The 216665-nt window shown below is 41.1% G+C and overlaps 2 protein-coding genes across 4 annotated transcripts; one reads left to right on the top strand and one right to left on the bottom strand.

Annotated features, from left to right (window-relative positions):
• Nucleotides 1-9586: 9586 nt before the first annotated feature.
• Nucleotides 9587-51446, bottom strand: ankmy2a (ankyrin repeat and MYND domain containing 2a). Of its 2 annotated transcripts, XM_063042297.1 has the most exons (10): nt 51267-51446; nt 46199-46263; nt 28880-29018; nt 26337-26435; nt 18059-18219; nt 16732-16946; nt 14827-14962; nt 11915-12043; nt 11601-11718; nt 9588-10901 (listed from the first exon to the last, which is right to left on the bottom strand). In XM_063042297.1, the coding sequence occupies exons 1-10, from the start codon at nt 51331-51333 to the stop codon at nt 10702-10704; spliced, it is 1329 nt and encodes a 442-aa protein (XP_062898367.1). In that variant the 5' UTR covers nt 51334-51446; the 3' UTR covers nt 9588-10701. The 2 variants fall into 2 exon arrangements, with proteins under 2 accessions (XP_062898368.1, XP_062898367.1); XM_063042298.1 differs by lacking the exons at nt 46199-46263; nt 51267-51446 and adding an exon at nt 29834-29861 and having other exon boundaries at nt 9587-10901.
• A 296-nt stretch (nt 51447-51742) lies between these two features.
• Nucleotides 51743-162070, top strand: LOC134344265 (eIF5-mimic protein 1). Of its 2 annotated transcripts, XM_063043767.1 has the most exons (13): nt 51743-51903; nt 103035-103127; nt 109039-109103; nt 110970-111146; nt 118346-118449; nt 119409-119474; nt 122034-122169; nt 125573-125682; nt 130067-130237; nt 140518-140664; nt 141133-141271; nt 149803-149925; nt 161626-162070. In XM_063043767.1, exons 3-13 carry the CDS (start codon nt 109046-109048, stop codon nt 161655-161657), a joined length of 1263 nt encoding a protein of 420 aa, XP_062899837.1. In that variant the 5' UTR covers nt 51743-51903; nt 103035-103127; nt 109039-109045; the 3' UTR covers nt 161658-162070. The 2 variants fall into 2 exon arrangements, with proteins under 2 accessions (XP_062899837.1, XP_062899836.1); XM_063043766.1 differs by lacking the exon at nt 103035-103127.
• Nucleotides 162071-216665: the final 54595 nt, after the last annotated feature.

Below are 216665 nucleotides of genomic sequence, written 5' to 3'. Positions count from 1 at the left end.
AGCACACTAACTATGTACGAACAGAAAAAAAAAACACTTAACAGTATCTTTCTTACTTAGAACCTCTGCCTGTGTTTGCCCAAGCCTGTTGAACCAAAACCAGATCACTCTAACACTGGCCTACTCACACAAAAACCGCTCTGCTCACACCTGTTTTTGTATTGGTTCCATGATGATTTCAGCCTGCTGAAAGAAAAACGGCAAGCCCCCAAGTTCTTTTTAAACTTCATGCTGCGTCACCAATGAACAATATCTCACACTGATATCAGCCCGCTGAAAGCAACTCTGATAATGATTTTGAACTTTGATTATCTTGGCCAGAAGGTTGAAGAATGGCAGATAGAGTTTAATTCAAATGAATGTCAAGTTTTGCATTTTTGTAAGACAAAGCGCAGCTGGACCTACACCATATAACCATATAACAATTACAGCACGGAATCAGGCCATCTTGGCCCCTCTAGTCCATGTCGAACTCTTACTCTCACTAGTCCCACCGACCTGCACTCAGGCCATAACCCTCCATTCCTTTCCTGTCCATATATCTATTCAATTTATCTTTAAATGACACGACACAGTACACAGTAAATGGAAGGTCCTTGGGACTTTCGTAGAAGAGACCTACAGGTGCAGGTACATACAGTTGAAGTCAGAAGTTCACATACACCTTAGCCAAATACATTTAAACTCAGTTTTTCACAATTCCTGACATTAAATCCTAGAAAACATTCCCTGTCTTAGGTCAGTTAGGATCAGTACTTTATTTTAAGATTGTGAAATGTCAGAATAATAGTAGAGAGAATGATTTATTTCAGCTTTTATTTCTTTCGTCACTTTCCCAGTGGGTCAGAAGTTTACATACACTTTGTTAGTATTTGGTAGCATTGCCTTTAAATTGTTTAACTTGGGTCAAATGTTTTGGACAGCTTTCCACAAGCTTCTCACAGTAAGTTGCTGGAATTTTGTTCTATTCCTCCAGACCAGTTCTCACAACTGAGTCAGGTTTGTAGGCCTCCTTGCTCGCACACGCTTCTTCAGTTCCGCCCACAAATCTTCTATCGGATTGAGTGTTTGTAAACTTCTGACTTCAACTGTAGTTCTTGAAAGTAGGTAAGGTGGTGAAGGTAGTTTTGCACACTTGCTTTCATTAGTCAGAACATTAAGTATCGGAGTTGGGATGTTGGAAAGACTTTGGTAAGGCAACATTATTAGAGTATTGCATACAAGTCTGGCTATCCTGTATAGGAAGGATGTCATTAAACTGCATAGCGTGCAGAAAAAGATTTTGAGGTTGTTATTAGGCTGGATAGGTAGAATTTATTCCCCCAGAGTATAGTGACCTTACTCTGGTTAGGCCACATCTGGCTGAGGAGAGGTCTGACAGAGGTTCATAAGATTATGAGACATAAATAGAGTGTACAGGGAGTATCTGTTTCCCAGGGTTGAAATATCTAATATCGGAGGGTATGCATTGAAGGTGAGAGAATGTACGTTCAAGGGGGACGTATCTTTTTTTACACAGAGTGGTGGATGCTTGGAATATGCTGCCTGGCATGGTGGTAGAGGCAAATACATTCGAAGCTTTTAAGAGATGTTTGGATAGGCACATAGACCTAAGGAAATTGGAGTGATATGGACATTGTTCAGGTAGGCGGGATTAGTGTTTAGGTATTTTTGATTTGCTTTTTAGCAGGTTCAGCGCAACATTGTGAATGAAATGGCCTGTTCCTGAGCTGTATGTTCTAAAATCACGAGATGCAAAGATAAGGTGAAATTTTTCCTCCCAGGCAGTGGAGTCCAAAGCTCAAGGACATAGTTTTAAAGTGAGAAAGATCTAAAAGGGTTCTAAGGGGCAACTCTTTCACATGAGTGATGAGTATATGGAACAAACTGCCAGAAGAAGTGGTAGGAACAGGTACATTTTAAAGGCATTCGGACAGTTACTGAGGTTAAGAAGGTTATGAGAGATATGGGCCAAATACAGGCAAATTGGTCATCATCGTCAAGTTGGGCAGACAAAGTACTGTATTGTAGCTCTATTACACACAATTCTTAATTCCATCTCAAACACTCTGCCTCTCAGGGTGTTTTTTGAAAGGTTTTGAGTATATTCCTGAACCCTCTGTCAACTTGGCAATCTGCTTAATTTAGCATGTTCTGTAGTAATGTTCATTTTGGGAATCTGGTGTCAGGCAAATGAATGCTGATGCAACAAAGCAAAAGTCTACTAGGGTTATACCAATAGTTTCTGATTCTTGTCGCTCAAGAACCACTACACTGTACAGTTTCCATTTTGTCACATTGTATTTATAGCTACCTCAATCTTATCAAGTGGCACAATATTAAATTTGAAGGAAGTACATGTGATTAAAAGATTTGACAGACTATGTTGCGAGGCATGTTATCGTTTCAATATTTGAATATCACTCCCTGTCTCCCCTGGTGTTGCCTCATGGTTTCCCAGTGTTAGGGTCAACTATTAGAAGATATACAGTAACTGGAATAGCTGGATTACAGCTGTGTCCTCACAAGCAAAATATAACTTGAAATCCATTAGTGTCTAAATGAACATGTATCTTCCTCTAAGTGAGCTTAGCCTTATCTGTGGTGCATGACTCAAATGGAATATTCTCAAATGTTTTGTGTTGTACTGGCAGTACAGCTCCATCTTAAACTAGAAGCTTAGCTTTTAGTTTGTGCTAAACAGAAATCTATAAAACCATTTGCTTACCAAGTCAAAATTCTGCACTTCTGTTAATTTTAGAGGGCTTTTATATACGCTTTATGAGTATTTCATGATCAAATTCCTTTCAATGAAAGCTGTTACAATGGAAAGTTTTTACATGTATAGAGTTACTTTAGCTCATATATTCAAGATTGAACAGTTTGCGTTCTCATTCCTAACTGCAGAACCAAACAAACACTTTATCTGGTCTCAGTATTTCCGCATGGGAGAAAGGGAAGCCAGCTTTCATATGGATTGTTACATTGAGAAAAAGATGTGGATGCAGTAAATTTCATGACAAGGACAGATTTCAAATTTTAGGTTGTTTACTTGAAATTAGAAAGCAATGCAGAAAATTGTAGATAGGGAATGAGGGTGTAGCGGCAAAATTATTCCAAAATCAAACAATTGTCGCCAGCCTGTGGTCCCAGACGGAGCTTTTACACCCACAGCTCCAATGATTGCTCAAAATAGTCGAATTCCTTATTTCGATTCTTCATTTGCAATTAGCAAACATACAATTACGCATTATTGAGTGTTACCTCAGCGGTCAGGAAAGATATGACTTCTGTCGGTCCCAAGCTACAAACCGCCATGAAATAAGCATGAATATGTAACTTATCCCCTTCTCTTTTACCATGCCCCCGCTAATGTGACTAGTTACAATAATGAACTCACTGCATAGAATACACGGCTCCTACAGAGGGAACAAATGAAATGTAGAATTGGTGGGTACATATTGGATTAGAGGAAAAAGAAACATGAAAGGTAGGAAAAAAAGGCAACTTACCAAGCAGATATCAGCAGGTTTCTGAAAAGAATCATAACACACTTATAGAGGAGGGCAATGTTGATAATATCAATGCACATTTTAAGTACAATGGCACCTGAAGCTGAATCATGATTATAGGCAGTTTGGTAGTTTCTGCAGAAAAAATTTAGTAGTTCTCAGCTCAGCTCTCCTACTTGCAACCAAATAGTCAAGTCAAGTTACTTTTTATTGTCATTTCGACCATAACCGCTGGTACAGTACACAGTAAAAACAAGACAACGTTTTTCAGGACCATGGTGCTACATGAACAATACAAAAACGACACTGAACTACATAAAACACAAAATGACACTAGACTACAGACCTACCCAGGACTGCATAAAGTGCACAAAACAGTGCAGGCATTACAATAAATAATAAACAAGACAATAAGCACAGTAGAGGGCAGTAGGTTGGTGTCAGACCAGGCTCTGGGTATTGAGGAGTCTGATGGGTTGGGGGAAGAAACTATTACATAGTCTGGTCGTGAGAGCCCAAATGGCTTGGTGCCTTTTGCCAGATGGCAGGAGGGAGAAGACTTTATATGAGGGGTGCGTGGGGTCCTTCATAATGCTGTTTGCTTTGCGGATGCAGCTTGTGGTGTAAATGTCTGTAATGGTGAGAGGAGAGACCCCGATGATCTTCTCAGCTGACCTCACTATCCGCTGCAGGGTCTTGCGATCTGAGGTGGTACAATTTCCGAACCAGCCAGTGATGCAGCTGCTCAGGATGCTCTCAATACAGTCTCTGTAGAATGTGGTGAGAATGGGGGGTGGGAGATGGACACTTCTCAGCATTCGCGGAAAGTAGAGACGCTGCTGGGCTTTCTTTGCTATGGAGCCAGTGTTGAGGGACCAGGTGAGATTCTCCGCCAGGTGAACACCAAGAAATTTGGTGCTCTTAACAATCTCTATGGAGGAGTCGTCTATGTTCAGTGTCCTGATATTTGTTTCTTGTACTGTGATACTGCAATGACTTTTCTACAACTTCAGAATTCTCTTTGGATTTCATTTCCTCAGTTAACTTTTTACTTTGAATATAGGAAAATATTCTTATTCAGAACTAAGAACAATGACATTTGTAATTTAGTACTCTAATATTCCTCATTTTGTTTTCAAACAAATTGGACTAAAATTAACCTAAAACCGGTCATGTTAGGTACAACCACAAAAACTGACATCTTACCAAAAAGCTGGATATTTGCTGCCAGCATGCTTTTTGAGATTAAACAAAAAATCCAGAAAATGTATTTGATATTTTTACTGTTATCAGTCTGAGAAATATACATAATCTTGAATTGAAAAATAATGAACTTACTGGTCTTGAAATTGGCTCATGAGACAATTGCAAGGATGATCGTAAATTATAAGCAGCTCATAAACTATCTCATCCGACAGACTGCTGAAGGCTTCATCAGGGACTACAAAGCACAACCTGTTATTCTCTTCATGAATAAGATCCAAGTGTGTTTTTCCTGCAGTGAATCTGCAAATTCAAGGGGCAATGTATGGCATTATTTTGAGACTTGGCTTTGTCCTGTTCTTATTTATTCTTCAACAAACATCCTAAACATGTTGATCTGATTATTATTGCTGTTCCTTCCTATGCACTATCTGGTTCTGGTTTTCATACTGATTATATGATAAAAAGTATTCTGTTTGCTGATGAGTCTTTTGTTGTAAGCTTCAAGTGTGCAATATCACAGTAATTTACAGTACTGTATCTAACTCCAACTTCCTGTCTACAAATTTTTAATCTTGCTGTTACCATTCAATGGCTTTCTTGATCAAGCTATCACATGGCATTTTATCAGTTTCTTGCTAAAGTACTCAAGTGCAGTGACCTCTGCAATTCTCGCTACTTCTTCAAAAATGTTAATACAACTGTCCTATCAGAAATCCATGCTGTCTTTTATGTCACTGATAGTTAGAGAGAGTGTTCACAGCTTCACTCACAGCACGCTGGAGGAACTCAGCAGGTCGGGCAGCATCCGTGGAAAAGATCGGTCGACATTTCGGGCCAGAACTCTTCGTCAGGACTGTAGGTGGAAAGGGCAGAGGCCCTATAAACAAGGTGGGGGGGGGGGAAGGGTGGGAAGGAGAAGGCTGGTAGGTTCCAGGTAAAAAACCAGTAAGGGGAAAGATAAAGGGGTGGGGGAGGGGTGGCAAAGAGGTGATAGGCAGGAAAGGTGAAAAAAGAATAGGGGAAAACACAATGGGTAGTAGAAGAAGGCGGAACCATGAGGGAGGTGATAGGCATCTGGGGGAGGAGGCAGAGTGACATAGGGAGAGGGGGAGGGAATTACCGGAAGTTGGAGAATTCTATGTTCATACGAAGGCGCTGGAGACTACCTAGACGGTATATGAGGTGTTGCTCCTCCAACCTGAGATTAGCCTCATCATGGCAGTAGAGGAGGCCATGTATGGACATATCTGAATGGGAGCGGGAAGCAGAGTTGAAGTGGGTGGCTACTGGGAGATCCTGCCTGTTTTGGCGGACGGAGCGGAGGTGCTTGACAAAGCGGTCCCCCAATCTGAAAACAGAGATGTGAGGAAAAAATAATAAAATTGTCAAAACATATGAATCTGAGTTAAATAATGTTTCAGTTAGAGAACTACTGATATGGAAACTCGGACAAACAATCCAGAGATTCAAGTTCAAATTCCACCATAATGGCCGATGGATTCAAATTTATTTAGATTTTTAAAAAATACATATCAATAAGCTCTTGTCTAAACTACTTAAAGTCATACAGGGGATGAAATCTGCCACGATTACCTAATCTGTTATATATGTGACTCCAGACCTAGCACTGTGATCAGCTCTTCAACATTCCCAGGTATGGCCTAGAAAGAGATTTACTCCAAAGGCAATTAGGGATGGACAATAAATGCTGGCTGTGGCAGTAATATTGAACCCTCAAAATTTAATAAGACAACAAAAGTGATTGACATGAGAAGCAAAATTTTCTTTCATATAATGTTACAGGTTTTGAATTCAGTTCTTGAAAGAATGATGAAAAATGATATTGTTAATTTTTTTTTCTTATGAATATTGTGCATCTGCTACATGCCTGTAATGCTGCTACGATTAATTGCACCTGTGCTTATATGTGCTTGTGAATGACAATAAACTTGATCTTGAGTTGCAAAGCTAGGAATATATAAAGCAGGAATTGCTCTTTCAAAGAATCAAATGCACGATGGGTTGGTTGACTTCTTGAAAAATATAATATGAATGCATTTATAAGTTACAATGTTCTTTTAAAAACAAATGCTAACCAATATGGTGGATCTAGTAAATGAAGTTCTTTTGCTATCTCATCCAATGCAAAACCTATTTCAATTTTACTGGCGGGGATTAGAAATGTAGTATGCAGTTCATATCAGATTTTATTATAAAATATGAAAGATGCACAGCATATCAAATACTCTACAATTATTGCTGCACATGAAATAGTGATAACGCATAAGTACACAAAGTTCATACAAATGCTTGAAACAGCCAATCCTAATGAGTAATCTTGAACCATAACAAGGCCACAAAAGATTAAAGTCCAGGATCAACAGTCATAACGTAGAATCAGAAAGGTTCTCAGCCTTCATTTTCTTTAACCACCCTCCACAAAAAAATCTCCAAGTCAACCCTATAGTAACATCAACATTTTTCAAAGGAAGAACTAAAATTGAAAATTTTAGTCAGTTTCTGATCTCTGGAGACATCACACTGTGGAAAATAAATTTCATCACTGGTACATTTCTCAAAAGCAGAATCACAGATGCATTCCATTTGCTTTCCTTTATAATGAACACAGGAATAATGTAATGCTTCAACAAGCAGTTATGTGTAAAATAGTAGGGAACTTAAATGGAAAAGCAAATTTTAAGGAAGCATTTGGTTAAGTGGTGATGAAATTGATTGTTGGGGTTTAATGTGGGTGACAATTTTTGCTATAAATTGGAAAACAATACACTTTAAATGTTGAGAAATTAATAAATGTTGGTGGGCTTGAGGAACTTTGGTGCCCTTGTATGTACAACTCAGGTACTGTAAATATGTAGGTAAACAAATCAAAAAGCCTTTTATTGCAAGGCCAGTTAAAATGCAAAATAAGCAAGTCTTGCTACTGTTGTGCAGGGCTTTGTACATTTGCCAGGGACAATACAATGAGTGTTAATTGTTTTTAGGTATGAGAAGTTCACGCAACAAGGAGAGATTGAGTAGCTCCATACTCTTCTGAATTAACAATGAGAGATCATCTTAAATAAGCATAAGAATTTTGAGAGGGATTGGCAATTTTAGGAAAACTTCTTTACTCACAATGGTTTGGAAAACTGTTGATACAATAGTTTTCTTCAAAATGTGCTACCCATCAAGTTTTGTACACTAAGAAAATCAAGATTTATATGAATAAGAAAATAAAGATTGGGAACCAGCCAAGTTATTGAAGGATGAAGTTATCTTCTCTTTCTTTCATTTACTTTTGGATTTTGTCCTGGAATTACTGGTACTTGATGCAACGAAGGATCTCAGTTTGGTTTCAGGATGCTGTCAGTCAAAAGGATTAGCTTTCTGGATGTGTTCAAGTAACTTTCACATATTCCACAGTAAGTGCAGGTAAGTAGGGCCTGTGCGGCAAAATACAAGTTAACATAGCTTTATTAGGACAATAGTTAGCTGTCTGTCCAAGTTTTTACTGCAGCTGATGCAAGAATTATTATTTTGAAAACAGCAGAATCAGACCAAACTTACATAGCAGGTCAAATGAGAAAGAGAGCTTCTGCAATATTTCATCTAACCAATGTTAGGACTCTTTAAAAAAAATTATTTCTAGAGTATCTATGAGCATATAATTAACTGAAAAATTGAACACTGAAATAAGGGCAAACGGATTCTGAAAGAAAAGTTTCCCAACTAAAATATTAAGCAATTTATTTTTAGTGATCAATAGTCATATCCTCCTTGGGCAAAATGAAAACAAAATGGACAAGGATTCCCTACTACATGGCTTCTGGCAGATCTTGGAAATGTCAACATCTTCTGCAGGAAGATAATCAACCCTTTTTTTTAAATGAATCAACAGTTGAAGTGTTATTCTATAGCACTATTAATTGCATACTGCAATCTTGCCAAATACTTCAATACTGTTGCTGTTGTAACAAAGCCTAAAAATAACAAGCTCTGTATTTTGCACTAAAACTCTTAAAAAAAAATCAGGATGATTCATGTAACACACATAAAAATTGCTGATGAACGCGGCAGGCCAGGCAGCATCTATAAGAGGAGGTACAGTTGACATTTCGGCCGAGCCCCTTCGTCAGGACTAACTGAAAGAAGAGATAGTAAGAGATTTGAAAGTGGGAGGGGGAGATCTGAAGTGATAGAAGACAGGAGGAGGAGGGATGAGGCCAAGAGCTGGGAAGTTGATTGAGAAAAGGGAGATGAGAGGATCATGGGACGGGAGGCCTAGGGAGAAAGAAAGGGGGAGGGGTGAAGCCTAGAGGATGGGCAAGGAGTATAGTGAGAGGGACAGAGGGAGAAAAAAAAAATATATATAATAAATAAATAACAGATGGGGTGTGAAGGGGAGGTGGGGCATTAACGGAAGTTAGATAAATCAATGTTCATGCCATCAGGTTTGAGGCTACCCAGACGGAATATAAGGTGTTCCTCCAACCTGAGTGTGGCACAGGTTTTGACTTCTCTAACTTCTGTTAATACCCCACCTCCCTTCATATCCCATCCGTTATTTATTATTATTATATATATATACTTTCTCTCTCTCTCCCTCCTTGCCCATCCTCTGGGGTCCCCCCTCCCCCCTTTTCCCTAGGCCTCCCGTCCCATGATCCTCTCATATCCCTTTTGCCAATCAACTTTCCAGCTCTTAGCTTCATCCCTCCCCCTCCTGTCTTCTCCTATAATTTTTGATCTCCTCCTCCCACTTTCAAATCTCTTACTATCCCTTCTTTCAGTTAGTCCTGACGAAGGATCTCGGCCCGAAATGTCCACTGTACCTCCTCCTATAGATGCTGCCTGGCCTGCTGCATTCACCAGCAATTTTTATGTGTGTTGCTTGAAATTCCAGCATCTGCAGACTTCCTCGTGTCTGAGGATGATTCATGTCTGCATTTCACCTGAAATTGCTTTTGTTTGGGGATTTACTGAACATTAGTAAACACACTTAAATTTAGAATTCAATAAGCAATTAAATGACCATGAAGTGACAAAGAATACACTTTGTCAAGAGCAGGCACATTGGTGAACTGGAGTCTGCAGCAAAATGAGGTGAAGAAATACCCAATACGTATACAAAGTTTTGAAACTGCCGGTGAAATCCCATATCACATACGCAACTACTTACAAAATGTGTTTAATTTCAGTGACATTCAATTTTTTGTCACAACCTTTGAATGACTGTACCAAATATGTTAGGTAGTAAAGATATTTCATCAATGACATTTTACTCTAAGTAATTTTGACTAAGGGCTGGGCAGTGCAGGGTAGAGAAAAGGCCAAAAAGCAAATAAAAAAATGTAAATTTATTGTAACTTGCATTTGAACATTAGTTTCCAAAATTTGTGGATTTTCTTCAGTATGAAATTATTGAAGATTTTTCCTGCGGAAAAATGCCTAATGATAACAATCAACATCAACACTGGGTCTAAATTGCTTAACACTTACACTAGGATGAGCAAACTGCAGAATTTTGAATATTAGTAACAGGAAAACAATTACAGTGCAGATCATTAAGATCATTTTGCTCTGAACTGCACAGTAATAAACTCATACTACTTTTCACAAATTGTTGTACGCTGAAGTGTTATAACAAATGTACTTTAATTAGCTTGGACAGAATTTAGATCAAACCATTTGGATTTATCTCAGTAGTGAAGGGTCCTTCAAATCCAGATGTAGTTAATGAATTAAATACAATAGACAGCAAATCCCGCTGACCTCATCGTTGCCTATCAGGATTGCAGGCTGCTTTGGTACAGGGTAGGATACACAATCAAAGCAACTAGTTCTCTTAATGCACAATGAACAGAATTCTCCCTTTCACTGCAGCCATGCAGTGGGAGCAATAACCTTGTTGATAAATATATATTGGATTATATTTCATACACTACAGAAATTGGAAAACATCAAGTGCAACATTAGATCCACTTTATTCTTCAGCTGTGTGCACGTTTGTAGGAGAAATGGCCTCTCCTTCTGTTGTGGTCTCTTCCTGTGTAGTTTTAAGTTCTGCTTTGGCCCCTGTGCTGAGGTCCTTCGAACCCGAGCCGTCATCAGAGGTTGAAAGTGGAGGGTTAGAGGACCCTGTAGCCTCAGCTCTAGTGGTTTCAGAGGTGGTTGCTTTTGTTTCTGTGAACCATAAAAGGAAATATATATTTATCCAACTAAATCTGAAATGTTCTCCAAGATTAAAATTGGCAAATAATATTTAGGCTGAAAACAAGTGTAAACTTGAAATGAAAAAAAAAGAATCCATCAATGAGTAGTGTAGTAGAACTCAAAGATCTCCACAGAGGCTATTGCAGCTCGGGGCATTGGAGTTCAGAGTTCAATTCCAATATGATCTGTAAGGAGTCTGTACTCCTTGGAATGCGTGGGGTTTCTCTGGCTGCTCCGGTTTCCTCCTATAGTTCAAAGATGTAACGATAGATTAACTGCTCATTGTAAATTGTCCTGTGATTAGGCTAGAGTTAAATCAGGGGTTGCTGGCTGCCATGACTCAAAAGTCCAATATCGCCTATTCTGCACCGTTTCCAATTAAGTAAATAAACAGTCAGACAGATAAATAAATAATCAGAAATAAAGCACATTATGTTTTGGGATGTTTTTCCTACATCATAAAGGTTGAGTTAATATAGAATGCTGAACAGATACTTTGCCAATATACGTTTGTAGAAAGAAAATCTAAAACAACAAAGTTATTCTGACTGCTAACGTATTTCAGAGCAGCAAGCTTTATGACTGCAGCAGCAAAGTTATTTTAAGAAAAAGGAATGATGACTTCTTAAAAAAATACACAAAGCATAATTTTAATTTAGTAAAACTAACCATTCTGTTTCAGTTTTTCCTTGGCTTCTTGTTTTTCTCTTGTTTCTTTCAATTTTTTACAGACTTTTTTGTGAGTGAACCAGTGCATCTTCTGACAATTTTGATTGCAGTATATCACCTTGAGAAAGTATGCACCCAGAAAGTTATATACTCTAGGAAAGACTGCTTGCATGCTGTTCAAATATTTAATATAACAATTGTTGAGAGAAAAAAATCAGCAATTTATACGTAACAAGAATAGTTATGTATGAACATATCTCCATCTCCCTAAAGAGCTCTTGTACCAAGTTGTGAGATAATCTATAAGTTCTTACCATTTTGCAAATTGAGCACCTTTTATCAGCTCCCTTTTCACCACAAACTGTGCAAAATTCAGCATCCACAAAGCCAACCTGGCCAGTTATGATCTGGGTCATTACAGATAAAGCTGTGGGATCATTGCCCTCAATTTATTTCCGTTGTTGTTTGGGTTGCAGGGTGGGGGAAAGAAAGGAAGGGAATATAATAAGCAATTTCAATTATAAAGTTCAGAAGAAACAATGAATGTATTATAAAAATACTTATTCTTCTATATCAAAACTATAAAAGGGCACACTAACAATAAATTCCCGTCAAGACCAATAATAAATCTAAAAATTCCTATCTTTGATATAATTAATATCACATTCAAATACTCAGTTTGAAACTCTGACTTCTAGTGGTTACTATTCACATTCAGTGCAATAATGTTAATTCAGCAAGAGAAAGTCATTATGAATTGCAATATTGCAGTATTGCAAAAGTGAAATTGAAAAAGATGTTTTCAACCTAATGTTTAAATACCACAAAATAGCCCTAAATATTTGCATAACGCGCTGGTAGGTCAAATGAAGTCGAAAGCAAATGACTAAAATAAAACACGCTCAGTTTGGATCCTAATGTAAAACAAGAGATTCTGCCGAGGCAGCAACACACACAAAATGTTGGAGGAACTTAGCAAGTCAGGGAACTTCTATGGAGGAGAATAAACTGTTGATATTTCAGGTTGAGATTCTTCATCAGGACTGGAAATAAGACCATAAGACATAGGAGAGTTAGGGCATTTGGCATATCGAGTATGCTCTGCCATTCAAACATGGCTGATCCTTTTTTTCCCCCTTCCTCAGCCCCACTCCCCAGCCTTCTCTCCGTAACCATGATACTGTGGCTAATCAAGAACCTATCTCCGCCTTAAATACACCCAACAACCTGGTCTTCATAGCTGCCCGTGGTAACAAATTCCGCAAATTCACCACCCTCTGGCTAAAGAAATTTCTTGCATCTCTTGTTTTAAATGGATGTCCCTCTATCCTGAGGCTGTGCCCTCTTGTCCCAGACTCTCCCTCCATGGGAAACATCCTTTCCACATCTATTTTGTCTAGGCCTTTCAACATTCAAAAGGTCTCAATGAGATCCCCCCTCATCTGTCTAAATCCCAGTGAGAACAGACCCAGAGCTATCAAATGTTCCTCATATGATAACTCTTTCATTCCTGGAATCATCCTTGTGAACTTCTTCTGACCCTCTCCAATGCCAGCACATCTTTTCTTAGATAAGGAGCCCAAAACTGTTCACAGTACTCCAGGTAAGGCCTCACCAGTGCCTAATGAAGCCTCAGCAACACATCCTTGCTCTTGTACTCTAAACCTCTTGAAATGAATGCTAACATTGCATTTGCCTTCCTCACTAATGACTAAACCTGCAAGTTAACCTTTGGGGTATCCACACAAGGACTCCCAAGTCCCTTTGCATCTCTGATTTTTGGATTTTCTCCCTGTTTAGAAAATAGTCTGCACATTTATTCCTTCTATCAAAGTGCATGACCATGCATTTTCCAACATCGTATTTCATTTGCCACTCTCTTGCCCATTCTTCTAATCTGTCTATGTCCTTCTGCAGTCTTCCTGTTTCCTCAAAACTACCTGCCCCTCCATCAATCTTTGTATCATCTGCAAACTTGGCAACAAAGCCATCTAATCCATCATCTAAATCATTTGTATACAGCATAAGAAGCAGTCCCAACATCAACCCCTGCAGAACACTACTATTTACTGGCAGCCGACCAGAAAAGGATCCTTTTATTCTCACTCGCTGCCTCCTATCAATCAGCCAATGCTCTAACCATGTTAGTAACATTCCTGTAATACCATGGGTTCTTAACTTGGTAAGCAGCCTCATGTGTGGCACCTTGTCAAAGGCCTTCTGAAAATCCATATATACAACATTCACTGCATCTCCTTTATCTATCCTACTTGTAATCTCCTCAAAGATCTTCCTTTAAGGAAACCATGCTGACTTTATCCAATATTGTCCTGAGTCACCAAGTACTCCATAACCTCATCCTTAAGAATTGACTCCAACATCTTCCCAACCACTGAGGTTAGGCTAACTAGTCAGTTAGACTCCAGCAGAATTTCCTTTCTGCTGCCTCTCTCCTTTCTTAAAGAGTGGAGTAACATTCGCAATTTTCCAGTCCCCCGGAACCATGCCAATCCAATCTTGAAAGATCACTACTAATGCCTCCACAATCTCTACTGCTACCTCTTTTGGAAATGAAGGTGTGGAGAGGGAAAGTATAAGCTGGCAGGTGATAGGTGAGACCAGGTGAGGGAGAATTTATATGTGCGGCTGCAAAGGAGGGTGATGAAATAAGTTGGACAGGGTAAGTAGAAGGGGTAAAGGGTTGAAGTTGCACCTCCTTATGCAACTGGATCCTCAATTTCCCACTTGCAGACCCCAGTCAGTTGGATTGCAACACCATCTCCTCAGTAATCTCCCTCAGCACAGGTGAACACAAGGTGTGCTTAGCCCTCTGATCCACTTGCTTTATACTTATGATTATGAGGCTAAGCCCAGTTCCAATGCCATGTTTAACTTAGCTGATGACACCACTGTCGTCGGCCAATTCAAGGGTGACAAATCAGCATGCAAAAGGGAAATTGAACATCCGGTTGAAAGATATCATAACGACAACCTCTCAGCAACACCAGGGAGATTTTTATTGACTTCATGAGGGAGGGAGGAAACTGGAAATGTGTGCATGTGTTAAATGAATCCCCAAATTTGTTTCTCCTTGACCCTAGTGCAGACGAATGTTTGGTTTGGGCGTGCACATTAAAAATGTTCATCATATCCCAACACATGGGTTTAAATTTTTCTAGCTAAGTTATTCAATTTTTATATGATTAAGAATGCCAAAGTAACTTACAATTTCTACTGGAGCAATGGTTCTCACAAGCTGTTGCAACAATGTGGCTTCACACCATGGAAATTTCCGGATACATTCTCTTATAAATTTCTCTTGGTAAGTTGGGAAGCCATCAGAATCCCGTCCTTTTAATAAACTGTTCAAAACAGGGATATTAAAGCCTCAACAGAACGATTCCTCAATTGCAAAAATATTAAAGATAAATTATAGCAGAGTTTATAATGTTTCAAATGAGCAGTCAGCTATCGGCTGCTGGAAAAACTTTGGCTCAGGGTAACTGAGCCAGAGCCCAAGCTCCTAACACTTTGATACACCAGGGAAGTAGAATTATTCAGAGAAAGTATTCCAGAAAATCATCTCTTAGATTATCCATCTACAGACAAGTAGGGACGGGGCAGTGTGACTGCATTAGAGGCAGATGGAGGGATCCAAAGTGGTCTCAGCCAACAGGTGCAAGGTCCTAGCTCTGTCTATGGTCACGGGCAGGGATGGATCTAAACTATCCATTGTACAGGGTGCCATTCAAGTGGCGGGGGGGGGGAAGAGGGAGAAAAGTGAAACATGGCATCCCATTTCAACTATATTTAGGGGACAGACTCTACTCCATGCAGTAAACATACAATTTAGAAAGGGTTGCTGTCTGCCTGGGGATGATTAAGGACATGTCTTCTGGGCTGGAGAAGAGCTTGGAGTGAATTGAGTGAATCCAGTTGCTGTGGTCACATGGGTACCAACAACATTGGCGGGACAAGAAAGGAGAGTCTGCAGAGGGATTACGATGAGCTCAGTCAAAACTGAAAAACAGAACAGACACTACTCGATCCACATGCAGACTGACAAAGGGTATAAATACAATTAGAGGTAAATGTACAGGTTCCAATTCATGGAGCTTCAGCACCAATACTGGAGCAGGTGGCAGCTGCTCAACTAGAATGGGCTTCACCTGAATCATGTTCAGCAAGTCACATAAATAGGGTTGTAGTTAGGGTTTAAACTAAATAGGATAGGTGTGGACTTAAGAATAAATTGGAGGAATGAGGGAGTGATGACACAGGATGGTAAAGGGGCAAAGTGTGAAAGGCTGGGGCAGAAAACATGAACAGAAATATGCACCACAGGGCAAATTCAGTTAGGAAATGTAGTAAAAATTAAGTTTCATATGAATGCATACAGCATTTGTAATAAGTTAAAAGAGCTGACAAAACAGATAATAGGATAAGTATGATCTAATAGTAGAGGGACGTGGCTACAGGAATAGCTATTAGATCATACTAATGGTCTCGGTAATTCTCTGCTCCAGGGGGTGGAGGAGACGAGGTCATTTGATATATTTAAATTGGAGAGAGATAAACATTTGAATTTGGATACATGTTTTAAGTGGGAGGAAGAATTAAGGGTTATGGGGAATTGACACAGAGGAGTTGAGGCCAGAACAGATCAGCCATGATCATAATAAACATCAAAGCAGGCTTGAGGGATCTAGTGACTGACTCCTGCTCCTATTTTCTGTATTCTTGCACGTTTTTAACAATGATATCAATTCATCACTGGCATGCCAACAAAAATTCGAATAAGCTGCATAGCACCCAGTTCATTGTGACAATACCTTTAGAAGTACATTCCTGATTACACCCTACAGCTCCACAGAAATAGAAAACGTATTTATTTCTGCATGGTATTTGTATTGTTTTGGATTATGACACTACTTGATGGTATTGAAGCATGGTAATTTAACAATGGTTACTACAGGATCAGAGTCCTTTGTGGAAAAGACCGGTGATGCCTCAGTGAAGAGCAATGTGCTTCATTTAAGAAGTGTTTCAACATACGCCAGTCTCATTATTTAATAACAAGCTTGTTGAACAACTTCTGTAAATTTTAGATCATTCTAAAAATGTTGTCTACCTTTTAATAAGTCCGTCAAGTTTAGATTCATGTTCCTTTAAAAATGTGATACACTTCTGGAAGATGTAGCTGAGATAATGCATCTTCATGGCCAGGACTTCATTGATTTCCCTCTGTTTCATGCACTTTTCTATTATAAGGTCCAGCACCCTGTAACACTTGCTCAGCGCTTCAACCTCTGCTAGTAATGGATTCTCTTTAACCATCAGCACGATCTTAAGAGAAAATTCAGATAATAAAAATAATTCACAAAATTGAACAAATAACAAAGATAGTTCTGCAACTTCAGGAAACCAGTCAAGATTACCACAAACCAAGAAATCAGGACAGTTTAATCAAAATGTCTGAGGATATGCAAATTCAATATAGTTAGAGAAATCTATCAATACTGCTATAAAATAAATACAGCACTTGTATTTTGCTTCAAGTGTCCATCTTGCAATATAGAATATCTGGCTTTTGTCTGAATTAAATGGACTATCAACACAATTTTCAAATTACATATATAAGATCACCATTCAGAAAAGGAATTAGATGCAAGTTAAATTTCAAAGACTCAATTCTACAAAACACCAAATTTCAAATTTCTACAATACTTCCTGCCTACATTCAGATCCACAGCAATTTTTAAAGAACTTTTATTTCTGGTGTGTTTTTAAAGTAATGACCTGATACGTAATTTCTATGGATTCAAATTGCTTTTGCAGACGATACTGAAAGCCTGCAGGGAGGGTAGAAACTTCTGTGAACCAGAATTATGAAACTTAATTTTTGTGGGTAAAATGCTGAGTGGACTGGAAAGATTCCAGTTACACTTTCCACAATAATTCCCATGGAAGACGTACCAAACACCTTCATTGTGTTCTTGATGACTTAAGTGGAAATGCACCATGCTGATAAGATAGGGGTGGACAAGACAGAACAGTATTTCCATAATAATAATAATTAAAAACCATTTAACATTATAGTTGTTCAATGTACCCTTCCAAAAATGGTCAAATATAGATTTTGCACATTTTTTTTTATCATCTCAGTGGGATTAATGTTGTAAATTATATTTCCAAACTGAAATTGAAAAGCAATGGAAACTAACTCAACAGATAAATATAAATGCTGTAGTTGTCCTGCTCCATTAAAGGCAAAAATGACCAAGCATTAGTATTCCACATGGTCCTTCATTTAATCTAATCCTTGAATTACTCTTCAGCTTTAGAAACTACTATTCAATGATGGGAGAAGGATATTGAGCAAATCCAAGAAATCAAGTTTTCATTCAGTGACATCACTCTATGCCTTAGAAACAAACGTCAATTTCAAAAATATCTACCGCAACAGGGTGCAAGTTTGTCATTATTATGATTTTGTGCAAGGGCCCTGCTAACTTGACTGGAAGCTTGGGTTCTTTGTCAAGTCCTTGTGGTTTTGTGTAGAAGTCCAGCCTTTCGCGTGAAAAGAAGTTGTTGATGATAGTTACACAATCATGCTGGCCTAAAGGAAGAGAGAAAAATAAAATCATTTCAAAGAGCTCACACAATTTTTCCCCATCTACAAACATATATTTAAATGTACTTAAATGTACTTGTATTATGGAAATGAGATTAACTCGGAAGATTTAATTAACTTCATTTTACAAAAAGATTGTCCAGAAATATAGGCCTGAATAAACAAGTCTCAATTTGTGCTACAAATTCTAGAGATTCATGAACTGAAATGCTTCAGAACACAATCACTTTACTATACTGCCAACAACTCAAGTGGATACAGTTTAAGGACTTCACCTTAAGTCCCAAGGAGACAGGGAAGCCACAGGTCATCAGGTGCAACATGTCTTTCATCCAGTTGATGATCTTCCACCACCACTCGATGCCTTTCTCAGTGTGCGCCTTTGGTAACAGCCTGTAGATCAGTTCCACAACTGCTGGGGAATAACTGTGACACAGACCCTTGTGACCTTCTCCACACCCTCTCAGCAAATCCACAATCTGCAAAGAGGTGGGTGACCATATTTTCCTGAGGACAGCGTGTGCTGAAATGATATATTATCTGTTGATGTCTGTGTGGGCCTCTCTCACCACCACTGCAGAACGTTCAATGCTGACTACTGGCCGATGAATTTGTGGTGACAGGTGTTTGCTTGGAAAAACATTTTCACAATGGGACAATGCGCGGCACCGGGGCCAGACAGGGAATGCTGCCAGATGGCAAATTCCAGACTGCAGGAGTACATGCTGAGGAATGCAGTGGAGCCCGGTGCAGGAGTACATGCTGAGGAATGCAGTGGAGCCCAGTGCAGGAGTACATGCTGAGGAATGCAGTGGAGCCCAGTGCAGTCAATACAAAGCTTCTGTAGAGAAGGCCCAGTCTAGGCTTCTTCCAATACACACACCCACACACAAAGGGACTGAGTTTGGTGGGGAAGGCCCTCAAACAATGATAGGATGAATTATCTTAGGGGGCCATATAATGGTGTTATGGTTTTAAATATTAAGCTAAAACTATTGAATGTAATGGCCATGAATATAAAAGTTTCATCTGCTGTATATTTTTTGTTATGAATAAATTAATACCCGGGCTGTCTTGTGGTTCATAAGGTGATTCAAAATGACCTGAGACTGATGGTTCATGATAAGTCCCAGGGAATGGGTGTAGAAGTGTACCCAATATTGAGCTAATCCTGAAGACCATTCATGTGTGACCACCTCAGGCTGTGTGTGGACCCAAATTACATGGACACTATGTTTCACAATGTGTGAGGTTATACCCTGTGCAGGATGTGTTTGTCCCAGCTGTCACATAATGTTCCAATTAGTTGGACGTTACCACACTATCCCTTGTGGAAGAACCTTTCCAAATAAGTACCTCTGACCACAAATCCGACAGGCTGTAGCCAACACAGGACATCCTACAAACACAGTGAGACTGGGACACGATGGATTCTGTGGATTTATTCCCTGAGCAAATGGTCCAATCCATATGGAAGTCTCATTGCCCCAGATCTAACCAACAAGCACCTTGGCTGGCAGCGAGCAGTACACTCCCTCTGAGAGACTTCTTCCACAGACAGTATTTCACCCCAGTCCACACTGCCCTGGGGATAGCTATAGGGAGGGGAAGAAACAGTCACCCATCTCTTTTTAGACTGTGGATTTGCTAAGAGCGCGAGGTAAAGCTTGCAAAGGTCCTTGTCGCAATTCATCCCAGGCAGATGCCTAAAAAGGATTCTCTGATCTACGGGCTGCTCCCAGGGACACAAAATAGGACAGACATCAAGTAGCTGCCGAAAGGTTATCAACTCAGCCAAAGGTGCCCTTTGGTCCATCCGAAACTTGTTGGTCACCCAGCATAGTGAGATGCCTGTAAGTTAACGCTGCAGACTGGCCCACTCCAGGCCACAGGGATTATGTGTCGAGGTATTCACTTGAGCTCAGTGCAGTCAATGCAAAGGCTCTGTGTGGTAGGACCACAGTCCAAGACCTTTCTGCTGCCACACATGGAGGGGATGAGCCAGGTAGAAAAACCCCATAACACTGAAATAGTGTTTTACCTCTGGAAAGCGCAAGTGGTAATAGTGCTGTGGTTTTAAAAAAAGTTAACATTAATGAATGTTTTTAGCACCAATATAAAATTTTTGCACTGTGTTTATTCATTTGTATATCATACAGTCATAGAAAAGTACAGCACAGAAACAGAACCAGTTAAACTACCTACTCCCATTGGCCTGCTCTGGGGGCAAACCCTCCCTACCCCTATCATCCATGTACCTACCCAAACTTACCTTAAACATTGAAATTGAGCTTGAATTTTTTTTTAAAATTTTACAGTAAATGTATTTGGTATGGGTGCTTTGTGGCTCAGCCCCTGCACCTTGCGTGCAATCTGTGTGGAGTGTGAACATGCTCTGAGCCGCTTGACTAGTTTCTACCAGAGGTTTCCATTTCCTCCTGTACCTCAAAAGCATGCAAGGAGATTAATTGGCTTCTGTAGGTTACCTGGCCCCACCTTTGTATTTGAATGTGGGAAAAGAATTAAAGAGAAAATGTTGGGATACATACGAGAGCAAGCCAAATGGCTGCCAGGAGATAAAAGGGAAATGAGTCTGATGGAAATGAGTCTGATGGAATTACTCTGGGGAACCAATATGCATCCAAAGGAATATTGTGTATTGATAGGGGATAAATATTTTAATTACATTTAAAAATAATAATCCATAAAGCCCATGGCTCATGTTTTAACATATAGAACAAATCAGGTGTCAGATCTCTCAGTGGGAGAGCATTTTGCAGATAGTGATCATAATTCTGTCTCCTTTATCGTAGCATTGGAGAGAGGTAGTAACAGACAAGTTAGAAAAGTGTTTAATTGGAGTAAGGGGAACTATGAGGTTATCAGGCAGGAAATTGGAAGCTTAAATTGGAAACAGATGTTCTCAGGGAAAAGTATGGAAGAAATGTGGCAAATGTTCAGGGGATATTTGTATGGACTTCTGCATAGGTATGTTCCAATGAGACAGGGAAGTTATGGTAGGGTACAGGAACCATGGTGTACAAAGGCTGTAATAAATCTAGTCAAGAAGAAAAGAAAACCTTACGAAAGGTTCAGAGAGCTAGGTAATGTTAGAGATCTAAAAGATTATAAGGCTAATAAGGAAGGAGCTTAAGAAGGAAATTAGGAGAGCCAGAAGGGGCCATGAGAAGGTCTTGGTGGGTAGGATTAAGGAAAACCCCAAGGCATTCTACAAATATGTGAAGGGCAAGAGGACAAGACGTGAAAGAACAGGACCTATCAAGTGTGACAGTGGGAAAGTATGTATGGAACCGGAGGAGGTAACAGAGGTACTTAATGAAAACTCTGCTTCAGTATTCACTATGGAAAAAGGATCTTGGTGATTGTAGTGATGACTTGCAGCAAACGTAAAAGCTTGAACATGTAGATATTAAGAAAGGGAATGTGCTGGAGCTTTTGGAAAGCATCAGGTTGGATAAGTCGCCGGGACTGGATGAGATGTACCCCAGGCTACTGTGGGAGGCGAGGAAGGAGATTGCTGAGCCTCTGGCGATGTTCTATGTATCATCAATGGAGACGGGAGAGGTTCTGGAGGATTGGAGGGTTGCAGATATTGCTCTTTTATTCAAGAAAGGGAGTGGAGGTAGCCCAGGAAATTATAAACCAGTGAGTCTTTCTTCAGTGGTTGATAAGTTGATGGAGAAGATCCTGAGAAGCAGGATTTACGAACATGTAGAGAGGTATAATATGTTAAGGAATAGTCAGCATGGCTTTGTCAAGGGCAGGTCGTGCCTTACGAGCCTGATTGAATATTTTGAGGATGTGACTAAACACATTGATGAAGGAAGAGCAGTAGATGTAGTGTATATGGATTTTAGCAAGGCATTTGATAAGGTACCCCATGCAAGGCTTATTGAGATAGTAAGGAGGCACGGGATCTAAGGGGACATTGCTTTGTGAATCCAGAACTGGCTTGCCCACAGAAGGCAAAGAGTGGTTGTAGATGGGTTATATTCTGCATGGAGGTCAGTACCAGTGGAGTGCCTCAGGGATCTGCTCTGGGACCCTTACTCTCTGTGATTTTTATAAATGACCTGGATGAGGAAGTGGAGGGATGGGTTAGTAAATTTGCTGATGACACAAAAGTTGGAGGTGTTGTGGATAGTGTGGAGGGCTGTCAGAGGTTACAGCGGGACACTGATAGGATGCAAAACTGGGCTGAGAAGTGGCAGATGGAGTTCAACCCAAATAAGTGTGAAGTGGTTCATTTTGGTAGGTCAAATATGATGGCAGAATATAGTATTAATGGTAAGACTCTTGGCAGTGTGGAGGATCAGAGGGATCTTGGGGTCCAGGTCCATAGGACACTCAAAGCAGCTGCACAGGTTGATTCTGTGGTTAAGAAGGCATATGGTGTATTGGCTTTCATCAATCATGGAATTGAATTTAGGAGCCGAGAGGTAATGTTGCAGCTATATAGGACCCTGGTCAGACCCCACTTGGAGTACTGTGCTCAGTTCTGGTCGCACACTACAGGAAGGATGTGGAAACCAGAGAAAGGGTGCAGAGGAGATTTACAAGGATGTTGCCTGGATTGGGGAGCATAGAACATAGAACAGTACAGGCCCTTCGGACCACATTGTTGTGTCGACCCTCAAACTCTGCCTCTCATATAACCCCCCAACTTAAATTCCTGTCTAGTAGTCTCTTAAATTTCAATAGCGTATTTGCCTCCACCACTGACTCAGGCAATGTATTCCATGCACCAAACACTCTCTGAGTGAAAAACCTTCTTCTAATATCTCCCTTGAACTTCACACTCCTTATCTTAAAGCCATGTCCCCTTGCATTGAGCAGTGGTGCCCTGGGGAAGAGGTGCTGGCTACCCACTCTATCTATTCCTCTGAATATCTTGTATACCTCTTTCATGTCTCCTCTCATCCTCCTTCTCTCCAAAGAGTAAAGCCCTAGCTCCCTTAATCTCTGATCATAATCCATACTCTCTAAACCAGGCAGCAGCCTGGTAAATCTCCTCTGTACCCATTCCAATGCTTCCACATCCTTCCTATAGTGAGGCGACCAGAACTGGACACAGTACTCCAAGTGTGGCCTAACCAGAGTTTTATAGAGCTGCATCACTACACGCGACTCTTAAACTCTATCCCTCGACTTATGAAAGCTAACACCCCGTAAGCTTTCTTAATTACCCTATCTACCTGTGAGGCAACTTTCAGGGATCTGTGGACATGTACCCCCAGATCCCTCTGCTCCTCTACACTACCAAGTATGCTGCCGTTTACTTTGTACTCTGCCTTGGAGTTTGTCCTTCCAAAGTGTACCACCTCACACTTCTCCGGGTTGAACTCCATCTGCCACTTCTCAGACCACTTCTGCATCCTATCAATGTCTCTCTGCAATCTTTGACAATCCTCTACACTATCAACACCACCACCAACCTTTGTGTCGTCTGCAAACTTGCCAACCCACCCTTCTACCCCCACATCCAGGTCGTTAATAAAAATCACAAAAAGTAGAGGGCCCAGAACCGACCCTTGTGAGACACCACTAGTCACAACCCTCCAATCTGCATGTACTCCCTCCACCACCACCCTCTGCCTTCTGCAGGCAAGCCAATTCTGAATCCACCTGGCCAAACCTCCCTGGATCCCATGCCTTCTGGCTTTCTGAATAAGCCTACCAAATGGAACCTTGTCAAATGCCTCACTAAAATCCATATAGATCACATCCACTGCACTACCCTCATCTATATGCCTGGTCACCTCCTCAAAGAACTCTATAAGGCTTGTTAGACATGATCTGCCCTTCACAAAGCCATGCTGACTGTCCCTGATCAGACCATGATTCTCTAAATGCCCATAGATCCTATCTCTAAGAATCTTTTCCAACAGCTTTCCCACCACAGACGTAAAGCTCACTGGTCTATAACTACCGGACTATCCCTACTACCTTTTTTGAACAAGGGGACAACATTCGGCTCCCTCCAATTCTCCGATACCGTTCCTGTAGACAACGAGGACATAAAGATCCTAGCCAGAGGCTCAGCAATCTCTTCCCTCGCCTCGTGGAGAAGCCTGGGGAATATTCTGTCAGGCCCCGAGGACTTATCCGTATTTTAATAACTCCAACACCTCCTCTCCCTTAATATCAACATGCTCCAGAACATCAACCTCCCTCATATTGTCCTCACCGTCAGCAAGTTCCCTCTCGTTGGTGAATACCGAACAGAAGTATTCAATTGAGAACCTCGCTCACTTCCACAGCCTCCAGGCACATCTTCCCACCTTTATTTCTAATCTGTCCTACCTTCACTCCTGTCATCCTTTTGTTCTTCACATAACTGAAGAATGCCTTGGGGTTTTCCTTTACCCTACTCGACAAGGCCTTCTCATGCCCCCTTCTTGCTCTCCTCAGTCCCTTCTTAAGCTCCTTTCTTGTTTCCCTATATTCTTCAATAGACTCATCTGATCCTTGCTTCCTAAACCTCATGTATGCTGCCTTTTTCCACCTGACTAGATTCTCCACCTCACTTGTCACCCATGGTTCCTTTACCCTACCATTCTTTATCTTTCTCTCTGAGACAAATTTAACCCTAACATCCTGCAAGAGAACTCTAAACATCGACCACATGTCCATAGTACATTTCCCTGCAAAAACATCATCCCAATTCACAACCGCAAGTTCTAGTCTTATAGCCTCATAATTTGCCCTTCCCCAATTAAAAATTTTCCTGTCCTCTCTGATTCTATCCTTTTCCATGATAATGCTGAAGGCCAGGGAGTATGACAGGAATCCGTCCCGGACACACTTAACAAACTCTGCCCCGTCCAAACCCTTGGAACTAATCAGGTGCCAATCAATATTAGGGAAGTTAAAGTCACCCATGATAACAACCCTGTTATTTTTGCACCTTTCCAAAATCTGCCTCCCAATCTGCTCCTCGGTATCCCTGCTGCTACCAGGGGGCCTATAACAACCCTCCCAATAGAGTAACTGCTCCCTTCCTGTTCCTGACTTCCACCCATACTGACTCAAAAGTGGATCCTGCTAGATTACCCACCCTTTCTGCAGCTGTAATAGTATCCCTGACCAGTAATGCCACCCCTCCTCCCCTTTTCTCCCCTCTCTATCCCTTTTAAAGCACTGAAATCCAGGAGTATTGAGAATCCATTCCTGCCCTGGTGCCAGTCAAGTCTAAGTAATGGCCACTACATCATAATTCTATGTATGTATCCAAGCTCTCAGTTCACCACCTTTGTTGCTGATGCTTCTTGCATTGAATGCCTTATGAAAACAGGTTGACTGAACTTGGCCTTTTCTCCTTGGAGCGATAGAGGATGAGAGGTGACCTCACAGAGGTGTATAAGATGACAAGAGGCACTGATCATGTGGATAGTCAGATGCTTTTTCCCAGGGCTGAAATGGCTGCCACAAGAGGACACAGGTTTAAGGTGCTGGGGAGTAGGTCAGAGGAGATGTCAGGGGTAAGTTTTTTACTCAGAGAGTGGTGAGTACGTGGAATGGGCTGCCAGCAATGGTGATGAAAGCGGATACTATAGGGTCTTTTAAGAGACTTTTGGGTAGGTACATGGAGCTTAGTAAAATAGAAGGCTATAGATAAGCCTAGTAACTTCTAAAGTAGGGACATGTTCGGCACAATTTTGTGGGTTGAAGGGCCTGTATTGTGCTGTAGGTTTTCTATCTTTCTATGTTTCTAAAGCACCCGCTGGAGGAACTCAACAGATCGACTTGTTTGTGGATGTTTTTTTCCCCCAACACAAAGATGTCCAACATATCTTGCTCATCAACTCCCCACCCCCCACCTGCTACTGTGCAACCCTCTGAGTTCCTATAGCAGATGATTTGTTGCTCCAGATGCCAGCATGGCAGTCTCCAGTCTACATGGTAAAATACCGGGTTTATCTGGAAGATTCCTTAATGAATGCATTAAACCTAAATTACCAACTACCCAAACTTTTGGAGTATTCACTGATGTGTCAGCATTCTTTTTGAATCTTGGTGGAACATAAACCAAAATATTCTACGTATATAGCTGTGTATACTTGTGCTTTCACAGAACTTACCCACAAAGGCAGCCATTTGTGCTGCAGTTCGTCCAACCGAATTTACAACATCAATTTCTGCTCCAGCTTCCAACATCATCCTTGTGATCTCTTTATTACCTATTGCAAAGTAAAAAACAAAATCCACTCCAATGAAATATCTTAAAACAAAGATAAAGAACTGAAATAGTTGGACATGCAATGTCACTGCTGCCTTACGAACATGGAAGTGAAAAAGGCAGGGATTAACTGCATGTGATAGGGTCTGTTCTGCTTCAGCTTCTTGTCTCTATGCAGCTTCATTCATGTTATTGGTGTATGACATTAAATTAAGGCACACCAGGTTACATAGATGGACACAAAATATTTTGAAAACTTTAGACAAGTTACAAGAATGGGTAAAAAGTCCGGCAAGGCAAATGCGATTAAAATGTGGGGAAATGGGATATGATCCAAGAAACACGCGTCTATTTATAAAGTTTTGTAAAACCCGTGGAATGTTCAAACGGTCATCTTAATCTTATGCGTATTGAAATACTGAAATATTGGCTCAGGTGTGGGAACCTGGTAAAATCTCATCTGAAATATTTCACTAACCTTTGAGCACCAAGCCTCAGCATACAGTAGACACTGGACTTGGAAGAGATACAATGTAGAAACAGCCAAAGAAAGTCAGCACCAAATATATGTACTTTCATCAACTTGGCCTGCATTCCTTCAAGGTTAAAAGGTGGAATGGTGATCCAAATAAACTGACTGAAGTGAAATGGTAAACACAATTTTAAGGAGTGATGGATAATGAGACAAATGAATGAGCCCCCCTCCATCTGTCCTGACAATCCACTGCTGCTCCTATTACCAATCAGAAATTTATTTCCAGAATCCTCCTTGGTCAGGTGCCAAACAAATATAGCAGCAATCACATGATCATATTCCCATGAAATTTTGGCTACTCCACAAATGGTATTCAAAACTAAAATAACCATATAACAAATACAGCACGGAAACAGGCCATCTCGGCCCTTCTAGTCCGTGCCGAACTTTTACTCTCACCTAGTCCCACCGACCTGCACTCAGTCCATAACACTCCATTCCTTTCCTGTCCATATATCTATCCAATTTAACTTTAAACGACAACATCGAACCTGCCTCAACCACTTCTGCTGGAAGCTCGTTCCACACAGCTACCATTCTCTGAGTAAAGAAGTTCCCCCTCATGTTACCCCTAAACTTTTGCCCTTTAACTCTCAACAAATCCCTTCAGATAGGGTAGAATGAGGGAACACAAGCCAATCCTCACAGGGAGATCAGCAGTGGAGAGAATAAGTAATTTCAAGTTCCTGGGTGTGTCTGAGGACCTAACCTGGACCCAACATACGAAGGGTCTTGGCCTGAAACGTCGACTGCACCTCTTCCTATAGCTGCTGCTTGGCCTGCTGCGTTCACCAGCAACTTTGATGTATGTTGCTTGAATTTCCAGCATCTGCAGAATTCCTGTTGTTTGCCCAACATAACAATGCAGCTATAAAGAAGGCAGTTTGAGGAGATTTGATTTGTCACCTAAAACACTCAAAAACTTTTACAGATGTACTATAGAGAGCATTCTGACTGGTTATATCACTGTTTGGTATGGGTGGGGTGGGGGTTACTGCACAGGATTGAATTAAGTTGCAGAAAGTTGTAAAATTAGTCAGCTCCATCATGGGTACAGCCCCTGTAGTATCCAAGACATCTTTGAGGAGCGGTGTCTCAGGAAGGTGGCATCCACCATTGAGAATGTGCCCCCTTTTCATTGTTACCATTGGGAAGGAGGTACAGAAGCCTGAAGGCACACACTGAGCGATTCAGGAACAGCTTCTTCACCTCTGCCATCTGATTCCTAAATGGACACTGAACCTATGAACACTACTCACTACTTTTAAATTTATTTCTATTCTTTACCACTACTTATTTTAATATACCTAAAAAATACACGTATAGACGATTAGTATGATTCAGTTTTTTAATATTTATCATGTATTGCATTGTACTGCTACCAAAGTTAATAAATTTCACGATATATGCTGATATTAAACCTGATTCTGATTATGTTGTTGATTCTGTATGTTGTGTGTATAATTTGTACTTTCATGTGTAATTTAATTTTGTAATATAGCTTTCTTACTCTAGTTCCAATGAAGCTTTAACCACGGCAACATAAAACGTTGGAACCTCGTTCATACGGACTTTTACTTTCTGGACAAAATTTGAAATCTGTGGCAATGTTAATGGTAGGTTCAAAGGCCCCACGTCTGAGGGGTGAGTGGTAGAATTTGGTAGAGTTGATAGAAATCTAGGCAGAACAAAATGGGTTTATTGTAGGAATGGTGTAAATGGGCAGGCGAAAGGATATGTTTCCTTGCTGCATTGACATTTTGTTACAGTCGATTAGCTGGGGCTCAGATGATCATCCTTTACAGCACTTAATCAATCCTGAACCTGTAGCCACTACTACTTGATTTAATGAATATTATAAGAACTCAAGCTGACATTTCCAATTTAGCAGCATGAATCATCAAACTTACCCGAGAGCCCAGCAAACATAAGAGCTGTATAACCATGTTCGTGTTCATTGCAATTCACATCTGCACCATGCTGTAAGAGCAGCTTGCACATCTCAGCCTTTCCTTTATATGCAGCATGCATCAAAGGAGTCATTCCATGCTGTGAAAGGGAATAAAATAAACTAAATTATTAAGTGTTTTACTTCACTAAAAATATCAATTTACAATTCATGCATTTTTCAAAAATGTCTTCCTTGATCTTCCCACCACACTTCACATGCTCTGTTAAAAATCTATGCTGCTCTGACGGAAAAATCATCCAAATACTCATCAGTACACTGTCTCCCTGGACCTAATTTAAGGGAGATCACTTCCCTTACTCCTTTACTGGGGGGAAAACCCTCACCTTTTCTTCTCAGAACTCCAGATTGCTTTTGATTCCTACTCTACATCATTACAGGACAAGTTCCTTTACCTAATAAAGTATCAGTGTTGGTCTTTGATCGCCGTGCTACATTATTTTTTAAAAATATCCATCCACAGAAAGCAGCACCTCTGGCAAAGCCAGCATGTATTCTTTTTTGTTGATTTGGAAGGAGGTCAGCTGTCTTTTTGAATGCCTGTAAGTGTATGGTAAAGCTGTTCCATGCAGAGATGGTAGTTCCAGGTTCTGACCCAGTACTGATGATACATTTCCAGGCCAGTGTGGTCTGCAAGGTATTAAGCAGCATGAAGCTGGTGATCTTTTCATGTATCCATGTACCAAGACACTTAGCTTTACAGAGCATCTCATAACATACGGGCTGAAAAAAAAACACTGTTTAGCAACTAATTATAATGCCCATTATCTCATTCACTCTAACTAAACCAAATCAATCCTTTTTAGGTGATTCTTCCAGCAAGGTTTTGTGAAGGTGTACTATCTACAAAGTGCACAACCCCTGCTCAACAGCAGCACCTCTTCATAGCCATTACCGTCATGAAGGACAAAAGCAGCAGGCTCTCCTCCAAGTCCCATATCTTACACTGGTAATCCTTCATTATTGCTGGATTCAAATCCTGGAACTCCCAGCCAAAAAAACATTCTGGGAGCACTTTTGGCAGGACAAGGACAGTTCGAGGTGGTGGCTTATCACCACCTTCTCCAGGGTAATTCTCAGGCCTCAAAAAAATGAAAAAAACCCTGGTTATTTTATATTTTCAAAAATCACAATGTTTAAGAAAACACTCATATAAAAATCTGAATTCCTGTGACTATTTTTAATTGCTTGCTGCTATTGGTGGCCCAAGCAACTTCCTGGAGGACTGGACATCATAGTAAGGTTCTGGAGGACTGGAGAGTAATCAATGCTGTTCCATTGCTCAATAAGAGAAATAGGAAACAATCCAGGCTATTAAAGGCCAGTGAGCCCCAAGTCAGTGGGAGGAAAGCTATTACAGCTGATTCATACACATTTGGGAAAACATGGCCTGATTGGGGACAGTCACCATGACTTTATGCAGGGTAGACCTGTCTAACAAACTTGATTGAATTTTTTTTTTCCTGAGGTGACTAAGGGAATGATGAGAGTAAGGTAGTGCAGGTTGTCTACGTGGATTTTAGTAAGGCATTTGACAAGGTTCCTCATGGTAGGTTGATCCAGAAGGTTAAGATGTACAGGACCCACAGTGATTTGAAAATTATTGGCAAGTTTATTGTCAATATACACAAGTACATGTATACACACCCAGGTGTAGTGAAAACTCAGGTGCAACAATCACAGGCAGAAAACATCATAAGCAGTATCAAAAGGAAAATAAATTGAACAAATTATACTCTTTTTTACAAGAAAGAATATAGCTATAACAAAAAAAAATCACAAAGCCTTGTGCTAAGTCATCATAGGGTTGCTAAACTGCTTTAGGGTCTTGGCACTGAACCTGAAGATGACATGAGAGCAGCACTTAGCCGTATGGTCATGTGTGTATGGAAAGTAGATCAGAGGGCCAAACACACAGCCTTGATGTGTACCTGTGTCGATGGTCAGTGAGCACAAGATATTGTTACCCATCCTCATTGATTAAGGACTGCCGATAGAGTTGTTGATTATCTTGTTTCCGAGGGAGATGCAGAGATTTGGGTCTTGAAACTTGATGATGAGTTTAGATGGAATGATTGTGTTGAGTACTGAGCTGTAGTCAACGGACAGCAGCTTGATCTGTTGCCCAAATGGTCCACAGCAAAATGAAGAACCAGAGAAATTGCATTTGCTACTGACCTGCCACAGCAGTCCACAAATGGGAGTGGATCTTGGTTGTCTCTGAGACGGGAGTTGATTCACACCATAACTGACCTCTCAAAGCAATTCAAAATAATTGATGCAAGTGCTGCCACACTGTTACAGTTTGAGTTCAGAATTCGCTTATCCACAGAGGACAAAATAGTAGGGAAGGACAGCTGTTATTCTGGATGGTTGTCCATGAGTAGCCGTGTTGTGCAGGGGTTAGTCCTGTGGCACCTGTTGTTTATGACGTAGATTATTGACTCAGATGAGAATGTAGATGGGTGGACTAGTAAATGTACAGATGACACAGCTTTGTGGAGTTGTAGATGGTACAGAGAGGAAAGGGTACATCAGAATCAGAATCCTTTATTATCGCCAAGTATGTGGACACATACAGGGAAACTGATGCTGGGTTCCCTGAGCTCTCGCTGTACAGAATCAAAAAGCAAACAAAACAATAGTGCAGATAATCGTGAACTATATACAATGAGGTATACCTGTGTATGTATAGGTGGACTTGGTTTATGATAGACTAAAATTCAAGTGTTCATAAAACTGATAGCATACGGAAACAAACCGTTCTTGTACCTATTTGTCCTGGCATAGTGATCTAAAGCGCCTACTAGAAGGAAGGAGTTGGAACAGGTGATGTCCAGGGTGTGATGGGTCTACAATGATGCTGCTTGCTCACTTCCTGACTCTAGATGCATACAGCTCCTGGATTGGGGGCAGCTTCACACCAATAATCCTTTCCGCAGCCCTGACGGTTCTTTGGAGTCTATTCTTGTCTTGTTTGGTAGCTGATCCAAACCAGACAGTGATGGTAACAGATACGGTAAAAGATGTGGCAGGTGGAGTTTAATCCAAGCAAGTGCTAGACTTTGAGAGGTCTAAAATTTACTGTCAGTGGCAGGACCTTTAACAGCACTGACGCACAGGGAGAGGCTGAGCTCTCTGAAAGTTGCCGTGCAGGTAGATAGGATGGTAAAGGCAGCGTATGGTATTGAGAATAGGAATCAAGAAATCCTGTTGTAGCTGTACCATATACTTTGGTTAGGCTGCATTTGGAGCATTGCGTGCAATTTTGGTCACCCCATCAGAGGAAGGATGCGGAGGCTTTGGAAAGGGTGTCGAAAAGGTTTACCAGGATGTTACCTGGATTGGAGGGAACAAACTCAGACTGGACAAACTTGTATTGTCTTCTCTGAGGGGACAACGATAGAAATTTACAAGATTATGAGAGGATAGACAGGGTAGACAGCCAGCTTCCTTTTCCCAGCATAGAAATGTCTATTACTAAAGGGCATGCATTTAAGGCGAGAGGGGCAAAGTTTATATATAGAATCGCACACACACAAAATCAGAATCAGTTTATATACAGGTGTCCTCCGCTTTTCGAACGCTCGCTTTACGAAACCTCACTGTTACGAAAGACCTACATTAGTACCCTATTTTCGCTTTCAGAAGGTGTTTTCACTGTTACAAAAAAGAAATTCAGCGCGCGATAAAAGGCAGCGCGCGCCCCGAGCAGCCGCTCTCCCCCAGATTCGGAACAGCATTCTGCCGGCATTGCTTAAACACATGCCTGTGAGGAGCTGTTTGCAAGATGAGTTCTATGGTATCAGAAAAGCCTGAAAGAGCTCGTAAGGGTGTTAAACTTAGTGTAAAACTAGACATAATTAAGCGTTTCGATCATGGTGAACGAAGTAAGGACAAAGTGAGTTTGGCTTGTGGAAGTTGACGAAGATGATGTTGAAGAGGTTTTGGCATCCCATGACCAAGAACTGATAGATAAGGAGCTGATACAATTGCATGAGGAAAGGATAACAATCGAAACCGAATGAGTAGTGATAAAGTACGATTTTAATTTTGAAAGAGTACGTCGGTTTAGGGGATATTTGCAGGATGGTTTGAGTGCTTACAAAGAACTGTATGATAGAAAAACGCGTGAGGCTCAGCAGTCAAGCAAGCCTTCCACATTAGCCACAGCAGACGACAAACCTCGACCTTCGACATCGAGGCGGGCAGAGAAAGGAGAAGATGAGCTGCCTGCTCTAATGGAAACAGACAACGATGAGATGACACCCCAGTGTCCCAACACCCCAACCCCCAGGCCACAGACAGGTACCAATTCGCAGAGAATGCGGTGGCTGCCGGGAGACACACAGCATATCTTTAAGAAAAAAGCCGAAATAAACATGCTAATTAATTACATGCCGGGTAGCACCTAATTAATTAGCTTGTTTATTTTGGCTTTTTTCTTAAAGATGTGCTGGGTGTGTCCCGGCCACTGCTGTACCCCTGCATTCTTCGCAGCAATGTATCGGGTTGCTGCCCGGAGGGTGGGCGCCACTGCACCACCCCAACCTCCGACTCAGCCCAACACACCATCATCAGTGTGCTCTGCGCTGTCTTCCCAATTCTGGTAAGTGATACTACACTGTACATACATTATTTCTACTTTTTAATCGGCTGTGTATTCTTACTGATTTGGCAGCTTCATAGCTTAAAGGTTACTGGAGAGCGCTTGGGCCATGTTTTTGCCGACAGCACTTGTGTGAGATTTTCACTATGGAGAACAGTTCAGGCAATGATTGTGGAAAAGTATTTCTACTTTATATAAGCTGTGTATTTATCATATCATTCCTGCTTTTACTATATGTTACTGTTATTTTAGGTTTTATGTGTTATTTGGCATGATTTGGTAGGTTACTTTTGGGTCTGTGAATGCTCACAAATTTTTCCCATATAAATTAATGGTAATTGCTTCTTCGCTTTACGACATTCCAGCTTACGAACCGTTTCATAGGAATGCTCTACCTTCGGACGGCGGGGGAAACCTGTATACGTACACATAATAAAGGTGATAGTAACGTGAAATTTGTTTTGCAGCAGACGTACAGTGCAGTAGCATGAAAATTACTATAAATTATACATAGAGTGCGCAAAAACAATGAGGTAACATTTGTGGGCCATTCAGAAATCTGATGGCAGTAGGGATGAACCTGCTTCTGAATCATTGGGAGAGAACTGACAGACTCCTGTACCTCTTCCCTGATGGCAGTGAGGGAAGGCACATGCTGTACGTTGAGGGTCCTTGATAATGCATGCTGCCTTCCTGAAAATGTTCTCAATGCTAGGGAGGGTTGTGCTCATGATGGAGCTGGCTAAGTTTACAACCCACTACAGCCTCTCATGATCAGTATGAGCTCCATTCATATGGGCTGTGACGCAGCTAATCGGAATACTCTCCATTATACATCTCTAGAAATATGCAAGTCTTTGGCGATATCCAAAACTCCTCAAATTCCCACTGAATCTGCTCATCCCTTCCATTGCTGATCCCTCAATAAGGACTGGAGCGTGTACTCTGACTTTCCTTTCCGGAAGTCCGCAATGAATTCCTTGCAGCACACACAAAATGCTGGAGGAACTCGGCAAGCCAGGCAGCATCTATGGAAAAGAGTAAACAGTTGACATTTCAGGCCGAGACCCTTCAGCAGCATCTTCAGATTTTCTCTTATGTGTAAATAAATTCCTCGGTCTTTTTGTCACTGAATGCAAGGCTGTTATTGTGACTGCACTCAAGCAGCCAATCTATCAATCCTGTAAGCCTCCTCATTGCCATCTGAGATTTTGCCAACTGTGGCATCATCTGTGAAATTATAGATGGTGCTTGAGCTCAGCCGAGAGCGCAGAGTGAGTAAAGCAATGGGTTAAGTACACATCCAGGAGGGGCGCCTGTACTGATGTCATCACTAATCAGTACTGATTCTGCTCTCCCAATGACAAAGTTAAGGATCCAGTTGGAGAAGGAGGAGCAGGTTTAGAAGCTTAGTGATTAATGCTGAGGGGATGATGGTAATGAATGCCGACCCATATTCAATGAACAGCAGCCTGATATGTTCTGTTGTTGTCCAGTTGCTCCAAATCACAGTGGAGAACCAGTGAGTGTGTTCAATTACACCTGTTGCTCCTGTAGGGGGAGTGCGGCAGGTTCATGTGCCTGCACAGTCATGAATTAATTCTAGTCATAACCAGCCTCTCAAAACACTTCATTACAGGGGATGTGAATGCTATCGGTCGATAGCCACCCTGCTTTTCTTGGCCACCAGCATAACTACTGCCTTTTTTGAAGCAGCTGGTAACCTCAGACCGCAGCAGAAAGACTTTGAAGATGTCTTTGAACACACTTCAGCCAGTCGGTAGGTGTCTTAAACAGGCTGCCAGGGGAAGTGGTGGAAGCAGATACAGTCCTAGAGGCTGTAAATTCAGCATCAGTGCAGATATTACAGTAGCACAGTGGTTAATGTGACACTATTATTGCTCGGGGCATTGGAGTTCGGAGTCTCTGCACATCCTCCTTGCAGAATGCATGGGTTTTCTCAGGGTCCTCTAGTTTCCTTCCACCGTCCACAGATAAACTGGGTAGTTAACTGGTCATTGTAAATTGTCGTGTGATTAGATCAGGGTTAAATCGGGGTAGTTGGGCAGTGTGACTCGAAGGGCCGATTCCACCCCACATCTTGAGATAAAACAAATATTGTGAGCTAAAGGGACTATTCCTGTGCTTACTATTCGCTGTTTTAAACACCCCATAGCTTCCCATGGCAGGCACTCTCGTCCACGGGACTAGTTCTTTACAGCAAACTGCAACCCCACCCCTATGCATGCCACACATCACTATTCAGTATCTAGCGAAGATCTGCCTACGTGTGATCCAAGGTAGCCTTGAAATCCGCACTGGGGAAAAGAAAACAAGATGGAAGATAATATCCTTGACATACAAAAATTTTAACGACAAGAAACATTTCTAAAATCTTGTAGACTTTTAAAAAAAAAATTGCATTTTTAATAGAGGGAAGAAGTCCTATGTACAATGAATTGTACAATGTAAAATAGCCATGTTTACATTAAAATCTGTTGAAGCTCCACTCATTGATAGCTGAAAAGAAAATGCACTTTAGATACTATGCAGCTAAACTGAACATCGAACACTGAAACAAAACTATATCAAACTCACTCCCAAATGTCAAAAACACGTGGATCAGACTGTCATTCGGAACCTTTTGTTGATTTGCCTGGATTTGACAAGTGATGTAAGTAGAGTGGACAAACCCAGACAAGTGGAGTTCTACCCTTCACTCTCTCATCTTGTTCTTGTGAATTTCCCCAAAGACAATTTTAAAATTGAAAAAATGCAAAAAAATAATCAACTCAAAAGCATTTCCAAAAATTTTACTGTTAAACAACTTTTTGTTTGAGATCATTGTGGACCAGAACTCTTGGCTATGGGAACACCTAAGAGTATACTGGATGGTGCCTTTGAGGTTTATCATAACAATGTTTAAAAGACATTTGAATAAGTAAGTACAGTGCATGGATAGGAAAGCCAGTGGGATAATGGGCCAAAAAAAAAGGAAGCTGGGACTAGCTCAAGTTGGCACCTTGGTAAGCATGGCAAGTTGACCCAATGAACTCGAGTGTACTCTTTTCCATAGATGCTGCCCAGCCTGCTGAGTTCTTCCAGCACTTTGTGTGTGTTGCTTGGGTTTCCAGCACCTGCAGATTTTCTCGTTTCCAATGGACTTTGTTTCCTTGTAGCATTAATTTATGACAATATATTCACATTGTGTCCCATCTTCACTGTATTTGTAGTCTATCCAATTCACAGCACAGTATTAAATTTTACTTTATTTATGTAGGGATACACGTGGAACAGGCCCTTCTGGCCTACCGAGCCGTGCAGCCCAGCAACCGACTGATTAACTCCAGACTAATCACAGGGGAATTCACAATGATCAATTAACCTACTAACAGGTACGCCATCGTACTCTGGAAGGAAACTGGAGCACCCGGAGGAAACCCACACGCACGTGGGAAGGAACTTACAGAGGACGCCGGAATTGAACTCTGAACTTCAATGCCCTGAGCTGTAATAGTGCCTCGCTGTCAGCTACGGCATGGAAGCATGGTGGCTAGCGCAATCACTTTACATTGTCGGCAATCATTAATTGGGGTTCGATCATCATCTGTGAGGAGTTTAAGTGACTGTGTGGGTTTCTTCTGGGTAGTCAGGTTCTTTCCACATCCTGAAGACATACAGTTAAGGTTAGGGTCGGCGTGCTCTGGGCATGTTCTCATTGGAAGCCTGTGGGCTGCCATCAGCACAATCCTCAAAGCGTTGGCCATGATACAAAAAGATGCACGTCATTGTACCTTGCAGTATTTCGATGCATATATGAGAAATAAAGATAATCTTTAATCGTTTTTGTCTCTTTTCAGGTTTAAAATTATGCAGATGTCTAGTGAATGTTAAGCAAGAGAATCTACAGCCAATTTGGGGTGTTTCATAACAGTGTTCTGAATAGATCCTCTGAGCTTAAAGCTGTGGTGCCTTATCCTACAACCAGCAGAAATGATTTTATCACCTTCAATTCCTTTCAGAATTCTAAAAATCTCAGCCCTATCCTTCAATAACCTACAGAATAAAAGGCTATTTTTAGTGCAGTTTGATTGGTTCCCCACACTGTGAACCAGACTACATTCAAATCTGCAACTCTTCACCCATCACTTGAATGTTTGCTGACTTAATTAATTCTTTGTTAATAACCTTGATATTAAAATTCTCATTTTCAAATTCCTCCAATGTTTAATCTCTTCCACCATTCAAGCATCTGAGATGTCCACATTCAATTTTAGTCCACTGGACTTAAACTGGCCTACCATTAGTGGTGATGCCTTCACTATAAAAAAACCCTCAATTCTGAAATTTACACACACACACACCCCCCTCCACAACATTCCTTCTCCCCAAAAATGTCATCCTTAAGAGCCATTTCCTTGATCAAGCTTTTGGCTTCCTGCTTTAATTATTTTTGGCCTGGGAACACACTGATATTTTTCAGTTGCAGTATCTTACCTATCAACTACATTAAGGAGTTTGTATAAATGGATCCATTGTCAAAATATGTCATGTTTGCTATACAAGATCCTTTGACATAATAACCTTGTGGGTGATTTGATGAGACAAAGAGAGGCAGACATTAAATAGCATATATGCATCAAGTTAAAAAAAAGCATTTCCCCTTTGATGCAAGCAATCATTATTGAGGGGGGAGAGAGGGAGTCTCTCTCTCTCTCTCTCACACACACACACACACACTCTACTAGCTAGGCAACTGGATTTAAAATTATTAGTTAACAAATATCCTTTAAAAAATTTCAAAAAGAAAACATAAGTAATTTGTCTCTCTGGCAAACTGAAACAGAGCTGCAGTATCCAAATTGTAACAAAAACAACTTCCAACTAAACTTCAGAATCTAAATTAAGAACTTCAGTTGATTTAGAAGTCTGAATCAGAACATTTTGTGGTCAAGACAGCTGAGAACATGGCAAGTAATCATGTTAAATTGTCTCTAAACCAAGTTATTGAGAAATCCAGACCTCTGAAGAATGTTTGTTCAAAGTGGAAATGAAAAAGCTTACTGAGGCCGAGTTAGTTTACTGAAATTTCCAGCACCATTCACATTGCAGGAATTGCACAGAGTACTTTTAACCATTAAAAAAAAATCACATTAACAACCAAAAAAAAAAGACAAGTTTCCATGTGCTTGTCTGGTTAAGAATGTCATCCACCAAACACAAGAAATTCCGCAGATGCTGGAAATCTTAGCAGGTTGCAATGAAGGGTCTCAATCTGAAATGCCCACTGTTTATTTCCCTCCATAGATGCTGCCTGACCTGCTGAGTTCTTCCAGCATTGTGTGTGTTGCTCAAGATTATCCTAAACTTCCGGCTTGTACAATATGCACAGCCAAATTAAAAGAAACCAAGAAACCACATTAACAGTTCTGTCCTGTTCCATGGGTGAGCCAAATTCAAAGATTCAAAGTGCATTTATTGTCAACGAACGCATAAATTATACAACCTTGCTTAACAGGCAGTTGCAAAGCATGAAACCCGAAAGAACCCAATTAAAAAGACCAAACCCCAGTGCCCACAGAAAAAAACATGATAAAAAACAAATCACGCAAACAATAGAAACGAGGAACAGCATTCCGAACCAAATTGAGTCCTGAGATTCAAATCCCCGGAGCAGCCCGAGTAGGCCCAAAACCTGAGTGGTCAGTTCATCATATTAGCGGGGCAAGTCACCTTACAGTTTGCAGACATGGAGCACAGCAGCTGAGGGCAGTCTCACAACCTCACGCGTCCTGGAGAGAGGAGCCCCAGACTATTCAGAGCGACATTTAAATTGTTCAAACCTTGTACTAGGATGACCCAGCCCCGTTGCAGCAAATCGCTTTGATCCTAGATTTCATTGTCGAAGAAGCTATTCTCAAAATCGGCTTGGAGTGATTCAGCCTTCCCCGACTCTTAACACCCTGCCTTTCCAGACTATCTGGGCCAGCATTTAGATCGTCCAAACAGCATATCGTACTTCCATAAGGACCCGGGCATCCCTGCAGCGAAGTACCACCCAGCGATTCACTTCGGATCTGGATTTTGCTGTCAAAGAAGCCGTTCTCAACTGCACCAAATTGACCGGACACTTAGAGTGATCCATCCTCACACCCGGGTAGGCTGGACAGGCATTGGAACTCCTCCAACTCTTCTTCTCTCCTCCAAACAGAGCATTGAGATAGTCCAAATTAAAACAATAACACTGTATTTTGCACTGTATTCTGTTACCTTACAGAGGAAGTGCAGTGCAGGTATAGTACATGCAAGGTGTAGTCTCACAATAAGGCAGATCGAAAGATTGAGTCCAGATTATTTTACCACTGAGAAGATGGGCTTGATCTGTACCATCTTGTTACAGCAGGATAGAAACTGCCTTGAGCCAGAGGGTATATGCTTTCAGCCTTTTGTATCTTCTTCTCGATAGGAGGGGGTGAAGAGAGAATGTCCAGGTTAGTGGTTTATTTGATTATGCTAGATGCCTTACTGAAGCGGTGAGAAGTGCAGACAAAGTCCATGGAGACGATGATGTGCTGGGTTATGTCCACAATTCTTTGCAACTTCGTGTGATCACAGGCTGAGCAGTTATCATACCAAGCATCAAGATATGGTGCTTTCTATGGTGCGCCGATAAAAAATTGGTGAGGGTCAAAGGGGTCGTGCCAAATTTGTTTTAACCTCCTGAGGAAGTAGAAGTGCTGGGGACCTCTTTTTAAAATTTAGAGATACAGTGCAGAACAGGCCTTTCCGGTTAATCGAGCCGCGCTGCCCCGTAACCCACCTACTTAACACTAGTCTCATCACAGAACAATTTACAATGACCAATTAACCTACTAACCGGTACGTCCTTGGATTGTGGTAGGAAACTGGAGTACCCCGGCGAAACGCATGTGGTCACGGGTTGAACGTAAAGACTCACGACAGATGGCACTGGAATTGAACGCCAAACTCCAATGCCCCGAGCTGTAATAGTGTTGTGCTAACCACTACACTACCATGATGTGGCATCAACGTGGTTTGATTAGAGCAGGCTAAGGTGAGGAACTAGAAAGCTGGAAGTCTCATCCCTCTTGGCCTCAGCACCATTGATGTAAACAGGAGTCTGGACAAAATCGTCAATGTAAAAGAAAGCACCACAAAGTTCATCAGTAAACAGCATAACACATTAACAAGGGAGAGATTAGGTCAGGAGATTAATAGTTTATTTGAAGAGATGGGCTTTTATCAAGAAGATAAATTTGACAACACGAGTGCAATTTTGTGGTCATTCTCATTTAGTAAAGTACTCAGGAATTTACTGGGTTTGTTATATGTGTAACAAGGACAAATACAAGTACGTTACGGGCTTAATAAAATTATGAATGAATTGGACAGGGTGGCTATAGAATATTTCTATTTGGGGAGGAACCAAACGTCAGCAAGTACATGGAGTGGCAAGATAGCTACTAATAAATGGATGAAGAAACATTCAGAGTAAGCTACAACTGAAATGTTAACTCTGACCATTAACAAGGGAAACTAGAAAGGAAATGAGGAATAGACACATTGAAATACTGGGGCAGATAGATGGAAAGGGAGAGACTGAACGTTAGCAGCACCCTAGATTGAGTAAATTCACTACAAAAAGCACTGGAGGAACTCAGGTCAGGCAGCATCTATAGAGGGAAATGGACAGTCAACACCTCAGACTGAGCCCTTCATGTCTCCAATCAGACTAACTAACCTCTTTCTGTGCTGCCTTTTCAATGCACTTTAATTGCCTATCTTGATATGTTTTCTTGAAAGTACCATTTTTGTTGGCGAGAGCTATTCAATTTTTTATGTTATTAGTGTAAAATCATGTTCAAAGTACTGTAAATGTGGGGGGGAAAAAGCCAGAAAGAACTAACTTGCATTCACAACACATCTCATCACATTCCCAAACATCTGAAAGAAAATTAATCACTTCAGAAGCATAGTCACCGCGCTTAGGTTGTTAAATACAACAATCAACAGCAAGATTTCACAAAAATGTAATAAATTGAAAGAGCAAATAATATATTTTTTGTGGTACAAACGTTTGAAGGTAGATGGTGGCCAGGCAACTTCACAGCTTTGAGTAGCTCAATGAGAGGTTTCAAGTTCACAAAAGAGGAGGCAAAGACTTCAACGAGTCAGAGCAACAACAACCTGATACTCAATGTCAGCAAGACCAAGGAACTGATTGTAGACTTCAGGAAGGGGAAGTCAGGAGCACACACACCTGTCCTCATTGATGGGTCAGCAGTGGAAAGAACGAGCAGCTTTAAGTTCCTGGGTGTCAGCATCTCGGAGCGCCTGTCCTGGGCACAAGAATGCAATCATGAAGGCGGCACACCGGTGACTCTATTTTGTAAGAGATTGAGGAGATTTGGTATATTACCAAAGACTCTCGCAAATTTCTACAGATGTATAGTGGAGAGCATTCTGACCAGTACTCCAATGCACAGGATTCAAAGAAGCTGCAGAGGGTTATAAACTCAGCCAGCTCTATTTCTGGCACAACCCTCTCCATCATTAACATCTTCCCCAGGTGGGGCCTCAAGGCAGCACCATCCATTATCAAGGACTCCCACCATTTGGGACACGCCCCCTTCTCATTACTACCATCAGTGACGTGGGACAAGAGTCTGAAAACCCATACTCAGCAAGATAGGAACAACTTTTTTCTCCTCCACAATCAGATTTCTGAATGGCACACGAACCCATGAACACTTCTCTACTCATTCTGTGGGGTGGCATGGTACCATATCAGTTGCAACACTTTACAGTACCAGCAACCGGAGTTCAATTCCCGCTGACAGTAAGAAGTTTGTACATTCGCCCCATTATCGCATGGGTTCTCCCCCCACTGTCCAAAGATGTACCGATTGGCAGGTTAATTGGTCATTGTAAACTGATTCAGATTCAATTTAGCATCACATTCAAAAGACAACTCCAGTCACATTGCAACATATTCTCAATATATCAAGAAATGTTCCGAGATGAAGAATATTGTTATCAATAAGCCTATCTGACATTGAACTTATCAGGGTTATGCAGCCAGAGAATGAGATATACCTACTGACCAGCTTCTGTTTCAGAGCCTAAAGGAAAAGAATCTGGACCTGCATAACAATGTAAATTTAAAAAAAAATAAAATAAATACAATTTTATACAATAGAAGGGAAATAAAGCTATACAAGAGATTTTATATAATCTATATATGAACAAAGATTAATGTGCAAAAGACAAATTCTGCAGAGACAGACACTGAAAATATTTATTTATTTGGGCACCATGATAGCTTAACAGTTAGCACAATGTGATCACAGCTTGGAGCATCGGAGTTCAGAACTAAAATCCAGCACCGTCTGTAAGGAGTTTGTACATTCTCCCCATGTATGTTTCCTCGCAGAGTCCAAAGACAAACCAGTTAGTAGGTTAATTAGTCATTGTAAATTGCCCTGTGATTAGGCTAGTGTTAAATCGGCCGGTTGTTGGGCGTTTTGGCTTATTGGGCTGGAAGGGCCTATTCCACTCTCTATCTCTAAAATGTGTCGTAGAGTCCTTGAAAGTGAGTGTGTAGGTTGTAGAGTTGAGGGGAATGAAGTTATCTGGTTCAGCAGCCTGATTGTCGTAGGGTAATAACTGTTCTTGAACCTGCCAGTGTGGGACCCAAGGTTCCTGTACCTCCAGCCCGAGGGCAGTAGCAAGAAGAGTGTACGGTCTGGATGGTGGGAGTCCTTGACGATGGTTGCTGCTTTCTTGTTGCAGTGCTCCATGTAGATGTGTTCAACAGTGGAGAGGGCTTTGCCTGGGGTACACTAGGCTATATTCACCACTTTCGATAGACTTTTCCATTTCTGGGTATTAACGTTTCCATATCAGGCCATGATACTCTCCATTTTGCATCTTTGTTTTTTTGAAGTTTTAGATGGCATGCCGAATGTACACAAAGAACGTAGCCACACCGTTATACTTCCTTTATCTGGCACTTAAAGTGCTGATCCCAGGATGAATCCTCTGATATGATAATGCCAAGGAACTTGAAGTTACTGACCTTCTCCACCTCCAATTGTCAAAAACAGAAATGTACAGCAAATCGTGAAGCAGTCAGAAACAGAGTCAATGTTTTAAGTCAAGGGATCTTCACCAGAATGAGAAAAGTGAGAAGGCAAGCATACTTTAAGCTGCAGAGGGGGAAGAATGTAGAGAACACAAGGAATGACTGCAACAGTATGCAGAGCAAAGTCATCAAGGTAACAATTACTTGAAAAACTGCCAGTTGGAAATAAATGACACAGAAACAATTTGAAACACCAATCAAAATAGAAGTATTTATCAGTATTCGTTTGCACCTTTTGTCAGTGTTTGCTTTATTTCGACATTGCTGGATTTCTCGTGTTAGGTATCTCTGCTAGAAAATAGATTCAAATAGGAATGAAAATTAAAACTTATTGGTGAGTTTTATCATGAAAGTGGAATAGAAGATAACAGATGACAGATCATTCCATCATAATTTATGATAAATCTTTGCCATTGAACAAATGCTCTAGGCCTTGCTTCAAATATTCCCTTTAAAAGATCTCTACCTTGAATACTCCCAGCTGCATGTGCCATGTAAACTACTGTAAATAAATTTTCCATTTGTGATAAAATTAACTAAAATCAGCAGCAAGTCTTGTGACCAGAATTTTGTGGGTTGCAGAATACAAGCTTAACTTAGGCTAATGACAGTACTTACTATCCTTTTAGATAAGATACTGAACCAACATCTAAGCCATTGTACTAAGGTTCCCATGTTGCTATTTTGAATAAGATGGAACTGAATCCCACAGAAAGTTGTGGGTGGATTTCATCAGTAATTTTAACAAGTGCCATTTTCATACTTGGCATGGACACAAATGTGATTGGAGAGATTCAGTAAAGAAATTAAACCAGCAGTTACCTTTGATCTTCCAGGATAAATCAAATATAATGATTGATACAGTTAATTAATTAGACTCACAGTTTTAAAAATCAAAGATGCATCAGGAGGGACAAAGCTAACATACACTAATGGTTTTAATAGAAATTGAAGTACCAAAAGGTGGAAGCAAGCATACAGCAAGAAATTGGATTGGTGTTTATAGTAATTTTGTGTTAAAGTCAGCCAGCAGCCTCATAGTTGGACATGCGAATGCAATGTTGGCATTCATTTCTACAGGAATAGAGTATAGGAGCAGGGATGCGATGTTGAGGCTCTGCAAGGCACTTGGAGTACTGTGGGCAGTTTTGGTTTCCTTATTTAAGAAAGGATGTGCTGACGTTGGAGAGGGTACAGAGAAGAGTCACCAGAATGATTCCGGGAACGAGAGGGTTAACATATGAGGAATGTTTGTCCGCTCTTGGACTGTATTCCTTGGAGTTTAGAAGAATAAGGGGGGGACCTCATAGAAACATTTTGAATGTTGAAAGGCATGGACAGAGTGGATGTGGCAAAGTTGTTTCCCATGATGGGGGAGTCTAGTACGAGAGGGCATGACTTAAGGATTGAAGGGCGCCCATTCAGAACAGAGATGTGAAGCAATTTTCTTAGCCAGAGGGTGGTGAATCTATGGAATTTGTTGCCATGGGCGGCAGTAGAGGCCAAGTCGTTGGGTGTATTTAAGGCAGAGATTGATAGGTATCTGAGTAGCCAGGGCATCAAAGGTTATGGTGAGAAGGCGGGGGAGTGGGACTAAATGGGAGAATGGATCAGCTCATGTTAAAATGGTGGAGCAGACTCGATGGGCCGAATGGCCGACTTCTGCTCCTTTGTCTTATGGTCTTATAAATTTGTAGGTATGTGAATTGGAAGAGCGTATTTACTGTGGTGGGCACAGAATAATGTCGTGGGGAGGAGGGAAGAGATGTGGGTGGACAGTAACAGAAGTACATTATTTAAATTTTTAACAGTGTGACTAACACAAAGGAATCAGTGAAGCAACAAATAGCGAGTTTATACATAGAAACATAGGAAATATACTGCAAAGAGATACTAGTGAATGGCAGTAAACTCCAGAGAAATTGATATTATCAGATGATTGATCATAGCAGAGGCTGAAGGAGAAATGCAGTCCTTTGATAACTAATCGGCAATGAACAGAAAGGCACAGAAGTATAACACGAATCAAAAATAGAATGTGCTGGAAATATTCAGCAGTTCAGGATGCATCTGTGGGGAAAAAAAACTGTCAACATCTTAATGTGGAGACCCTTTGTCAATGTTAAACAGTGTTAGATCATTTATTCTGTATCTCTCTTCCCACAATTGTGGTCTGATCTGCTGAGTATTTCTAGCATTTGATGTTTTGTTTTAGATTTCCAGTAAGTAATATTTTTATTGATTTCTGCAGAAAATATGCATGTTAAAATATTACAAAACAAAGCTGAAATAAAATGTACAACGGCATTAGAAAAACATTTAAGTTCTTCTTCAGAGGTTCCATGTTGAGAAATGAAATACAAGAACACCATTATCTGGGGTATGTGGATAGCTCTCCCGAACTCCAAACAAGAGATAAACTTAGAATCACATTTATTATTGGAAGTTGATAAGACAAACTATTAAGACGCTAAATCTAGCCTTACCTGATCCAAACAGTTGACACGGACATTTTTACTACCCAGCAACCTTCCCGCCTCCTGAATGTTTCCTGAATAAAGTTAAAGATTTGTAATTAAATTTCAGTTTTTAATAAATTCAGATGCTTTTGGCCTTTCTGTTTGGCTGTCAGTGACTAGTGATGTTCTGCATGGGTTGGTGTTGGAACCACTACTTTTCACATTATATGTTAATGTTCTGGATGACAGAACGTTTGGCTTTGGAGTGAAGTTTGCAGATGATACCAAGATAGGTGGAGGAGCAGGTAGTGTGAGGGAACGGAGCTTGCATAAGGACTTGGGACAGATTAGTGGAAAGGGCAGAAAAGTGGTAGATGGAATACAGTGCAAGGAAGCATATAGTCGTGCACTTTAGTAAAAGAAATAAAGACATCGGCTACTTTCTAAATGGGGAGTAAATTCAGAAATCAGAGGCGCAAAGGGACTTGGGTGTCCTGGTGCAGAATTCCCTTAACAGTTAACTTGCAAATTGAATCAGTAGGAAGGAAGGCAAATGCAACGTTAGGATTCATTTCAAGAGGATTAGAATAGCAAGGGTGTAATGCTGAGGCTTCATAATAAATTGGCCAGACTACATTTGAAGTACTGAGTAGTAGTTTGGGGGCCCATATCTACGAAAGGATGTGCCTGCATTGGAGATAGTTCAGAGATTTATATGAATGATCCCTTCACTGAAAGAGTTAATGTACGAGGACTTTAATGACTTTGCTGGACTTTAGAAGAATGGTGGGGGGCGGTGGTGAAACTGCATGGCAATCTACAGAACACTGGAAAGCCTAGATAGAGTAAAATGGAGAGAATGTTGCCAATAGTGAGAGAGTCCAGGATCAAAATGCACAGCCTCAGAATATGATGTCTCTATAGAACGGAGATCAGCAGGAATTTCTTTAGCCAGAGGGTGGTGAATCTGTGGAACTCATCACCATATACGGGTGTGGAGGCCAAGTCACTGGGTGTATTTAAAGCTCAGATCAATAGGTTCTTGATTGGCAAGGGCATCAAACGTTACAGGCAGGAGACTTAGTGTGGTTGAGAGGGATGATGAAATAGCAGAGCAGATTCGATACGCCGAGTGGTCCAATTCTGCTCCTATGTGTTATGGTTTCCTATGAAATCACACAAAAATATTATCCTCAGAAAGAGTAAAAGTATGAATTTTATAAATGTGTCTGAAAATCTAATTCACCCCTCACTTCGCGAACATACTCATTCTTGCTTGTTTCTGTTATTGAAGGTTTCCAATTAAATTTACCCAACCAGCCCTGCCAATGAACACAGGATTATCAATAGAAATGTTGACCAGAAAAGTTTACAGATGTAAAAATTTGATTAGTTTCATTCAACAAGGTTCATTTATTCTGTAGAGAATTTATGATTACATCAATAAGAACAGAAGTGTCCAATTGTAAAATGCTTAATTCAGGGCAGTAATAAGCACAATATGACTGATGTTTAAGCCTCCTCAATGCATGGACTTAAAACAGTTCATGATGGTGGCTCACCAACCTTCCCAAATGCAACTTGTGATGTAATCAATGTAGGCTTCTAGTAAAAGTAACTCACCAGTGTTCCATGAATCAATAATGGAAAAACATCCTAATTGTTTCTCACTCAAGTTGACTAACACTACGCTCTGTAAAACTGAGAGAGCATTCCAGAACTAAAGTTCTACCTAGAAGTCCAATGTAGCAACAAGCAATACTTGCCCTTCTGCAGTCATATTGCTTGCTGAGAAAACTCAAAAGCTGGCCATAGTTCATCGTGATGGAAAATGGGAAAAACTGAAGTCTGCTGGAAGATACAAATAGAATGGTGGCCGGGGGGCGGTAGTGTAGAGGGGAGAGTGGAAATGGAATTCAATTCAAGGTTATGAATTTGATTCGGGACTGGAGAGCAATGCATAGAGGATGACCTTTTCATAAAATCGAAGAATCTCAGAAATTTACAGCACATGGGGCTTGAGCTGGCTAAGAAGAGAAGATAGTTCTTTCCACATCCAAGACTTACAAAGTAATGACAGATATGTTAAGACTATATTTACAGACTAAGCTCTGATGTCAATATAATAAATCCAAGAAAACACATATCCAAATACCACCCTTTGCAACTGGGTCCAAGACTTTCTGACCAACAGACTGCAATCAGTAATGATAAGCAGTAACACCTTCTCCCACAATTATCCTCAACACTGGTGACCCACAAGGCTGCATCCTCAATCCTCTGCTGTGCCCCCAATACACTCAGGACTGCACAGACAGATTCTGCTCTCACCCCCTCCAAAAGTTTGCAGATGACAGCACCGTAGTGGGCCGAATCTCAAATAACAATGAGTTGGAGTACAGGAAGGAGACAGAGAGCTTAGTTAAATGGTGTAACAATGTCAGCAAAATCAAAGCGTTGGTCATTGACTTCATAAAGGGGGTGGGGGGCATTGCACACATACCTGCTTATATCAGCAACGCTGAGGTTCGAAAGTTCTAGGACTGAACATCACCAATAGCCTGTTCACATCTGACCACGCAGATGCTATGGTCAGGAAAGCTTCTATCACATGGTTATAAGAATAATGAATTGTTCGCTAGTACAGCAAGGTGGACTCTTGACCTCACAATCTACCTTGTTATCTACCTGCACTGCAACACTTTATTCTGCATACTGTAATTTCCCCTTGCACTGTGTAATGAATTGATCTGTGTGAACAGCATGCAAGACAAATTTTTTTGCTGTACCTCAGTACCCGTGACAATAATAAGCCAACTGCAATATTTATTTCGAATTCTTCTCACGACTACTGCTTCTGCATTCAATTTATTTACAGACATAGCACGGAATAGGCCCCTCGAACCACGGCACCCTCACAACCCGATTTAACCCTAGCCTAATCACAGGCCAATTTACAATGGCCAATTAACCTACTAACCAGAATGTCTTTGGACTGTGGGAGGAAACCATGGCACCCAGAGAAAACCCATGTAATTCACAGGGAGAACGTACAAACCTCTTGCAGATGATGTTGGAATTGAATTCTTGGTTTTGATCTCGATACATGGTAGCATACTTGGAGGTATAAAAAGTTATCTTGCTTGGAAATGAAGGGAGATTTAATGTGGATAGGAAGACCTCCAAAACAGAGGGGAAAATAACAAGGAAGCATAGACTTAAGGTCATTGGGAGGATTTCTTACAGGACATTAAAGAAGAATTTTGACCATGAGCTTATCAGAAGTGGTTGAGGCAGGTTCTATGTTGTCGTTTAAAGTTAAATTGGATAGATATATGGACAGGAATGGAATGGAGGGTTATGGGCTGAGTACAGGTTGGTGGGACTAGGATTGGGTAAGAGTTCGGCACAGACTAGAAGGGCCGAGATGGCCTGTTTCCATGCTGTAATTGTTATATGGTTATTGAATAGTCGTGAATGGCCTACCCCTGCCTCTATTCCTTATGAATTAGTGGAGATGAGAATCTCCCCACCTGACATAGATGAGAATCTGGAACCCAGAACCTGAAATGGGAGCGGAGGCGAAAACCCTCTTTCTAATTGAATACTACCTGTCTGAATATTCAAATGTAATAGAACAGTACAGTTCTGAGATGCTTCAAAGAAGCCAGAATAAGGTTGGGGGAAAGAGAAGGAATTCAAGCTGGAAGATGATAGGTGAAGTCAGGTGGGTGGGATAAAGAAAGAAATTGGGAGGTGATAGGTGGAAAAGATAAGGGGCTGAAAAAGGAGAAAGGACAATGGGAGAAAGGGAAAGCGGGGTACCAGAAAGAGGTAATAAGCAGGTGAGGGAAAAATAGAGGTAAGAGGAAAGCCAGCATAGTGAATGGAGGAGAGAAGGTGGAGGGACAGGAGAAATTACCAGAAGATGAAGAAATTGGTGTTCATGCCATCAAACAGACAGAATATTAGGTGTTGCTCCTCCAATCTGAGAGAGTGCCTCGTAGTGGCAGGAGAGAAGGTCATGGACCAACGTGCCACAATAGCAATGGAGAGTGGAATTACAATTGTTGGCCCTTCCCCTTTCTCAGTTTTTCTATTTCACATTCTGACTCCCCTCTTCATCAATACTTTAGTAAAAAAATTCCTGATGACTGTGATGTACCATCTAGATACACGAGAGCATGGCAATGGCAACAGAAACTTCCTTTTTAAAGCAACGAATATATAGCAGGAGGACCTACAGAATAAATGAAACATAACCTTAGGAACATGGGTAAATAAGGAAATAGGCCATTCGACCCCTCACTGCTGCACTGTTCAGTAAATTCACAGCTGACTTTTTAAACCCCATTGTCACCATGATGCTCTAATCCCTCAACCGTAGATTCCTTTAAAATTCAAAAATCGGATGTTCTCATCTTCAACATTCTGAATCACCACTGCTCTATGAACTAGAGAAATCCCAATAAGTTTCTTCTCATCGCAGTCGTAAATGATGAAACCCTTATTTTGACATCAAACCCTGGCTCTAGACTCCCCAACAAGAGGGAACATCATCCGCCATATACAGCTTGTCAACTTCAAGAGCTGCTTCATCCACAGCGTAAAGGCCCAATCTGTTTAATCTTCCTTTACGATGCCATCACCATCACCACCCCACCCTCACTTCACCGGGAATTCATCCCGCGAAACTTGCTCGGTAACCTAGTAAACCTGTCCACGAAACATCAGCTGTTACACGTGCTGCGCATCTCTGAATAGAAAGTGTTAAAATATTCCATTTTCTACATTCAAACCGTGTGCCCGTTTATGATAATTTACCATTTAACGATTTTTAAATGTGAAGTTATTAAAATATTTATGTAAACAAGACATGTTCAAACGTAAACATGCGGTTTTCACTGATCCATCCTGTTGGGCCTCATTGCGTTTTAATTTAAAAGTGAGTTGCCGCGCCCCACTTTAATTACTGCCCTAATTATTATAGGATTTACACACAAATCCGTGAATCAGTTTCTGCTTTCCACCACAACTCTCGAATCATTTTATTTAATTTTGGAAAGTGAGGGCCGCTGTTAAGTTCCATGATTACCTTCAGATATGACTTGCAACAATTCAGTCTCCTCCTCTGTCAGATCTCCTTTCTTGAGAGGAGCCATAATTCACTCCAACAACCAATTTTTATTTCCTTTAAAGCAGTTCAAGCACATTCGCCACCACCTCTAAAACGAGACAGCCAAATAGCCGGCAGTAGCGACGCTGTAACACACGCCGGCGCCTCGACTCGATACTCCAATTGTATCTAACTCATAGCTTCCTGGCATTGGGAGATAGAGGGGTGTGTGACAATCTTAAAAATCACTAAAGCACAATTCTATTAACATGTATAACTTTGGCATGAGTTATCTATTTGCATATAGTAGTAAAGTATATACTGTTTTCCATTAATATGAAGAGTGAAGATATGATTTTGTTTTGAGTCACTCATTTTTTTATCTTGTTCCCTACTACTTCGGGTCGATGGTAGCGCCAGCGACGCGCCAGTCGGCTCTCTCTGCGCATGTGCAGGTTGCCAGCGGATTGCTCGGACGTGGGGCTGAATTGTTGGGAGTTCTTGGGGACGGTTTGAGCAGCCGGTTGAGAACGCGGAGCCGACTGAGGAACAATAGGTTCGAACGCCCGCCTAGTCGCCCGGTGAATTCAAAGCAGAAGAATCGGAACAATTCGAGGTGGGTTAAGTATGGGCAGGGAGGAAGAGGGAACGCGCTCTGCTGTGCTGTATACATGTGTATGTACTTTTAGAGAAAAGGGCAACTCGCAATCACGACGAGTAATTTCATAACCCACCAAATCCAGACAGCGAAAGCTCCGCACACTTTTGTATTGCGTGAAAGATGCACGATGAGGAGACAGGAATGTGCGGTTTCTTGAAAAAAAACGAGCTGTGGCTTGGACACATTACGAATTGCTGGTTAAATTTTATCGAGCTACGCAAATGTTTTTGAAAGAAAGCTGGACTTGTAATAGTGTGTCTTCTATCATTAATCTAGTTTTGACAGATTACGTTAACATTGACAGGTCAGCAGATTACACATACATTTATTTTAATGTTTATTAATAGATTATAATCTTAAAGATGTTGCTGTACCTTGGAAATGATCCATGGATAATCCCGTGTCTCATATTAGGTGATTAACATATTCTGTATATTAATCCATTCTGTAATTTTCAACCAATGAATTAATGTGTTTAACGATAGTACTGTGCAAGCGATTTTGGCGGAATGTCAAGTGTGGGATTGGAGCTGGTGGGCGAGTGGATCAGCGCGGTTAGCAGATTAATTCAAGTACATTTATTAAAAATAAACGCTTATGCCCTTGACTTGAAATGTTCTGTGTACTTAGTCTGGTTACGGTGTGTAGTTGCTAGTTTCGATGACGCCCGACAACAAACTCGATACGTTTGTGATTGAATTATTGTTGTTCTGAAATGTGATGGCTCCCATTCTCCACCCTGCAAGTTGGGCTTGCTGTGCCACTTCAAGGAGATGACTGATTTCATCTTATTTCCGCCCCCCCCCCATGCAAATATATATACCGTGCCATCCAGTTTGGGGAATGTATTGATCTCTACGTGTGGGAGAGGGAGAGGGGGAGGGGAGGTAGGCGGGTACGGAATCAGATTGATCAGAACAATGTGTGATTAACTAAGTGTATGACTGCAATTCAAACAAAATGTATGTAGCACATATATATATATAACGAAATGAAGAATGTAATCCTAATAATGCACACGTTTAAGATGCTTGCCATAATTTGATTATTTAGAATGAATATCATAATTAGAAGGATTTTCCTTTTTTAAAAAAAGCTTGTATCACTAGGATTGTGTGGTGATGATCTAGTTTATGTGCTGGTAAAATGTTTTAAGTTTCCTCATGTAACAGGTAAGTTTAAATTCATTCCCAATCATTATGATTTTGCTTGGACAAGACAAGAATACCAGACTGCAGATTGTCAACATAATGGTGTGATGTCAACAACAGTGAATTTTCAAACCTTATGGGTGGACCTGGAAGTTGAGAAGCAGGAAGTTTTCTGATATGAAGTTGGAATTGTTCATGTTAGTGACTGCTGTTATAACAGGAAGCAAACTGATCATACAGTTCAGTAAAAACAAAATTCTGTAGTTCCGCTACCGCGTTTGAATTTTACTTAATGCCAAAAATAATGCAAAGGCCTGTTTTGATTCAATTGAAGAATCAACAACTTATTTATCTCCATTGGTTATTGTTGGACATCATGGATCAATTCATTATAAAATGTATTCCAATATATTTGTTGCACATTAACTTGGATATTTCAATTATATTAGTCTTATGAATCAGCATTTAGAAACGATAGGAGAAGTAAATTTAATTTGTGCTGAGAATTTAGCAGTAGTAGTGAAATCACTTGAGATGAGTATTGTGACCTAAGGGGTTAGGGAGGATTCTCTTAAGGAGGACGCCTGTGCATGACTTTGTTTAATGTGGAGAGGTTGATGCATGGACATCCACCACACTGTCCTTGACAGGTGGGTTCAGAGCCCAGTGGCATGGAATACAAGATGACTGGGGACATTCCTTTCACTGCCTTCACTGCAGTTGTGATTTGTCATCATCTTCCACCAGCTGCACCACTGAGGTCTTGGTTGGATCACTCTTTGTCTGAAACTTCACTTCTTGACTTTACTATGATGGGTGCCCGTACCAGGAGCTAAGTGCCAGATGGCATTGCTCTTGGGATCTCAGGAGCTCATAAACCTCTCCACTAGGACAAGGTGACAATCCTCAGGGAAGAATGCAGTCGGAATTGGAAGTATTGAAATGTAACTTCAAATTTATAATTAGATGACAGGTGAAAGTATTGATTTTTGAATTTGCAAATTGCAGTGGGAAGAGAAAGATATCCTCACTTTTGAAGTTCTTGGAAAGTTTGAGAGCAATGCATTGTGAACCTTCCATCATTGGAAGGAGAAATATGATGTGTGGAGGTGTGATTAAACCAGGGCCAGAGACAGGAATGTGTAGATGTGCGAGAAACGTGAAAGTAAAAGTTTGGAAATGGGAATGCAGGAGAGAACAATTTGGACAAGTAGAGATCTACTCAGTCTTCCTTTTTCAGGAGTGTGTGAGAAAGTAACTGGAATATTGTTCCACAATTTATTTTTGAGGTTAAATTCAAGGCCTGTGGATGATGAGGGGCATTGATCGTGTGGATAGCCAGAGGCTTTTTCCCAGGGCTGAAATGGCTAACACAAGGGGGCATAGTTTTAAGGTGGTTGGAAGTGGGTACAGGAGGGATGTCAGGGGCTGTGGATGTTGTTCCCTTATTCAAGAAAGGGAGTAGGGATAGCTGAGGAAATTATAGACCAGTGAGACTTACTTTAGTGGTTGGTAAGTTGATGGAGAAGATCCTGAGAGTCAGGATTTATGAATGTTTGGAGAGGCATAATATGATTAGGAATAGTCAGTATGGCTTTGTCAAAGGCAGGTCGTGCCTTACAAGCCTGATTGAACTTTTTGAGGATGTGACGAAACACATTGATGAAGGTAGAGTCGTAGATGTAGTGTACATGGATTTTAGCAAGGCATTTGATAAGGTACACCGTGCAAAGCTTATTGAGAAAGTAAGGAAGCATGGGATCCAAGGGGACATTGCTTTGTGGATCCAGAACTGGCTTGCCCACAGAAGGCAAAGAGTAGTTGTAGATATTCTGCATGGAGGTCGGTCACCAGTGGAGTGCCTCAGGGATCTTCTGGGACCCATACTCTTTGTGATTTTTTTAAATGACCTGAATGAGGAAGTGGAGGGATGAGTTAGTAAATTCGCTGATGACACAAAGGTTGGGGTGTTGTGGATAGTGAGGAGTGCTGTCAGAGGTTACAGCGAGACATTGATAGGATGCAAAACTGGGCTGAGAAGTCGCAGATGGAGTTCAATCCAGATAAGTGTGAGGTGGTTCATTTTGGTAGGTCAAATGTGATGGCAGAATACAGCATTAATGGCAAGTCTCTTGGCAGTGTGGAGGATCTTGGGGTCCGAGTCCATAGGACTCCCAAAGCTGCTATGCAGGTTGACTCTGTGGTTAAGAAGGCATACAGTGCATTGGCCTTCATCAATCATGGGATTGAGTTTAAGAGCCAAGAGGTAATGTTGCAGCTATATAGGACCCTGGACAGACCCCACAGTACCACTTGGAGTACTGTGCTCAATTCTGGTCACCTCACTACAGGAAGGACGTGGAAACCATGGAAAGGGTGCAGAGGAGATTTACAAGGATGTTGCCTGAATTGGGGAGTATGCCTTATGAGAATAGTTTGAGTGAACTCGGCCTTTTCTCCTTGGAGCGACAGAGGATGAAAGGTGACCTGATAGAGGTGTACAAGATAATGAGAGGCATTGATCATGTGGATAGTCAGAGGCTTTTTCCCAGGGCTGAAATGGCTTGCACGAGAGGGCATAGTTTTAAGGTGCTTGGAAGTAGGTACAGAGGAGATGTCGGGGTAAGTTTTTTTTAACGCAGTGAGTGGTGAGTGCGTGGAACGGGCTGCCGGCGGCGGTGGGGGAGGCAGAAGTGATAGGGTCTTTTAAGAGACTCCTGGATGGATACATGGAGCTTAGAAAAATAGAGGGCTATGGGTAAAGCCTAGGTAGTTCTAAGGTACGGACAGGTTTGGCACAGTTTTGTGGGCCGAAGGGTTTGTATTGTGTTGTAGGTTTTCTATGTTTCTATGTCTATGAATAAAACTGAGGAAATAAGCACATTGCGAGACTTTAAAAGTTCAATGGCTATATGCATTATTTGAGCTAATAAACAGGAAAGACTGCAAGGCCCTGTATGCTACATAGCTGCTTGCAAGCATAATGGGAATAAGAATTAATAATCAAGTGAGAAGGACCAGCTTGAGTTCCAGAAATTAAAAACATCACTGGAAGTACACAGAAAGTCAGTTTGAGTTCCACATTGTTGATCTTTGTCACTGTCTATGCGTGAATAATTGAGGAAAGTAGAATTTTACTTGATTGAGATTCTTCTCATCCTGAGGAGTCACTTGTATTTAGCCCCAAGTTCATGCTCATTTATGACTACTAGGGTGAGATTTTTTTAAATTTCAAAATATACTTTATTCAAAAATAAATATATACAATAAACCATTCAATAACTTTTCATCCTTTACATACGTTTCCATTATAGTCAGTACATATCCGTATTTATGGCCACCCATGTGGCACTCCAGTAGTTCAGCTTACCATATCATTGTCGAGAGGTAACCACTAGGGTGAGATGCTAAAACGAAGGTGAGGTCTGTGTGGAAACAACAAATAATTAGCTTTAGTTTTTACAAAGTAGAATCATTTTGAGTACCTTTTTAGGTTATAAGGATTTTGTTCTGGGGAAGTGTGAAGACAAAGATTTCTGCACTCCACCAATCACCTTGGAACACTTGCAACTCCCTTTGTCCCCTCTCTGCTGGACATTTGCCTCTCCACTTTCAGCCCTGATGCAGGATTTCAACCCAAACATTGATAACTTCTTTGTTCACTCTCTCCCCCCCACCGATGCTGGTTGATCTGCTGAGTTGTTTCAGCAGATTCTGTGTTACTCTGGATCTGAAGTTCCTGTGCAAATGATTACTATTGTATTTCATAATGATTTCATTTGTAGCAAGTAAAAAAGCTCTGTAGGAAACAGCATACTATAAGTGTAGTACTGAATGAATGCTATCGTGCTGGATACTTTGATGGTACCTCTGTCTGTTTTCTCCATAGAATATAAAATAATGCATTGAAGAATTGGGGAACTACCCAATGTCCTGCTTTATTCCTGAATCACCCTAGCAGTATCTGCTCATTATCAGTTTTGATATTTGTAAGCGTTATCTCTGTGCAAATTGATTGCCCTGTTTCCTACAGTGCTGCAGTCACTAAACTTCAAAAATATTTAATAGGTTGTAAAATGATTTCTTGGAAGATTCCAGGGAAGTGAAAAGACTATATCAATACATATTTTTCTTATAAATAGCGAATAATTTCTTCAGTATTATTTCATTTTTCACATAATGTGTAATGTTCAGGTTGAGAAGATTCAGATCAGATTTTTCATGCGCTGGTGTCTATATATAAATAACTAAATGCTGCTGTATATAAATAGTAAATAGGAAAATGGAGGAACTATATACGAGAAGGAGCATAATTATTTTACAAAAGTACTGGCCAATCAATTTCTCATGCTTTCAAACTTACAACAGCAGTTGGAGCATTCCTTGAAATAGAACAAATTTAATAAAAACTAGTCACAGGATTATTGACAAGAATTAACTCAATTGATTTGAACTTGTCAGCACTTGAATATCCACCAGTTGGAGGAAACCAATGTGAGCTGATTGATATCAGCAACATGAAGCAAGAAGGGAAAGTATATAATCATCATGGATTCCTGGGGGTACATATTTTATATATAATATTCCACTCTCAAATATTTTTGGAACACTAGATGTGATTAACAGTGATTCAGGGGCTTGACATTTTATACATTTTCATATATGAAAGGTACATTTAAACATTATATGGGGAAAAATGCATCACCAATCAGCAGAGGATTTGTGTGTCTTTGCTTTTAGCTTCAACCAGATAATAGTGATGATAATGAGCCTCAGATTACTAAATGGCATCACCGTTGTATAAATAGACTGAAGGAAGTTTATCAGTTCTGGTTGGGGGTAGGTATACAGTTGTGATTATTTTCACATGTGATCCAAGACACTGCAAACCACTGAATAAATTGCAACATTGTCTGTGTCAATGCTACTCAAACAATAGTTGACACCACTTTTTTTTGTTGTGAAATTCATGATGCATACAACAATATAAATTCATACTATTGAGTTCAAATCATAAAATAAGTATTATTCATTATTACAATTTGTCCCTTGTTTGACAATTACCTACAAACATTTTAACAATTAAAGAAATCCCCAGAACAATAATATAACTTTGACAGATTTAGTTTCAGGTGATTTAAGCAGATCTGCTTAGTGCAAATGGTGACTGAAAACCAAAGTCATACCTTTAATGGAACTACTTACAGTAATTATGAAATTAGGTGTAATTATTTCTGGAAGAATATAGAATTTGAATTTACTGTAAGGCTATTGGGCCAGACAACATCCCAGGCCGAGTTCTGGAAGAGTGCACACCAGCTCACTTGACATTTTCAACACTTCATTCACAAAGGCTGCTGTCTCCACTTGCTCCAAATCGGCCATTATTTCCTCTGAACCAAAGAACTCTTCTCCGTCAGAATAAATGACAGTTGTCCAGTGGCACTGAAGCCGGTCGTTATGAAGTACTTTGAATGGCTGATAATGGCACACATCAAGAACTCTATTCTTGCCACACTGGACACTCACTAGTATGCTTGCAGACAGAACTGCTCTACAACAGATGCCATAGCATCTTGCATCTGTCATGCACTTGGCCCAGACATACCTAGAAAACAAGGAAATTCATGTAAGAATGCTGTTTCTGGATTTCAGTTTGGTATTCAACAGGATTGTCCCACAGACCTTGGTGAACAAACTCCTACTCCTCATTCTGCACCTACGGTAACTCCACCAGGGCCTGTGCTCTAGGTTTCTGTGCTCACCACAGCGTGTCTCCTCGTCACGGCCTAGCCACCACAGGCATACTCTGGTGGCGGCCAGGTATGCACCCGAAACTCCAGACTCTGCAACTGGGTGTTAAACTTCCTAATCAACAGACCTCAGAGAGTCAGGATGCACAATCGCTCCATCCTCTCCATCATCCTCAACATGGATGCCCCCCACCCCAGGGCTGTGTGCTGAGCCAACTGCTGTACACTCTGCTCACTCATGAAGTCAAGGCCCGGTGCCAGGCAAATAACCTCTTCCTCAATGTCAATAAGATAAAGGAGATGGTTATCGACTTCAGGAGAGCTCGTACCCCTCACGCCCCTCTTTATATCCGCGGCACAATGGTGCAATCTGCGAGCCATTTCAAACGCCTGGGTGTGCACATCTCACACAACCTCTCCTGGTCACATCCTACACAGTCAGGACAGCTCACCAACCCTCTACTTTTTGAGGAGGCTGAAGGGAGCTGGATTATGCACATGACTACTAACAACCTTCTACAGACGCCTATCGAGAGCATTCTAACATGCTGCATTACTGCATGATATGGAAACTGACTGCGGCAGACAAGAAGGCTGTACATTGTGCAGTGAAAACTGCCCACCACATCACCAGCAGCAGCCTACCCACCATCAAGGGCATACATTATATACAGAAAAAGACCAGCAATATCATGAAGGATCCTGCCACCCTGCACATGGACTCTTTGTCCTGCTCCCATCAGGATGGAGGCTATGTAGCATCCCCACCAGGAACGCCAGTTTCAAAAACAGTTACTTTCCCCAAGCAGTAAGGCTGATCAACAACCTCAGCCACTAAGCTACCTCACCACACCCTCCATGACTCTTATCACTTTCTGTCAGTTACCTTGCGTACATGACTCACTTGTGCCTAGTGTCTCTTTAATCTGTTTATATAAGCTATCTAATGTATTCATTGTGTTTTATTATAATTGTATTCCTCATCTTATTCTGTTTTGCCGCTACAACATGCACAGCAGGACCAGCAGATTCATTAATAGTTATTTTCCCAAGCGATAAGGCTGGAATGTCTCCACCCACTAACCCACCCCACCACATCCCTCATCACCTCTCTTTATTATTTCCTGTCAGAGTCACCTATGCATCTTATGTATGTACAATCTATGTAGATAAACTCATTTGTGTATCTGTATTTATTGTGGGGTTTTTTGGGCTGCATTGAATCTAGAGTCACAATTATTTCATTCTCCTTTACACTTGTGTACTGGAAATTACATTAAACAATCTTCAATTTACATAGAGGCATTTTATTTTGTTATATAAATTTAACAAAAAAATTGTGCTTGCGTACCTGCCTTGATTTCTACGTTAAGAATATACACTTGTCCAGATCCAATTTGCATTCAAGACATTGTTGCTTTGATAAAATGAGGCAGAGAGAAAACTGGCAGAAAATAACTTGAGTCGGCATGGGACAGAGGACAATGCAGTGAACTCTGTGGTGCCCATGGAGGGAGACTAAGTTTCAGAAATTGATTTTGGCGAGAATCATCCTTGAAATGCTGGCTGATCCTCTTAAAGACACATCTGTATTTGATAGTCCAGTCTGCTTGAGCAGGGTGACTACTGATTTTGACAGCAGAGAGATTGAGCAGTGACCTAAAGAGTGTCTGCAAATATCTCAGACTTTTCGGGCAGTTTTTGGGACCAAGACGAGGTAGTTTTTTAAGTAGCTGGGGTGCTCGTCGCACCTCACCTGCTTACTGCAAACGAGAGAAAATCTGCAGATGCTGGAAATCCAGGTGGCAAGTTCCTCCAGCATTTTGTGTGTGTTGCTCACCTCCTTACTGCTTCCTTTCCCACTCCATCACACTCTCAAGACTTAAACACTGATCTGTGAATTTGTAGTGTGGAGTATCTAACCAATGCAGCTTGTAAATGTTTCCTTTCCTTGTTTCTTTGATTCATATGGCCAGGAAGATAAAGGAAGCATGGTTCTCTCCCCAACTTCTATAGACTTGCTTTTTTGATCAAGGTTGTAGAAATAATGAGTTACTGCCTTTACCCAGTCCTGAGGAAAGATCTTGTCCTGAAACGTTTATTCCTCTCCATAAATGCTTCCAGACCCATCTGCAAACTTGGCCACAAAGCCATCAATTCCATCATCCAAATCATTGGCATATAATGTAAAAAGAAGCGATCCCAACACAGAGCCCTGTGGAACGCCTCTAGTCACCATCAGCTGACCAGAAACTGCTCTCTTTATTCCCACTCTTTGCCTCCTGTCAATCAGCCAATGTTCTATCCATGCCAGTATCTTTCCTGTAATATCATGGGCTCGTAGTTTGTTAAGCAGCCTCATGTGTGGCACCTTGTCAAAGGCCTTCTGAATATCCAAGTACACGACACCCACCTTTGTCTATCCTGCTTTTTACTTCTTCAAGGAATTCCAACAGGTTTGTCTGGCAAGATTTTCCCTCAAGGAAACTATGCAGACTATGGTGTATGTTATCATGTGCCTCCCAGTACTCTGAAACCCCATCCTTAACAATTGACTCCAATATCTTCTCAATGACTGAGGTTAGACTAACTGGTCTAATAGATAGATTGATACATCTTGCGGTGCACTCAGACATATCATCAGTGATGTAACCCAGGGACATGGGGTGTTTCAGCATGAGACACCCTTGCCCGGGTGACCCAGCTGGGGTTGATTAGGCCCCAACTTGTGCCTGAGAAGCATTCTACCACGGATCACTCCTGATCCATAGCCATCTCGAGGCTCTCTCTGCTGCCTCTATAGTGTTCCTGATGGCTTTCCTCTTCTAGGCTCCTGAGATGCCCATCCGGTTGTGGGCTCGACGGGGGGATTGACCAGGAAACTCTCTGCAGCCCACCTCTGTGTGCCTGCCACCCCTTGTTGCAGCACTCCATCATCACGTCTTGATACTTTGTCTTTTCCCTTTCATGGGCCCCCTCCAACCAGTCTTCCCAGGGAACGATCAGCTCCAAGGTGGCCATCTGTCTAGATGGCTCTGACAGCAGCACTATGTTTGGCCTTAAGCACTGTTGAGGAGACGTGCTCGGGGAACCTGAGCTGTTTCCCTAGGTCAGCTCTCAATTGCCAGCCCTTTGCTGTTCCGAGGAGAGTTTCACGCTCCCTGATTTGGGTTTGAGTCTTCTCCCCTGCCCTGATTTTAAAAACAGTGCTTGCTTTCCTGGCCAATGGCTGTGCACAGGGTGTCAGCAACTGTCTTCAGCACCTGGTCATGGCGCCAACGATAGCACGCCTCCCCCAGGGCTTTCGGGCAGCAGCTGAGGATGTGCTTGAGTGTTCCCTTCCCTCGGTACAGGGAGCATGCTGGTCTTTCGGCCTTGCCCCAGCAGGTCCTGACGAAGGGTCTCGGCCTGAAACGTCGACTGCGCCTCTTCCTATAGATGCTGCTTGGCCTGCTGCGTTCACCAGCAACTTTGATGTATGTTGCTTGAATTTCCAGCATCTGCAGAATTCCTGTTGTTCCCAGCAGTATAGGTTGGCCGGGCTTGGCAAGACATCGTAGACCGATTGGATCAGCAACTTGATGCCAGATTTCTCCCCATCAGGTGTTGCACTCTGTTACCTGGTCCCACCTTGTTCACGGACCTTGTTGCCGCATACCAGTAATCTTGCTGGCACGTAGCTCCTCCACAGCAGCTCGCACCTCCTGCTGGACCGATGGGCACCTCACTCTTCCTTGCACCTTATTGTAGTGGACTGTTGGGAAGCAACCCAAGCCCACCCATTCCAATGCCAGTGAGCCCACCAGTGTACAATGGTGCAGCTGTGCTCCTGCACCCTCCACCTCCTGCCTGTCCTCACCTCAATGCTCTGGCACTCTACTTCCGCTGACTTGGCCAACATGTTCATTGAGAAGGAGATGATCACAGGCACTGTACATCCTGTTATGATCCCCTTCCCAAGATGATGCCAATCAGATGCAACTATCCCAGAGGTGACTCTTTGATTGAAATTACTGTAAGAGTCCAGCATGAGTTCCCTGGTCCTGATTGGGACATGCTGGTACTTTAATACTTTATTGTCGCCAAACAATTGGTACTAGAACTTACAATCATCACAGCGGTATTTGATTCTGCGCTTCACACTCCCTTGATTACAAATATTAAATATTAAAGATATGAAAAATAGTTAAAATTAGTAAATATTAAAAATTTAAATTATGAATCATAAATAGAAAATAGAAAAATGGGAAGTAAGGTAGGGCAAAAAAAAACAAGAGGCAGGTCCAGATATTTGGAGTGTATGGCCCAGATCCAAGTCAGGATCCATTCAGCAGTCTTATCACAGTTGGAAAGAAGCTGTTCCCAAATGTGGCCGTACAAGTCTTCAAGCTCCTGAACCTTCTCCTGGAGGGAAGAGGGACGAAAAGTGTGTTGGCTGGGTGGGTTGTGTCCTTGATTATCCTGGCAGCACTGCTCCAACAGCGTGCGGTGTAAAGTGAGTCCAAGGACGGAAGATTGATTTGAGTGATGTGCTGCGCCGTGTTCACGATCTTCTGCAGCTTCTTTCGGTCTTGGACAGGGCAACTTCCATACCAGGTTGTGATGCACCCTAGAAGAATGCTTTCTATGGTGCATCTATAAAAATTAGTGAGGGTTTTAGGGGACCGGCCAAATTTCTGTAGTTTTCTCAGGAAGTAAAGGCGCTGGTGGGCCTTCTTGGCAGTGACCTCTGCTTGGTTGGACCAAGTCAGGTCATTTGTGATATTGACCCCGAGGAACTTAAAGCTTTTGACCTGTTCCACTTGCGCACCACCGATGTAAATTGGGTCGTGCGGTCCGCTACTCCTTCTGAAGTCAAGAACCAATTCCTTCGTCTTGCTGACATTGAGGGATAGGTTATTGTCTTTGCACTATGCCACCAGGTTCTTAATTTCCTCTTTGTACTCAAACTCATCATTACCCGAGATACGGCCTACAATTATTGTGTCATCAGCAAACTTATATATTGAGTTTGATGGAAACTTGGAGGACAACTTCAACCATCTTATGCGGTATGGAACCATATGCATTTGTGAGTTCCACCCAGAGCACGGGGAGATCTCCCTTGCCTTCACGTGCTTCTCTGATCAACAGAGTGATCACTCTTGTATGCTCTGAGCACCCTTGGACCTGCGCTGTCCCACGCTGCTGCACCGAAGTGACAATGTAATAATTCTTCAGGAGGTACTCTGTTAAGCATTGGGCAACGACACTGAAAAATATCTTACCCTCAACACTGAGCAGTGAGTTGACTCGAAACTGCTTGATGTTCTTGGAGTTCCCCTCATTGGGAATCCAAGTACAGTCTATGAATCTCCATTGGTAGGCCACCTTCCCCCCCCCCCCCCCCCCCCCCACTTCCAGGTCACCCTGAGGATCCTCCACAGTTGGTACAGAAGTTTGGGACACCACTTGTATATCTTGTATGGTCCTCCATTTGGTCCACGTGCTGAGCCTGCCCTAGCTGCTTCTACTATTTCTTGGACCCCTTTCAAGCTGGGCTCCCTGCTCTCAAGCTCAGTGGTAGGTGCTAGTGGACTTATCAGGTCCCTGCATGCCCCCAAGTCTTGCTCCCTGGTTGTGTCTGCGTAGGTGTCCTGGATATACTGATCAGTCTTCCCTTTTGTGCAAGGTAGATGTCCACCCTGACTTTGTCCGAGAAGCTTCTTGGTGAAGCAAAATGGATCAGCTGTGAAGGCAGCCCTCTTTCTGGCCCTCTCCCTCCTGCGCCACCTGTGCCATTCTGCCCTGCGGAGGGTGAGGAGCTCCTTCTATAATTTCCTTTCTTCTGCCTCTCTCCCTTCTTGAAGAGTGGAGTGACATTTGCAATTTTCAAGTCCTCCGGATTCTTGAAAGATCATTACTAATGACAGAGATTTTCTCTGAAAATAAGGTAAAGATTTGCAAATCAATGTTCCTAAAATATTGGTAATTGTTAGAAAATTGTCAGATATCTTATTTTAATCATCAAATATGTAAGGGTTGTCCATAAACCAAATTAGAGTCATTACACATCATATAATTTTACATGCAATCAATGTCTTTCTTAATCAGAATCAGATTTATTATCACTGACTTACATTTTATTGTTTACTGTAGCAGTACGATGCCAAGACAGAAAATCACTATAAATTACCAAAATTAAATCAAAAGTGCAAAATAAAAAATAATAACTAGGTGGTGTTCATGGACCATTCAGAAATCTGATGGTGGAGGGGAAGAAGCCTTTCCTGAATTGTTGATGTGGATCTATAAGCATACAGTCCTGATGTAATAATTTCATCTATGTATTGAACAAAACAATTGTACTGATTAAAAGCTATAGTACGATTGAGTATGTAACAAATGTGCAAGTGTACTGCAGAAAATTAATAGTTAATAATGGTCATTGTTGCTAAAACATGTAAAAGAGAAATTCCAATTTAACTTAAAGCTAAAATTTGACATTTATTTGCTATTCTGAATAAATTATTCCTACTGATAGACTTGCAAACCTACAAAACTATGGTTACAATCAGTAATTAATCTCATGAATCTCTTAAATAATATTTTACATGAGGAAAAAATCTACTGACAGTCATTGAAGAATTGAGTTTGCATGTAGGTGGCTGCAAGCACTTGACAGCCAGTAAAGTTTTTTTAAACGTAGTTATAATGTAGGAAAGGAAGCAACTAAATTTTGCGCAGTGTGTTCCTGCAAACAATAGTGAGATAATTGACCACTTGCCTTTTTATTAGTGACATTGATTGTGGAGTATATGTTTGATGCAGGACACAAAGAATAATGTCCCTGCTTTCTGAAACAGTCTTGGGAACTTTTATGTTCTCTGGAAACAGACAAGACCTAATTTCAGCATATCAAACAAAAGATAGCTCCTCCAACAGTGCGGAGTTTCTTTAGCAATGTATTCAAGTATCAACCAAGATTATAATGTGTGTACATTTGAATAACAATATGGCACTTTTAATTAAATCATGTGCTTGTCAACATGGTATTTGGTCAGATTTTTTGCAGGATTTGTGTTTTAATCAATGACTAAGCTGACTTACATCTAAGTAAATAGTTTTTGATCTGGTAGGGAGAATTTGCACTTAAATTTGTCTTTTTTCTTGATTATCAACCCTGGAGATTTATGCCATCTCAAATAATTATGGCACAAAATAAAGCTCATCTCAATACAGGTTTCATTTTTTAAAGGAAAAAATCCCTAAAGACACCATTTAGTTAAGATTTTAATTTTTCAGTGATATTTTCATAACCTTTGCTCACGGTTCCTAATTATCCATTTATATTTTCTCTACATTTTTGACATTGTAAAGTATTGGCCTACATTATGCAGAGTGGATTCATTGCCTGAACTCACCACTGAGATAGATAGCGCAATTGACCTATACTTAGCAGAGTTATTTGTACGGAAGTCCTGTTGGTATGACAACCTCTAAGACCTAGTGTGCCATTATAGCCTTTCATTATCTAGTTGGGGCACTTGAGTGGCCAGAACAAACACAGCATAACGTTCGAAAACAGAATGCAAGTGCAATTAAAAATAAAAATAATAATAAAAAACTACATCAGAAAAATATGACAAAGCACATGGACGAGAAAATCTGCAGATGCTGGAAATCCAAGCAGCACACATAAAATTCTGGAGGAACTCAGCAGGCCAGGCAGCATCTATGGAAAAGAGTAAACAGTCAACGTTTCGGCCGAGACCTGATGAAAGGTCTTGGCCCAAAGCGTCGACTATTTGCTCTTTTCCATAGATGCTGCCTGGCCTGCTGAGTTCCTCCATCATGTTGTGCGTGATGACAAAAGACATGTAAACATATTTAAATAGTTTTTAAAAAATTACTCACATAACACTGGACAACAAGATTTTGCTTCCTGAATACCTCTGGGTATAGCTTACGGATTTTGGATTGCTGATCATGAAAATCACCATGAAATCTCCCTTTCACACACCATTTATTTTGAAATCACCTATATTTGTTATTTCAATTCATAATTCAAGTCAATTAGAAAACTTTTCAGCTTACATTTTTTTTCTGGTCCAGGCATACTTAGGCAGGGTGGATATAGCATGGCAGGACAAGCTTTAGAAAGGCTATAAAAGTGTCACGTACCCATTAATCTAGCATTGAGTTTACATGTAAATCAGTTTGCAATCATGTTAGTGTGCATGCTCTGCACGCATGGTATATTGTGTGTAATTATAGTAAAGTACAGGTCCACAATCCCTTATCCAAGATCCTTGGGGCCAGTTGCATTTCGGAATTCAGAATTTTTCAGATTTCAGACCCCCCCACCGATACCAAAAAACAGGTATGCTCAAATCCCTTTTTTAACCGGTCTCAGTGCCGTGGACTTCAGGACCCAGCGGCGCACCAAACCTACGCACATCCTGCCGTATACTTTAAATCATCTCTAGATTACTTATAATACCTAATACAATGTAAATGCTATGTACATCATTGTTATACTGTATTGTTTAGGGAATAATGACAAGGAGAAATTTTATTTCCGACAAAAACATTCAATAAAACATAAAAATATACAGCTTCAAACGAACCGAATCAAACACATGGTAAATGACTTGTTGGAATAAATGTAGAACGTCACTCTCACTGTCTCTATAAAACTTCAGTAACTTGTCTTTCTGTTTATTTAAATCATATACAGTGGTAGTTCCGACACTATTTTCTTCAGTAACACGTCGCACAGACACACCACGATCAAGCTTCTGCAATAACTCCACTTTCTGCGTTATTGATAATGATAGGTGCTTCCTTCTCTTTTTCTCATTCTTACCCATAGGGGTATCTGCAGCTCTTTTTGACATTTTCACAGTGAAATTAAACACAAAGTCGACAGTGAACACAAAATATATCGGCGAACAGCAAATGCACGTATAACCAGTACCAGCGCTGAGCCACAACTGACGTCTGGCGGCCTCTGCTAGTGCTGCCACGTCACACCTGAGTGACGTCAGCTGTTGGCAAAAAAAAAACTTTGGTTTTTGGAGCTTTTTGGATTTCAGAATTTCGGATAAAGGAATGTGCACCTGTAATTGTATTTTCAGGAATATTTGTGAGAGCAAAATGTCCCATTGCAAATGTCCCGTTGCAACAGTTGTGATCCTTTCTATTATATTTGTGGCAAGTATACGCTTAAATCTCAAAGACTGAGTATGACTCTTGTTAATAAGAAAGCATACGAGTTCTACTTTGGGTGTAAAGTTAGCAACCAAGACAAAGCCTGGGCTCCTCACATTTGCTGCACAACATGCGCAGTCCATCTTAGAGCTTGGCTCAGAAGTCAATGCTGTTTGCTATCCCGGTGATATGGTTAGAGCAGAAGAATCATGTGACAGACTGCTGCCACTTCTTTCTGACCAGGGTGTTTGGTTTCAATGTTAAGAACAGGAAATTCATTGAATACATCAATCTCCCTTCAGGCATGAGACCTGTGATGCATGACGACAGGCTTCCAGTACTGAAGTATGTGGGGTCGAGAGGAGGCAGACAAAGATGCCATGAGGCAAGAGCCAGGAATGGAAAATGACACTAATGCTGATACAGATTTTGAACTCCCTATGTCGAGTGAGCCTCATGTGATAACTCAATCTGAGTTAAATGACCTGGTCAGAAACTTGCATTTGTCAAAGGCAAAAGCAGAACTACTTGGGTTCAAGACTGCAAGGATGGCATCTGCTATCAGCAGGCACAAAAGTTTCCATGAAGGATTTCAATATTTGAGACAGATGTTTCCCAGAATAAGTGATTTCAAGATTAAGGAAGGCGTTTTTGTTGGTCCACAAATCAAACAGGTCATCAATGATAGGCAATTCGAAGAACTTCGAGTATGACCTAAGAAATTCACATGGAAAGATGTTAAAAATTTTCTTGGCAATTACAGAACACCAAACTATGTGCGGCTCGTTGACAACATGCTTCACGTTTACAAAACCATGAAGTGTAACACGTCACAACAGATTCATTTTCTGCATTCCCATTTGGACTTCTTCCCTGCAAATCTTGGTGCTGTCAATGATGAGTATGATGAGCATGGTGAAAGATTTCACCAGGACATTGCAGTCATGGAGAAATGGTACCAGGGCAACTGGAATTCATTAATGCTGGCTGATTATACTTTGCCAGTTAAGCGAGAAGCTTCAGAAACTGAGGAACAAATGAAGATCAACAAAACATTTTGTTTTAGTTGAACTATTGCAAAGCATCAGCACTATTATGCAATTAAGCAAACTACTTTCAATAAAGTTAGTTTCTAGTTTCTCCAGATTCCTACGTGATACAAGTAGTCTGAAATTATATTTGTGTTCAGCTTCAAGTGGTCTATCAAAACGAAAGATTTTGAGGGAGCAACACTTTAAAATTGCTGGCCAGTGGATTGAAAAAAGTAACGACCTGATTTTCACCTTTTTCTATGCATCTATTAAATCTGCATTCAGATGAATGGACTTGTGGATCCTTTTTAGAAATGAAGTACTCAGAAAGTCAGACATTATCTGTGGAGAAGGAAGCAGAATTAATATTTCAGTTTGACTTTTGATTAGAACTTGCTTCATTATCCTAATTTGTACTACTCTATAATTTAAATCAACCTTTCTCAACCTTTTTACCCTGGAGGAACCTTTGAAATAATTTTCAGGTCTCCGGGAACTCCTGCGTAAAAATTATTGTATTTACAACTGTCAGTACATTAGTATTAGTAATTTGGAGATATAATCATTGAAAAATAATTGTCAATGCTCTTTTGAGTAGAGGATGAAATTTTAGGCAAACTTTCTTGGAAAAGAAACAGATAGTTAAGCTTAGCTTGGCTTTCTTGAAATTAGTCTCTTTCTTTCCCTTTCATAAATTTTAAAAACTCAAGGCAAACATAATAAATTTCTCTAAAGCCAAAATGGAATATAATTTTTCTAAAGGCAGCCTCGGTATTTAATTTAAATAAAGGTTGTACATTAATTTTAATTAATGCTATTTGCAGCATGAAAGTTCATTGACAATGGTGAATAGTAAAGTTACTTTAATCCATAAGCCAAAGCAATATGAATGAAAATATAGCCTAAGACACAATTTTATACAAAGTTTTGAAAAAACATTTATACTTTATACTTTATTGTTGCCAAACAATTGGTACTAGAACGTACAATCATCACAGCGATATTTGATTCTGTGCTTCACACTCCCTGGATTACAAATATTAAATATTAAGGATATTTAAAATAGTAACTATTAAAAATTTAAATTATGAATCATAAATAGAAAAGAGAAAAATGGGAAGTAAGGTAGTGCAAAAAAACCGAGAGGCAGGTCCGGATATTTGGAGGGTACAGCCCAGATCTGGGTCAGGATCCGTTCAGCAGTCTTACCACAGTTGGAAAGACGCTGTTCCAAAATCTGGCTATACGAGTCTTCAAGCTCCTGAACCTTCTCCCGGAGGGAAGAGGGACGAAAAGTGTGTTGGCTGTGTGGGTCGTGACCTTGATTATCCTGGCAGCACTGCTCTGACAGCGTGCAGTGTAAAGTGAGTCCACGGATGGAAGATTGGTTTGTGTGATGTGCTGCGCCGTGTTCACAATCTTTTGCAGCTTCTTTTGGTCTTGGACAGGACAACTTACTTACCATGTTGTGATGCACCCCAAAAGAATGCTTTCTACGGTGCATCTATAAAAATTAGTGAGGGTTTTAGGGGACAGGCCAAATTTCTTTAGTTTTCTCAGGAAGTAAAGGCACTGGTGGGCCTTCTTGGCAGTGAACTCTGCTTGGTTGGACCAAGTCAGGTCATTTGTGATATTGACCCCAAGGAACTTAAAGCTTTTGACCTGTTCCACTTGCGCACCACCGATGTAAATTGGGTCATGCGGTCTGCTACTCCTTCTGAAGTCAACAACCAATTCCTTCGTCTTACTGACGTTGAGGGATAGGTTATTGTCTTCGCACCATGCCACCAGGTTCTTAATTTCCTCTCTGTACTCAAACTCATCATTACCTGTGTCAGTTCTTACTAAGTGACAAGATCAGGCTCAAATATAGGCCTAGTATGTGAAACTTGTGCCTTTTTTTTGCTGCAAAAGTACTCAATTCTGGGTTGAACTTGAGATAAGTACACACGGATTTCACTTTCAAATGAAATAAGACTGTCTCTATCCTTGCTCTTGATGCTTGTTAAACAAGAAAACTTGCTGACACATGTAAGAAGTTGAAAGCTGCAGTGAAATGTTCTTTGCTTTCTTATGAAGGACAGGATACTCTCCTTTCACAGAAATCCAGAACCAGTCCAGGAGCAGGTCAGTATATCTTATCTTGAGTGCAAGATCAGACTGCATCTTACGAAGTTCCTCCTTTTCTCTTAAAGTCAAGTTTTCCCTTTTCTCTTAAAGTCAAGTTCTCAGGATGAGCAGAAGATTCAGAGAGAGGGTCCCTCACCCAATCATACACTTGTGTTGAAAGGGAGGAAATATTCTGTTCAATTTTGTTCTGCAGTTCTTCCAGGTGGCTTTCAATAGTCTTGAGACTTTCTGATCCCTCCTCTCTGTCAAGCCCAAGCAAAAATGGAAAGTTTCAAGATTTCCTTTTCCAACATGATTTTTCCAAAGATTCACTTTCCTTTTAAATCTAAGAATCTTGTCAGTTGAAGTCAAAACATATTCTCCAGGGCCTTGCAGAGATTTGTTCAACTTGTTCATATGATAAAAAAAGGTCTGCTAAGTAGGCTAATTTCTGCAGCCATTCTTCATCTTCAAAGTACTCAGCAAAGTCTGGCCTACTATTTTCTTGAAAGTACTCCTGAAATTCCCCTTTCAGTCCTCCCCTCTGTGCTTTTCAGCGCTTACGAACTATCAACGGCCTCCCCATCTCATGTCAAAACTGAAAATGGACTCAACTAAATAAATATGGCCCTACTGTGTGCTGCTATACTGGGCTGACAGACCTCTACGAAGATGGCTAACGGGGCTGCTCGGTCACTGCCCACCACTGCGAGCGCTAGCACCACCAAGTTTCAAAAAACTATGTTTTTCTAAAATCATTATCTCTTGTGGAACCCCAGGAGACCTCTTGTGGAACGCTAGAGTTCTGTGGAACCCCTGTTGAGAAACCCTGATTTAAATCATCGAATGCCTCCAACTGCACCAGCTCCAAATACTGCCTTGACTTTTTGTGTCCAGTAAAATATTTCATCCTGTAAATCACATTTGTATGTAATGCCTCAGTCCAAAGCAAACATCCACAAATCCTGATCAATGCTCCAGATCCAGCTAAATAGGAGGGGGTAATGCAAAATTGGGAAGTGGGAGATGAGACTCTGAAAGCTTAAGACAGTGAGACTGGCAGTGTGGGATTGGGGGAAGGAAATGTCAGATGTATTCACTGCGAATGGTATCTGTTTCTGATTCGTAGTGACATGTGACCAGTAACATAGGCCAAAGAAATGTGAAAAGAAATATTGTATGGTTAAATCAGATAACCTCACCTTGAAGTTACTAACGTGGAGAAAGTATCAGCAGCCATTTCAATTGTTTATTACTGTGATTGCAGAAACAGTGACAAAGTAACATCAGAGCAAGACATGTCGTAACCTATCATAACCTGAGGACCTAGAGAAATTCAGAGTCCAGCAGAGGAGGACAAAGGGCTTAATTAGGAAAGGGAAAAAAGATTATGAGAGAAAGCTGGCAGGGAACATAAAAACTGACTGTAAAAGCTTTTATAGATATGTGAAAAGAAAAAGATTGGTTAAGACAAATGTAGGTCCCTTACAGTCAGAAACAGGTGAATTGATCATGGGGAACAAGGACATGGTAGACCAATTGAATAACTACTTTGGTTCTGTCTTCACTAAGGAGGACATAAGTAATCTTCTGGAAGTAGTAGGGGACCGAGGGTCTAGTGAGATGGAGGAACTGAGGGAAATACATGTTAGTAGGGAAGTGGTGTTAGGTAAATTGAAGGGATTAAAGGCAGATAAATCCCCAGGGCCAGATGGTCTGCATCCCAGAGTGCTTAAGGAAGTAGCCCAAGAAATAGTGGATGCATTAGTGATAATTTTTCAAAACTCTTTAGATTCTGGATTAGTTCCTGAGGATTGGAGGGTGGCTAATGTAACCCCACTTTTTAAAAAAGGAGGGAGAGAGAAACCGGGAAATTATAGACCGGTAAGCCTGACATCGGTGGTGGGGAAGAGTCGGTTATCAAAGATGTGATAACAACACATTTGGAAAGCGGTGAAATCATCAGACAAAGTCAGCATGGATTTGTGAAAGGAAAATCATGTCTGACTAATCTCATAGAATTTTTTGAGGATGTAGCTAGTAGAGTGGATAGGGGAGAACCAGTGGATGTGGTATATTTGGATTTTCAAAAGGCTTTTGACAAGGTCCCACACAGGAGATTAGTGTGCAGACTTAAAACACACGGTATTGGGGGTATGGTGTTGATGTGGATAGAGAATTGGTTGGCAGACAGGAAGCAAAGAGTGGGAATAAACGGGACCTTTTCAGAATGGCAGGCAGTGACTAGTGGGGTACCGCAAGGCTCAGTGCTGGCACCCCAGTTGTTTACAATATATATTAATGACTTGAATGAGGGAATTAAATGCAGCATCTCCAAGTTTGCGGATGACACGAAGCTGGGCAGCAGTGTTAGCTGTGAGGTGGATGCCAAGAGGATGCAGGGTGACTTGGATAGGTTAGGTGAGTGGGCAAATTCATGGCAGATGCAGTTTAATGTGGATAAATGTGAAGTTATCCACTTTGGTGGCAAGAACAGAAAAACAGATTATTATCTGAATGGTGGCCGATTAGGAAAAGGGAAGGTGCAACGAGACCTGGGTGTCATTATACACCAGTCATTGAAAGTGGGCTTGCAGGTACAGCAGGCGGTGAAAAAGGCGAATGGTATGCTGGCATTCATAGCAAGAGGATTCGAGTACAGGAGCAGGGAGGTATTACTGCAGTTGTACAAGGCCTTGGTGAGACCACACCTGGAATATTTTGTGCAGTTTTGGTCCCCTAATCTGAGGAAAGACATCCTTGCCATAGAGGGAGGACAAAGAAGGTTCACCAGATTGATTCCTGGGATGTCAGGACTTTCATATGATGAAAGACTGGATCAACCAGGCTTAGAGGATTTCTTGGAATGTATGCGGGATGGTTTTTTGAACTAACATGTCGAGGAACCAACTAGAGAGCAGGCTATTCTGGACTGGGTTTTGAGCAATGAGGAAGGGTTAATTAGCGATCTTGTCGTGAGAGGCCCCTTGGGTAAGAGTGACCATAATATGGTGGAATTCTTCATTAAGATGGAGAGTGACATAGTTAATTCAGAAACAAAGGTTCTGAACTTAAAGAGGGGTAACTTTGAAGGTATGAGACGTGAATTAGCTAAGATAGACTGGCAAATGACACTTAAAGGATTGATGGTGGATATGCAATGGCAAGCAGTTAAAGGTTGCATGGATGAACTACAACAATTGTTCATCCCAGTTTGGCAAAAGAATAAATCAAGGAAGGTAGTGCACCCGTGGCTGACAAGAGAAATTAGGGATAGTATCAATTCCAAAGAAGAAGCATACAAATTAGCCAGAGAAAGTGGCTCACTTGAGGACTGGGAGAAATTCAGAGTTCAGCAGAGGAGGACAAAGGGCTTAATTAGGAAGGGGAAAAAAGATTATGAGAGAAAACTGGCAGGGAACATAAAAACGGACTGTAAAAGCTTTTATAGATATGTAAAAAGGAAAAGAATGGTAAAGACAAATGTAGGTCCCCTGCAGACAGAAATAGGTGAATTGATTATGGGGAGCAAGGACATGGCAGACCAATTGAATAATTACTTTGGTTCTGTCTTCACTAAGGAGGACATAAATAATCTTCCAGAAATAGTAGGGGACAGAGGGTCCAGTGGGATGGAGGAACTGAGCGAAATACATGTTAGTAGGGAAGTGGTGTTAGGTAAATTGAAGGGATTGAAGGCAGATAAATCCCCAGGGCCAGATGGTCTGCATCCTAGAGTGCTTAAGGAAGTAGCCCAAGAAATAGTGGATGCATTAGTGATAATTTTTCAAAACTCGTTAGATTCTGGACTAGTTCCTGAGGATTGGAGGGTGGCTAATGTAACTCCACTTTTTAAAAAAGGAGGGAGAGAGAAACCGGGGAATTATAGACCGGTTAGCCTAACGTCGGTGGTGGGGAAACTGCTGGAGTCAGTTATCAAGGATGTGATAACAGCACATTTGGAAAGCGGTGAAATGATCGGACAAAGTCAGCATGGATTTGTGAAAGGAAAATCACGTCTGACGAATCTCATAGAATTTTTTGAGGATGTAACTAGTAGAGTGGATAGGGGAGAACCAGTGGATGTGGTATATTTGGATTTTCAAAAGGCTTTTGACAAGGTCCCACACAGGAGATTAGTGTGCAAACTTAAAGCACACGGTATTGGGGGTAAGGTATTGGTGTGGGTGGAGAATTGGTTAGCAGACGGGAAGCAAAGAGTGGGAATAAACGGGACCGTTTCAGAATGGCAGGCGGTGACTAGTGGGGTACCGCAAGGGTCAGTGCTGGGACCCCAGTTGTTTACAATATATATTAATGACTTGGACGAGGGAATTAAATGCAGAATCTGTAAGTTTGCGGATGACACGAAGCTGGGTGGCAGTGTTAGCTGTGAGGAGGATGCTAAGAGGATGCAGGGTGACTTGGATAGGTTGGGTGAGTGGGCAAATTCATGGCAGATGCAATTTAATATGGATAAATGTGAAGTTATCCACTTTGGTGGCAAAAATAGGAAAACAGATTATTATCTGAATGGTGGCCGATTAGGAAAAGGGAAGGTGCAACGAGACCTGGGTGTCATTATACACCAGTCATTGAAAGTGGGCATGCAGGTACAGCAGGCGGTGAAAAAGGCGAATGGTATGCTGGCATTTATAGCGAGAGGATTCGAGTACAGGAGCAGGGAGGTACTACTGCAGTTGTACAAGGCCTTGGTGAGACCACACCTGGAGTATTGTGTGCAGTTTTGGTCCCCTAATCTGAGGAAAGACATCCTTGCCATAGAGGGAGTACAAAGAAGGTTCACCAGATTGATTCCTGGGATGGCAGGACTTTCATATGAAGAAAGACTGGATGAACTGGGCTTGTACTCGTTGGAATTTAGAAGATTGAGGGGGGATCTGATTGAAACGTATAAGATCCTAAAGGGATTGGACAGGCTAGATGCAGGAAGATTGTTCCCGATGTTGGGGAAGTCCAGAACGAGGGGCCACAGTTTGAGGATAGAGGGGAAGCCCTTTAGGACCGAGATTAGGAAAAACTTCTTCACACAGAGAGTGGTGAATCTGTGGAATTCTCTGCCACAGGAAACAGTTGAGGCCAGTTCATTGGCTATATTTAAGAGGGAGTTAGATATGGCCCTTGTGGCTACGGGGGTCAGGGGGTATGGAAGGAAGGCTGGGGCGGGGTTCTGAGTTGGAGGATCAGCCATGATCATAACAAATGGCAGTGCAGGCTCGAAGGGCCGAATGGCCTACTCCTGCACCTATTTTCTATGTTTCTATACTCGCTGGAATTTAGAAGATTGAGGGGGGATCTTACTGAAATGTATAAAATTCTAAAGGGATTGGACAGTGTAGATGCAGGAAGATTGTTGGCGATGTTGGGGAAGTCTAGAACGAGGGGTCACAGTTTGAGGATAAAGGGGAAGCCTTTTCAGACCGAGATGAGGAAAAACTTCCTTACACAGAGAGTGGTGAATCTGTGGAATTCTCTGCCACAGGAAACAGTTGAGGCCAGTTCATTGGCTATAGTTAAGAGGGAGTTAGATATAGCCCTTGTGGCTAAAGGGATTGGGGGTATGGAGAGAAGGCAGGTACAGGGTTCTGAGTTGGATGATCAGCCATGATCATACTGAATGGCGGTGCAGGCTCAAAGAGCCGAATGGCCTACTTCTGCACCTATTTTCTATGTTTCTATCAATCAGGTTTAATCATGTTTATCATGATTTGTTAAATTAGTCTGATAATCTTGCTTCTAAGTTAATCAGTTTTAAATATAAAGATCTGTTCATGTCATTTGTTGAGCTTTGTGAAAAGAAAGATATTGATCCCATTGGAAAATCTTCAGTTTTAACCTTGGGAAAGAATGGATTTAATTTACAGAACTTAGGTAACAGATATTGTGGGGAATTTGGTATTCTGAATAATTTTAATTTTAATACCCATTTTCTAAACCAAAAAGTTTCAACAACTACTTCCTCTGCCTTTTAATGGTGATTAACAGTCCAACTTAAAGATGCATCCAACTGAACTGGAGCGTAGTGCAGAGAACTGGGAAATAAAACCCTTAAAGAAAGTTGTAACCCCGGGGGGCTAAGGCTGTTTTGAATAATACTGATGCTTGTTCACGTGGTTTAATAATATGACACAGCTGTAAATGTTTAGTGCCAATGGACAAAAGTGGAAATGCTCTTTCCACTACATTTTTTTCCCTGAAAGTATTAACTTAATTGAGATGTAATAATGAAGCATGCGTAAATGGACTATTCCTGGTCACCACCCTAAATAAAATGGAGACAGCAGTAAAGGATGAGTGCTAACAGATCCCAGTTAGTTTTCCTAATAAATAAAAAACACTAATTACCCTTCAAAATCAGTGACACCACCAAAGGCAGCCTTCTGTTCACAACGTTTACTTCCTATTTAAAATCTGAGCACATAATTTAAGTCAGAGGTGGGAAAACATGGGGAAACAAGGCTATTGTGCTTTGTGCAAACCAGTAAAGGGATCCCACCATCTCTGAGATTACAAAATTTGGAATTTGCAATCATCTTTGAGGATGGAAGTTGGAAATCATAAAATTAGAGGAGCTTAGTCAAAAATTGCAAGGATTGCTGAATGTGAATTTCTCAAGTATTGAGAAGGGAGGGGTAATTTGGGGTGGGGTTCAGTCATGGGAGCTTGTGGTTAAAGTGACTTCCTTAGACTTCAGAATTTCTCTTTGCCTTCTTTTGGACTCATATTTTCGAAAGTGCTGTTGTTGCCACATACCCATAAGAACTCTCAGTTACAGTGAAGCACAGTACAGAGCATTCTGTGTTTGCTCAGTATCTGGAGTAATATTGAGATTGGTCTTTTCCGGTATCTTGAGATATCCTGAGAAGACTGGGACAGTAAACCAAGTCTGGAATAGAGACCAAAGCCTCAATATTGTTTAAAGTGTAAATCTAGTGAATTTCCTGGAAGTGAGTTGATTTGAATTCATATGATGTGTTTTGAAAATCCCATGATAAAATCTCCAGGATTAAAAATAACTTGCATGCACAGTACCTGTTCAATACCTTGAGATAGCCCAAAGGACTTTAGGTCAGCAAAGTACTTTTGAAGAGTAGTCACTCCTATAATGTAGAAAGCTAGTGGCTAGGTATGTACAGCAAGCTCCTGCAAATTAAGTAATGGCCATATAATTGTATTTCTTAGTTAATGTTAGTTAAAATGTAAGTGTTGTCTTGGGATATTTTACATCTTCTTAGCCAGTCCTTTGTCCTTGCTTCCACTCCCAATGTTGTTTCTGAGTGGACTGACGAGGGCATTGTTGGAACGCCAAACCCTTTCACAGAAGGGGCAGGTAATGGGAGATGGGCCGGGTGTATGGATAACGTGAGCTGGTCTGTTTCTTCCAATGCCTATGTGGCAATTCTGTAGGTTCCTGATGCACAGCTCCATGGTTTGGCAAGGAGAACATCAATTGCTATAGAAAGTACAGGTCTTAGAAGAACATAGAAGGGCAGGGATCACTGCTCTCCAATTCATCATGTGCAGGTTGCCAGTCTGGGAACTCCTTGAGTCAAGACATGAAATAAAAGAATGGAAAAGCTTTGAACCATGAAATCCTATATGGAATACATATCCCACTGGCTGGTATCATATACAATCCCAAAGGAAGGAAGGAGAAAGGAACACTGGAATACAGTTTTCTATTCTAATTTGCAAGTAAGACAAAAGTAAAATTGTAAAAACTGAAAATTTAAAAGGAAAACAGAGAGTACTTGAAATATTCAATCGGTTGGACAGCGTTTGTGTTCTGAATAAAGGCCACAGTCCTGCAAGGCAAGTTCCATTCTTCTGTTTTACTCGCCACAGAAGCTGGGTATGTTCATTATTTTCTGTTTTTACTAATGGATTGATAGCAGACCAGCTGGTTACCAGTATGGAGTTACAATATACTTCAATAGATTATTAAATCGATGATTTATTAGATAAATTAATGCTTTAATAGGTTATTCTCTGTGTGTGTGTGTGTGTATATATACATAGCAATAACGAACTGTCATCAGTCCCTTTTGCTGTGTGGGTGACACGTGCTTGGTTTAATTGAGTTCTGTGTTGCTAACTGTATAGCAATGATTATTTGTGATATGTTGGCCAGCATGCAGGATTCTCAGATAATACCACTAGACCAGAGTTTGCAGGCCAAGTACAAATGCTCACAATAATGTGTACTGTAGAAAGAAGTACTTCAACATTCTTATACCTTTCCACCTTTATTTGTCTGAAAGTAACATCCTAAATACCATATTGTTGAGTTTCTGTCTCCTGGTTTATCATATGGGATAGTTTTGGAAATGAGAGTAGTGACAGATGCTGCTGAAGAAATAGCAGTGTAACTTTTGATGATACATGTGGCACCAGCTGACTGTACTCCACAGCTATTCTTACAGCAAACAAGTCAACCATTTTGTAAACAACAGAGAAATCCAGAAGCTGAGACTTTTTTTAGAAATTTTACTTCAGACTTTTTAACGCTGCCATTTTAAAATTCATTATTGCAACATTTTTAGTCTCCGGCAACCCATATAAAAGGGGAAATGGAACAGTGAGAAACAGAAACACAGTTGGCACTGAGACAAACTGAAGAAAGGATTTCAGAACAATTATAAATATTGAGGGACAATCCAGATCACTTGAAGGGAATCAGCTGAACCAAATTGAACATTTTCTTTGAATCAAAATGGGCTCCCGCCAAGTAGGAAGTTTTTATAGTCATGACAAACCTTTGTTAAATTATCTGTGCCATTAAATAGCACAGAAAGGTACAAATAATGGACTCATATTGAAATTTAAATGATGTTTGTTTTGAAGCTAAAGAAGCAAACATTCTTTGAATTTTATTTTGAAACATCCGATTGGTACGGATCATACGGATCATTCTTGAATCAAAAGGTAAAATTTCAAAGCACAAAATTTCAAAACTTCCAAATACAAAAAATGTATCATGGCCACATTGTTGTTTTAGATCTGAATTTCAAATTGAATAGAATTTTTACAGAAGGATTTCAACCTTGTGATTATGTTTAATTAATTTCATAAACCAAAATGTTGCTTGAGCCTATTATCCCATTCAATTAAATTGGGGCTGATCTAGATCTCAAATATTTACCTGCCTCCAATGTTTGCCTTCACTTTATTGATAATCACACCTTGTTGATATCAGTCATGAAAATTCACACAACATCCTCTGTCATTTAGAGCAGAAAATTCCAATTCCTTTTGGAAAAACTGATTGCTGATTTCACTCCTGAGTTGAGGATCTAGACGTGGATAGTTTATTACCGATCACTGATTATGCTTTAGAACGGGGTAGTTAACCTACGGCCCGCTGGCCAGCTCAGGCCCGCAAAGGTATTTTGACTGGCCCACGAGCAAATATTGGGATACTATGCTTATACGGCCCGCGAGCGATTTTTCCTTATTCTGAGTGTGTCATGCGACCACACTGATGGAAATGCATGGCATCTTGTTACACTGGCCCCAGGTTCCGTTTTGTGCCAAACCAGACACTGACAGGAAGGCAGTTTACCTTATTAATATGTATTAGATACCCTCCATGCATGCGCAGGTTTTCAGATGGGATCGTTCAAATTTGTAAACAGAAACAGCGTCACTGTGTTTTAACAAGGAATCCACGCTAGATATCCAGATATTTACATGTGATGGCATCATTGTTTGGCAGCACTTATCTGTGTGAGCAATTATTTTCAAAAATGAAGCACACCAAGAACCATTTGAGAACAAGGTTGACTGATGCCCATCTGGATAATGTCTTGCTCTTGGCATCAACAAGTCTGACACCCAATATTGAGATGCTTTCAAGCACCTAACAGCATCAAGTTTCACATTGATTTATTGACTGTTTGCATTAAAATTTTCTTTTTTATTATACCTAATTTACCACCATTCAATGCATCATGTTCATACGTTTTACATTTGAAGATTCTTTGTGTCCTTTTAATAGATTCAAAAGATGCCTTGATTGAAATAAATTGCAACTAAACTGAGTTCTTTGATTACTAATTGGCATCCTTGGTTAAGCACAAATGATTTTCTAGCATGTGTTATTCATTAATTTGAGGCAAAACATAACTAGATGTATTTAAATGGATGATTCCCATATTTCAAGTTTTTTATGGCATTTATCTGGCCCACTGTCAGCTCATTAATACGCAATCCGGCCCACAGAGGCAAAAAGGTTGCTGACCCCTGCTTTAAAAAAATCACCTCAGACCAATGAATTTCTTCTGGTGAAGGTCCTGGATTTAAACCCAGTGATAATGAAATATCTGATTATATTTGCTAATCAAATGATGTTTGTGACTAAGAGGGCAGATGATAATTTCTACCATATTTGGCTGTTCTTGTACTTTATATACACTGTCTGCTTTAATCTCTTTGACTCTGTGTGTCGTAATATCCATTCTTTTTCCTATTCAAATAATTGTTTTTTGCATTTCCCAGACAAAATTTTTGCATAATTAGCAACTTTTCTCAGTAGGTTCTAATGTTGGGAAATGGTTGCATATCCACTTAAGGGTGAAATGGCTAGAAGAGCAATGGCGGGAGAAGGAAAGAAGGCTCCTTTGGTATAGAATATTTTCTAAGCGGGGAGCAAATTCAGAAATCATAGGTCTAAAGGGACTTTGGAGTGATGGTGCAGGATTTTCTGAAGATTAACTTGTAGCTTGAGTCAGTGGTACGGAAGGCAAATGCAATGTTAGCATTCAGTTTGAGAGGACTTGAATATAAATGAAAGGCTGTAGTGTTGTGGCTTTATAAGGCATTAGTCGGACCACACTTGGAGAATTGTCAGCATTTTTGCACCCCTTTTCTAAGAAATGTGCTGGCATTGGAGAGGGTCCAGAGGAGGCTCACGAGAATGATTCTGGGAATGAAAGGGTTTATGTATGAGGAGCATTTGATGGCTCTGGACCTGTACTTGCTTAGAAGAATGAGGGAGGGTCTCATTGAAACCTATCGAATATTGAAAGGCCTTGATAGTGAATGAGGAGAGGATGTTTCCTATAGGGAGCACAGCCTCAGAATAGGGGGATGTCCCGTTAAAACAAGGTAAGGAGGAATTTCTTTAGCCAGAAGGGGGTGAATCTGTGGAATTCAATGCCATAAACAGCTGTGGAGGCCGTCTTTGGGTATATTTAAAGTGGAGCTTGATAGGTTCTTGATTAGTAAGGGCATCAAAGTTTAAGTGGAGAAGGGAGAGAATGAGATTGAGTGGGATAATAAATCAGCCATGCGGAGTGACGGAGCAGACTCAGTAGGTCAAATGGCCTAATTCTCCTCCTGTGTCTTATCTTCTCATGGCCTGAATGGAAATCAAAACACTGCAGTTTGGAGCCATACCAAGAAGAAAGGAAAAGGATTGTGTTAGTGAACTCAGTCCCGGGAAACATGGTTGTAGGAGTTCGTCAGGGCAGAGCCTTAAATCCAGCCATTTTAGGTAATTTCAACCATGATCTAACCTCCATAATCAAATAAGAAGTTGGACACTCACTGATGGATTGCTGTGTTCTGTTCTATTTGCAACATTTCAGTTAAAACCAGTCAAAATCTCCATGCAGTAAAACTTGTGTAACTGTGAGTACCACACAATATTTACACCGGAAGTTACAGCAAACCAGAAGTCTAACTTTTATCCTCTTGACATTCATTGGCATTACAACATGCCCCAAGATCAGTATCTCAGTAGGGTGGGGGAGTCACCATCGACCAGTAGCGAACTGGACCAGTAATATGGACACCAGTCCTATAAGATCATAGGTAGCCCAGTGTTGCAACTGGCAGAGCAAATGCCTCATAGTTGCAATGATGCAGGTTCTATCCTGACATCATGAGCTTGTTCTCCCTGTGACCTGGTAGGCTTCCACCCACATCCCAAAGTGTGTGATTTGTAGGCTAATTGACCATGGTAAATTATCCCTAAAGTCTAGATGAATGACAGAATCCGGAGGGCATTGATGGGAACGTGGAGGAAAATACAAGTTTAGGATATGATGAGTACAAAAATGGGTGCCTGATGGTCAGGGGGTGAAGGGCGTGCTTCTATGCTGTATCTCTCTGTGACCATCATTTAAAACTGAGTATCCAGTCATCAGTGACACACCTCTTTGCAGAGCCTTTCCACCATTTGAAAAATATCACTCAAAAATACAATGGTCCAATAAACTGGGCATCATCTTGGAAGTAGCAGCCAACTTGACTGCACCTATTACCATATTAATTAGTTTCTTCTTACAGTGTGCACTGCCTACAGAGTGAACCACAGCCATTTAGTATGGCTTCTTCAACAGTGTCCTGCAATCTCTTGGTCTCTACTACTCTGTCAGTCACATCCCATTCTGATTAGGGAATTTATTGCTCGTCTAAAAAAGGGCGTAAATATGGGAATTTCCTGACCAACAGCACTGTGAAAGTTCATTCAGCAAAATGCAGTCATTCAAAAATGATGCACAACTCTTATCAGTGACTTGCACATCCCAAAATGTTTTAAATTTATTTGTTGAGCAAGACCATTATCCAGCAATAATTTCATAGCCTGCTGCAAACTTCCCTGTCTCTGAACTACAACACTCCCTCCTTTATTCATGACAGAATTTTAAGCTGTGGACTTGTTAACTGGAACGTTTTCATTAATCTTCTTTCAACATCTTGTGCTCTTCCCCTAATTGCGGTGCACTCTGCAGTGGTCCATTATTAAAATAGCACTTCATTCACATTGCTTTTTATTGGTTCTGCCTGTACTGGAAACTACTCTGAAAGGAGGAATTTTCCCTCTGTTTTATGGCAATGCTTCTTTGAGTTTTTTTACTGGGGTGTATTCCACCTGATCAAGGTGACTTATTTACCTTCAGACATTTTAGCTTTCCAGGCATCCTCTCCTTGGTAATAGTAAATACACTGTTGCTCAGTGGGTTATTTTTCTCCTCCAGATTACAGCATCTGCAGTGCCTAATGTCAAAATAAAAGTAACACACCTCAAAGTTGCTGGTGAACGCAGCAACCAAGGAAGAGGTAGAGTCGACGTTTTGGGCCGAGACCCTTCGTCAGGACCTCTTCCTAGAGATGCTGCCTGGCCTACTGCGTTCACCAACAACTTTGATGTGTGTTGCTTGAATTTCCAGCATCTGCAGAATTCCTTGTGTTTACGTCAAAACAAAAGTGTTAGCTTCCTTTTGCAAGAGAGTTGTTTGTATCTGACAAACGCGAAACTTGAATCTGGTATCACTAAAGCTGAGCCCCAGGTTTCACATAACTGGGAACTGAATATGACACCAAAGATGGACATTTGGTGACGTTCAAAAATTAAAGGGGATCAGGGCATGGGATTGATTATGCTGAATTAGTTGACTCAATATCTGGTAAATTGGCATATGATACTTTAAGGGATGTCTTCCATTATTAAATTTCTTATTTTGCAATTCTACACTGACTTTTGGGTGAAATATCTAACTAAAAATAACCCAGGTGATAATTAAAGAGCTTTTATAACTTTCATTTAAAAGAAACCTCAATTAAACTGAGGAAATACTGTGTGCTTCCAGCTCAATATTTAACAGTTCTTAGAAAATGGAGATATCCTAATTACTGTCAGTACTGCCCAGATGATAATCATGGTAACTTTTTTTTTGGCAAATGAACACTAATTATCAAGTGAAAATATTTTCAGAAGAAAAAAATCTGCAACAAATGTGCATGAAAGTAGTGTTCTGGCTTTGTAAAACGCACACACTATGTAGGATAGAAATATAATGGAAGTTTTGAGAAATTAGCTAACTAAAACATCCCAAACTCCCAAATGGCTCTCAGCAGCCCAAGTCGTTTCAAAACTATTGAATCCCAAGCACTTTGGAAAAAGCCTTTACAGGATCATAAAAAAAGAATCATGATACAAAAGGAAGACATTTAGTACCAGAGATGCACACAAAATGTTGAAAGGACTCGAGGGTCTTAGCCTGAAACATCGATTGTTTATTCCTGTCCATAAACGCTGCCTGATCTGCTGAGTTCCTCCAGCATTGTATATGTGTGTGATTTCCAGATCTGCAGAATTCTTAGTTTAGAATTTAGCACCAGTGCTTCCAGTTCAATCAAGAAAAAGCTTCCCAACCTAATCTAACTACCCTCTACTTGGTTCCGAGCCTGGCAGTTTATACATTTATGAATTTGAAGAGAGTTGATGGTGAAAGAGTTACAGATCCTTTCCATCCCCTGAGTAGTGGGGTGGGAGTGGGAGCTTAATATCTCCTCGAGTCCTTTTACTAATTACTTTAAATCAAGACCCCTGTGTTTTGATTTTTTTGCAAGAAGAAATAGATCCTTCCTATTTATAGAGACCTCATGATTTTATGTGCCTCCCTTAATTCTCTCTCAGCCTTTTCTGTTCCATACAAACCTCTCCAATCTCTCCTCATGGCAAGATATTTCCAGTTCTGGAAACATTCTCGGAAAAATTCTCTACATTTTCCAGTGTAGTCACATTTTTCCTGTAATGTGGGTCATCAAAGCAATGTACAGATGTCAAACAGCAATCTGATTTGCATTATGTACAGTGCCAGTGTGATGGCTTTGCTCTTGTTTATCACAATTAATGAACAAAAACATTTTATGTATCTTTTAAAATATATTATTGACTTGCCCTGCTACCTTTAAGGATCTGTGGACATGCATTTCAAGTCCCTCTCCCCAATATTGTGTATTTTCTGTTGTACTTACACATTATTAGTTATCTCTGTAATAACTTTTCTGTCCTAGAATCTTACACTTTTCTCTTTCATGACAACAATTTTTGAGTTGTCTACAGATCTTCTTTTATATGTCCCCTAAACTTAAGTTGAAATTATTGTAATGTACTACAAAAGCTTATTTACTTTTCAGGACTTGACCATATTTGGCAAGGCCAATTTTCATTGCTGATCCCTAATTACAATTGAGAAGGTGACTGAATCTCTGTAGTTCTTCTGACAAAGGTATGTTCACAGTGCTGTTCGGAGGAGTTCCAAGATATAGACCCAATGGTGATGAAAGAACAGTAATATATTTCAAAGGTGAGCTTACTAGAGAGGAGCATGAAAGTGGCGGTGTTCCCTTATGCCTTCCATCCTTGTCTTCTTACTGGGAGAGCAATGATAATTACATTGAATGGCAAGTGCGGTTGGTTAGACACAAAGCATTGCTATTGAGAGTTGCATTATTTTGGCTTGTTATTTTGGTTAAACTCTCACTTGTTAAAAATGGATGTTGCCTGGTGCTTTTGTAGCTAAATGTTACTGCTACTTATAGCCAATGCTTGAAAGCTGTCTTAGTCTTGCATGCAGACAAGGGCTGCTTCATTTGCTGAGAAGTTCTTCCTTTTTTCTTCTGTTGACTTAGAGACTTTTTTCATTCATTGGAAACCATTCTACCTACTCGGGATTTCATCCTGTTCTTCTGGCTGGGATTATGTGGTCCCCCTTCACACAAACGCTCAGACTGTACAACTGCTGTTGGCTGGTAACATTTATGATTGTAACATGAAACGTGATCTGCCCAAATACTATCAGTTGATTATCTGCTCTGCACACAAGGACAGAACTTTGGAGCACTTCTATACCAACATTAAAGGGGTGCTCCACCATTTTCCCCAGGCACCCCTTGACAAGTCTGACCATGCCATGATCATGCTTGTTCCCAGCTATAAATGCAAACTGGAACTGTCTAAACCAACCAAGACCATCAGACGGCGATGGTCTCCTGAGGCTGTTTGAAAGCTGAGAGACTGCTTTAGCTCCATAGATTGGAAGGCAGGTGTAGTAGGATAGATGAACTTGCTGACACTACATATCCTTCTGTGAAGTAGTTTACCTTCCTTAACAGATTATTGTCAGGTATAATAACAACAAGCCATGATTCACCAAAGATTTGAGGACTTGAAGATCTGCAAAGTGTCATGCCCTCAAGTCTGGAAATAGAGGAATATATTTCTACAAAATGGCAGTTTAATAAAGTTCTGAAAGTGGCAAAAGCCTCTTACAAGGACCAGCTAGAGAGAGATTTCAACAATAGCTGGGTAGTGTGAAGTGCCCTGCAGTGTTAACAACTTCGAACAGAAGTTCCCCCGCCCCCCCGCCCCGGTCAATGAACTCAGTCAGATTTTATCGTTGGTTTAATAAGGCAATCAACATCGATCTCTTCCCACTGCTGATCTGATCCTGACAAACTAAACCCCTACTCTCCCCCTCCCCTTTCACAACCACTCCAATGTCACCATCCCCGTTGACCTCAGTCAGCCTCCCCTCGGCACCCCCCCCCCCCATCCTCAATCACACCCCATACTTTCTGTGATGCAAGAAGATGCTCACAAACTATTTGGAAAAGAACATGAGGAAACCTGTTGGCCTGCTGAGTTCCTCCAGCATTTTGTGTGTGTTATTAGGAAAGCTGTAGGCCCTGAGGGTGTCTCACCTGATACTGCAAGGCACTGAGCTAGAACCTGTCTTCACTGAGATATTTAACAGCTCCCTGCAATTATGTTCCAAACTGTTTTAAAGTTGCTGCAATTGTTCCAGTTCCCAAGAAAGACACGATCACTAGACTGGATGGTTATAGGCCAGTTGCTCTGTCTTCAGTAGTTATGAAATCCTTTGAACACCTGATGTTGGCCTAATTTAAGTCCATTACTGATCCATTTCTTGGCTCATAGAGCAAATTGCTCAGTCAAGGATGTAGTTAAATTGTGCCTTCATTACATTCTTCAAAATCTGGAGACCCCAGCGCCTAGGTATGTGAGGATTTTGTTTGTGGATTTCAGCTCCACCGTCAACACTTTGTTTCTGAGTTGCTCCACCGCAAGCTCACCCAGTTAGCTGAACCCTACAGTATCTGTCAGTGGATTACCAACTTCCTGACAGGAAGGAAGCAGCATGCAAGGTTGGGCTCCTACTTGTCTGATCCAATGTCTAAAAACACAGGCTTTTCCTAGGGCTGTGTCCTTTCACGTCTCCTTTGATACTTGATACAAAGTGTCACTTGATACAAGTGACTGTACCTCCACAGAAAATCCAGTAAAATCTTGAAGTTCAGCAATACACAACTGTAGTTGGTCTCATTTCAAATATTGATATGACCTGCTATCAAAGAGAGGTAGACCATTTTGCAGCATGGTGTGCTGGTCAAAACAGTGGAAATGAGGACGGACTTCTGATGACAACCCCTACCTCTCACCCCCCCCCCCCAGAAATTACTGGTCAGGCTGTGTCTGTGGTTGAGTCATCCAAATTCCTTTGAAGTACTGGTCGACCTTCACTAATCCGACTACCTGTAATTCAGTTCCTTCGATTATCTGGCACTGATTATGCTTAATGTGATCCTTCTGTAATTTGGCATTTTTACTAATCCGGCACTCCTCAGGTCCCAATGGTGCTGGATTAGTGAAGGTCGACCTGTATCATTACCAAAACATTGAAGTGGGGCAAGTGCATTACGCTCATTACTCGGAAAGCTCGGCAGAGATTGTTCTTCTTACGCTAATTTAGGAAACTTAACGTCTTAGGGCATATCCTGATCAATTTTTACTCAGCCATCGTTGAGAGTGTCCTGACCACCTCTACCATAGTTTGATTTCCTGCCACCTCCTCCCTCACCAAGTCCACTCAGTGGGCAGATCATTGGCTGTCAGCTGCCAACATTTTATGATCTGTTCATCACCAGAGCAAAGAAAAGAGCTGGAAAACTTGCTGCTGACTCCACCCACCCTAGCAGTCACCTATTCATCAAATTGCCAACAGGGAGATTCTACACATCCATTATCACCAGGACTACACATCCTCTCCAAAGTTTCTATCCTGCAGGTATCCAGCTTCTCAACCAAACTCACTCAGGTGTAGTACCCCAAATGTCCCTGCACAACATCCATTAAGTGTTTTGTCCTGCTCTCCCTGTTTTGTTGATAATTGTTGAGTCTGTTCATATGTTCACATTTATTTAAGTTTGATTATTGATGTTTGCACATGTGACTATTCTATTAATTGTTGATTGCTCACGGCTGTTAACACAATTGTCTTGTAAATTGCTGGTTGCCATTGTGTTGTGTTGTCCTGTGTTTTTTGCTTGGCACTGAACCACAATCAGTTCTGGTCTGTTTCACATACTGGCAATAAAATAATTCTGATTCTGAATGAAATTGAACAGTTTGCAGTCTTTAGTGAACAAGCCCACTTTTAAACTTTTGATTGAAAGATGGTCATCGGTGAAGCTGCAGAAGATGGTTGAGCCTGCAACATTGACCTGAGAAACTCCCGCATCTTGGGGCTCGGATGATTGATATTCATCAATCACAACTGTCTTTGTGAAGAACAAGAACATAAAATGTAGGTGCAGGAGTAGGCCCTCATATCTGCTCCTGAATACAAGAAGAGTATGCCTGATTTATTTTTAATTTCAGTGCTATTTGCTATATTAATCCCACAATCCTTTATTCCCCATCAATAGATTTCTGGATAATAAGAGAATTAAGTATATTTGGACTGAGTCTTTGGAACTTTTCTGGGTCGAGAATTTCAAAGATGTACTCTCTGGGTGAAAAAGTTCAGTTTAATCGCTATCCTAAACTCTCTACCCAAAAAAGCTTACGTTTGGATTGTGACCTTGGTTGTACGAAAATACCACTCTGGTATTCACTTGGTAAAGCCCCATTAAAAAATGTTGAATGTTCTCAACTCAAACAACAAACTCCCCCCACTCCAGGAATCAACCAGGCAAATCTTTGATGCATTCCCTGAATTACGAGCGCCTGACATAGAGCAACCAAACATGAATGCAACATTCTGGTCTCATTCTTGCCAAGGCCCCAGATAATTGTAGTCAGACAGCATAAGTGTTGTACTCAGTTCCTCTTACAATAAAGGTCAACATATCTTTTGCCTTTTGTAATTGCTTCTTTACCTGATCATTAAATTTCAGTTATTCTTGTGCAGGGAACCTTCTGACAACATGTACAAGTATTTCAATAGCTCATAACTTGAACATTACATTTCTGTTTTTTTCTCCCTCTATCAAGCAGGATGACTTCCTGTTTTCCACATTGTAGTGCATGAACTGTCAATTGACTCAGCGATCGGTCCCCTTGAAGCCTTTTTACATCCTCCTCCCTGCTCATTATTCCACCCAGCTGTATATCACCAGCAAACTTCTAAATATGACATTTAATCTGTTTATTTCCACTCCAGTTTCTCTCGATTGACCATCCTCACGCCTAGCAGTATATTACACATGTTCTAATTTTACTTGATCACTGCTTGTGTGGCACCTTTTCAAACACTGCATCAAAATCCAAATACAGGCTGTCGCCAGGTTATAAACAGGTTCTGTTTGTGTTGGAACTTACACAAAATCACTCTATACCGTAACCATTTAGCAGTGTATGTGTATAGTATAAATCTAATACTGCACAACTGCCAGGTAACACCATCCCTACTGTAAAGTATGGTGGTAGCATCATGTTATGGGGTTGCTCTTCAGCAATAGGGAGTGGAAATCCGGTTTGGATTGATGGGAAAAGGAATGCTACTGAGTACAGAGAGGTCCTGAATAAAAACCTGCTAGCCTCTGCCAAAAAGCTTAAGCTGGGGAGAAAGTGTGTCTTTCAACAGGATGATGACCCAAAGCACACTGCCAGAGCAACCATGAGGTGGCTTCAGATGAAGAAGATTGATGTTCTTGAGTGGCTCAGTCAAAGTTCTGACCTTAACCCAATTGAACATCTCTGACAAAATCAGACGATTGCTGTTCACCACTGCTCCCCACCTAACCTGGCACAACTTGAGCAACTTTGTAAGGAGGAATGGGCATATCTTGCACCATCATATTGTGCAAATCTAGTAGAGACTTATCCAAAAAGGATACTGGTTGTAATAGCTGAGAGAGGTGGTTCAATGAAGTAATGAGCAAAAGGGGATGAATACTTATCAACTGCTGACATTTCACTTTTTGAATTTTTAGTTTTTCATGCTTTACAATTTTCCATGTTTTTTGAGCTCTGCTGTGAAAAAAGGAGCTTGTGATATACAAATAAAAACTCTCAGTTGATTGATCAAGGTCTCTGGTTGCAGTATTCATTTATGTGAACAAAGGGTTGGGGGCTGAATACTTTTTCAAGGCAATGTATTATGGGCACCTATACAAAAGAGAAGTTTCTAACTTGAGGAGAAACTGGCTTACGCACAGTTCTCAGGAATGGAACTCTTTTGGATTGGGTGTTGTGTAAGGAACCACATTTGATTAAGATAAAGAAACCCATTAGGAGGCAGTGATCATCATGTGATAGAATTCTCCCTGCAGTTTGAGAAGAAGATAAAATCAGATGTAGCATAAGCCCATAAGACATAAGAGTGGAATTAGTCCTTTGACCCATCAAATCTGCTCTGCTATTCCTTCATGGCTGATTTATTGTGCCCCCTTAACCCCATTCTCTTGCCTTCTCCCTGTAGCCTTTGACACTTTACTAATCAAGAATCTATCAACCTCTGCTTTAAATATACCCAATGACTTGGCCTCGGTATTATATAGAAGTAAAGGAAACTACAGAGGCATGAGAAAGGAACTGGCCAAATTTGATTTGAAGGGCTCACTATCAGAAATGATGGCAGAGCAGCAGTAGCTGGAGTTTATGGGAGCAATTCGGAAGACATTGGATAGGTTCATCCCAAAGAATTATTCCAACTACTGCATAGAGTCTTGTCATCTTCAGAAGTTTTCTGATGACTCTGCCATAGTTGGATGCATCAGCAAGGGAGATGAGGCTGAGTACAGGGCTACGGTAGGAAACTTTGTCACATGGTGTGAGCAGAATTATCTGCAGCTTAATGTGAAAAAGACTAAGGAGCTGGTGGTAGACCTGAGGAGAGCTAAGGCACCGGTGACCCCTGTTTCCATCCTGGGGGTCAGGGTGGACATAGTGGAGGATTACAAAAACCTGGGGATATGAATTGACAATAAACTGGACTGGTCAAAGAACACTGAGGCTGTCTACAAGAAGGGTCAGAACTGTCTCTACTTCCTGAGGAGACTGAGGTCCTTTAACATCTGCCGGACGATGCTGAGGATGTTCTACAAGTCTGTGGTGGCCAGTGCTATCATGTTTGCTGTTGTGTGCTGGGGCAGCAGGCTGAGGGTAGCAGACACCAACAGAATCAACAAACTCATTCGTAAGGCCAGTGATGTTGTGGGGATGGAACTGTTCTCTCTGACGGTGGTGTCTGAAAAGAGGATGCTGTCCAAGTTGCATGCCATCTTGAACAATGTCTCCCATCCACTACATAATGTACTGGTTGGGCACAGGTGTACATTCAGCCAGAGACTCATTCCACCGAGATGCAACACAGAGCGTCATAGGAAGTCATTCCTGCCTGTGGCCATCAAACTTTACAACTCCTCCCTTGGAGGGTCAGACACCCTGAGCCAATAGGCTGGTCCTGGACTTATTTCATAATTTCCTGGCATAATTTACATATTACTATTTAACTATTTATGGTTTTATTACTATGTATTATTTATGGTGCAGCTGTAACGAAAACCAATTTCCCCCGGGATCAATAAAGTATGACTATGACTATGACTATGACAAAGGGAGGGTCAGACAAGGGGACTGACGAGGGAAGTCAAAGACAGCATAAAAGCAAAAGAGAGGGCATCAGAGTCAGGTTTATTATCACCGGCATGTGTCGTGAAATTTGTTAACTCAGCAGCAGTTCAATGCACACCTTCAGCGGTCCCCAACCACCGGGCTGCAAAGCATGTGTTACCGGGCCACGAGGAAACGATATGTTTTAGCGATAGGAGTCAGCTGCACCTTGCCTCATTCCCTGTCACGCCCACTGTTGAGCTTGAACGCATGTGCGGTCATCACACACATGTGATCCATGTCAGCGCGGGAAGGAGATCAACTCCTCAAGCTTGCAAATGCCAGCGGGCAGAAAAGTATGTTTGACAGAACATCTCTGCCGGCATTCTGGATCAAAGTCAAGGCTGAATATCCTGAGATAGCCACGAAAGCACTGAAAACGTTGCTATCTCTGCAATGAATACAACAAAAACTAAATTGCGGAATAGACTGGACATAAGGAACCCCCTTCGAGTATCACTGTCTCCCATCACCCCTTGATGGGACCGTGTTGTTGCAGGGGAAACAAGCCCAGGGCTCCCACTGATTCAGCGATATTGGTGTGTTGCAATGATCTTATATGTTCATACGGGGAAAATATGTGCTGTGTGTTTAATATCCAAATGTTACTTAAAATATTATGATGCTATTGACTTATATAACCATATAACAATTACAGCACGGAAACAGGCGATCTCGGCCCTTCTAGTCCGTGCCGAACGCTACTATCACCTAGTCCCACCGACCTGCACTCAGCCCATAACCCTCCATTCCTTTCCTGTCCATATACCGATTAAATTTTTCTTTAAATGATAATATCGAACCTGCCTCTACCACTTCTACTGGAAGTTTGTTCAACACTTCAAGCTCCCCTGATAATTGACTTATCTCTATATTCATGCGAGGAAAATATGCGCTGTGTGTTTAATATTAAATTTGTTAGATAAACCCTTTTAGAAACAAAATTGAGTGTATTAGCCACTTATCACCTATATTCCGGTTGTGATTAACACCCCCCCCGAACAGAATCGCTAAAATCAATTTGTGGGGGGGGGGGGATCGGCACATACACGCATGCACACACAGGTGCCCGCGCAAGGCTTCATGGTCATTGTAGTCTTACTCTGGGTAAACACAATGTATTTGACTGCTACTCTCGTCCGTTGGCAACCCTACCCCCACCCCTCCCCCCCGGTCGGCCAGTCCGCAAGAATATTGTCAATATTAAACCGGTCCGTAATGCAAAAAAGGTTGGGGACCCCTGCACTACTTAATATAGAAGAAGAAAAAATATAATAACAATAAATAAGTAAATCAATTACAGTGTATGTACAGTGTATAGATTAAAATCGTGCAAAACAGAAATAATATATATTTAAAAAATGAGTTAGTGTTCATTGATTCAATGTCCATTTAGGAATTGGATGGCAGAGGGAAGAAGCTGTTTCTCAATCCCTGAGGGTGAGCCTTCAGGCTTCAGTACCTCCTACCTGATGGCAACAGTGAGAAAAGGTCATGTCCTGGGTGCTGGGGGTCCTTAGTAATGGACGCTGCCTTTCTGAGACGCCACTCCTTGAAGGTGTCCGGGGTACTTTGTAGGCTAGTACCCAAGATGGAGCCAACTAAATTTATGATCTCTGCAGCTTCTTACGGTTCTGTGCAGTAGTCCCCCATACCAGTCAGTAACGCAGCCTGTCAGAATGCTCTCCACAGTACATCTATAGAAGTTTTTGTTGACATACCAAATCTCTTCAAACTCCTAATGAAGTATAGGTGCTGTCTTGCTTTCTTTATAGCGGCATCAATATGTTGGGACCAGGATAGGTCCTCAGAGATCTTGACACCCAGGAACTTGAAACTGCTCACTCCCTCCACTTCTGATCCCTCTGTGAGGATTGGTATGTGTTCCTTCGTCTTGCCCTTCCTGAAGTCCACAATCAGCTCCTTTGTCTTACTGATGTTGAGTGCAAGGTTGTTGCTGTGGCCGCACTCCACCGGTTGGCATATCTCGTTCCTCTAATCTCCCATCTGAGATTCTACCAACAATGGTTGTATCATCAGCAAATTCATAGCTGGTATTTGAGCTCTGCCTAGCTACAGAGTCATGGGTATAGAGAGAGTAGAGCAGTGGGCTAAGCACACACCCCTGAGGTGCACTAGTGTTGATAGTCAGTGAGGAGGAGATATTCTTACCAAACCCACAGATTGTGGTCTTCCGGTTAGGAATTTGTGGATCCAATTGCAGAGGGAGGTACAGAGGCCCAGGTTCTATAACTTCTCAATCAGGATTTTGGGAATGATGGTGTTAAATGCTGAGCTATATTTGATGAATAACATCCTGACATGGGTGTTTGTATTGTCCAGGTGGTCTAAGGCCATGTGAAGAGCCATTGAGATTGCATCTGCCGTTGACCTATTGTGGCGATAGGCAAATTGCTGTGGGTCTATTTCCTTGCTGAGGCAGGAGTTCAATCTAGTCATGACCAACCTCTCAAAGCATTTCATCACTGTAGATGTGAGTTCTACTGGGCGATAGTCATGAAGGCAGCTCACATTATTCTTCTTGTGCACCTGTATATCTGTTGCCTATTTGAAAAGCAAGTGGGAACTTACACCTGTAGCAGTGAGAAGTTGGAAATGTCCTTGAATACTCCCGCCAGATAGTTGGCACAAGTTTTCAGAGCCTTGCCATGTACTCAGTTGGGCCTTCCACCTTAAAGACAGCCTAACATCGGCCTCCAAGGCAGAAATCACAGGGCCACCGGGTGCAGCAGGGATCTTCACAGGCATATAATATAGCAAAAATTAGTAGGAAGTAAGAGAATTAGGAAGCTTTTAAAAACCAACAGAAGGCAACTAAAAAGGACATAAGGAGGGAAAAGATCAGTTGTGAAGATAAACTAGCCAGTAATATAGATGTTCTTGCTGATATAGAAAGAGTAAAGGAAAGATGATAGTGGATATTGGATCACTGGAAAATTACGCTGGAGATGTAGTAATGGGAAACAGAAATGGCAGAAAAAACTCAAGTATTTTTCATCAGCCTTCACTGTGGAAGACACCAGCAGTATGCTGGAAATGCAAGGGTGTCAAAGGGCAGAAGTGAGTGTAGTTGCTATTACTAAGGAGAAGGTCCATGGGAAGCTGAGAGGTCTATAGGTAGATAAGTCACCTGGACCAGATGGTGTACACCCCAAGAATCTAAAAGAAGAGGCTTAAGGGATCGTGGAGGCATTATAATGATCTTTCAAGAAACACTAGGTTCTAAAATGGCTCCAGAGGACTGGAAAATTGCAAATGCCACTCCACTCTTTAAGAAGGGAGGGATGCAAAAGATAAGCAATGATAGGTCAGTTTGCCTGACTTCAGTGGCTGGGGCAATGTTAAAGTCTGGTATTAAGGACGTTATGGAGGAACTTGATAAACTGGGCTGAGTCAGCATGGTTTCCTTCAGGGAAAATAACTCCTGACAAATCTGAAAATGGCAGATGACAGAATTGTGAGGAAATAACTGAATAGGAAAAAAAAATGAGAGTCAGTGGATGTTGTTAACTTGGATTTTTAGAAGGCCTTTGACAAGGTGCTGCACATAAAGTTGCTGAACAAGATGAGAGCCCATGATATTACAGGAAAGATACTATCATGGATAGAAGAGTGGAAACCAAAGAGGAATTAAGGGGGCCTTTTTCTGGTTGGCTACTGGTGACTGGTGGTCTTCTGCAGGGGTCAGTGTTGGGACTGTTTATTTTAACGTTATATGTCAATCAACTGGATGGTGGACTCGGTGGCTTTGTGGCCAAGTTTGCAGACAATTTAAAGATACATAGAGGGGCAGATAGTGTTGATAAAGCAAGGAGTCTGCAGATAAACTTTGTCTGATTAAGAGAATGGGCAAAGAAGTAGCAGATGGCATACAGTGTAAAGAAGTGTATGGTCATGCACTTTGGTAGCGGGAATAAAAGTGTGGACTGTTTTCTAAATGGGGATCAAATTCAAAAATCAGAGGTGCAAAGGGACTTGGGAGTCCTAATGCAGGATTCCCTAAAGGTTAACTTGCAGGTTGGTTGGTGGTCAGGACGGCAAACGCAGTGCTTGCATTCACTTTGAGAAGACGAGAATACAAAAGCAGGGATGTAATGCTGAGGTTTATAAGGCACTGGGCAGACTGCACTTGGACTATAGTAACACACATAATCTAGGAAGAGGTCCAGTCGACGTTTCGCGCCGAGACCCTTCGTAGGACTAACTGAAAGAAGAGCTAGTACCACTAAGCACATCTTTCCCTCCCCCCCCCTGCTTTCCACAGGGATCGCTCCCTACACGACTCCCTTGTCCATTCGTCCCCCCCCATCCCTCCCCACCCCTCCCCACCAACCTCCCTCCTGGCTCTTATCCTTGTAAGCGGAACAAGTGCTACACATGCCTTTACACTTCCTCCCTTACCACCATTCAGGGCCCCAGACAGTACTTCCAGGTGAGGCGACACTTCACCTGTGAGTCAGCTGGGGTGATGTACTGCGTCCGGTGCTCCCGATGTGGCCTTCTATATATTGGTGAGACCCGACGCAGACTGGGACATCATTTCACTGAACACCTACATTCTGTCCGCCAGAGAAAGCAGGCTCTCCCAGTGGCCACACATTTTAATTCCACGTCCCATTCCCATTCTGATATGTCTATCCATGGCCTCCTCTACTGTAGAGATGAAGCCATACTCAGGTTGGAGGAACAACACCTTATATTCTGTCTGGGTAGCCTCAACCTGATGGCATGAACATTGACCTCAAACCTCCACTAATGCCCTACCTCCCCCTCGTACCCCATCCATTATTTATTTATTTATATACACACACATTCTTTTTCTCTCTCTCTTTCTCCCTCTGTCCCTCTCACTATACCCCTTGCCCATCCTCTAGGATTTCCCCTCTCCCCCTTTCTTTCTCCCTAGGCCTCCTGTCCCATGATCCTCTCATATCCCTTTTGCCTATCACCTGCCCAGCTCTTGGCTCCATCCCTCCCCCTCCTGTCTTCTCCTATCATTTTGGATCTCCCCCCCCCCCCCACTTTCAAATCTCTTACTAGCTCTTCTTTCAGTTAGTCCTGACGAAGGGTCTCGGCCCGAAATGTCGACTGTGCCTCTTCCTAGAGATGCTGCCTGGCCTACTGCGTTCACCAGCAACTTTTATGTGTGTTGCTTGAATTTCCAGCATCTGCAGATTTCCTCGTGTTTGCGCTTGGACTATACTGAACAATTTTCAGCCCCTTATCTAAGTAAGGATGAGCTGGCATTGGAGAGGTTCACAGAAATGATCCTGGGAATAAAAGGGTCAATTTATGAAGAACATTTGATGACTGTGGGCCTGTACTCACTGGAGTTCAGATGAATGAGGGGGGAACTCATTGAAACTGATTGAATATTGAAAGACCTAAACAATGGATGTGGAGAGGATGTTTTGTATAGTGGGCGAGCCTAGGACCAGAGTGCAGAGGCTCAGACTATCAAGAGGTCCCTTTAGAACAGAGTTGAGGAAGAATTTCTTTAACTAGAGGGTGGTGAATCTGTGAAATTCATTGCCGCAGATGGCTGTGGAGGCCAAGTCATTGGGAATATTTAAAGTGGAATTGGTAAGTCCTTGATTAGTAGGGGTGTCAAATGTTATGGGGAGAAGGCAGGAAAATGAGGTTGAGAAGAATAATAAATCAGCCATGATGGAATGGTGGAGCAGAACCTAGGTTGAATGATCTCATTCTGCTTCTATGTCTTGTGGTCTTATGGTAACCCAGTGTCAATGCGTACGGTTCTTCGATTTTAAACATGAATATTTATAACAAATATTGATACAATCTTTAATGTTTAGGGAAATAAACTATTGCCAAATTAAATTCTAGAATGAAGATAATTGTAAAATGAGTGATCACTACTACTTAAAATTTTCAAATATTATGAATGAAGTGTAGGTATATATAATGTGGTCAGTCACTGTAATGGACAGGTCGTTCCCAGTTAGTTGCTAGATTTACATTATAACAGCAGGGTATGAACTTGTTTTCTAGCTATATATTAAATAGCTTAGTCATGGAATTAGATGGAGTACAGTATTTAGTTGTGGTTAGCTCCTTGCACTGGAAAACCAGTAGGTTTCTTGCAAACGAAAAGCTAAAGTAAATTTATTCCGACTAAATAAATAAATTAGGGATGTCTATTACTGAGATGTTCTTTTTGGAGCAGTTGTGGTACGTCCATGGAAACAACACGTAAATCAAAGAGTCTTTACATGTGCAACCTTTCAGAATGAAGCAAAATTCATGGAAAATGCTAATAAGATTCTGGGTTGAAGCATTTGACAAGGAGACCCTATTTACCTCTGGCCAGGAAAGGTCATGGTGTTTGTTTGAGAGTTTGCTAATGAGACATCCTGCCACTTGAATTTATTTAAATCCTGCATCTGTCCCACTACGTGAGGGAGTAAAAATCTTTGCGTTATGACTCCAACACAATGTACAGACATAGAAACATAGCAAACCTACAGCACAATACAGGCCCTTCGGCCCACAAAGCTGTGCCGAACATGTCCTTACCTGAGAAATTACCTAGTGTTACCTCATAGCCATCTATTTTTTCTGAGCTCCATATACCTGCCCAGGAGTATCTTAAAAGACCCTATCGTATCTGCCTCCAGCGCTGTCACCAGCAGCCCATTCCAAGCACTCACCACTCTCTGCATTTTAAAAAAAAAACCTAGCCCTGATATCTCCTCTGAACCTATGTGAATTTATAAGTCTAATGGCTTGTAGAGAGAAGCTGTCCCATGGCCTGTTGGTTCTGGCTTTAATGCTGTGGTATTGTTTGCCAGACGGAAGCAGCTGAAACAGTTTGTGGTTGGGGTGACTGGTGTCGCTGGTGATCTTCCAGGCCTTCTTTACACACCTGCTGCTGTACATGACTTTGGCCATTTATGCAGGGGGCCATCAGACTATAGTCTACCATCTCCTTTATTCCCAGAAGCACCAGAGGATGTTTCACATACGGTGCTGAGGCGGGTTGCTGATTACTTCCCTCTCCCATGTATGCTTGTAGAACAGGTTATCTCATGATTTCTGAAGAGCTGTCAGCTAGGAGCATGACACTGTACACTATTAACAGGTTTGAGTTGTGTAATCTATTATTAACTTTATCAAAATTTCCTGGGGTCACCAGGTTAGTGTCTTATACTTTTCTCTGTGATCTCAAACTAAATTCATGGCATATACTTGATGACTTCTATTAGGGATTCATCACATCTTGCACATTGTCATGAGATGGGCATTTGTTGCCTTTGGGGAGATTCTACTGTCTTTCAAATGGAAGTGAGTAAATAGATTTAACTAGTTTTATTACGTCTTTTGATTAAATGATTTGTAACAGTATGCTGAATGTACCACTTTCGTAGAGTGATATGTGGATGTTTCAGTTATCTGATTTTGCGTGCACCTGCCTAATTCAAACAGTCGAGAATCCTAAAATTCACAATTGTCATAATTTCCAATTTTGTATCCAACAAATGTTGCTAATATTTCAGAATTGTTACAGCATGAACCTTTGATCCATGAAGAGTATGTGTAAAGGCATCCGTTAGTCTTGCGAGACCATGGATCTGCACCTGGAAAGTCTTCACTCTCCAGGGCGCAGGCCTGGGCAAGGTTGTATGGAAGAGCAGCAGTTGCCCATGCTGAAGTCTCCCCTCTCCTCGACACCAATGTTGTCCAAGGGAAGGGCATTAGGACCCATACAGCTTGGCACCAGTGTCATCGCAGAGCGATGTGTGGTTAAGTGCCTTGCTCAAGGACACAACGCGTTCCCTCGGCTGGGGCTCGAACTCACGACCTTCAGGTCGCCAGTCCAATGCCTTAACCACTTGGCCACGTGCCCACACATGGTATGAAGTAAGAGTATGAAGGCTCCATGTAATACGGCTTGTCCAACTGCCCTACCTTCTACCCATCGCCCTGCTGATGTTTTTTCAAATGGTTATCCAGCTCCCTTTTGATCACTACAGTTGAATCAGCCTCCGCATTCCACGTTCTACACCCCAATTGCACACTGTGCAGATTTTTTTTCTCTCTTATCTCAACATCACACAGAAAACAGAATTTCTTTAAGATTTTCCTCATCTGGAACTTAGGATCTCTAGATTTCTGACCAATCCATGAACTACCTCATTATTTATTTCACACTATTTATTTATTTATTTTATATGTTATTGTAATTTTATATCTTGCATTCTACTGCTGCTGCAGAACAACAGCTTTCTCATCATGTAAGGATGATGATAAACCTGATTCTGATTTCAGAGATGTGCTCAGAAAATAGAAATGAGACTATGACACAGTGTATCTTGGAAAAAAAACTGCTTGCATTCTTTTAAAAACAAGTGGCATCAAAGTAATGATTAAAGTCTTTCTACTTGACATTTTAGCTAAATAATGAGAGTGATGTACACTTTGTTCAATTGGTGACATATTGACTGCAATTGTACTTTTAATAGTGTTAGCCAATATAATTACTGTCACTATCTATTTAGCAGTTACCTCATTGTAAACCAATGCATATGGTTTGACTACATTTATTTTTAAACTAAATTTTTTTTCTGTGAAATTCAGAGGAATGTGTGTACAGGTATGCAGTAATTATTCCAATGAAGCAATCTTATAGAAATATATACAATGATGATAGGGATAGATAAGACAGAGGCAGGGAAGTTGTTTCCACTGGTAGGTGAGACCAGAACTAGGGGACATGGCCTTAAGATTAGGGGGAGTCAATTTGGGGCGGAGATGAGGAGGAACTGCTTTTCCCAAAGAGTGGCGAATCTGTGGAATTCTCTGCCCAGTGAAGTCGTGGAGGCTGCCTCAGCAAATATATGTAAATATAGGTTGGGTAGATTTTTGCATAGTAGGGGAATTAAGGGTTATGGGGAAAAGGCAGAGAGGTGGCGATGAGTCCATGGTCAGATCAGCCATGATCTTATTGAATGGCAGAGCAGGCTCGACAGGCTGGATGGCCTCCTATTTCTTGTGTTCTTATATAATGCTTCATCAAACTTTAAGCAAATTGTAATCATTGAATGTCTGTATGTGTTAAATTTCTTCGAACATTCACAGATTCAGTGAGCGTTATGTATGTACAAACTGAAAAGGTGCAAATCATCTTGTTTAATAAAATTTTGCTACACCAGAGGAAAGAAGGATCTACTTTTTTATGTACACATCATACAAAAAGAGAAATTAACTGGAGTTCAATTGTGTTGGTGTGTGCAGTGGGAAATCGTCCACATCTGTAGGCAATATATTGTACCAGATGTTCTCTCTAGCTGTCATGCACTTGATATTGCAGAGTTGAATACTGTACATTTCCTTCCTTGCTGGCATAAGTTTTTGGGTGTAACCTGCAAACTTTGCTAACCGTCTCAAAAAAATTGAGATCACCATTCAGGCATCAATTAAAGGATCATCATTCTGACATTGACATTTTGCACACAGAGTCTGTCAGCCTGAGTTACAGTGCAAAGAAAACCTGAAATCTCTTCACTGGTTCAATAATTAGTTTTTTTTTCATATACCCATCAATTTGTGGCCAGGTACAGCCCAAACTCAGTCTTTAAGTTTGCCGATGATGCCACTGTTACAGGCTGGATCAAAGACATTGATGAGATGGAGTACAGGAAAGAATGCCTTATGGTATTGTGTCAGAATAATAATCTAGCTCTCTTAACTTCAGCAAGGTGAAAGAAATTGTTGCCTTAAGGAAACGGGGAAGGGATCACTAACCTGTCATAATCAATGGAGCTGCTGAAGAGATGTTTGACAGGTTCAACTTCCTTTGGCATCCATATCACTAGTAACCTGGTTTGGTCCCTCTACATCAGGGGTTCTCAGTCTGGACTGCATGAACTCCTTAATGGCATTGGTCCTTGTCATTAAAAAAAGGTTGGGAACCCTGGCTAGACATTAATGTGATTGAAAAAATACATCACTTTATGTACTTTCTTAATCATCTAAGATTTGCCTTGTTCATTAGGGTTCTCTCAACCTTATACAGAAATGTAAAGAAATATGGTACATGTTATGAATTCTGACTCACGTTAAGAATTTCCATTTTCAGTACCTTGTTCCTCAGATCTATCTTAACAGTAGTCAAGTACAAGAATTTAAACTCCGAGGAAGCGAAGCATAAATAGTATCATCTGTATTTTGGGTAAGAAAGTAAGTTAAATTTATGTTGCATGTTAAATAATTTTAAAGAGCTACACGTAATAAATAGGTTTTTGAACTGCAATTTTGAATTCAGCTAGCTGAATTTGGTAGCTACTCTGCGCCAACAAGATCCCAAAAGCAACAATGAATTAAATAGTTCATTAATGCATTAAATTTCAGTGATAGTGATTGAAGAGAAATGCCAGCTAGGACAGCTACAGAGCTGATTACTTCTTGAATATTCCCACAGGATCACTCATTCCTATTTTAACTAGTAACAGCTGGAAAGCAGGGCATGGATGAAGGATCATTTTGGCTACATAGAAACATAGAAAATAGGTGCAGGAGTAGGCCATTTGGCCCTTTGAGCCTGCACCGCCATTCAGTATGATCATGTCTGATCATCCAACTCTGAACCCTGTACCAGCCTTCCCCCCATACCCCCAATCCCTTTAGCCACAAGGGCCATATTTAACTCCCTCTTAAATATAGCCAATGAACTGGCCTCAACTGTTTCCTGTGGTAGAGAATTCCACAGATTTACCACTCTCTGTGTGAAGAAGTTTTTCCTAATCTCGGTCCTAAAAGGCTTCCCCTTTATCCTCAAACTGTGACCCCTCGTTCTGGACCCTCAAACTGTGACCCCTCGTTCTGGACCCTCCAACTGTGACCCTTCGTTCTGGACCCTCAAACTGTGACCCCTCGTTCTGGACATGGTTTAGATAATGGATAGACATAATGTAATGTTGATTTATTTTTAGGAAGGTTGGCAGGCAGGATCTTGTTTTGATGGAGGTAATTATAAGAGGCTAACAAGCTGAAAAATTATTAAATGTAGAGGAAAAATTGTAGCATTAGAGCTGGCGTACACCTATTTTAAGTGCATCAAGAACATTGAAATTTTTATAGTCAAAAAGCAACTTAAGTTTGTCCTATTAAACTGCATCCTAAAACAACGTGGTTGAAATTAGTAGAGTATTCAAAAATAAATCTATGAGCATGGAAAATTCTGAGGGGCTCATTTCCCTTCTCAGAAATTCAAAGCAAATGTGGAGCCTCTGTGGCATTTGCACTGATAATTCTACACAGTGCACAATTCCAAACAAGGTGGCATTTTGAGCTAAAAATAGAACACCTTGTAGTTAGACAGGGAGAGGAATCAGAAAACTACTCAAAATGATTTGAAGAATGGAAGGAGAGTTTTTTAAAAAAAATTGAATATTTTCTTAATCAACTACTATAATTAGCATGAACCTGATGTTCTTGCTGGTTCCTGCCAGATACAAGAAGTGAATAAAGATTAGTTTGCAAAGGGATTGGATGTTCACTCATTTTCACTGAACTTGTTGGCCTTTAAAATAGTAAGAGTAATAATTTAACAGACAAACCAAGCAGGCGTTGTGTGAGACGTAACTTGAAATCTGCAGTTTCAGACAAGCTATAAGCTATTGGTGAAATATCAGTGATTCATCAGTCTGAGATGTGAATAGAATAGCTTCCCAGTCCAAGGCTAAGATTTATCAGAGTGAATTTCATAGACTCTTGTTTTTTTGTTTAAAAATGCTTTACAGCAGTGTATTCTTATAGGTGCTCATATTGCCCGTCCTCAATTGCCCTTGAACCAAGGGGCATTTATTCAGTGTGTTCCCGAAAGAAAGTTTCCCCAGGCAGTAGATAGAGAGCTCTACCAGAAAGTGGGCAAAGCTTGAATTACCCCTGGCAAATAAGGAAGGGCAAGTGACTGTGGTCACAGTTAGGCAGCACACTGGGACTAGTGATAATAGTTGCATTAACTTTACAATAATTATCGAAAGGGGCCACAGGTTTTGAGTTCTGAACTGGGGCAAGGTCATTTTAAAGCAAAGGAACTTCTGGCAAGTGGGAGGCTTTTAAAAGTGGGACAGCAACAGTTTAAGGACTGCATATTCCTGTTAAAGTAAAAGGTAAAGCTGCTGGGAGGTAGGAATCCTAGATGTCAAGATATTATGTAATTCTGGTTGAAGAAAAGAAACTGAGTCACTGTATGTATATGGGGGATGCTGGAGTACACTGAAGAAAGAAATTAGGAGGGACAAGAGGGAGCATGAGATAGCTTTGCTTGGCAGAGAAAATTGAGAATCCAGTGATTTATTTTTTAATATATTAAGGAGAAACTGAGTGATTTGAAACAGAATAGAGCCCTTCAGAGACCAAGATGGAAACCTATCCGTGGAGACACTGGAGAGGGACAGAGTTCCCAGTGGTTATTTTTCCTCTGTTTTCACTGTAGAGGAAGATGTGAGGACTTGGGAATCTGGCAATGCAGTCTGTATTACAGAAAAAGAGGTATTGCATGTATTTAGATTTATGAAGGTAGACAGATCTCCAGGTCCGGATGAGCTATACTCAAGAGTACTATTGGAAATTAAAGAGAACTGTGGGAGTCCAAGCTGAGATACTCGCTACATCGCTGTTCTCTGGCTTGGTGCCAGAAGACTGGACAATAGAAAATATCGTACCTTCATTTGAGAAGGGCTGTAAGGATAGATCTACTAATTATAGACTCATTAGCCTAACATCCATTATAGGCAAGTTGCTGGAAAGCATGCTGAGGGATAAGATATACTTACATTTGGAAAGGCAGAGGTTGATTGGGGTAGCCATCTTGTGGGAAATCACTTCTTATGAATTTGATTGAGTTTTTTTGCTGAACTGATGAGAGAGTAGTAGGTATATGGATTTTAGTAAGAATTTTGATAAGGTCTGCATGGTAGCTACTCTGGAAGGTTAAATCACATAGCATCCAAGGAGAGTTAGCAAACTGGATATAAAATAGGCTGTATGATAAGAAACAGAGGGTAATGGTGGAAAAATGTTTCTCAGGCTGGAGGTCTGTCACAAGTGATGTGCCCCAGGTATTGGTGCTGGTCCCATTTTTGTCACCTATATTGATTTGGATGACAATGTATGAGGAATAATTTAGCACATTATCGTCCGAATTATTAATATACATGACAAACAACAACCAACCCAGCACGAATTGGTGTGGCACACCACCAGTCATAGGCCTCTCTGACTAGAGAGGCAACCATCTACTACCACTCACTGGCTTCTTCTGCTAAGCCAATGCTGAATCCAATTTACAACTTCATCATGAATGACATGTGAATGAACCTTCTGGACCAGCCTCCCATGGTCAATGGCCTTCCTAAGGTCCATATAGACAACATTCCACTGCTTTTCCTTCATCAAATTTCCTGGTAACCTCCTTGAAAAATTCTGTAAGATTGGTTAGACACGACATACCATGCACAAAACCGCATTGACTATCCATAATCAGGCCCTAACTATCCAGAGACTTGTATATTCTGTCCCTTAGAATAACTTCCAAAAATATACCCACTACTGACATCAGGCTCACCAGCCTATAATTTCCAGGCTTATTGTTAGAGGCTTTCTTGAATAACATTACCCATCTTCCAGTCCTCTGGAACCCCACCCATGGCGAAGGGCATTTTAAGTACCTCTGCCAGGGCACCTGTTGTTTTTGCACTGGCCTCCCAGAAGGTCCGAGAGGACACCTTGTCAGACGCTGGGGAGTTAACCACCTTAATTTGCCTCAAGACATCAAGCACCTTCTCCTCTGTAATCTAGATATGGTGTATGATCGCGCTACCTTTTTGCCGCAGTTCTATACTGTGTCTACCTCCTGAGTAAATACAGTTGCAAAAGTTCCATTTAAGATCTCCGACATCCCTTTTGGCTCCATGCATAGTTGACCACGCTGATGTTCAAGTGGACAAATTTTGTCCCTTGATATCCTTTTGTTCTTAATATACTTGTAGAAACCCTTGGGATTCTCCTTCAGCCTGTCTGCCAGAGCAACCGTATGCCTACTTTTAGCCCTCCTAAATTACCTCTGGTGTGTTCTCTTGCACTTCTTATACTTCTCAAACATCTTATTTGCTACTTTCTGCCAATACCTGCTATGCACCTCCTTCTTCTTAATCAGGGTCTCAATATCTCTCAAAATTCAAGGTTACATAAACCAGTTGGCCTTGCTTTTTGTTCTAACAGAAACATGCAAACTCTCTGCTCCCAATATTTTACTTTTGAATGCATCTCACTTGCCAAGTATCCCTTTGCCAGAAAACCTGTCTCAATCCACATCTGCCAGATCCTTTTTGATGCCATCAAAATCAGCCTTTCTCCAATTTAGAACCTGAACCTGAGAACCAGTCCTATCCTTCTCCATAATTATCTTGTAACTAATAGATTTATGAATACTAGATTCAAAATGCTCTCCTTCCCACACTTCTGTCATCTGCTCCCTAATTTCCAAATAGGAGATCCCGTATCGCCCTCTGTAGTTGGGACCTCCATATATTGATTAAGGAAGCTTTCCTGAACACATTTGCTAAACTTTTTTCATCCAGCCCGCTTACAGTATGGGAGTCCCAGTCCATATGTGGAAAGACAAAATCACCTACTACTGCAGCCTAACGCAACATACACACACTGCTGGAGGAACTTGGCAGAACAGGCAGCATCTATGGAAATAAATAAACAGTTCATATTTCCGGTCAAGACCCTTTTTCAGGACAACTATTTACAACCTTATTTTTCTTGCAACTGTTTGCTATCTCTACAAATTTGCTCCTCTAAATCCCACTGACTATTGGAAGGTTTGTAATATGATCCCATGAATGTGGTCACCCCTTTCTCATTCCTCAGTAGATGAGCTCTCCAGCCTGTCCTATTCAAGCACTGTTGTGACATTTTCCCTGATGAGTAATGTCACTGCTATCCCTCTGTTATGTCTACAATAACGGAACCATAGAACGTTGTGCTGCTATTCCTGCCCTCACGCAACTAAGTCTCACCAGTGGCTACAATATCATAATTCTGTATGTGGATATGTGCTGTAAGCTCATTCACCATACCGACAATACTCTCTACACTGAAATAGGCACAACTCAAAGTATCCACAGCCATGAAGCCAAAACTCAGCACTAAGGCGAGTGCAGCCAGTCCAGGAGGCTGATGGCCTCGGGCCACAACAGCAGAGTCGGTTCAGTTCCGATGTCAGATTGCCTGCCTCCCAATCGTGTTGAAAACAATACACGTTACTGAGGGGAATGGCCACAGGGTATCTTGCACTGGCTACCCATTCCCCTTTCCCTTTCATTGAATCTTCATCGTGGAGGACATGGATCAGTATGGGCCAAAGGGCTTTTTCCTGCCGTGTACAACTCTATAATTTTAAGCCATTTCCGGGTGCTTTAAATGTCAATAACTGGTTAAGGATGACAGATTAACTTCCCTGAAAGGCTTTAGTGAATCAGCTGGGCTTTTAGAACAAACTGGTGGTTTTTGTGACATTGTTGTTAATAACTGGAACGGCACGGTAATGTTGTGCTAACCACTACATTTCACAATACCAGCAACCCAGGTGCAATTCCTAACAATGTCTGTAAGGAGTTTGTATGTTCTCAAGTGACCACGTGTGTTTCCAATGGGTGCAGTGGTTTCCCCTCTCAGTCCAAAGATGTACCAGTTGGTAGGTTAATTGGTCATTGTAAATTGTTCCATGATTAGGCTAGGGTTAAATCACGGTTTGTTGGGCAGTGTGGCTCAAAGACCAGAATGTTCCTCGACCCAGAAGGGCCTATTCCACACTGTATCTCAATAAGTTGGTAAAAAGAATCCTGATTATCATCTGAATTAAAATACCATAGCTGCCATGGTGTGATTTGAATTTGGGACTAAGACTGTAAATCTGGGTATGAATCTGCACCATCAATATATACCTTGGTTAAAATCCAGTAGCAAGGCATGTGTTGGTTGCTTGCAGTGAAATAAGTGATGGGTACAAAGATCAGTTGTTTTTTTCCTGAGATCACAATGACTCTAATTTCCCCCTTTCTTTACAGAAAGTTTATGAGTAAGTTGCAGAAGCCAGTGCTAACAGGCCAACGGTTTAAGACCAGGAAGAGGGGTAAGCTTTTCGACTAGATCTTTCATATGCAACATATAATAGAAGTATCAAGAAAAAAACACTGCTGCCAAGCAGAACAGTGTTATTTTGGTGACTGTCTTAAATGTACACATCAATCCAACGAATTCGTAAAAAGATCCATTGCGTCATTTTACAAAGTGTTTTTAAAGTAGTTGTCAAGATGAGACATTGAGAAAGATTCCTGTAGTTGCAAGATTAAACTGAACCATTGATTGCTTTAGGCAACCTCGAACCTAATCCACTACATGAAGTTATTGAAGTCACAGTTATCTGATTACTTTCAAAAAGCTGTCAGTATTAAAATACAGTGGACACATAGGGACCGGTACGTTTTGGCCCAATTAGCCGAAGTTTCATGGAAATAGCTAAAAAAAAAGGTATAATAAAGACAAACTACTACTTAACTGAGTAACAAATTATGTATTTAATTGAAATACAGAGCAAATTAGAACACTACCAATGCTACTACATTACTATAAAACTCTATTAGGTCCTACTAGTTATTGACAGAGGAATTCATGCAGTGTACACTGCCAACTACGGGGTGTCGAGGGAGCAGTAGCACTTCTAGTGAATGGTTTGTCATGTCCATTCTGGGGCATTTCAGTCATCTTTGGCCTCCACTGGACACTCAGCTCCATGTAGTTGTTTGCATGTAACAATGGCCACACTTCTACACGACTTCGACAGGCAGGCTAAACTAGGTGAGGGCAGCAGATGGGCCTTGTACCCTGGTGAAATAGAGACATGTAAAGTCAGGTCTAGCAGACTGTGCAGATAAGATTAACAGTGAGATCTAACGGCCAAGAAGGCAGTTCTACAATGTTTTGTGGAGAGTGAAGGGCATGATAAGACACAGCGGTAGTCATGGTTATCCAATGTAACCGAGGAAGACCCCAGTTTGTAATAACGACTCTTACGATTGGATCTGGACTTCTAAGGTTGAGAGAGCGGAACTATTCCAATGAATTGGCTTTTCCACTTTTAAAAACTCTCCCGCACAGGTTTCACTGTCATCGTTGGATACAACAGCTAACAAACACGCTGCCATGTTCCTTTGATTGACTGTTAATGAACAAAATTAGCGCCGACACCTAGTGTAGATAATGTACTGTCTTCATACAATGCTTTCGATGATTGCATCCCCCAAGCCTTCGTTGTCATTGTAACATTCAAGATGTTAGACCTGACTTTACATGTCTCTATTTCACCAGGGTACAAGGCCCATCTGCTGCCCTCACCTAGTTTAGCTGATAGGTTCAAATTCTTCAAAATTCCTAACTTGTTGAAGGAATGAAATTGCTCCTGGTCGGTTCTGGCCTCTCCAAGCCTGAATGCTTGAAACCACAGTGAGCAAATCAATTCTACATTATCTTGCTGCTTAATTTTTTTTGCAATTTCTCACTGAAAAAAAATCACTGCTTACACAACTGACACTATTTTAAAAACTGCTCACTCTAAGCTCGGTGCAGTGTCTGACAACCACACAAGTACGCATAACTTACACTAGTTAGAAGCTGTTCCATACAGTCTCCTGTCCCAATTAAGCAGCATATTGTCCCAAACAAATGAGGGGAATCCTGGCTATTTTCTTGATTCGTTTTTGTTCTGTAAGATTTGGCCCAAATAAGCACCTATCCCAATTAACTGATGGACCAATTAAGTGCTATCCACTGTATTCTCATAACCTGCATGGTTGTCAGCTACTGTGTTGTTTGTGCCTCTATACTCCATTTGTGTAGTGACCATATTGCTTTAAAACTAATGGGCTTGAAGATACTGTAAATTTAACACTGCAAAGTGTCCAAGCAGATTGGTTGCAACTGAAATGTCTCTCTTCTGCAGATGAAAAAGAGAAGTTCGAACCAACAGTCTTCAGAGACACAATTGTTCAAGGTCTTAATGAGGCGGGGAGTGACCTCGAGGCAGCAGCCAAGTTTCTGGATGTAACAGGATCAAGACTAGATTATCGTCGTTATGCAGACACATTGTTTGATATATTGATAGCTGGGAGCATGCTAGGTAAATATGAACCGAACTTTCTTTAACTAATCAGTAACCAATGAAGAGTGGAGTAAAAATGTAAACGTTTTTTGCTTTCCTTGAAAGTCAGAAAGGATCTGATGATAATTTATAGTCAAAAATGTGTATTTTGTCTGCATTTTGCTGGATTTAGTTTGAGGCAATGCTTAAGCTATATTTAAAAAGGTATGTAAAATCAATAAAACATTCATGCTATATACAAGAACTATCTTCTGAATAAACTGTCCCTTACTAGCATCAGAACAATCTATCATCTTTAATGTACAAAAGAATCCCAGTGTCCCTCACAGAAAAACGAAGAAGAAAAAGAAGTGGGTGGTTGCCAGGGTATAGGACAGCAAAACTTGACAAAGCAGATGGGTTTTAAATGTTTTAGGAAGACAGGACTAAGACAGATCACAAGGTTCCCCATGGTGACACTTAGTCATATTATAACACAGCATTAGGATACTTGTGTATGTATTCTCTGGGGGAATTCTCACATTTTTTCCTGTTGTAATAACTTTGAATAGCATATCAATTTCACCACACAGCTGTAGATAAAGTCAGATGATTAAGAGCAATATCAAGCTATGTTTAAAGTGCACCCCGATCTTGACTTAGCTGATTTGGACTCCTCTGGCTCCCTGCATTGCTCAAAGAAAATCCATTGCCTTCTGTTACTTCAGGTTATGCATGGCCAGTCGCACTTGAAGTCAAATCATTTACTAATACATGTCAAAATCCTAAATTATAGACCATAATCCAAAAGAGCAAAATAAGGTTCTTTGGCCCATTGGGTGCACACCACCATTCCATCAAGGCTGATTTATTATCCCTACCAACTCCATTCTCCTGCCTTCTCCTCATAACCTTTAATGCCCTGACTAAACAAGACCTATCAACCTCCGCTTTAAATATACCCAGTGACTTGGCCTCCACAGCTGTCTATGGCATTAAATTCCACAGATTCACTATCCTCTGACTAAAGTAATTCCTCTTCTCTCTGTTCTGAGGCTGTGCCCCCTGTTTCTAGGCTCACCCACTATAGGAAGTATCCTCTCCACATTCACTCTGTCTAGGCCTTTTAATATTTGATTGGTCATAAGAAGATCCCTCCTCATTCTTCTAAACTGCAGTGCACACAGGCCCAGAGCCATCAGATGCTCCTCATGCATTAACCTCTTCATTCATGGAATCATTCTCATGAACCTCCTCTGGATCCTCTTCAATGCCAGCACATCGTTTCTTTGATCGGGGCGAAAACTGCTCACAATACCCCAAGTGCAGTCTGACTAATGCCTTATAAATTCTCACCATTATGTTCTTGGTCTTATATTCTAGTCCTCTCAAAATGAATGCTAATATTGCATTTGCCTTCCTCATTACTGACTCAACCTGCAAATTAACCTTTAGGGAATCCTGCACATGGACTCCAAATGCCCTTTGCACTTTTGAGTTTTGAATTTTCTCCCCATTTAGAAAATAGTCTAAGTCTTTATTTCTTCTACCAAAGTGCATGACCACTCACTTCCCTGCACTATATTCCACCTGCCATTCCTTTGCCCATTCTCCCAGTCTGTCAGAATCGGAATCAGGTTTATTATCACCGGCATGTGATGCAAAATTTGTTAACTTAACAGCAACAGTTCAATGCAATACATAATCTAGCGGAGAGAGAAAAGAAAATAAATAAATAAATAAAATAACACATCATAATAAATAAACAGGTAAATCAATTACGTATATTGAATAGATTATTTAAAAAATGTGCAAAAACAGAAATACTATATATTAAAAAAGTGAGGTAGTGTCCAAAACTTCAAAGTCCATTCAGGAATCGGATGGCAGAGGGGAAGAAGTTGTTCCTGAATCACTGAATGTGTGCCGTCAGGCTTCTGTACTGTCAGGCTCCTACTTGATGGTAACAGTGAGAAAAGGGCATGCCCTGGGTGCTGGAGGTCCTCAATAATGGATGCTGCCTTTCTGAGACACCGCTCCCTAGAGATGTCCTTGGTACTTGTAGGCTAGTGCCTAAGATGGAGTTGACTAGATGTACAAGTCCTTCTGCTGGTTTCCTGCTTCCTCAGCACTATCTTCCCCTGTTTCTATCTTTGTATTAACAGCAATCCTGGCCACAATCATCAAATGCATCATCCAAATTATTGTTATATGAAGTGAAAAGAAGTGGTCTGAACATCAACCCCTGTGGAATACCACTAGTCACTAGCAGCCAACTGAAAAGGCTCCCCTTATCTCCAGTCCATCTGATCCCGATGACTTGTCTACCTTCAGACCTTTCAGCTTCCCAAGCACTTTTTCCTTAGGTATAGCAACTACGCTCACTTCTGCCTGCTGGCACTCTCGAATTTCTGGCATACTGCTAATTTCTTCCATAGTGAAAACTGATGCAAAATATTTATTGAGTTCATCTGCCATTTCTTTGTCCCCCATTACTACCTCTCCAGCATCATTTTCCACAGTCTAATATACGGTCCCTTCTTTACTCTTTATATAGCTGAAAAAAACTTTTGGTTTCCTCTTTTTTTAATTGGTTAAATTACCTTCGTACTTCATCTTTTGTCTCCTAATGGCTTTTTTAGTTGCCTTCAGTTTGTTTTTAAAAGCTTCCCAATCCTTTAACTTCCCTCTATTTTTTACTATTTTACATGCTCTCTTTTTTCCTTTTGTGCTGTCTTTGAATCCCTTGTCAGCCATGGTTGTTTTATCCTGTCATTAGAATACTACTTCATCTTTGGGATGTATCTGTTTTTTATTTCTCAGTCTGCGTCTGTTCGCCAGAGAAAGCAGGATCTCCCAGTGGCTACACATTTTAATTCCATGTCCCATTCCCATTCTGATATGTCTATTCACGGCCTCCTCTACTGTAAAGGTGAAGCCACACTCAGGTTAGAGGAACAACACTTTATATTCCGTCTGGGTAGCCTCCAACCTGATGGCATGAACATTGACTTCTCAAACTTCTGCTAATGCCCCACCTCCCCCTCGTACCCCATCCATTATTTATGTACACACATTCTTTTTCTCTCTCTCCTTTTTCTCCCTCTGTCCCTCTGACTATACCCCTTGCCCATCCTCTGGGCTTCCCTCTCCCCCTTTCTTTCTCCCTGGGCCTCCTGTCCCATGATCCTCTCGTATCCCTTTTGCCAATCACCTGTCCAGCTCTTGGCTCCATCCCTCCCCCTCCTGTCTTCTCCTATCATTTCCGATCTCCCCCCTCCCCCTCCCACTTTCAAATCTCTTACTAGCTCTTCTTTCAGTTAGTCCTGACGAAGGGTCTCGGCCCGAAACGTCGACTGTACCTCTTCCTAGAGATGCTGCCTGGCCTGCTGCGTTCACCGGCAACTTTTATGTGTGTTGCATGAAATTCCAGCATCTGCAGGTTTCCTCGTGTTTATGATACACATGACTTTAGCTTCTCCCACTCAAACTGCAGGATGTATTCTATCATGATCATTGCTTCCTCAGGTTTACTTTATATTAAGCTCCCTAATCAAATTTAGTTCATGACACAACGCCAAATCCAGAATTGCCTTTCCCCAAGTGGGCTCAACCACAAACTGCTCTAAAAAGCCATCTTGTAGGCATTCTCCAAGTTCCCTCTCTTGGAATCCAGCACCACCCGAATTTTCCCAATCTATCTGCATATTAGGCAGATGTTAAGACCTTCTAAACATTGAATGTAAGATGGTAACTTGAGCATATCAAATTTAAGCCTGTTTCACAGTGACTTATTTCCCACCTTTTCCTCTAACATTGAAGTGAGCTCTACAGTCTATGCTGGCTTTTAGAACAATTCATTCCAATCAATACCCTTTCCCATTTAGTTCCCTGCAACATCTCTCACATGCCCATCATCTCTCCTGGATTCTTCTGCCCCCATCTTGACTAGGGTAATCTGATATAGCTAATTAACATGACAGCATGCCCTCATAATGTGGAAGGAAATTGGAATACCTGGAGGGAAACTCAGATGTTAATAGAGAAAATGCGGACTCTGTACAGACAGCATCCAACATCAGGATCAAACCTGGGTTACTTGAGTTTTTTTTTCCTGATGTTTCCAAGGTCATCTAAAACACCTAGTGTTTTAGTTAATAATTAACCCCGGTTCTCAAGCAGAAATAATAATTTAGTAGAAGAGCTCTATATTGTGGTAAGATTAAATGTGCTAACAAATGCGGTACAGAATCTAGTTTATTTTATAAAGCATAATATATTATGAATAGGAGGTTACCAAAATGATTGCTGAAGGGAAGTCAGTAGATGTTACAGTTCATGGAGACAACAAGGCATTTGACGAAGTCCCGCATGGGAGGCTAAGTAACTTGGCATTCAGGATAAAGTAATCAGTTGTATTCAGTGTTGGTTAAGCAGGAGATCCCTGAGGACGGTAATAGATGATGTCTCTTTGATTGGAGATATGTGACTAGTGGTATGGGATCGGTACTGGGTTCATTGTTGTTTATTATCTGTATTAGTGATTTAGATATTAATGTGGTTAACTGGATCAGCAAATTTGCAGATGACACCAAGATAGGGAGTACAGTGGACAGTGAGGAAGGCTATCAGTGCTTGCAAAGTCATATAGACCATCTAGGAAAAAAGCTGATAGAATTAAGGTAGATAATAGGTGTTGCGTTGTGGGAGGACAAACCAGAGTAAGATTTGTGCAATAAATATTAAGGCACCAAGGTGTGTGGTAGAACAAAGAGATCTGGGAATACAGATCCATATTTCATTGAAAGTAGGGACATAAATGGAGTTTTTGGCATATTGGCTTTCATAAATCAGCCTACTGAGTACAAGATTTGGCATGTTATGTTGAAGTTGTAAAAGACGATAAAGCCAAATTTAGAATATAACGTGCCCATTCTGGTCAACTGGGTACAGGAAAGATATCAATAAGCTTGAAAGAACGCAGAAAAAAATTACAAGAATGTTGCTAGGACTTGAGGACCCAAGTTACAGGTATAGGTTGAATCGGTCAGGAATTTATTCCCTGGAGCACAGGAGAATAAAAGGAGATGTCATTGAGGTGTACAAAATTATGAGGGGTATAGATAGGGTAAAGACACACAAAATGCTGTAGCCATTTAGCAGATCAAGCAGCATCTATGGAGGGGAATAAACAGTTGACATTTCAGACTGAGACCCTTTTGTGTTTAGGTAGAATGAATGCCCTTTTTCCCCTTCAGATTGGGTGAAACTAGAACTAGGGGATATGGATTGAGGATGAAATGTGAAATATTTAAGGGGAATTGGAGGGAAGTACTTCACTCAGAGGGTAGTGGGCATGTGGAATGAGCTGCCAGTGGAAGTAGTGGATGTAGGCTCGGCTGTAACATTTTAAGAGAAGTTTGGATAGGTACATGGATGAGAGAGGGCTGTGGTTTGGGTGCAGGTCGATGGGGCTAACCCCGTCTACGTGGACCAAAGGGCCTGCTTCTGTGCTGTAGTACTCTGTAACGTTCAGTGAATGGTCATTTCAGTGTTTGAAAATTTTACTCTTTTTAGTTTTACTCTTTTTGACAATAACCTATCCCTCAATGTCAGCAAGACAAAGGAATTGGTTGTTGACTTCAGAAGGAGTAGCGGACCACACGACCCAATTTACATTGGTGGTGTGCAAGAGGAACAGGTCAAAAGCTTTAAGTTCCTCGGGGTCAATATCACAAATGACCTGACTTGGTCCACCCAAGCAGAGTCCACTGCCAAGAAGGCCCACCAGCGCCTTTATTTCTTGAGAAAGCTAAAGAAATTCGGCCTGTCCCCTAAAACCCTCACTAATTTTTATAGATGCACGGTAGAAAGCATTCTTCTAGGGTGCATCACAACCTGGTATGGAAGTTGTCCTGTCCAAGACCGAAAGAAGCTGCAGAAGATTGTGAACACGGTGCAGCACATCACACAAACCAATCTTCCGTCCTTTGGCTCGCTTTACACCGCACGCAGTCGGAGTGGTGCTGCCAGGATAATCAAGGACATGACCCACCCAGCCAACAAACTTTTCATCCCTCTTCCCTCTGGAAGAAGGCTCAGGAGCTTGAAGACTCATACGGCAAGATTTGGGAACAGCTTCTTTCCAACTGTGATAAGACTGCTGAACGGATCCTGACCCGGATCTGGGCCGTACCCTCCAAATATCCGGACCTGCCTCTCGGTTTTTTTTGCACTACCTTACTTTCAATTTTAATATATTCTATTTATGATTTAAAATTAAATTTTTTTATTTTTAATTTTTTTAATATTTACTATCGATTTGTAATCCAGGGAGTGGGAAGTGCAGAATCAAATATCACTATGATGATTTTAAAACGGAAACAACAGGAATTCCGCAGATGCTGGAAATTCAGCCTCTTTCTACAGATGCTGCCTGGCCTGCTGCGTTCACCAGCAACTTTGATGTGTGTCGCTTGAATTTCCAGCATCTGCAGAATTCCTGTTGTTCGCTATGATGATTGTACATTCTAGTATCAATTGTTTGACGACAATAAAGTATAAAGTATTTTAGCAGCTCAGTTTAGAAATTTAAACTCTAAACAGCTTTGGAACTAATCAATAAAACCTGGAGTACTACAAGAATACTTCTCAGAAAGCAGTGAATGAACATCGAAATGAAACAATTTATCACCATATATCAGTAAAACAATCACATTAAACTGCCTCAGTTATAGTGGAGTTGACAGATGAATCATGTATTTTTTGGTGATGATATCTACTAAATAAGCTTGCTGTAAGGGCAGAGTAGAATTTGTTGAACCATGAAATCACCGAAAAATACTTCTAAAACTTTCACCTAGTGTTTTCTTTATGCACTTTAAAGGCAATAAACATTAACATGGATTATTAAAAAAAGATTTGACTTTTGTAATGGTACTTGTGTTGCTTTTGGTGTCTTTGCTTTGAGAAGGCTGGAAGAAAATTTCTTTAGTGTCAAATCAAGTCTTCTGTAGTCTCAAGGCTCTGAAATGAGAATAAAATGGGAGGGCTCCTTAAATAATGTACAAATTCAAATATTTCTGATGATGTGCCAATACAAATAGTTATAAAGTGGGATTCATCCTCACCTCAGGCTTTTGAAAAGTGCTGAACACCATTCTTAACTTCAGAGCTCTGTTTATTGGTTGATGGTGAGTGGAAGTTTTAGCTGTTGATGCATTTTTTTCATCCTATAGCCCCAGGAGGAACACGTATTGATGATGGAGACAAAACCAAGGTGACTGAATACTGCGTGTTTGGTGCTGCTGAAGATCAGCAAGTAATCCGTAACTACGCTCAGGTAAAAAGATGTGCTGGTATAAGTCTATTAAGCTGTTTTGGGGTCTCAAGCTATTCAAGATAATGAGAATGGATCCACATGTGCAGTCTTGCTGGTTGTCACAATGATTCAGTGACAACAAATGAATTAAAGTAAAGGAATATTGTGGGCATTTGGAAGAAAAGCAGTTGCTGGGCTAAAGGAATATTAATAAAGGGAGCAAGGTTGATGGGATTGTTGTTCTGGGAGTTAACATAGACCCAATGTGCCAGATGGCACCCTCCTGTACACCTTAACTGGATGGTATTAATAGTTTAATGTTTGATAGCGCAAGTCTATTACAAAAAATATTTGGAGTAAATAGCCCTTTTGGAAACAAGATTACATTGTGCTCAGGCCAGTGTTTGTAATGCAGTAAATTTAATTCAAGTCCGACTATAATTTTCTTCTCAATGAGCCATTCAATAAGATTAGTTTGCTAGTCTCTCTTTCATCCTTTTGTCCCAATTTGGTCAAAAGATCAGTTGGAAACTGGTTATGTCTTTTCTGCCAATGCTATAATCTGAAAATCATTGCAATCATTATCATTGCCTTGAATCTCGTTCTCTGTAGCTGGAATCCAACTGTGAATAGTGGTGGGAGAATAATTCTTTTAGACTTTGTTCTTTTTGAAGATTTCCACTGTCTGTTGTTCTTTCCATCCAATGAACATCATGACTGTTAAACTCGGTAATTATGTACTACTTTTACTGGATGAGGAAGTTTTTCTCAAAAATACTATAGTGTGGACTCAGTATCACATTGATTAATATAAACTATTTGTCATAAGCAGTTCTGGTGTACCAGGCCAGGAATAAAGACTGGCAATTTAATAAAATGCAGAGATTATTTATAACATTGAGACATGTGGATTGGTATATTTTCATGTCACCTTTAAACTGGATGTTTTCTGACTAGTACATTCTTTTCGTTCGCTTTAGGTCTTCAATAAGCTCATCAGGCGTTACAAGTATCTAGAAAAAGCATTTGAAGATGCAATTAAAAAGGTATTTTGTCTCTTCAATCTAGCTTCAATCAGACTTGTAATTCTTTTCCTGGTATTCTGATTAGAAGCTTCTGTCCATACATGAAACTCCGGTTTATTAAACTTGGTGTCACTGACTTAATTAAACCATCAATGACTTCCTCCACCATCCTCTGGCTAAAACAATTCTTCCATCTGTTTTAAAGGAACATCCTTCTGTTTTGAGGTTGTGTTCTCTGGTCCTAAACTCCCCCACTATTGGAGACATCCTCTGCACATCCACTATATTCAGTCTTTTCAATATTTGGTAGGTTTCAATGAGATCCCCCTCCTTCTTGCAAACTGGAGTGAGTACAGGCCCAGAGCCCATTAAATGCTCTTCATACATTAACCCTTTTATTTATGGGATAATTCTCATAAAACCTCCTCTGGACTTTCACCAATCCTTATTAGATCCTTTCTTGGATAAGGGGCCCAAAAGTGCTCTCAATACTGTAAATTTGGTCCGACCAATGCTTTTAAAGCCTCAGCATTACATCCTTGCTTTTATCTTCTAGTCTGCTTGAAATGAATGCTAACATTGCACTTGCCTTCCTTATCACCGACTCAACCTGCAAGTTAACCTTTAGAGAATCCTGCACGAGGACTTCTATGTTCCTTTGCATCTCTGATTTTTGAATTCACCCTCTATTTTGAAAATGCTTTATGCCGTTACTCCTTCTACCAAAGTGCATGACCATATTCTTCCCTAATCTGTATTTTGTCTGCCACTTCTTTGCACATTCTCCTAATCCAAGTCCTTCTGCAGACCCCTGCTTCCTCATCACTATCTGCTCCTCCACCTGTCTTTGTATCATCTGCAAACTTAGCCACAAAGCCATCAATTCTGGCATCCAGATCTTTAAGTAAACCATGAAAAGTAGCGGACCCAATACCAACCCCTGCAGAACACCACTAGTCACTGGCAGCCACTCAGAAAAGGTTCTAATTATTCTCACTTCTTGCCTTCTGCCAGTCAGCCAATCTTTTGTCCATGCTAGCATCTTTCCTGTCATGCCAAGGGATCTAATTTTGTTTAGCAGCCTCGTGCAGCACCTTGTCAAAAGTCTGCTGAAAATCCAAGTAAACAACATCTAATGATTTCGCTTTGTCTATTCTGTCTGTTATTTCCTCAAAGAATTCCATCAGATTTGTCAGGCAAAATTCCCCCTGTCCATCAGTTTCAAATTCGATGAGGATTGAGGGCACATACTGAGGCTCATTCCTCCACCACCTCTTCACTATGAGAGTTCATCTGAGTTGTAACTTTGATGGATGTCATTGATTAGAACATGAGTGCAGTTGGTGGGCTGAATATCTGATTTTAGTAACTGCCCACACTTAACTATGTTCCTGGCCAGAGGTTTGCTAGGCAGAGCGATCTACATTGCCAAACTTGCCATCACACACTCGCTAAGAAAGCTGGTCCTTCAGCCTACCGGTGGAATCTCCTGTCTTTCTTAATCTACCAGCGTCTGTGCTGATTCAGCCTCCACAGAAATTTTTTATTTCAGGCTGTACTACTGATAAATGGCTGCCTCTGGTTGAGTGACACCCTGGGAAGGATTGGGCATTCTGGTTCTGGGAGTGTCAGGGACTTGAATGGAGGATGAGTTGGTGGGGGAGGAGGCGCGTGCATGCATGGGTGAATGTGTAAAATTTTCTTGAGAGAGAAATGAAATATGACTGATTGTGATTGCATAACAAACATTAATATGACATTAGATCCATGCTGGGTACTAGCAGCTCAGATCCATTAGTTCCACTTCTCCTCTTCACACTTATAAGCTGAAACTTTTGGCTTTCCTTTCTCCTACTTGCAAAATTAGGAGCAATTTATCATAGCCACTTGACCAAATAGTGTGTCTTTGGAATGTGGGAGGAAACTGGAGCATGTGATAGAAACCCACACAAAGCGAGGATGGAACCTGGGTTTCAGAGCTGTGAGAGCCAGCATTTCAAACAGCAAAGCTGCAACCTCTTTTATGTCCAGTTTATCTCAATTTTCTTTCCCCCGTGTAACAACAGCAGCTGTGCTGCCTATCTAGATCAGATTCACAGTTATTATCACTGAAAATATATCGAGAAATATGTGGTTCTGCAGTGGAATGCAAGATATAAAAATTCCAAGTTACCAAAAAAATTAGTGCAAAAGAGGAATAACAAAGTAGTGTTAATTGTTCAGAAATCTGATGTGAGGGGAGAATGCTGTTCCTAAAATGTTGGGTGTGACCCAGTGGTAGAAATGAGAAGAGAACCAGATGGATGGATAATGGATGCCACTTTCTTGAGGCACCATTACAAAAGTGGAAATACAATGAAGCTTTCTGCTGCAATCTCAGAATCACTCACCTATCAACCAATCTCAATGATTAGCAACTTGTTGAAATTTGGCATGTCTGAGAAGAGCATTCAAAAGGGATATATGAATTAAGGTCCATAAATGATAATGACATGAAGATCATTACTTTTATCTTGCATTATACATCACATCCTCCTGACATTATTTCCATTTAAAAGTTATTTTCTTATCTTTCCTCAGCTATTGCTCTTCCTGAAAGCATTTTCAGCTTCAGAACAAACAAAGTTGGCAATGCTCACTGGTATCCTCTTGGCCAATGGATCACTTCCAGCAACAATTTTAACAAGCCTTTTTTCTGATAATTTGGTTAAAGAAGGTAATATTTAAAGAGACCTTCATAATTTAAGAAAGTAGTTCTTAATGCTATTGTTATAAATAAAATGATACTTGGATTGGAACAGGAAATGAACATCTACCACTTGATCTGGAACAGGACTGCAAATTGTTGGATTAGTAATCTTTAAGAAATACTCTGCTATTCCTAACCACATGTACAAAAATAGGACATCTTCATCCATATGTTCTTGGCTGACTCCACATGACTAGTGTTATTCTAAAGATTCAAAATTTCTAAATTAAAAGCTTCTAAAGTACGAATCCAAATTTTTCATAAATTTTGCTTAACTAAAATTTGTATTTAACTTCAAGATGATTTCCAGTTTGCATAATCATTTCTCCCACCTCATTACCCACTTGTTTGCACCATTACCACTTCAACAAAATAGACTATAGGTAATGGTTCTAGAAGCTAACACTAAAAATTGTGATTTCCTTATTCATTTGAAATAAGTATTTTTACTGACAATATTGATGGTGTCTTAATAGCAGGAAAAGGAAAAACTCTGGATTTTAATTCAGGTGTGATATATATATATATGAATTGAACCAAGATTAGTGTTTTGCTTAAACTTGCTATCAACCCGAGAGTACCCCAACAATCTATAACAGTGGCTCCTCTCCTGTCAAAGCTATGCTTAAAATATCTCAGATTCATAAAGATTTAAGTACTGGTGCAGCAGACTGAAAAACAATAAGTTCAAATTCAAGGTTATTGTCATCTGATTGTACGTATATACAACCAACAAAACAGTGTTCCGCTGGACTATGATGTACCCACACAACATACAGCACCTAAACCAAACTAAATAAGTTAATAAATTATAATTCAAAATGCACCTAGTAAAGGACAGCACAGGTATGCAGTAAACAGCTTGCTGTCCTAGTGACGAGACCTCAGGGGTGGCAGGGTATTCGTTAATCTCACGGCCTGGGAGAAGAAACAGTTACCCAGTCTTGGCAGTCTTAGTCCTGATGTTCCTGTATCTCCTTCCTGATTGTGTTGGGTCAAAGAGATTATGGGAGGGATGGTAGGGATCCTCAACAATGTTTTGGGCCTTTTGTCTGTAACACTCTAGTAAATGTCACAAATAGGGGTGAGGGAGACACTGACGATCCTCTCAGCTGTTTTTACGAGCCTCTGTAGGGTCTTGTGGTCCGATGCCTTGCAGCTTCCTTACCACACAATGATGCAGCCATACAGGAAACTCTTGATGGTGCTCCTGTAGAAAGTTATTAAAATGGAGGCAATGAGCCTTGCCTGCCTTAATCTCCTCGGAAAGGGTAGATGCCACTGTGCCTTCTTGAGGAGATCTTGTGGGTCCCAGTTAGATTGTCTGTTATGTGCACACCAAGGAACTCTCTGTCCATAGCAGAGCCATTGATGTGCAATGATGAGTGGTTGGCCTGTGCCTTACTGAAGTCCACAATTGACTCTTTTGTCTTGTCTATGTTGTGGCTCAGGTTGTTGTTCTCACACCATTTGACAAGCCTCTCTACCTTCTCTCTGTATGCTGACTCATCACAGTCGCTGGTGAGGTCAATCACTGTTGTATCTTCCGCGAACTTGATGGTGCGGTTTGAGCAGAATCTGCAGTGCAGACGTGAGTCAGCAGCGGACTGAGCACAGAACCCTGGCGGGTACCAGTGCTCCAGCTTGAGATGTTCCTGCCAACTCAGACTGGCTGGGGTCTTTCCGTTTAGAAGTTCAAGATCCTGTTACAGAGAGAGCTGTTGAGTCCCAATGAGGACAATTTATCCTCCAGCCCATGAGGATGATCGTGTTAGATGCCGAGTTGAAGTCGATGAACAACATCTTGGTGTATGAATTAAAAATGTATCTAATATTTATATTCTGCGCCTGCACGAGCATGAAGATGGATTCAGTGTGTTAAAATAAAATGCAATAAATATATATTACTCAAGTATAAAATGAGTTGGTCCCAACCCAACTCCTACACTGCACTGTAGTACATATACGATCCAAATTCAGACTTCTATGATCAATTCTAACCAAAGCTCTTACAAGATGACAGGTGTTGGCATTGGTCAATGTCACATTGGTTCAGTGGCGATGATGTCCTGAATCTGAGAGTAAAGCATGTTACTGGGGAACTTTCAACTACGTGTACATCCAGAAAGTTTGATGGCAATCGCATGATGCAGTTGTAATTTATCCTTCATATTTGATTGGATTGAAGGGAACTCTAGTTTTAAACCTGCTTAATTTTACCCCACACTAAAATCAGTGAAGGGTAATACATTGCAGGGATCAAACTGTTATTTCACCTAATCCTTAAGGGTGTCCAATTTGGTGAATTATAGAAACATAGAAAACATACAGCACAACACAAAGCTTTGCTGAACATGTCCCTACCTTCGAACTACCTAGGCTTTACCCATAGCCCTCTATTTTTTTAAGCTCCATGTAGCTATCCAGGAGTCTCTTAAAGGACCCTATCATTTCCACCTCCACCACTGCCGCCGGCAGCCCATTCAATGCACTCACCACTCTCTGCGTTAAAAAAAACTTACCCCTGACATCTCCTCTGTACCTACTTCCAAGCACTTTAAAACTTTGCCCTCTCGTGCTAGCCATTTCAGCCCTGGGGAAAAGCCTCTGACTATCCACATGATCAATGCTTCTCATTATCTTGTACACCTCTATCAAGTCACCTCTCATCCTCCATCGCTCCAAGGAGAAAAGGCCAAGTTCAATCAAACTATTCTCGTAAGGCATGCTCTCCAATCCAGGCAACATCCTTGTAAATCCCCTCTGCACCCTTTCTATGGTTTCCATGTCCTTCCTGTAGTGAGGCGAACAGAATTGAGCACAGTACTCCAAGTGGGGTTTGACCAGTGTCCTATATAGCTGCAACATTACTTCTTGGCTGTTAAATTCAATCCCATGATTGATGAAGGCCAATGCACCACATGCCTTCTTAACCACAGAGTCAACCTGTGTAGCAGCTTTGAGTGTCCTATGGACTCGGACTCCAAGATCCCTCTTATCCTCCACACTGCCTGTTAGATTGAATACTGACCCCCCCCCCCCATCCTTCCCAACCAAATTATCAAAGGAAAATTAATATTTTTAAATTGTCAAGTTACTTGAACTTTAAAGCAAACAATACATGGTATAATTGATGAGGGTAAGAAATGGACTGTTTATATGGATTTTAATTTGGTTTCCTGGATAGCTTTCCAGAATGCTTTTAAATACAAGCTGAGTTCCCGCTCAATTCTGCTCCAAGCAGAATTATAGATAATAGATTCAGAAGATTTTATTTTTGGATGCAGCCTATATATTAGCTGTTTGATATTGTCAGGCTCCTTGGGTGAAGTTGATTTCTAAAATCATGTTTTTAAACTTTATAAAACAGGAATATCTGCATCATTTGCTGTAAAAGTTTTTAAATCTTGGATGGCAGAAAAAGATGCAAATGCTGTTACTACATCTCTCAGAAAATCCAACTTGGACAAGAAGTTGTTGGTGAGTGATCTAATCCATGTTTTAAAGAAATGTAACTGGGGACGTCACGTGATGACGTGGGATTGAGACGTGTAAACCCAGCTCTCCCATAAAAAATCAGCAAAGTACCGTTTAAACAAAGCAAAGTTAATAAATACTTTCCGAAAACTACTTATAAACTTCTCAAGACAATTTTACGATATGCCTCGTAAACCGCAAAAGAAGAAGTCTGTTGTTGTGAAGTTGCCGCGAGATGGGAAGAAAAAAGGGCCTACTGCAGCGATGGAACCTCGGACTCAGGTTGGATCTCCTTCAGATGAGACGCATTTTATCTCTGGCGTAGAAGAACAGGGAGCAATGGCGACAGTAGCAGTCCCTGGGAAGAAGATGCTGGAATTGCGCATGCGCAAAGAAGTAGGCATGCGCAAATCGATACAACTCAAACTACAAGAACCGACGGCCACTGCAAGTGAAAGTGACTCAGAGTCAGAATTGGATTCTGCAGAGAACACAGATGAAGAAGAGGAGGAAGAACTGGAGGAGACTGAAAGTAAAGGATGCGATGGAGACATAAGAGAGGATTTATTGCAAGTAATGATTGAATTAAAAGGATTAAAAATAGAGCTCAGAGACATGAAGATGAGGTATGATAAAGCTATGAAAAGACAGGAGAAAACTGATAAGAAACCTCAAAAGTTGGAAAGAACAATGGAACATATTAATGACAGAGTGGAAAAAACAGAAAATGATATGCTTGTCTGGAAAACGGAAAGAAATCGACTGTTGGAAAAAGTGGACGTGTTGGAAAATTTTAGTAGACGAAATAATATCTAGATTGTTGGTCTTAAAGAAGGTACAGAGGGAGACAATCCAATAAATTTTTTTCAAGGATGGATCCCGGAAACTTTGCAAATGAAAGGAGACTGATCAATTGAAACTGAGCGGGCACATAGAGCTCTAAGATCAAAACCACAAGACGACCAATATCCACGATCAATTTTAATAAAATGTTTAAGATTTCAAGACAAAGAAAGGATTCTATAGGCAGCTGCTCAAGCTGCCAAGAATAGAAAAGGGCCACTGATGATAGAAGGGAACAAAATTTTTTTCTAACCTGACATAAGTTATGAACTTTTGAAGAGAAGGAAGAAATTTAATCCAGTGAACAATGTCCTATGGGATTACGGTTATCAATTTATATTGCGTTATCCTGCAACTTTGAAGATTTTTTTGGATAACGGAGAAAAAAGATTTTTTGACAATTAGCGGAAAGCGGAGGAGTTTGTGCGAGATTTTTTGAAGATACAAGAACAAACCCGGGGAGCAAGATGGATTAAAGATGAAGATTGGGTCAAGGAATAGACTTGCTGGATTTTTAAAGGCGGAGGAATATATAAATATATTATTAAGAAATGTAACTAAATGCTTTCGAAATAGAAAATTAAAACATACTTTGCAAATTCTAGTGGGCTAGACTGGATTGAAAGGAAATGGAAGACAAAAACAAAACGTCATAATTGTAAGGTGGCTTTAGAAGTAATGTCAATTAAAAGTCAAAGCTGTAAATATATAATAAAGCAACAGCGACAAAATGCTGATTGTTAATTATCTATATGTAGTTGTGTTTGTGAAAGTTTTTATTTATATAGAAACATTGAAAACCTACAGCACAATACAGGCCCTTCGGCACAAAAATTACTAGACTTCCCCATAGCCCTCTATTTGTCTAAGCTCCATGTACCTATCCAAAAGTCTCTTAAAAGACCCTATCATATCTGCCTCCACCACTGTTGCCGGCAGCCCATTCCACGCACTCACCACTCTCTGAGTAAAAGACTTACCCCTGACATCTCCTCTGTACCTACTCTCCAGCACCTTAAGCCTGCGTCCTCTTGTGGCAGCCATTTCAGCCCTGGGAAAAGCCTGTGACTATCCACATGATCAATGCCTCTCATCATCTTATACACCTCTATCAGGTCACCTCTCATCCTCCATCGCTCCAAGGAGAAAAGGCCAAGATCACTCAACCTGTTTTCATAAGGCATGCTCCCCAATCCAGGCAAAATCCTTGTAAATCTCCTCTGCACCCTTTCTATGGCTTCCACATCCTTCCTGTAGTGAGACGACCAGAACTGAGCACAGTACTCCCAAATGGGGTCTGACCAGGGTCCTTTATAGCTGCGACATTACCTCTTGGCTCCTAAATTCAATTCCATGATTAATGAAGGCCAATACACCATATGCCTTCTTAACCATAGTGTCAACCTGCGCAGCTGCTTTGAGTGTCCTATGGACTCTGACTCCAAGATCCCTCTGATCCTCCACACTGCCAAAAGTCTTACCATTAATACTATATTCTGCCATCATATTTGGCCTACCAAAATGAACCACTTCACACTTATCTGGGTTGAACTCCATCTGCCACTTCTCGGTAAACACGAGGAGTTCTGCAGATGCTGGAAATTCAAGCAACACACATCAAAGTTGCTGGTGAACGCAGCAGGCCAGGCAGCATCTCCAGGAAGAGGTACAGTCGATGTTTCGGGCCGAGACCCTTCATCAGGACTAACTGAAGGAAGAGCTAGTAAGAGATTTGAAAGTAGGAGGGGGAGGGGGAAGATCCAAAACAATAGAAGAAGACAGGAGGGGGAGAGATGGAGCCAAGAGCTGGGCAGGTGATTGGCAAAAGGGATATGAGAGGATAATGGGACAGGAGGCCCAGGGAGAAGGAAAAGGGGGAGGGGGGGAAAAAACCCAGAGGATGGGCAATGGGTATAGTCAGAGGGACAGAGGGAGAAAAAGGAGAGAGAGAGAAAGAATGTGTGTATATAAATAAATAACAGATGGTGTACGAGGGGGAGGTGGTGCATTAGCAGAAGTTAGAGAAATCAATGAGCCACTTCTCAGCCCAGTTTTGCATCCAATCAATGTCCCGCTGTAACCTCTGACAGCCCTCCGCACTATCCACAACACCTCCAACCATTGTGTCATCATCAAACTTACTAACTCATCCCTCCACTTTCTCATCGAGGTCATTTATAAAAATCACGAAGAGTAAGGGTCCCGGGACAGATCCCTGAGGCACAGCACTGATGACCGACCTCCATGCAGAACATACCCATCTACAACCACTCTTTGCCTCTGTGCGCAAGCCAGTTCTGGATCCACAAAGCAATGTCCCCTTGGATCCCGTGCTTCCGTACTTTCTCAATAAGCTTTGCATGGTGTACCTTATCAAATGCCTTGCTAAAATCCATGTACAGTACATCTACGACTCTACCTTCATCAATGTGTTTCGTCACATCCTCAAAATGTTCAATCAGGCTTGTAAGGCACGACCTGCCTTTGACAAAGCCATACTGACTATTCCTAATCATATTATGCCTCTCCAAATGTTCATAAATCCTGCCTCTCAGGATCTTCTCCATCAACTTACCAACCACTGAAGTAAGACTCACTGGTCTATAATTTCCTGGGCTATCTCTACTCCCTTTCTTGATTAAAGGAACAACATCCGCAATTCCCTTTTTAATAAGGAGTACAGTTCACTAATGTATTTATAGAAAAATGTACAGTAAATAATTCTGGGGAAATAAAGTGCTCAATTACTTTTTTAGAACAGAAGACCATAAGACATAGGAGAATAGGGGCACTTGGCTTATCAGTTAGATCAGCCTTGCATGACTGATTTATCATTCCATCTCAACCCCATTCTCTTGCCATCTCCCCATAAGCTCTGACACCCTTATTAATCAAGAACTCATCAATCTCTGTTTAAATAGATCCAATGACTTGGCCCCACAGCCATGTGTAGTAATGAACTCCATTGATTTACCACCCACTGACAAAAGAAACTTCTTATCTGTTCTTAACAACGTATTTTTATTTCTGAAGCTATGCCCTGTGGTCCTAGACTCTCCCACTGCTGGAAACATCTGATCCATCCAGGCCTGTCAGTATTCAATAGCTTTCAATGAGATCTCCATCTCAGTCTTCAAAACTCCAGGCCCAGAGCTATCATTCACTCCTCATGTTAACCTTTTCATTCCTGGGATCATCCTTGTGGGCTTCTGGATTCTCTCCGTTGCCAGCACATCCATTCTTAGTTAAAAGGCCCAAAACTGTTTACAATTCTCCCAAGTGTGGTCTAACCAAGCCCTTATAAAGGGAGAGAAATAGGTCATATTTAAGCAAATTCGCCCAAAAATGAGTTGTTCATTGTGCAGGTACATGGCGTTGTCTTGATTGATTCTGTTTTATTAAAAAGAAATTCTTAAAATATTTACCGCTGTAAATTCATCCCATTGAATTACTATGTATATATTAACATGTATCCAAATTTATACCATGAATCCTCTGCATTTTGTTATATTGTGTATAATTAAATCTTGCTGTTCCATCGTAGGAACTCTTTCCAGCTAATAAACAAAACTTCGAACATTTTGCTACATATTTTACCAATGCTGGACTGAAAGAGCTATCTGACTTCCTACGAGTTCAGCAATCTCTGGGAACTCGCAAAGAACTGCAAAAAGAATTGAAGGAGAAACTTTCTCAGGAATGCCCCATAAGGGAGGTATGTTAATTATGAGCAGGCTTGAAAACTTCACTAAATGTTATTTAGCAGATAATTGGGCAGGTAGATATTATTAATAGATCAAATAAACATGTTGTTTAGCATAAAGCACAGTTATTGAATTTCAATGATATCAGAAAATTAATTCAAAGTAGGGCATCATCAGAAAGAAAGCCATATTCTTTCAAAGTCAGTATTTAATTCAATAAGTATGTGATTGATGTTGAGTCTGAGCATCCATACTACTTTCAGGTTTTAGTTAACACTGTGGTAGTTGAATTTTTTGTTTATTTCCAGATTATTTCAGGATTCACATCTGTCAGTAAGTTTAGCATAGATCTTGATGAAAGGTTAGCTGCTTCAATGCTGGTCCCATGCTCTGATCATTGACCCACTGAAAGTTGAGTATCTAGGATGTTGATACAATATTTATTTATGGAGAGATAAGGCAGATGCACATGCAATTGTCCCATCTCCTGTCCTTAAGAGGTAATTATGGATGCAGTCCAATTTTATTAGTTATGAAGACCAGCATACAATGGATGCATTTAATGTCAGATAAATATATATCCTGAAATTCTTATTATTGATAAATTGATTCTTTTACATTGATAAATATCCACATAAACCTGTGTGTTATATTTTGTAGAAGTGAAATTTTATGAATACTTTAGGGGCTATAAACTGATATAACTGAGGGAAGGAGAGTGAAGCTGGATTCACTAGCCATATACAGGTCCACAATCCCTGATCCGAAATCCTTGGGGCCAGTTGCATTTCGGAATTCAGAATTTTTCGGATTTCAGACCCCGCCCCCCCACCCCACCAATACCAAAAAACACGTATGCTCAAGTCCCATATTTAACCAGTCTCAGTGCGGTGGACTTTAGGACCCGGCGGCACACCAAACCTACGCATATCCTCCTGTATACTTTTAACTCATCTCTAGATTACTTATAATACCTAATACAATGTAAATGCTATGTACATCATTGTTATACTGTATTGTTTAGGGAATAATGACAAGGAGAAATTTTATTTCCAAGAAAAACATTCAAACATAAAAATATACAGCTTCAAACGAACCGAATTAAACACATGGTAAATGACTTATTGGAATAAATGTAGAACGTCACTGTCACTGTCACTATGAAACTTCAGTAACTTGTCTTTCTGTTTATTTAAATCATATACAGTGGTAGTTCCGACACTATTTTCTTCAGTAACACGCCGCACAGACACACCACGATCAAGCTTCTGAAATAACTCCACTTTCTGCGTTATTGATAATGATAGATGCTTCCTTCTCTTTTTCTCATTCTTACCCATAGGGGTATCTGCAGCTCTTTTTGACATTTTCACAGTGAAATTAAACACTAAGTCAACAGTGAACACAAAATATCAGCGAACAGCAAATGCACGTGTAACCAGTACGAGCGCTGAGCCACAACTGATGTCTGGCGGCCTCTGCTAGTGCTGCCACGTCACACCTGAGTGACATCAGCTGTTGGTGGAAAAAAAACTTCGGTTTTCGGAGCATTTTGGATTTCAGGATTTCGGATAGAGGAATGTGCACCTGTAGTAACTGACTGTATCTATTTGGTGAATATAATCATTGAGCCTGAAGAAGTTTTGAATTGGGGAAAACAAATTAATGTTTCAGGTTGATAAACAGATTGAAGGTTAAAGTGCATTATGTCTATTAGTTGCAAAGTTTTTTTTTGATTTTTCACTTGTAGAAACGTATAACCAAGAGGTTTAACCTGTACACTTAACCAGAAATATTTTAATAAGTGGTGGGAGAGCTGGGAAATGAACGCAGTTGTGAATATTTCAATGTAAAGAGTATTGTAGATAAGGCAGCTAAACGTAAGAGCTTAGTGGAATTATGATATTGTAGTTATTGGCTGCAGGAGGAGCAGAACTGAAAGCTCAGTGTTCTAGGGTTCTGAAGTTTTTCACACGATCGCTGTATAATAACGCTGGTGAACAATGCGACTAATGGTGGCGTCCTGCTGAGAGTTCATGAAATTACTTCTTTCAGATTGATTCTACTATTAAGCTGCATGTGAACGGAACCTGTGATTTATATTTTGATAGTGTGGTTTTGGGCCAATTGAACGATGTGGCGCTCTGCTGTCTCCGAGGGAGTTTGGTGAGTTTTGGAGCAGAGTATGCGATCTGGAGACCTGGAGACTCTATGCAAACCAATGATCTACTCTGTTGCTTCTCAGCAATTGAGATATCGAGCAAGGTTGAAGTTCACAAGGACGAGAGCAGAAGACAGGCACTTGGTGCAGGTCTGGTTGCGTTTGACCGGTCTCCATGTCCCTTGTGCTAGCTGCTGTCCGAGTAAAGTGCAGGACTCTTGGGATCCACCTTGCAAGAATTGATCGGCCAGGCTGTGGACTTGCTTTGGGTGACTTTGAGGTTCATGTTGCATGTGTTCCTGTATTCTGGTTATTTTTTTTGGTGTTTTTGAGTGGATTGATTGGGGCAATCAATGCAGACTAGGACATTTCAACAAAGAATGGCCCACGGCCTGCAGTGGGATAGCAATTCGGCACTGAACACTACTGGATTCCTGGTTAGATGTTTGATATTCTATGTGTTGTTCGCTTGTTTTTTGCCATTTGCGCAATTTGTTTTTTTTTCATGTTACTTGTTTGATGTTTTCTTGACCGGTTTCCATGGTGTTTTTTTTTGTTTCGTGGCTGCCTGTGGCAGGATGAATCTTGGGAGCTGTATTTTGAATAGATACTTTGATTATAAATGTATCTTGAATCTTTGATAGAGGGAATGGCACGAAAGGTGTGACAATACCCATCAGGAAAAATATCACAGCAGTGCTCAGGGAGGACAGACTGGAGAGCTTGTCCACTGAGGAAAAATGGGTGGAACTGAGGAATAAGAAAGGTATAATCACGTTATCGGGCTATATTGTAGACCTTCCAAAAGTTAGCAGGATTTAATAGAAGCAAATTTGTGGGGAGATGGCAGGCAGCTGCAAGAAAAATAAGGTTGTGATAGTAGATGATTTTAACTTCCTTCATATTGACTGGAACTCCCATACTGTAAAGGGATTGCATGGGATAGAGTTTGTCAAATGTGTTGAGGAAAGTATCCTTAATCATAGATGTCCAAAGTAGAGAAAGTATGATTCTGGATCTAGTGATCAGAATTCCAATTCAAGTTAATTATGAAGAAGGATTGGATCTTCCTTGGGTTGAGGTGTATGGTAGAACAAGGGGATCTGGAAATAGAGAGCCATAACTTCTCAAAAGTCATAAGTAGACACGGTCATAAAGAGAGCTTTTAGCACCTTGGGCTTCATAAATTAGAGCATTGAGCACAAGGGTTAGGGTGTTATGTTGAACTTGTATAAGACATTGGTCAGGCCTAAATGGGAACATTGTGTTAAGTTCTGGTCACCTACCTACTGAAAGATATTAAATTTGAAAGAATGCAGAGATAATTTACAGGGATGTTGCCAGGACTTGAGGACTTGAGTTGGATAGGTTAAGACTTCATTCCCTGGAGCTTAGGAGAGTGAGGGGAGATCTTACAGAGGTATCAATAATTATGACGGGTATAGATAGGGTAAATAAATGCAGTCTCCTTCCCCTGAGGCTGGTGAGACTAGAACTAGGAGTTATGTATTTGGAGTGAAAGGTGAAATATTTAAGATGATCCAGAGGGGGAACTTCACTTGGTGGGTGCTGAGAATGTGGAATGAGCTGCTGGCAGAAGTGGTAGATCCAGGTTCTTTCTTTCTTTCTTTTTCAATCTTTTTATTAGTTTCATAAAATATAAACATAACATAATAATAGTACAAAGTCATTGCGAATACATTGTTATACTTAACATGAATAATTATAGAGCCAAATAGTACTTAATTGACAAAACTCCCAATCATATAGGATACCAATGAATAATACAGAACAAAAAAAATATCTGGACAAAAATCATGAAAAAAAAGAAAACAAAAAACCCTCAAAAAAAAACTAATCTAAACAGAATTAATCAACTAAACTAAAAAAAAAAAGACCTGGGCTGTTTTAACATCGTAAGGAAAGAAAACCTTAGTGTCGACGACTCCGTTCCTCTCAACCAACACTACAGAGAAGTAAAATAAGTTTGGAAATGGTCAAATTACATCATATGAAAATGCTGAATAAATGGCCTCCAAGTTTTTTCAAATTTAATGGAAGGGTCATAAACCACACTTCTAATTTTTTTCCAAATTTAAACACAACATAGTTTGTGAAAACCAGTGAAACATAGTAGGAGGGTTAATCTCTTTCCAATTCAGCAAAATGGGTCTTCTAGCCATTAAAGTAAGAAATGCAATCATCCGATGAGCTGAAGAGGTTAAATGATTTGATTCTATCATTGGTAACCCAAAAATAGCAGTAATTGGGTGAGGTTGTAAATCTATATTCAGAACCGTTGAAATAATATCAAAACTATCTTTCCAATATTTTTCCAACAAAGAACATGAGCAAAACATGTGAGTCAAAGAAGCTATCTCGGAATGACATCTATCACATATAGGATTCATATAAGAGTAATAACGAGATAATTTATCTTTGGACATATGAGCCCTGCGCACTACTTTAAACTGTATCAACACATGTTTAGCACGTATAGAAGATGAATTAACTAATTGAAAATTTTTTCCCATTTTTCAATTGGTATAATAATCTTAAGTTCTCTTTCCCAATCAGTTTTAATTTTACTAATACATCAGGACATTGCTACAACACTTTTCTGAGAGAGATTTAAATCTAAAATTTTTTCCAAAATATCCATTGGATATAAGTGTGGAAAATTAGGAGAAACAGTAATTAAGAAGTTTCTAACCTGTAGGTATCTAAAAAAGTGAGATCTGGGTAAATTATATTTATTAGGAAGTTGATCAAAAGACATAAAACAATTATCCAAAAATAAATCATGAAATCATACTATACCTTTGATTTTCCAATCAAAGTAAGCTTGATCCATAGTGGAAGGTTGAAAAAGGAAATTAGATATAATAGGACTTGCTAAAATAAATTGATTCAACCCAAAATATTTTCGGAATTGAAACCATATACGTAAAGTATGCTTAACTATTGGATTATTCATTTGTTTATACAGTTTAGAAAAAAATGAAAGGAAGTGAAGTTCCTAAAACTGAACCCAAAGAAAACCCTTGTAATGAATTACATTCAAGATTTACCCAATGTTGAAGTTGCATCCAAATCTCATAACCAAAATTTTAAGTATCGAATATTAATTGCCCAATAATAAAATCTAAAATTCAGGAGTGCTAACCCCACTCCCCTCCCCCCCAACTTTTTTTAGATTTCTGTAAATATCTTTTACCTAGCCTAGGATTTGTGTTCTGCCATATATATGAGGAAACTTTTGAGTCAACATTATCAAAAAAAGATTTTGGAATAAAAATTGAAACATATTGAAATACATATAAAAATATAGGCAAAATAATCATCTTAATAGCATTAATCCGACCAATCAAAGACAAAGATATTGGTGACCATTTAGTAAACAAAAGTTTAATCTGATCAATTAAAGGTAAAAAAAAAATTAGCTTTAAATAAATCTTTATACTTTTTCGTAATTATAATCCCTAAATATATAAACGCGTCAGTAACCAATTTAAATGGTAAACATCCATAAATAGGTACTTGCTTATTTAGGGGAAATAATTCACTCTTATTAAGGTTTAATTTGTAGCCAGAAAAATAACTAAATTGAGCCAACAAAGCTAGAATAACAGGAATTGATATATAATAACAAATCATCTGCATATAGTGATAATTTATGTATTTCATTTCCGTGGGTAATACCAAAAATATTGGGCGAGTGACGGATAGCAATTGCTAAAGTTTCAAGGGCGATATTAAATAGTAAAGGACTAAGAGCGCATCATTGCCTAGTACCACGAAATAGACGAAAAAAGGGAGATCTTTGATTATTAGTGCAAACCGAAGCTACCGGGGTATGATATAACAGTTTAATCCAAGATATAAGTATCAAACTAAAATTAAGTTTCTCGAGCACACTAAATAAATAAGGCCATTCAACTCTGTCAAAGGCTTTCTCAGCATCTAATGAGATAATACATTCTTGAGTATTAAATGAAGGGGTATAAACAATATTCATTAACCTCCTAATATTAAAAGATGAATAACGGTTTCTAATAAATCCAGTTTGGTCCATAGATACAATTTGAGGTAATACCTCCTCTAACCTAGTTGCTAAAATTTTTGAATCTACATTCAAAAGAGGTATCGGTCTATATGATGCGTAGTCAGTAGGATCTTTATTCTTTTTAAGAATTAAGGAAATAGAGACTTCATAAAACGATTGTGGTAATTTACCTCAACTGATTGCTGCTTTGAATATTCTAGACAACCACGGAGAGAGAATAGAGGAAAAGGATTTTTAAAATTCCACCGTAAACCCGTCCGGACCAGGTGCTTTACCTGAATTCATTGATGAGATTGCAGTTGTTATTTCTTCCTCTGTAACTGGAGTTTCTAATGATAAGCAGTCTTCAGGAGATAATCTCGGAAAATTCAGTTTACTTAAAAAATCATACATGATATTCAGATCATGAGGAAAATCTGAGTGATATAAAGAGGTATAAAATTCTTGAAAGGTTTGATGCAGGTTCAATTGTAACAGGGGGCAGGGGAGAGAGATTCAGGTTTCTGGATCATTGGGACCTCTTTTGAGGCAGGCATTACCTGCACAAAAAGGATGGGTTGCATTTGAATCCAAGGGGGACCAATATCCTGGCAGGGAGGTGTGCTATGGCTATTGGGGAGAGTTTAAACTAGAATTGCTGAGGGCTGGGAACCGAACTGAAGAGACGAAGGAAGGGGCAGTTGGCTCACAAATAGAGAAAGCTTGTAGACAGTGTGAGAGGGAGGATAGGCAAGTGATAGAGAAGGGATGCGCTCAGACCGATGGTTGGAGATGTATCTATTTTAATGCAAGGAGTATTATGAACAAAGCAAATGAGCTTAGAGCGTGGATCAGTACTTGGAGCTATGATGTTGTGGCCATTACAGAGACTCGGATAGCTTAGGGGCAGGAATGGCTACTTAGAGTGCCAGGCTTTAGATGTTTCAGAAAGGACAGGGAGGGAGGCAAAAGAGGTGGGGGTGTGGCACTGCTGATCAGAGATAGTGTCACGGCTGCAGAAAAGGAGGACGTCATAGAGGGATTGTCTATTGAGTCTCTTTGGGTGGAAGTTAGGAACAGGAAGGGGTCAATAACTCTACTAGGTGTTATTTATAGACCACCTAATAGTAACAGGGACATCGAGGAGCAGATAGGGAGACAGATTCTGGAAAGGTGTAATAATAACAGGGCTGTCGTGGTAGGAGATTTTAATTTCCCAAATATTGATTGGCATCTCCTTAGAGCAAGTGGTTTAGATGGGGTGCGGTTGGTTAGGTGTATTTAGGCAGGTTTCTTGATACAATATGTAGATAAGCCTACAAGTGGAGAGGCTGCACTTGATCTGGTATTAGGAAATGAACTTAGTCAGGTGTCAGATCTCTCAGTGGGAGAGCATTTTGGAGATAGTGATCACAATTCTATCTCCTTTACCATAGCATTGGAGAGGGATAGGAACAGACAAGTTAGGAAAGCATTTAATTGGAGTAAGGGGAAATATGAAGCTATCAGGCAGGAACTTGGAAACATAAATTGGGAACAGATGTTTTCAGGGAAATGTACGGCAGAAATGTGGCAAATGTTCTGGAGATATTTGTGTGGCGTTCTGCATAGGTACGTTCCAATGAGACAGGGAAAGGATGGTAGGGTACAGGAACCATGGTGTACAAAGGCTATTTGAAAATCTAGTCAAGAAGAAAACAATAGCTTACGAAAGGTTCAGAAAAACTAGGTAACTAGAAAATTATAAGGCTAGCAGGAAGGAGCTTAAGAATGAAATTAAAGGAGCCAGAAAGGGCCATGAGAAGGCCTTGGCGGGCAGGATTAAGGAAAATCCCAAGGCATTCTATAAGTATGTGAAGAGCAAGAGGATAAGAATTGAGAGAATAGGACCAATCACGTGTAACAGTGAAAAAATGTGTATAGAACTGAAGATACTTAATACTTGTTTCAGTATTCACTACGGAAAAGGATCTTGGCGATGGTAGGGATGTCTTACAGCGGACTGAAAAGCTTGAGCATATAGATATTAAGAAAGAGGATGTGCTGGAGCTTTTCAAAAGCATCAAGCTGGATAAGTCACCAGGACCAGAAGGGATGTACCCCAGGCTACTGTGATAGGTGAGGGAGGAGATTGCTGAGTGACGATCTGGCGATGATCTTTGCATCATTTGTGTGAATGGGACAGGTTCTGGAGGATTGGAGGGTTGCAGATGTTGTTCCCTATTCAAGAAAGGGAATAGAGATAGCCCAGGAAATTACAGACCAGTGAGTCTTACTTCTGTGGTTGGTAAGTTGATGGAAAATATCCTGAGAGGCAGGATTTATGAACACTTGGAGAAGCATAATATGATTCGGAATAGTCAGCATGGCTTTGTCAAAGGCAGGTCGTGCCTAAACACATTGATGAAGGTAAAGCAGTAGCTGTAGAGTATATGGATTTCAGCAAGGCATTTGATAAGTTACCGCATGCAAGGCTTATTGAGAAAGTAAGGAGACATGGGATCCAAGGGGACATTGCTTTGTGGATCCAGAACTGGCTTGCTCACAGAAGGCGAAGAGTGGTTGTAGACAGGCTTGGAGTTCGGTGACCAGTAGTGTGCCTCAGGGATCTGTTCTGGGACCCTTATTCTACGTGATTTTTATAAATGACCTGGATGAGGAAGTGTTAGTAAATTTGCTGATGACACAACGGTTGAGGGTGTTGTGGATAGTGTGGAGGGCTGTTAGAGGTTACAGCGGGACGTCGATAGGATGCAAAATAGGGCTGAGAAGTGGCAGATGGAGTTCAACCCAGATAAGCATGAGGCGGTTCATTTTGGTATGTCAAATATGATGACAGAATATAGTATTAATGATAAGACTCTTGGCAGTGTGGAGGATCAGAGAGATCTTGGGGTCCATAGGACACTCAAAGCTGCAGGTTGACTCTGTGGTTAAGAAGGCATGTGGTGCATTGGCCTTCATCAGTCATGGGACTGAGTTTAAGAGCCAAGAGGTAATGTTGGAGTTATATAGGACCCTGGTCAGATGCCACTTGGGGTACTATGCTCAGTTCTGGTCACCTCACTACAGGAAGGATGTGGAAACCATAGAAAGGGTGCAGAGGAGATTTACAAGGATGTTGCCTGGATTGGGGAGCATGCCTTATGAGAATAGGTTGAGTGAACTCGGCCTTTTCTCCTTGGAGTGACAGAGGATGAGAGGTGACCTGATAGAGGTGTACAAGATAATGAGAGGCATTGATCGTGTGGATAGTCAGAGGACTTTTCCCAGGGCTGAAATGGCTAACAGACAGGGCAAAGTCTTAAGGTGCTTGGAAGTAGGTACAGAGGAGATGTCAGGGGTAAGTTTTTCCCACATAGAGTGGCGAGTGCGTGGAATAGGCTGCCGGCGACGGTGCTGGAGGCGGATACGATTGGGTCTTTTAAGAGACTCCTGGATAGGTACATGGAGCTTAGAAAAATAGAGGGCTATGGGTAACCCTAGGTAATTTCAAAAGTAAACACATGTTCGGCACAGCATTGTGGGCCGAAGGGCCTTCATTGTGCTGTAGGTTTTCTGTGTTTCTTTGTAACATTGCAGAAGTTTGAATGGGTACATGGGTGACAGTGAATGAATACAGGTAGATGGGATTACGAAGAAAATCAAGCTGACATGGACTGGATATGCCAAAGGGCTTGTTTCCATGCTGTGTTCTTGTATGACTCTAATTAAATTCCCTTATATTGACTGTAAAGTTCACTCATTCATTGGCTGAATAATTATGATCAATTTATAATGGTCCCTGTAAGCATAATTAATCTGTAAGCACCAATACAACAATATCTGAAGGGAAATACTGAGTGGTTAGAACCTTGAATGCTTTATTTTTAAACAGGAGTCATGTGACAACTCGCTTGGACATGGTTGTGACAAAATAAAATGCTCAGCCATGCCCGTGTCAAAATCTGCCACGTTAGTTTCTCAGTCCTTCAGAGCTCAAAGAATTGTGTTTTCCATGATAGGGAAGAGGGAGATGCGGGGTACATTTAAAAAAAAGTTACCTCCAAGTGAACTGAGCTTCATGTAAAACTCGTATTCTTCAGATAGTCCTGTATGTCAAGGAAGAGATGAAGAGAAATGATCTGCCGGAACAGGCAGTAATTGGTTTACTGTGGGCCTGTGTAATGAATGCTGTTGAGTGGAACAAGAAAGAGGAACTGGTCACAGAACAAGCTTTAAAACATCTCAAGGTATGGACATGAAAGCAAAATTTTGAGCAAATTTGGCTCCATGCTATTGTTTAAATTCTGGTTATTAAAACAGATATTAGAACATACAGTATTTATTATCAAACCATTTGTTAATATGTAAAAATGACTGCAAATTGGCCATTATTTTGTCGATTTATGCTGATTAGAAAAATCTAAATGGGTAAATTTTGACTAATATATTTCTGCCCAAAGCATTGTGACAGGAAACCGTTTTGGGAAAGTAAGTAAGCAAATACTTATAATTTTACTACAGTAAAAGAAATGGATTCAAATTTTTAATATATGTACATTATCATTATGAATATGTACTTGTAGCTTTTTAAAATTCAGAACACATCAGAAAATCAAGTTTTACTTCAAATTATAGTAGAACTGAACTCAGTAATGTAATAATTTGAAAATTGTTGTGCAAGTAATGATAGCTAAATTGGTTTTAATGCTTTTCAGCAATATGCACCACTCCTTGCAGTATTCAGCACCCAAGGTCAGTCAGAGTTGACCCTGCTCCAGAAGATTCAGGAGTATTGTTATGACAATATCCATTTTATGAAGGCGTTCCAGAAAATTGTTGTGCTATTTTACAAAGGTAAAGAAATTGCCAAATTTTCTTCAAAGGACTATCTGCTACAGTTAATGTTTACAGATTACATGAGATAATTTATCTGTTTTGCTTAGGCTCTTGAATGTTCACCCTTACCTTGCACAAGTTATGCATGTGATTTTTACATACAGGATTTGGTTGTATTTTAAGCGAACATGTTCAGGAGTCTGTCATTGAAGTGGAAAAAGTGATCAAATAGAGGGAAATGAAATGTGATGGCAAATGACTGTAAAGTACTGGGCTGTCATCAAATTTTCCATAGCATGACGGGCAATGTTCATGTATGATATTTTCCTACGTGAATCACATTTTTATGTTCAACAGAACTGTCTGTTGACTGAGATAAAGAATTATAGGAAAGGTGGCAAAATTGAAGTGTTTAACTTCCAATGCAAAATTGGGAGCAACTGACTTTCACATTTTTTGGTGGATGAAATAAACAAATGAGCAATGGATTGTAGTAAATTTTGATTTTAATTTTAAAAAAAACATTTAACACTGTATTGTTCCTCCCTTGAATCCTTCATTGGCTAAAAAACTATGATCAATTTATAATGGCCTTGTAAGCAAAACCAATCAGTAAGTACCAATACAATAAATAGTGGAGAGGGAATTCTGAGTGATTAGAAAGTGCCTTTATAAATAATCAACATATTGGCATACCAAATGGAAATTAAGTGTATTTTGTGAAAATATTTATATTGCTTGATGCTGCAATAAATTCTACTTTTAAGAGTGATAATTCATCTCAAGAATGCTTTCTGTTCAACCACTGGCTTTGAATCAGAGACAAAATGACTGCGGTAAATTTTTGTTCAATGGGGAATCACATGTTGCTTTTACTCTACACTAAGAAGCTCTAGGTTTTAGGATCTATTAATCTATCCAACTAATAGATTCATTGAATTTGTGGAGTTGGTGCAGGCTTGTGGGGAGCCAAAATAAGAAGAGAAAACCAACTTTTCTTTCTAAAAATAATTTGGCTCTTTGGGTCAGTTCATAACTGCAGTCATGCTGTAGTGTATATCCTGCCTACCCAGAGTAAAGAACAAAGGATAACAGCACTACCAAATCTTACTTGTTCTTACCTGTGCCTGCTCACTGAAGACTATTGTGAAAGAGCTGCTCTCACTTCCTACACCTATGGCCCACTTACTCTATTTCTTCACAACACAGCCTCAGCTTCCCACCCTAACACTGGCCCGCTGTCACAATGGCCATTCTACTTGACCTTCTTTTTCTTTCTGTCTGTCTGTATCTTGTTTTACGGCGGTTGGCATCCAGCTTAATGGTGCATTACCGCCACCCTCTGCTCCAGAATGTGCACTAGACATACATTCTAAATCCCCTTCTTTCTCTTTTCCCTTGGTTCTTCTTTTTATTGGTTGTTGTTAATTAGCCAATTGATTATTAACTAACAATTTGCAGATGTGCCTTTTTTTTTATGGTCCCTGTTAAATGAAACTCACCAGCAAGTCCTAAGGCCTGCTTCTTTGGGGAGGGAGAAGCTGGAGTGGGATCAAAGGACTGAGCCTACTGGAAGGGAGGTGGGGTTTGTTCAGATGACAAGAAATGAACAAGAATGTAAGGAATGGGAGGTGCTATTAGGTGATAGGAGTTGTATGGAAGAAGGTGAATGACAGGTTTCTAGGAAACAGGAAAAAAAAAGAGCAATTAATTGAGGATGGTAGTTGCTTATTGTCCAGTGATGAAGGCAGTAAATAAAAGAAGGAAGGAAGCGCTTGAGGTATTTTTGAATTTTGAGTATGGACTTGTTTCTGATATCAATCCAATTAGATTAACTAAGGTTTTGGAAAAAAGCATTAGGAGATATTGTGGGTGAAACACCTTTAAGAGATTGGACACCCTCAGTATTTTGTAAAGACACTAAGCAATATGAGAAAGCTTAAAAGTTTTGGAGGAAGGAAAGGATGGCTTTGAGGAGTAGTTACAGGAGTGCCTCTAGATGTATTCATGGACCAATTTAAAAAAAATTAGTTGGAGGACATGTTGATGATAAACATTTAAAACTGTTTCATAGTAGAGTAAAAACTGGTAGTTTATTGGTGTTAGTTAAATTTAGTGGAAAAGAAGTTGCTGGATAGGGTTAATTGAGGTTATATATGAGTTCTACTCTATGGTTTGAGTCTATGTGCTGCCCCCTCTGAGTTGTTTTCAACACCTGAAGTTTGGTCATGTAGCAGCTCTGTGCAGAGGTGATGAAAAGTGTGGTAAATGTAGTGGAGAACATGATTTTAGCAATTGTGGAGAAAGCAGTAGGCCAAGTTGTAGCAACAATGGAGGGGAACATAGCTCTGCTTATGCAGGGTGTCCTGTATATAAGAAAGCTGTGAAAGTGCAGCATGTTCAGGTAGATACAGGTGTATAACATGCAGAGGCTCGTCAAAAAATACAGAAGACTGTGTCAATGGGGTCTGCTAATATCCAGTGTACAGATGGATTAAAGAGAATGTGTAAAGTACAGAATTTGTTGATTATTGATAAACTAAAGTTTGTCACTTACATAGCAAGTGTGGTAAATTGTACAGCACAAACTAAAAGAACAGAAAAAAATTAAAATATTAAAAGCTGCGGAAAAACATCTGGAGTTGAAAGACTTAACCCTAGAAGTTATTAATGATGCCTTACAAAAAGGAGTAAATAATGCTCAGACTTCAAATGAGGGCTTTTAATGATTTTTCTAATCTTACAATGGAATGCTAGAAGCCTATTTGGTAATGGTCAAGAGTTTAAGAAATTTATGGAAGATTTACTAACTAAACCTGATGTTATATGTATACAGGAAACCTGATTCAAATCTTGTCTAAGTTTTATGACTGAAGGTTGTGTTGATATATGATTGGGAAATATGTAATGGAGCGGGGTGGCTACCTTTATCAAAAATGGAATAGCACATAAAGTTATGGAGGTTGGGGTTGTTTATGAGTCAATTGTGGTTGAAACTTGGTGAAAGAACAGTAAAGATCATTTTTTTAAACTTTCACAAAGGTTATCACGATATATTGGAAAATGTGGGTGGAAATGGGAAAAAATAAGTCTTATGGTGTGATAATTTTAATGGCAAAAGTTCTATGTGGGATTGTAGCGACACGTGAAAGGGACAGTAATGGAAGACTTTCTGGTAGAAAAGTGTTTGGTATGCTTGAAAGATTGTAGGAGTACAAAGATAAATATATTTAATAATACTGTTTCTGCTATAGATCTTGCACTGGTATCTGAGGATAGAGCGACTAGGAAGTGTATAATGATACAACAGTGGGGAGTGATCATTTCCATATAATTTGTACAACAGGAAAGATTACAATATCTCCAGATATAATTTTAAATAGGCAAATTTAATAAGACTATACATGCCAGCTGTGTAGTGGGGGAGAAAAAGCACAATGCCTGTTTTACTTCAGACAGCTTAAGAAGTTTGGTATGAGTCCCCAGATCCTCAAGACTTTCTACAGGGGCACAATCGACAGCATCTGACAGGCTGTATCACTGCCTGGTATAGGAACTGTACTCCCCTCAGTTGCAGGGCACTGCAGAGAGTGGTGCGGACAGCCCAGCGCATCTATGGATGTGAACTTCCCTCTTTTTAGGATATTTACAGGTGTATAAAAAAAGGCCTGGAGGATCATCAGGGACTCCAGTAACCCCAACTACAAACGGTTTCAGCTGCTACCATCTAGAAAACAGTACCGCAGTATTGAGGCCAGGACCAACGTGCTCCAGGACAGCTTCTTTCACAACGCCATCAAATTCATCAATACACATTGATCTGATTATATATCTGACTGTACATATATGAATGCAAAACAATTACGTATACAATTTTAGTGTTTGGGCAATAATCCTCCCACATTTCTCTTCCTATTGCTTGTACATTGTGACGGAGACACAACATAAAGATTCTTACTCCCTCATATTATGAGATGGATGTAAGAAATAAAATAAATCTTAATCTTAAATTGTGGTGTGATTGATTTATGTGAAAGTAGATTTTCTGACATTTGGTTTTGGAGGATATCAGGCTCAGTATTAATACTTTGTACTCTGTACTCAACTCAATAGCTAAGGAAGCAATTCCCAGGTGTTTGGGTGATAATAAAAAGAAATACATTTCCTGGTGGACGGATGAATGGAACAGTTGCTGTGAAAGTGCAGAATAAAAGCTTTTTGGAAAGTTCGGTAGTGTTACTTGTGGAGAACGTACTGTGATAATATTGGGAAAGAAGTAGGTAGGGGAAGTTTGGGGTGTGGTATGAAAAATGTGGGGAGTTAGAAAACTTGATGCGTTCACGAGGAAATCTGCAGATGCTGGAATTTCAAGCAACACACATAAAAGTTGCTGGTGAATGCAGCAGGACAGGCAGCATCTCTAGGAAGAGCTACAGTCGACGTTTCGGGCCGAGACCCTTCGTCAGGACTAACTGAAAGAAGAGCTATACATTTAATTCCAACATTTAATTCTCCGTAACCCCACCAGCCTCCGGGTCCAACATCTATTTCTCCGTAACTTCCGCCACCTCCAACGGGATCCCACCACTAAGTACATCTTTCCCTCACTCCACCCTCTGCTTTCCGCAGGGATCGCTCCCTATGCGACTCCCTTGTCCATTCGTCCCCCAATCCCTCCCCACCGATCTCCCTCCTGGCACTTATCCTTGTAAGCAGAACAAGAGCTACACATACCCTTACACTTCCTCCCTTACCGCCATTCAGGGCCCCAGACAGTCCTTCCAGGTGAGGCGACACTTCACCTGTGAGTTGGCTGGGGTGATATACTGCGTCCGATGCTCCCGATGCGGCCCTCAATATATTGGTGAGACCCAACGAAGGCTGGGAGATAATTTCGCTGAACACCTACGCTCTGTCTGCCAGAGAAAGCAGGACCTCCCAGTGGCCACACATTTTAATTCCACGTCCCATTCCCATTCTGATATGTCTATCCACGGCCTCCTCTACTGTAAAGATGAAGCCACACTCAGGTTGAAGGAGCAACACCTTATATTCCGTCTGGGTAGCCTCCAACCAGATGGCATGAACATTGACGTCTCAATCTTCTGCTAATGCCCCACCTCCCCCTCGTACCCCATCCGTTATTTATATACACACATTCTTTTTCTCTCTCTCCTTTTTCTCCCTTTGTCCCTCTCACTATACCCCTTGCCCATCCTCTGGGCTTCGCTCTCCCCCTTTCTTTCTCCCTAGGCCTCCTGTCCCATGATCCTCTCATATCCCTTTTGCCAATCACCTGTCCAACTCTTGGCTCCATCCCTCCCCCTCCTGTCTTCCCTTATCATTTTGGATCTCTCCCTCCCCCTCCCACTTTCAAATCTCTTACTAGCTCTTCTTTCAGTTAGTCCTGACGAAGGGTCTCGGCCTGAAACGTCGACTGTACCTCTTCCTAGAGATGCTGCCTGGCCTGCTGAGTTCACCAGCAACTTTTATATGTGAAACTTAATGCGTTACCTGTTTTGTATGGTGGGGAGAAGGTTGCAGTTACTGACGCTGAAAAGGCAGAACTATAGCAAAGTCATATGTCAGTATACATAGTTCAAGCTGTTTAAGAAGAGAGGGTTTTTAGAGAAACTGTTTTGGCAAGCAGTCCTCATATTGCTGGAGTAAAAAAGAATGGTTTGCTTGGATGTTGAATTTACATTGTCTGAGCTTAAAAGGGCTATTAATCGTGCTGGTCAGACATCACCTGGGAGAGAAACTTATTACAGTATGTTTATATGGCTACCAATTTGAAACTTGCGTAGGTTTTGGAACTTTTTAATACAATATGGGATGAATGGTGATTTTCTTCTTCCTGGAGATTAGTGGTTGTTATCCCAACATTGAAACCTGGTAAGGATCAATCATATCCTTCCAGTTATAGACCTATTTTACTAGCTTCACATGTATGTAAGATGATGGAAAACTTTCTTATTTGTAAGATAATGTAAGATAATAGCACGGCTTTCTTACTTGTGGAGAGCTTTGGAAAATCTGGATTTAGGAAAGGGAGAATGATCATAGACTCAGTGTTAAAGCTTGGAATCTGATATTCGTAAGGCCCATGTCAATAAAGAATCAGTGGTCACAGTTCTCTGATGTAGAGAATGCTTATGATATGATATGGATACAAGAATTACTGCTTAAATTTGCAAATATGAGAATAGGTGCTAGAATGTTCAATTGAATTGAAGAGTTTTTATGTGTCAGGAAGACACAGATTCAGGTGGGAACAATATTTTCTGAGGAGTATCAGATAGAGAATGGGACTCCACAGGGGAATATGTGTAGCCCACTCCTTTTTTATGATTAATCATATTTTCATAACTGTTGAACTACCTGCACCGATTTCCAAATTGTTATATACTGATGATAGTGCAGTGTGGGAGAGAGGCAGGAATATAAATTATATAGTTGGGAAACTGCAGCAGCTATTAATTAAGCAGAGGAATGGGGACATTGGTGGGAGTTTAAGGCTCAAGTTATTTGTTTTTTTTCTAAAAGAAACATTTACACTCACAAGTGATCTCAAGTTATATGGTAAATCTCTTAAGCAAGAGTCAGTGGTAGTTTGTAGGTATGTGGTTGGACACAAGGCTAACATGGAGTGTGCATGTGAATAAAATTCTAGAGAAGTGTAAAGTAAGTCCCTAAGTGCGCTCAGGTGCTTAGTTGGATGTGATTAGGCTGTGAGTAGGAAGTCACTTAAACAAGTGTATATGGCTTTAGTCATAACTGTCTTTGATTATAGATGTGTTGTTTATAGGCTGGCCTCACCAGCGGTCTTAAAGTTTCAAGCTCAAGCATTGAGATTATGTTCTACTGCTATTGAGTCATCATCAGTATCAGCTTTACTGGTAGAAATGAGTGAATTAACTTTATATCTACGCAGGTTGAAGTTAGCAATAGTTTATTGGGTTAACATGAAATGACATGAGGTTGGTCATCCAATATTGGCAACATTAGCAGATTGTTGGGAGCACTGCATTTGTAAGGTGGGTGGACGGGAAATGAATGGGCCCAAAATCTTTGGCTGTTTAATGTGGAGTGTGGTCCCAGTGTACCCCTTCTGTCACTCCTCCATGGATTCTCCCTCGGCCTGTGATCGATTTAAGCCTTCAAGAAAAGATCAAGTTGAAGATTGTTTGTATAATAGTGGTGCAGGTAGTTAAGCAGTATATGCTTGGCAGATACTATGGTTTCTTACTTATCTATACAGATGATTCAAAAGATCCATGGATCCATGATGGATTGTTCAGGTGCTTTTGGTTTTGTTTCAAAGTTTCAGGTGATTATTAAGAAAGGATTATCAGACAAAATATCAGTATTCACATCTGAGATGTTTGCTATCATTTTAGCCTTGGAATAGGCCAAGGAAATCCACCCTGAATATACGTATTTCTGTGCTCTGATTCATTCTCGTTTTTTTAACATCTATTAAAAGAGGTATTTCAAATTGTAGGTCAGACGTTCTTCTTGAGATTGGAACACACCTGTGTATACATTTCTTATGGGTCCCTGCCCATGTTGAGATTGAAGGAAATGGGGTGGCAGACGTTCTAGTCAAGCAGTCACTTACAATTAAGGATATAAATGGAGTGGTGCCTTTGCATTAGGGGGAGATAAAAGCCATAAGTATAAAGTGTATTCGATTAAAGTGGCAACGAAGTTGAGATAAGGAAGAGATGGAATTTATGTAAAATTCAGAAGGTAGTGGGAACTCAGCTGGGCAAATGTATCAAATGAGAGAAGTTATACTTGCACGTTCACATATTGGGCATAATAGGTTGAATAATTCCTTGTTCAGAATTAATATGTATGATACTGGCATTTGTAGGGAGTGCACTTGTCAAGAAACAGTGCAGCATATATTTTTCACTGCCATCATAATGTATATAAGTGTGCATTTGACTTTCTGAAAAGCTTCAGAAGAATTTTTGATATTATTTGATTTGGGGAGTGGGGGGTAAAGTGGATATGCTTCCTGCCTGTTTGCTCCGCACTCCACCTCAGTAGTGGCGGTATTGTTCTGCCAACCGCATTAAACTTAACAAGAAGAAGAAGTGCCTCGACCCACTTCTTTTGAACTTTTGCACCTCTGGCTCCTATTAAGTACAGATCACCAGCAAGTCCTTAGACCTACCTTTTTAAAACTCTCACATTTCTTGCTATCAACTCTCGGCTCCCGTTAAATGAAATGCATTCATTATTAACAAGATAGTGAAAGCACGTTACCTTGAGTCCTCGTGCAACCTGACAAAATGGCAAGAGAATTATAATAACAATGCCAATGAGATGTGGGAAGTATAGTAAAAACAGATCAATTCAAGGAGGAATACATACCAAAAAGAAACGCATTAAGCATGTCTGCGAGGAAGAGATTATCAGGTTGGCGTGGAATTCCATAGTTGTGGCTGAAGAAGTGTGATAGCATTTGGCTTTGACATAACCTCTATATTTTCCAGTTTTTCTTTGAATAATTGACCTGTTAACTGTTTGAATTTCAGCCGATGTTCTGAGTGAAGAAGCCATTCTTAAATGGTATAAGGAAGCACATATTGCAAAAGGGAAAAGCGTCTTTCTTGAGCAGATGAAGAAATTTGTCGAGTGGCTACAAAATGCCGAAGAAGGTAGTACTGTTCAAAACAATTGATATTATTGTAATATATTTAGAATGTGAGTTCATTAACTTATTTTTCCCTGTACGAGATTACATACCCTTGACAAATATATATATATATATATATATATTTTGGAATAAGTAGTGTGCATTTGTTTGACAAGTGAATTTCAAATTTTCCTCTGTGTTCAAGGACACACACACACACACATATCACTATTAATTCTTGAGAAACACAAAATTTATCTTTCTTCAGAAGCTCCACTTTACTGTTTTACAAGTTTCACTTTACTGGTGCTGGACACTTAGTAACAGTCTCAATGGATTCCTGAGCTAGGGTGGAAGCTGCAGAATATCCTTGTTTCCTTACCAGATTAATCCTATCTCGATCGTCAGTGACAAAATTAAGTGGCATACCAGTTGTTAGGTGTGGGAAAAGTGTTGCAATTTGTATTATGATGCTTTTGGTCAGGAATCATGTGATTTGAATAGAACTTCTTGAAAATTGGTGGTGGGATCCAAGTAACCTTCTGTGTAAAGAATATGCTTTTCACTTTTGCAAGTTGTTACACAATAAAATTGTTACACTTTTTCCTGACAATGGGTAAAGTGATGAAATGTTACATTAGGCTTGAGAATTGATTCATTAAATCTAAAATTTGGGTCTTAATTCTGGGCAAAAAGTTGGCTCAGGTGGATTGAGAAATGGTAATTTGCCAATCACGTCATGGGCTCTTTTAAAGGATTTGAAGCTGTTTGCAGGGATAGCAAAAAGACTTGCAGTTGGGGCAGCAAACAGCCAAATATATATTTTATTCTTTTCTCCTTTTTTTGTGAATACTCTATCAAAATGTTCTTCAAAACTCAGAGACATTCTGTAATCTTTGGCACTCCCCTGAAATGGTTGAGCACTCCCAGAATGGGAACCACTAGCTTTGGGAATAAATCCCCACTGGAAAGGTCATCTAATAATAACTGACAAAGAAGGATGCGATTGTATTAAATAAAAGGAGGCTTATAACATTGATTATAAGAAAAGTAAATATGAAGCCAGGAAGGATGTTGAAATTTAACAAAGGATGACCAAGGGATTAATTAAAGAGGGAGGAAATAAAAATTGAGCATGAAGCAGCAGGAAGAATAAAAACATTTTGAATGTTGCAATTTGTATGCAATAGTAATAGAGATTAGAAAAAAAATAAATGTGGGTTATTGACAGAGACAGGGATATGACCATATTACCAAATACATCATTCATTCCTTAACGTAGAAGACCCAAAGAATCTAAAGCTAGTGAGAAATCCTGGCAGTCCAACAAAATATTGTTAAATTTTTTTATTATTATCATATGTACTAAGGTACAGAAGAAAATATGTAGGCTCAGATTAAATTGGGGGATTGCTGGGTGGCACAGCTCGAAAGGCCAGAATGGCCTATTCCACGTTGTATCTCAAATAAGTCAAGTCAAATTTATTTATAAAGCACATTTTAAAAACAACCCATGTTGACCAAAGTGCTGTACAATCCAAAACAGGTAGGTAAAATCACAAATACAAAAAACACACATGTAAATAAAAAGGCACACAGATTATAGACACAAAATAAACAACACATGAGCCTAGGCACAAGCCAAAAATCAGCCACATCAAGAAGATTCAAACGCTAGTGAATGAAGGTAAGTTTTGAGCCTGGACTTAAAAGAGTCAATGGGGAGGGAGCGGGGGCAGATCGGATAGGGAAGGGAATGCTGTTCCACAGTCTAGGGGCTACAACAGCAAAGGTGCGGTCACCCCTGAGCTTAAATTTAGACCACAGGACAGCCAGGAGCCCCACGTCAGCCGACCTGAGGGACCTGAAAGTAGAATAAGGGGTGAGAAGGTCTGTGATATAGGAGGGTGCCAGCCCATTTAAGGCTTTAAAAACAAACAGGAGAATCTTAAAATCAATTCTAAACTGTACTGGTAGCCAGTGGAGAGAGGCCAGGATAGAAGTAATGTGGTCCCTCTTCCAGGCACCTGTCAGGAGCCTGGCTGCGGCGTTCTGGACCAGTTGCAGGTGGGCAGGGACAACTGACTAGTCCCAGTATACAGGGAGTTGGAGTAATCCAAGTGGAAGGATATAAGGGTGTGTATGACTTTGTCAAGATCTTTGAAAGAGAGAAGCGACTAGGTTTTGGCAATAGTACGAAGCTGGAAGAAACTGGTTTTTACTGCTGCGTTAATTTCTTGTCAAACTTAAAGGTGGAATCAAATATCACACCAAGGTTTTTGACATGGGGTTTGACAAGGGCGGACAGGTCACCAGGACTGTTGGTAATCACTTTGATGGAGTCAGGGGGGCCAAATAGGACAACTTAAGACTTACCTTCATTCAGCTGTAGGAAGTTTTGTCCCATCCAACACTTTATGTCCTCAAGGCAGTTCATGAGGCTGACTAGATTTGACTGGTCATTTGGTTTCAAGGGGAGATAAAGCTGTGTGTTGTCAGCATAACAATGGAAGGAAATGTCATTTAGTGATTTGGCCAAGGGGAAGCATGTATATAGAGAAAAGAATGGGACCTAGGATGGAACCTGTGGGACCTCGCTGGAGAAGAGGAAAATTTGCCTATGTTGACGGAGAAGCTTCTATTTTTGAGGTAGGATGTGAACCAGTTCAAGGCAGTGCCATCAACACCAACCTCGTACTGGAGACGGTCTATTAAAGTGGCAGGATCCACAGTATCGAAGGCTGCGCTGAGGTCAAGAAGAATTAGGATGGCAGAGTCACCTGAGTCGGTAGAGAGGAGGAGATCATTGTACACTTTCAGCAAGGCAGACTCTGTGCTATGATAAGCCTTAAAACCTGACTGAAATCTTTCCAAGATGTTGTTTTGGTGTAGGTAGGGCAGCAATTGACTAAGAATAACCTTCTCAAGAACCTTTTCACAGGAGTGGGAGTTTAGAAATAGGTCTGTAGTTACTAGGTAAGGTGGGGTCTAAGTTGGGTTTTTTCAGGAGGGGCTGGACCACGGCACACTTGAAGCAGGTTGGAATGGTCCCAGTGGCTAGGGAGCTGTTAATAATAGAGAGGATGCTGGGACTGGCTATGTCAAAGACATCCTTCAGGAGGGCAGTGGGGACAATGTCAAGGGGGCAGGTTGCAGGTTTCATGGTGGGAAACGATCTTTGTAAGGGAGGGTAGCGTGATGGGTTGGAAACAGTAAATAAAATAAACTGTTACAATACCGAGAAAAGACAGTGCAGGTAGACAGTCAGATGCAAGGTCATAACGAGGTGGATGGTGAGCTCAGGACTCCACTTTATTTTACTCGGGGAAATATTCAGTAATCTTATATCAGCGTGGTAGAAATTGTCCTCACACCTGGTGGTACACCCTTACATCCTTCCTGTACCCCAGGGGTTCCCAACCTTGCTCGCACCGCCGACCGCTTTGTCGAGCACCTCCACTCCGTCCGCCACAACAGACAGGGTCTCCCAGTAGCCACCCACTTCAACTCTGCTTCACATTCCCATTCAGGTATGTCCATACATGGCCTCCTCTACTGCCATGATGAGGCTAAACTCAGGCTGGAGGAGCAACACCTCATACACTGTCTAGGTAGTCTCCAGCCCCTTGGTATGAACATAGAATTCTCCAACTTCTGGTAATTCCCTCCCCCTCCCATCCCCTATCCCTATGTCACTCTGCCCCCTCCCCCAGCTGCCTACCACCTCCCTCATGGTTCTGCCTCCTTCTACTACCCATTGTGTTTTCCCCTTTTCCTTCTTCACCTTTCCTGTCTATCACCTCCCTGCTTCCCCTCCCCTACCCCTTTATCTTTCCCGTTACTGATTCTTCACTTGGAACCTACTAGCCTTCTCCTTCTCACCCTCCCCCCACCTCCTTTATAGGGCCTCTGCCCCTTCCCTCTACAGTCCTGACGAAGGGTTCCGGCCCGAAACGTCGACCGATCTTTTCCACGGATGCTGCCCGACCTGCTGAGTTCCTCCAGCGTATTGTGAGTGTTGCTTTGACCCCAGCATCTGCAGATTATTTTGTGTTTAAAATACATTGTGTTTACCCCAAGAAGACTACAAGACTACAATTACCATGAAGCCTTGCGTGGGCACGTGTACGTGCTGTTTTTTTTCCACCAATCGTTTTTGGCGATTCTGTTTGCGGCGGGGTGGGGAGGATGTTAATCACGACTGGAATATAGAAGATCAGTCAACTATAAGTCACTTTTTAGTGGCGAATACACTCAATTTCATTTCTAAAAGGGTTTATCGAACGAATTTAATATTAAACACACAGCGCATATTTTCCTCGCATGAATATAGTGATAAGTCAATTACTGTATAAGTCACTTATAAGTCAAGAGCATCATAACATTTTAAGTAACGTTTAGATATTAAACACACAGCACATATTTTCCCCGTATGAACATATAAAATCATTGCAACAGACCAATATCGCTGAATCAGTGGGAGCCCTGGGCTTGTTTCCCTGCAACAAGATGGTCCTATCGAGTGGTGATGGGAGACAGCGATACTTGAAGGGGGTTCCTTATGTTCAGTCTATTCCAACATTTAGTTTTCGTTGCATTCATTGCAGAGATATGTTGGAAATGGAAGCAGCGTTTTCAGTGCTTTCGTGGCTATCTCAGGATATTTAGCCTTGACTTTGATCCAGAATGCCGGCAGAGATGTTATGTCAAACATACTTTTCAGCTCGCCATCATTTGCAGCTCGAGGAGTTGATCTCCTTCCCGCACTGACATGGATGACACGTGCGTAATGACCTCGCATGCGTTCAAGCTCAACAGTGGGCGTGACAGGGAATGAGGAAAGGTGCAGCTGACTCATATCGCCAAATCATATCGTTTCCTCACAGCCTGGTACTGGTCCGCGGCGCGGTGGTTGGGGACCGCTGCTGTACCCAATAGGAGGGATGAGAAGATAGAATATAATCTTTAATTATGCTGTTTGCTTTACTGGGGCAATGAAAAGTATAGACAGAGTCCATAGAGATTTCCCTGACGTACTTAGCTATGTCCACAGCTCTGTGCAGTTTCTTACAGTCATGGGTAGAGCAGTTGCCGTAACCAAACTGTGATGCACCTGGACAGGGAGCTTTTTATGGTATGTCAATAAACTTTGACAAGGGTCGAAGGGGACATGTAAAATTTCTGTAGCTTCCTGAGGATGAAGAGGCACAGGTGTCCATTAGCAAAAAGATAGCATCAAAGATCCAGTAAACAGGAGGAATTTTGCAGATGCTGGAAATTCAAGCAGCACACATCAAAGTTGCTGGTGAACACAGCAGGCCAGGCAGCATCTCCAGGAAGAGGTACAGTCGACGTTTCAGGCCCGCCGAGACCCTTCGTCAGGACTAACTGAAGGAAGAGCTAGTAAGAGATTTGAGAGGGGGAGGGGGAGATCCAAAATGATATGAGAAGACAGGAGGGGTAGGGATGGAGCCAAGAGCTGGACAGGTGATTGGCAAAAGGGATATGAGAGGATCATGCGACAGGGGACCAGGGAGAAGGAAAAGGGGGGGGAACCCAGAGGATGGGCAAGGGGTATAGACAGAGGGACAGAGGGAGAAAAGAGAGAGAGAGAGAGAGAAAGAATGTGTGTATATAAATAAATAACGGATGGGGTATGAGGGGGAGGTGGGGCATTAGTGGAAGTTAGAGAAGTCAATGTTCATGCAATCAGGTTGGAGGCTACCCATACGGAATATAAAGAGTTGTTCCTCCAACCTGAGTGTGGCTTCATCTTAACAGTAGAGGCGGCCGTGGTGATATACTGCGTCCGGTGCTCCCGATGTGGCCTTCTACATATTGGCAAGACCTGACGCAGACTGGGAGATCGTTTTGCTGAACACCTACGCTCTGTCCGCCAGAGAAAGCAGGATCTCCCAGTGACCACACATTTTAATTCCACATCTCATTCCCATTCTGATATGCCTATCCACGGCCTCCTCTACTGTAAAGATGAAGCCACACTCAGGTTGGAGGAACAACACCTTATATTCTGTCTGGGTAGCCTCCGACCTGATGGCATGAATATTGACTTCTCTAACTTCCGCTGATGCCCCACCTCCCCCTCGTACCCCATCCGTTATTTATTTATATACACACATTCTTTCTCTCTCTCTCTCTCCTTTTTCTCCCTCTGTCCCTCTGTCTATACCGCTTGCCCATCCTCTGGGTCCCCCCCCCCCAACTTTTCCTTCTCCCTGGGCCTCCTGTCCCATGATCTTCTCATATCCCTTTTGCCAATCACCTGTCCAGCTCTTGGCTCCATCCCTCCCCCTCCTGTCTTCTCATATCATTTTGGATCTCCCCCTCCCCCTCCAAAATCTCTTACTAGCTTTTCGTTCAGTTAGTCCTGACAAAGGGTCTCGGCCCAAAACGTCAACATCTTCCTAGAGATGCTGCCTGGCCTGCTGCGTTCACCAGCAACTTTGATGTGTGATGTGTGTTGATCAAAGATCCAGTTTCCAGTTGCTTGCTCTATGCTTTGTGTCTTGCATATATAGTGCTTAAAATGTTGAAAAGAATGTTTCATCTTTAACTTTATGACTTTTGGAGATCAGTTCATCTTCTACTCATTTAACTATTCACAGTAACAGAAATTTTGACGGGGTGCCCAAACTTTTGCATGCCACTGTGTAAGGGGTCATATCAGGAGCACTCAATGTAGTCGATGAGGTTGGAGAAGGAGCACATGAATCTTTGCCTCACCTGAAAGGGTTGTTAAGGTTCCTGGATGGTGTTGAAGTCGGAGGTGTAGGAACAAGTGTCGCATCTCCTAGAGTTACAGAAGAAAGTGAGGAGTTGGGTAGGGAGAGACGAGTGGGCAAGGGTGGTCCCTACAGAAGATGTATGGAGATGTTGTGACTGTGGGATCCCTTTGCAGCTTGTGGAAGTGTGAAGAATAATACGCTGGATGTGGAGACTATTGGGGTGAAAGGTGAGGACAGAGAGAACTCTATTTCTGTTCTCTTTGGGGATGGGGTGAGTGGGGAAATGGAGGAAGTGTGAGAGAGGGCTCCATTAACTACAGCAGAAGGGAAGCAATGTTTTCTGAAAAAAAGGGACGTTTTGTATCACATTTTGAGAGCGCATGTGGTGGTGATGGAGAAGGCAGGAGGAGAAGGAGTGGCATTCTTACAAAAGACAGGGTAAGTGTAGTTGAAGGGGCCGTGGAAATCAGTTGGTTTGTGGTAAACATCAGTAGACAGTTTTTCTCATGAAATGGATACAGAAATATCCAGAAAAGGGAGAGAAGTGGTCCAAGTGAACTTGAGGGAGGGCGAGAAGTGGCAATAAGTTGAGAAATTTCTCACCTGCATTAAGCAGCACCAATGCAGTTGTTGATGGAGAAGGAGTTTAGGAGTGGTCCCAGAGCAGCTTTGGAGCGGTCACAGTTCATGTTTCCAATGAATAAACAGGTGTATACAACTGCCCCTGCCAACACCTTTGAATCGTAGGAAGTGAAAGGAATGAAAAGAGATGATAACAGCTTTTTGACAAATGAATGAGAGCATTAATGGAGGGGATCTGTTTGGATCTTTGAAAAATAAAAATAAATGGAAAGCTTCCAGATTGGGGCTAGAGGTGTGGATCTGATATCCATAGTGAAGATGAGGCAATGGGATCAGGGAATTAGATGTTGTCAATATACTGAAGAACGTGTACTGGATGTAGGTAGGAAGGGACTGGTCAAGGAGAAACAATATAGAGTTAAGGTGTGAGGAGACAATGTTTGTGGGACAAAGGCAGGCAGAAGCAGTAGGCCTACCAGGACAATCCTTCTTGTGGATCTTGTATAAGAGGCAGTGCTCCAGCCCCACATTTCCCACTTCTAGCTGTTTGCGGCTATTGAACAGAGCTCTCCTGATGTGATGAGATCTGTGACAGGACAGAAGATAATAGTGTTTGTTGGTGGGCTCATGGTCCAGGATTAGCCATGAGGAGGTGTCCGGAAGATGTTGTTTGGCCTCTGCAAGTCCACCATACTACAACAGTACTGTCCTTGTCTGCAGGTTGGTGATTATTATAGGATTGATATGAAATGAGTGCAGAGCTGAGCATTCAGATGGGATGAGATTGGAATGTGTAAGGGGAGAGGAGAAGTCGAGGTAATTAAAATCACAGTAGCAATTGGAAATAAAAAAAGTCAAAAGGAGGGTAAAAGGACAGAATGGGACTGTCCAAGGGGAAGGGGAGTATTGCAGGGACAAGGACAGTTCATCTTCAGGAGTTGAGGTCAACTTGACAAAGGAATAGGCACAGAGGCCGAGGCAGTGGAAGAGGAGCTTCCATGAAAGCTGTGCAGTGAAGACCTCAACTCGGGCTGCAAGTGTAGGTGTGTATAGGAGCAGATTCAACTGTAGCCATTAAAAGAGTGGGTGAAGTATCTGAAAGGAAAGAATTTGCTTGGCTATATGGGAGGGATGAATGTGTGAGAGCAGTTGGATTGCTCTTGCAGAGCCAACACAGATTTAACAAACACTTTCCTTCCATGCAGTAGACACACTCTAATGTAAGTGTTTATATTTACTTTTACTTTACTTTATTGTCGCCAAACAATTAATACTACAGCATGCAATCATCACGGCGATATCTGATTCTGCGCTTCGCGCTCCCTGGAGTACAGATCAATAGTAAATATTAAAAATTTATATTATAAATCATAAATAGAAAAGGGAAAGTAAGGTAGTGGAAAGAAGCTGTTCCCAAATCTGGTCGTACGAGTCTTCAAGCTCCTGAGCCTTCTCCTGGAGGGAAGAGGGACGAAAAGTGTGTTGGCTGGGTGGGTCGTGTCCTTGATTATCCTGACAGCACAGCTCCGACAGTGTGCGGTGTAAAGTGAGTCCAAGGATGGAAGATTGGTTTGTGTGATGTGCTGGGCTGTGTTCATGATCTTCTGCAGCTTCTTCTGGTCTTGGACAGGACAACTTCCATACCAGGTTGTGATGCACCCTAGAAGAATGCTTTCTACAGTGCATCTATAAAAATTAGTGAGGGTTTTAGGGGACAGGCCAAATTTCTTTAGCTTTCTCAGGAAGTAAAGGCACTGGTGGGCCTTCTTGGCAGTGGACTCTGCGTGGTTGGACCAAGTCAGGTCATTTGTGATATTGATCCCGAGGAACTTAGAGCTTTTGACCTGTTCCACTTGCGCACCACCAATGCAAGTGGGAAATGGGAGGTATATTTTCAAAAAGTAATATATGCAATATGAATTTAGAGCTGATGGAATTAAGCATAATGTACTAGGGGTTGAGGATTTGTTAATAGATAGAGAAGGTAAATTATGAATGAAAAGGAAATGTTTTGGGTTAGCAAGGTAGCTGAATCACCTCAGCTCTGTGTTGTCTTTAACAGTGATTTGGATTGTAATATATCAAAAGTACCTTGACAATATAAAAATGGGTGAGAAACTAAGTGGAGGGAAGGACATCAACAAAGAATTCAGATAGATCGTTTGAAGAGACAGGTGGGGCATATTGTTAATAGATATGAAATAATCTACTTGAGTAGGGCAAATACAGGAGCAGTGTATGTTTTTTAAACTGAAGAAAGATTATTGAAGGGATTCTGGGCATCCTGCACAATCACAAGAGGTTGCCTCACAAGCAAATACAACGACCTAGAGGGTGTAACAGTGTGAAACTACTGGATGCCTGTTGCAAATGTGAACACAGGCAGTACTGTAGGTCAGGAACAAACGCTGGTCTTCCAGTTTCTTCATTGTGCTGCAATGTACACTAGTGCTTTTGTAATAAAGGGCAGGGATTTAAAAGTCCAGCTGTAGTTATCAATTAGGCTGCTAAGACCACATTGGATGAACATTTTTAATTGTATATAAAGACATCTTCAATATAGAAACTTCACTAGACATATCAAGTAAATTTGTGAATTACCACCTCATTGATAACATTTTCAAGGTATGGTAGAATCCAGGATAATGTTTCTTCCATGTAGTGAAAATATTGGAACATTGAAGATTTGATCTGTGATTACTAAAATTCTTAGCTGAAGTCAAAGGTTTATTTTAAGTTGTTACAGCCTGTTCGTGTCAGTTAATTAGCTGCTGCCATTGCATATTGCTGAGCCATAACATTAAAAAAAATTTGCTTGTAAACTGTTACTGACCTTGAACTATAAAGATATCCTAATTAAAATGGGAGATGTGTTTTGATAATTATGAGAGTCAGTTGTAGTTTGCATTAATAAATGTCAGTTGTTGGGAAGCTATTTCTTTGCTGAAACAGGGACAATTTAAGCCATCCTGCTTATATTCTGAAACACTTCACGGTTCAGCAGTAATTGCGGGAAGAACAAGTAAATTAATCTTTCAAGCTTGGAGCTATCACCAAAAATGATGGACAGTAGAATGGATGGCATTCAGAAGGAAACAGAAAAAACGGAAATGTGCACAAACACAGACCACAAACAGAGAAAGGAAGCCAGGGTAAGACAGAAGTGGGAAACACTGCCAGGGATGATGGCATGATGGTAGAGACAGATACATTAGGAACATTTAAGCAACTCTTACATAGGCACATGGATGAAAGAAAAATGGAGGGCTATGTAGGAGAGAAGGGTTAGAGTAGTTTAAAAAGTCAGCACACATTACGGGCTGAAGAGCTTGTACTGTGCTGTACTGCTCTGTGTTCCCGAGTTCATTAAGTAGAATAGCAGCCTGGAATAATCATATTTAAATTAAAGCACATTTCAGTTTTCTATGGTTAATATCCTGCTTTATTATAATGATATTCTGCCATTATATATCAGAACTTATAAACTATCCTTGATCCATTCTTCATTCCAAATACTTAAGTTTAAATAATGTGATAATTTGTTCCATTCATGTTTCTTAGTACTATTTACTGTTTTATTTATTGTTTTAGCACAAAAATATGATTGTCACTTTGTTTACCGTTGTTTAATGTAAGATGTGGTAAAGTGGCATCATTACTGGACTTTGAGGCATATGGTCCCGACTTCAAATCCAGCTGGCTTCATGCATGCTTTCCAATCATGCTGGGTTGAGCGTCAAGCTAGCAATTCGGCCTCATTTTTAAAAAAAAAAACAGTTAAATGCTAAGGAAACAGTAAAAATGCCGCCTGATGTGCCAAAAGGTGTGAAAAGGAACAACAACCACCATGTATAAGATGTGAGCTGTCTGAAAATTAAGCAACGTCATAGAAAGATCCCAAGTAGATTTCAGTATTGAAAACAATATAATGTTAACTAATATTATTGAAAATTTATTCTTGAAGGATTTGCATAAACTAGTCTATTTTGTTGCTCTGTATCTGGAAATAATCTTACTGGGACATAAAAATATATAAAAATGAAGAGTAACTGCAAGATCTTCATTTGACTGTCGCAGTACATGCAAAATTCATCTACTTAATGTTATTAAATAGGCAAAGAAATACAGCTGACTTTTCAGGAATATATTTCTTTAAGATGTGATGGAAGTCAGTTAAATACATTTTAAATACCAATAAATTACCATTACAATTTCAGAGAGAAGGAAAACTACAAAGAATATCGATCTACTGGAAATAACTGAATATATGTATTGTTTCACCTTTCCACTGTTAGTATTTATGAATGTTAACAGTGGAAATGGAATTTTAAAACAAACTAATCAAATCATCAAAAGTGTTTTTTAAAAAAGGATTGTGACTTTTTTTTTTCCAGAATCTGAATCAGGAGAAGGTGAAGATGATTAACTAGAACTTGACCGACTATATTGTGTAGCTTGCAGGGGTCTGTCCCCTCACCTGTATGATTGCAATAGAAGAGATTGTGCTTCCAAATCAAATGGAAACCTTGAGGTAGCTTTGTTTTGTGTAGAGGATAGGCTTATATCTGATGTGGAAAACCGAATCATAAGGCATGACTTGTTTCTTGGGTCTGTACCCTTGGGGTGCTGTGCTATAACTGAGTAAAGCTATTTAAAATGGAGCCATGTAGCCAAAAGTAAAGTAACAATGGACTCCTTTTATTAGCAACTTTTTCAATTATATTGCATATCTATTGTAACCATAGTTTTGTCAATCTTTGTAGCCTAATAAAAATTTTGTGTATATGTAATTTGACACTGGAGATTTTTTGAATAAATGTTTTTGTATTTTAAAAATCATGAATCGGGACACCCTTCGCTTTCTAATATAGAGTGACGTATGGGTTTCTTTCATTTACAAGTACTAATTAGAAAGGAATTTATTTCAGCAAAACAATCAACCAATGATGGGAAACATTAAATTAACATTCTCTCAAGATACCAAATATTAAGACTGCAGTTCCTTGGAAAAGCGGACACATTGAATGGGACATAATGCTCAGCTTCATAATTAGACTACAGATAAAGCTCAATTATCTGGTACATGCTGGGCATTAAGTGCTGGTTAAGCAAGTATGCTGCTAATCTAATGTTTGCTTAGGTGTGCTGTTGGCACCAATACAATAACCCAGGTGCTCCCTATCTGTCACCCTGGATTGTGCTCCCTCTGGTTACTAAAATATGTCACTGTGTGAAATGAAAGTGAACTGTGCTTTATTGTTTAAGTCACCTCTATCAATTCATAAAATTGGATCCCAGTTCAAGTATAAAAGTGCAAAATAATTTTATTTTCAAAGTACATGTACTGTATGTCGCCCTGAGATTCATTTTCTTGCAGGCATACTCAATAAGTCCATAAAAGAATAATAACCATAATATAATCCATGAAAGACCACATCAAATTGGGTGTTCAACCTCTGTGCAAAATCAACAAACTGTCCAAATGCAAAAGGGAAGAAATAATAATAAATAAATAAGCAATAAGAGAACATGAGATGGAGGGGCCATGAACGTGAGTCCATAGGTTGTGGGAACATTGCAATGATGGGGTGAGTGATGTTACCACCTGTGGTTCAAGAGCCTGATGGCTGAGGGGTAATAATAGTTCCTGAACCTGATGGGGTGAGTTCTGAGGCTGCTTTACCACCAGCTTGCTGGCAGCACCAAGAAGACAGCATGTCCTAGGTGGGGTGTCCCTTACGATGAATGCTGCTTCCCTGCAACAACGCTTCCATCATTCCCTTAATCCTGATTGAGAATTTACAGAGCCTGGACCTCTGTACCTCCCTCCGCAATTGGATCCTTGACTTCCTAACCGGAAGACCACAATCTGTGCGGATTGGTGATAATATCTCCTCCTCACTGACAATCAACACTGGTGCACCTCAGGGGTGTGTGCTTAGCCCACTGTTCTACTGTCGCATGACTTTGTGGCTAGGCATAGCTCAAATACAATCTACTGTATAAATTTGCTGACGATACAGCCATTGTTGGTAGAATCTCAGGTGGTGACGAGAGGGTGTACAGGAGTGAGATATGCCAACAAGTGGAGTGGTGTCACAGTAACAACCTGGCACTCAATGTCAGCAAGATGAAAGAGCTGATTGTGGACTTCGGGAAGGGTAAGACGAAGGAACACATACCAATCCTCATAAGAGTGATCAGAAGCGGAGGGAGTGAGCAGCTTCAAGTTCCTGGGTGTCAAGATCCCTGAGGACCTAACCTGGTCCCAACATATCAATGCAGTTATAAAGAAAGCAAGACAGCGACGATACTTCATTAGGAGTTTGGAGAGATTTGGTATGTACCACGGAGAGCATTCTGATAGGCTGCATCACAGTATGGGGGGGGGGCGTCTACTGCACAGGACTGAAAGAAGCTGCAGATGGTTGTAAATTTAGTCGGCTCACTTTTACCATCAAGGCGTGGGGGAACCATTACAAACTTCCACAGTCTCTGATGACTCTGTGATGTCAGTCTCTCAGGCTGACATGCAAGCAGCCTCAGGAGGGTGAACCCATGAAAAGCATCCGGCTCAGACAGGGTACCTGGCCGAGTACTAAAATCCTGTTCTGATCAACTGTGTGGAGTGTTCACTGAGATCGCTGACCTCTTGCTTCGGCAGTCTGAGGTATCCACCTGTTTCACAGAGACTTCACTTATGCTTCTGCCCAAGAAGAATGTGGTAACCTGCCTCGGTGACCGTCATTAGCACTCACATCCACAGTAATGCAGTGTTTTAAGAAACTGCTGATGAAACACATCAACTCCTGCCTGAGAAGTGACTTGCATCCACTCCAATTTGCTTACCAGAGCAACAGGTCTACAGTAGATGCCATCCCTTTGGCACTTCACTCAACACTGGAAAATCTGGACTTCAAAAATGCATACATCAGGAGCTCTTTATTGACTACAGCAGGGGTCCCCAACCTTTTTTGCACTGCAGTCCAGTTTAATATTGATAATATTCTTGCGGACCGGCTGTCGGTGGTGGGGGGGGGGGGGGTGGGTGTTAATCACGACCGGAATATAGGCGATAAGTCAACTATAAGTTACTTATCACTGGCTAATACACTCAATTTCATTTCTAAAAGGGTTTATCTAACAAATTTAATATTAAACACACAGCGCATATTTTCATCGTATGAATATAAGGGGGTTAAGTATGAGCATAGTAAGAGTATAAGGGGGTTCCTTATGTCCAGTCTATTCTGCAATTTAGTTTTCATTGCACTCATTGCAGAAAACTCCGCTTTGCAGAGATATGATGTTGGAAATGGAAGCAACGTTTTCAGTGCTTTCATGGCTATCTCAGGATATTCAGCCTTGACTTTGATAAAGAATGCCACAGAGATGTTATGTCAAATATACTTTTCAGCCTACCATCATTTGCAAGCTCGAGGAGTTGATCATCTTCTTGCGCTGACATGGATGATTCACCGGGGACATTCACAAATGGGTCACGGACCCATTCTTTTGCTCGTCTTGGGTCATTTGCAGTTGGGAAGTAACGCTCAAATTCTGTTGACAGCGAAGATAGATGATTGCGCACCAGCTGTGAGCCTCAGTCTCTCCCAAATTCCCAGCTAATGTTGGGAACATGTCAAATATGCCCCTGTCCACTCGCCTTCCCTCAGTTCCAGTTTGGCTGTGGAAGCAGATGCTTTATCTGCCAACTTGAAGACAGTTGTCATTCTCCCCTGAAGTGACAAATTGAGTTCATTGAGCAGGTTGACGATGTCACACAGATAAGTGAGTTTTGCTATCCACTATTTGTCACTGAAGTGGGCTGCCAGTGTTGACTTTCCTCTTGAAAGAAATCTCTGTAGCTGCTCTCTTATCTCAAAAACCCTGGCCAGGGCTCTCCCCCTTGATAGCCACCTGACTTCAGTGTGTAAGAGAAGGCATTTGTGCTCTGCATCCATTTCCTCGCAAAGCTGCTCAAACAGACGTGAATTGAGGGCTTTTGCTTTGATGTGATTGATACTTCAACAACGTCACTCAATACACTGTTAAGATCAGGTGACATTTTTCGGCTAGCCAGCATTTCCCTGTGTGTGACACAGTGTGTAGACTGGCATTCAGGAGCAACCTCTGACTCGGGTAGTGAAACCAGACTCGTTAAGCCGTTCCAACAGCTGTGCTTCGATGTCCTCCGCTATGTCATCGATTCTCCTTGAAACTGTGGTAGCTGAAAGAGAAACCTGTGCCGTCTTGTTAGCTGCAGCTTCTCCCACAATTCACGGCACATGTCCTTGGCAGCAGGCAGAATCAATTCTTCACCAACAGTGAAAGGCTTCTTAACCTTAGCAATACGACTAGCCACTAAGTACGACACTCTCAGAGCAGCAGCGTTTGTGGAGGTGGTGGCTCTCAGCACTTGCTTCTGTCCTGCTTGCTCACGTTTTTTAGCTCAAAAAACTCAATGGGTTTGTCTTTAAGTGCAGGGTGCTTGGACTCAAGGTTCCGAAGCAGTTTTGAGGGCTTCAATGGCTCATTAGACAGCTTGTCTCCACATATCACACACAGGGGGCTTGGAGCGTGCGAGTCACTGGGCTCAATAAAGCCATATGACTCGTCGTATTTTCTGTTGAAGGAAGCTTTCTTTTTTTCTGCAGTCTAGGCCTCAGCTGTCTCTGTGTTATCATCATCATTAGGCCTTTTATGTTCCCTACCACCTTTTCCAAAGAAACTCTCAAGCGACGTTTATCTTTTACTCATCGAGTAGTTGTAGGTTAATGACTGACTGATGACCTCGTGTGAGTGATGACCTCGCATGCGTTCAAGTTCAACAGTGGCGTGACAGGGAATGAGGAAAGGTGCAGCTGACTCATATCGTTTCATATTGCCAAATCTTTTTGTTTCCTCTCGGTCCGGTAGCACATGCAGAGCGACCCGGTGGTTGGGGACCACTGGACTACAGCTTAACTTTCAATACTATTGTCCCTTCAAAATTAATTGATAAGCTTCAAGACCTTGGCCTCAACACACCTTTGTGCAGTTGGATCCTCTATTTCCTTACTTGCAGACCCCAGCCAGTTCAAATTGGCAACATCTCCTCTACAAATTCTATCAGAGACTGTGGAAGTTTGTAATGGTTCCTCCATGCCTTGATGGTAAAAGTGAGCATAGAAGGCACTGATCTCATCTGGAAGCGAAGCCCTGTTGTCCCCTATATAGCTTGATTGAAAGTGATAAGAGGTGATAATATTTAAGCCTGCCACGAATTTTGAGTGTCCTTTGTTGATTCAAGTTTAGTCTGGAATTGCCACTTCACTTGTGAGATGGCTTTCCGGAGATCATACCTGGACCTCTTGTAACTGTTTTGGTTGCCAGACCTGAACACCTCTGATCTGGCCCTCAGCAGATTGCAGATCTCACGGTTCATCCAGGGCTTCTGGTTGGGGAAAGACACCGAATGATTTTGTGGGGACATACTCGTCTACAACTGTTTTAATAAAATCTGTGACAACCATTGTGCATTTATTCAGATCTACAGATGAGTCCTTGAGCAGGGCCTGTCTACTGACAGGGAGTAATCCCATAGCTACTCCTCTGCCTCCCATGACCACTTCTTTGTTGTTCAAATCTCTGGAGCTTTGCTCTTTAGTCTCTGCCTGTGTGCAGAAAGGAGGAGGACAGAAAAGTGATCAGATTTACCAAAATGCAGTCTGGGCATGGAACGGTAGGCATTCCGTATTTTAGCATAGCAGTGGTCTCATGTGTTGGGACCTCTGGTGTTACAAGCTGATGGCATTTGGGCAGGGGGTTCTTCAACGTGCCTGGCTGAAGGCCCTGACTATAATGTGAAACGTGTCGGGGTGGACTTTCTTTTGTTCAGAGATGGCATCATGCAGTATCTCAAGCACTTCGTTATAGTCAGCCGCTGGTGGTATGTAAACTGCAGTTGGGATAATGGAGGCGAATTCCCTAGGTAAATAGAACAGATGGCATTTAATCATTAGGTGTTCAAGGTCGGGGGAACACGAGTTTGACAAAACCGCCGCAGAAGAGCACCACAAAGAGTTAATCATCAAACACACACCTCGACCATTTGTCTTTTCTGAATCAGCAATTCGGTCCACCCTGTAATTCAAGAAGCTTTTGGGTCTGATTGTCATATCTGGCATGCTGGGATCAAGCCAGGTCTTAGTGAAACCCTAACCCTAGGCCCACCGAGTTCTTCATATGATCGTGAAATCTGTAGATGATTGATCATTAAGTTGATTTAAAAATACATTGCTTAATGGGAAATTGCATGATGCAGATTGCAGTGAGAGTAATTCAAAAGAGGTATATTTAGAGGTATTGCACATAGTCCAGAGAACATCACCACGGTTCACTGGCACCATCTTGTAAAAGATTCGTAAAGCAGTGCAAGCAACACTTCATAAAAGAAAATCCATGTAGAACAGCTCTAAATGAGTTTACTGTAGCAGATAACCATAGGTGGCCTGAGCTATGTTTCACCCGTTTCAACTGAAACGGGCCCCGCCCTCCCAGGGGACCCCAACTGTCATGCAAAAATTTAATGGACAGTTCCCAGACGCCACAATATTCTCCTGCTATTGCCAGCCAAACCACCAGTGGGCGCTTGCTGTCTCAAATCTGAGAAAATACATTAAAATATTTACTTCACTTGTAAACATTGCTCCTAGCAAAGAAGGCTACTTTTCAATGAGAGGGAAATGAAATGCTCCTATCCTAGTGGTGCTGAAAAACAGAAAATATTAGACAACAAAACAAAACGTCTAAACAGCCTCCCAAAAGTTACATCTTTCTTTTGTCCAGCATCTGTAAAAGGCCCGCTGACTGCAGTTGCTGCTGCACCATCATCACAGCATGGGTCTGCAGTGCCAAGTGACAGTGTGAGCGGTACGGGAGATGTTGATAATCAGAGCAATGAAAATGAGAAGAACAATTCTACTCAAACAGATGGTGATAATGATGACCAAACTTTGTTCGATGAACAAGCACCACAGCATGATGACAGTCCTACAACGGAGACGGGTGAGGGAGATGCCGCCACCAGCACACCAGACAGAGAGAAAGCCCCACTAACATTCATAGAGACTAATCCGGCACGTTGGCCAACGCATATTGTCGAAGATTGTAGAGAGACATTGATAGGTTGCAGAAGTGGCAGATGGAGTTCAACCCGGAGAAGTGTGAGGTGGTACACTTTAGAAGGACAAACTCCAAGCAGAGTACAAAGTAAATGGCAGGATACTTGGTAGTGTGGAGGAGCAGAGGGGTCTGGGGGTACATGTCCACAGATCCCTGAAAGTTGCCTCACAGGTAGATAGGGTAGTTAAGAAAGCTTATGGGGTGTTAGCTTTCATAAATCAAGGGATAGAGTTTAAGAGTCGCAATGTAATGACGCAGCTCTATAAAACTCACATTTGAAGTACTGTGTCCAGTTCTGATCACCTCACTATGGGAAGGATGTGGAAGCATTGGAAAGGGTACAGAGAAGATTTACCAGGATGCTCATGGATTATGATCAGAGATTAAGGGAGCTAGGGCTTTACTCTTTGGAGAGAAGGAGGATGAGAGGAGACATGATAGAGGTGTACAAGATATTAAGAGGAATAGATAGAGTGGATAGCCAGCACCTCTTCCCCAGGGCACCACTGCTCAATACAAGGGGACATGGCTTTAAGGTAAGGGATGAGAAGTCAAGGGGGATATTAGAGGAACGTTTTTTACTCAGCGAGTGGTTGGTGCATGGAATACACTACCTGAGTTAGTGGTGGAGGCAGATACACTAGTGAAATTTAAGAGATTACTAGACAGGTATATGGAGGAATTTAAGGTGCGGGGGTTATATGGGAGGCAGGGTTTGAGGGTTGGCATGACAATGTGGGCCAAAGGGCCTGTACTATGCTGTACTGTTCTATATTCTATGTTCTATATTACCAGTGACCAACGGATTGACATTGTTAGGAGAGGTCCCATTCAGTTAGAAGACATTAACTTTCCACAGAGCCAATCACGCCATCGTTTTACCAAGGACAGATACCTTATGAAAATGAAAAATGGAGAAACCATTCGTAGGTTATGGTTAGTGTACTCAGAATCATCTGACTCAATCTTCTGTTTCTGCTGTACCCTAACTAGCAAGCAAAATCACAGTCTCACTTGCGGAGGTTTCAGAGTGTGGGAGCGACTCACTCTCACACTCCAGGATCATGAGAATTCAAACGCACACCATGCCAACATGGATAGCTGGCGCGAGCCGGAAACCGCTTAAGAACGCACAGTGCCATTGACAGCACGTATCAAGAAATGCAAATCTGGAAAAAAACACTGGAATTATGTCATGAAGAGATTCATTGCCATAGTCTGTCACCTTGCAGAACGAAACCTTGCTTTCCATGGCCACAATTCCACACTACATGAACCAAATAATGGGAACTTTCTAGGTCTGGTGGAGCTGCTTGCTGAGTTCGACCCAGTGATGAGTGAACATGTCAGACCAGCAGAGAAAAAAGAGATTGCTAACCACTACATGGGGAAAACCATACAAAATGAGTTAATCACACTTATTGGAGACAAGACACTGGAAGCGATAACAGAGAGAGTAAAACAATCACGTTACTACTCGGTGATAATGGACTGCACCACTGACGCTGCACACGTAGAGCAGCTCTCTGTGACACTGCACATTGTCACGTGCCAAGTAAATATCGGAGCTACTGTTAGTGAGCATTTTGTCGGCTTCCTACCAGTGCTTGACACAACAGGTGCAGGCCTAACCAATGTTTTCTTAACGCATATGGAGAAGTTGGGATTAGATATCTCAAAATGCTGGGGGCAGGCATATGATAACGGGAGCAATATGCGGGGGGGAAATAGTGGGGTGCTAAAGAGGGTGCTAGATATTAACAAAAAAGCACTGTTCATGCCATGTGCCAGCCACAGCCTAAACCTAGTCATTGTCGATGCTGCAAAATCAACAGTGGAGTCTGTGAGCTTCTTTGGGTGCTGCAACGTCTATACACACTATTCAGCTCATCGACACAGAGATGGGAGCTTTTCAAGGAGAACGTGCCACAGATGACCCTCAAGTCCATATCCAAAACTCGATGGGAGTGCCGCGTGGAAAGTGTAAATGTCCTGCGCTACCAGCTTCCCGATGTTGGCAAAGCACTCCATTCACTGATTGAACATGCCACACAGAAAGGTGACAGTGAAACCACATCTGCAGCCAGAGGCCTAGAACGGGAGATCATGTCATGGAAATTCCTGCTGACTGTTACCATCTGGTACAACGTTTTACATGAGGTGAATCGTGTCAGCAAGCTGCTTCAGAGCCCACGTGGGAATCGATGTGCTACAGCGCGAGGTGGAATATGTTCTGAAAGAACGGCCTTTCATCCGCGCAAACAGATGCCAGAGACATAGCTGAAGAGATAGGGATGCCAATGGTCTTTCCTACTGCATGAATCAGAAAACCAAAACGCCAGTTCCAGTACGAGTCCCAAAGTGCAGATCCTTCCCTGACAGTAGCACCCGAGGAACGGTACAAGAGAGAAGTTTTCCTTCCAGTAGTGGACTCTGCCATCACAGGCACTATTGTGTGCTTCAAGCTGATGGAGTCATGTTACAGTCCGTTTGGCTTCATCTGTAGAAGACAGGAAATAAAAAAAGCTACCCAAAGTCGCACACTGAAAGACAGCTGCGTAAACATGGAAAGGACACTTGGTGATGTGGATGCTGAGGACCTTTTGCGTGAGGTGTTGGCTGTTGTCACTGCCGTGCCTGCAAAAGAAACCACTGGCCTGCAGATTCTGAGCTACCTTTACAGCAACAAACTGGTTGAACTGTATCCTAACCTCACTATTGCTCTAAGACTCTAAGACAGTGCCGGTGACTGTAGCGAGTGGAGAGAGAAGTTTTCCAAGGTTAAAGCTCATCAAAACGCATCTGAGGACAACCATGCTCCAGGAGCATCTGTCAGCTCTTGCTCAGATATCAATTGAGCATGAAACAACAAGATCGCTGGACAAAGATGAACTCATTAAAGCATTCTCAGCACTCAAGCGCAGGAGGGTGGTGAAGCTCCAGTGGTAAGTCTTTTAACACATTTTTAGCAGAAATAAAGTTTATAATTAAAATAATAAAATAAACCACATATTTCACTCAAAATGTGTATAGGCGATTAGGCAGCCTTTCCACAAATCATAATTTCTCTCTCCCGCTTGCATCCCCCCTCTCTCTCACTCTCCTCCTGTTCGCTCTCCAGGTCTTACGTGAACTGTCCGTGGTGCTGAAAGAGCGCGAGACGCAGTTTGTTGTAAACTTCCAGTAGTTAACTTTCAGACACTGTTCATTGAATAAATAAAGTGTGAATTTTCATTAAATATGACATTGCTTTTGTTACTAATTTAATTAGAGGGAAATTGTTTAAGCTGTTCTTATGTCAGCTGATACCTAACACATAGTGCCATTCGATGCAGACTTGTTGCTGAAAAGGGTGAGGCTTCTCACTGGAAAGCAAAAAATGTCATTGTTTCAGTTTTTAATTAAGAGAATTGTTTGGATTATGTTGAGCTGTCTGTCCATTATGCTGAAAGTGCATATAATGCATCAACGTTTAAGTCCGAAATTATACCATTATTGATGCAAACCAACTTGAATATTTGCTTTTTTTCTTTCTTTTTTTTGAGAAGTAGGGGTAGGGCCCCACATTAACTCTTGAAATGGGCCCCCAGATGCTTAAGGCTGCCTATGCAGATAATCCATGACAGTACAGCACCAGGGGAGCAGCCCTCTCACCAGTGCTATGGGAGCTGATTGTTCAAAGGCAGAGGGTGAGTGAGAAGAGAGGAGGAAGCATGTTCTCTGCTAGCCCCCATCTTTCTGACCAAGGCTTTGAAATTTTATCAGATGGAAGGAAGGTGCTTAATGCCTGTCAGCTGTCAGAAGAGGGTGGAAAAGAGGGCATTAAAATTGACTGCTACGGACATTTCTTAGATCTTCATCAGTGGAGATGCTGTGACTTGACAAGATACATTAAGATGACAGCTGAAGTTTGCTGCTATAAGCTGCAAAGTTCAGATACTTTAAATTGCATACAAGCCACAGTTGGAACCAGCCAGCCTCATACCAATACACTTACAGCTGTGTAATGGAGACATAAATCTATAATACTCCAAAGAGTATCAATTTTCCATTGTGCAGTACCGAAAAAGCCAGTGCTCCATTAAAAGTTACAGGGAAATCAATCAAGCTAGAGAATAAAATGAAGTAAAAAGGAGAAATTGAAACATTTGGCAAAGCGAAGAAGAAAGGATTATTTTTAAATGGATCCAAGAAAATATAAGTAATTAGAAATGCAATTACTCTATGCAATAGAAGAGTATTCTTAAGATTGAAGGGCTTGTTATTGTTTAGGTCTCTAGAGAATTAATAGTAATAAAACAAAAGATGGGAAAGATGTGAGTAAATAGATAGAAGAAAGGAAGGTCAGTAGAACTGAACATATTGAATATGGATGTGGTGTAAAAGGATTGGAATATTACTGATGCAGATCTTCAGTCCAAAAAGCAATAAATTGTGGAATTCAGCCTAAACAAACCATGCTTAAATTTCTTCAAGCCTTGAAATTGAATTGAACGCAGTTTCTCAGATTGGCAGAAAAAAAATTAAAATCAAACCCTCACAATAAACAAGTCATATTTACAGTCAAAATATATACAAGAACGACTAAGAAATCACAGTTACTGGTAAATTATGAACCACATACTGCGCCGTGCCCATTTATAATTTAGAACACTTGACACAACCAAGTAACACTTTAAAATAGTCAAGCAATCTTTTGTCTTGGTGCCTCTTGAAAGAAATGGCTGATGACTGCAGCCAAATTTCTGTACGTACAATGGTTTCAGCATAGAAGAAGGCTGTTTGGCTCATCACTTCTCTACAAGAGTAACTCTTATTTCACTCTCAGCAATCCTGCAAATTTCTTTCACCATATGCTTATCCAATTACCTCTTGAAAGTTACAGTTGAATCCAAGTCCACTGCATCTGTGGGCAGTGCATTCTTGATTCAAATCAAATGTAATGTAAAAAGGTTTATCCTCATTTAATTCTTTAATCATTATTTTTTTCATATAAGACCATAACACATAGGAGCAGAATTAGGCTATTTGGTCTGTCAAGTCTGCTCTGCCGTTCAATCACGGCTGATCCTTTCTCGCTCTCCTCAGCCCCACTCCCCAGCTTTCTCCCCATAACCTTTGATGCCATGTCCAGTCAAGACCCTATCAAGCTTTGCCTTAAATACACCCAACAACTTGGCCTCCACAGCTGCCTGTGGTAATAATTTCCACAGATTCACCACCTTCTGGCTAAAGAAATTACTCTGCTTCTTTGTTTTAAAAGGATGCCCCTTAATTCTGAGGTTGTGCTCTCTTGTCCTAGACTCCCCCACCATGGGAAACATCCTTTCCACATCTACTCTGTCTAGGCCTTTTAACATTTGAAAGGTTTCAATGAGATTCCCCCTCATCCTTATCAATTCCAGCAAATACAGACCCAGAGCTATCAAACGTTCCTCATATAACTCTTTCATTCCTGGAATCATCCTTGTGAATCTCCTGTGAACCCTAATGCCAGTGTATCTTTTCTTCGATGAGGAGCCCAAAACTGTTCAAGGTGAGTCCTCACATCCCTGCTCTTGTACTCTAGACCTCTTGAAATGAATGCTAACATTGCATTTGCCTTCCACGCCACCAACTGTACCTGCACGTTAACCTTCAGGCGGTTCTGCACAAGGAACCCCAAGTCCCTTTGCATCTCAGATCTTTGGATTTTCCCCCCATTTAGAAAACAGTCTTCACATTTATTTCTGCAATATCTGGTCCTCAGCCCCTCCACCTCCTCTCCATCTAAGTTTCTCAGAGTTTTATATGCTGATTCATTCTTCATTCACTAAAGACAGCAGGCTAGTCTCTCTAACCTATCCTCCTAACTGAGGTCCCTTAGCCCGGAAGGATTCTTGTTATTATTTGCTGGTCTCTCTCTAATCCCATAACATCTCTCCTATAATGTGGTGAACAACACTGAATGATATTCTAGATGAGGCCACACTCTTATGCTCTTTACTTCTATTGATAAAGCCTTTTGTGTATGCTTCATTAACTGTTTTCTCCACCTGCCCTGAGAGTTTCAATAATTTGTGCAGACGTACCTCCTGGTTCCCTCTGTTCTCTCTGGCACCCTTTTGGAACTGGTATCTTTATTGTGTTATTGATTGCATCACCTCACACTTCTCTGCATTAAAATTATCTGCCATGCTTCTGTTGATTCCATCAGCCTATTCATTTCCTGCCATAGTCTATCACTGTCCACATAATTTACAGTACTGCCAAGTTTAGTATCCTCTGCAAATTTGGAAATCATGGCTCATCCCTAAATATAGGTTATGAATACCAATCAAAAAAACGGACCCAATATTTGATGGAGAACACCACAATTTCCTTCAATCCAAAATTCACACATCATGACTTTCTGTTGCTCAGTGAACTTCATATCCAAATCATCTACAGCGCTCTTATACCATATGCTTGAAATTGGTTGATAAGCCTGTCATGTAGGACTTTATTCAAAGCCTTCTGGAAATTATTGTGCATCACACCAACTATATTAACCTCATTTAATGTCACTTATTATCAGATTTTAAAAAGTATTGACTTGCTTAAGTATTGTTTGCCAAGACTCGGTGAACTTGACTCTCAGAAACATAGGTACAGCACCTGGAAGAGGCCAGATGGCTGTCATAAAAAGTGAGGCTGCTGTGTGGGACTTTTGGCCACATTGAAGTGATGGAGACCATGACTAGTGCTCTTTTCTGTACTCCTAGCCATTGGACAACAAGCTGGAGCATCTAAGGCCAAGATTGCTATATCAGGGGGAAATGAGAGATTGTTGTGTTCTTTATTTCATTGAGACATGGCTCACTGCACCAACACTCTAGACATCATGTTCCAGCCTGAGGGGTTCTCAATGCACTGAATGAACCGGACGGCTACATCAGGAAAGGGCAGAGGCAGTGGCATCTACTCATAATAACCTCATTGTGGTGGTCCGACAAAGTGGTTATGTCTCACTCTTGTTCCCAACCTGGAACATTTAATGATTAAATACTGACCGTTCTACTTACCGAGAGAGTTCTCCACTATTATCCTAACTGCAGTCTACAGACCACCAAATCCAGATGTCAAGCAAGCACTTGATATGTTGAGTGCCATTATTAGCAAACAAGAAACAACCTACTCTGATGCTTTTCACATCCTTGCTAGGGACTTCAACTAGGTAAGCTTGAAGAAATATGTACCCACCTACCATCAGCAGATCACATGCAGCACCAGAGGAGCAAACACACTCAACAACCGCTACACTACCATCAAGAATGGTTACTGTTTGATTCCTTGACTGTATTTCAGGAAGTCTGGCCACCTGGCTGTTCTCCTTCTTCCTGCATATAGGCAAAAAATCAAGAGCAAGGCACAAGAGTTAAGTACAACAGAGAGGTAGTCACGGGAGGCAGAGGAGTGTTTATGAGACTGCTTTGAGTCAGTAGACTGGACCATGCTCAAGGACTCATCACAGCACCTGAACGAATGCACTATGGTTTGACATGGATTTTATAAAGACACTTGTGGATGAATGTGTCCCCACAGAGTCACTCAGAGTCTTCCCCAATCAGACACCTTGGACGAACCAAGAGATTCTAAATCAAGTAGGCTTCAATCATACCAGTGCCTGAGAAGAACATAGTAACCAACCTTAACAGCTTTTATTCCAGTAGCACTTATATTACTGTGATGAAGTGCTTCAAGAGGTTGGTCATGAAATATATCAACTCTTACCTGAGGAGTGACTTGGATCCACTCCAATTTGTCTATCGTCACACCAGGTTAACAGCAGATGCCATTTCATTGGCCTTTAACTCAGCTCTGAAACACCTGGATAATGAAGATGCATAAATCAGAATGTTCTTCGTTAACTACAACTCAGCATTCAACACTATCGTCCCTTTGAAACCCATCACTAAGGTTCAAGACCTGGACAATACCTCCTTGTGCAGCTGGATCCTCAATTTTCTCACCTGTAGACCCCAGTCAGTACAGATTGGCAACATCTCTTCCACAATCATTACCACTTCAGGTAAACCAAGAGCTGGGTCCTTCTCTACTCACTTTATGCCTATACTTGTGAGGCTAAGTACAGCTCCAACGCCATATTTAAGTTTGCTGACAACACCACTGTTGTTGGCGAAGTCAGCATACTGGAGGGAGATTGAAAATCTGGTTGAATTGTGGCACAGCTTCTCACTTAACATCAGCAAAACAGATTATCGACAGGAGGAAGAAGCTGGAGGTTCATGAGTCAGTCCTCGTTAGGGGATCGGAGGTGGAGAAGGTCAATAACTTTAAATTCTTTGGTGTTATCATTTCAGAGGACTTGTCCTTGGACCAACACATGAGTGCTATCACAAAGAAGGTGTGGCAGCACCTCTACTTTCTTAGAAGTTTGCGCAGATTCAGCATGTCATCTAAAACTTTGACAAACTTCTATAGATGCACAGTGGAGAGTGTCCTAACGGGTTGCTTCATGGCCAGGTATGGATCTACACTCAGCAATTCAGAAACAGTTTCTTCCCCTCTACCATCTAATTCCTAAATGGACATTGAACCCCTGAACACCACCTCACTTTTTAAAGTATATATTATTTTTGTTTTTTGCACTATTTTTAGTCTATTCAATATATGTATACTGTAATTGATTTACTTATTTATTGTTATTTTATTTTTCTACTTCATCTATATTATGTATTGCATTGAACTGCTGCTGCTAAGTTAATGAATTACACGACACATGCCGGTGATAATAAACCTGATTCTGAATGCTTAATAATTGAAAAGTCTACAGAAAGTGGTGGATACGGCCCAATCCATCGCAGGCAAAGCCCTCCCCACAATTCAGTGCTTCTACATGGAGCACTGCCACAAGAAAGCAGCATCCACCATCAAGGACCCCCACCATTTACACCAGGTACAGGAGCCTAAGTCAGGTTCTGGAACAGTTATTACTCTACAACAATCAGGCTCCTGAACTGGAATGGACAACTTCACTGGATATGACTGAACAGATTCCACAACCTACAGACTCATTTTCAAGGGCACTACAACTCAGATTCTCAGTATTATTTATTTGTTTTAATTGCACAATTTGTCTCCTTTTACACATTGGTTGATTCTCAGTCTTTGTTTTTGTATAGTTTTTCATAGGTTCTATTGTATTTCTTTATTTTCCTGTGAATGCCTGCAAGAAAATGAATCTCCAGGTAGTATAAGATAACATATACTTACTTTGATAATAAATTTACTTTGACTTTGACTTTGGACTTTGCCCTTAAATTCTCGTGAGTTTGCTTTACTTAATCCATTTTCCTCTTGGGTGAATATTAGTCTTGTCCCCAGTGATTCTTAAAGCTTTCCTGCCACTGAGTTTAGACTGTCCGGCCTGTAGTTGCAGAGTTTATCCATACTCTACACTCCCAATTTATGAACAAGGAAATAACATTTGCCTACTCTCCAGTTCTCCGGCAGCAACCTCATATTCAAAGAGCCTTTAAAGATTATGGTCAGGGCCCCAGAAATTCATTTAACACTTCTCTCAAAATGCTGGAGGCACCCATTCAGTCATAGAGTCATGCAGCAAGGAAACAAGCCAGTTGTCCTATCATGTACATGCTGACCAGCAGGACTATCCCATGTTAGTCCCTTTCTTCAGTACTTGGCCCACAGCTTTCCGTGCCAAGATGATTCAAATGCTTGTGCAGATATCTCTTAAGTACTATCCACAATTGTGCTTCCACCACTCTCTCAGGTACTGTATTCCAGGTACTCAGCACTGGGTGAAAAAGGTCCCACTCAGATCCCCTATTAATCTCATACCCCTTACCCTACAGTCTTCCTTATCTGTACCTCCTCCCCCCCCCCCCCATAATTTGATCCCTCTTAACCTCTGCAGTTTCTCTTTACTCAAATGCTCCATCCATTCAACATCATGATGAATATCCCTCTCCAGTGCCAGCACATCTTTTAAGTCTTGGTGCATTATCCGCTTTGAGTTCAGACAATCTTTCTTATCCTATCAATTTTTAACACAGCTAATGTCTCAACTATCTCCTCACTATTACGTTGGAAGTATCCTGTTCCTTAGTGAAGACAGAAGTCAAGTAAACTCAACATTTCACAAATATCAGGAATTCTGCAGATGCTGGAAATTCAAGCAACACACATTGTCCTTGGTAGGCCGCATTCCTTCATGTCCTTTCAGCATTATTGAAATTTGAATGAGCCTCATAATTATGCTCTGCCCTTGCAGCTGTAATCCCTGTTAATATCAAAGTTGTGATATGCATAGATTCCCTGTCCCACTTAAACCCCATTCAATTCTCCAAAGGCAATGTCCTCATGGTTAAAATCTCCTCATCCCCTTTAACCCCACACTGCAACTGATGAGGCTGTCTCTCTCAAGATTAGAAACATTCCTGCAGTTTCTGTCAGTTTGGTGAAGAACTATTTTGGAAATAATATGATTTGAAAAGAAAAACACATCTGATGCTTGTCTCTCAACAGAGATTATTTTTCTGAGGCAGTGAAGTGCTTTCATCAAAATTTAACAACCTTGTGTTTTTACATAAAAAGTATATGTTGAGGTGCATTATTAGTAAAAAAAAAATGAAACATGGAATTAAAAGGAAAGTCACATATAGACCAGACTGGGTATTGGATATCTTCCTCTTCTGATAGATATTGGAAAACCGGGCAGGTTTTTACAGTAATCCAATAAATTGGTAGTCTACGCTTTGTTCTTTTAACTTCCCAATTATTACCTGTATTTAAATTCTACAGCTGTCATGGTGGCACTTCACTCAGGTCTTTGGGTTACTCAGCTTGTAACGTAACCATCAAATCTCACCACAGTTCCAGCTGAAGGATGGACATCAGCCAGGACAATGAACAAAAAGCAAAAGAATTAATTTGCACTAATACAACACTTTTTCAAATCCTTGGGATCTTCCTAAGTATTTTATTTCCAAAAAGCCTTTTATGAAATACATTCTTTGCCCACAGTAGGCAACCAGTGCACAGAAAGCTCCAGCAAGCGATGTTGTTACAACCAGATAGTTTGTTTTAGTGTCTGAGGCATAACTACTGGTTGAGAGATCAGGGTTAACTTCCTCGATTTTCTTTGAAAAGTGTCAATGCATCTTCAGAATCCACTTAAGAAATAAGACAAAGTTTTATATTTCATCTTGTGTCCTTTGAGGCATCATTTTGATTCTCTGGAGTAGATACTCAACTCACAATTACTTCACTCAAAGGTGAGAGTTAACAGCATGTGGGGCATTATTTTCCTTTGAAAACACCTCCTACATAAAGCTAAAAGGGCAGTTGACTTTGTTTAACAGTTCCATCAAATGGCAGGTAGGGCTGTCACTGAATCACTACATTGCCAAATTCACTTGTCTCTGTTAGCCTCAGCAGAATTCCCTGTTGCACGAGATTCACAATGCCCCAAGAGGTTGTAAACTTTTACGATACAATGATCAGCTTCCGTAACTACATCACTTAGCACTATTTCCTTAGTGTAGTCAATCATTTGATTCCCTGCACAAAATAGAACGTAAGGGATTGCTGAAAAGGGAATCTGGAGCAAAAATCAAATTGCTGCGAGCCCTGTTGTGGGGTTTCAAACTGGAATAACAACAATTTTTCTCACTCCTCTAATACTGCTTGACACACTGAGTTCATGCAGTAGCTTGCTTTCTCCTTGCCCAGTTTGTTACATTCCTTAGTTGCTGGTACAGGAATGAAAAAGAAATGAAAACCAGCAATTTGGTTTGAATTCTCTGACCACTGGAATTTTTAACTGGAGTTGTATCCTGATGCATTTGTTTTGCAAACGGTAATCCCATAGTTGCACAAGTGTTATGTGGGTGGAGGCTCTGCAAATCCCAGCCTGATATAAAATAGCATAATCAGGTGAAAACTGGAAAAAAAAATTGCTGATGCTGGAAATCTTCAACCACTAACATTAACTCTGTTTCTCCGTCAACAGATGCTGCCTGCCCTGCAGAGAGAGTTCAGCGTTTTCTGGTGTTATTTCAATGTGATTAGATACTGAGCTGAATCTTGTGATGATCATGAAAGTAACTGTTAGAATTTGCTAATAATACAATTAAACTGGCAAACTTTCAGTTGGGGTATGTGTAATTTACTGTAGTAAACTAGAAGGTGCAATTAGCAATGCAGAGGTAATCCACAAAACATGCTCTTGAAGTCTATTCTGATGGAAATCCTCTCCACATTCATTGAACGGACCATAACTTCAACTTTATAAAACAAAAACACCCTTACAAAAGCTAAGTGTTGTTAAATATCTAATTGTCTAAAAGCAGACAATTGCTAGAGCTTTCTAGCTCTGAAAAACTACAAAATTTCAATTTTCATTTTTGTGGAAAGTCAGATTTCTCCATTTCATAATATTCAAACAGCATGGAATTTCTATCATTTTCAAAGCTTGCTATTTCAGCTTCTACTCTCGGCCCCTTTGAATATCTCAATCTTTTTTCACTCTCTGTGGAGCTATAAAAAATGGATTATGGTACCTGCTCTCGGCATCCCTGTTTGCTATCTGTGAAATTTTATCATTGGCTGAAATACCGTCCTTGTTTGTTGCTGTGTGCTAAAGTTCCCCTATAACTGATGCTAGAGTCAAATTAATGTCAGGAAACTGGGGATCAATGTGACATTGATCACTCAATCTTTAAGGGCAATATTTTTCCCCCCAAGATCTGTAGTGTACAACGCTTAAGCTGTTGATGCCAGAATGCAGGCGTCAGAAGTTACATCATTGCCAAATTACAAACAGAGAAAATCTAAGCAACACACACAAAATGCTGGAGGAACTCAGCAGGCCAGGCAGCATCGATGGAAAATTTGTCACTGCCAAATTAGATGATATTTTACTGCCCCCTAGTGTGTGCAAAATGCTTTGCATGTAACTACAACAATTCACGTTTTAAAATACAAGAGATCTGCAGATCCTGGAAATGTTGGAGGAACTCAGCAGGTCAGACAGCATCTATGGAAATGAATAAACAGTCGACATGTAGGGTTGAGACCCTTCATCGAGACTGGAAAGGAAGGTGGAAGAAGTTAGACTAAGAAGGTGGGGGAAGGGGAGGAGGACAAGCTTGTTAGGTGAAGCCAGGTGGGTGGGGGAGATAGGATAATGTAAGAGGCTGGGAGGTGATACATGGAAAAGTCAAAGGGCTGGAGAAGAGGGAATCTGATAGGAGAGGAGAGTGGACCATGGGAGAAAGGGAAGGAGGAGGGAAGAGATAGCAGGTGAGAGGAAGAGGTAAGAGTCCAGAGTGGGAAAATGAAGAAGGAGGAGGGGAAAAATACCAGAAGTTGGAGAAATTGATATTCATGCTATTAGGTTGGAGGTTACCCAGATGGAATATGAGGTGTTACTCCTCTAACCTGAGAGTGTTTGGGAAGAAGAGGCCAAGGACCGTCATGTTGGAACAGGAATGGGGAAAGGAATTGAAATGGCTGGCCACCTGGGAATTCTGCTTTTTTGAATGGAGCTGAGGGGCTCGACAAAGTGGTCATCCAATTTACGTTGGGTCTTACCAATGCAGAGGACGCTGCATTGGGAGCACCGGACACAATAGACAACCCTAGTAGATTCACAAGCGAAGTGTTACCTCACCTGCAAGGACTGTTTGGGCCCTGAATGGAGGGGAGGGAGGAGGTGAATGGGCAGCAGTGGCACTTGTGCCACTTGCAGGGAGGAGTGCCAGGAGGGAGATCAGTGGGGAGGGAGGAATGGACAAGGGAATCACAGGATCCCTGCAGAAGGTGGGTAGGTGAGGGCAGTATCAATGGTGGAGGAAGGAAAACCCTGTTCTTTGAAGAAGGAGCATATATCTGACAAAGACCAATAAAAAGAATTGAATTTTAAGCGGAGCAGCCATTGTTCAAGTGGTCAAGCTTTGACTGAAGAAGCTTGAGCAAACAGGGAAGAAGGTTCAAAGCAAATTTCTAGTAAGTTTGTTTTCTTTCTTTGTCTATTAGTATATAGCTAGCGTGGTGAGAATGGGCCAAGGGTCAGTGGTATGTTCTTCATGTGAACTGTGGGATCGCTGGGAGACCTCCAGTCTCTCCAGAAACTGCACCGGCAGGAGAAGCATTCAGCTGCGGCTCCCTACAAACCGTGTTAGGGAACTGGAGCTGCACCTGGCTGACCTTCGGCTCATGCAGGAGAATGAGAAGGTGACAGATAGGAACTACAGGGAGACAGTCACCCCTAGTTGCAAGAGGCAGGTATCTGAGTGCCTGTCAGGAGAGAGAAAGGGAATATGCTGGCAGCATAGAATACCCCTGTGGCCGTTCTCCTCAGTAAGAAGTATATTGCTTTGGATACTGTCGGTGGGGGGGGAATGACCTATCGGGGGAAGACACAACGAATTGGTATCTGGCACTCAATCTGGCTCTGTGGTTCCGAAGGGAAGGGGTGAGAAGAGGACAGCGGTAGTGATAGGGGATTCCGTAGTTAGGGAAGCAGACAGGAGTTTTTGTGGATGTGAAAGAGACACCCAGATGGTATGTTGCCTCCCAGGTGCCAGAGTCAGGGATGTCTCAGATCAGGTGCACAACATTCTAAAAGGGGAGGGTGAATAGCTGTAGGTATCAATGCTAAGAAACGGGATGAGGTCCTAAAGAGAGAATCTAGGCAGTCAGGTAGAAAGCTGAAAAGCAGGAGCTTAACATCCCAGGATATACTTTGTATCAAAAGGACAGGCAGGTAGGCAGAGGGAGTGGACTGGCTCTCTTGGTGAAAAATGAAATCAAATCCTTAGAAAGTGGTGACATGGGATCAGAAGATGTAGAATCCTTATGCGTAGAGTTTAGAAACTACAAAGGTGAAAAGACCCTGATGGGAATTATAAACAGGCCTCCGAACAATAGACAGGATGTGGGTTACAAATTACAACGGGAGATAGAAAAGGCATGTTAAAAGGGCAATGATACGATAGTCATGGGGGATGCAGGTAGATTGGGAAAATCAATTTGGTGCTGGATCCCAAGAGGAAGAACTTGTAGAATCCCTACGAGATGGCTTTTTGGAACAGTTTGTGGAAGAGCTCTTTTGGGAAAAGGCAATTCTGGAATGGGTGTTGTGTAATGAACCAGATTTGATTACTGAGCTTAAGGTAAGGAAACCCTGAGGAGACAGTGATCATGATATGATGGAATTCACCCTGCAGCTTGAGATGGAGAAACTAAGATCAGATGTAACAATATTATAGTGGAGTAAAGGGATTTACAGAGGCATGAGAGAGGAGCAGGTCAACGATGATTGGAAGGGGACACCAACAGGAAAGAGAGCAGAACAGCAAAGCCTGGAGTTTCTGGGTGCAATTCGGAAGGTGCAGAATACATTCAGTACATCCCAAAGAAAATGAAGTATTTTAAAGGGAGGTTGAGACAAACATGGCTGACAAGAAAAATCAATGACAGCATAAAAGCAAAAGTGAGGGCATATTCTCGCTGCTGTCTGTAAGGAGTTTATATGTTCTCTCCATGACTGTATTGCTTTCCTCTAGGTGCTCCAGATCCCTCCCACGTTCCAAAGATGTATGTGTTACTGGGTCAATCGTCACACGTGTGTAACAGTCTTGTTGGGCCGGAAGGGCCTGTTACTACGTTGTATCCCTTAAAAAATATGTAATATAGTAAAAATTAGTGGAAATTAGAATATTAAGAAACGTATAAATTCAACTAAAGGCAACTGAAAAAGCAATAAGGAACAAAAACCAATGAATTTGAAGGTATACTAGCTAAAAGAGGATACCAAAACACTTTTCATATATATATAGTAATATATCTGGAATAATGCAGCAGACTCGATGGACTGAGTGGCCTAATTTGGTTCCTATGTCTTATGGTCTAAAAGAGAGGTGAGAGTGGCTATCTGACCACTGGAGAGGTAGTGATGGTGAAACAAAGAAATAGCAGACAAAATTATTAGGTATTTTGTGTCAGTTCTTGCTGTGCAATATAGTAGCAGTATGCTGGAAATTTTAGAGTGTCAGGGGACAGCAGTGAGTGTATTTGCTATTAGTAGGGAGAAGTTGCTTGGAAAGCTGAAAGGTCTCAAGGTAGATAAGTAAGTCACCTAGACCAAAGTTCAAAGTACTTTATTATCAAAGTACATATGTGTCACAATATACCACCCTAAGGTTTGTTTTCTTGCAGGCATTCAAAGTAAATATAAAAGAAACACAATAGAATCAATGAAAAACTGCACACTGCAAAGACAGAGAGTATACAAAAGATAACAAATTGTGCAATTACGAAAAAGACAAAAAAACTCAAAATGATAATAAGTAAGTTATAAGTATTGAGAACATGAGTTGTAGAGTCCTTGAAAATGAATCCATAGGTTGTGGAATCAGTTCAGTGCTGGGGTGAGTGAAGTTATCCACTCTGATTCAAGGACTTGTTGGTTGTTGCCAGCATCTGCAGAATCTCTTGTCTTCCATTAACTTCCGTATGAGTAAAGTTGTCTTTTATGTACTTTGCATGTTTTTTTTCTGTAACTAATTGGAGTCAATCTGAACAAGGTACAGAACATGCAAATTGTATTTTCTCTTTATATGCATCTGGTGGAAAATATGGAGATTGTTTCTAGTCCTGAATGTGATGTGCTATAATAGCTTTTTGCAAGCTATAAATAATGTGATATCATCCAATGCAACAAACACTGAAACTTCCATGTGTATGCTGATCACATATTTCAATGCTTCTGCTTTCTGAGGAGGCGAGCTAGACTGTGCACATCAATACCTACAACCCTCTACAGACAGGTAGCTGAAAGCATCCTAACATGCTGTATCACTGTGTGGTATGGACACTACACTGCAGTGGACAGGAGGGCTCTACAACAGGTAGTTTAAAACTGCCAAATGCATCAATGGCACCAGCCTATCTGCCATCAAATACTGTACATGTAAACAGAAAGTTGCTGGAAAGTGCCAGCACTATCATGAAGGATCCCACCCATCCTGCTTATGGACCACTTGTCCCTCTCCCATCAGGAAATGGACTACGCAGCCTCGGTGCCAGGACCACGATACTCACTAATAGTTACTTCCTACAAGTTGTTGGTCTGATCAATATCTCCACCCATTAACCCATCCCACCACTTCCTATTCTCACTACATCCACATCAGCCACATTATGCACATACAATCAGTCTACATATATATGTGTGTGTGTATATATACATATATATATAGCTAATCTTCTGAATATTCCCCACACTCAGTTGCTTGTATGTTCTGTTTTATATGATTGTTTTTATATTTATATTTATGTGTTTTTATGTGGCATTACATCCAGAATAACAATCATATCATTCTCCTTTACACTCTGTACAGAAGAATGACAAAAACAATCTTGAATCTTGAGAAAGATTAACTGATAGGAAGAGCTTGTGACAGGGACTGCCTGGTCTTTCCAAGTAATTGCTGAAAATTCCTGTGGCTCTAGTACTGGACGTCAGAGGGGTTGTCTAATATGTGGACAGGCAAGAAGAGAAGAATTAGAAATATGTGATCAGCATACACATGGAAGTTTCAGTGTTTGTTGCATTGGATGATATCACATATAATTTATAGCTTGCGAAAAGCTATTATAGCACATCGCATTCAGGTCTAGAAACAATCTCCATATATTCCACCGGATGCAAATAAAGAGAAAATACAATTTGCATGTTCTGTACCTTGTTCAGATTGACTCCAATTAGTTACAGAAAAAACATGCAAAGTACATAAAAGAGAACTTTACTCAGACAAAAGTTAAAGGAAGACAAGAGATTCTTCAGATGCTGGCATTGCAGAATAACGGACACAAAATGCCAAAGGATCTCAGCAAGTCAGGCAGCATTTATAGAAGGCATAAAGAATTAATATTTCCGGCCAAGACCCTTCATCAAGACTCATACAAAAATTAAATATTCACGAAATGGCTATTTATAGATCTTTACTCTTTAATGCTTATTGGGCTGAAAATCATGCCATGGTTGCAATAAGGGTGAGGAAGGGATAAGGATTGTGGGGGCCCCACCCAGCTTTTTGTGCAGCCCCTGGGAATAATACCATAAAATGCTTGCTAACTGGTAAAGTTCAAATTTTAAAGTTGACATTTATTATTGAAGTATGTATACAATGTACAACCTTGAGTTTCATTTCTTGCCGACAACTCCAAATCAAAGAAACACACTAGGATCCACAAAAAACCACACACAACAGAGATGGTCAAACATCCACAGATGACAAACCGCTCAAATAGCAAAAAGAGAGTGAACAAATAACACAGAGATGAGCTGCAGGGTCCCCAAAAGTGAGTCCGCAGCTGTGGAGTCAGTTCAGCTCTGTGGTGAGTGAAGCCGGTCCAGGAGTCTGAAGGCTGCAGGGCGGCAACTACTTCCCATCCTGGTGGTGCGGGATGCAAGACCCCTGCATCTCTCACCCAACAATAGCAGCCAGAAGAGAGGGAGATGGGTCAAACGCAGGCAGGCAGCACAGAACACCGGCTCATTTTCTGCTCTCAGTCTCGATGATTTTAATCTGACTCGAAGGTTTAATTGGTGCGGAGTAATGGAGCTGAACACCTGCTCATTTTCCACTCTGAGCCCCGATAATTTTAATCTGGTTCAGTGCGGAGTATTGGAGCTGAACATGGGCTCGCTTGACACAGCGTCCGCCCCCAGCGATGGCTGCCCCGGCCTTACCTGCATTCTTGAGAGTCAAGTTTGCCATATGTCGCCAGTGCCATCTTGCCCATGGCAAGAGGCCATGTGATCAATAAAGACTGTGTAAGACCAGTCCTGCTAGTCCCAACATACTCTCTCTATAACCCTGAAAATTCTCTTTTTTTAAATTTACAGCTATTTATCCGGCTGAAAATCATGCTATGGTTGCTATAAGGGTGAGGAAGGGACAAGGATTGTGGGGGCCCCACCCGGCTTTTTGTGCAGCCCCTGGCTCCAATTTAACCTGACTCTACCACTGTCCCTGTATTGTATTCCAGATGTGAAGCACTCGCAGCAAAAATCATCTCCTCCTGTCACTTGTGATTCTTTTGCCAGTGGCCTTCATTCTGAGTCTTCTGGTTTCAACCATTCCATCACTGGGATCAGTTTCTGTCTTTCTAGTCGATCTATACCATTCACGATTTTCAATACCACTGTCTGAACGTCTCCTGCACTGCACTTAAACTGCTTGTCAGTAGATACTGTCTATACTTGGGTCTGAAAAAAGTATGAAACATTTGCAGCTGTCTCTCCTCAGGCATAGCTCTGAAGTCCGTAGATGTTTGGAAGATTATGGGCCAGGACTTCTGCAATTTTCTCTCTTCTCTACAACTATGTAGGATGCATCCTATCTCCATCCTCTCATTCTCTCTTCTTCCCCCTCCCATTGGGCAGGAGATACCTAAGCTTGAAAACCTATAGCACAAGGCTCAAGGACAACCTATATCCTGCTGCTATTAGATATTGAATGGATCACTTATATGTTAAAGGTGAACTTGTGATCTTTCAGTCTAACTCATCTTGGCCCATCTGTGCACGACTGCAGAAACAATAAACTTGGTACCCTTTCCCTGCAGCATATGTGCTATGTTTTATTTTGGAAGGAGCGATACAAATGCATATTTCAGTAAACTCAGCTACCTTTCCTTGATAACACTGAAAAGCAAGCTTATGCTTCATGAGAGATAGAGTTGATGAGTTATCATTGGAATGTTGATATTTGGTGAGGGAGAGTACTGGTGAAGAGGTAAGGTGCTAGGAGAGGTGTGGTGGCGGATTAAGATGGTAGATATGAACATTAATTTGAGATATTTATTCCAGCATTAATTGGAATCTGCTATGCTAGATACAATCAATATACTGTATATAAAAATAATTCTAAACTACTATTAATTTACATAACAGAACAAATTTACAGAAATCTTTCCAGACTGTAATAAATTCACGATAATGACTATTTAGCTCAAATAACAGTGGGTAATGAAATTGAATTTATTCCAGTCTCACACAAAAATTAGAATTTTCAGTAGTAATTAAAGAGATGAGAAGAAATAAATTAATGCCTAACAGAAAAAAAATTAAGGGTGGTATTAGATGCAAAGAGAAATAATACAAGATTGAAGACGGTTGAAGAAGTTTGGCATGTGCACCCAAATCCTAAGAACTTTCTAGAGGGGCACAATTGAGCGCATCCTAACTGGCTGCATCACTGCCTGGTATGGGAATTGAACTTCCATCAATCGCAGGACTCTGTAGAGAGTGGTGTGGACAGTCCGGTATATCTATAGATGTGAACTTCCCACTATTCTGAATATTCAGGACATTTACAAAGACAGGTGTGTAAAAAGGGCCCGAAGGATCATTGGGGACCTGAGTCACCCCAACCACAAACTGTTCCAGCTGCTACCATCCAGGAAGCGGTACTGCAGCATAAAAGTCAGGACCAACAGGCTCCACAACAGCTTCTTCCACCAGGCCATCAGACTGATTAGCTCAAGTTGACACAACTGTATTACTATGTTATATTGCCTATCCTGTTGTACATACTATTTTCAAACCCATTTCCAGAAAAGGAAATTTCCTGAGGGCTCGAAGATCACGCGCATTCAATAGTGGTTTCCGACCTTGCCCTTTACACACTGAGATGTCTCTGAATTGTTTCACAATATTATGTACTGTAGATGTTGAAAGACCTAAATTCTCTGCAATCTTTCATTGAGAAATGTTCCTTTTGAACTGACTAACAATTCTCTCACGAATTTTGGCACAAAGGGGTGAGCCACAACCCATCCTTGCTTGCAAAGACTGAGTCTTTGATGGACGCTACTTTTATACCCAGTCATGATACCTCACCTGCTACGAATTAGCCTGCTTAATGTGGAGTCTTCCAAACTGGTGTTACTTGAATATTCTGTGCACTTTTCAATCTTATTTTAATTCTGTCCCAACTTTTGTTGAGTGTGTTGCAGCCATCAAATTCTAAATTTGTGTATGTTTTCAAAATACAATTAAGTTGGTCAGTAAAACTATTGAAAATCTTTTCTTTGTACTTTTGTCAGTTAAATAAAGGTTCACATGAATTAACTCACAGATTTTTGTTTTTATTGCATTTTGGAAAATATCCCAACTTTTCTGGAAATGGGGTTTGTATTATAAATTACTATAAATTGCACATTTAGATGGAGACATAACATAAAGATTTTTACTCTTCAAGTATATGAAGGATGTAAGTAATAAAGTCAATTCAATTCAATTCATTTGTCTGGAAAATAAAATACCGGGAGATTGGAAGTAGTTTATACTTCAACAATGTAGGTCAAAGAAATTAATAGAGGGCAAAAGTGGAGAATGTGAGTAAACTTAGAGTGAACATAAGGATCAACTGTAAAACTTCTACAATTACGTAAAAAGAAAAAGGATCTGTGAAGTCAAGCATAGGTTCCCTGCAGTCAGTAGCAGGAGAACAAGGAAACAGCAGAGCAATTAAACAAATACTCAGCTGTTTCTTCAATGAGGAGGATGCAATTAACTTTCATTATATGTTAGAGAGCCAGAATCTAATAAAAGTGAGGAAGTAAAAGGAAATTATTATTAGGAAGTAAAGAGTGCTGGATACATTAATGGCACTGGCCAGATAATCTCCAGGGCTAGATAATTTTTATCCCAGAGTACTAACAGAGCTGGCTGTAGAAATAGTCAAAGCATTGATTTAATTTTCCAGAATTCAATAGATTATGACATAGTCCCCACAGATTAGAGTGTAGCAAATATAACTACAGGTTGAGCACCCCTTTTCTGAAATACTTGGGCTGGGAAGTCTTTTGGATTTTGGAATATAATGTGTTGTGGCTACTTTAAAACAAATCTAAACTCCTGAGAGACTAAGGCAGGAGATCGACACTGTATGGCATGCTTCCAAAATAACAAAGTTCTCACATCAAAAGCGGTACGTTCAATCCTCTATTACAAAATCAGCAAAAGACAAACAAACTTGTCACCATAAAAAAAACTAGGGAGAGCGAGGGCCTGTGAAATGTCAAATTATCGGGTGAATGCATAGTTTTTGGGGCACTGCAAGTCTCTGTCTTTATTGATGCTTTGCTGCACGCATGAGTGCTCAATGGAGGGCGCTGATGCTTTTTTTGCTGGTGGGGGTGGGGAGGATCGTTGCCTTGCTAATGCTTGTGCATGGGAGGGGGCTTTGGGGTTCTAACATCTAACTGTCATTCATTCTTTGGGCACTGCTCTGTTTTCGTGGATGTCTGCGAGGAAAAAGAATTTCAGGATGCATATTGTATACACTTCTCTAGCATTAAAAATGCACCTGTTGAAACTAAATTAGCGATATAGCATTCCAAATTAATGAAGTAACACAATTAGTGCTCAAACTAATGTATTTAAGCAAGGTTAGCGATCTAGTTAATGTTTCATAAATGCCCCAATTAGCGTGACTAAGCGGTCAAACTAAATTATCATTCTATATGTACCTAAGCATACTAAAAGCATTCCAATTAGATTATTAGAGAAAATAACGGTCAACAAAAAATATTATTCTCTGTGGCTCAACCCTTCTCCACTAGACTAAACTTAACAACGAAATGAGAATACGTAACTATAATCATTTGCTTCTACCACGCTCCAACTCACATAATAAAAATAGATACATGGCTCCAACAAACAGAAAATAGAAACATCGCCCTACGTAATGAGGTATCTTGGGGATGGGACCCAAATCGAAACACTAAATCCATTACATATACGTACAGCTTATACATATACCCTGAAGGTAGTTTTATATAATATTTTTATTAATTTTGTGCAGAAAACAATATGTACTTTGAACCATCAGAAAGGTAAGTATCACTACCTCAGCTGCCCAGATGGACAGTCAGAGGCTGTTTGTCATTGCCATCATTCCCAACTCTGAATTTATGCCTTACAGGTAAGCAGACTTTGTCTTACGTTTGTTCATCACACACTATTAATATAATGAAAATACCATAACAAAAGCAGCATAGCAGCATTGGGAGAATACCTAAATCTACTTCGTGATAAGCAGATGCTTTATCACTACAAATCATTAAAAAATTAATGCTACGCCTCTTCTTAAATTTCTGCAACCAGCCTGCTGAATATTCACAACTACTTCCAATTTTCAGTTCATTGCAATAGACCTTTGCTTGTTTCATGATCAGCATTCTGTTAAGTGGCATATGTTCACTCCAATGCTGATGAATCCACTGCTCAATACACAATTGAGATCTTCCTTTTTGCTTTGTGCAGAGTTTTTCTATTTTTCATTAAATTCTGTTCATTACTTTCAGTATAGAACTTTAACAATTTGATCTTCTGTTTCTTCAGGTCATAGATGGTGGTTGTTCCAACACTATACTCCTCTGTCAGATGCTACACACTTACACCACTGTCAAGGTTTTCCAACAAATTGAGTTTTTGTGTTATAGATAAACATAAATGCTTCCTTTCTTTTCACTATTACCCATAGGGGTAAATGCAGGCCTTTTTGACACTTACAGCAATATCTTCACAGCACAGAGCAGAGAATAAGCATAAAACACATGGTGATCACTGTGAGTAATGCATGAAGGTCTGGCGACAATGAGTGCTGAAAATGGGTTTGCACTAACAGAGCACCCCCTCACGGTATGTGAGGTCACTTCTCAGAGACCTGCACATTGCCTCAGGACTTTCCCAGCACCCCATGGATTTTTCCATTTGTGACGTCATGTCAGCACTTAAGAAATTTTCAGATTTCAGAGGTCTTTGGATTTTCAATTTTCTGATAAGGTGTGCTGAACCTGTACAATTAAAATGAAGGGAGAACGAGAACAGACAATTACAGACTAGTTTGGTCTAGTGCCATTAGTGGGAAAATGCTAGAGGCGGTCATTAAATTTTGAGATAAGCTGTGTACATACATCTATTGATGCTTCTGGACACATCTTCAGTGATGTTCCTGGAATCATTGGGTGTTTCGGTTCTTTCAACATCATACACCCTCCTCCAGGTGACCCAGCCGGGGCTGATCAGACCCCAGCTTATATCCAGGTGGCTAGCTATTTGTGACTCCATGGCTCCCCTCTTTTGAGCCACAGCCATCTTGAAGCCCTCTCTGCCGCACCGGTGGTACTGCAGATGGCTCTCCTCTTCCTCTCTCCCTCGATGCCCAAATTGCTGAAGGCTCTAGCTAAGGAACCCCCCACAACCAACCTCCACTGGGAGACACCTCGCTCTCCATCCAGCCTGCTGACAGTTGCTGCCAGTCCCGCGTACTTGGAGAGCTTCCTTTCAAAGGCCTCTTCCAAGCGATCTTCCCATGGGACTGTCAGCTCCAGCAGCACCACTTGCTTAGTAGACACAGACACTAGGACAATGTCTGGTCGCAGAGTGGTGGCTGCGATATGGTTGGGGAACTTCAGCTGCCATTCGAGGTCCACCAACAGCTGCCAAAATGCTTGGAAAATATCAACAGACTTAGACGAAGTCAATATGTATTTCTGAAAGGGAAATCTTTTTTGACAAAGCCTCTGACATCTTTTGATGGATTAACTGGTAGAATTGGAGTTGTGATTGGCTTATTATTACTATATGTACTAGGATAGCTTAATGCTTTTGTTTGCTTGTCATGCAGATGGATCAGTCCATACGCAAGTACCAAAAGGTAGGAAAAAGCAAAACAGAATGCGGTTAATAGTGTAGTAATCCCTGCAGTTTTAGAAAGGAGTGAAAATCTGCAGATCCTGGGAATCCGAGCAACACACACAAAATGCTGGAGGGTCTCAGCAGGCCAGGCAGCATCCCAGACATCCCACCCTGCAAAAACTCATTTCAGGGAGGTAGCACCATCAATTTGCGGGAGACTCCCGGAACTTCCGGGAGAGGTGGGATGTCTGCAATCGAGTAGCTCTGTCGCAGCTAGCCAGCTAGTTGAAAAACATTAGCTATGCTAATGAACAAATGACACCTGTTAAACTCACCTCAACATGTCTTTTACAGTCTTAACCCATCATGGGCAATAGAAAAGTCACCGTTGCAAACAGTGCAGCGAGCAACACTATCAGTATTTTTGACCCCTATTAGGCAGGGGTACACTTTAGTGTAGTCTGGGGTGACGTACGTTTTATATTTTCTTTTTTGGAACACTCTGCCATGGCGCTCTCTCTCGCGCGCTCGCTCTCTCTCTCTCTCGTGGTCGTTCTCACTCTTTCTCTCAGTCGTTCTCGTACTTGCTCTCTCACTCTCACGTGCTCTCTCTCTTTCTCTTGTGGTCGTTCCTGTGCTCGCTCTCTCCAGCGCGCTCTCTTGCTCTCTCTCTCTCTCGCTATAAAAAAAATTGACTTCCGGGATATTGTATATAACTTGAGGGCAGCAGGGAGCCACTATTAATATGCAGGAGACTCCCAGAACTTCCGGGAGAGGTGGAATGTCTGGCATCCATGGAAAAGAGTACAGTTGACGTTTCGGGCCGAGGCCCTTCTGCAGGACTGGAGAATAAAAGATGAGGAAACAGAGTTAGGTTTCTTCCTCCCCTCCCTCCTAACTCTGACTCCTCATCCTTTTTTCTTCTGTTCTGCTGAAGGATCTCGACCCAAAACGTCGACTGTACTCTTTTCCATAGATGCTGCCTGGCCTGCTGAGCTCCCCCAGCATTTTGTGAGTGTTGCCTGCAATTTTAGAATTGAGATTTGAAAGAGCTGAATGATTATAATAAATATAACAAATGGATCTGCTGAGAGCAACTTGCAAAAAGTCGTAACACTCTGGTGAAATGTTGCGATGCCCTAGAGAACAGATAAGGGCAAATCAGGAAACGTGATATAGTGGATGTTCAGAAAGTCTTTGATAAAGTTTCACATAGAAGGTTAATGTGAAAAATTAAAGCAAATAGCTTTGGATGTAATACACTGAAAATCGATTGTCAAGCTTAAGACAAAAAATATGAAATACTAGGCCTTTGACGAAAAAGCTCTTCAGGTACAGGTACCGATTATAACCGATGTTTCGATGACATCCGGAGTTTGTCATCGAACGTTTGTTATAATTGATACCTGTACCCAGCTGGAAGCTCAAGAAGAGTTTATCCATCATATACGCCGGGAAAGTACTAGATCCATTTTTTACTTGGCTTTTGTTGAGATGGCTGATGGTAAACAATGAGTTACCATGTGATCTGTGCTTCAGCAACAGCTCATTCTAATATATATCAATGACTTGGATAAGGGAACAGAATGTACAGTGGCATGCAAAAGCTTGGGCACCCCGGTCAAAATTTCTGTCACTGTCAATAGCTAAGCGAGTAAAAGATGAACTGATTTCCAAAAGGCATAAAGTTAAAGATGACACATTTCTTTAATATTTTAAGATTACTTCTTTATTTCCATCTTTTACAGTTTCAAAATAACAAAAAAGGAAAGGGGTCCGAAGCAAAAGTTTGGGCACCCTGCATGGTCAGTACTTAGTAACACACCCTTTGGCAAGAATCACAGCTTGTAAATGCTTTCTGTAGCCAGCTAAGAGTCTTTCAATTCTTGTTTGGGGGATTTTCACCCATTCTTCCTTGCAAAAGGCTTCTAGTTCTGTGAGATTCTTGGGCCGTCTTGCATGCACTGCTCTTTTGAGGTCTATCCACAGATTTTCAATGATGTTTAGGTCAGGGGGGAATTGTGAGCTTTCAGCTTGCACCTCTTGAGGTAGTCCATTGTGGATTTTGAGGTGTGTTTAGGATCATTATCCTGTTGTAGAAGCCATCCTCTTTTCATCTTCAGCTTTTTTACAGACGGTGTGATATTTGCTTCCAGGATTTGCTGGTATTTAATTGAATTCATTCTTCCCTCTACCAGTGAAATGTTCCCTGTGCCAAAGGCTACAACACAAGCCCAAAGCATGATCGATCCACCCCCATGCTTAACATTGGAGAGGTGCTCTTTTCATGAAATTCTGCACCCTTTTTTCTCCAAATATACCTTTGCTCATTATGGCCAAAAAGTTCTATTTTAACTTCAGTCCACAGGACTTGTTTCAAAAATGCATCAGGCTTGCTTAGATGTTCCTTTGCAAACTTCTGACGCTGAATTTTGTGGTGAGGACGCAGGAAAGGTTTTCTTCTGATGACTCTTCCATGAAGGTCATATTTGTGCAGGTGTCGTTGCACGGTAGAACAGTGCACCACCACTCCAGAGTCTGCTAAATCTTCCTGAAGGTCTTTAGCAGTCAAACAAGGGTTTTGATTTGCCTTTCTAGCAATCCTACAAGCAGTTCTCTCGAAAAGTTTTCTTGGTCTTCCAGACCTCAACTTGACCTCCACCATTCCTGTTAACTGCCATTTCTTAATTACATTACGAACTGAGGAAATGGCTACCTGAAAACGCTTTGCTATCTTCTTATAGCCTTCTTCTGCTTTGTGGGCATCATTTATTTTAATTTTCAGAGTGCTAGGCAGCTGCTTAGAGGAGCCCATGGCTGCTGATTGTTGGGACAAGGTTTGAGGAGTCAGGGTATTTATAAAGCTTTGAAATTTGCATCACCTGGCCTTTCCTAACGAAGACTGTGAACAAGCCATAGCCCTAACAAGCTAGTTCAGGTCTGAGACCTTGGTAAAAGTTATCTGAGAGCTCAAATCTCTTGGGGTGCCCAAACTTTTGCATGGTGCTCCTTTCCTTTTTTCACTCTAAGATTGTACAAAGCAAAAATAATACACTAATATTGCTTAAAATGTTGAAAGGAATGTTTCATTTTTAACATTATGACTTTTGGAGATCAGTTCATCTTCTACTCACTTAACTATTCACAGTAACAGAAATTTTGATCAGGGGTGCCCAAACTTTTGCATACCACTGTAATATTTCAAAGTGTGCCAATGTCACTAAATTGACTGAGTGGTAAATTTCCATTCCCATTCTGACATGTCTATCCACGGCCTCCTCTACTGTAAAGATGAAGCCACACTCAGGTTGGAGGAACAACACCTTATATTCCGTCTGGGTAGCCTCCAACCTGATGGCATGAACACTGACTTCTCTAACTTCTGCTAATGCCCCACCTCCCCCTAGTACCCCATCTGTTACTTATTTTTATACACACATTCTTTCTCTCACTCTCCTTTTTCTCCCTCTGTCCCTCTGAATATACCCCTTGCCCATCCTCTGGGTCCCCCTCCCTTGTCTTTCTTCCCGGACCTCCTGTCCCATGATCCTCTCATATCCCCTTTTGCCTATCACCTGTCCAGCTCTTCCCTCCCCCTCCTGTCTTCTCCTATCATTTTGGATCTCCCCCTCCCCCTCCAGCTTTCAAATCCCTTACTCACTCTTCCTTCAGTTAGTCCTGACGAAGGGTCTCGGCCTGAAACGTCGACTGCACCTCTTCCTAGACATGCTGCCTGGCCTGCTGCGTTCACCAGCAACTTTTATGTGTGTTTCATGGTAAATGTTGGGTTTACTTGGCCTAACTACTTTCAGATTACACTTGAGCCAAATGGGTTGCTGACCTGAGAATGAAACTAATCATTTTGTACAGACAATAATCTATTTCTGTAATGTCACCTGCTTGGGTAAAATTAATCTGTCACTCAATATCCAGGAAAACAATTCAATTATTAATGACCTTGTTAAATGATTCAGGACTGAAGCAACAAAGTCACTAGACAAGATTGACTGCAAATAATCAGAAGCATCTTATTTCAAAATTGCAAGCAAATCAATCTTCAGAAATAAAATTAAAAACTTTTTGTGGTAACTTCTACTTCGGAAAAGACCACTCGACAATTTCATGTCCAACGGAACAACTTTATCTGGAACGGCAAAAGCAATATTTATACACAGAGGCTTTCACAACCCGTACAGTATGGCAGGGACACTATATACAAAGCACACCGGAAGTAAAAGGAATGGAAGTAAACCCCCACCCCCATGATCCTAATTAGTATTAACTTGCTTTTAATAATGCTCACATTACAACACTCCTCCCCTTTAAAATCCAACATTCCCCAAATGTAAAAAACTAGCAAATAAAAACAGTGGTGTTATTAACGTGTGTACCCCTGAAAACTTATGCTAGTATCTCAGCAACAGTTTACCAATACAAAACACCTGGAAAACATGACAGATTCAACATTCAATCTAACAACAACAAAAAAGAACTGTCCCGTCAAAGATTCAGTCTGTCAGGAGGTTTACGAGTGCGTGGTGATCTGCGCACTACCCCCAGTGACCCAGCAGGCACCACTGGTGATGGCGTTTTGGGTGGATCTGGTTTTGGGGGCATGAGAGGGGTCTGTCTGTCTGCGTGAGAATGTCCTCCCCCCCCTTCAGGGGACCCCGACCCCTCTGCCAGCATCTCACCCTCTGGCAAAGTCACTGGTGGACATGCTTCCACTGTAGTCTGTCTCACAAATGGAAACTCTGTGGAACTGTCTGCCTCTGAGCCGGTATCATGACACAGGCGCACATGGTCCTGATGTCTGCAGAAAACACACCCATCAGTCAGCTTAAAAACAGAGGAGATGGGACCACTCTGTTAAGAATAACCCCAGGTAGCCATTGCTGATTGTTCCTCACATAGACACTGTCATCCGGTTTTAACTGCCTCTCTCGCGCGTGTTGATCATGTCCCTCCTTCTGCTTTTCCTGCTTTCTCTCCACTTTCGCCTTCATGTCTGGGCACAGCAGGTCCAATCTTGACTTGTGCCTACGCCCCATCAGCATCTCTGCTGGAGTGCGGGCAGTCGTAGTCTGTGGCGTGAGGCGGTATTTAAACAGGAAACCTGAAAGCTGAATGCTGAGAGAGTCCCCTGCCATCCACTTCAGGCCTTCCTCACTGTCTGAACAGTTCACTCAGCTAAACCATTTGAGGCTGGGTGGAAAGGGGCCATCCGAATGTGACGAATGCCATTCTGCTGCATGAACTCACTGAACAGCTCACTGGTGAACGTCGGGCCATTATCAGTGACCAGAGTGTCAGGCAACCTGTGGACTGCAAACACTTGCCTGAGTTTGAGTATGGTTGAGGGAGCTGTGATGTTGCTCATGATGTGAGCTTCGATCCATTTAGAATGCGCATCTACCATTACAAGAAATATCTGCCCCATAAAAGGGCCAGCAAAGTCCAAATGTAGCCTAGACCAGGGGTGGTCTGGCACTCCCATGGGTGCAAAGGAGCTGGTGGTGGCATATTCTGATTAGTCTGACATTGCGTGCATGATTTTACCTTGTTCTCCTGATCTTGATTCATTCTTGGCAATGGCAAAAGCAATATTTATACACAGAGGCTTTCACAACCCGTACAGCATGGCAGGAACACTATATACAAAGCACACCGGAAGTAAAAAGAACAGAAGTAACCCCCACCATTATTCTAATTAGTATTAACTTACTTTTAATAATGCTCACATTATTACAGGTATATGGAGGAATTTAAGGTGGGGGGGGGTTATATGGGATGCAGGGTTTAAGGCTCGGCACAACATTGTGGGCTGAAGGGCCTGTACTGTGCTGTACAATATGTTCTATTACAACACTTTTTATAATCAAGAGATTAACATTATAATTAAAAACATTAGATGCATATATTACATTGCCTGTATTGTCTTCCTAAATTTCATTGATGAAAACCTACAACTGCTTGGCAAACATTTACGTTAAATCCAATAAATAAACTACTCGAATCTTTCAGTTACTCTCATTATAGTAACAGCGAATTTTTTTCATTGTAGTCTGCAACTGAATTACTATAAATTCCACTCCAGTTTCAGATAACAAGAAAACACTATTAAGAAGAGAAAAAAGGCACACTTCCAAGTAATTGATCAATTAAATGCATTTGCAGGATGCTATATTATATTATGCAACTTACATATGTCACTGATCTTAAAACTTAAAAGAAAATTTCAATATCTCAGTCACATAAATTTCCTGATATAAGAGGATACATAAACTCTTTGTAAAGGCGAAAAAGTTCAGAGAGTGAACTTCTTCAGGAATGGTCCTGATTTACTTTAAAATAAGGTTAAAATCTTATTCCCCTATCAATAGCATTCACACAGTTCTGCAAATTTACGACCCTTGAGAGGGAATCCTGAGGAAGTCTTAGGAAACTCCCGGCTATTACAGTGACTATAAACCTTCTTAGTTCAGATGAAGTACCCTCTCATTTAAGATTGCTTGTGAATTTGCTCAGCTTTTCTGTTTACTGTTTTCATGTCAAATTTTTAGCTTTTATTATTTTCCTCTTTATATTTTGTCTGCTAGTAAATAAAGCAATTTATTAAACAAAATCACCCGTCCTTTCCCATTGATTGTGATTAATACCAGGATATAGTTCGTAGGGCTCAAGGTATCTTTGCTAGGTTATGTCCCCATCCAAAATCTACACACAACAGGACTTCTAAGATATTGATAACCAAAAGCCTGGCTGCCTTTATTTCCTCATCCTGATAATATAAATTCACTATTTTATTACCATTCTGTTGCTATCCATTTGAGGCCAGAAAACCTAAACTTGCATTCACATAAGTCTACATTGCCATTTATCAAATAATCCTCTGGATCAGTGGAATTACTTTAGACTCCTTTTTCTTGTTTGATTTGATATTTCGCTCAGTAGAATATTGCAGGCCTTTAGGCATTTTAGTGCAGTAAATGAGCACTGCATGTGGCATGAATGCCAAACTGACAGCCAAAACTATTATGAAATTTGAACATCTTTGCACCATTGTTATTGTGGTTTGCTCACCTTTAAGAGGAACAAAGCCAATCTGCACAAATGATGAATGATTATCAGCACACAGCTATATTAGTCACATACTGGTCCACAGGAAGTGGTTATCATTGAGATGGGGTGAGAACTGGAGGAATGGAGGGTTGGGTGGATCTCTGGGGAGAATCCTTTTGACAGATAGAGTAGCTTAATTGTACTCCATGTTAGGGTGTAAAACTTAATTTAGTGCCCAACAGCTGCATCAGACTCATAGATCAAGGTGAACTGAGTATTCAGGCCTTGATTTCTTTTATTAAAATGATAGGGATGCTTTCCTTTCTGTAAAAGGTAATCCCAAGGAGGGTCACTTCATCCTGTACAGTTCCCTGCTTTCAGCATGATTTAACTATTTTTTTTATAAAGTTTGAAAGTGTTCAGATCATTTTTTGATATAATTTCTGTTTTTACTCAAGTAATCTGCACCTGTTGACAGACAAATGGAACCTGCTTCAGGGTGCACTGCTACAGGAAATGCCCAATCCAGTATTCTGAAGGAAGAGGCTTCTGGATATTCTGGTGCAATAAAAGAACTTCATGACTGCAGTCAGAGAATTGGTGGTGGTGGGGTGGTGAACACAAAGACTCTCTGCTCAGATTCAAAACAGGATTGCAGCCGAGTCTATGTATGAATCCCTCCCCACATTAATATTCCACCTGAAAATAGGAAGCAGCATACCCGAGCTCTTAAGATTTGTTTGGCAAAACTACTGCTGGAATATAATAATGACTCATGCAGCATATATCTTTGAATTGCATTCATGAAGCAGACTCTGTTATTTTTGCAACACAGGTGTTACTTTTGCCTTTGACAGACTATTAGAGGCTTATTTAAAGAACACATATCCTATCATTGCTAGGAATTTTCAGATGCTTCAAAAATGCCTTAAGTACTGTACTTCAGAAACAAAAGAAAATATACACTTCTGTGGATGGAAATAAACACCATGGGTGTAAATAAACACTCCAGTCCAGTGGTCTTACAGAAATGACATTTACTGTAATTAAAATTAATTTTACCTTCAGTTTCTCATTCAAAGACACAGTTTTCCTTTACCTCTTCTTCTAACAAACTATGGGCATCTGCATACTTATGTTGTGCTGGAAATCGTTTTAGGGCCTGCTGACTTCCCTAATATAACCCCTGTTGTATTGCCCTAACCATGAGATACAAGGACAAATGGGAGAATTAGATATATTAACAAAGTTACTAAAAAATGACAAAAATACTGTAAAAAAAACCATAAATACTGCAACAAAGTCTTTCAAATGCTGTGTCTCCATAGAAGTTCCTATGTGTCTTTATTAAAGCCATAAGGTCATATAATGTAGGAGCAGAATGAGGACATTTGACCAATCAATTCTGCTTCACAATTCAATCACGGCTGATTTATTTTCCCTCTCAAAACCATTTTCCTGCTTTCTCCCTGTGTCCTTTGATGCCATCACAAATTAAAAACCTATCAACCTCAGCTTTAAGCATACTCAATGACTTGGCCTTCACAGCTGTCCGTGGCAATGAATTCCACAGATTCACAAAACATTGCTGACTTCAGCCTATTGAATCATGTGCCTCCAAGTACCTAGAAACCTCATCCTTAATAAAGTACTTTAACATCTTACAATAATCAGGCTAACTGGCCTATAACTTCCTGTCATTTGCTTCCCTCCTCCTTAAAGCATGGAGTGGCATTTGCAATTTTCCAGTCCTCTGGAACCAATCCAGGATCTGGTGATTCTTGAAAGATCATTACTAACAGAACATAGAACATAGAATAGTACAGCACAGTACAGGCCCTTCAGCCCACAATGTTGTGCCGACCCTCAAACCCTGCCTCCCATATAAGCCCCCAACTTAGATTCCTCCATATACCTGTCTAGTAGTCTCTTAAACTTCACTAGTGTATCTGCCTCCACCACTGACTCAGGCAGTGCATTCCACGCACCAACCACTCTCTCAGTAAAAAAACCTTCCTCTAATATCCCCCTTGAACTTCCCACCCCTTACCTTGAAGCCATGTCCTCTTGTATTGAGCAGTGGTGCCCTGGGGAAGAGGCGCTGGCTATCCACTCTATCTATTCCTCTTATTATCTTGTACACCTCTATCATGTCTCCTCTAATCCTCCTTCTCTCCAAAGAGTAAAGCCCTAGCTCCCTTAATCTCTGCTCATAATGCATACTTTCTAAACCAGGCAGCATCCTGGTAAATCTCCTCTGTACCCTTTCCAATGCTTCCACATCCTTCCTATAGTGAGGTGACCAGAACTGGACACAGTACTCCAAGTGCGGCCTAACCAGAGTTTTATAGAGCTGCATCATTACATCGCGACTCTTAAACTCTATCCCTCGACTTATGAAAGCTAACACCCCATAAGCTTTCTTGACTACCCTATCCACCTGTGAGGCAACTTTCAGGGATCTGTGGACATGTACCCTGAGATCCCTCTGCTCCTCCACACTACCAAGTATCCTGCCATTTACTTTGTAGTCTGCCTTGGAGTTTGTCCTTCCAAAGTGTACCACCTCGCACTTCTCCGGGTTGAACTCCATCTGCCACTTCTCAGCCCACTTCTGCATCCTATCAATATCTCTCTGCAATCTTTGACAATCCTCTACACTATCTACAACACCACCAACCTTTGTGCCGTCTGCAAACTCGCCAACCCACCCTTCTACCCCCACATCCAGGTCGTTAATAAAAATCAGAAAAATAGAGGTCCCAGAACAGATCCTTGTGGGACACCACTAGTCACAATCCTCCAATCTCACTGTACTCCCTCCACCACCACCCCCTGCCTTCTGCAGGCAAGCTAATTCTGAATCCACCTGGCCAACCTTCCCTGGATCCCATGCCTTCTAACTTTCTGAATAAGCCTACCGCGTGGAACCTTGTCAAATGCCTTACTAAAATCCACCTAGATCACATCCACTGCACTACCCTCATCTATATGCCTGGTCACCTCCTCAAAGAACTCTATCAGGCTTGTTAGACACGATCTGCCCTTCACAAAGCCATGCTGACTGTCCCTGATCAGACCATGATTATCTAAATGCCTATAGATCCTATCTCTAAGAATCTTTTCCAACAGCTTTCCCACCACAGACGCAAGGCTCACTGGTCTATAATTACCTGGACTATCCCTACTACCTTTTTTGGACAAGGGAACAACATTCGCCTCCCTCCAATCCTCCGGTACCATTCTCGTGAACAACGAGGACATAAAGATCCTAGCCAGAGGCTCAGCAATCTCTTCTCTCGCCTCGTGAAGCAGCCTGGGGAATATTCTGTCAGGCCCCGGGGACTTACCTGGCTTAATGTATTTTAACAACTCCAACACCTCCTCTCCCTTAATATCAACATGCTCCGGAACATCAACCTCACTCATATTGTCCTCACCATCATCAAGTTCCCTCTCATTGGTGAATACCGAAGAGAAGTATTCATTGAGGACCTCGCTCACTTCCACAGCCTCCAGACACATCTTCCCACCATTATCTCTAATCGGTCCTACCTTCACTCCTGTCATCCTTTTTCTCTTCACATAATTGAAGCATGCCTTGGGGTTTTCCTTTACCCTACTCACCAAGGCCTTCTCATGCCCCCTTCTTGCTCTTCTCAGCCCCTTCTTAACCTCCTTTCTTGCTTCCCTATATTCCTCAATAGACCCATCTGATCCTTGCTTCCTAAACCTCATGTATGCTGCCTTCTTCCACCTGACTAGATTTTCCACCTCACTTGTCACCCATGGTTCCTTCACCCTACCATTCTTATCTTCCTCACCTCCACAATCTCTTCAGCCACTTCTTTCGGAACCCTTTTTACATTCCTTTTCTATCTCCCATTGTAATTTGCACCCCACATCCTGGTTACTATTCAGAGGTCTGTACATACTTCCCATTAGGCTCTTTATATGCTTCCAGCGCCCCTTAATTTGGAATACAAACAAAAATAATCAGAAATGATAGCAATTTAGGCTAATGAGCAGCTGAATATTTCTCTGCTAACTCTTAGTCTTAATGAGGTGTCAACAGGAATTGGAAGTAATCACTTCAGTTGAATAAAAATACCATCATGTGACATTGCAGATGAGCAAGAAATTAGCAAAGTTCCTGTTCCCCGATTCACCTGCTTTCTTGTCCCTCCATGGAATTTGAAACCATTTCTGGTTGCTGAACAGACATATTTACTGATAAATGTAGATTATGAGCAGCCTCATGCTATTTGAAAGCTTGAACCAGCTCTGCTATTTAATAAAATAATGGCTGATCTTATTCAACTCAATTTTTCAATCTACCCATATATAATTGCTCACCACCCTACTTATTACAAATCTATCTAACTCTTCCTTAAAAATATTCAAAGACTGAAACACTTGAAAACTTTTATAGATGTAGGTGTACCACGTGAAAGCACTTTGACAGGCTGCATCATTGTCTGGAATGGGGTGGGGCGGTCAGTGGCTGCTACACAGGAGCAAAAGAAGATACAGAAAGTTGGTAAAATGAGCCATCTCCATCTTTGGTACTAGATTCTGTAATATCCAAGACATCTTCAAGGAGCGGTGCCTTAGAAGGGTGGCTTCCATTACTAACAAACCCAATCACCCAGGACATGCCATTTTCTTATTGTTACCATCAGTAAGGAGGTACAGAAGCCTGAAGGCACACACTCAGCAATTCAGGAACAGCTTCTTCCCCTCTGCCATCCGATTCCTAAATGGACATTGAACCCATGACCACTAACTCACTTTTTTAATATTATTTTTGGTGTGTGCTATTTTAATCTAACTATTTAATATACATATATAAATTTACTGCAATTTATTTATTTATTTATTCTTTCTACATTATCATGTAATGCATTGTATGTACTGCTGCTGCAAAGTTAACAAATGTCACTACACATGTTGGTGATAATAACCCTGATTCTGATTCTGATTCTGATTCCGACAATACCATAGAGAAGGGAGTTTCAGGTTCTCTTTTTATGGAATGGTCAAAGCAATTCTATTGCAGAGAGAAGTTTTCATTCTATCTCTGAACTGTCCTTTTTTTTAATACTGTCACACATTCTAAATTCTCTCACAACATGAAATTCTGGCAGATACAAGTTAAACCTGATTAATTTTTCCAATAAGCAACACTCCTTTTCCAGGTATTGGTGCAGTCATCCTTATCTGAACAGCCTGGTTAATATTACAACATTTATTTTGATTATTAATGTTCATAAAACATTTACTCACGAGGAAGTCATGCACACGAGGGAATAATTTCCAAGTGTATGGCACTGGGTAAGGAACTGATAGACTTCACAATCTATCAATATATTCTAATAGTAGGTTAATCAAAGACAGCACAATCACAGAAATTAAGTTTAAATATAATCAGCAAGTTTTTATTTACACCTGTTATTTAGTAGGAACAGCAACATAGACTGCATGCAGATAATGAAAACTGTATATATAATTAAGGTCCTGTATTGAATATACTCCACTAATAAAGTATATTCTAAAAACATTAACATGTTAATAAATTATGTCAAAAAATTTAACTACCCAAAAGGAAATAATATTAGCTGGGATATGAAGGTTTAAAGTAGGGCTTCCCAACCTTATTTATGCCATTAAGCAAGGAGACTGTAGACCCCAGATTGGGAACCCCTGGCTTAGAGAGATATGGGTGAATTGCTGACAGTTGTTCAGGTCGGCAACTTGATCAGCATGAACAAGTTGGACCGAAGTGCCTCTTTCTAAAACTGTAACTAACTATTTCCAATGAATGTATTGAAATTCACAAGCAGAGATAGATTTTGAAATCACAATGCAAAGTTTTATAACAAAAACCGTTTTCTATTAGAACAGCACAGTGCATGAAGCACTTAACACAACTGACCCACAAACTGATCCCTGTATTCATACAGCCAATGATTGGTTCTTCAAAATGTACATTGATGTGGATATAATTGTTCAAGATCTGGCCTGGGGCTGACTTCATGAGTATGTGGACCAGTTCATAGTAAATCAGCAGATAACAGATCAACTTTTTGGAATTTGGGTATTGTTGACAGGACCACCATTTTCTTGAACCACTGTGATTCTTCTGGTGATGGTGCTCTCACAATGCCAGGAAGGAGGTCGTTCCAGAATTCAGACATGACAGGAATGGAAGACTGTGGTTTCCACTGAAGAATGATGTGTGACATGGAGCAGAACATAGAAATGATACAGTCCCATGTGCTCTTGCCATTTTCAGTGGTAAAGCTTGCAGAAGGTAGGGTAGTGTAGTGATTGGCATGATGCTATTACAGCTCGGTGTGTCGGTGTTTGGAGTTCAATTCCAGTGTCCTCTGTAAGAAAGTGCGCATGAGGGTTTCTTCCGGCTGCTCCATTTTGTCCCGCGGTCCAAGTGCATACCAGTTAGTCAGTTAATTGTTTGTTGCAAATTATCCTATAATTAGGCTGGTATTAAGTAGGTGGGTTGTTGGGTTGTTGGGTGGTATGGCTTGTTGGGCTGGTTCTGCACGCGATCTCTAAATAAATAAATAGAAGTTCTGTCAGAGTAACAGAGTTGAGTTTTCATTAATGGGAGAGTCTTGAACAAGGGAACAAGTATAAAATAAAAGGCTGGTCATTTAGAAATGAAGTACATATCCATTTCTTCTTGCAGAGGATGGTGACTGTCTGAAATTCTTTGCTCTGAATGATATATCATTAGATGTGTTCAACGTGGAAGAGAATAAGTATTCGATAAATTGTGGAAAAGATGAGCGTGGATAATTGGTACAGAAGAGAAGTTGTGGCCAACATAGGTCAGCCATTATCATACTAAATGGCAGAAAGAATCAAAGGGTCCAGCTTCGTCATGGAGTTGTGTTGAACAACTCCACCGAACTTTAAAGGCAGCACATACTGCAGCCACTGTGAGACCAGTGGCGGACCGAATGAATGCTTAGAGGGGCACATTTCAACCTGGACTGATTTGCCCTAGGTTCTGCTTAACTGCTTAAAAAGAGAATAGCTTAAAAAGAGAATAGCTTTGATCTTCTATTATTTAGTTGGCAGAACTGAGAAAGGTGGTGTTGTCAAAGCATCTCTGGCACCTGTCGATATACGCAAAATCTAGAATGTGGTTGTGAAGTGAAGAGGGCCAAGAATAGATAAGAGGTACATGAGTGATAGCTATGTCAGAGAGAAGTTCTTGTTTATCCAGTAACATGGTACACAAAATAAGAAGAGATATTAAAATAGTTTGAATGGTTGGAAAAATTCCATCAAAACAAAAAAAAAAGACTCAAATATGCTTGCACTGTGAAAAGCTAGAAAATACCGGAGTCTTTATGTATATATTTGGGGCATTGAAAAGAATTGATATGTCAAGTAGAAACATTGTTGAATTGACAGAGAGTCTTGAATATGGGATAGTCCTTGGTTTCTCATCAAGAACCTGTTGTCAATGCAACCCAACTGATAAAAGAAGTGTCTCCCATATCAGAGCCCCAAAGTGGTTTGATCAAGTTCCCTGTAGGTCAAAAGCAAATGCAATCAAATAACAAAACATAGAAGATGACATGTTCTATTTTAAATGCTGAATACTTGATAAACTGTTTCAGTTTCAGGTATTTCTTAGTAATAACATAAAAATCAGACAACCTATTCCAAAACTGAAATCCTATGAGAAAATATCATGTGCTTGCTCATTAAAACAAGCCGCTGTGCCTAAGGCCACAAAGAACTAGACCAAGGATTGGTAAATGATGACAATTCTACTTCATAATTATGCATCATTTTGATAACATTTTGAGACCATCGAGACTGCTCTGCCATTCAATAATGGCTGATCCTCTTTCCCCTTCTCAGCCCCACTCCCTAGCCTTCTCTCCATAACCTTTGATGCCATGTCCGATCAAGAACCTATCAAGCACTGCCTTAAATATGTCCAAAGACCTGGCCTCCACAGCTGCCCATGGTCATAAATTACATAAATTCACACCCTCTGGCTAAAGAACTTTCTCTACATCTTTGTTTTAAAAAGATGCCCCTCTATACTGAGGCTGTGCCTTCTTCAACTAGACTCCCCCTGCATGGGAAACATTCTTTCCACATCTACTCTGTCTAGGTCCTTCAACATTCGAAAGGTTTCAATGCGATCCCTCTACATCCTTCTAAATTCCAGCGAGTACAGACACAGAGCTATCAAACGTTCCTCGTATGATAACCCTTTCATTCCCGGAATCATCTTGTGAACCTCCTCTGAATCTTCTCCAATGCCACCACATCTTTTCTTGATGAGGAGCCCAAAACTGTTCACAATACTCAATGTGAGGCCTCACCAGTGCTTTATAAAGCCTCAACATCATATCCCTGCTCTTGTATTCTAGACATCTTGAAATAGAAACATAGGAGACCTACAGTACAACACAGGCCCTTCGGCCTACAATACTGTGCCGAACATGTACTTACTTAGAAATTACCTATAGCCCTCTATTTTTCTAAGCTCCATGTACCTATTCAAGAGTCTCTTAAAAGACCCTATTGTATCTGCGTCCACCACCGTTGCCAGCAGCCCATTCCACGCACTCACCACTCTCTGCGTAAAAAATCTACCCCTGACATCTCCTCTGTACCTACTTCCAAGCACCTTAAAACTGTGCCCGTTTGTGTTAGTTATTTCAGCCCTGGGAATAAGCCTCTGACTATCCACACGATCAACGCCTCTCATCATCTTATACACTGAAATGATTACTAACATGGCGTTTGCCTTCCTCACCACCAACTATACCTGCAAGTTAACCTTTAGGTTGTTCTGTACAAGGATTCCCAAGTCCTTTGCATCTCAGATTTTTGAATTTTCTCCCTGTTTAGAAAATAGTCTGCACATTTATTTCATCTACCAAAGTGCATGAACATGCATTTTCCAACATTGTATTTCATTTGCTACTTTCTTGCCCATTCTCCTAATTTGTCTATGTCCTTCTGCAGCCTACTTGTTTTGTCAACACTGCCTGCTCTTCCACCAATCTTCATATCATCTGCAAACTTGGCAACAAAGCCATCTATTCCATCATCTAAACACAAGGAAATCTGCAGATGCTGGAATTTCAAGCAACACACTTAAAAGTTGCTGGTGAACGCAGCAGGCCAGGCAGCATCTATAGGAAGAGGTACAGTCGATGTTTCGGGCCGACACCTTCGTCAGGACTAACTGAAAGAAGAGCTAGTAAGAGATTTGAAAGTGGGAGGGGGAGGGGGAGATCCAAAATGATGGGAGATGACAGGAGGGGGAGGGGTGAAGCCAAGAGCTGGACAGTTGATTGGCAAAAGGGATATGAGAGGATCATGGGATGGGAGGGCTAGGGAGAAAGAAAGAGGGGGGAAGCCCAGGGGATGGGCAATAATGGATGGGGTACGAGGGGGAGGTGGGGCATTAATGGAAGTTAGAGAAGTCAATGTTCATGCCATCAGGTTGGAGGCAATCCAGACGGAATATAAGGTGTTGTTCCTCCAACCTGAGTGTGGCTTCATCTTGACAGTAGAGGAGGCCGTGGATAGACATATCAGAATGGGAATGGGACGTGGAATTAAAATGTGTGGCCACTGGAAGATCCTGCTTTCTCTGGCGGACAGAGCATAGGTGTTCAGTGAAACGGTCTCCCAGTCTGCGTCAGGTCTCGCCAATATATAGAAGACTGCATCAGGAGCACCGGATGCAGTATATCACCCCAGCCGACTCACAGGTGAAGTGTCGCCTCACCTGGAAGGACTGTCTGGGGCCCTGAATGGTGGTAAGGGAGGAAGTGTAAGGGCATGTGTAGCACTTGTTCCGCTTACAAGTGCCAGGAGGGAGATCGGTAGGGAGGGATGGGGGAGACGAATGGACAAGGGAGTCGCATAGGGAGCGATCCCTGTGGGAAGCGGGGGGGGGGGGAGGGAAAGATGTGCTTAGTGGTGGGAACCTGTTGGAGGTAGCAGAAGTTACGGAGAATTATATGTTCGACCCGGAGGCTGGTGGGGTGGTAGGTGAGGACAAGGGGAACCCTATCCCAAGTGGGGTGGCAGGAGGATGGGGTGAGAGCAGATGTGTGTGAAATGGGAGAGATGCTTTTGAGAGCAGAGTTGATGGTGGAGGAAGGGAAGCCCCTTTCTTTAAAAAAGGAGGACATCTCCTTCGTCCTGGAAAGAAAAGCCTCATCCTGAGAGCAGATGCGGCGGAGACAGAGGAATTGCGAGAAGGGGATAGCAGTTTTGCAAGAGACAGGGTGAGAACAGGAATAGTCCAGGTAGCTGTGAGAGTCCGTAGGCTTATAGTAGACGTCAGTAGATAAGCTGTCTCCAGAGATAGAGACAGAAAGATCCAAAAAGCTCTCCGCTTCTTTTTGGATTCCAGACCTAACCAGTTCCCCTCTACTACCACTTTCCTCCGTCTAGCGGAATTGGTCCTTACTCTTAATAATTTCTCCTTTGGCTCCTCCCACTTCCTCCAAACTAAAGGTGTAGCCATGGGCACCCGTATGGGAGCAACACACATCAAAGTTGCTGGTGAACGCAGCAGGCCAGGCAGCATCTCTAGGAAGAGGTACAGTCGACGTTTCGGGCCGAGACCCTTTGTCAGGACTAACTGAAAGAAGAGCTAGTAAGAGATTTGAAAGTGGGAGGGGGAGGGGGAGATCCAAAATGATAGAAGAAGACAGGAAAGGGAGGGATTGGAACCAAGAGCTGGACAGGTGATTGGCAAAAGGGATATGAGAGGATCATGGGACAGGAGGCCTAGGGAGAAAGAAAAGGTGGAGGGGGGGAAAACCAGAGGATGGGCAAGGGGTATAGTGAGAGGGACAGAGGGAGAAAAAGGAGAGAGAGAAAAAGAATGTGTGTATATAAATAAATAACGGATGGGGTACGAGGGGGAGGTGGGGCATTAGCAGAAGTTTGAGAAGTCAATGTTCAACCGTATGGGTCCCAGCTATGCCTGCCTTTTTGTTGGCTTTGTGGAATAATCCATGTTCCAAGCTTATACTGGTATCTGTCCTCCACTTTTCCTTCGCTATGTCGACGACTGCATTGACGCTGCTTCCTGCATGCATGCTGAGCTTGTTGACTTCTTTAACTTTGCCGTCAACTTTCACCCTGCCCTCAAGTTTACCTGGTCCATTTCCGACACCTCCCTCCCCTTTCTAGATCTTTCTGTCTCTATCGCTGAAGACAACTTATGGGCTCCTAACTTGGTAAGTAGCCTCACGAGTGGCACCTTGTCAAAGGCATTCTGAAAGTCCAAATATATAACATCTACTACATCCCCTTTATCTATTCTACATGTAATCTCCTCAAAGAATTCCAACAGATTTGTCAGGCAAGATATTCTCTCAGGGACACCATGCTGACTTTGTCCAATCTTGTCCTGTGCCACCAAGTACTCCATAACCTCATCCTTAACAATTGACTCCAACATCTTCCCATTCACTGAGGCCAGGCTAATTGGTCTATAATTTCCTTTCTGCTGCCTTCCTCCTTTGTTAAAAGTGGAGTGACACTTGCAATTTTTCAGTCTTCTGGCACTATGCCAGAGTCCAGTGATTTTTGAAAGATCATTGCTAATGCCTCCACAATCTCTACTATTACCTCTTTCAGAACCTTAGGCTGCAGTTCATCTGGTCCGGGTGACTTATGTACCCTTAGGTCTTACAGCTTTTTGAGCACCTTCTCCCTTGTAATAGTAACTGCAATCACTTCTCTTCCCTCACACCCTTCAACATTTGGCACACTGTTATTGTCTTCCACAGTGACGACTGATGCAACATACATATTTAGTTCATCTGCCATCTCCTTGTCACCTGTTATTATCTCTCCAGCCTCAGTTTCTAGTGGTCCTATATCCCCTCTCATCTCTTTTATGATTTACATACTTGAAAAAACTTTTACTATCCACTTTTATGTTGTTTGCTAGCTCGCTTTCATATTTCATCTTTTCCCTCTTAATGATTCTTTTAGTTGCTCTCTGTAGGTTTTTAAAAGCTTCCCAATCCCCTGTTTTCCACTAATCTTTGCTTTGTTGTATGCCCTCTCATTTGCTTTTACATTTCCTTTGACTTCCCTTGTCAGCCGCAGTTGTACTATTTTCCTATTTGAGTATTTCTTTGTTTTTGATATACATGTATCCTGCACCCACAAACTCATGCCATTGCTGTTCTGCTGTCAACCCTGCCAGCATCTCCTTCCAATTTATTTTGACAAACTCCTCTCTCATACCACTGTAATTTCCTTTATTCCACTGAAATACTGCTATGTCAGACTTTACTTTCTCCATATCAAATTTCAAGTTGAACTCAATCATATTGTGATCACTGCCTCCTTAGGGTTCTTTTACCATAAGCTTCCTAATCACCTCCAGTTTATTAAATAACACCCAGTATAGCTGATCCCCCACTAGTTGGCTCAATAACAAACTGCTCTAAATAGCCATTTCATAAGCATTCAACAAACTTACTCTCGAGATCCATTACCAACCTGATTTTACCAATCAACCTGTATGTTGGAATCTCCCATTACTATCATATCATTGCCTTCTTGACACACGTTTTCTATTTCCTTTTGTAATCTGTGGTCTACATCCCAGCTACTGTTGGGAGGCCTTTATATAACTGCCATTAGGGTCCTTTTACCCTTGCAGTTTCTTAACCCAACCTACAAGGATTCAACATCTCCCGATCCCATGTCACATCCTTCTACTGATTTGATGTCATTCTTTACCAGCAGAGTCACATCACCCCCTCTGCCTACCTTCCTATCCCTCCAATACAACTTGCAACCTTAGACATTCAGCTCCCAACTACAATCATCTTCAGCCACAATTCAGTGATGGCCAAAACATCATACCTGACAAACTGTTAAAATGCAGTAAGATCATCCATCTTATTTCTTAAACTCCATGCACTGAGTACTGTATTTACTACCATTTTTGATTCTGCATCCCTAAAGCACAGATAGTCACCCTGCTGGCTGCAGTTATGTCCCATCATCTGCCTGCCCTTCCTTACAGTCTGACTGCACACTATCTTTGCTTTTTTACCATCTGTCCTATCCTGAGCCCTTCATTCCAGTTCCCACCCCCCTCCCAAATTAGTTTAAACCCTTCCCAACAGCTCCCTGCCTGCGAGAATATTGGTTCTCCTCAGGTTCAGGTGCAACCCGTCTCTTTTGAACAGGTCATACATCCCCCAGAAGAGATCCCAATGATCCAAGAACCTGAAGCCCTGTCCCATTCACCAGCTTCTCAGCCATGCATTCATTTGCCAGATCATCCTGTTTCTACCCTCACTGGTGCGTGGCACAGGCAGCAATCCAGAAATTGTTACCCGAGAGGTCCTGCTTCTCAGATTTCTACCTAGTTCTTTACATTCTCTTTGCTTTTCATTCAAAGGATTCAAAATATATTTATTATCAAAGCATGTATGCAGTGTACAACCCTAAGATTCTTTCCTTCCCTCCCTCTCCAAAATGTTATGGATGTGATCCAAGATGCCCCTGGCTCTGGCACCCGGGAGGCAGCGTACCATTTGGACATTCCATTCACGTCCACAGAATCTTCTGCCTGTTCCCCTGGCCATAGAGTCCCCCATCACTACTGATCCCCTCTTCTCCCTCCTTCCTTTCTGCACCACGGACCTGCGCTCAAACATTATCACTCACAAAAATCTAAAGCACTGCAAAGTAGTAGTATTTTCAAGCATTCAGTACTATGCATAAATCTTGTGCACATATATATAGCTAGGGTGCCTCAGACTTTTGCACAGCACTGTAGTAATTTTATGTATTGTACTGAACACCTGCCGCAAAAAAAATTTTGTAATGCATCTGAGTGATGATAATCCTGATTCTGATAAGGGTCTCTACTGTGGACTGAGAGTGGGAAGGGGGCAGGGAGAGGAGAATCATGGTTGGGAAAAGGGGAAGACAGAGGGGAGGAAGCTGTGATGATCAATAAACCAATTGTTTGGAATCAAATGACCTTGCCTGGTGTCTTAGTGCTGGATTTGTCTGCCCCCGTGTCACTCCCCACCACTGCCATCTGTCCTACACCCCTCCCAAGGCACTCCACCCTCACCATTCCCAGCATCTTTTGTTTCTGCCAGATTTACACACTCAGCCTTCACTCCAAATTGACAAATAACAGTTATGTGCAAAAGACTTAATTACCCAGCTATATACTGTATATATGTGTGTCTAAGATGTTTGCTCAGTGCTGTACTTCAGACTATTGGCAAAATCAGATCAGAATGAACCAATCATAATCAACAAATATTGATGCTTTCTTTGGTCAGCTAATGCACCATCGAATATCCATTTACTTAGAATCATCGTCTTAAGAGTCATAGAGCAATACAGCGTAGATAAAGGCACTTTGGGCTGCCAAGTCCGTGATGACCACAGTATCCACCCAGTTAGTTCCAATTTCCTGTATTCCACTCATTTCCTTCTAAGTTCTTCCCCACCATGTACCTATCCAAGAGCTTCTTAAGTAACACTATGGTACCTGCTTCAATCATTTCATCTGGCAGTTTGTTCCATATACTCACGGAACATGCTTGTTCCATCCTTCTGCATGGAAAAGGTTGCCATTTTGGTCCCTTTGAAACCTTTCCCTCTCAACCTAAATGTATGCCCCCTAGTTTTGGACTCATCTAGCCCAGGGAAAAGACTGTTACCATCCACCTTGTCTATGCATCTCATAATTTTAAACATTTCTATAAGGTTTAATTGGCACGGGTTGTGCATTGGACCTTGTATTTCACCTTATGATGTGTTCTAGTTCTGGTCACTCCTTTGTTTTTGCTGCTATTTTTGACAGAACTCGGGTGGCCTGCAGATAATGAACACTAAGCTGAACTGAAATATGCCTTTTGATTTTGTACTTTTATATTCTGTGTTTTCACTCATTTTTTTCTTGCCATTTGCACGATTCTTTTGTGCATGTGGGAAGGGACAACTTGATGTTTTTCTTTGAATGGGTTCTGCTTTGTTTCGTGGCTCTCTGTGGGAAGACGAATCTCAGGGTTGTATACTGCAGACATACTTTGATAATAAATATATTTTGAATCCTTTGAATCTACACAATAATGACATGTAAAGAGTCAATGTATTTCACAGAACAGTCACATAGTACAAGAAAGAAGTGAGAGCTCAAAGACTATGAATAACATAGTAAAGGCTATGAAAATACTTGACTGCAATTGTGATCCATGTACAAGATTTAAACATAAACAAACACATATATATGCTATACAAATAATGCATATTTTCTAAAGAACCAATCATGTGAAAATTACATAAAATTCAATGCATTTTAAAGGAGTTTGCAATTCACTTCCACTTCTTTCTGATTACAAATGCAAATCCACCCATTGCTCTGATCTGATTGTTTCTAAGGCTTCACACTGAATCACTGTTATAATGTTGCCAACTTCCATGTTTGATATATGTCTTCCATTTTGCTGACCTCAGCACTTCCTTCCCTCGCAGACTGAAAGGGTAATTTTACTTTTAGTTTCAGTAGCTGAAAGGGTTTCAAATACAATTCAGATAAATCTAACATGGTTATAAAAAAGAACAGAATTAAAATAGGAGTCAAAGTTCTATCTTGTTAGATGGCCTATTTTACAAGCCTAAATTTAGCAAAATTGGACTGGATACAACTACTTTAAGGTAAATCTGTCTATGAGTAATAAGGGATGCTTGGAAAGAAGATCAAAGGTCCAAGGCAAACATGTTCCCACAAAGAGAAAGTGTGGAGTTGACAAATCCAATGCCCCTGTAAAAGGATGCATAGACAGTAAGATATAGTGAAAGAAGAAAAACAGTATTTGACACATTAAGCCTAACAGTGTGCCAGAATGTGTGGCAGCACTTGGCGGGCTACTCCAGCAAATCTTGGGTGTCTTGGTTGTTACGGAAAATCATGCATTTCACTGCATGTTTCCATGTACACGTGATAAATAAATCTGAATCTATTACAATCTGAAAGCCAGAAAACACAGATTTGAAGTTGAAATGGAAATTCAGAAATTTCAGAAACAAATTACATGAAAATAAAGAAGAATGTTTTAATGATGAAGAGGATAAAAAAATAGATCCTGTAAGGCACCAAACTGCCTACCCACATGTGTATGTGGGGGAAATAAGTTTCAATAATTTGAAGGTTTTTACACAAAATAGAGGGCTGATGCAGATTTTGTAATTAAGGAATCAAGGTATTAATTACTTTATGGTATTAAAATAGAAAGGAAAGAACTAAGAAGTTTGGCATCTTTAAAAGTGAAAAAAGATGTCAGACTAAAGTAAAATATATCCTTGGCTGTAAAAAGGAAATGAAGGAAGAAATTGCCAAGGCTCTGTGACCATCATTTCTCATTCTCCAAGGCCACAGGAGTGATGCTAGACAATGAAGGA

The sequence above is a fragment of the Mobula hypostoma genome, chromosome 3, assembly GCF_963921235.1.
Source record: "Mobula hypostoma chromosome 3, sMobHyp1.1, whole genome shotgun sequence".
Taxonomy (NCBI): domain Eukaryota; kingdom Metazoa; phylum Chordata; class Chondrichthyes; order Myliobatiformes; family Myliobatidae; genus Mobula; species Mobula hypostoma.
Note: the sequence above shows the minus strand (reverse complement) of the source record. Positions and strands in the feature narration are given on the sequence as shown.

Bases quoted from the DNA above. Each gene is read 5' to 3' on its own strand.
- ankmy2a (XM_063042297.1), bottom strand. From the start codon at position 51,333: ATGGCTCCTCTCAAGAAAGGAGATCTGACAGAGGAGGAGACTGAATTG. The intron at 29,019-46,198 runs GTAAGGCTAGAT...TCCCTTTCACAG, and splicing joins GTGTCAACTGTTTGGATCAG to CATGGAATGACTCCTTTGAT. The intron at 18,220-26,336 runs GTAAGTTCTGTG...CTCTTCCTTTAG, and splicing joins ACAAATGGCTGCCTTTGTGG to GCCAGCATGATTGTGTAACT.
- LOC134344265 (XM_063043766.1), top strand. From the start codon at position 109,046: ATGAGTAAGTTGCAGAAGCCAGTGCTAACAGGCCAACGGTTTAAGACC. The intron at 141,272-149,802 runs GTAAAGAAATTG...TTTGAATTTCAG, and splicing joins TGTTGTGCTATTTTACAAAG to CCGATGTTCTGAGTGAAGAA. The intron at 149,926-161,625 runs GTAGTACTGTTC...TTTTTTTTCCAG, and splicing joins GCTACAAAATGCCGAAGAAG to AATCTGAATCAGGAGAAGGT.